We start from the raw sequence: 288,358 nt of genomic DNA on the forward strand, positions 1-288,358 counted from the left end.
TGTGCAACACTTCACATTTGTGAACATGCCCTTGTTAACCCCAACTATACCTAGCTCACTTCCTGAAACCTGCTGTTTTCTTAGACCAAAGTTCACATTGCTGGAAAGGGGGGAGGGGAGGGGGCGCAGGGAGGGAGGGATGGAGGGGGTGAAGTGGGATGAAGGGAAGGGGAAAGTGATTAAAAGTGGGAAGTGGGCAGGTGGGAGGAGAGCATCCGGAGAGAATTATGCCAGGTTGTGGTGTTAAAGAAGTGTTTGCTGTACTATAATACTCACGATCTCTTTGAAACATTACTATGGTGAGATGCCCATGACTACAGAATCACGGGTTCAAATATGTAGCAACAACCTCGAGGCGTGATGGTTAACAAAGAAAACTGCTACAAAGTCTGATATCTTTGGCTCTGGAAGCAATCTGAAAATTGTGTTTTTTTGGGTTGGGGGTTGGGGAGGGGGGGGTAGAATCAAACGTCCTCTGTCGTCTGAGGGTTTTGCACTATGTGATACAATCAGACTTGTTTTCCACATGGATTTTCTTTATATGCATGAAACCAAACGCAGGCCTACCTATGTTCTCGGGAGAGCACTCTCTTTACAGCGCTTTGATAAGGAATAACTGGGTGATTCAAGGCTATGTCATTGTGAAGCCAAATGTAGGTGTGCTCTTGCCGTGGCACCCAAACAGTAGCGTGCTCGACAAAGCACTAACACAGGTGGACTTGGGATCTGGTGAGGCTGTGGCAAAAATTAACCCCAACACTGCAGTACATAAAGGTGGAGAAGCCTCCATTTTGGCCCCTTTTCTTTAGAATTAAGTCTATTGCTTTTTCAGCGGCACAGTCGTCATAACATAGCATCGCTTTCCAATGGAGACCATGTAGCTCCACTTTTTGTAAGGCCCTGTTTACACGACAACGCTCGCGGGTGAAAACGACAAAATATTTCATCAGATGTGCCTTTCGTTTTGACGGCGACAGCGTTTTTTGGGGCTTAAAAACGCAAAGAAAGGGAAAGTGGAAATCTTAAAAACGCTCCACCGCGTTTTTACCCAAAAGCGCAAAAGTCTCAATTGTTGTGGTGGCTGGCGACCCACCCCATATTTTGTTACATAAATCAAAATATAGAGTGATTACTCACCCATGGCCACTCCGCCGTTGGGTATCCACAGCCTGCCTATACTTGGTACGGATGGCTTTCAGCTTTGATGATATCTGACTTTTACAGATCTTTTACGTCTTTCTTGTGTGGATATGACGTCCCTCCGGGTACAGCATACTGCTGAAGAAATTCGGTCCATATGGCTATATATTTTGACTGGCAGGACTCCCAGTCCACGCCCTGTTGTGGCTTTGTAATCTAAGGTTGTTGTCTGTCCAGACAAAATTGTCAGCTTTTGTTGTTCGCTTCGCCGTGTTTTGGTTTTGCGCTACTAGGTAGAGAAGTAGAAGGCTGTGTGGCAGTGCTTCACGTTACCACCTGGCCGCCTGGTGTGCATACTGCATCGAATTTCACACACTTTTGCGTAACCATATGCACGCAGATTTCCCTCCCAAAACGCTCGTCTAAACGTGGACTAAAAAGTCAAAACGCAACGCCGCTTTTGTGTTTTCTCTTCAGATCGTTTCTGTCTAAACATAGCGTTAGAATTTAATGTTCCATTATGGGGTTGAGAAACATTTACTATTTTGTAAGCTAAATAAACGGTTTAAAAAGCCATTGTCAAAACTGCATTGTCCCAAAGCTGACAACGGCTTTTTTGAAAAGGTAATGTTTTGGAAATGCGTGGTTTTCACTAGACAGCGTTGAGAGGTAACATACTACTATAACATGCTACTATTCAAACGGATATCAGCAAAGACACAAGCTCAAAAACACACCATCGGTTGTGTGATATATAACTTCTGCCACTTCTACTAAAGAAAAACTGGATTGCTATCAACATTAATAATTTATCGGCTCAGATGGCAGACTCTACAGCCTACTGTACCAATCCAATGGAGTTAGAATCCATGTATTGATCGATCAATCGCCCAGGTATCCCTCATCACGAAAGCACTGTAAAAGCCTTGATGCAATCTAAATACTATTCCCTGTCCTGTTACAGCACTAGTGTAATGAAATGGTGTTTTGTTATCTTATCGTTTTGTTTGTGTGAAAGTCATGATGTTTACTTTTTATATTACTTCACACCTTCGTATATGTATTCATTTTTGTTCCTCTTTCAGCTTTGTTATGAACTAGTAGTAGCAGCAGCATTAGGCTATTTCATGTAAAGTTGAAAATTTCGAAACGTCTCCAGAAATGTGGGAGTTTTGAGGACTTTTGTTGCTTTAGTTTTTCATTGTTTCTTATGTTATTTTTATTGTTTTTATTTTTTATTTTATTTTTAGGAAATCCACTTCCTGGGTTAAGTACAATGAATGTGGATTGACTCAAGCCCTGTTTTGTTTTTTTGATATTGTGCAACCAGAAGCTCATTTCATTTCCCAGTGTGCTTTACATGTAGTGCACTCAACGGTTTTATCATAACCAAGACAAATCTTTTGTTTGTTATGCTTTTCTGTTTTCTCAGTCTGATTTATTTAGAATTGCGATGAGCTTTACATGAGCTAAGAAAACTTCTTTTTTTTATCTATTGATAGCGTGTTTGTAACATTTTACAAGAAGTTTTACAGTAAAGAAACGTTGTTGATAATAGTTGAAATTAAAATAAAGTGAATTGAAAGCTCAAACAATGTGATAAACTCGATGATACAGGACCTCAGCCCGACCGGCTACAGAGAGGTTAAATTGTTTTAAAAGACCTCAAGATGCAAAAGAACTAAGAGGAACGGTTTAAGCTGCAATGGTAACACATTTGTCAAGTTTCTTACAGCCTCATTAACAAAAACACCAGGCCAGCTCAGGGTACGACAAAAAACAATGCAGGATTTTCATCCTGACAACTGAATCCTCGGCTTACATGGGAGGAATTAATTCAGATATCCTGGTGTTGGAGAATTAAAGGTGCACTATGAGTTCCTGCATGGTTTCAGCGCAATTTCATTTTTGTCTCAAATTGTAGGCATCTCTTGTAGGGGGTGGGGGTTAGTGCGCATGCACATAATGGGACACACACACACAACCCCCTCCCTCAACCATCTTGTCAGTGATTGGCTGGAATGTGGTTTGTTGTATTTTGGTGCACAGCCTGTGCCCCTAGCGTTTGTTTAACGTTTACAACCCCTGTCTTGTCTCCCGAGACCGGGCTTTTTCACGGTGCATTCAGGGGGCAGGCAGCTAGCGGATCAAGGAGAGATGGCTACGATTTGAGACCAAAATGAAATCGTGCTGAAACCATGCAGAAACTCATAGTCCACCTTTAACTTTCTCACTGGCAGCCATAGTTATTTTTTTTCCCCACAGAGATTTGGGAGACTGGGGGAAAAAAACTTAATTTAATGTTGTTTTTTTTAAATATCAGAGCATATTGATCCTGCAAAGTCAGCTGGCCTGGGTGTTTAATTAGTTATAGAATATGGAAAACTTAGAAAGGGAGCCTATAGTGTGAAAAGTGATGGATTTTTGTGACTCAGCTGAGTTTGATATTGTTATGTTAAAGAGATGAGACACTGTAGTGAGGTGGCATTAAAGACTTGGAGGCGACGCGGGTGGAGGGACACAGGAAGGCTGTATAGATTTACATGTGCGGTGGCTGTTATATGTTCCCGTGTGACGCATGGGTCTCAGCAATTCTTCATCCAGTGTAGAAAAGGTTTAAGGACCCCAGCAGTACATACCAGGAAAGTTGTAGGTATCTTTGAATCCGGGGTGCGATCACTGGGACCTTCCAGAGCATTGGGTATGAACCAGTACAAGGAGAGGTGAGGTGTAGGTGGACAGTCAGAGACAGTACGGTTTGGGATGGCCACCCAGGTGTTTAGGCTCACTGTATGCTTTTTTGGAAATATGTAAGTCATGAATGAATCGATTATGTCTGTAATACAGATGGCCAATCAAGCTGTTTCTCTGATCCAATCTTAGAAATAACACCACCCATGGGTGGGATACGGCATCGAGAACCAGTTCCAATTTGGAACCGTTTCAAAAATTACAATTCCAATGTAATCGTTTTTTTTATTATTGGAATCGTTTCGAATCCGATCATCGGTGCCAAATTTAAACGCGCAAGTTTTGAGTTTCTGTAGTGGCCACTGTACTTCCACATGCTTGTTGTGTTGCAGCCATGGAGCACAGTAAGCGGCACTTTAAAGTGTGGCTTTGTTTTACGCTGAAAAAGCCCGGTAAAACTGTAAATCACCATTGAATGAAAACGAAATGTTCCCCTTATCTGTGAAATAAGCATGTGGCCCGTTTCAACTCCACCCCTCAAAGAACCAGAATCGAAGATCAATACGAATTCGAAAGGAAGAATCGGAATTGGAATCAGAAGTGTTAAAAGCAAAACGATGCCCAACCCTACCCATGGTGGATTTATGAAATCTGCCATGTCTGTAGTTCAACTATATATCAACAATTATATCTCTATGGATTTAAACACAACATGAGGGATTGATTGTAAGAGACAGAATTTCTAGGTTGTAGTTCGGAAGTGACCCCAGTGTACCATCCATCCTGTCCCCACTAACCCCCCCCCCCCCCAATGTATCATTCTACCATGATTTAGGTGGTTGCCAATGTAAACATCTTAGTTGATACTCCATCCCTCAAATTTCTTGATGCAGGCATTAAGGCAAAAAAAAAAAAAAAAAAACATTTTCTTTCTTTTTTCTTTTCTTTAAAAACTGTTTTATCTTTTTATTTGTTTAAGTTATTTATACTTTGGTTTTATTTAGAGATCCAAAGAAGAACTCTGTGATATTTAGTGGCTTGTACACATTCGCTAAGCTTCTCCTTCCTGTGTGTGTGTGTGTGTGTGTGTGTGCCCGTGCGTGTGTGTGTGTGTATGTGTGTGTGCCCGTGCGTGTGTGTGTGTATGTGTGTGTGTGGTCCGTCTTTCCCTCTGTTTTAGGGTTGTGCTTGTCCTCCCGTAAAGGAATCTGAAATATGAGATATTCAATTTCAAATGTTGGATGTTTTTCATAATAAACATGTATGAATTCTTGCATTTGGTTCTATTCTTTGAGACGCTACACAGTCACTTTCCAATGTGTGCTGTTTCTCCTGTCACAGTTTTATAATTATTATTACTATGTGTGGAGTTTAGTGACGTCACGAGCTCTGCCTTTCTTCAATGCTGATCAGCCAGAATAAGTGCAAACACCTGTGTGCAGTGGTGGAAAGTAACTAAGTACCTTAACTCAAGTACTGTAGATAAGTACTTATAGGCTACTTTCCTTAAGTATTACTATTTTATGCTACTTCTTATACTTCTACTCCCTACATCTCAGAGGCATATATTGCACTTTTTACTGCACTGCATTAGTACACAGTAGTTACTTTGCTGATTTAGAAAATAACAGTACAAAATACAATCAATAAATAAATTATATACTATATATAATATTACTAGACTATATTAATAACACTGTATTGGTCCCCTGGGGGGATATTTACAAGCTACACAGCAGCATTTAAAATAATATATAAAATATATATATAAATAAATAAATAAAAATTAAAATGAGCTTCACCTTTACCCGCTGCACTAATGCATTAATTATTAAATTCCAATAGCCTGTGTATTATTCTGAAATGTGCCATTCTGCATAATACGTACTAGGGCCGGTTCTAGCCCTTTGGTTGCCCTAGGCGAGATTGAGTTTTGCCCCCCCAGTCTGGCATTGCCAGATGTCCACAGCGCTGAGAGTAGAGTAGCAATGTATGTTCATTTTAGTTTCTAGCTTCCATGTAAGTTAGATGGCACCAACATTTGGTCTAATTATAACTGGTCTGGCAACCCAAAGGCCAGTGTTTTGTTTCCAGATTTGTGTGCATGGTGACTTATGATTTGGGGTTCTGGGGGTCCACCCCCTGAAAATTATGAGCATTAAATACTTAATTTCCTGTATTCTGGTGAATATGTATGTACTAATTTTTCTTTACCTTTTTCTGAATCAATTTATGCTGGAAATATCTTTATCTAAAGGGAAACATAGATTATAATCCAAATATAAAAACATAATGGAATATATTGCAGTAATGCTCTCAGGCATTCTGTATTGCTTTCATCTATTTATTCTCCTTTGGATCAATGTTTCTAATTATATCTGTGCCAGCACACATGTAACCTAGGCAACATTTACTCTTCCCACTTTTGATTCTTTTGTTGAGGAAGTAACCTCCTTAAATGTGCATATGACAATTATTCACCTGAATGATTCATGAGTTAATAAACCCCTGGAGTGTAATCTTTTAGATGTGTTTGAGCAAGATTTCTGCTCATGTTCAAAACTTTGTGCACATTCAAAATATATCTCATCTGTGTTCTCTGAGGTTTGGAGGAGTCGTGATATTCTCTAGATCAGAGGTGGAAACACAATACTACGCAGAAATAGGGACACATTTGCCGCAATCGATGGCCCTGGCGTGTGGCCTTGACCAACTGCCACTTTGCTCGTTTGAAAGCCATGATGTCTCTCTCTCTCATGGGTGGGCCAAATTCTCTGGGTGGGCAAAGCAGAGAAAGGGGAGGTAACCTTGCTCCTTATGACCTCATAAGGAGAAGATTCCAGATTGGCCCATCGGAGCTTTCATTTTCTCAAAGGCAGAGCAGGATACCTAGGGCTCGGTTAGCCACTGGGGGACCATAGGCAGGATTGAGGAACTCATATTAATGTTAAAAAAACTCATAAAGTGAAGTAAAAATGTTCATGCCATGGGACCTTTAAGAAAAAGAAAATGATTGCAGGACTTTAACTTGTAACAGAGTATTTCTACACTGTGCTCTGTGGACTACTTTTACTGAAGCAAAAGATCTGAGTCCTTCCACCGCTGCCTGTGTGAGTATGCAGGCCTTTTTCACAGCTGACATTTTGACTTGTCACAGGAGGAAAAGCAAAGTTACTAATAACATTGGCTGCAAGTAAGTCATGATAATGAGCCAGTGAGCCAGCGTGCACAGCACCAGGATGCTGAATCTGAGACAGATAGATGGAATTTAGTCGCTAGCAATTGGATTACTTACACCTGTGCTTTTTGTACAAAATGTCTACCTTTTATGATAGGCCTGTATGGACTGAATCTGAATATATGCCTATTTTTCTGAGCCCGTACATTTACACATCTTATGAAACTTTCTGGAATAATTATAGGAACATATGCTATCTCATAAATGAGAGGTGGGAAAAGGAGAGCAAGAAAAGGTTAAGCATCAGAAAATGGCCCTTCTGAGTGAGAATGGGTAGGCTCTGAACAGGTGAGAAGAAAAGAATAAAGTTTGAGAAGGAGAGAGCTCACTTGTGGTCAAAAGTTGCTTAGCTTTATAGGGACAGTCTCCGAATTTGCAAATTCAGAAATACACAATTTAGAAAAAGCTGCTGCTGTAATTTTAATGTCCTAATCTCCTTTAATGTGACTGTGGTCTTACTGACAAACACAATTAATTTCACACAGAACACTAACATATATTTAGACCCTATTTGAAAACAACAACAACAACTAGCCATGACCTCAAATAAGCTATAGGCTATTTGTCAAAGTATCTTTATTATTTTTTTGTGATTTGATGTTGCTTTTTGTTGGTTTTCCCACCTAAACTTTATTCAAATTTGATATAGAAAACAGTGTATCAGAAAAGGATAACAATTGAAATATCTATTCGATATATATAGCCTAACCTAGCATATATATATACATAACAGAGGAGCACTGTAAATACAGAATAAAATTGAATAGAAATGATTTACAATAATAAAGTGAAAAGAGTTTTTTTTTATTCAAATATTCACAATTTCACAATCAAAAAGCCATATTCAAGAGAATACAATAAACAAACAGAGACAACTGAGCAAGTGATATCAATAACAAATAAAATAAATTATAAAACCAGAAATAAATTCTTTCTTATAAAGCATTATTTCTTCTAGAAATGCAGAAAATATAGGAATAGTTTTCAAGAAACGACATTTATTCATAAAATAGTTTGCCAAGATAATTAACTAATAAATAACTGTTGTTAGTGTAAAGATTTTTTTTTGTATCAAATCTGTTCGATGTCAGCTGACCAACACGTCATCACGTCAAACCGAACGTGCGTCGAACACAGGAAGTTGAATTCATCAGCTGATCCTGCTGGCTGTTGTTGATGCCCGAAGTTGCTGTTGTTTGGACACTGTGTTGCTCTTATCTGCTGCTGACATTGAAGACACATTAAACCCGACCGAGGGACACGGTGGGCATTTACCGACTGACGAGCTTATGAGTTACAAGACAAGCGTCTCACAGTGAGGAATTTGAATTTGCGCACTAGGCAGAAGAGCTAGCTCCAAAGCTCGAACCTTTGGTGAAAGAAAGACCGCAAAAAAAAAAAACTGCCGACGGCTTGGCGTGCTGCCTTTTGTTTATCTCGCGCTAGTCTGAACCGCGATATTAATTTTATTTGTCTTGAATTTAGTTTTTTTCTTTCTGCACATACGTTATTTATATTTGTACTTTATTACCAGTACGCGGAGGGTCAGCTAGCTCGTCAGCTAACGTTAGCCCATAGCGCAAAAAAAAACGGTCTTGTTGTCAAGCTTTGATGCTTTCGTAACCGCCCAGCAGTGTCAGATAACGATAGCTAACCGTGAGAATAGTCGTGCCTCTAGTTTTTAAGTGCTTGCCACTGGATCAGGTGCTTTGTTGGTGTGTTGGAGACACAGGACCGCACTGCAACCGAACAAGTCCATGTTAAATCGGAGCCTGCTGGAGATGTGTGTGTCTGTTAAACGCGTCTGACTTATCTGTTTGTTTATTCCTGACTTCTAGCCAAGTGAACTCAGTTTTCTTTTTTTCTTCTTCTTATCCGTATCGATTTGAAACCACACAAACAAGTAATAGGTTAACTGACAGCTGGCCTTGTACGTTTTAGGTTGCGTAATTTGTGTGCAAGCTGTCCATCTTTGCTGGGGAACTTGTTAAACTGTTATTTTAAACGTATGTATCTCTGTAAGCATTAGGTGTTAAGCCACAGGTGGCTCTGTGGATGTCATTTTGACTATTCACATATGACGTGAGAAAGCGGCGACCTTTTCCTGTAACCCATAGATTGAGTAGCTGTTTGATGCTCACACTCAGAAAAACAAACAGATAAGAGTTATGAATTAAAGTAGCCATCTGAAACTATTGTGAGACTGTGCTGTGATCAGGGAAAGACAGGCAAAGAGAAAGGGTCCCTCAGAGGGTCCCCCTTGTGTGTTGAGGTGAGGTGAGCTGACCCACCCCCCCACACACACTACTTGCCAATGCTGGATCTGGAGGTGGTGCCTGAGAGATCACTAGGAAATGAGCAATGGGAATTCGCCTTAGGTGAGTTTTATAACAACTTTTTCGAGTCATAAGAAGAACACAGACACAGACAGAAAATAAATAGACTAAAAGCTGTTCATAACTGTTTAAAGCCACATTGAAAATGATTTTTGCTTGCATGTTATTGTTAAATGTTGATGGCTAAGGCTCCATAAGAAATACTGCCGCTTCTCTTCATTTGTGTGTGTGTGTTTGCATATCTTTGTTAACAGGGATGCCATTGGCCCAGGCCATCTCTATTCTGCAGAAACACTGCCGCATTATTAAAAATGTCCAGGTGCTATACAGTGAACAGGTAAGATGGCCAAATGTCTGTCTTTATTATGTGGTCTCTTTCTTACACACGCAAACACACACGCATACACACACACACACACACACACACACACACACTTTTGTTTGTTTCTAGTCTTTTTACAACCCTACATATTTGGATTTTTTTGTCAAATTTCTGTATTTGGTCAAGTATCTGCCAAACATACAGTATGTTTGAGGTCATTCAGAAATAGTGTTGCCACTGCATATTATGTCCACCAGAGAACACTGAAAGGTTTATTTCCTAGCAGTGTCCTGCTATTATCTTGGTCACAATTCTTTAAAAACCTCAAAGGATCTAAAAAAAGAAAAATGTTTTGTTATGTGTCCATGTAAACAATTGACACAGGCCGATATACCTAAATTAGATTTTTTATTTTTAAACGTCAGCCTCAAAAATCCAAGATCAGGCCACATTTAAATATATGTCATTTCCCCAGGTTCAATAGCTATAACTAAAGTCAGTCAGAGAGGTTGTTTTTACAACACCATGAATCTTAGATTCATGATTTGTTCAAGAGCAACTGGAAGAAGTTCATGTTAACACGAATGACACCAAGAATAAAAACACACGTTCATCTACGTGGAACAGGCCATTTTGTGTCCCGTTTCACATCTTGTTGTGTGCCTTTGTTTCCCTTAAATTAAGTTGAACAACCGCTTCTTTTGATTGTTTGCCTATCTGCATATCTGTTCCTGGTGCACCCTTTTTTAATAAATGAGTTTGTTTATCTCCCGTCCAGACGCCACTCAGCCATGACCTCATACTGAACTTGACTCAGGATGGGATTAAACTGCTGTTTGATGCCACAAGTCAGAGACTCAAGGTGACAATGGTTGATTTAAGGAGACTTAAAGAGACTGCCTCTCAATAAGCTAGGGGGTCTAAATACGACATTTATTTATCAGTTAATATTAGACAGGAATTTTAACAATGATTGAATTGAACTTGGAGTTGCACTTCAGATATACAGGAGAGGGCTGTGAGTAATATTTCTCCAGTTGTTAGCAGCAGCAGCAACATTTCTAGATAGCTGGCAAATATAATAGACTCCAGACATGAATTTGTTATAGGACATTTAACTATTTGTTTTGTACCCATTGTCTCCTAACTTATTTCATCTTTCTGAGTGACAGGTGATTGAAGTGTATGACCTGAGCAAAGTCAAGTTGAAATACTGGTGAGTAGATGTACTGTAATATTGCCAAAATGAAGTCGTCTTAGAAACATGTTATTATTAACGTGTTAGTATTGATGCAGCAAGGATAAAACCATCTCAGACTAGGGCTGTACAATGAATTGAAATCTTAATCGCGATTACGATTTTGGCTCCTATTGATCACGATCATGATTTTGCATTTTTTTTTTGTTGCATTTTTGTTAAAGGTGCCCTGCCACACATATTTCATTACTTTGTGGTAATGTCTGAAGTTCTACCATGGACTCTGTAACATTGTTTTGTGGAAAAAATGCCTTGGTTACCTTGTTTCAAGCCATTCTAGAAAGCCTGCAGGAAGACTCACCTCGATTTGTGCCAGTTCTCATTAATATTCAACGAGCTAAGCTGCTTGACTCTGATTGGCTAACAGCTAGCCAATGAGAGCCTGGCTGTCAGCATCCTTTACCCAACGCAACTGGGCGAGCTCATGAATAGTAATGAGCTCAGGCAGTATGATGTCAGACTGACCAGCTTTTGTAATTGGCCTGATTTCTCTGCTTATTTCTTTTCAGTGGCTATAGAGCTGACAGAGGAGGTAGCAGTTCATAACACAAACACATATGGACCTAACATATTTCAAAAAATGCAAGTAAAAACGGTTTTGTGTGGCAGGGCACCTTTTAACTTTCTCACTGTTAAGTTTAATAATTGCAACATCTGTTCAAAAGTCAATGAGTAATCGTGTTAAATAATTGTGATTTCAATATTAACCAAAATAATCGTGATTATAATTTTTTTCCCATGATCGAGCAGCCCTGTCTCAGACTCTCAGCTGTTATTGTTATATGGCCATTATCTGCAGGCACAGATCTATATGGTGGTTATTGTATGTATACACTGTCCATTTCATATTGCCACAGAGACCGTTTTCAACTACAAGTCCTAGCTCCTCACAGTTATACTGCTACTTAGAGAAACAGTAATGGAGTCTGCCTGCGTTAATGTGTTTTTTAAACTCTTGTGTGTATGATTGTCCTCCAGTGGAGTCTATTTCGCTTCCCTGGCATTAGCTCCTCAGCTAATGCAGTACATCCTGTATGAATGTTAATAGCTGTACTAACACTGGCTGTTTGTGTGTGTAATGTGTTTCAGTGGAGTCCATTTCAACTCTCAGGCCATTGCCCCCACAATAGAGCAAATAGACCAGTCATTCGGAGCTACGCACCCTGGAGGTACTTTACAAAGCATAAACCCATTGAGTGCGTCGTCTCATTTATCTCTTTTGTGACACCTTTTCTTCCTCGTTCCTCTCCGTCCAGTTTACAATGCTGCCGAGCAGTTGTTCCATCTCAACTTTCGCGGCCTGTCCTTCTCCTTCCAACTGGACTCATGGAATGAAGCTCCAAAATACGAGGTGAGAATCAGTTTGCTTTCCCGCCAGTTAAACAAGGGGCTGTTTCCTTACATCCCGGGGGAATCGCGGCAGCAGCCACGTGATTGAAGTGATTAGCCTTCATATGGAAAAGTCTGACGTCACGTTGCCTTGAGCACATCCCTGAATCCCTGAGAGATGCATCTTTTGTGGCAGATTTTCTGAAACGTAGAAAGGAACTATGACAGATCACAAAACGCACCAAGGACGACTTCCAGTGTTATACTGTTGAGATGTCAAAGACTTATTGCAGTGTTATGTAAGCAGTCAAGTCCGGACTGCAGTAGGGAGTTTAGGGACTTGGGATGGCTCAGGCAACATGAGTTTATAATTTAATTCTCCAGAACAGACGCAGACACCCAGCAGCTTACAGATTTTCAAGACAATATGACATAGGGCTGCACAATTAACTACATTTTCAATCACGATTACGATTTTGGCTCCTAACGATCACAAAAACGGAGTAATCAAGAAGAATTATTATTTTGCACATTAAGTTTAGCAAGTAAACTCTTATTTAGTCTTATTTAGTTCTGAATGAGAGAATAACAAAGTTCAACGGTGAAAGTATTTAAGGCCCTGACGCACCAACCCGATTATCGGCCGTCGGTCAGTCTGGCGAAGTCGGTGACTCGAGTCTGTTCGGTGTGTTCCGTGCCGTCGGCGTCCATTTTGGCCGATTCGACTTGTTGAGTCTTCTGCCGGTGGGCAGTCGGACTCAATGACCAATCTGATTGGTGGAGTGCTAGCCCTTGACTAGCGAATCAGTGCACAAGAAAACCCGAGAGCTGACAACGCCAGTATGTTCTTATTACTAGCCATTGTATTTTTCTTCCGTTGAGCGAGTAATGACAACAACAATCCCTCTTGGCTGCTATCAACACTCTGTAAAAACATTGACTGACAACAGCGTGCTCTGTGTTTATTAGGTCTAGAGAGATGTTCCGTTATTTCCATAATAATTAACATAATATACAACATAATATTTTGGGCAACAATACAGATTAGCGCCACCTGCTGTTATGGAGACGTATTGTGTCTCGCATACGCGCAGAACGTACGCTCAAGTCGGAGTTGCTTCAGTGTGTTTCGAGGCACTTTTTTGAGAAACAGGAGCCGACTGATAGGGGGACGCGTTATTCAATAATTGCAACATCTTTACAAAAGTCAACGAGTGATCTTGTTAAATAATCGTGGTTTCAATATTGACCAAAGTAATTATGATTATGGTATTTTCCACAATCGAGCAGCCCTAATATGACATCTCAATCTGCAAACTGTACGTTTTTGTTTTTTTACGTACCGTACATAAAGTGTTAAAGGTCCCATGGCATGAAAATGTCACTTTATGAGGTTTTTTAACATTAATATGCGTTCCCCCAGCCTGCCTATGGTCCCCCAGTGGCTAGAAATGGCGATAGGTGTAAACCGAGCCCTGGGTATCCTGCTCTGCCTTTGAGAAAATGAAAGCTCAGATGGGCCGATCTGGAATCTGCTCCTTATGAGGTCATAAGGAAGAAGGTTACCTCACCTTTCTCTGCTTTACCCGCCTAGAAAATTTGGCCCACCCATGAGAGAGAGACATCATGGCTTTCAAACAAGCAAAGTGGCAGTTGGTCAAAGCCGCACCCCCATCCTCCACCTTGCTCCCCCCCTTCTCCTCTTCAATAGCTATAGACACAGAAATGACACATACTAAGGAAAGCTCCTTGTGGGACTGGCTCTAGTAGCTGTAATTCTGCACCAAGGCTGAATTTTGGGAAAGAGACTTCAGATACAGTATTAGGGGACCACTAAGGTCTATATAAAAGAGACTTCAGATACAGTATTAGAGGACCACTAAGGCCTATATAAAGAAAGAGACTTCAGATACAGTATTAGGGGACCACTAAGGTCTATATAAAAGAGACTTCAGATACAGTATTAGGGGACCACTAAGGCCTATATAAAGAAAGAGACTTCAGATACAGTATTAAGGGACCACTATGGTCTATATAAAAGCATCCAAAGAGCACCAGGTCATTGGACCTTTTAAGGTTTTTGCCTTTGTGGATTTGTTTTTGGATTGAGGTTTGTACAGTTAGTCAGATGTTGTACTGTCTGCACTGCACAGCTGTGGATGTCTTGAGAGATGCATGCCATGACCCAGCTGCTCCGCCGTCTGCTCCATGCTGCAGCTTGCCACTGTGAAAGCACACATCACATATTGATGTTTTTACTGCTTCCTCAGCTGACTTCATAATCCATTGACAAGGCTTTTTTATCACATCTTTTTTGGATGAGCCATTCTGCCGCTCCAACATATCTGTGATATCATAGTAACTGCATTGATTATTTCCTAAACCTTCCAATCCGCCCTGAGCTGCATGCTGAGATGGTTCAATGGTTGCGTTTGGTTTTATGAACAGCTTGCGCTTGCGTGTCATCTGTAGTTGTGTGCCGGTGCAAACGTGGTAGTTTCAGCTTCTAGTTTGAGTTATGAATATTTGCATTTCTTTGTCTAAAGCTCAACACTCAGCTGTAGTTTGTTTCCTGTTTTGTTATGAGCGTGTAAGAAGGTTTATATTGCATTAAAGTGCTCATGTTATGCTTTTCAGGTTCATAATTGAATTAAATTGTATTTAGAGGTTATATCAGAAAAGGTTTACATGGTTTAATTTTAATTCACCATATTTTTGTCATACTGCACATTGCTGCAGCTCCTCTTTTCACCCTGTGTGTTGAGCTCTCGTTTTTAGCTACAGAGTGAGGCATCACACTTCTATTCCATCTTTGTTGGAAGTCGGACATGCGCAGTACCTAGGTAAGGACTACTAGCCAGTCAGAAGCAGAGTATGAGGGCGTGGCACGCTAGCAGCTAGGCGAGCATTATAACGTGTGTTACAAAGTGAAGCACGTTTGTCTCTGAAGTAAAGGCTGGACTACAATAGAGCTGTTTGGAGCAGTTTGTAAACAGTGTTTTCTGGAGATGGTAAGTCTCTTTGGGGGGGACTTTGGGCTTTTTCACTTTGTAAACTTTTAACGTGCACAAAAAAAGATATATAACACAATAAAGGAAAGGGGAAAAGCCAAAAAGCATAATATGAGCACTTTGAGGTCTGAACATATTCCGACCCCTTCGTCTTTCCCACATTTGTTGTGATGTTTCTTTCCTATTAATCTGCACAATAACACATAATGATAAAGAGGAAATTCCCACGGACATCTGAACTTGTTCATTTAATTAGTTTAATCTTTTGAATGGGGGTTACTGTACCTGCAAGCGTTTAATTCAATATCATGTGTGACTCATCAGCAGCCATTTTGCATCTCTGGTGCTTGGTGGTGATGAATGCAAATTGGAAATGCACAAAGAATCAGCAGAGAAATGAAGTAACCTCTGCTGAGTCACCCTTCATTTTGATTGGATACTGGATAGGGGTGGGGGAAAAAGTCGATACAGCATAGTATCGCAGTATTTTCTGTGGCAATACAGTATTGATACACACAATGCCAAGTATTGATTAAAAATCAATCAGATTTTTGGGGCTTTTTTGGCCTTTATTCGATAGGACAGCTGATGACAGGAAAGGGGAGACAGAGACTTTTAGACTTTATTGTACCCCGGGGGAAATTCTTTGTCTCAACATTGTACGTTATGACAGCACGCTTAACAGAAAAACAGAAGTCCAAACGTCACAGAATGCACAGACAAATAGGCACTGATTTGTCTGTGTTATGATTTGTGGCGGGTCGGAATCGAATCCCGTGCCGCTGCGGTAAATTACTGAGCCTTAGTACATGGGGCGCACGCTCGACCAGGGCACCCCAAATTATCTATCTTGTCCATTAGATGGAGCAGTTGAGGTTTAATTTTTTCTTCTCTGTCAGTGTGCTCGACCCTTTCGGAGATATAATTTAAAGTTGGAAAAAAGCTAAAATTGCAATATATCGCAGAATATTGCAATATGTTTAAGATTGCAATAATAATGTCAAGTGGAATAAGAATTGTGATAATATTGTATTCTGAAATAAGAATTGTGATAACATCGTACATCGTGGGGCTCTTGGTGATTCCCGCCCCTAATATTGGACCGCTCTCAGATTAAAAGTTGTTACCTAACAGAGGTCCAAACTGGATTAGACTGTATCAGTGGAATCATTGTTTTTTTACCTCTGGAATGTGGGTATTAGGGTCAGTCAGTGTGTTATGAGGTGTTTAACTGCACAATGCTTCATCATACATGATCACATCTTTCTCTACTTGGTAACTTGTTGTTATTGTGCACACACAAACCCAGTATATAACAGTCCTGTACTACTCCCAGTTGTTTTGCCTTGGCAGCCTAACTTTGCCATGGGTTTGGCCTCCCTGCAGATTCCACACGGGGCCATGGTCAAGAGGATGCACATCTACACTGGCAACAACCTGCAAGAAACAAGGTAAACTACACACATGCAGATCAACAAACTAGACAGCATACAATGCTGCTCATGAATATAGGAACCTTCGCTAAAGTTGAATAAAAAGAGGATTAAAAAAAATCATCTTTTGGAAATTGATCTTAATTGAAAATAAATTGGAAAAATCCAACTTTGAGGGCACCAATTTTCTTTGTGAATGAATAATGTATCGTAAATAAATAAATGTTCTTCCTTAAAATACAGGGGGCATAAGTATAGACACCCCTATGTCAAATTCCCATAGAGGCAGGCAAATTTTTATTTTTAAAGGCCAGTTATTTCATGGATCCAGGATACTATGCATCCTGATAAAGTTCCCTTGGCCTTTGGAATTAAAATAGCCCCCCATCAAAACATGCCCTTCACCATACCTAGAGATTGGCATGGGGTACTTTCCATAAAATGATAATGGTAATTAGCTTCGCTCGATTTTCTACGCGCGAAAGTCGCCGGACAACACCGTTTTGTAAACACAGCCATACTGAGAAATACAGAGAGTTGTGCGGAGCTGATAGTCTTCATTAGCTTTCTAGCAACTCATTTGGCAATGGCTAGAATGTAACGGACGTTTATTAATATGAAAAAGTTACGCACTAAAGCTTTAACCTCCATCTCAATCTGCATCAAACCACTCGGAGTGAAAATACAGCAAAGGTTTCCAAACTAACCAAAAACAAACTGAAATCCGTTGACCAATCCGTTTTGTCAGCGTGGGAGCAAACTAGGCTCGCAAACAAATATTTTGTGGAAGAAGCAGATAGTCATTGATTAATGGCTGTTTGTGTGACAGACATCAAACAACAAAAACATACGAATACACAAACACACTGTTCTCTCTGTCCTCAGAGCTCCGGCGATGCCGTTGGCTTGTTTCCTTGGTAACATCTTTGCAGAGTGTGTGGATGTCCTGAGAGATCTGGCAGGGCCTCTGGGGCTCAAACTCCGCCTTCTCACTGCAGGTAACATATGTCTCTGTGTAAATGTCTCGAGGACTGCAGTTAAGATTTGTGATTTTATAATCATCGACGTGTGTCCAAAGTGTTTTTCCTCACAAATCCTCATATCTACATTTTGATTCACATGATGATTCCGTTTTCTTCCTCTGGCCTCCAGACTTCCCTTGACATTTCTACTGCAGTCTGTCACATTGCTGCAAAGTTGGAGCGAAACCGAAAATCAACTGTTTTTAAATTGGAAGCGAACACAATGTCGACATTTTTGTTAAAATGTCAGCCATAAAGACCGCACTAAATGTGTCCGTCTCCACTGCAGAATAATCCTCAACTATTTAACCATTTGGTGTAACCGTAACATAGACAAACACAGATTTTAGCTGCAGGTGCGTGGCTGAACCATGTACAGTATATCTGGCTGTATGGTAAACAATAATAATGCTTTTGTCCAACAGTCCACGCGCAGGGAGACAATCCTTGTCACTGATATGCTGTTTGACATTCATCTGGAGATTGAATTATTTCCTTTTTCTGTTCTGCTGTAATGTGTGAGTGCAGGCTGCGGTCCGGGGGGGATGGCTGACGGTAAAGTGAGGTCCCTAGAAAGGAGCATCTACTTTGGAGATTCTTGTCAGGATGTACTGGGTGCTCTGGGCTCGCCACATAAAGTCTTCTACAAGTCTGAGGACAAGGTAGGAAAACTCTGTTCCTTTCAGTGTTTAGGGAAAGTGGTAATCGGTTTGAGGGTGGTGACACTGTTTGAGTTGATACAGTCCATAACGGAGGAGGCATATGAATCACTGTCCGTGTGGGAGTCATGGGTGGCCTGAGTTGCGGACAGTCAGCGTTTCCAAAACGCTGCTGAAGTGCCGAGTCAGCTCCCTCTGGCCACACTTTGACTGTCCTTACTGTCAACCCCCCAAACTCTCCTTCCAGGCAGCAATGCGACCGTTGACTTCAAGGCACCTAACCCTAACCCCTTTTTGTAATGTCTCCAGAAGAGAGACCAGGGCAGGTGTGGAGGTGACCTGTTATTTAAATTAACTTTATTTAAAATAGTTATTTTAATCTCCCGCTGTCCGTCCTGTCCAGTGGTTCTCTTAACCTGCCTTTAATATCTGGCCTTCTTTTAAACAGCTTTTATATAACCGAACCCATTTTTTTAAGGAGGTTTTTAAGTGTTTAATTCACACCAGTGGTCCCCTTGTGCCCGTGCCCCTCGCTGCGCCCATCCTGGGCGTTGCGTTTTAACCCAAACCTAACCACAACCATTGCCTAATCGACTTCAAGGCAGCGCTGCACCCGTTGACTTCAAGGCACCTAACCCTAACCTTAACCATAATCATTGCCTAATCCTAGACGGTGGTGGCTTAAAACACCGATAAATGGGCTGTGGCAGTTGAGTTTAGGCCAGAAAAAGTCTGCGTCATTCGGCAACAACAGTTGAGGTTTGGCACCGAAACGACAAGTTAAGTTTAGTAAAAAAAGATCATGGTTTGGATTAAAACACTCCCGAGGAACAAACACGCATTTGCTGGGTGAAAGTATTTAGTTTTCGCACCTTGTCCAAGTGGTGTTGCCGTAGCTAGCGGTCAAAGACGGCGGCCATCCTGCACACACGCATCGTAGTGGACTCACATCGTTTAGTGGACTCACATCGTGTAGTGGACTCGCATCGTGTAGTGGACTCGCATCGTGTAGTGGACTCGCATCGTGTAGTGGACTCGCATCGTGTAGTGGACTCGCATCGTGTAGTGGACTCACATCGTGTAGTGGACTCACATCGAGTAGTGGACTCACATCAGGTAGTGGACTCGCATCGTGTAGTGGACTCGCATCGTGTAGTGGACTCGCATCGTTTAGTGGACTCGCATCGTTTAGTGGACTCGCATCGTGTAGTGGACTCGCATCGTGTAGTGGACTCGCATCGTGTAGTGGACTCGCATCGTGTAGTGGACTCGCATCGTGTAGTGGACTCGCATCGTGTAGTGGACTCGCATCAGGTAGTGGACTCACATCAGGTAGTGGACTCACATCAGGTAGTGGACTCACATCGTGTAGTGGACTCGCATCGTGGAGAGGACTCACATCGTGGAGAGGACTCGCGTCGTGTCTTGACAGGAGGGCCAACAGTTTCTAAGGGAGGGACTTACATGCACTACCATGTACACGCGCCCGGCCCGGCTACCAAAAAAAAAGAACCGAGAAGCTCAGATCACAACACACACAGAGAGGGTGTGACGTCATTCTCTCCTCTGGACGCCATTGCTGCACTTTATATCGTCACAGTTGCTATTAGGCATGTAACGATACACTCGACTCACAAACCGATACAGTTCATAATTTAAAGTCCACGACACGATTTATTTAACAGAATGAGCTGCAGACAAATGTGTGAAAAGTATTCCTTTATTGATATGAACTGTGCAAAACAACAAGATGTGTCCTCTGATCAAAAATGCAACTGAAATTGTATTTTATCTTAAATGACAAAAATTAAATAAAACACATTAGTGGTGTGGGATTTTTAAAACAAATCTCACACCAAAATAACTAATAGAACAAAAATATCCATCGCTGCTACATTAATGTTCTGAATGTTGTATAGGTAATGGTGAAGGTGTAATCTGAAAGTGGTCGACAAACCGAAAGACCATTATCACCCAACTCTGCACAAAAGTGTTTCAGTGTCTTTCAGCTCATTGTTCTGGTTTTATGATCACTAATGTACATTATGTTTCAGTTGCACCACTTTCCTCAGACACTTTTCCAGTTGCAACAGGCAGAAAATCTCTGATAAACCCACCGTACACTACCTGCACAGCACCAAACGGCAGCAGACAGACAAAGTTATTAACAGGCTGGTTGAGGAAGTTCAACATTTAACAGATAAAAAGCAGGATATTTGTTGTAATTATTCAGTTATTGCCAGAAAAACAGGACTTCAAATTAATGCAAATGTTCCTCTGTATGTGGCCAGGTGGGTCCAGTGGGTAGAGCAGGCACACATACACTGAAAGGTTTATGCCTCAACGCAGGGGTCCAGGGTTCGAATCCGACCTGTGACGATTTCCTGCATGTCTTCCCCCTCTCTCTCTCTCCCCTTTCTCACCTAGCTGTCCTGTCAAAAAGTAACGGTGGAAAAGCCCCAAAAAATAATCTTAAAAAAAAAAAAGTTCCTGTATCTCAACATGAAAATAATTCAATTGTAGCATTAATAGTGAAGATATACAGTACAGCATATGGACAGTTGTCCTCTGTATCATTATGTGTTGTTGTTTATTTCAGATGAAGATCCACTCTCCATCTCCTCACAAGCAGGTTCCCTCCAAATGTAACGACTACTACTTCAACTACTTCACCCTCGGAGTGGTATGTCGACTCAGCCCAGGCTTGTTTGTGTGCCCAAGTTGCTATACTTTAGTGTTTTTTTATGTATAGTTGTATTCATACAGTTATTTCTTTTTAGAGACTTAATTCACTTTAAAGTAAGAGTTAGTCATATTTTGTTTTGAAGCTACCGACCAACTTAGGAAGTGTGGGTTAGGGGAAGAAAAGGAGTCGGGTCTGATGTACTTTAGAATTACAGATGTTACACTTGTTCGTGTATATACTGATCTGGTGAGTTCTTGGAAGTGAAGTGTGTGGATGTAACGGCCAGTGGGGTAATGTACCTAAGTACATTTATTCAGGTACTGTACTTAAAGGAATACGCCACCGTTTGTTGAAATAGGGCTTATCACGGTCTACCCTGGCTGTAGATAGGTGGGCCAGTGCATTTTTTGTCTCAGTGCAAGTAATTAGGTAGTTTTTTTGTCTTTTGTTGGCTCACTTTTACTCACAACATGCTAACCGGCAACATAGGATTCCATTCACTACGCTAAGCTAACTAGCGGCGGCGCTGCCGGTGTTGCACCAGACTAAAACAATGCATGCACAAAAAATGCATTGGCCCACCAATCTACAGCTAGGGGAGACCATGATAAGCCCTATTTCAACAAACGGTGGCATATCCCTTTAAGGTACAGATGTGAGGTACCTTTACCTTACTTGAGTCTTTTTCTGCTACTTTCTGCTTCTTCTCCGCTACATTTCAGAGAGAAATATTGTACTTTCTACTTCACTACATTAATCTGACAGCTTTAGTTACTAGTTACTTTACAAATTAAGATTTTTTTTGCACACAAAACGCATGTAGTTAATAAAATACGATGTTTTATAATAAATGAAACTACCCAACAATATACAAGTCCAGCTGAAATGATTAGATGATAAAACACTTAGTTGATTGACAGAACTGGTTTGATCCTTTCCAGTTTTTCCAGGATTTTGCATTGAGTACTTTTTTTGCATTGAGTTCTAATGATACTTATACATACTTTTTCAAAATCAGGACTTTTACTTGTAACAGAGTATTTTTACAGTGTGGCATTAGTACTTTTACTTAAGTAAAGGATCTGAATAGTTCTTCCACCACTAGTAACAGCAGTACGTGTACTTCAGCCAAAGTAGGGTTCATGGAAGTATTTATTTATTTATTTAGTAAAACTTTACTTGAAGGTATCTACATAAGAGTGACATGACACTGTCATGAACACATGGCACTGTCATGACACATGAACCCTAATCATAACCATAACTTGTCATGACAAAAAACCGAATGACGCTTACTAAAAGAAGCATTATGTCATAAACTTTTATGACTTGTTTATATTGTTTATGACCCGTTCATGACAGTGTCATGTCACTCTTATGTAGATACCTTTAAGTAAAGTGTAACCATTTATTTTTCTGCTTAGTGTGAAGTCTGTTTTTTAGTCCTATTGCACTGAAATACCTTGCCTGATCCTCTGAACAACAAGCTTGAGCATCTGCTCAGTAGCCAGCTAGCACCACTGGCTGCTAATAATGAATGGGTGTGGGTGTGTACAGCAGTCATGCATCTGCTAGCATCGCTGTTTGCAGCAAACAGGACTGTATTGAGCTGGTCTTGCCAAATATATGGCACACAAGCAATCTTAAAGATTGTTTTTTTTTTTTTTTTTTTCTTTCAGGATATCCTGTTTGACTCTACAACTCACCTGGTTAAAAAGTTTGTCCTCCATACCAACTACCCCGGACATTACAACTTCAATATGTAAATATCTTGTTTTCTGTGTCTTTCTTTTTGAATCTGTCAGATTCCTTTACCCAGTTTTGCTCCACCTTTCGGTCCTTCTCCGTCATAATCCATGATATTTGACATAACTGCGTAGTGTTTCAAATTTCCGGGAATATCAAATGTGGAAACTTTCCATGGGAATAACGAGAATGAATGGGAAATAACGGGAATAAAATGGTGATATCAGAGTTATTTCCTCTTGTCTGCTGTATTTGCCATGTCATATGCAGATAGGAAAAAAAACCTTTTACCATATCACGAGCAGACATAATCCGTGCATTTGCCAAATGAATACATTCATTTGTCAAATACATAAAATGTTAATTTTTGGGAATTCGACCAGACAATAATGTGGGCTGTGCGCCGAGTTAAGGTTTAAAGTGAACAACTCATTTATAATAGAAATGTTTTACAAAGAATGAATTGGTATAGATTAATTAAAACTCCTCAATTAACATGCTCAATCAAGCTCCATCCCACATGGTAACAGCTAGCTAGCAAAAATCGGCTGGTTCACTTAAGTATAACAATATAAAATATATTTGCTCGAGTTACATAATCAAAACTCACGTGCTGTCCTGCTGTCCTTTTGGGCGCAGACCTGGCAGTAGTGTGGGCTGCATATGTGATGGGAGAATGAGCTGTGAATGCAGAGAATCGTAATTTGACTGAATTCCTATTTAATGGGATTCTGGCAAATAATCTGTACATGTGCTGAAAATAGTACTGACCATTTGCAGCCCAAATACTGCATCATCGATATGTAATTATCTACATCCAGCGGCAATATTGTGCTACTCAGTTAGCCCTTATTTCTCTATTGTTACCTCTTACACTGTAGCATTTCTGTCATTAGTTTAATTGCCTATGCTATTCGTTGTTTTCTCTCTCGTCACAGATATCATCGCTGTGACTTCAAGATTCCACTTGTCATTAAGAAAGGTGAGACGCTTCTCGGTCACAAATCTCTTCAAAGAATGAACCCTGCGTGTCTCAGCGTGAATGGTATGGTGTTGATTTGTGTTCCGCCACCTCATCTAATGCCTTTGTGTTCCTGCACTCTAGATGGAGCTGATTCTCAGACGGAGGACTGCATCTTAACCACCAACAGCAAGGTCGGTTATAGACGGAATCTATAGATCTGTTAACGTTTTGCCAGAGGTCGGTGCTGTTGTTGTAAACTCACAAGGTGGCGCTATGGTAAGGGCTGTAATGATCTGTCTTCACCAGTGAGTTCAGCTTTCTAATTTCGACTCTGTGCCATCTGTTGATTTCCTCTGGCATCACTACTTCTAAATCCTGCTCTCCGTATCACTAGTAAACCCTTTGTTTCATATCCAGTTTTCCGTATTTTCTGTTCAAATAATGAGGTAAACGTATTTCAGAGAAATCCCCGTGAGCTAAAACGTTCAGATTTCCAACTGTTCTGAACGCTCCGGTTTAAACAGTTTTTTCTACTCTCGGCTCGGCATCACGTAACACTTCGACGGCCTTGTATGGGACATGGGATTGGTCGTCTGCTCCAAGCAAAAACTACTGGAGTGTGTGTGTGTATATATATTTTTTTTTTCTTCATTTTTTAGGCACTGCGGTGTTAACATTGTTCCATGTAGCTATATGGCTAACGGCAGTAAAAGATGTCATCTTGGCTGCCAATGTTGTTAAATTCTCCCCAATTCCAAGTCCCATTACTCCTGAAACATTTCCAGTTATGTAGTATTTGGTTTAAAGCAACACAATGTAACTTTTAGCCCTACAGGTTGTCTCATTGGAACTACAACTTGCACTACCCGACGCAACTTGTAGTTCCAATGAGACAGACAACCTGTAGGGGGACCATCCCTACATTGGAACTACAGCTGCAGCTAAAAGTTACATACGTGTTGCTTTAAAAGCCTTTATCTGCTGCTATATTCTATTACACGTGAATTATACTAGACGTCCATCCAAGGTGGCGCACGCCACCGTGACGCCAAAATGACCTAATAGTCTGCCGGCAAAATGACGTAATAGTCTGCCTCCTTTTTTTTTTTTTTTTTTTTTTTTTTTTTTTTTTTTTTCAGCGCCATGCGACAAAGCGCCTGAACGAGTTTGCCGACAACCAGATGCCAGGACTCTCACAGTGACTGCAAGTCTCTCATGTAAACTTACTGGGTTAAGATGAGTTCTTTTATGGTGAATGAAAGGCTCGATCCAACGAAGTAGGTCATTGAATCACATCGAAGCATTGACGGCAATGCTCCTGCCAGTTCTGCCGTTGTTTACCTTTTTCTTCTTCTTCTAGTCCGTAGAAAGAGCAATGTCTGTAGCCTTGGCTCATTAGCGCCACCGCTGTTCAAGAGAAGACTGCAACTAGTGTCGCGACCACCAGCGCGGGTATAAATAGTCACGGCGATCCCATGACATCACATTTGCACACGTCAGCTGGGCTGCGTCCAGTGTAAAAGAGCCTTTAGTGTCCACTGCTAACTACAGTAACGTTAGCTGCGTGCTAACGCCAGATAGCTGCGTGCTAACGCCAGATAGCTGTAATCCTAGCGGCCAATGTTGGTCATTTCTCCCCAATTTTGGGTCACATTACTGCTGGAACAGTAAGCCTTTATTGGTGTTAATAAAGAAGCCTTTATTGGTATTTTTTTATGGTACAAAATCCTGCTATATACTGCAGGCAGTCTCAGACTCCAGAGTGAAACCACAAAGGAGATTCCAGCTGAATCTGATTGGCCATGCTCTGGCCAATCAGAGCAGTCGGGAGGGAGGGCTTAAAGAGACAGGCACTCCAACAGAGCGTCACATAAATACATACAGGTGTAGCAGCCATGGGCAGTATAAAAAAAAGAAGTGTTTTTTGAACATTAAAGCATGTAAAGATGTTCCAGTAGAATCACAAAATACGTATAAGTATGAAACTGAAAATGCTATATAATAGCTCACCTTTAAGGCCTAGTCCACACGTACATGGGTATTTATTTTAAACAAGCTTTTTCACTGCGTTTCATCCTTTTGTTCACTCACAAACTTAGGTCACTGTAAAGTGAGCTTTAGGAAAACTGCGGCCAGGGTGAAGACTGTTTGTGTGTTGTCGTGTAGATGGGGAAAACCGAGTTTCTGGCTTGTAATGTCAGAATGTGCGCCATTATCTCCTTCATGAGGCGTCATAAATGAGGTTGTCCATATCCACAACGTTCCACTTCCTCAGGTGCAGATTGCTCAGGTGCCACCGGCTCAGGTGCCGCCGGCAGCGCTGCCTGGAAGGCACTAGGATTAGGCAATGGTTATGGTTGTGGTTGAGGTTAAGTTTAGGGTCAGGTGCCTTAAAGTCAACGGTCGCAGCGCTGCCTGGAAGGCACTAGGATTAGGCAATGGTTATGGTTGTGGTTGAGGTTAAGTTTAGGGTCAGGTGCCTTGAAGTCAACGGTTGCAGCGCTGCCTGGAAGGAGACGTTGGGGGTTTAAAACAGCATCAAGAGTCAAATCTTTTCTCCACTAAAAACATCCCAGAATTTGCCTCTATTGAGCTTAAAGAAAATGGTCATGGAGATAAGGGTTTTAGTGAAAACGGGATACAGCATTTGATCTTCAACAATGACGTGATGATCTCCAGTCTGTTTCTCCTTTACCACACAGTGGTGTATCTGAATACATTCCGTTGCCATTGGAAACAGCAGGAAGCTAATACAACCACAGTCTTGTTGTTGTTCCCCTAATCGACCTCTTTGTACAGGTCTGGTAACTTTGTGATACAAGGCAGTGGATAAACAAGCCTGTTTATCTACTGCCACAGAAGTGGTCTCGTGAGTTGGTGTTAGGATAATTATTTATCAAAGAATGGACCAAATCACTGGAGTTCTTTTTAAAAGTGTGTTTACTTGCAGCAAGTAGAGTCAGTTTACAGCACTCCAGCGTAAGTATAGAAAATGACTGAAGGTTGTTCACAACAGTGTCTTTTTCAAGGAGTTGGGAGTCAAGTTAGTTATGCGGTTCATGCAATCAGTAGCTTTCTTCTTATCTCTGGTCAGGCCCAGCATCTCCTCCACATTATACGTTCTGCCCTCATACATCCTGTGCTCTTCGCGAGGTCACTCAGCTTTCATGATTAACACATGAAACGACAGAAATACTAAAACAGCAGTTTGGATGCAAATTGGTTTAAGAAAGAAACTGAAGCAAAACCGTTCTAAGCATAATTTTTCTAACAGTTGTCTGCTTACTTTATGTTCCTCTTGTCAGTGGGATCAGATTCAGGAAATGCTCGGTCACCCGATGGAAAAACCAGTCGTGCTCCACAGGTACGTACACGTGCTCGTGCATCCACACAGACAAAATGGATCCCATTTTTAAATGTGTCCCGCATACGTCTGCGATCATTTATTGGCACGTTTCAATATTGTTGTTGGTGTACGGATCTTGCTGCAGGATTTTTAGAGCAAACGTTTAGGGGCCATTATCCAAATGAACGTTCTCTCTGACATTATCAGATGTTTGTGTTTTGACAGGTCCTCGTCAGCCAATAACACCAACCCCTTCGGCTCTACCTTCTGCTTTGGACTGCAGAGGATGATCTTTGAGGTCAGAACACGTGTCTCCGTAGCTGTAGCTAGCATTCCAGTGTGTACAATATGTGTGAAACTACAGTTAGCACAGCTATGTGTAACCACTCTCCAAAGTTACAGTCATGGCAGTGTTTACTTTTATTTTTTCATTGGCAGCTTGTCAAAACTTGTACCAGTCAGTAAATGGAAATTCTCGCAGATGACATTGGCATTTTGAGCAGTGGTATTACAACAGGATATTACACAGGTACTGCAGGGTGCTAGCTAGCTAGCTAGCTAGCTATGGATAACCAGATAACCTCTCTATGGATAAACATAGAGAAAGAGAGCGGGGCTGAGCAAAGCAATGCGCTGCGTGCAGCTCTACAATTAACTATGATTTTACACATTTAAAATAGTTTAGAAAAAGTCCCGCACACTGACCTTTACGCAAGCAATAATTTATTTTGAAAAATACAACGTTAAGGTCTTAGACCTTCATCAGGTGAATTTAATTAAATTAAATTCTGATCTGCTACTTTTGATCATATCCTTCGCACCTGCCCAGCAAAAAAAAGCTTTCCTACGTTACACATTTAAAATAGTAAAACGAATAGAAAAATAAATATATGGCGTCAACACAGAATCCACAGTGTATTTTATATTTTATGTATGTAAAGCTACGCCTATATGATAACATTGAATCATACCCTTGAATCTACACTAGACTATCTAGACATTTGATTGGCTACGGATGAATGAAAATGCTTTTGTGAGTCGAGCCACGGTAGGAGTCTCAAAAATATAAGTTCACACGTGACGAGCAGTTTGTAAAACGCAGGTTCAGGAGTTTGGATATACTGTAGATGTAACAACATCCAAATATGTTTTTGATGAAAAATGCATATACCTTTTTTTGATACATATATTTGTGCATTTCTACTAAATAGATTTAAAACAAGAAACATTTGTGAGTGCATCAGAAGTACTGTACATTTGTGAACCTTTTGGATTTGTTTTTACATTTATATACAGCGATAACCATATTTGTTTACACTGAAAACTATTTATGTGGAGTCATTTATATGTAAATCATTCTGTGCATTCGTTAATATTTAGACCGATCTGACTCATAATTCTCTATCTTATAAGGGGACTTTGGCTGAAAAAAAGATGGATATAAAACGGAGAGTTTTGGCTGCTTGGTCTCAGTTTGCAAGAAACTGTATTTTTTTTTAAAACAAAGCCTCGAACACAGTATTTCAGAATATTGTAACTCCATATCTTTGTATATGTTCATTTGTTCCTCAGGTGATGCAGAATAACCACATAGCATCAGTGACCCTCTATGGTGCTCCACGGACCGCTAGCCAAGCCCGACCTGAATCCAGCAGTAGTTCCCACTGAACAAGTCACCAGAACCGCATCTCATTCTGGCCTGTCCTGAATCTAGCACCTCTGCTGACTGAACCTCTAACCCAGAGCCAGATTCGTGACCAAGCAGACCTACCAAGTCAACAACAAAGTCATTCATACCCAGCGCAGATGCTACTCCTCGAACCGAAACGCAACCAGAATAACCAAGTCCGACCTGGCATTAATCACCCTTTTTTTTCCTGGTGGGTGGTCCTAAGACTTTGCTCTTCTGATCGGACACACCCAGTCGGCACGGTCAACCCGACCCAGACTAGCTCAGGGTCGAGTGACGCGTTCGCAGTGCTGGACCACCGATGCTTTGAAACAAAACCAATCAAAACGACGTCTCGGTTGCGCGGGAATATCGCAGTGGTGCTGCGAACTGACGTGGTGAAGAAATCTGTGCTCAACTCGAGCTCTCCTGTTTCCATCCAACGACTGAATTTGCCCAGGACCACAGAAGAAGTTTGTCCAGACTGTATTTTGGATGCCATGGTTCCACCAGTGAGGTGTCATGGCAGCCTGTATATGACAATAACCTCCATTTACATTTTGTGGTGAAATGATTCAGCATTTAATTATCATTGTGCAAAAAAAAAAAAAATCTCTTACGGAAAACTGTGGTGGCCAAAAGTCTTGAAAACAAAACTCTTGCTCGAACCCACTGAATAAACATCAAGCATCAAGCATCGACCACACTGCCAGCCCAACCGGTACCGCCTGTCTTCCTGCCGCGACTTCAGAACCAGGCCCGACTGGCTCAATGGAAAGCCGGACGCATTAAAAACCGCAAGAACCAAACCCGCCCGTCCCAATCAAGAGCCAATCGGAGCCCAAAACTCATCGGAAGCTGCAGGAAAAAAACAAAAAAACGTGCAAATCCAGATTTTGTCGTACGAGTGAAGAACCAAACGCGCTCAGTTTGGAGAGACGTGGCCCAAAAACACACCCACGACGGGCCGGGTGAGCCCCGATGTGAAGCCTCTCAAAGCAAAACGACCCAAACGAGGTCAGCGTTGTTGTCTCCCTCGTCCAGCTTCCTACTCACGATTCCTCCCCACTTTTTTCATCGATGCCCACAAACAACACACGGACACACACACACACACACACACACACACACACACACACACACACACACACACACTCAAGCACACAGCAGCAAGCACCCCATTAACCCACAGCTGTTGTTATTCACAGCTCTGGGAGTTGGCGTGTCCCGTCTCCTCGCACACACACACACACACACACACACACACACACACACACACACACACACACACACACGCAAGCAAGCATTCAAACACACACCGCATTTCACTTCCTACTCAACTACTATTCTCACACGTATTTCTAATACATGTAAGCTGGTTTATATTTTTTAGCCTTTTTAAGCACAAAAAACAAACAAACATGGAGACATGCAGGCATGACACAAGGATTTGCATGAACTTGGCAGATGCTTTTTGAATGAGAGGAAACTTATTATAAGCACAAACCGGCAATCCGTCTTGTTTTATTTGACCCTGCATGTTGTGAGGGGCAGAGACGCGTTCTATTTCTCTCTGCCCTGATTCCCTCATTCACACCATGACCATTTTCATTGTGTTCTCTTGTTACATTTGCACTAATGCACACCTTTTTACTTGATTGGTTGATTGTGCCCTATCCTCAGTGATAGCATTGTGAAGACATTTGGAGGTGTGTGCGTGTGTGTGTGAAAGAGAGAGAGAGTGTGTCTGTGTGTGTGTGCGTGTGTGTGTGTGTGTGTGTGTGTGTGTGTGTGTGTGTGTGTGTGTGTGTGTGTGTGTACACTCTTCTCCCTCTTTCTTCATCTCTACACGTGTTCGATGCATTGCAGTTCATCCCTCAGCAGTGTCTGCATTTTATTTCTTTTGTTGAATTGCCAAATGCTCCAGCCAAAGACATTTCAGGATGATTTCATTTGATCTGCTCACACTATCACTGTAGTCTCCTGTCTGCACCTGTCCCAAAGGAGAGAGAGAGAGCTGCGTGTCGGCCGCCTCCCTTCTCTCTTGCGTGTGCCGCGGTAACGACTCTAAATTCAGCTCCTGGTTTCTGTAAACGCCGACAGTAATTGCACAAGACGTGAATAGCTGACTCACGTGTGTGCTTTTTGAAACCAATCGGCCTGTCTTTCATCTGGATTTGGTCACAGCCAGAGACTCATTAACAACAGCAACAACTAGCACCGTTGTTATTGTTGTCAGAGAGCTGTAATTTAAAGAATTACCGTTATTCCTCTGTGATTTCAGTACACCCATTTAGGAAATGGGGAAGAACATCAGTCATTCCTTCATCCTAACATTTGTTTCCCTTCCCAATGTCTGAATTTAAAATCTTTTTAATTCTAAGTATTTCAATAAACTGTGTATTCATGTTAATACACACATTCTCTTTTATTGTCCCTTGATACAAAAGCCATTTGTTTGTTTTTTTGTTTTTTTCCACTATTGCTGAGTTTATGATTGCTTATATCAACGTGTGTGGAAGCATCAGGGTTGAAGTCGGGGCCCGTATATTGTACATGACAGAAATGTTGAAAGTGCCGACTGGAGAATTAAAGTTACGAGCATACAATGCCAAGTTGTTGTAGGTGGTTTTGGAGAAATACAGTGTTTTTTCAGAGGGGGTCAGATATTTTTTTTTCTGCAGTTTGTCATGAGGTATATCAAGGAGCTTGAAGTGAGTTTTGGGGCCCTATTTTAACAATCTAAGCGCACAGCGTGAAGGTGCGTTTAGGGCGCGTCCAAATCCACCTTTGCTAGTTTGACGGCGGAAAAAATGGGTCCGTGTGCCGGGCGCGTGGTTCAAAAGGGTTGTACTTAGTGTCTTCATTAATTCATAGGTGTGTTTTGGGCGTAACATGCAATAAACCAATCCGAGATCATCTCCCATTCCCATTAAAAGCCAGGCGTGTTTGTACCTCGGCGCATTGCTATTATGATGGCGGATTGCCCGGTAATATTTTTATTTGTTTTGCATGTGTGTGTGCTGCTGTGCTTCCCTGTGTGTAACAAGCATAGTGTGTGCACGCTGTACATAAGCCTAGGCGCATTTGACTAATTTGCTGTTAAAATAACAATGAAATGCTGCGCTATTGACTTTAGACCAGGTTTTTGTTGGTCAATGGCGCGATCACTTCCCGCTGCCTCAACATAGCAATACGCCAAGAATGCACCTGAACACACCTCCCTGCTATACCAGCACGTCCATGGGCGCAAAGATGGGCGCAGGTTGTATTTGCTATTTGAACGACGCGGGCGCTGGACGGGAAATTGGCAACTGCGTCGGTCTTAAACTAGCAAAGACACTTGGTGCATGGTGCAAGATAGGGCCCTTGATGTTCAAACTGACTTCAACTGTGGTATTTTATTTTGTATTTATTAGAGGATCTTCAAAAAAAAATTTCCTTTGCTTTTAGAACCCAGGCTGACTTCATAAATTGGTTGATATATTTTATGAGAAGCTAAAGCTAAACTCATAATGCGAGTTTAGCTTGTGACCAGCAGCGTCTACAAAGAATAGCCAACCAACTGCATTTCTGATTCATTATAATAGGAACTAGTTATGTAAAACTCACCAATAGTAGCCTTTATTACAGTACCTTGGTTCTTGGCATTGCATGGCTCTGAACAGATTTCCTGTGGTTTCTTAGCGTACAAATGACCATCAGAAGACCATATTTAAAGAGCAGTTGAAGAAGTGAATGTCTGTCCTGTGTAAATCCAGTTAGTCAAGCTGTTCTGTAATTCTATGAATCGTTTTGAATTTTCTGTGTTCGGGCCCTGATGTTGGGAGTCGATGTAAAAATGCTGTAAATAGTCGTGTGCTCTTATTCTGGCGTATTTACATGATCTAAATGGCTTGGCAGAGACACAACTGACTCAGGCGCTGGCTGAGTCTCTTAATATTTCCTTCTTGATTCTGATTAGACTAAAAACTCAGGAGATGGCTGCTCACAACTGGCTCATAAACAAGCACTGGAAGTTTTTTTTTAGTTTTTTTTATTCCACACCACTCAGTATTGAAGCTTTTTCTTGTGCAATGTTCAGCAAACATTTAATCCACAAAACGGCATGAGAAGAAAAGAAAAGAAAAAGCTCTATTGACGCAGGCAGGGAAAACAATAATTCACATCTGGACTGGAAGAGCGCTTTGGTTGAGATGTTTTTGTAGAGTGGACACAATCTGATTCAGAGTCATTGGCTTGTTGCTTGATTTTACGTCTACTTGTTTACACGAAAGAGGGAAAAAAAAAGATGGCTTAGGCTGCAGCTTTCTCGTAGCCAGACTCCCTCCTAAATGAGGTGATGTGGTTTCTGAAAGCAGGAGAGACGGATGTTTCGCAGGCTGGTTTCTCAGAATGGGATCCCCAAAAGCTAGAGTAAGGTTTCAAGACGAATTCCGACAAATCCAACTCATTTTCTGGTTGAGCTCCCAGGTTTAAAGCCCCTGACACAGCCGACCACCGGCAGAAAAGGCAGCTGGACCGATCAGTCGGCTCCCCGAGGTCCAAAAAAAAAACGTGGGTCTGGCTTCTCCAGCCGACGGTAATGGCGGCTTGTTCGGAATACTATCTCGTATTTTACGAAAAAGGTTCGCTGAAACGTGTTTCTGAAAACAAAATAGGCCGTGCAGTTGCTGAATCTGTCTTCATTTCAGATCGACAAAGGTCACTTTAGAAGATTTTCGTCAAGATTTTGAGAGGCGTTCGTCACTCATCCCGCTTGTTATTTCCGGGTTAGCACTCCACCAATCAGATTGGTGAGTCAGGTCGGCCAAAATGAAGGCCGACAGCTCCGACGGACGGCGGCACGGAACGCACCGAACAGACTCGAGTCACTGATCTCGCCAGACTGTCCCGACGGACGATTATCGGCTTGGTGTGTCGGGGCCATAAGATGTTTCGGAGCACTAGCCAGTCATGTCTGATGAACCTGAAAACCCAAAGTTCCCTGCTCCTGTCTTGGTTCAATAATGATAATTATATAAATTGCCACGACAGCTATACTCCAACATTTTACATACAACGTGCTTGTGTGCAAGTACATACGAGAAAAATCAAGAAAACCCAAAACTGTCGAACATTGTGCCTCATCTCCCACCGAGCCTGTCTTTGACTTCTGTCTCTTATCTCCTCTGTACAAAGGACTCTCGTGGTACATATACAGTTTGAGAATCCATTTGAACTGCATCGTTGTACAGTACGTATGTGTGCGTGTCACTGAGCATTAGCAACAAGCTAACATGGTATTATGGCCGTCTGTCATTTTAGTAGGCAGGTTGGGTTGAGTTTCCCAAAACCAGGATGGGTTTTTCAGGTTTTTTTTTTTTTTTTTTTTTCACCTTTTTATATGTGGTGTGTGTTTATAACTACACCAAACGCCCTAAACAGTGCAAATGTTGACAACCCTTAAAAGCTCATGATAGTTACTGTGGAATACATGATTACAGTAATGCAGTACTGCCAAAAACAGAAGTGGATTTTTTTCGAGAAGACAACAAAAAATGACGGAAAACCATTCCTTGTCTTCCTTCGCACTTTAAATTGGTCAGTACCCAAAAGATATCGGAGCTAAGTTGAGCTTTGCTCCATTGGAAGCAGATGTGTCGGAGACGATATTTGTTTTTGTTGTTTGTTTTTTTTATTGGGGGGATTTTAGCTTTTTAATACATAGGACAGTTGTAGATAGGAAAGGGGGGAGAGAGAGAGGGGAAAGACATGCAGCAAAGGCAGCAGGTCAGAATGGAACCCTGGGCCGCGGCGGTAAAGACTTCACCTTGGTACATGAGGCGCATGCTCTACCTCTACCTCTCGGTGAGCTACCAGGGCGCCCCTGGCGCCGATATAAAATAAAAAATAAAAACTGAAACTGCAGAGGCAGCAGTGCATGAGTCTAGATTCTTCTGAGGGGAAAACGTACATACACATTTAAAGGAACATGCTGACTTATTGGGACTTGAGCGTATTCACTGTATCCCCCAGAGTTAGATAAGTCCATACATACCCTTCTCATCTCAGTGCGTGTCCTAACTCTGTCTGACGCACCCACCGCTAGCCTAGCTTAGCACAGATCCTGGAGGTAACTGGCTCCATCTAGCTTACTGCTCCCAATAAGTGACAAAATAACGCCAGCATTTTCCTACTGGGACATATATTATTACATTACATTAATATTACATACTGAGAACTATATTCTCAGAAGGCGAAGCACGCACGGAGATGAGAAGGGTATGTATGGACTTATCTAACTCTGGGGGATATGGTGAATAAGCTAAAGTCCCACTAAGTCGGTGTGTTCCTTTTATGCTTTTGGGGAAACTGTGCCAAGCACAATATACACTATACAAAGCATTAATACAAGAAAAGAAGATTCTATACTCATTAGGCCAGTTTTGGGAAGCCCAGCCCAGCACCATGGCCACTCAGTGCTGTGAGGTGCATTGTTACTGAGAGAGCGAGAGAGGAGCTATAGGGTGCTGGGTAGTTTAATCTCACCCAAACTCAGGTGGACATATCACATCCTGGTTTGTCTACATTTTTTTTAAGCTAGAATAAACAAGTGAAAACTTAAATCCGGAGGTCTGTGTGGCTTTTAAATTTGCCCTTTTTTTTTTTTTTTTTTTTTTTATTTCATTGAATGCAGGAAGGAATGATTGTCATAACCAGATTGTTGTCATTTATAATGCACAGCTTCGGTTCAGTGTAAAGATAATCTCATGTTAGCGCTGTGTATTGTCTGTTCTTGGTATCATATGTTATGTTGCCCATCCTGCTTATTCTCCTCACAATATGTTCTGTGGACTTTAAGTCCATTTCTGGAAGTGGGGGGGTGGGGCAGTTATACTTAATGAAAACTTGTGAAATTCATTGGAATGTGACGTTTTATATTTTGAATACTATAGCTTTGTGTATGAAGAAATAAGTAGATTTATTCGGCATGTCCACTGAAGAAAAGGCAATAACCATACCATGTAGTGCAAAGAGAAGAAGGGTTATGGTGGCTGAACACTTTTGAGTGCGTTTGATAACGGTTGTTGAGATGAGCTACTGCTGTGCAATCTAACAACTCCAATGTGACATTTTGGACTTTTATGAAATCAAATGCTCACCATTCATTGACATCAAAGTTCATTTTCTGTGTGTGCAACCAGGATATGAAAAAAATAAAAATGTGGATGTAAAACAGATTGGGACGTTTTTATTTTAGTTTACACAACATTAAAACTCAAATTTATATTGCATATTTTACTTTTGTCTTGAGCCATGAGCTAAACCTGAACATCTGTTTTGTATCATAGCCTGGCAGAATTATGTTATAATTATTAGTCACAAAAACCGAGATGGTTTTATACTGATAAGGTTGGGAATCTTCGTCTACATGTGTTCTCTCCTTTTGAGATCCTTAAAGGAGTTCTCTTGTGCTATATTTCAATGGTTTCTAGTTGCTTTTTAAAAGAAATTAACTTCTGCTGACCTTTGGGTCATTGTAGCATTTACCATTAAGGCAAAAAAACTGTAAAATACTGTACCTCCTTAAAAAATAGTCAAAGCACATCATTACAGGGCTAATTTGCCCATAACTGCACGTGTCAACACATATGTAAATCAGCAACGGGACATTATTATCACATAGTTATCGCATCAGTTTGATTTGATTTGATTTTATTGAGATCCTCATTAGCTGATGCAGAACATCAGCTACTCTTCCTGGGTCCGCATAAAACATAAAACATTACATTACAAGACGTTTTCAGACAAAAAAACAACCACATAATCCTGTATATCAGGAGAACTCCTATATATCAAAGGAAATAAAGTGAATGTTGACTAAACCAGAACTCTGTAAGAGGTTTTGGTCGGAATGAAAGAATGAATGAAGCAAGGGAACATTCAGTTCCATGTAACGCACTCAAGATCGACCAACATTTAATCAAAAAGCACATTCAGTACTGGTTGTGTGGTTCATGCAAAGTATCGATGGCGGTTTTTACTTTCACGTTAACATTTGAAATCAAATTTATCATAATTCAAATAGAGCGCAAAATCTCAATTTCATTAAATGAATCTAAATGTAATTAGTTTTTCTTAAGTTAAAGGTCCCATGACATGGTGCTCTTTGGATGCTTTTAGATAGGCCTTAGTGGTCCCCTAATACTGTATCTGAAGTCTCTTTTATATAGACCTTAGTGGTCCCCTAATACTGTATCTGAAGTCTCTTTTATATAACCTTAGTGGTCCCCTAATACTGTATCTGAAGTCTCTTTTATATAGACCTTAGTGGTCCCCTAATACTGTATCTGAAGTCTCTTTTATATAGGCCTTAGTGGTCCCCTTATACTGAATCTGAAGTCTCTTTCCCAAAATTCAGCCTTGGTGCAGAATTACAGCCACTAGAGCCAGTCCCACAATGAGCTTAGTATATGTATATATAATAGTATGTGCCATTGCATAGAGCCACGCAGCTAGCATGGCCAAAGAGGACACCAGCTGAAGTCCAAAGCACATGAGCTTGTTAAATAATTGCACTGTGATGTGTTTAGATGTCCGTAGGTCTGGGAACATGTTTGCTGTTGAACTTCAGTAACATTTAACATTACGAAAACAGATGAGGGTATACAATATTAAGAGTTTTAACCAAAAACACAGAATTATACATTACAATGATTGTAGTGTTCATATGGAAGTAGTAACACGTGCCTGACTCCTCAAGTATCAGGCTTTTCAACAAACATTTAGCAGAGAGCTGTGTGTGTGTGTGTGTGTGTGTGTGTGTGTGTGTGTGTGTTTTATGGTCCCAGCTGGTTCCCATTTAGGCTTCATTTGTTGTTCCTTCAGGGAACAGATAATGCGACTGTCCATTTGCGTCTCTATCCAGCATAAGGGAGTGAGGAAAGTCTCTGCTTGTGATTCACGGTGAGAACACACACACATTCTCTACTGTCTTTCCACTCGCACAGTACACACAGCCATCAACCAGTCCTGGCTGTGCACACAGTCCGATGTGAGTCAATAGGCCTATGTTAACAATGTCGATGTCTCACACACACACACACACACACACACACACACACACACACAGACGCTTTCACACTTGGAAGGGGTTAAACCAGCTAACCCAGTCCCGGTGCTGCACTGAGGCAAGGGGGGTGCTAGCCACGTCGCAAATCTGCATACAAACACCAGTTAAACCCGCTCAAGAATTAAAAAAAAATGTAACCCGTCTTCCTGTCGAGCATGCAACTTTTTGTTTTTCTGGGTCAACATTTTTAATTAAATTTTTTTTTCTTCTTTTGTCGCTATACCCAATGTTTTTGTCACTATTTTTTTCCATGTTTTTTGTCGATTTTTTTTTTTCTGCGCTTTTGAAAATGTTTTTTTCAGTGTTCTTTTATCCATTTTTTTTCTTCAACTGCTATAAAAATTGAATGAAACACCCAAAGTGAAGAGCGTTTTATAGTATGATATATTTTTTTTTTTGACAATTTGGTCGAATGAAACCCATATTTCGGATATAGAAACTCAAATTTGACCCGAGCACAACAGGAGGGTTAAATACAGAAATATTTAAGTTAATGAACCAGCCACATTGTTCCTAGTCTGGATCAACGGAAGTACATTTCCAGCATAAAGCCTGACATCTGGATGTCAGGTTTTGTCCCTCTCCTTGCCATTCTCAAAATTCCTTCGCTACGGGAAACAACAACAACCTTCCACACGCTATAAATGGCGAGTTTTGAAGAAAATTTGGATTGTGCAATAGGGCAGGCCTGCTTGGTTCTTTCGGGGAATGATTGTAAAGATTTACGCAGAATATGTTTACGACATTTCCTCTCTAACTGGGACGTTTGGGGACCGATTCGCAGGATTACTGTGGATGAAGTACACACAGCGATACACTGGTAAGAGCAAATGACGTTTAACCATGTATCCAGCTGATTTAAATAGCTCACGTTACTGTAATGTGTGAACGGTTAACTTCATTACATATTGTATGTGGCGTTTTCTTTTGCGGGGTGCAAATGTTCCACCATAACAAGTTCCTTGCCGAGAACATTTTGCATCGCTGCGACCGGAGCTTAGTACGGCCCAAGACGATTGTGACTGGTTTAAAGAAACGCAAACAACCTAGAGCGTTTTCTTTCTCCTATCTTACAATGTATCTGGGGCGTAGCCAGACCTTACTCCACAGCGCTGTGGAGATCCAGACCCAGACTCCGAGGGGGCCCAAGGAGAAGAGGGGGGATTAGAAAGATGAGTCGTAGAGAGAAACTTGTGAGCCACAACATGAAGGGAGCACCAGAGCAGTTTGTTGGTAATTTGTAAAATTTGTAATTGCACTTCTTTTTGTTATTAACTGTGGCTGCATGGGCGTCGTTGCCTTGTAGTCACTCGTATTAGTAGCTATTTTGCTGAATATTCTTTGGCCAAATTCAATTAAAAACTACATGTATATTGAATGTGCTGTGTGCCATATCTGCTTTTATAAGAAAATCTGCTTTTATATATAAAAAAAAACGAACTTCCTTATAAAGTAACTCTGAAGTAAACACATGTCGTTTGTCATGTTGTCTTTGTAGATCTTTCTGTTTCTTTGTGTAAACAATTAAAACACAATACATTCTGAAGATTACACATTCAAAGGTCTTCTTATAATCTTCTTTGGAAATCAAAGTCTTGCTGCATGGTTGTTCACAAACACTGTATGAACACACAGACAGGCTTGGATTGCTACACCCTAAATTCTCTCTGGGCTTCCTTACCGAAAAATCTGAAGCACATTAGGCCTTTGCCAATTCATTTCCGTCAGAGATGATCTGCCAGCTTCGGAAAAAAAAGTCTCATATGACTCGACTGTGCTTTTGAACACATCGCAAGCCCTTCAAGTTGGCCACAGATCCTGCTTAATAACCATTATGTTCTCCTCTCGCAGATCCCTACTGGGCCCTGTGGGGAGTCACTAATGCGTGACAAACACTTGCTTCTCACCATAATCCGTCTCTTCTCCCATCTTATCCTTCCACTTAAAGGGCCAGGATGTCGGGCTGGTCCGGTTGTGGCAGCTCAGTTTAGGGTCGTGCAGGAGGTTCCACATAAGCCAGATCTGAGCAACACTGAGCCTGTGAACAACCATGAGGTCCCTGTAAAAACAGGGGTCGAACGTCTGAAGGTGGGGGGCCGCCGACGGCCGGGGAATTCCGAAGGTCCGAAAGCCTTGGTGGCGTGATGGTTTGACGCCAATCAGCTGGAGGCACATTCCCAGGAAGACATCATCAATGGGGAACAACTCCACCTGGAAGTGACAACAAAACCATCTTAGATCAAAGAACTCTGAAAACGGACTGTGCTGAAATATTAAAACTGTCCAACGCCGAAGTACCTGTTGACAGGCAGAGCTAAGTCTGCGAGCCGTATGTCCCGACATGACAAACCCTCCTCCCCCAGCGTAATTCGGGTACAAACCCCCTCCGTAAACAAACTCTGGCACGTAGTATTTGGAACTGCGCCGGCGAATGGGTTTAGCATGGATAATAATATCACCGACAAACAGATCCGTGTCTGGCTGTTGGCCTTGTAGCATCTCTAGTATATTCTCCACGTTAACATACACGTCAGCGTCGCCCTTGAAGATGAATCTGTGTGTGAAGAGATAACAGGAGAAGCGTCAGATATGAGTCAAATAAGGTTAAGAATCGGATCAGGTTTAGGATTTAGGCTTATAAACACCGACTTGACGCGAGGACAGCTGCTGTTAACCCATTTCAGAAAGTGGGTTTCCTTCAGCGTCAGGTTGAAGAAGGTGTCTTCAAAGTCCCAGAGCAGGATATCCCTAAAGGTTTGACTCTCGTAGGTCAAGAGACGATCCCACAGAGGCAGAGCAGTCCGATTCCTGGGAACCCCCAGCAGGAAAACGGTACGGATGGACACACCGTTTTTAAAGAGTCCCTCTTTACCCCAGGTCCGACGTACCACCTGAAAATAATAAGTGCAGAGACATTTGGCGCTTTTCCATTACATGGTACCTAATCGCATCGCCTCGACTCTACTCGCCTTTTTTGGCTTTCCATTACGAAAAAGAGTACCTGGTACCTGCTAACAGGTACTTTTTTTAGTACCTGATCAGTCGAGGTTCCAAGCGAGCTGAGGCGAGCCGAGAAGGTGACGTAAAACCCTGCAGGCTGCTGATTGGTCGGAAAGAAGCGTCACTGATCACCTCATTGCTAGCGAGAGACGGCATTTTTAAATAGTTTAGCCAGCGGTGTTTTTTTGCTGCCGGAGGTTCCACGCAGAGCTTTCTCCGTAGCATACAAGTGGCCTCATGGTTATACTGGTGCGCTGGTGTGTGCATGTGTGATGTGTGTGTGTCGAGTCGCCGTATGTGTGTGTGTGGGGAGCTAGTGAGCGAGGGAGAAGTGAGAGAGTGACGGCGATTATCTCCGCAGCGAGTAGCGACTCTAGAGTCATATATATATATGTGAGAGAAACAAAGCGAGTAGCGACTCTAGAGTCATATATATGTGACCACGGTGGGAAATCTGGAGCAGTAAACGTTAACTATCTCTTTGATATCATGTTGTTTACGGAGACGGAGGACCAGGAAATGCGTCGGGGATATGTCAATGGGAAAAGCAAGCTACTAAGCCACGCCCACGGCAGTCGCTATGACGACCAGCCACGCTGAGGCGATACTAAAATCTGCAATGGAAAACGGACGCACAGCGAGTCGAGGCAAGTCGAGCAGGTACCATGTAATGGAAAAACGCCAATTGATTCTGTTTTGTTGACCAAGATATTGACCGAGTGAATATGTTAGGTCAAAGAGCCCATATTATACTCTTTTTTTCAGCATAATATTTGTACTCTTTGTTTCTCCTAGAATAGGTTTACAGCTTTGATGTTCAAAAATACATATGTTTCTCATACTGCCTATTGCTGCAGTGCCTCCACCTAAAAAACTCCGGCTTAGCGCTTGGCCCGCCTATCTGGCTCTTAAGCTGCTAAATGCTCCACTGTGTTCGCAAGCTAGTCGCTAACTTTGTTCGTCTGCTGTTCAGTGCTGGGCAGGTAGTGTACAGAGGGTTCATCAGAACTTTATCACCTAAAAACAGCTGTTGGTTGCTGCTAGGAAATACACTGAGGGCAGTGAGAGTATTCATTTTTTTTTTTTTTTTTTTTTTTTTAGCAAAGGCCTTCATACAACATATTTTACCTGACGTTTATCAAAATCTGCAGGGATAGATTTCACCGCAATCAGCATGTAAGGAGCAGTAGCAGACCCTTCATTTCCTCTTTCTTGTTCTTCCTCTGCTCCTCCGAGGTGACATTTCTCTGGCTGGTCTATGAGCAGCTTAAAGTTCCTGTTGTCCTTTTCTCTCAGATAGCCCTCAAAGTCAAAAGGTGGCATCGTGGGCAGGGGCTTGCCAGAGGTCTTAGTCGGCACGGCATTTTTCCGCCGCGTCTTGGATTTCCCCTTAGATTTGACCTGAGGTTTGGACTTGGGCTGAGGAGGGTTGGACTTGGATTGGGGCTTGCAGGGAAGCAGCTGTGACTCTGAAGGGCGGGATGGGATCTGCTAATTAGGAGAAATGATGCGAGACAGAAGACAGAGGACATTTATTATAGCAGGTAAATCTTAATGGACATACAATAAAGAAAGAAATATGAAAGCTACAATTAAATTTAAAAAATACCATCATAATTCCTGTTTATACTATTTCATGTTTATCACTTCCAAGTTCATTATAAAAAGCCTCTCCGGATCAGTACAGATGGACATTCACTCAAACATAAATACAAACATATTGTGTGTACATACATTGATGCACTCAACATAATAGTATGAATATTCACAGAGTATTGGCTATCCTGTACAGTCTGGTTGTGGATTTCAGCTCAGCAGTAGACACTATGTGAAAATGTCTCCACACACTCAATGCTGTCTTTCTGTGAACACAAAGAGCATCACGTCCTTATGTGGGATGTGACGTTCCCTAAATAAGGACCAGACTACTCGCTTACTTTGTCTACTGTATGGTGCTGGGCAGGTAGTGTACAGTGGGTTTATTAAAGCTTTTTCACTAAAAAACAGCTGCCTGTTGTGGGTGGAAACGACACTGATGAGAGCAGTGAGACTGAAAGTTGCAGACCGTAAAACCTAAACACTGAGCTGAAAGATGCTAAAACCACCGTAGAGCTAAAGGGAACGGCATAGTTGGTGATAATAATATGTGGGTTCGTCACTACAAGTGACACCTTTCACATTACACAAAGTCTTTTCCATTGCTAGTTTAAAATATGAATAGTGCAGCTTTAATTTTTAATCATTATAGCTATTGTACATTAAAGGGTAACTTTGGTGTTTTTCAATTTGGATGCTATTTTCCCATGTTTTTGTGTCTAAAGCGGCTCATGGGAACTACATTTGTTGAATCTAGTCCAGTATTGAGCACGATCACTGCACCCGGCAGCAGCGATACAGGCTGCAATGTAGGCCTAACCACTCGGATCATCTGTGCGCCATGAATTTCCGTCCACTAAAAGTGCTGTTTTTTTTTTGTCACTGACATACACAGATTGTTATTCTAAGTGCCTGACAACATTATGGAAAGGATTCCTACAGAGGTAGACCTTTTTCTTTTAAAGAGTAAGATCCTTTTTGCTTAACCAGAAACAGCTCAGAAATCGTCATCGCCAAACTCACCAGACTCAATTTAAAGGTCCAATGTGTAATATATTTACTGTAATAAATCCAAAAATGAGCCCAATGCGTCAGCAGATATTAAGGAAACATGCTAAGTTGAAATACTATCTTTTCTGACAACAATGCTAACGCCAGTATTTTTTCTTTTTGAAATTTCCGTTCCTTGACGGAATTTCTGTTTGTGTTTTGGCCTGTGTGTTGTTACCAACTGCCCAGTTTGACAGCCAGGCCGGGTTGCCAGATATAACTGTAAAAGCGTAAACCCACAGCTACAGCTGTAACGTTAGTACAGCCATGGAAGCAGCAAACAAACGAATGTGATCAAAAGAGATAAATTCCACCCAACATAAATCAAACCGGCATGTTTCTAACAGTTGTGTGACCAGAGACATAACAAACCTCAGGTAAATATTGGAGACGTATTTGAAAGATGGAGGCAGCTTAGAGCCCCAAAAGGACGCCAAGTTGGCTAATTTCCTCCTGAACAGATAGCTAAGCATTAGCTTCAGGTTAATTTATCACGGCTACAAGGGACGGGCATTTTATGTCAGTTCAACATTGTGTACTCACACTGAATTATATAGAGCAAAAACAATTGAGACAAAGCCAGTAAAGTGATCCCGACTGGTCCTGGCTAACACCGCCATGCTAACCCTGCTAACTGCTAAAGTTACCGGACGACCCATAGACAGTAAAAAAGAAAATGGACAAAGCGACACCGTAGATTTCCACTGAGACCAGTGAAGGATATTAGAAGCACTTTTCCGGTGAGCGCTGAGCATTACTGCCTCCAACTGAGCTTGAAGACGTAGATGTGACGTGAGCAACCTGTCTGAAAGTTGTCTTCTGTAAGTCTTCTGGTAGCTGTGCCAAGAGAAATCTCAATCATTCCCAATCTTACAGAGACAGAGAGTGTAGGTATATGTAAGGAGATACATATTAGATTAGATAGGCTAATTATTGCTAACTAAAATGCTAGTTAACATTAGTAATTAAACAGCTAATGTAAGTCGAAACTGCCAGCGAGCGTCTCCTGACTATACGGTAATTGTTCTACTATGCGACAGAAAGTCGCGTGGTTAAAACGCAAAAATGGCTGCTACGGGGGCCATAACATGAGATACAGGAAACTGTGCAAATTTCAAATTGAGAAAACATTGTTGAGGATGTTTTATCGTGCTTTTATTGAATCCGTACTCTCTTTTTCTCTGGTGTCTTGGTACGGGAACTTAACTTTAAAGAGCCGGAACTCCATTAACCAGATTGTGAAATGGTCCAGCAGGTTGATTGGGGAACCACTATTGAACCCAGCTTCGCTGTATACTAGGCAGGTACAGCGCATGGGTATTTCAATCCTGAGTGACCAGTTTCATCCGCTGTATTATGAGTTCCAGTATCTGCCGTCTAATCAACGGCTTAGAGTACTGCGGTGTACAACAAAACTATATAAAAATAGCTTTGTCCCAGTGGTGATTCATTTTATGAATAGCAATAAGATGGGGAAATTGTCTTAGTGTGATTTTAGTGTTTTTGTTCTGTGTGTATGGTGTTTGTTGTTTATATGTTTGAGAAATAGCCTGAACTTGTTCTCTGGAATTTAAAGGTATAGTGAAGGATTTTCTTTTTCCGGGTGGATCATCAAGACTATTGGTCCTCCTAGTTGTCAATCATTCTGGTGATATGTTTACGTAAGGCCGTCGTACGTGCACGTCCTTAGCTTTCAGGTGAATATGTGTGGTGAGTGGCAGTGTATTTAGCGATTGTTGCCGTAATTCTAAGCCAATAAAGTGTGTTCAGTTCAGTTCAGTTTTTTGGGGGGTTTTTTGGACCTTTTTCAGATGTTTTTGTTGGTTCTTTTAACGTTTGTCGCTATTTTCCGACATCTGGCAAGTTTTTAACATTTTCCGAAGTGTAGGCTATAACTGAGCAGCTCTGTATGAGATAATTTTAAATAACAGAAAACGTTCTGTATTTTAACTGTAGCTACTCACACAATTTCCATTTTTTAAGTCCGGGTAATGAACTTTTCTGTTATTTTACGGATTTCTTTTTTTAGAGTGTACTTTGATTGTGATACCTGCAGACAAACACACACATTCATAACTTGAAGGTCATATACCCCTGGAGACTCCTGGCCTACTTTGGTCCCGCTGGCGCCCAGCAAGGTCCTGCTGGAGCTGTTAGAGCCATGGATTTCCAGCTTCCAGACAGGCCTGTCCCACCCAGAGGAGAGCACCACCTGGAAACATGAGTGGGATTTGATTGGACATGGGAAGTGGACAGGTGACTTTCAAGACTGAAGTACTTTTTTCTGAGAAGGAGATTTTTTTGTACTGTCTAAGAATTTAGCAAAAAGTTTCGATCTACCCCTTCCTGTGCTGTGATTGGTTCCATCCTTACCTGGCGGGCGTAGAGCAGCAGACAGAATAGCACCAGGAGCAGCATGGTGCACATCACATCTCCCTTCACATGGAGGATCCTCCTCATTGTCACCATCTTCCTCAGCATCTTCTGAAGACTTCAGTTAAGTACTGAGCAGGAATGCAGTGGAGACCAGGTTTGGGTTGGCATGCTTGACGCAGGGTTTGATGAAGAGATGAGGTGATCTTTCTTCTTCCTCTCTGCGGCATTGCTAAATATCGCCTACAGTTTGTCTGTATAAACTCACACCACTGGGTGTACGTCCATTGCGTCCGTGTCCATCCTCCCCTTCTCCTCAGGCACCAATGGGTGGGGGGCATCCTGGACAATTTTTTATTATTATTATTATTGAAATATGCTTCCGTGGCAAAAAGAAAAGCAAATATGATGCACTATAAAGACCAATAGACACAGACAATCTTCTAATTTTTCTTCAAACAATATACTATACACACAGCATATCATAGCCTATATATACAATAATGAATTTAAAGTAATCCACGATGTTATTGCTTGATGATGAAATAGCAAAATCACTAATAGACTGAGAAAACTCCATCGATTCATACCTCCGTTCAGAAGTGGGAGTGTCAGCCTTATGTAAGTGAGCATGAGGGTACCAACTCTTTCAAAGAACACGGTGTCCCAACATGCATATCACCACTAAATAACGCTGTGATATAGGCTCCGTGCGACTGTCTCATCACAGCTATCTCTGTCAATGAGCACCAAACGCTGACAAGCATGACCGCCAACAGCGTCGCAAACTTCTCGCGCACTTTAGAAGCAGAAAGTAGCCTATCATTTCTTGCTAAATGGCCTATTCCGCAATGTTGTAAAGTAGCAACAAGTATGCCTGGTTTTAAGCACAATAAAATGTCCCCTGTTTAGTGCAAGTCATTCAAACTTACCAGACGAGACGGAGGAGGAGGTCAAACTGAAAACATCTGTGCTGATGTCTGAAAGTGCAAGACACACAGAGACTGGTTTCCAAAGTTTCAGGCAAGGGTCCAATGAGAGAAGAGGAGAGAGCAGATGCTGTGTGTGTGTGTGTGTGTGTGTGTGTGTGTGTGTGTGTGTGTGTGTGTGTGTGTGTGTGTGTGTGAGCCTGTTGCTGGCTGCGCTCCCGATTGCCTTCAAGTACTGTAGGATAATTCCGAATATGCACTATCAACGAAAAACCTGCAAGTGTAGAAAGTTATGAATTTATTTCTGATAGCAATAATCATGTCAAACAATCTCCATGTTGTCAGTTTTTAGGTTTAACTTAAAGGAGGTCATAAGTTACAAACAACCAACACTAATTATGACTAGTCTCTACAAGGGAGTAGTTATACCCATATAACCTGAATATAGCATAGAATCGCAGACATTTCATTATTCATAAAGACCATCATTTTGATATAAACTATAAAAAAAAATGGTGTGTAGTATTCAACAAGTACATAGTTTGCTAATAAATAGGGCTTTAACCATTGACTGTCAATATTAAAGGGATACGCCACCGTTTGTTGAAATAGGGCTTATCACGGTCTCCCCTAGCTGTAGGTAGGGTCCGGAGCAACACCGGCAGCGCCACCGCTAGTTAGCTTAGCGTAGTGAATGGAATCCTATGTTGCCGGTTAGCATGTTGTGAGTAAAAGTGAGCCAACAAAAGACAAAAAAACAACCTAATTACTTGCACTGAGACAAAAAATGCGTTGGCCCACCTATCTACAGCCAGGGTAGACCGTGATAAGCCCTATTTCAACAAACGGTGGCGTATTCCTTTAACAGTCTATGGATGTAACAATAAACTGAACTTACGATTTTAAGTTTAACATACATATTTTCTCACGGTTTATTTTCAACAGAATGAGCTGCACACAAATGACTGAAAAATATTCCTTTATTTTTATAAACTGTGCAAAACAACATATTCTCTTCTACATTGCAACTGATATTGTACTATATCTTAAATAAAAAAAAAAGAAATCACACATCAAAATAACTAAATAAATAGAAGAAAAAGCTCTTCAAATAAATAAACTAAGAAGACACAGTGACGTCTGAAGTCAAACAAGTGAAATCTAAAGTAGATTACGCCCTAGGCCATTTACAAATTGCATTGCAATTAATTTTCTTTATCTCAACGGGCTGTAATCTTTACACATTTCTATCGATTTTTAACGACTCATATGAGAAGCCGCCTAGGCCAGAATTAAATACTTCACTTGCACGAATACATATATACTGGTAATAACCACTTGCACATACATGCATACTTCAGTGGTGCATACATACATATACTTCATTTGTGCATTCATGCATAGCCTACTTTACTTGCGCATACGTATAGCCTTCACTTCCACACACATGCATAATATGTGTGAGTATGTATGTGTGTGTGTGTGTGGTTGAGTATGTACAGTATATATGTGCAAGGGGTTGGTGGTTGGGGTGGATGACAGCGCGCAGAGGGTGGGGTTCAGGTCCCATCCAAGACCATAGGCCAATTTGCTGCTATTTATTGATTACTTTACTTACTTAACTTTCGTAACAAATATACTTATTCCCAACTTTGTGACGTTAACTTGAAGTTTGTACAACAAGGTGCCAAAACATAAATTAAGAAGTTGAGACAGGTGGAGGCAAAATGCATTATGGCAGTCAATAATGCAGCTAGTAATAAGCTAATAATCACTAGGTCAACATATTTACCAGTGGTCTTGAACCCCGACCTCCTGAGGACAGTCCTGTGTTCAAGCACACCACCATCCTCCCCTACCACCAACCCCCATGCATATATACTTACCTAAGCACACATACATACATACATACATGTTATGCATGCATGTTCAAGTGAAGTACCCATGTATGCACAAGTGAAGTATATATGTATGAGCAACTGAAGTATGCATGTATGTGCAAGTGGTTAGTACCAGTAGCCTATATAGGTACAGTATATACAATTGAAGTATATATGTATGTGCAAGTGTTTCATACCAGTATATATGTATGGGCAAGTGTTTAGTACCAGTATATACAGTATGTATATGCAATTGAAGTATGTGCAGTATGTGCAAGTGTTTAATACCAGTACCAATATGTGCAAGTGAAGTAAATGTATGTGGAACTAAAGTATTCAATTTTGGCCTAGGCGGCTTCTCATAGACTCACGACGCATCGTTACATCCCTAAAATATCAGTCTGTCAGTCCATTCTACACTATACCTCGACTACTACTGTTATATTGCTGTAATATACTTTAGATTGTGTTATTCTAGAGCCTACTATCTAACTGCACCTTATCTCATTTCCCTCACTATTTCATAATGTACCATCTCATACTGTGTGTAATATGTTAAATTGACTCTTGCCCTGTATTCTATAGGCTATTAGTCTGCTGTAGACTGTTTATTAATGAACTGCTATTAATCACAACACTGTCACTTTTTCATGTAATTTGTCTCCAAATACTCTTGTATAGTTTCTATTTTATTCTTCTCAATTTCAGTTTATTTGAATGAATGTAACTTTCATTATTCATTTCTGTTACTGTTGTATACTTGTATTTGTTTCTGTTGTTTTCTCGTGTACTGCTGCAACAATGTCCCCGCTGGGGAATCAATTACGGTAGGCTACGTCTTACTATCTTATCTTGAGCCAGTAGCCAGACGAACGCGCCAACCAGGAGCACTTGAACGCAGCATTAGACTGACCACGTGACTCAAAACTAGAGCGGCGCCAGATGCCAACACAGCAACTGAGGATGGTAAAGGTTAGACCAGAGACGAGAGAGGGGGCAGACTGTGGCGTGAACGTTTTGGAAATGAGTCATATGTCTTTTTCTAGTGTTTCTACAAGGTAGTCCGAGAACGAGGCCAGCTACAGAATGCTAGCCTACATTTGGGAAGTCGATCGCTAACGTTACTTCGCTTCATTGTGCTGCAAGTTATATATATATGCTACTCTGAGGGTAATAAACTGAGCGTAATAAAAAAAATTCAATGTTCAACCTCAGTAATATGAGTTTCCATATTTGAATATGTCTTACTAACTTTTAAGTAGCACAGCCACGCAGGCGAGCACAAATATGCAGAGCAGCAGTAATAGTAATTTATGTCTATGGACTCACTGAACCATCTGTAGCGCCTATAGAATACGGCTTGTAAGTGAACATGTGTGCATCCAATCAGAAGTAGACAGGAAGTAAGGAAGTTAGGTTGGAAAAAAAGCATAAAGTAAGAAGTGAACGTTTCAGCCCTTACCACCTAAATAGTCAGTGATGGAAGTATTCAGATATTTTACTGAAGTAAAAGTAGTTATACCACAGTGGAGAAGTACTCTGTTAATTTGCTTAAAATAAAAGTGCTCATTAGAAAAATGATTGATGCATCAATGTGTTTATCTCTTTAATGTTGCAGCTGGTATAATGTATGTAAACTGCTGGGTACGTATCTAATAATAAATCATTATTTGTTGATTAGATTTTGTATTAATAACCTGAATGTGCAAAGTAACGTACCTCCAAATTGTACCTCAGTACAGTACTTAAGTAAATGTACTTAGTTACATTCCACCACTGGGAATAGTACAGATAAACTGACTAAATCAAACAAAAACCTGCAGAACTTTAAATTCTAGGAGACATCCAAAAGTTACCAAAAAATACCAAATAAGTACAAACTTCTTTTTTTTTTTTTTTTTTTTTTTAAACACAAGTTAATTTAATAATAGTTTCTGCCACAAGCGAAAAATGACATTTATAATCTCTGTGTACAATCTACAAAAGGTTAACAAGTTAAACGCACAGCAGTGCTCCTCTCCGTGACCACTCATTTAAAATTGTTTTCTTTGGCTACAAACGGCACACAAAACACACCACGACAGCTGGAAGCAGAGACGCGAGCCGTCACGCCAAACTATCGGGGTCACCAGTGATTCCTTGGTCTGTCTTGCTCCAGCTGTGCTCTCTCTAAACATCACTGTGTCCGGTGGATCAAACAGTCAGGGGGGCCCCATCCAGCAGATAGTCATTTTCTACAAACCCTCAAGTCTAGTGGGAACAGACAGTTTCTTTTCTGAAGTTTAAACATTTCTTAGACAGATGTGCACTGTCACCTGGAACAACTCTAGTACATTCTATGGACATAAGATTTAACTCTCTCTTTTAACTACTGATGCTTTTAGACAGTATATGTGAGCGTATAACTGAAGAAAAAAAAGACTCATTTTTCTTTTGCTTGAGTTTTAGACCGCAGCAATACATTAAACCAATCAGATTAATGGAAAAAAAAATGAATTTCTCTAAAGCATCACAGTACTTAAACTATCTTTGTTCCATTGCTTTTGAGAAACAGTTTTGGGGGAAGCATTCCACTCCCTCCTTTGGTCCAGCCGAACTCTCTAAAACGGTTGTGTCGTTCCTGCCTGCACTACACCAATTTTGACAAGTATCTAGCTACGCTTGCACTAAATCAAGCTCTTCCAACGGCCACAGAGATTAGACGGAGATGGATGACATTTTTACTAGTGCACTAAAAGCCTGTGGTCAGCATGTTATGTCTGTGAGCGAGCTGAATGTCAAGATTTCACATACAGTAAAAGTATTATGGAGCTGTTGCTAAATGTTGCTTCTTCCTAAATCGTGGAAAAAGATAGATTTAAGGCTGCAACAGCGGGTCCCTGGGTCGTGTAGTTCTCGTCCCATGGGGAAACATCCTTGCTGCTGCCATGCTCGACATAGATGAAGTTCCACATTATTACAGTACTGATCAGTTGTGCTTGTACTTTCAATCTATTTGTCCGTTCCTGCATCGTCATCTCCCCCCCACCCTCCTTCCAGCCTCAGGAGGACGCAGCACCAGCTCTCATGATCCGGAAGAGTGCGTTGACGTTATTGCTCTTGATGGCGTCTCGACAGGCAGATATAACTTGGCTTTTGGGCTTACCCACTGAAGAGGAGGAGGAACAGCGACAGACAGGTTAATATGATGAGACAAGACAGGTATGCAACACATAAAGGATGACACAAATGCTTTTTCGTGACAGATCTCTGCAGGGTAAATCCAGACAGCTAGCTAGACTATCTTTCCAATCTGAGTTTTCTGTTGCACGACTAAAACAACCTTTGAACGGGCACATTCCACCAAAATTAGTTCTTTCCCGAGGCTATTTTGCAGCAGCACCTGTGCTCTGTCCAGCGCTTAGCGCTGCCCAAGATGGTTGTGATTGGTAAAGAAATGGCAATTAAACCAGAGCACGTTTCTCTCCCATCCTGGGAATGCTGTGTGGACTAGCCAGACCCTCCTTCGCAGCACCGTAAAAGTGAAACCGTGTGCTGAGGGCCCTAGCAGGCTGAAGAAGGCTGTTTGTGCAGCTATGCGAGGATTGTTACTTTTAACATAAAATAGGCATCTAAATACCTTACTTCTTTTTTGATGTGGTCATGAGTGTTGTTCCCCTGCTAAGTCAAAACTCTGTTCATCCCTAATGCGCTACATGGTGTTTGCTTCCATAAGAAACAGAAAAACAGGCTTTCCAGTTGGTTAGCTAGAGTGAGCCATAGACAAGTACTCTGTAAAGCATTAGTAATCCCCCAACCACATCAGAGAAGCTTTGAATATTCACAATGTGTGCTAATAAGCTTTTGGAGGGGGTGAGATTTGTGATACCAGCAAATATTGCATTGTTGTCCAACGAATCTATTTATAATTGTATTGTGATAAAACTTGTGATTTACACCCCTAAAAGATACAGTAATGTACAATAACATTGATTGTCCCGGACATTCCCTGCCATGCACAGCCGCTCAGTCCAAAACAAAGGCTCGACTCCGCGCCTGTCAGCCCACATACAGTACTGTTGTTAAGGAATTGTGGTGAATTGTGTCACACTCACACACACTCACACACACACACTCTTACCTCGGAGTCTACCAGCCCGCTGTATGGCCTGGTTGACAGACTTGAGGCAGGCCAGCAGTGCATTGTGGTTGTTAGAGCGGATTTTATACTCGTTGACCAGATCCCTGTTTAGATCGTACAGCTCTCTGTAACGCTTCTTCATAGTTGTCCTAAAGAGGACAAGACAGAAACGGTTAGTTCGGTGAAATATATATACACTCATTTGCACTCATTTTAGAGAGGTGTTGATTCGGACGTGTGGACAGTTGGGAGGCTTGTGGTGAGGTTGAATTGTAAAAATTTATACCAAGAGGCATTTCTAATATTTTGTCCATTCCCGTTTATATCAGTGAGGGTACATTAAATATGAGAAACACTTTTCATCATAACACAGCACCACAAACTACAGCTTTGGATGTGGTTTTGACAAAAACTGAACTAATATAATAATTATAGCTTCATAAAGGCAGGGTTTTTCCTGGCACAGAATGGGCCTTTGGGGAGTGACTGGGCAGTAATGATCGGGCACAGTAAAGACAATGAGTTTTTGTTACCTTATTTGACAGAAATCTATGCATTTTGCTTTTATTTCTGACAATTTGATAAACAAAATGTATATTATGCTTGAGTAAATGAAACCCCAATCAACAAAACTAGTTAAAAAAAATTATATTAATATTTAAATAAATCACTCAGCCTGTACAGTTCCGGTACAGGCTGACTGTATGAAAAAACTGAGATTGGCTCTCATATTCAAGTTTATGTTCTGCTTGTGTTTGGTAAATTGCTCTTAAAACACATTTGGAGAGGATTTGAATTTTTTTTTTTTTTTCTCTCAATCCTTATCATTTTAGTGCTGGTTTCATTTTCCTAAACATTCCTCTATGCAGGAAAAACCTAGCCTGACAAGCCAGACCCACATCAAGATGTTGGGTCTGGGAACTCACCATTGGCAGGGCTCAATCTGAGGGGCGGGATAAACGGTTGTCTTTTAAATTCCCTCTGCACTCATAGCCAACCAGAGCAACGCTAGTTGGTAGATTAAACTTTTGCCGTATCCGGTTGGTAAAAACTCCGAACACATCTTCCTTTTTTAAGAATGACGTCAGTTAACTCCAAGTCTTCCAGAGTCTCGGCCAAAACAGATTCCAAAGACCGCTCGCTGTTCGCCAGCAGCAGCAGCCATCTTCTTTGTTTTCAAGTAGCAGGGAATTCACGCGGAACCGTCGCAACTCTGCCATCCTTATGTTAACCCCGCCCACCGACTCTATACACAACGTGATTGGCCTGACCAAAATTTGGTTTGTCCAGCTTGCAAGCCAACAGAGAGTTGCTAGACTGACCCTGGCTGCAAATTATATTTGCTGCCGCTAGGTTGCGTCTAGATTTCTAGGCTAGGAAAAACCCTAAAAGTTTGGATTTATTGCATTAGTTTCAGCTAAGGTTAGGTATAATTAATTGGCAACTTTTTATTTGTTCTTGGTGTTTTTGATACAATTGCTCTTTTGTTTCCAAAGTCACTAGTTAGAGTTATTGCAACGCAGCAGACATTTTGAATCGTCATAGTAACTTCAATGATGGCGTTTTCTTTTTGAGGCCTTTAAACAGATATGCACAATACCACGGCTCTGGAAGTGGCTGACCTTAATGACATGCGGTCATCAAAATTGTTATCAGTGTAAAGATGTCTGAAGAAAAGGTTCTACGACAGACAGATTAAATTATTGTCCGTGTGTTGCCTGTATATTTCACATATTGTAGTACTTCGCAAGGACTATAAATGTGACTGTATGCATAGTGTGGTTACTCACATCTCACCCATGAGGCGCGCATCCTCTGCTTGCACCAGCATGTTCCTGATGTAGTTGGAGTGGTCGGCCATGGCTGCAGTTAACTTCTGATGGACAGAGTGGAACTCATCCACCTAGCATACAGAAATGTAAGACTCAATATTAAACCACAGCAACAACAACTACATTCTCTCTCCTGACAAGGCAGAAGTCTTCTATTGGAGGTCTTCTAGCGGAGGTCTTTAAGTGGAAGCCTTTTAGCGGAGGTCTTCTAGCGGAAGCCTTTTAGCATAGGTCTTCTAGCAGAGGTCTTTTAGCTGAGTTCTTTTAGCAGAGGTCTTCTAGCAGAGGTCTTCTAGCGGAGGTCTTCTAGTGTAAAGCCGGTTACACACTGCCTGTGTGGCGTGAGCGTAGCGTTTCTGTTGCGTGTCAGCTGCGTGGATTTTTCTATGTCTTTACACACCAGAAATGTGTCTGACGCGGTGCTGCTGCTGCTAGCCTTGTCTGGACACATGTATGTTTCCCATTGATAAAATGAAATACCATGTTAAAACATAAATATATACTGATTTGATTACAGCAAAGACAACGTCGGCAGTATTGACGGCAAAATAGGCTACAGAATATTTCGTTCTGTATTGACAGGTGCAATATTAGAAAATCAATCGCATTTATATCAAAACCTAGAGACTTTCAAACATCAAAATGTAATTTATTAATATGTATTTGTGTCTAAACGAATATAAAACATCTAAACTATATAAACATCTTTTCCTATTCTATTTTGCCTGAAAACGCTTCCAACACACTTGCGTGTCGCGTGAAAAATAGGCATTGGTTCTATTTCTAGCAGGCACGCGTTTTCGGCGCGGCTCGAGCGCATCATGCAAGCAGTGTGTAAGCTCTAACCTGGTAACATGGGAGCCGAAATAAAAACTGACACGCCACGCAGCTGACACGCTCGCGCGACGCATCCAGTGTGTAACCGGCCTAAGTCTTCAAGCGGAAGTCTTATAGAGGAGGTCTTTTATCTGAGGTCTTTTATCAGAAGTCTTCTAGCGGAGGTCTTCTAGCGGAGGTCTTCTAGAGGAGGTCTTTCTAGCGGAGGTCTTCTAGAGGAGGTCTTCTAGCGGAGGTCTTCTAGAGGAGGTCTTTCTAGCGGAGGTCTTCTAGAGGAGGTCTTCTAGCGGAGGTCTTCTAGCTGAGCGGAGTTCTTTTTGATCGGAAGTCTTCTAGCGGAAGTCTTGAGTTACTGTGATCCTGCTCTCTGGAACAAGCTGCCTATTGACCTGAGCTCCATCACAATTGTGTCCACATTCAAAAGCAAACTCAAAACTTTACTATTCTCTCAGGCATTTAAATCATTACTGTGTGTTTGTGTGTGTGTGTTTTTGTTTAGTTTTTTGTAGATTGCCTTGTTGTGTTGATGATTATATGTGTTATGTATTCTTATTTTTGTTGTTTATACTTATATATTTTTTATTTTGTCTTTAACTATAAAGAACTTTAAATTTACATGGAATGAAAGGTGCTCATGTGTTCCCTGACTTCTCTCAGTCGGGACAAGCCTTTTACACAGGGTGCTGTTGAAGACATAATTGTAGTCATTATGTACATGTACAGGTCGATGTATATGTGACGATGGACAGAAGGTATTGTGTCTTGGAGTATTAATGGAATAAATGGAATTCAAATGTTTATGACCACAGAGGTTTCAATCTGATTAAAGCCAAACCTCAGTGAGTGTAGTGCGTAGCTCCTCAAAGTATCCGGGGAAGTCTGCTTCTGCTGACAAGTCCTCTATTGCCATGAAGGAGGCCAGTGATTGGACCAGATCTCCTGCCAGGTCGATGTCATCCGTTGTCAGAGTGATCTGATTGGGCAAATTAAAGATTAATTCACCATATGATTATAGCTGATTTAGGAGCTATTGTCTCTTGGTGCAAATTAACATCAATGTATTTGCTCACTCTTGGTAAGGTAAAGTACAGATTATTTACACAGTCACAGTTTCCCTTTATGAGCACAAAAGAAACACAGTATTCACAATCCTACTACTAGACAAGTTGATGCAAGACAAGTTTGGCGCTGCGTGTGGTATGATAAATGAAATTCATTACTCCTGACTCAGAGGTTTGTCTAAAAATGGGCCAAAATGGTAGAGTTAAACTGATGGTAATGATCGAATCAAAGATTGTTATTCAAAAAAAATCTTCAAAAAGATTGTTATTATTGCTAAATAAACAACAAGTCCCGTTGATTTCATTGGTATTCGCAAGTGCACAGTCACTTTGTGTTTAAGGGCCCTATCTTGCACCCAGGGCAGAGCAGCGTAAAGCCTGACGCAAGTGTCTTTGCTAGTTTAAGACCGACGCAGTTGTCAGTTCCCCATCCAGCACCCGCATCGTTTAAATAGCAAATGCACCTCCGCCCATCTGTGCGCCCATGGGCGTGCTGGTCTTACAGGGAGGTGTGTTCAGGTGCATTCTTGCTATCTTGAGGCAGCGGGAAGTGATCGTGCCATTGACCAACAAAAACCTGGTCTAAAGTCAATAGCGCAGCATTTCATTGTTATTTTAACAGCAAATTAGTCAAATGTGCCTAGGCTTATGCACAGAGCGCTCACACTATACTTGTTACACACAGGGAAGCGCGGCAGCACACAAACATGCAAAAGATAAAATAAAAATATTACAGTGCAAATCCGCCATCATAATAGCAAATCACCAAGGTACAAACGCGCCTGGCTTTTAAAGGGAATGGGAGATGACACTCTGAACACACCTATGAATTAATGAAGACACTAAGTACGATCCTTTTGAACCATGCGCACGGCGCACGGACCCTTTTTTCCGCCGTCAGCAAGCAAAAGTGGATTTGGACAGGCCCTAAACGCACCTGCGCCATGCGCTTCACGCCGTGCGCTTAGATCGTTAAAATAGGGCCCTCCATGTTTGTGTTGAGTTGTAAAGCTCCAGCACTTGGAGTTTGATGCTCTTGGTAATGTAAAGTTAAAGCTGGCAGAAGTGTAACATCAAAAAACCAACGATTCTGAGTTAAGCTTATAGCTAAACACATAATTGTTGTTGTGTGTGTTTGTACCTGTCCACTGCTGGCCATACTGATGGACAACAGTCCCCCTCCTCTTAGTGAATTCATAGTAATGTCAGGACTGTCTACTCCTTCTGGAAGCAGGAAGTTCTGATTCAGCCACATCGCCACCTACACACACACACGCATGTAAACAAGTCCAAACATTAAATATTAAATTCATATAGGTTTTAATTGGCAAATATATAGCCGCGTGAGCATGCTGTGGGACTGATCAGAATCATGCTGTCCCGGTTGTCCTCTGTCTTCCTGAGAGACACGCTGCCAGCCTACCCGCTGTGGTCGGTCATTGATGCTGAATGTGACCCTTCCAGTGGGTGGAGCAGCCGAGGAGTCCACCGTGATGTCATACATGGAGAAACGAGGCAGCTGACGAGTGATTTCAAACACGTGGAATTGGGTGCTGGAGCGGACAAAAAGAATTGAAGTGCAGAGAAAACAAAATAGAGGTGTTAATCACGTGGGAAGAAAACAAATACAAGTAGTACCAGACAGCACGCATCGCATCACTCGCTCACACATCCTACCTAGTTTTCCCTCCAACAAAGGCTTTGATGTGCAGATCTACTGGTATATCTTTTGGGGGGACAATGGGGACTCGGACACAGCCCGACAGGTTCTGGGCGCTGGGGTGGACAACGTGACTCTCCCCCTCAAAAATCCCCTCTGCGAAGATGAGCACCGCACGGATAATGGTTTCTGGAGGGGATAAAGGAGAGATTTAGGGACTTGGCTTAGTATTTACTCAGTCTGTGAAATGCTTGAAAAAAAAAAAGGGACAGTTCACCCCAAAACCAAAGACACATATTTCTCCTCATACCTGTAGTGCTGAACATCAGGGACAAAAACCACCTAAGCCATATTGTAAAGGTGGCTGGCCATATGACAGGTATCCCACTGTCCCCCTTGATGGGTATCTTTGACCAGCAAGTACTCTGCAAGCCCCTGGTCGATATTAGACTGCACAAACATCCGTTAATGTTTAAATGTCACGCTGTCCCGAGCACGAGCCTCTCGTCTATGAGTACGCTTCCCTCCGTGCAGTGATTACGGTTGGCGGGTGTAGTTCAGTAGAAAGAAAATAGTTCCTACAACCAGATCTGTGGATTATCTTTAGTACCTGGGTCATGATTTCTAGAAAGAGACATTGCTGTTGAGTTTAAAAAAAAAAGTTTTTTAAGCAAGCCGAGTGCCATCTAGTTCCATTATCAAACTATTTAACTCCTCCCTCTGAGTGTTAGACGCTTAGTGTCAAAACTGATCCCACAGCACATATCTCCACATCTCAATATTCTTGGACAATTATGTACAATAATTACTTGGTGCAATAATTTATCAGCTACATGTGCAAAATGTGTTATTTATTCACTGCTGCTAATTATTATTCACACTATACTTATTAATGTTTGTACTGTACTTTATGTTGACACTGCACTACAGATAGAATACAGATACAGATAGACTACAGATATTCTACAGATAGAATAGAATTTGTACAATCCATAAGAAACAATATTTTTAACCTAATCTTACTTGTAACCTAATCCCACTTTAATTCTACTTAACGTTTTTATTTATTTCTTACTGTAGCAATGTTACTCTAAACACTTACTGACTTTCTCTTTTCTTACTCTATCTTTTTGCCTAACTAAATCATTTCCCTGAGGGGATCAATAAAGTATTCGGATTCTGATATATTGGCAGACATCTTTACGGCCGATATCTCCAACACTGGGCAACAACAAATAAATCCAGATTGATATATAGCACTACAGGTAAGAGGAAAATATGTGTTTTTTTTATTTTGGGGTAAACTCCCTTTAAGTGCTAAAAACACTCTACCATTTGGTGTTGAAATGCTGAGCTCTACATGAGCCTTCTGAGCCTCCGTAGCAGGTCTCACTGACAGCGCCGTCTGGAGCTGAGTGTTTGCTGGTATGACACCCATCCCACTGTTTGTCTCTGACACACCCTGAAACAATAGCACAGTTTGTGTGGATGTTAGCATACAATAATATGCAGACCAGTGTCAATTAAGCATCCTGTGTTTGTCTATAGAGTCTGCTTTCTCTGAAACAAACAGGGATGCGGCCAAAATGTGACGAGGATAAAATGAAAAAGGGAGAGAAAAAAAAATTTAAAAGGGATTTTGCTCAGCAAACATGATTGCAATGCATTCTGTGTTATTTTCAGAAATCTCAAGTTCAAAATTGAGAATCTGAGCTGACGGTAGCACTCAAGAAAAGAGCCCAGAGGTCATCAAAGTCAGTAAGATGAACAATAATCTGAAAAAATGATCTGCTATAATTTTTTTAAATATCTTGTCAAGAACCAAAAGGTAAAAAGGAAAATCTACATATCTCCATATAACTTTTTTTGAATCAATTGATCTATCTTTGAATATATCATGGATGGATGATATTAAGAAATGACCAAATACTACATCACGTTTGTACTATCTGTACTTCAGTATATTGTTGATAAAAAAAAAAAAAATGATTGAATAAATATATATGTACTATACTAGGGGTATTGAAATGTAAAAATTGCATCGATGCATCGCGATGCGGACCTGGACAATTCTGCATCGATGCAGTGACAGACCATAATCGATTATTGCCTACTGATGTTACTTGTCGATTTTCCGGTGGATGATTTTTTTTTTGTTTTTGCCTTTTGTCTGTTATCTGCTGTGTTCAGACTCCGCTACATTCAGGAAATGTCCTTTTTCAAGAGAAGATACAATAAGAGGGGAGTTCATATATATCTGACTGCTTGAATTAGTTGATGAAAACAATTGTGTAGCAATATATATTAATATGGAGGATTTGATTTGAATCATTGACAGGATAATCGTAATCGAATCGAATTGTGAGACCAGTGAAGATTCACACCCTTAATACGTACCTTGGCATTCTCTTCATAGTTGCGTAGCTCCAGCAGCAGATTCTGTCTGCGCTGGCTGAGCTCTCTGATCAGGTCCTGTTCAGCACTGGAGTCCATCAGATTCCCTTTAAGGTCTTTACTGGCTGGCAGGTAACCTCGGACTACAAGATACACACATTTACAACACTGATGACATTCCTGAAACCAAGCTTACCTGGTCAGTTCTCACAAATAATGTTCAGCACGTTTACATGTCATGTCTGAATTAAGCTCAAGGTGCAGTACAGCTGAGGCGGACAGGAATAGGGCTGGGCATCGTTTTGATTTCTACAATTCTTTTTTTTTTTTTTTAGAGGGGGTTCCCTTTATTTGATAGTGAAAGTGGATAGACATGAAAGGGGAAGAGAGATGGGGGATGACACGCAGCAAAGGGCCGCAGGTCAGATTCAAACCCGGGCCACTGCAGGACTCAGCCAACATGGGGCGAACGCTCTTACTGGGTGAACTAGAGGCCGCCCCCAGATTTCTACAATTCTGATTCCAATTTTGATCCTTCCTTTCGAATCCGATTCTTATCTTTTCTCAATTCCGGTTCTTTGAGGGGTGGAGATGAAACTGGTCACATGCTTATTTCACAGATAAGGGGAACATCTTACTTTGATTCAATGGTGATTTTCCGGTTTACCGGGCTTTTTCAACGTAAAATAAAGCCACACTTTAGAGTGACGCTTACCGTGCCCCATGGCTGCAACACAACAAGCGCCTGGAAGTACAGTGGGCGCTATTGAAACCAAAACTCGTGTGTGTTAAATTTGGAACTGATAATCGGATTTGTTTTCCAAACAATTCCAATAAAAACGGTTCCAAGTTAGAATGGGTTCTCGATGCCCAATCCTAGGCAGGAATGTGGTCGTTATATTATTTGACGTAGCTTCACATGAACTGAAGTACTCAGGAAGTGGAAATGTTCAGAAAATCACAAATGCACCGCAAATAAAATTCAATAAATCTCCATTGTGACAGTCCTCTCAGCCTTAAAAAAAAAAAGTATGTGAACATGCACACACGTACACACACACACACACACACACACACACACACACACACACACACACACACACACACACACACACACACACACACACACACACACACACACACACACACACACACACACACAGTATTCAGATCCTTTACTTAAGTAAAAGTACTAATGCCACACTGTAAAAAAACTGTTCGCAAGTAAAAGTCCTGCATAAGTATGTATCATCAGGAAAATGTAGTTAAAGTACAAAAGTAAAAGTACTCAATGCAGAAAAATCCTCACATTTTAGAAACTGGAAACAATCAAACCAGTTCTGTCTATCAACTTAGTGTTTAATGGTGTAATCATATCAGATTTACTTGTAGGCCTATATGTTGTTGGGTAATTTAATTCATAATAAAATATTGTATTTTATAAACTGTGTGTTTTGTGTGCAAAGAAACATAATTTCTCATTATTTGTGAAATTAATTAGTTACTAAAGCTGCAACATTAATGCAGTGCACAAACAACATACCCTCTCCCTCTATGGAGGTGCAGATAAGTTGATTTTGTCCATCCAACCTGTAGTCTCCTTCCACCACTCCGGCCACAGACGAGGAGAAATTGTCTTTGAAAATGACCTCGCCTGTTCGGTCGCTACGAGCATCAATCTGAAATTAAAAAGGGGAATGTAAATCAAACACTGAGGGCCAGCTAGAGATACTGTAGAAATGAATGACTTGTGTTCAAAAAAATCTAATTCTAAATCACATTTCAGAGGTGTGAGTGCTTGTTTCTAAACGCCAGGCCTGCTAGGTTGTGTGCTGACCTTTCCATTGGACCAGCCAGTGATAAGCTCCACCACCCCATCAGCGTTCAGGTCAAAGGCATGGATGCTCATTGCATGATTCTTAGACTGATGTGGGAGAGAGACATTACAAATTTAAAGGTGTTTTAGTAAATGGCTCAAACAGGCTCAAATGGTTAAGGACATGGAGCAAGACATGGGACAGTTTGCATGATTATAGACCAAGAAGAGGGGTACAGACATGGTACAGAACTAAGGCTACATTTACATTGCTACGTTTTGATTTAAAAAAGAATATCTATTGCTACATTTACACCTCACATTCACACTGCTCTGGCGTTTCAGAGCCTCTAAAACGGAAAAATATGAAAACACTTCTGACACGTTTTGGTTTGGAATCAGCAGGGTTGTGTTGCAATCTCAACGGCCGCAATCGGAGACCTCCGACACTGACGCCAAAGTTTCGCCACCTGATTTTAAACCTCTAGTGTTATCATGGCAACTATCAGCAACCGGCGGAGTAAACATGCTGCCTCCTGTTCACCCCGGCACGCGCATGCCCAGTATACGAGAATGTTGATGAGATATGCAGTTTGGGCGTTAGTTTAAAACGGAGATTAGTTCTTCTACTAGAGCTAAAAACACTTGTGCGGCTCAAAATTCCACGTAAAAACCAAACCGCTCTTCACAGGTTAATTAAATGATCAGGCTACTAGTTTCATTGAATTTGGTTGATTTATAAAATTTTATAGCATTTGAAAAAAAATATTAAAGAACATTGAAAAAAGTGACAAAAATGTCAGAAAAAAAGCTTCAAAAACGTGGGAAAAAAACATTTTAAAAAGCAGAAAAATCAACAAAAATGTTGAAAAAGTGACAAAAAAAATTGGAAAAAAAGTGACAAAAACGTCTGCAAAAGTGACAAAAGTGTCGAAAAAGACGGAAAAAATGTTTTAATTTTAAATTTTGACCCAGAAAAAACAAAAAAGCTGCATGGTCCACGGGGACGACAACACAAGGGTTAATAAGTAAACAAAGGTATTGCGGACACCGTAAACACAGTGTAGCTGGCCCACCGACCTCCAAAAGGAGACAGCCCTGAAACAAAACCTTCCCTTATCATGCAGCTTCCTAGACACATTGGTTATTAGAGACTGGCCCGATAGCGCCAAAGTACAAACGCACCTGGCTTTTAAAGGGAATGGGAGATGACACTGATTGGTTTATTGCATGTTACGCCCAAAACACACCTATGAATTAATGAAGTAAGTACTAAGTACAACCCTTTTGAACCACGCGCCCAGCGAAAGGACAGTTTTTTCCACCGTCAAACTAGAGTGGATTTGGACATGGCCTAAACACACCTGCGCCATGCGCTTCAGCTTAGATCGTTAAAATAGGGCTGTTTCTGGAAATAACACCACAGTACCTTAATCCTCCAGTAGCGGGCAGTGCGGTCATAAACTCCCACGGTGCCATTGGCAAGGGCGTAGCCAAACCTGCTGTCGTGCATATGGCACAGTGATGTTACCGTCTGTATGGAGAGGGGGGCGGGGGGAACACTTGTCAAAAATATTACTTTGCTACAGCACAAAACAGATAAGAGAATAAACAAGATACAACCAGTAACAGTGCAATGATGGTATTATTGTGGGACTGTCCCCTGTGCAAAACATTGTCTAAGGCTTTTGAAAAACTATGTTTCTCTGAAATCAACAAGCTTTTATTTATTTATTTATTTATATATATATATATATATATATATATATATATATATATATATATATATATATATATATACACTTTACATCCATTTACCTCATTTTCAGTCATCTCAGACACAAGCTCATCCTCTTTGAATACCCTGATGTCAAAGTCCTCCGATCCTACCAGGAGCTGTAAACACAAAACACGATAGCTGATTAAACGGTTTTGAATCAACAAATTATCAAAAGGAATGGGGTGGGGGGAAATAATCGGAAACCGTATGTATTGTGATCATTATTATTATTTTTTTTTTAACCAATGATTCTCCTAAATATTTTCTGTTTACAGTACAGTTCCACTGAAGGCGACTACATCGTATCCTTTTTCCAGCAAAACAGACGGAAATCACTGACTGGCTGACATGATGTTCTTTCTTTTTAGAAAACAATTCGTTTTTAGAAATGTCTCATGATAAGTGTATTATTGAATTTTTTTTTTGTTAAAGAAGGAAAAGTAAATTACAATACTCAATACTATCGAATCGCAATACTTCTAAAATCTCAATGAATGAAAATCGCAATACAAATGGAATACATGTATCGTAAAAAGAATCGAATCAGGACAAAAGAATATTGTCCCAGCCCTACTATTAATATGAATTCAAACCTTTTTTTCGAAAGTAGAGAGAGCTATAGAAAACAGGCGAGAGATAGGAGGAAGACAGTCTGGACTTACCTCATTTTTCCCATCTCCGGTGAAGTCACAGAGCACCAGAGATCTGACATTATCACCAGTTACCTAACAACAAGACACTTCATGAACACATTAATCTAGTTGATTTAGCCAAGGAGTTATTAATCTTGACAGGGAGTGAAAATAATCGCATTGACAAAAATTGCATTCACTTGTCTACTTGTTTAAAATGAATAGGCCTTATCAAATAAATTGGGCAAATTGAGCTTGTCCAACAGGTGGCTGAAAAATGGTTGAATATTTAGAAATTTAACAAATGAAAATGTGCTGTTAAACGGGCGCTATGCAGTTTTGGCAATTTCTTCGCTGTTTTCACTTTAGCTTTTTGCTCGCAGGTTTCTCTATAGAGCTCCCCCTACAGCTTCGGAATAGATATTTGGCAACGCTGTCGTAAAAACTCGTTGGCGACTCTCCCTCCCTCCCATCTTCTCCCTCTGGTCATGTGCATTGGTTTTCAAAGAAGCCGGCGAACGCACAGAGCCATGTCCACTGACTAACATTATTCTTTTTTCCTACAATGGCCTTAGAACGTTGTCGGAGCACAAGCAACTTGCGTTTGCCAACATCAAGCTGACAAGAAACTCTGTGGCGGATAAAGTTTCTGATCAAAGATGCTTACAAGTGCAACAGCAAGAACGCCAGGTCAGCATAGGATTTGCAGGCTCCTGTTTGTCTCGGTTCTCGCCATTCTGAAAACGCATGTCCGATGTTTACTCGTGTCTGACTCCTCGCTCGGTCAGTCTGCCGATTCCTCTTTCTCTGTTCCTCCGACAATGCTTTCCTAGCTTTTCTTTTTTTTTTTTTTTTTTGCCGGCTCAGCCATGACAATATGTGTGAAAAACTCCATTGCTACCTTGTTCTTATAGCTAGCCGGTTCCTGTATGTATGCAGTGCCGTAAAGCAATTTGTTACATCGCGAGACCTGATATCACGGTGTCACGCGATACTTCTTGATGCTGGTTAGGGGGAAGTGAGACGGCCACCATTCAAACCCGAAAAAAGTCACATAACCATTCCAATGACTCCAAAGCTGTTCAGTTGAGCTAAATTAAGCTGAAAAAAATTGCATAGTTCCCCTTTAACAATGAAATGAGTTGTGCGCTATACTACTATTCAATGAAACCACTTTCTTGAATGTAAGGCGGTCATGTATTCTGTTACTAAAATGTTGCCTTGCTGTTCTTACTGTCCAGAAGTGGTCATTGCCCTCAAAGTCAAAGCCTTGTAAGGCGCAGTTCCCTCCAATGATGGCGAGAGGATTCGGGATGTCCCCGAGTTTTCCTAACACAATTGCATTGGCCCCATCCGTCACCTACACCCAAGACAAGAAAGGGAAAACAAAGTCCTTTAAGATGAAATACTGTAAAATATGTTTTCACTCCAGTCGAGATGTCTATTTGTCAGCAAAATCACTCAAAAAGTCACACATAGATACAGCTCTGTGTCAGCGCCGGAGTATAGTCTGGCTGCACCACCGATCTATTCTGGGATAAGGGGGGGAAAAAAAGCTCTCTGGCTATTTTTTATTTCTTTAAACCAATCACAACCGTCCTGGGTGGTGCTAAGCCCCGGATGCAGCAATGGTGGCTTTGCAAAAGAAGATGGCGGAGATAGTGAAAGGGAGGGACATGCGGCATATGAGAGACGCACCGGATGTCAGGCTTTATCGCAGCAATGTACATCCGTTGAGCCTGACTACATTGTAGATTAACCCCTAAATGCAAACATTCCTACTTACTCTGGTCTTTGGCGACGCAGATTAATACAATCATTAAAATCATGTCGCTTATATCGTACACTTTTGGGAACAAATTATTAACTAAAGCAAACACACACAAAATATTTTGCCATTTACGAAGATTTTACAATGATTTTTAGAGGTCATGGATGGACAGATGTGAGAGTTCCTCAGCCGAAGCTGCTCCATTTTCTACGACAAACCAATGAGTTTTAGTACATCTATCAGCTTTTGGAAATCGTGCCATCTATTTCCTTTTTTCACCAACAATGGCCACAACAGCTGAAGGCCTTGGTTTTCCAGGTAAGCGCAACACTTGGGAGATCTTCTGGCTTCCTGAGTTAGAAATTTACCCAGGAAAACAACTTGCGCATTTACTGTATAGCAGCAAGGTCGAGGCTAACTTCTCCTGGGACTGGTACTTGGACAGTATTTTGACTGTCCCATTCAAAGCTAATCTGAGCTAGCCTCCTCATTCTCATGGTCCAGATCTGCTTTTAAATGATTGGATTCATAAATGGCACAAAAACTAATTCCTCATCGTCAGTAGCTTCAGGTACATCTTCATTTCCAGAGCAGCGGTCATAAAAAACCTCCTATACCAAAGAAAATACTGCACTAAACCTGACACCCAGGTAGGGCTGGGTACCGAATTCAATACCTTTTAGGCACCTTTTTTTTGCCTCTGAAGTATCGAGTATCAAAAAATGCCCAATTCAAATACCTAAGGAGTGAATCTCATCAGCGTCAGTGAGCCAATAAGCATGCTTCTACCTAGATCTAATGATGCTTGTGATTGGCTGTAGAGACAAGCAGGAAAAACTCTACATTACACAGAGACAAGGCTCACGTAGTAGGAGCTGAAATATAAATAAGAAGATGTGTGCTGTAATGTCTTAATTTCCTTTGTTTTATAAAATTGGTATCGAAAAAAAGTATCGCTTAGGAACCGGTAAGGAAGTCATGGTATTGGTATCGTTACTGATATCAAAATGTTTTTAACAATACCCAGCCCTACACCCAGATGCTGCACCATCATGTTACTGTGACAGAAAGCTAATATAACAATAAAAAGCGTTACAATGGTTATTGACATTTTGACACCTGAACAGTGTAAAAAACAAATAGTATGAGGAATACTAAGGGAGTTAACTGCAACCCTCCACTCAGGGGCGTGGCCATAATTTCCGAAGGGAGGTGGACGTATTGTTCAAGAGGAGGATTTTTATTGAAAGATCCACTCCCATTTGTCTCTCCAAATCACAGATTCCAACTAGCCTCCATTTCATTTATGATTGATGGAAACATTTCCATTAACCGTTCCATTCTGTTTTACTGCTTTAGTGTAGGGGGGTATGTAGACATTTTTTACCGTAAAAGCCCAAAATTGGTGGCCTCTGGCACATTCTAATGACACTATTCCATCATATACACTGATCTTTATTATTGCATATTTAAATGAATGTTCCTCCTTATAATTTTTGTATATATTTTTAATATGGCCAATATCTATATGAGTCTATCAATCAACTGACGCAACCTGAGTAACGTACACACTCGCCTACTAATGGCGCGTTCAAATCAACTCAGACGTGTTATAAGTGTGGGGGACAGAGGGCACACACATGGAAAGTGCGGGGAACACGTCCCCTGCGTACCCCGTGCCCGCCACACCCCCTTGCCTCCACTCATTCTCCTCAGTCCCACTCACCTCTCTGTAGAATATATCAGCATTGTCATGGACATCATAGGCCAGCAGGTTGGTCTGGGATCCCACCAACAGCGTGTCCCCAGTGGTGTTTGGTCCCAGCGTTCCTGCCGTCAGACAAGTGACTGCCTGGTTGATGTTGAGGAGTGAGATGTCAGAGTCTTGTGTGCTCTGGCTCAGTCGGTGGGCCACAGGTTTCTGACCACGGGCATGAGGGTTATGGATAAAAACCTTATGAAGAGAAAAAGAGAATTCAGGGCATGAGGTGACAACATATAAAGTATTAAAAGTAAGAAAGGTATTCGATAATAATCAAGTGCTGTAATGAGTGCATGAGAAGTTGTGGGGAAGTACTGTAAAGTGAAGGAGTGCAGAAATTATGTGTAAATTAAAGTCCTGAATATGGTCACTCTCTTCCCACAATGTTTCAACAAGGCCACAAAAACAACATGGGATTTGTAGATAAATACCTGAGAAAATAAAGGAAGGATGAATGATCATGTACTCAGACAGCAACCATGCTATGCGGTCTACTTTTTGCACCTTAAGAATTCTCCAAAGTTATATTGGAACAATTTCCCTCACCTTTCCAGCCTGTGTGGCTGCAGTAAGGCATGGGTGGACTCCATCAAATTTCCCAACAGTCACCATGCGAGGGTTAATCTTGTGGTTCAGCTTCAGTGTGAATATAGGGACCAACATGGTGCCTACTGTATATCCCTAATCAGACAAGAGTAGAAAGAAGGAAGCACTTTATTATTTCAGTTCTTTACGGATAGTCATTTTGGGAAATTGAGCACATGAGCAAAATAGTTTTCCACGAAAAACGCATAGGAACAAGTGACAATGCGTGATTTTGTTACACTAATGTAATTACAGGCTTTACCTCAGACAGTCAGAAGATAGTGCTGTTGCCTAGCAACAACGACTGGCAAGCTAAAGCTTTTCATCTGGCTAATCTCCCCGTCGTCGTTTGCTGTAAAAAAAAAAAGAAAAAGAAAGCCAATAACACAGCAAAAATACACCACGCATGACTCTTTAACTAATTTTAACCCTGTTTCAAACGTTCAAGTACAATATGAATCCTTCAAAGGAAATACAATCGTCTATATTTGCCTTTATTGTCTTGCAAGCCTAATGTTACGGTAACTAACTTAACATAGCTATCGCTAGTTAGATAACGTTAACATCGCTGGCTTGAATGTTCCCAGAAACAACGACTGACAGTAAAACAAATGAGTTCACATTTTTGGGAAACCCGTACCAAGTTGTGCAAACAATCTTACCTGGCCCCCTCCTCAGCTGTAAATATTGGAATATGGTTAAATTGAGCTAACCAGCTAATGAGCTAGCTAGCTAGCTGGTTGGCACGACAGGATTCCCTGCCAACAACTACTTCCTGTCTGCTGTTTTCAGAATAAAATATTCTGGTTAAGTTTCTGCAGAGCATTGATGGCATGTAGCCTAATTTATGTGTTATTTAATTTAAGCGTAGGGTTATTAGTAGCATAGGTCTACATTTACTCTAGTGCTGTACTTAAGTGCAATATTTGAAGCACTTGTATATTACTTTCTTGTTGCTATATACTGTATGCTACCTCTATTCCATGTCATCTAAAAGAGTAAAATGCTGTAGCCTACTTTTTACCCAACTGCATGTATTTAACAACTACAACTAACAACTTTTCAGATCTAGATTTAACATGTCAATCCAATCATTTGTTTGTAAAATATGATGCGTTGTGATAGATTGGACTACCATCTAACAGCAAATTTTAACTACTTTATATAATGTTAGACTAACATTATATAAAGTAGTTCAAATTAGCTCCTTCTTGACAACATTAATGGCGTCCTCCACTGATCCCTTTCTAGTTGTGGCACTCAGACAGATTTGAGAAAGATCAAAATCGGATCCTACATTTCACATAATGCAACATTTTAACTGGCTTCAAAACCAACACCTCCCATCTGTCATAGGCCTACTGACTTTTCTCTCAAGCCCAAACCAAGATAACCTTGTTATGTGTGGGTTATTTTTATTTTATTTGTTTCAAACATTGGAAAGCTACCATCAGTGGCAGTGCCACAGAAGACATATGCCTATTTTTACAAGCTGAGTGGTAGGCCTACTTCTTGTGATGGGTAAAAGGAATTTCATGTTCAAAATCGGGGCAGTGCCACATACACATGTGCTGCTAGCATGTTGTTAAAGGTCCCATGGCATGAAAATTTCACTTTATGAGGTTTTTTAACATTAATATGAGTTCCCCCAGCCTGCCTATGGTCCCCCAGTGGTTTGAAATGGCGATAGGTGTAAACTGAGCCCTGGGTATCCTGCTCTGCCTTGACATGTGTCTGTAGCGATTGAGCCAGTCCCACAATGAGCTTTCCTAAGGAAAGCTCATCGTGGGACTGGCTCTAGTGGCTGTAATTCTGCACCAAGGCTGAATTTCAGGGGACCACTAAGGCCTATATAAAAGCATCCAAAGAGCACCATGTCATGGGACCTTTAATGCATCAATAATAACATAATGATTACTTTTACACTTCATTAATTTTTCTGCAAGTAGCCTACCTCTGTACTTTCACTGAATAATGGAGTATCGTTAGTGTGTAATCATTTCTACTTTTAGATGAAATAGCTATACTTCTCCCTCCACTGGAGGGAGCTATAGTAAAAGGAATCAGCCTAACCAGTCCAAAGTTCCTGAGGCAAAATCCCCTTAATTTTCATGTTGGCTGACAGCCAAAATTTGGAGCACCTCCAAGGCATTGATTAGCATGAAATGCCTAGTTTTTATTCTCTACAGCTCTGATTGAGTCTATGGCTTCTTCTTCATAGCTACGGATGAGGCTCATCATAGGTTGAGCCATCCACGAACAGGCGGAGAAAAAAAAATTGAAATCATTAAACGTGATTATATAAACCAATACTACTATCATAAAAATATCCAAGAGACACATGTTTTTTTCCTCAAACTTTATTAAAGTCTCAAGTTTATAAAATCAAAGGCCCAAATGAACTACAGATAGAGGAGTGGGATGTAGAAAGGGGTATAGGGTGTATAAAAACTGCAGTAGACCACAACACCATGAGTGAGTCAGGAGAAGGAAGGAAAAGAGGAGGAGGAGAGAGACAGTGAGGATAAATTCCATATGAATAAATCCCAGATGAGCTCTATATACAATATCTGTGGTCAAAGGTCACAAACAATGGACATACTGTGCATTATAGGCAGTTGCAGCGTGTGACAAGTAGTCTGCTGTCAGGAATCAATTGCAAAAGCTGGCATTTATGTGCAAACTATACAGTAGTCTAGACTTGCAGCAGAGGTTGATTTCAGATACCCAATGCAGCATCAAAGAAGAAGCACATCACTGCAAGAGAATGTTGTGAAGAGCTCAGATGACAAGTGCTGAATGGGATGTACGACGTGGTGCAGCAGAGGGACCTCTTTGGCCAGATAAGATATGAGTCTTCAAGCTGCCACATCACCAGTGAAGAATTTAACTGCAGGTCTGGAAAGAACAGGACAGGATATTTAAGACCTCTTGCGCCTCCTGTCCTGGGTTCAAATCCCACTGGGGTTCAAAGTTACAAGAGCCAGGTCATACACATACAACTTCTACAAGCCAAAACAGAGTGTGTTACTGTGAACTCACTGGCCTAATGTGGCAATCAAGTGTGTGGTTTCTGAAATGTTCACTTTAACTAGATCCCATCACAAGCCACAACGCCAAATCTGGCCAGGGACGTAAAGTGTGTGTGACCCATCTTTGAACTCGGCATTCATTTTGATCTCAACTACACAACTATAAAGTTTCAAACATATGAACACCTGGAAAAGTATCTCAAAACTGCTTCTGAGGTGGTTCTGGGCTTGTCTGTACTGAACCTCCCTGCATGAGATGTAATGCTTGTCTACAACAGACAAACGCAGATATTAACATTTTCACATACAATGACAATAAAGTATCTTGAATCTTGAAAAAGAAAACACACAACTTTAAAGCAGTGGTGTAAGGTATTTACAGTGCAAGCAGGGACTGCCAGATCTGCGATTTTCAAGCGGAATTGGGCTACTTTTGAAATGTTGCCATGGGTTAAATGTTTTTGTCCGCTAGTTGGGTAGACAAGACACACACACACACACACACACACACACACACACACACACACACACACACACACACACACACACACACACACACACACACACACACACACACACACACACACACACAAATGACGTGCCCCTACAGCCCAGCACTGGCGCCTGCCTCTCTAGCGAAGGCTGCTAACTAGTAAGGAGTTTACAACTAGCGGGCTAACAATGAAGGATAACAGAGTTAAAACAAAAGTAAAAAGTAGGCTACAAAACAACAGGTTAGTTCGTGCGTCAATAAATTGCTCTACATGTTCGGCAAAATTGCTTTACATGCTGAAACACTGAACATTTATGTTACTTAGATAGTAGATATTACAAAACATTTGGCAGTTATATGTAGAAGAGCTTGGAATGATGAAGAGCTTGGAAGGAATCATCTCTCACACGCTCTCTCAGTCTATACAGAATAAAATGGACCCATACCAGTTTGTGTACAAACAACAGCGCGGCACTAATACTGGCTGTTGCTACCATAGACATATATTACTGTATGTATCTGGTTGCTACCCTCATGCAAACATCTGGATGCATCAACAATAAAACCATGTGCCATAGTGCTTTCCATAGACTTCTCTTCTGCATTCTGCATCAACACGATACAGCCTGACATACTGCTCCCTAAAATGCATCAGATGGAGATAGACCCAAATCTCATCCATTGGTACTGCTCCTTTCTCATCAACAGGCAACAGCTGGTTTTGGGTCAACAACACCTACTTCCCCCTAGTTACTGGCAACAAGCTGCGGCGCTCCACGAGGCTGTGTCAGCTCACCACTGTTATTGACCCTTTACGCCGATGACTGTGTTAACAGTATGCCTAACCATTACATCATCAAATTCTCTAATGATACGGCACTGGTAGCGCTGATAAAGGAGGGGGAGGAGCCAGACCTTTACCTGGACAGTGTGAACAAAATGGTTCAGTGGTGTGACCATAATGCTCTCATAATCAATACTCTCAAAACAGAGGAGATCATCTTCGGAGCCACACAAGACACCTCCATTGTTCCAGTCACAGTTCACAACCAACCCATAAAGCAAACATCATCATTCAAATATCTGTGGGGGGGTGCACATAGACAGTGCATTGTCCTGGACCCACCATGGTGATTTCAACTGCAATAAGGTACAATGGAGGATTTACTTTTTAAGGAGACTCAGGTCATTTGGAGCCAGTAAGGAAATTCTACATCTATGCTTCTGCTCCACCATCCAAAGTGTCCTGCAGTATGGAGGCTCAGTCTGGTACATTGGCCTTTCAGTCCAGCTAAAAAAAAACATGATATCACGGCTTCTTGGCATCTGCTCCAAGGTGGTGGGTCATTCCTTCCTCAAGAGCTGCACTAAACGTACCCACAGACTGGTGGGGAAAATCACCATGGACCCTTCTCATGTTTTACATGACGAATACCAACTTCTGCCAAAAAAGGAGCGCAAGGGGGTTGACAAGACTAGACTAGAATTGACACGGGAAAACCTAAAAATAGAAACTTGTAGTGCTACCTAAAAGGGGATAAGGACAAGCTGATTAACATTTCAAACAAAGTGTGTGTGTGTGTGTGTGTGTGTGTGTGTGTGTGTGTGATGTAAAGGTGTGTTATTAAAATGTTATATTAAATGTTTTTTTATGTTTGGGTTTTTTATGTAACTACTGATTGTTGGAGCACACGACGCAAGAACATTTTCTGTGTGAACAGACAATATTATTCATATTATTTCTTATCTTATAGTAATGCTGTGGACTTTTAAAGCAGTGTTCAAATTCTGGTTTTGGGCTGGTTTTGATTGGCCATTGTGCTGGTTTTGTCATGCAGACCTGGCAACCCTGAGTGCAAGCTATTATGCCGGGCCCTAAAGCGCATTCTAGTTACTAGTTATGAAACACACACGCTGTCTCTCTTAAGACAGAAAGAAGTAACACACACACACACGCATATTATGTATTATATATAATAATAATTTTATTTGATATAGCACCTTTTACAGACAGAGTCACAAAGTGCTTCACACAAAAGACATTTGATTAAAATACAATAGGATCCAAAACAGAAAATAAACAAGCAAAAACAAATACTATTCCAATGAAGATTAAAAGACAAAAAAAAACAAATTACAAACATAACACAAAAGTATGTCTTCATCTGCTTTCTAAAAGCATCAACCGAGGCTGCAGAATGTAAGTTACTAGGAAGGGCGTTCCACAGAGTCGGAGCTACCACTTCAAAGGAACGGTCACCTTTAGTTTTCACGAGTGCGTGGGACCTCCAGTAATCCCTGGTTAGAGGACCTGAGTGACCTGTTAGCAATGTACGGCTGGAGCAGGTCACAGCTATAAACAGGCGCCTGACCATGCAATGCTTTAAATTTAAGAACAAGAACTTTAAATTGGATCCTGACATTTACTGGAAGCCAATGTAACATGGATAAGACAGGAGTGATGTGCGACATCCTGATGGACCTGGTCAACAGCCGAGCAGCAGAGTTCTGGACCTGTTGTAGACGGTCCTGGGACGATTTGCTGAGACAAGTGAAAACGGAGTTGCAGTAATCAAACTGGGATGATATAAAACCATGAATGATCTTCTCAAGTTCACATTGCAAAACCACGGCTCTAAGTTTAGCAATGTATCTCAGAATATTAGGTACATCCAGTGCTGTCTCACACACACACACAATGTTTAAGCAAAAAAGAGTGTGGGTGACACCCTACTGCAAAATGGGTAAGGTGAAGGTAAATATGAGAGTAAAGAGAAAAAGGAGTCTCATTATGAGTTCTGTGTCTATGAAGATAGTGTGTGACAGATTTGGAGAATGGACAGGTGCACATTTGAAATCCTGGGAGAAATGTGGATTTCCAATAATGGCAGTTTGAATCAGATGGAAGATTTGAGAAAGAAGTTAGAAAAGGTAAATGAAGTTAGAATAAACGTTATAATCACCCAGAGCTAGAGACCATCTCCCTGTGGTCCTCCAGAAGACCACACGCTGTCGGTGCTCAGGCCCTTATACTAATCACGAGCGATTTCAAAAGGACCTACAGTGCTCGGGCCTTGATTAATTACAAACCAATTATGGAGCTGACGATGGTTCACAAGAAAGTGTAAGTAAATGATTAAATGATTAAAAAGATGAACGTGCATGCATGTATTTATACATGCATGCACTAATGCATTTTACATGCACTAATAGGTATTGAGTGTGTTAATAGAAGTTTTATTAATACTGAAATTCATGATTAATTCAGGTAATTACTTGTTAGAAGTTAGGTATTTTGTGTGACCTCATCTTAAGTGAGAAACACTTACAGTTAACATTTATAACTGTGTTCATAATTACATTCTAATGTGTAAAAATTTAGGAACAATGCTTTATAAATGATGCATTAAGTATTTACTCATACTTAACTGATGCTTTATAGTGTGTAGTTATTATGAAGTGCTACCTATTATAAAGTGTTACAAAAAAGGCTTATACAACTTGTACTTTAAAAATAGCGTACAGTAAACTTTTATTGATGTAATGTGTAAGCAAAGACCAAGACGTGGTCAAACGAAATGAAACCTGAAACATGAGATGATAAATTCTCTTTCTATAAATCTGTCTCACCAAATTTGGCATGAATACCACATGGTATAGATTTAACTTTTGCTGTGTAATCAAAACCGAGTTTAATATAAAAGCTACTTGTGGACAGTGTGGCACTGTCTTGTGGCACTTGTGGAGTGTGGCACTAAAGATCTGGGAGTTCCTGCTTGTGGTAACACTTTTTTCTTAAGTTTAAGGCCATTTTATAAATATTATTTAAGAAAAAAGTTATGAAAATAGAAACATTTGTTGACTGAATCTTGTTTTTTACACATATTCTAACAACAAAAACAGTTTTGAACAGGATTGGTGAATACTGTTGACAGAGAGGAGATCAGGTAAGGAAACATTTAAATGTTGCATTTTTCTTTAAAAGCGTAATACATTGGGCGCCTGGGTTGCTCACCTGGAACAGCGCGCCCACATATAGAGGCTCAGTCCTGGACGCAGCGGCCGCGAGTTCGCTTCCGACCTGCAGCCCTTTGCTGCATATCATTGATCTTTCATGTCTTCAGCTGTCTTGTCAATAATAAAGGCCTAAAAATGGCAAAAAAATAATCTCAAAGTTTTTTTATAAAAAAGCGTAATACATGTGCAAACTATTTCTCATTCGTTGAATTTCTGCAGTTATTCATCCAAGCATTTTTACTAAACTTAACAATGTCAGCATTTATTCTCAGTAACAACTAAGTCTGAAAAGGATTGAATCACTTTGAAGTCAAAGCCCTCCTGTAACAATACCAGGACGTGGTTTCACTTCGGATATGTTCAGCATGTCTTTTTTTTTTGGACATTTTTAGGCTTTAATTCGACAAGACAGCTGAAGACATGAAAGGGGAAAGAGAGGTGGAATGACATGCAGCAAAGGGCCACAGGTCAGAGTCGAACCTGGGCCCGCTGCATCGAGTAGTAAACCTATACATATGGGCGCCTGCTCTACCAACTGAGCTATGCAAGCGCCCACAGAATTTTAAGTTTGACCACTGTTTAATTACATGGACTTAGTCTAAGATGACTGTTCCTTTGTAATTATCTAACAGACATCAGCCGCCACCATGAGTACGGACTCAGAGATGGCCATTTATGGCAAAGCTGCCATTTACCTTCGGAAGCCAGAAAAGGAGAGAATTGAGGCTCAAAGTGCACCATTTGATGCCAAGACTGCCTGCTACGTGGCCGATAAACAGGAACTGTACTTGAAGGCAAAAATCCTCAAGAAAGATGGTGACAAAGTCACCGTCGAAATCCTGACCACTAATGAGGTTGGTATCATGAAGTCAGACTCAACCGGCAATTCAATATGATCAGTTCTCATTGTGACAAATGTCCTGTTCCAGGAGAGGACAGTTAAAGAAGCTGATGTCTATCCAATGAACCCTCCCAAGTATGACAAGATTGAGGACATGGCCATGATGACCCATCTCAATGAAGCCTCTGTGCTGTATAACCTCAAAGAGCGTTATGCAGCATGGATGATCTACGTAAGAATCTGCCTAATGAGAAAAGAGAACTATTGTGAATTGCTATACTTGTAGGAAACATAGAGTTAACTGTTGAATCTCTATGATCACTTTCAGACCTACTCTGGGTTGTTCTGTGCTACTGTGAACCCCTACAAGTGGCTCCCAGTGTACGATGCTGAATGTGTATCTGCCTATAGAGGCAAGAAGCGTATGGAGGCTCCACCCCACATCTTCTCTGTCTCTGACAACGCTTTTCAGTTCATGCTTACTGGTAAGTCATTACCAAAACAATTTATCAATATATGAGGTTTGAGTAAAACACAGTAAATTATTTTGTTTTTTATTTAACAGATAGGGAGAACCAGTCTATCTTGATCACGTGAGTTTGTTACATTAACATTTGTAGACTTTGTTAAACATAGTTAAATATCTTGATCAACTTCTTACTATAAGTCTGTGTCTATACCTAGTGGAGAATCTGGTGCTGGAAAGACTGTGAACACCAAGCGTGTCATCCAGTACTTTGCAACGATCGCAGTTGGTGGACCGAAGAAGGATGCATCAAAGGTATGTTACTGTATGATGAGTACAATTCAGGGTTCTTATGTATGACATGTTTTTCCAGGGTAGAAGAATAGTTATTTTCTAATAGCAATTCTAAACCTGGATTATAGGGGTCATTGGAGGATCAAATTATTGCAGCCAATCCTCTGCTGGAGGCCTATGGTAACGCAAAAACTGTGAGGAATGACAACTCTTCTCGTTTTGTAAGTATGGAACGATTTCTACACATGAGAGAGGTCTTGTCACAGATTGCCAATGTGGAGGGAAATTAAAAATCCATTGTTCCAAACAGGGTAAATTCATCAGAATCCATTTCGGCGCAACTGGCAAACTGGCTAGTGCTGACATTGAGACATGTAAGTAATAATACTCATAGTACATACAAACGACTGGAAATGAGAATTGGTCGGACTGTAATTTATAAACAATATTTGTAGATCTGCTGGAGAAGTCAAGAGTGACATTCCAGCTTCCTGATGAAAGAGGCTACCACATCTTCTATCAGATGATGACTGCACACATACCTGAGCTGATTGGTAAGGAGAGTGAGAGCACATCGTGTTACCTGTTTTCATATGGAACAAATGTTGTGACGTTTTCACCCTTTTTTCATCTCCAGATATGGCACTCATCACCACCAACCCCTACGACTTCCCCATGTGTAGCATGGGTCAGATCACTGTGGCCAGCATTGATGACAAAGTTGAGCTGGAAGCCACTGATGTGAGTGATCTCCATTTCATAGTATTTCAAATATGTTTGCATTAAATGCAACGTAAAAATTCCCTTTGCACTTTTCTAAAATGATTATGTTTTGTGTGGACCTCTTTTGAACCCAGAACGCCATTGATATCCTGGGCTTCATTAATGAAGAGAAGGTGAGCATCTACAAGTTGACTGGTGCTGTGCTCCACCATGGTAACATGAAGTTCAAGCAGAAGCAGCGTGAGGAGCAGGCTGAGCCTGATGGCACAGAGGGTGAGTGTTTAATGTCAGCTCAGAGTGTATAGCTTGGGAACAACAGAAATAAATCCCACTGGTGTCTGTTTAAATCATGACGGTAAATCTCTGAACTGTTTGCAGAGGCTGACAAGGTTGCTTACTTGCTGGGTCTGAACTCCGCTGACATGCTCAAGGCTCTGTGCTTTCCCAGAGTGAAGGTCGGAAATGAGTATGTCACCAAGGGACAGACTGTACCTCAGGTAAACATGAATTATCAATATCCTACTATTTAAAATCAGATTAGTTATGCTAGTTCTACTAAAATAATTTAGCAAGTTTTTTTTAAAAATAAAATACTATGGTAGTTCAATATACCAAATTGATACTTTGGAAGACTTTTACACATTGAATACTAAATGCATAATGTAGAATAAGTCTAGGACAATCTTAGATGTAATTTTAAATTTTTTGATCTTTTGTATTATTTATATGACAATTGAGGTGGCCATTCAAACCATGTCTGTTTCAAACAGGCCGATTTCTTGGCCTGTGGTGTTGGTCTTTCTTGAGAACTGCACATACAATCAACGTAATGCTCACACTGTGCTTCCTTGGGTCCTGAGCAATACACCTGCCATGACATAGTGGCGTCACATACCCAAGCCACGACTACTCACGGTCATAAACACATTTGAAATACACTGGTTCAGGGGGGAAATCAGAGAAGAGAAAACTCATTAGGCAAGTTAGGCAACTGCCTGGGGGCCAAACGTAAAAGGGCCCCAGGCAGCTGTAGAGGTGTTTTGATTCATGATGTAAAACATAGAATGGTACAATTCTAACTCATTGTACTCAAAAATAACTTACAAAGCACTAAAAGAAATATGCAACATAACTGTATAGTACTGACTTAATTCCACTTCAGAGAAAACATTGTACTGCTACATGTACCTGCTGCCAGGAGGAAGAGAGGCTTTGCCCGGTCAGGCATCGCGATAACGTTATCTTCTGCCTTTTGCTTAGAAGTGGTGAATTTACCGCTCACAATAATTTAAATACGATACAGTGTCTGGTTTTGGTTTGATATCTATTGTCGGCAAGAAATGTTAGCATACATGTTAGCAACATGTATGCTATTTTTTGAGTTTCCTCTTAGCAAAGTTCTCACTATGGGAGTTAATCAAAGTGTGAGGGCCGTCTTGGTTCATCCTGGTTTTTGTTGAATTACCCTCGGCTACAGTAGTTGGCACGCATTAGCTCAGAGGGCTAACTTGGCTTCTTTACTTTATCAGATCTCTTCTTTCTATACATAGAAGAGTCTGTTTTTATCCGTACAAAAGCGTGCTGCGTGTTACGTATTTTGCGCATTTGGGTCACCACATTCAACGGACGGACTGATTGACTCAGAAATTCCTGCCTTTATTAGAGAGATTAGAAGAACTTCAAAATGCCAGTAATCCATGATTTTACAAAAAGGCTTGACTGACCTTAATCAAATCACATCCTTGTTTTTATTCAGGTGATGAACTCAGTGACTGCCCTGGCCAAGGCTATCTATGAGAGGATGTTCTTGTGGATGGTCGTTCGTATTAACCAGATGTTGGACACTAAACAAGCAAGACAGTTCTACATTGGTGTCCTGGATATTGCTGGTTTTGAAATCTTTGACGTAAGCTTCATTTCAAACAACTCAGAAGCTGATACTTTTCATGACAGAATCATTCTTATTGCCTTGCGAGAGATCATATTGATTATTTGTCCCGTCACAGTTCAACACCTTGGAACAGCTGTGCATCAACTTCACCAATGAGAAACTGCAACAGTTTTTCAACCACACCATGTTCGTCCTGGAGCAAGAGGAGTACAAGAAGGAGGGTATTGTCTGGGATTTCATTGACTTTGGCATGGACTTGGCTGCCTGCATTGAGCTCATTGAAAAGGTAATCAATTAATTTGGTGATTATATATAATTGTTTTTAATTTGACTTAATGTATCACTTAATGACACACTTCTTACCACTTTTTTAAGCCCATGGGAATCTTCTCCATCCTTGAAGAGGAGTGCATGTTCCCCAAGGCCTCAGACACATCCTTCAAGAACAAGCTGTATGACCAGCATCTTGGCAAATCTAAAGCATTTGAGAAGCCTAAGCCCGCCAAAGGCAAGGCTGAGGCCCACTTTTCCCTGGTGCACTATGCTGGTACTGTGGACTACAATGTTATTGGCTGGCTGGACAAGAACAAGGATCCACTGAATGACTCTGTCGTTCAGCTCTACACGAAATCCTCAGTGAAAGTGCTGGCTATCTGCTTCCCTCCTGTTGTTGAGGGTACGATAGTAACTACAGTAAAATGAAACATTTTTTAAGGTTATAATGGAAATGTATTTTAAGGTTATAATGTATATTTGTTCATGTAAATTGTATGTCTACTTTAAATGATCAACAGAAACTGGTGGCAAGAAGGGAGGCAAGAAGAAGGGTGGTTCTATGCAGACTGTGTCTTCACAGTTTAGGGTAAGGCAAACCTATTGTGTATATACACTACTGGTCAAAAGTTTTAGAACACCCCAATTGTTCCAGTTTTTTATTGAAATTTTAGCAGTTCAAGTCCAATGAATAGCTTGAAATGGTACAAAGGTAAGTGGTGAACTGAACAACGAAAAGCTGTTCTGCAGCAATGGAGGTTGATCAAGCTTTGAAAGTTGGTACTACCAATTCCCACAGGTGTTCCAACTTGTCTGGATTACTTACAACCCCCTCTGTCTGTATAAAAGTATGGTTGGAACACACTGTGGTACCATACCATTGTGAGCATTATTTGAACACTATTGTACTGCAGAAAGTAGTGTGTTGCTATAAAAATGGCGGGAAAAAGGCAATTAACAATGGAAGACAGACGGACCATCAAAACACTTAAAAATGTAGGTCTTTCCTACAGAGAAATTGCGAAGAAAGTCAAGGTGTCAGTGAGTACAGTATTCTTCACCATCAAAAGGCACTTAGAAACTCTGACAGGAAGAGGTCACAACAGAATCAGAAGACAAGTTTCTGACAGTCAACAGCTTGCGTGATAGGCAGCTCACAGGACAACAGCTTCAAGCACAGCTTAATAGTGGTCGTAATAAGCAAGTCTCAGTTTCAACTGTAAAGAGAAGACTCTGAGCTGCAGGTTTGATAGGTCGAGTTGCAGCAAGAAAGCCATTGCTGAGACGTCAGAATAAGAAAAAGAGACTTGCCTGGGCCAAGAAACACTGCCAATGGACTACTGAAGACTGGAAGAGGGTGTTATGGACTGATGAATCAAAATTTTAAATCTTCGGTTCATCACGCAGGATTTTTGTACGCCATCGAGTAGGTGAAAGGATGGTTCCTCAGTGTGTGACATCAACTGTCAAACATGGAGGAGGAAGCGTGATGGTCTGGAGCTGTTTTGCTTGATCCAGGGTCGGTGATTTGTACAGAGTGAAAGGCACCCTGAACCAAAACGGCTACCACAGCATTTTGCAGCGCCATGCAGTACCCTCTGGTATGTGCCTAGTTGGTCAGGGGTTCATCCTACAGCAAGATAATGACCCAAAACATAAGTCCAAGCTATGCCAGAACTACCATAGCAAAAAAGAACAAGATGGTAAGCTTAAAAACATGGAGTGGTCAGCATAGTCACCAGACTTAAACCCCATTGAGCTGGTTTGGGATGAACTGAACAGAAAAGTGAAAGCAAAGCAACCTACAAGTGCCACACATTTATGGGAAGTTCTGCAACAGAGTTGGGAAGAACTTTCTGAAGAATAGTTGATTTCCATTGTAGAAAGAATGCCACGAGTGTGTTCAGCTGTTATATCTGCCAAAGGGGGCTACTTTGATGAGTCAAACATTTAGAATACATTTTGGTTTATAAATTGATTCCATGATTTCTTTTTTAACTTAAATTGTTCATTTGTTCTATTCTTTAATTTCAGAGTACAATAAGGCATTGAACTGCATGAATTTCAAAAAAAAACTGGAAAAATTGACAAGTAGTGTATATATGTATATATTTAACATTATAATCTTATACTGTATATATATCAGTTTATGTTCAAACTCACAATTGTTACATGTCATGATATAACTCACCATTTTGGATCTACAGGAGAACTTGGGGAAGCTGATGACTAACTTGAGGAGCACCCATCCTCACTTTGTGCGCTGCCTGATTCCTAATGAGTCAAAGACTCCAGGTAGATAGAGAACATGATCTCAAGAGATTATTTGAGGAGAGGTTTTGTTTGTTGATATGGTTTACTTAATTTTTTGCTACCATTTCTTCAAAGAATTAATTAAGAAATGTATTTTTACAGGTCTGATGGAGAACTTCCTGGTCATCCACCAGCTCAGGTGTAACGGTGTGCTGGAGGGTATCAGAATCTGCAGAAAAGGTTTCCCCAGCAGAATCCTCTATGCTGACTTCAAGCAGAGGTATCACTGGATATTTAAGGAGAATTTTGATACAGATTATTTAAAAAAAAATGATCACACTGACTATTGACTATAAAACTCAAGGTACAAGGTGCTGAATGCCAGTGTCATCCCAGATGGCCAGTTCATTGACAACAAGAAGGCTTCAGAGAAGCTGCTTGGGTCAATTGATGTTAATCACGACGAGTACAAATTCGGCCACACCAAGGTAAACACCTGGCTTTCCTTATTTAACTGACGAATACTGACCAAGGAGATTTATTGTTAGTATAGAGGCAGAGAAGCCTGCAAGTGGCCATTTATAAAACATCTTTGACTTAAAACCCCTGAACCATGTGGGGAAGGTGAAAATCTTTTTAAGTTTTTGTTTTTCAGGGTATTATTTTTCACTATTCACCATCTGAGTTTATTCTAAATTCAGTTTTATTTTTTGTTTGATTAGGTGTTCTTCAAGGCCGGTCTGCTGGGTGTCCTTGAGGAGATGAGAGACGAAAAACTGGCAACTTTGGTCACCATGACTCAGGCTTTGTGCCGTGGTTACCTCATGAGAAGAGAGTTTGTGAAGATGATGGAGAGGAGGCATGTTGAAAACAGCTCATTCTGAATGATGGTACAAAAAATCAATAACAATATTGTCCCTAACAGCTACTTCTTGTCCGCAGGGAAGCCATATATTCCATTCAGTACAACATCCGCTCATTCATGAATGTCAAACACTGGCCATGGATGAAGGTGTACTACAAGATCAAGCCTCTGCTGAAGAGTGCTGAAACTGAGAAGGAGCTGGCAAATATGAAGGAGAACTATGATAAGATGAAAACTGACTTGGCTGCTGCCCTGGCCAAGAAGAAGGAACTGGAGGAGAAGATGGTGTCCCTTCTGCAGGAGAAGAATGATCTGCAGCTGCAAGTAGCATCTGTAAGTACACGTCGACAGAAAGTTGTGCTTTTCATGTTTTTCAAAGTTGATGTGCTAACTTCTATTTTCATAAAAATTAACTAGGAATCAGAGAATCTGAATGATGCTGAAGAGAGATGTGAGGGACTTATCAAGAGTAAGATTCAGCTGGAGGCCAAACTCAAAGAGATAACTGAGAGACTGGAGGATGAAGAGGAAATCAATGCTGAGCTCACTGCCAAGAAGAGAAAGCTGGAGGATGAATGCTCTGAGCTCAAGAAGGATATTGATGACCTGGAGCTTACCTTGGCCAAAGTGGAAAAAGAGAAACATGCCACAGAGAACAAGGTTAATAAATAATAATCTGTCCATCAGATCAAGTAAAATTATAATGATGACCGTTTAAAGACAAGATCTTTCTTGCACATTTAGGTTAAGAACCTGACTGAGGAGATGGCCTCTCAGGATGAGAGCATTGCTAAGCTGACCAAGGAAAAGAAAGCCCTTCAGGAGGCTCATCAGCAGACTCTTGATGACCTGCAGGCAGAGGAAGACAAAGTCAACACTCTGACCAAGGCCAAGACCAAGCTTGAGCAGCAAGTGGATGATGTAAGTTTACAAAGTCTCTTGGATTTGCAAAGCAGGATTCCTCTTGAATGTGATGATTAAAAACTCATCTTATTTCTTAGCTTGAGGGTTCTCTGGAGCAAGAGAAGAAGCTCCGTATGGACCTTGAGAGAGCCAAGAGAAAGCTTGAGGGTGATCTAAAACTGGCCCAGGAATCCATCATGGATTTTGAGAATGACAAGCAGCAGTCTGATGAGAAGATCAAAAAGTAACTCCGTTTTTCAATTTGTACAACAATTCTTTTAAAAGAAATGTGATCAACTGCATGAACTCTATGTATTTTATCTAAACTTCTCACAGGAAGGACTTTGAAATCAGTCAGCTCCTTAGCAAGATTGAAGATGAGCAGTCACTGGGTGCTCAGCTTCAGAAGAAGATCAAGGAGCTCCAGGTGACATATCACGTTACACAAAACATTTCTGCAAACGTTTCCAATTTTAGGTATTAAAAGTGAAAGTTAACTGAAAGACATCACATCTATATTCAACAGGCTCGTATTGAGGAACTGGAGGAGGAGATTGAGGCTGAGCGTGCTGCTCGTGCCAAGGTTGAGAAGCAGAGAGCTGACATCTCCAGGGAACTTGAGGAGATCAGTGAGAGGCTGGAGGAGGCCGGTGGTGCCACTGCTGCTCAGATTGAGATGAACAAGAAGCGTGAAGCCGAGTTCCAGAAGCTCCGTCGTGATCTTGAGGAGTCCACTCTGCAGCATGAAGCCACTGCTGCTGCTCTTCGCAAGAAGCAGGCTGACAGCGTTGCTGAGCTGGGAGAGCAGATCGACAACCTCCAGCGTGTAAAGCAGAAGCTTGAGAAGGAAAAGAGTGAATACAAGATGGAGATTGATGACCTCTCCAGCAACATGGAGAATGTTGCTAAATCAAAGGTACACAATGCATTACATGCTATTTTATTAACTAAATAAGTATAGTAAATAATATAATTAATATTATAAATAAAATCTGATCACTGATCTCATCTCTATTTACTCATTAGGGAAATCTTGAAAAGATGTGCCGTACTCTAGAGGACCAACTCAGCGAACTGAAGACCAAGAATGATGAAAATGTCCGCCAAATCAATGACACAAGTGCACAGAAAGCACGTCTCCTGACAGAAAATGGTATCTACAAGCTATCAGTTAATGATCTGTTGTGTATGTTATTGAGAAACGTGTCACAAACTAATGTATCGTGACATCTTTCACACAAGGTGAGTTCAGTCGTCAAGTTGAAGAGAAAGAAGCTCTTGTCTCCCAGCTGACCAGAGGCAAACAGGCATTCACACAGCAGATTGAGGAGCTGAAAAGACAGATTGAAGAGGAGGTTAAGGTAAGAAACTTTTAAGTAAGTGTGTATTGGTATTATTAGTTTGGGATTGTGGAATTTTGTAAATTCAATCATATGTCTTACACCAGGCCAAGAATGCTCTTGCCCATGGACTGCAATCAGCCCGCCATGACTGTGATCTGCTGAGGGAGCAGTTTGAGGAGGAGCAAGAGGCCAAGGCTGAGCTGCAGCGTGGAATGTCCAAGGCCAACAGTGAGGTGGCTCAGTGGAGATCGAAGTATGAAACTGATGCTATCCAGCGCACTGAGGAGCTTGAGGAAGCCAAGTGAGTAACATTCAAACAATGCAATGGCGGCATTTTAATTTGGAGAAAACATTTTACAACTCTGTTTTCATATGATCATTCATATCCATAAAAACATGCTATTACCATAATAGCCCAAATAATAGGCTAATTAGAAATTTACCCCATTTTCCAACACCTGTTATTTTGAAAAATACTCACTATGCTAAGAATATTATTGTTTTCAACAAACCACAAAGACACCAGTGTTATATCAGTAGGCTGAATTCAAAAAGAATACATGCTGTAGTAAAGACCCAAACGTCTAGTACTTAAATGTAATATGAGCTGCACCTTCCGAGATACAATTTCCAGAAAAGTTATGATCGGGCTTAGACAGTGTTTGTATGTCATATATGGATTTGCTAACTTTAATATAATGTGTTATATAATTCCTAATACTAAGGCTTCAGGTAGCATAACCGTTTTTAGTTGGAAACAAATCTTTTCCTTTTTTCAAACAGGAAAAAGCTGGCTCAGCGTCTTCAGGAGGCTGAGGAGCAGATTGAGGCGGTGAATTCCAAGTGCGCTTCTCTTGAGAAAACCAAACAGAGGCTCCAGGGTGAGGTGGAGGACCTCATGATTGATGTGGAGAGGGCCAATGGGCTGGCTGCCAACCTGGACAAGAAGCAGAGGAACTTTGACAAGGTAGCATTGTTAACTTTGTGTGGCCAAGCCATCCAAACAATAGTCACTCATTGCCTGACCTTCCTCCACAGTGCTGTGGAGGATGGTCTACTCTAGCTAGTCCACACAGCATTCCGGGATGGGAGAGAAACGTGCTCTGGTTTATTGGTATTTCTTTAAACCAATCACAATCGTCTTGGGCGGCGTTAAGTAACAAAATGACAGTTCCTCTGCAAAATAGCCTCGGGAAGGAAGTTGTTTTGGTGGAAAATGCGTACGTTCAAAAGTCGGTTTAGTTGTGCACCTCAGATTGGACAGATAGTCTAGCTAGCTGTCTGGATTTACCCTGCGGAGATATGAGGAGCAGTTAATCCACTGGAGTTTAAAATGCCAACACAAAGAAAGGGGAAAGTCTGGGACATCCGGCTTAAAATGAGGGACATCCGGCGGAATTTCCGGCAGCACCTGAACAATCCCGGAAGAGGAACGTCATCGATGCAGACTACACAAACAATGAAATATGTATGTATTGTATTTGTCTTCATGTTGTTAAATAACCAACTTAACTGTGTTCTTCAGGTGTTGGCAGAGTGGAAACAGAAGTACGAGGAGGGTCAGGCAGAGCTCGAGGCAGCCCAGAAGGAGACTCGTTCTCTCAGCACTGAGCTGTTCAAGATGAAGAACTCTTATGAGGAATCTCTGGATCAGCTGGAGACCATGAAGCGTGAAAACAAGAACCTGCAACGTGAGTTCTACATTATGTAGCAGTTACACTGTATTCAACACGTGTATTTCATAGACTGTATTCAACACGTGTTAGAATAAAGTGCTTATATTTTATGTTTTAAGGCTTAACAATATAAAACAAATGTATCTCTCTGCAGAGGAGATCTCAGATCTGACTGAACAGATTGGTGAGACTGGCAAGAGCATCCATGAGCTGGAGAAGTCCAAGAAGCAGGTGGAGACTGAGAAGGCTGAGATCCAGACAGCTCTTGAAGAGGCTGAGGTACATTTTCTTATGGGGACATCTTCTGAAAAAAAATCTAAATCATGGACAAATACACTTTAAAAAGGTTTGAAGCAGAAATGAATATTTTATTCTTTGATATCATCAGGGAACTCTGGAACACGAAGAGTCTAAGATCCTGCGTGTCCAGCTGGAGCTCAACCAGATTAAGGGTGAGGTGGACAGGAAGCTGGCAGAGAAAGATGAGGAGATGGAGCAGATCAAGAGGAACAGCCAGAGGGTGATTGACTCCATGCAGAGCACTCTGGATTCTGAGGTCAGGAGCAGAAACGATGCCCTGAGAATCAAGAAGAAGATGGAGGGAGACCTGAATGAGATGGAGATTCAGCTGAGCCACGCCAATCGCCAGGCTGCTGAGTCCCAGAAGCAGCTGAGGAATGTGCAGGCACAGCTGAAGGTATTGTTAGACACAGAGTTGTTTCACAGACTATGATCAGTGCAGGTAGATTTTGGCATTCATGTGAATACTTTCCTGATATTTTTTCACTAGGATGCACAAATGCACCTTGATGATGCTGTCAGAGCACAGGAGGAGTTCAAGGAACAAGCTGCTATGGTTGATCGCAGGAACGGTCTGATGGTAGCTGAAATCGAGGAGCTTAGGGTTGCTCTGGAACAGACGGAGAGAAGTCGCAAAATTGCTGAGCAGGAGCTGGTGGACGCCAGTGAGCGGGTTGGACTTCTGCACTCTCAGGTGAACGAGCCCAATTTTTTCTTCAATAATTCAAAAATCTAATGACATTTTAAAAGGGAACTATTATATATCATGTTTAGGTTCATATTTGTATTTTGTGTTCATACTAGGACATGTTTACATGCTTATATGTTCAAAAAACCCTTTCTCAAAAGGCTCTGACACACCAACCCAACAACCGACCGTCGGCAGAAAAGGCAGTCGGACTGATCAGTCTCCCCGAGTTGGTCAAAAAAGTGCCTCGGAACACAACGCAGCGATGCCGACTTGAGCGTACGTTCTGGGCGTGCGCGAGACATAATACGTCTCCGTAACAGCAGGTGTTGCTAATCTGTATTGTCGCCCAAAAAGTGAAAATTGTCCAAAATTGATTGGACGAACGTGTCACGTGGATTTCATAGCCAGACCATACTGGCGGCTCGTTCAGAATACGATCTCGTATTTTATGAAAATAGTTCACCAAAACGTGTTTCTGAAAACATTTTAAGCGAGAAATAGGCCATGCAGTTGCTGAATCTGTCTTCATTTCAGATCGACAAAGGTCAGTTTAAAAGATTTTCGTCAAATTTTGAGAGGCGTTCATCACACGCATCCTGCTCGTCATTTCCAGTAATTGGTCATTGAGTCCGACTGCCCACTGGATGATTCAACGAGTCAAATTGGCCCAAATGAACGCCGACGGCTCCTCCGACTGATGACGGCACGGAACACACCAAACAGACTCGGGTCACCGACCTCGCAAGACTGTCCGACGGCCAATAATCGGGTTGGTGTGTGAGCGCGTTTAGACAGAAAGGAGTATTATAGCTGGACTTTGTAGCCTACCATGAAAAATCTAAAATAAAGGCTTCTAAACCAAATACTACACAACTGCACATGTCCCAGCAGTAATGTGACCCGAAATTGGGGAGAAATGACCAACATTGGCCGCCAAGATTACAGCTATCTAGCGTTAGTATGCAGCTACTTAATAGTTAGCAGTATGCTAACGTTAGATTGTAATGGAACAAAGCAGCACTTTTTACTGTCAACAATCACAGATAAAGGCTTCTGAATCAAACACTACCCAACCAGACCATATGTGACCAGAAATTGTGGAGAATTTAACAACATGGGCAGCCAAGATGACATCTTTTACTGCTGTTAGCATGTAGCTACTATAGTTAGCTAGCAGTGGACACTAATAGAATATAGCAGCACTTTCTACAGTCAAAAATCCGGATAAAGGCCTTTAAACCAAATGCTAACCGGAAATGTTTCAGGAGTAATGTGACCTGAAATTGGGGAGAATTTAACAACATTGGCAGTCAAGATGACATCTTTTACTGCCGTTAGCATGTAGCTACACGCAACAATGTTAACACCGCAGTAGCTTAAAAAAAAAATCACTCACAGTAGTTCCTGCCTGGAGCAGACGGCCAATCCCATGTCCAGTAGAAGGCCAGCTAAAGTGTTTTGTGACACCAGAGAGTAGAAAAAACTGTTTAAATCGGAGCGTTCAGAACAATTGGAAAATTGAATGTTTTAGCTCACGGGGATTTCTCTGAAATACATTTACCTCATTATTTGAACGTTTAACATGAAATCCTACATTATAACATTGCAGATATGACAGAAAATACGGAAAAAAACATAATGTGTCCACTTTAAATAACACGGGATAATCAAGCATGTGATGACTAAAGTGCCAAAATCTTGTTTTGCCTTTTAGAACACAAGCCTTCTGAACTCAAAGAAGAAGCTTGAGTCTGACCTGGTCCAGGTCCAGAGTGAAGTGGATGACACTGTTCAGGAAGCAAGGAATGCAGAGGAGAAGGCCAAGAAGGCCATCACTGATGTGGGTTTGCGTTTTAATTGTTCTCACTTTTACTCCAAAGTGTTTTTTCATCTTTAAATAACTGCTTCAAAATCATCTTTATGCTACACTGATTTACAATGGGGAGAATGGGGCCACTAAATAACATGTTATGCTGCCTCCTCTAGGCTGCTATGATGGCTGAGGAGCTGAAGAAGGAGCAGGATACCAGCGCTCACCTGGAGAGGATGAAGAAGAACCTGGAGGTCACTGTTAAGGACCTGCAGCACCGCCTGGATGAGGCTGAGAACCTGGCCATGAAGGGTGGCAAGAAGCAGCTCCAGAAACTTGAGTCCAGGGTAAGAACAAAAGAAAGAATTTGCAGAGCTCAGCTTTAAAAAAAAAAAAAGAAAGATGTATACTTATTTCATTATTGTTCATTGAAGGTGCGTGAACTGGAGGCAGAGGTTGATGCTGAGCAGAGACGCGGAGGAGATGCCATTAAGGGTGTCCGCAAATATGAGAGGAGGGTGAAGGAGCTCACCTATCAGGTACAGTCACCTTGATAGTCAACATGCAAATCAACTTAACATATACAAAAAAATAATAATAAATAAACTTTAACAGACTGAGGAGGACAAGAAAAACGTTGCCAGGCTGCAGGATCTAGTTGACAAGTTGCAGCTCAAAGTCAAGGCCTACAAGAGGCAGGCTGAGGAGGCGGTAAGGACAATATATACATTTTCAACACTGAAAGCTTGATACTGTAGCAGATTGATTGCACTCAAAGTAGACCTTTGGTGTTTTAGGAGATTTATAAAAAATCTCAATCTCTATGTTTTTTTAGGAGGAGCAGGCCAACACTCATCTGTCCAAGTGCAGGAAGGTGCAGCATGAGCTGGAGGAGGCTGAGGAGCGCGCTGACATTGCAGAGTCCCAGGTCAACAAGTTGAGAGCGAAGAGCCGTGACTCTGGCAAGGTAAATATATACACATCAGCTTTATGAAAATGTAACCAAATTAAACTGTAATTTATGTCTAGGAATACTTTAGTCATGACTGAAGAAAATGACTATGATTCCCTTTAAGCCTCATGTAATGAACAATGGATAAAACTTCACAGAGTATGATGTACAAGAATTAACAAGTAATACTAGTAGTATTAATTGTTTTGTTTTTTTTTCCAGGGAAAAGACGCAGCTGAGTAAAGAACTTGAGCTGATGGGCTGTTTCTAATCATATAATATGATGTGAAATATACCACAATAAAAAAGATTTTGATTTTAAATTGCATTGTCTGTGATTTTTTATTTTTTTATTTTATTTTTTTTAAATCTGTGTCCTCTCAGAGAGAGCAAATGTGAGCTAAACTACATTTTACAATATTTATTGCAATGGCTGGCTATGTTATGGTTTTGGTGTTGTCTTAGTTTGGTAGTCTGTTTTCTGTGTTGTCTTTTGCTCAGTTTCCTGTTTTATTTGAAGTCTCTGGTTTTCTGTCTTGTCCACTTTACTTCCTGTCTTGTGTTTCCCTCCTTTTTGATTGCTTTGCCCAGCCTAATGTGTTTCACCTGTTTCCCAGCCTTGTGTCACCTGTCTTGTGTTATCTCATTACCCTCTGTATTTAGTCTTTGTTTTCCCCTTGTCCGGTGTCAGATCATTTTGTGTGTTTTGTGTTCCCCAGTGTCAGCGCTCCCGGTTATTCCTGTTTTTGGATTCCCTTGGTTTTTTGATACCTTTTATCTTTGTTTTTGGAATCGTTTTTGCCTGCTGCCGTTAACAGGACTCCCTTGGTTTGTTTGTGTTATATTAATAAATCCTCCTCTTCAAACGTTCTCCTGCCTGCCTGCCTGCTCTCTGCATTTTGGGTCCGCCATTCCCTACTCCTCCCTGCTACACCTAACATAATGATCTGACCACCATGGACCCAGCAGAGAGGCAACTTTTCAGGGAGAAGGTAGCAGAGTTTGAGCGCACCGTGGAGAGCCTTTTGGACTCAAGACCCGGTCGGTGTGCCCCAGTTCTGGAGAGGATCTCCAAGCAAGAACAGTGGTTTGAGGAGAGACCGTGGGTGAGCCATTTTGTTCCCCACCTAAAGATTGTGAAGAAGAAGTTGGATAGCTTCCTCCATGGCTCACCCACTTGCCTGCCTGTCTCTCAGCCAGCTAACACCTTGACCACAGATGCATTGTTCTTTACTCCGCCAGCTCCATTGCCTGTTATTCCTAGTGCTGTCGTTTCTCCACCTGGAGGAGAGCCAGAGACATTTTTGACTTTATTCCAGTATTTCGCTAAATGTGCAAAACGGACTGAGGACGCCAAAGCTGCCAGCTTTCATGCTGCTAATCAGAGGCCCAGTACTCCTGCTAACGCCTGCCCAGATGACCCCTTCTCTGCGGGCACCCTCAACCACCAGCAGTCCTATTAGGGTACCCGCCTGGCCATATTCCCTGGGACTCGCGGAGGCCGTAGACTGAGGAATGGTCGACATGGCTCCCAACTCCGTGCCCCTAATCAACCTCTTGTTGGGCCTGAGCTGCCCAGCGTTACCAGCGTGCCAGAGCTAACCTGTGTACCTGAGCTGAAGCTAACCGGTTTACTTGAGCCCGAGCTGACGCGCAACCCTTCTGTTCCTGAGCTGACGTGCAACCCTTCTGTTCCCGGGCTGATGTGCAGCTCTCCTGACCCTGGGTTGACGTGCAGCCGCCCAGAATCGCCGCTGACGTGCAGCTCTCCTGACCCTGGGCTGACGTGCAGTTCTCCTGACCCCGGGCTGGCGTGCAGTTCTCCTGACCCGGGGCTGGCGTGCAGTTCTCCTGACCCGGGGCTGGCGTGCAGTTCTCCTGACCCGGGGCTGGCGTGCAGTTCTCCTGTCCCCGAGCTGGCGTGCAGTTCTCCTGTCCCCGAGCTGGCGTGCAGTTCTCCTGACCCGGGGCTGGCGTGCAGTTCTCCTGTCCCCGGGCTGGCGTGCAGTTCTCCTGTCCCCGGGCTGGCGTGCAGTTCTCCTGTCCCCGGGCTGGCGTGCAGTTCTCCTGTCCCCGGCTGGCGTGCAGTTCTCCTGTCGCCGGGCTGGCGTGCAGTTCTCCTGTCCCGGGCTGGCGTGCAGTTCTCCTGTCCCCGGCTGGCGTGCAGTTCTCCTGTCCCCGGGCTGGCGTGCAGTTCTCCTGTCCCCGGGCTGGCGTGCAGTTCTCCTGTCCCCGGGCTGGCGTGCAGTTCTCCTGTCCCCGGGCTGGCGTGCAGTTCCTCTGTCCCTGGGCTGGCACGCAGTCCTCCTGCCTCTGGGCTGACGTACAGCTCTTTCCCAGACTCCCGGCCTGCTAGCGGCCTCTTTGACTCTCAGCTAGCTAGCCACCTTCCTGATTCCCCGCTAGCTAGCGATCTCTCTGAGCCCCCGCTAGCTAGCAACCCTCTTGACTCCAGGCTAGCTAGCAACCTCCTAGATCCCCGGCTGGCTAGCAGCTTCCCTAATTTCCCGCTAGCCAGCAGACCCCCTGACTCCAGGCTAACTAGCACCCTCTCTACGTCCCGGCCGTGTAGCGGCCCCCCAGAGTCCCGGCCGTGTAGCGGCCCCCCAGAGTCCCTTGACTCCCGGCCAGCTAGCGGCTCCCCCGACTCCCAGCCAGCTAGCGGCTCCCCCGACTCCCAGCTAGCTTGCAGTCCCCCTGAATCCAGGCTAGCTAGCGGCTCCCCCGAGTCCCAGCCGGCTAGCAGCCCCCCTGATTCCCAGCGGGCTGACGGCCTCTCTAGTGTCCCTGAGCTCACTAGCGCACGTAGTGTCCCCGAGCCGCCCAGTGTTCCAGCACTGTCCGGCAGCCCTCCAGTTCCCCGGCTGGCTAGCTGCCCGCCTGAACCGACTGTGGCCATTCCCCATGGGACTTTGCCGGTTCCCGGTGCCCCTGAGACCGCCCCTGAGACTTTGTCCTGTCCCCCAGAGACTTTGCCTTTGTCGGTCCGGCCGACTCCTGCCCCCCGGGTTCTGTCGGCGGTCCGGCCGACTCCTGCCCCCCGGGTTCTGTCGGCGGTCCGGCCGACTCCTGCCCCCCGGATTCTGTCGGCGGTCCTGCCGACTCCTGCCCCCCGGGTTCTGTCGGCGGATTGGCCGACTCCTGTTCCTGCTACCTTGTTGGCGAACTCTTTGCCTGGCTCCAGCCCCGCTGACCCGTCGCCTGGCTCCAGCTCAGCTGACCCGTTGCTTGCCCGGCCCTCGGAGGGTTTTAGCCTTCACCGGCCTGCCAAGTCTCCTGAGGGGTTCAGCCTGAGCCATCCTGTTCGGCCTCCTGAAGGGATCTGCCTTTGCAGACAGCCTCCAGTGGGGTATTGCCTTCGCCGCCGGCCTCCAGTGGGGTATCGCCTTCGCCGCCGGCCTCCAGAGGGGCCCCGCCCTCAACCTCCTGTTCGGCCACCAGAGGGGTTTCGCCTTCGACATCGGCCGCCGGAGGGATTTCACCTTCGCCATCTGCCGCCTGAAGGGTTCTGCCTTCGCCATCGGCCGCCTGAACGGTTCTGTCGCCGACGACAACCTCGGAGTCTTCACCGTCCTGCGTGGTCGCCTGAGGGGCTCTACCTTCGTCGCCGGCCGCCTGAAGGTTTCTGCCTTCTCTGTGGTCCCTTGTTGCAGAGGCCTCTCTGTCCCCTGCTGCCCCAGGCCTCTCTGTTCCCTATGGCCTCTCTCGGTTTCCCTTGCCCGGAGTGGCTCTAGTGCCTTCACTCGCCCCTCAAGGGTTGATTTTTCTTGACTGTTTGGGTCGTCCCTCCTCTGTTCCCCTCCGCCCCTCCCTGGTTTGTCTTTTGCTCCTTGGTTTGTTTTTTGGACATCTGGGATCTGTCCCTTGGGGGGTGGGGGGGTACTGTTATGGTTTTGGTGTTGTCTTAGTTTGGTAGTCTGTTTTCTGTGTTGTCTTTTGCTCAGTTTCCTGTTTTATTTTGAAGTCTCTGGTTTTCTGTCTTGTCCACTTTACTTCCTGTCTTGTGTTTCCCTCCTTTTTGATTGCTTTGCCCAGCCTAATGTGTTTCACCTGTTTCCCAGCCTTGTGTCACCTGTCTTGTGTTATCTCATTACCCTCTGTATTTAGTCTTTGTGTTCCCCTTGTCCGGTGTCAGATCATTTTGTGTGTTTTGTGTTCCCCAGTGTCAGCGCTCCCGGTTATTCCTGTTTTTGGATTCCCTTGGTTTTTTGATACCTTTTTATCTTTGTTTTTGGAATCGTTTTTGCCTGCTGCCGTTAACAGGACTCCCTTGGTTTGTTTGTGTTATATTAATAAATCCTCCTCTTCAAAGTTCTCCTGCCTGCTCTCTGCATTTTGGGTCCGCCATTCCCTACTCCTCCCTACTACACCTAACAGGCTACAACATGAAGTACACTGCATAGTTTTTTTTTTTTTATAGGGTGGGGGCTGTTTTAACGTCAACAAACAATTACTATACAGTATATACCTGAGGTAACCATCTGTAATATGTATTTGAGGTCTGTGGTATGGAAAACTAGTAGTGTACTGTGCCCCCAATCTGCATGTATCGGTATTCAAAATAAATTCTCACTTTGAAGCTTTCTTTGAAGGACAACAGTTTTGTATTTAAGAGCTCAATGAACCCTGGCATTCCAGTGAGTGCTCACTTCTGGACTTCATTAAAATGCATCCAGCTGCAGAATGTGACTATAGTGGAAACATAGGGAGGGGCTAGGGGGTGCTGTAGCTACCCCTAGGATTGCCATAGCACCCCCTTAGCACTCACAAATAAATTGCTGTGGTTGATTTATAAATAAAAAATCGTTAATGTGTAAATAGTATAATTTATATTTGAAAAATAAATAAATACGTTAATAAAACAAACCGATTATTTTTAGGCTAAACACATGTGATCGTAATCGGCCAAAGGGTGCAGTACCGTTTTCACAAAGAAGAAGAGCTCAATATTGGGAGCGGTCAGGATTAGAGAAGTGAGTCTAACGCTAGCAATGGATATTTTTTTACTCCCTAAACGTCAAGGTGTGGAGACTTTATCAAAATCTGTAAATGAGACTGGGAGATATGGTGAACCTGTCACCGAACGGGACGAAGAAAAAGCGGCCGGAGGAAGATGACCTGACCACGGCCGTGATTGCTGCGGAGGATGCCTAACGTCACCCTGCTGTGAATGACATTAGGCCACAGTGGGTGAGTCAGCTGTTATAGGGGGTCCATGCAAGAACTTTACTCTTATCTCTGTCTCGTAGAAGAACATTACAGTGAACATGGGTTTTACAGAAATGTGAATGAATGGAACCCCGAATCTAAAGTTCTACAGGACATTGGTTTATTTTTAGCCCCAGAAAAACATGTTCGCCCTCAGTGGCTTATATTTAGATATTAAGTCACTACAGATATGACTACATTATTTTGACCATACGTGCAAGTGTGAAAACTGTGTGAGGATACATGCGCGTGTGTTTTTTATGTGTGCGCTTGGCTATGGGTGATGTATTTGGACTGCTGCATTACTCTTTTGAGCCACTGTATGAGAGCTGCAGTAATGATTGTTTGAACCCGGCTTGTTGTATCGGCAACTTTAAATCAATCTCTCTCGTTCGCTCGCTTAGTAAACCGGTGGTTGGGTGTGTGTAATGTTAGGCTATTTGTGTCAAGGGAAACTCCAAATTTCAGAGCACCCTCACTGAAACGTCCAGCAACCCCAAAGCACCAGCAAAAGAACATCTCTGGCGCCGCCACACGGGCCAATTTTGCTGTCACCTGTGCGCAATTTCATAGTCGCAGCAGCAGCAGCAGCAGCAGCAGCACTGGCAGCACTTACAAATGATCCGTTTAGTGCCATGCAATGAAAAATAGCTTTTCACAAAGTTTTTCACAAGTTCAGTGATTGCATTTTCCAAAAGAATGGTTTAATTCTGAAACTAACTCAGTGTCTTTTAATATTATTTCTTGTAGGCTACATACCAAGAACATTCATGAACTTACTGAGATACCCCATTATGTGGTGAGTAGTAGCCTACGTGTGCTGTTGGCAAAATTGGGTCTAATCTGTCTGTGTCTATGTCTGACCTGGGCTGGCACATGTTCACGTTAAAAAGCGTGTCCCGTTTTAGTTCCGGGAAATCTGGTCACCCTAAGATTGGAGGCACACTTACTAGTTTTCCATACCACAGACCTCAAATATTACAGATGGTTACCTCAGGTATATACTGTATTTTTGTTTATTGTTGATGTTAAAACAGCCCCCACCCTATAAAAAAAAACTATGCAGCGTACTTCATTTTGTAGCCAGCCGTTGCAATAAAGATTGTACAATTTTGTTTAGCTTACATGCTCTCTTTGAGAGGACACAGATTTAAAATAAAAATAAAAAATCACAGACAATGCAATTTAAAATAAAAATCTTTTTTATTGTGGTATATTTCACATAATATTATATGATTACAAACAGCCCATCAGCTCAAGTTCTTTACTCAGCTGCGTCTTTTCCCTGGAAAAAAAATTAAACAATTAATACTACTAGTATTACTTGTTGTAGCTACACATCATACTCTGTGAAAGTTTTGTCCATTGTTAATTATATGAGGCTTAAAGGGAATCATAGTCATTTTTTTCAGTCATGACTAAAATATTGTGAGACATAAATTACAGTTGGAGGAAGGTTAGGTTAAGTTACTTTATTGGTACCCATAGGTAAACTAGTAAGAATTTCATTTGGTTACATTCTCATAAAGCTGATGTGTATATATTTACCTTGCCAGAGTCACGGCTCTTCGCTCTCAACTTGTTGACCTGGGACTCTGCGATGTCAGCGCGCTCCTCAGCCTCCTCCAGCTCATGCTGCACCTTCCTGCACTTGGACAGATGAGTGTTGGCCTGCTACTCCTAAAAAAAACATAGAGATTGACATTTTTAAATCTGACTAAAGGTCTACATTTTGTGCAATAAATCTGCCACAGTATCAAGCCTTCGGTGTTGAAAATATATATTTTGTCCTTATCGCCTCCTCAGCCTGCCTCTTGTAGGCCTTGACTTTGAGCTGCAACTTGTCAACTAGATCCTGCAGCCTGGCAACATTTTTCTTGTCCTCCTCAGTCTGTTGCATATTTCTTTTAGTGCTTTTTAAGTTATTTCTGGGTACAATGAGTTAGAATTGTAACATTCTATGTTTTACATCATGAATCAAAACACCTCTACAGCTGTCTGGGGCCCTTTTACGTTTGGCCCCCAGGCAGTTGCCTAACTTGCCTAATGAGTTTTCTCTTCTCTGATTTCCCCCCTGAACCAGTGTATTTCAAATGTGTTTATGACCGTGAGTAGTCGTGGCTTGGGTATGTGACGCCACTATGTCATGGCAGGTGTATTGCTCAGGACCCAAGGAAGCACAGTGTGAGCATTACGTTGATTGTATGTGCAGTTCTCAAGAAAGACCAACACCACAGGCCAAGAAATCGGCCTGTTTGAAACAGACATGGTTTGAACGGCCACCTCAATTGTCATATAAATAATACAAAAGATCAAAAAATTTAAAGTTACATCTATGATTGTCCTAGACTTATTCTACATTATGCATTTAGTATTCAATGTGTAAAAGTCTTCCAAAGTGTCAATTTGGTATATTGAACACTACCATTGTATTTTATTTTTTTTTTTAAACTTGCTAAATTATTTTAGTAGAACTAACATAACTAATCTGATTTCAAATAGTAGGATATTGATAATTCATGTTTACCTGAGGTACAGTCTGTCCCTTGGTGACATACTCATTTCCGACCTTCACTCTGGGAAAGCACATAGCCTTGAGCATGTCAGCGGAGTTCAGACCCAGCAAGTAAGCAACCTTGTCAGCCTCTGCAAACAGTTCAGAGATTTACCATCATGATTTATGCAAACATATTTTTAATACTATGGAAGTGGAGATCACTCACATCAGTGGCTTCCAGCTCAACTTTGTCATCAATGCTGGCCACAGTGATCTGACCCATGCTACACATGGGGTAGTCGTAGGGGTTGGTGGTGATGAGTGCCATATCTGGAGATGAAAAAAGGGTGAAAACGTCACAACATTTGTTCCATATGAAAACAGGTAACACGATGTGCTCTCACTCTCCTTACCAATCAGCTCAGGTATGTGTGCAGTCATCATCTGATAGAAGATGTGGTAGCCTCTTTCATCAGGAAGCTGGAATGTCACTCTTGACTTCTCCAGCAGATCTACAAATATTGTTCATAAATTACAGTCTGACCAATTCTCATTTCCAGTCGTTTGTATGTACTATGAGTATTATTACTTACATGTCTCAATATCAGCACTAGCCAGTTTGCCAGTTGCGCCAAAATGGATTCTGATGAATTTACCCTGTTTGGAACAATGGATTTTTAATTTCCCTCCACATTGGCAATCTGTGACAAGACCTCTCTCATGTGTAGAAATCGTTCCATACTTACAAAACGAGAAGAGTTGTCATTCCTCACAGTTTTGGCGTTACCATAGGCCTCCAGCAGAGGATTGGCTGCAATAATCTGATCCTCCAATGACCCCTATAATCCAGGTTTAGAATTGCTATTAGAAAATAACTATTCTCCTACCCTGGAAAAACATTTCATACATAAGAACCCTGAATTGTACTCATCATACAGTAACATACCTTTGATGCATCCCTCTTTACTCCACCAACTGCGATTGTTGCAAGGATGACACGCTTGGTGTTCAGTCTTTCCAGCACCAGATTCTCCACTAGGTATAGACACAGACTTATAGTAAGAAGTTGATCAAGATATTTAACTATGTTTAACAAAGTCTACAAATGTTAATGTAACAAACTCACGTGATCAAGATAGACTGGTTCTCCCTATCTGTTAAATAAAACACAAAATCATTTACTGTTTTACTGCAACAGAAACCTCATATACTGATAAATTGTTTTGGTAATGACTTACCAGTAAGCATGAACTGAAAAGCGTTGTCAGAGACAGAGAAGATGTGGGGTGGAGCCTCCATACGCTTCTTGCCTCTATAGGCAGATACACATTCAGCATCGTACACTGGGAGCCACTTGTAGGGGTTCACTGTAGCACAGAACAACCCAGAGTAGGTCTGAAAGTGATCATAGAGATTCAACAGTTAACTCTATGTTTCCTCCAAGTATAGCAATTCACAATAGTTCTCTTTTCTCATTAGGCAGATTGTCTTACGTAGATCATCCAGGCTGCATAACGCTCTTTGAGGTTATACAGCACAGAGGCTTCATTGAGATGGGTCATCATGGCCATGTCCTCAATCTTGTCATACTTGGGAGGGCAGTGTTTCCTTTAGGATTTTTTTTAGCAGTGGGGGCAGGTCCGAAATGTAACATTTACAGTTTTTCTCAGTCGCTTTGGTACGTTTCTCAGATCAGAATTGAAATTCTCAAAACTACCTGTTTAATCTTCACATTATTGTGTCACTTGTGCACATCAAAAAAACTGTTTCTCATTTCTTTGAACAAGTTGCAAATGCTTTGGTACATCCAAGCAAATGATAATGTACAATTCTCTGCTTTTCCCCTTACTACATTATCAATTGCTTATGTCATGTTGATAAAAATGTATTATAATGGGTCTCTGTTGAATAGTCTCACCCCCCACAACATTTAGGCATTAGTTCATAGCATAAGTCTTTACATGCAAAATGGTTGAACATGTTGTCGTAATATGTCAAGCATATTTCTATACGTTTCAATTAGACTTTTTTTCTAAATCTGTCCTGAATTGGTAAATTGCTCCCAGGTGAATCTTGACTTTCTCTAATGAAGGTGCATCTCATGAACCATCAACTGGCACGTATATATATATATATATATATATATATATATATATATATATATATATATATATATATATATATATATATATATATACGTGCCAAAAGTCTAATTGAAACGTATAGAAATATGCTTGACATATTACGACAACATGTTCAACCATTTTGCATGTATATATATATATATATATATATATATACACGTGCCAGTTGATGGTTCATAGCCGGAGCACAACACAATGTTACAATGTCTGACGATGGAAGGACAAGGAATTGGACGGGGTCAACAGCCAGAGAGAAGAAGGAAGCCTGCACTGTAATTCCTACAGCACTGCATGTACAGTTTTCCCTAAGGAGATGTCCTATGTTCACATTTCTTTTTTTCTTTTTTTTCTTTGTGCTATGCAGTGCTGTCTTTTCCTTTCTGTATCGCAATGGTCAACAAATTACAGTACAAACAGTAAAAAGCGTAAATGTGAATCGTGTCCAGCCTCTTGCAATCAAACTCCCACATACACTAAGGTGTAACCTACAATTTACAATAATTGTCATCAAAACGTAAAAAGCCATCATTTACATCAGAACATCCCTCCAGAGTACACTGTTATATTGACAACATGACTAAGCAATTTGACCGTACGGTAATCCATGGTGTTTTGCTTTTTGTACGAATTGTTTTGAGAAAACTGTTTTGCAAATGTCGAGGATGATTCGAGAAATGTACCAAAGCAACTGAGAAAAACTGTGAGTTTCCTTACCTGACCTCCTCTCTGTCAACAGTATTCACCAATTCTGTTAAAAAAAAATCTGATGTTAGAGTGTGTAAAAACAAGATTCAGTCAACAAATGTTTCTATTTACATAACTTATTTCTTAAATGATATTTATAAAATGGCCTTAAACTTAAACTCCCAGATCTTTACTACTACACTCTGTGTCCACAAGTAGCTTTTATATTAAACTCGGTTTTGATGACACAGCTAAAGTTAAATCGACATCATGTGGTGGTATTCATACCAAATTTGGTGAGACAGATTTATAGAAAGAGAATTTATCATCTCATGTTTCAGGTTTCATTTCTTTTGACCACGTCTTGGTCTTTGCTTACACATTACGGCTATTTTTAAAGTACAAGCTGTATAAGCCTTTTTGGTAACCTTTATAATAGGTAGCACTTCATAATAACTACACACTATAAAGCCTCAGTTAAGTATGAGTAAATACTTAATGCATCATTTATAAAGCATTGTTCCTACATTATTAAACATTAGTATGTAATTATGAGCACAGTTATATATGTTAACTGTAAGTGTTTCTCACTTAAGATGAGGTCACACAAAATACTTAACTTATAACAAGTAATTACCTGAATTAATCATGAATTTCAGTATTAATAAAACATCTATTAACACACTCAATACCCATTAGTGCATGTCAAAATCATATGTATAAATACATGCATGCACGTTCATCTTTTTAATCATTTAATCATTTACTTATACTTTTTGTGAACCATCGTCAGCTCCATAATTGGTTTGTAATTAATCAAGGCCCGAGCACTGTAGGTCCTTTTGAAATCGCTCGTGATTAGTATAAGGGCCTGAGCACCGACAGCGTGTGGTCTTCTGGAGGACCACAGGGAGATGGTCTCTAGCTCTGGGTGATTATAACGTTTATTCTAACTTCATTTACCTTTTCTAACTTCTTTCTCAAATCTTCCATCTGATTCAAACTGCCATTACTGGAAATCCACATTTCTCCCAGGATTTCAAATGTGCACCTGTCCATTCTCCGAATCTGTCACACACTATCTTCATAGACACAGAACTCATAATGAGACTCCTTTTTCTCTTTACTCTCATATTTACCTTCACCTTACCCATCTTGCAATAGGGTGTCACCCACACTCTTTTTTTTTGCTTAAACATTGTGTGTGTGTGTGTGTGTGTGTGTGTGTGTGTGTGTGTGTGTGTGTGTGTGTGTGTGTGTGTGAGAGACAGCACTGGATGTACCTAATATTCTGAGACACATTGCTAAACTTAGAGCCGTGGTTTTGCAATGTGAATTTGAGATGATCATTCGTGGTCTTATATCATCCCGGCTTGATTACTCCGTGAGTAGCAAGGCGGCCCAGGACCGTCTGCAACTGGTCCAGAACTCTGTTCCTAGGCTGTTGACCAGGTCCAGCAGGATGTCGCACATCACTCCTGTCTTATCCATGTTACATTGGCACACACACACACACACACACACACACACACACACACACACACACACACACACACACACACACACACACACACACACACACAATGTTTAAGCAAAAAAGAGTGTGGGTGACACCCTATTGCAAAATGGGTAAGATGAAGGTAAATATGAGAGTAATGTGTCTATGAAGATAGTGTGTGACAGATGGACAGAATGGACAATGGACAATGGAGAATGGACAGGTGCACATTTGAAATCCTGGGAGAAATGTGGATTTCCAGTAATGGCAGTTTGAATCAGATGGAAGATTTGAGAAAGAAGTTAGAAAAGGTAAATGAAGTTAGAATAAACGTTATAATCACCCAGAGCTAGAGACCATCTCCCTGTGGTCCTCCAGAAGACCACACGCTGTCGGTGCTCAGGCCCTTATACTAATCACGAGCGATTTCAAAAGGACCTACAGTGCTCGGGCCTTGATTAATTACAAACCAATTATGGAGCTGACGATGGTTCACAAAAAGTATAAGTAAATGATTAAATGATTAAAAAGATGAACGTGCATGCATGTATTTATACATATGATTTTGACATGCACTAATGGGTATTGAGTGTGTTAATAGATGTTTTATTAATACTGAAATTCATGATTAATTCAGGTAATTACTTGTTAGAAGTTAAGTATTTTGTGTGACCTCATCTTAAGTGAGAAACACTTACAGTTAACATATATAACTGTGCTCATAATTACATACTAATGTTTAATAATGTAGGAACAATGCTTTATAAATGATGCATTAAGTATTTACTCATACTTAACTGAGGCTTTATAGTGTGTAGTTATTATGAAGTGCTACCTATTAACAAGGTTACTAAAAAGGCTTATACAGCTTGTACTTTAAAAATAGCCGTAATATGTAAGCAAAGACCAAGACATGGTCAAAAGAAATGAAACCTGAAACATGAGATGATAAATTCTTTTTCTATAAAGCTGTCTCACCAAATTTGGTATGAATACCACCACATGATGTTGATTTAACTTTAGCTGTGTCATCAAAACCGAGTTTAATATAAAAGCTACTTGTGGACACAGAGTGTAGTAGTAAAGATCTGGGAGTTCCTGCTTGTGGTAACACTTTTCTCTTAAGCTTAATAACATTTCATAAATATTATTTAAGAAATAAGTTATGAAAATAGAAAAATTTGTTGACTGAATCGTGTTTTTACACATACTCTAACAACAGATTTTTTTTTAACAGAATTGGTGAATACTGTTGACAGAGAGGAGGTCAGGTAAGGAAACTCACAGTTTTTCTCAGTCGCTTTGGTACATTTCTTGAATCATCCTCGACATTTGCAAAACAGTTAGTGCATTTCTCAAAAGAATTCCTACAAATAGCAAAACACCATGGATTACCGTACGGTCAAATGCTTAGTCATGTTGTCAATATAACAGTGTACTCTGGAGGGATGTTCTGATGTAAACTATGGCTAACGTTTTGATGACAATTATTATAAATTGTAGGTTACACCTTAGTGTATGTGGGAGTTTGATTGCAAGAGGCTGGACACGATTCACATTTACGCTTTTTACTATTTGTACTGTAATTTGTTGACAGACCATGTCATTGCGATACAGAAAGGAAAAGACAGCACTGCATTGCACAAAGAAAAAAAAGAAAAAAACAAAAGTAGAAATGTGAACATAGGACATCTCCTTAGGGAAAACTGTACATGCAGTGCTGTAGGAATTACAGTGCAGTCTTCCTTCTTCTCTCTGGCTGTTGACCCCGTCCAATTCCTTGTCCTTCCATCGTCAGACATTGTAACATTGTGTTGTGTATATATATATATACATACATACACATACATACATATATATATATATATATATATATATATATATATATATATATACGTGCCAGTTGATGGTTCATGAGATGCACCTTCATTAGAGAAAGTCAAGATTCACCTGGGAGCAATTTACCAATTCAGGACAGATTTAGAAAAAAAGTCTAATTGAAACGTATAGAAATATGCTTGACATATTACGACAACATGTTCAACCATTTTGCATATAAAGACTTATGCTATGAACTAATGCCTAAATGTTGTGGAGGGTGAGACTATTCAACAGAGACCCATTATAATACATTTTGATCAACATGACATAAGCAGTTGATAATGTAGGAAAGAGCAGAGAATTGTACATCATCATTTGCTTGGATGTACCAAAGCATTTGCAACTTGTTTTTTGATGTGCACAAGTGACACAATGATGTGAAGATTAAACAGGTAGTTTTGAGAATTTCAATTCTGATCTGAGAAAAACTGTAAATGTTACATTTTTCTTTAAAAGCGTAATACATTGGGCGCCTGGGTTGCTCACCTGGAACAGCGCGCCCACATATAGATGCTCAGTCCTGGACGCAGCGGCCGCGGGTTCGCTTCCAACCTGCAGCCCTTTGCTGCATATCATTCCCCCTCCTCTCTCTCCGCCTTCAAGTCTAAGCTGTCCTGTCAATAATAAATGCCTAAAAATGCCAAAAAATAATCTTAAAAAAATAAATAAAAAAAGTATAATACATGTGCAAATTATTTCTCATTTGCTGAATTTCTGCAGTTTTTCATCCAAGCATTTGTACTAAACTTAACAACATGTCAGCATTTCTTCTCAGTAACAACTAAGTCTGAAAAGGATTGAATCACTTTGAAGTCAAAGCCCTCCTGTAACAATAAGAGGACGTGGTTTCACTTCGGATATGTTCAGCATATCTTTTTTTTAAGATAATTTTTTGGGGCATTTTTAGGCCTTTATTCGACAGGACAGTTGAAGACATGAAAGGGGAAAGAGAGGTGGAATGACATGCAGCAAAGGGCCACAGGTCAGAGTCGAACCTGGGCCCGCTGCATCGAGTAGTAAACCTATACATATGGGCGCCTGCTCTACCAACTGAGCTATGCAAGCGCCCACAGAATTTTAAGTTTGACCACTGTTTAATTACATGGACTAAGTCTAAGATGACTGTTCCTTTGTAATTATCTAACAGACATCAGCCGCCACCATGAGTACGGACTCAGAGATGGCCATTTATGGCAAAGCTGCCATTTACCTTCGGAAGCCAGAAAGGGAGAGAATTGAGGCTCAAAGTGCACCATTTGATGCCAAGACTGCCTGCTACGTGGCCGATAAACAGGAACTGTACTTGAAGGCAAAAATCCTCAAGAAAGATGGTGACAAAGTCACCGTCGAAATCCTGACCACTAATGAGGTTGGTATCATGAAGTCAGACTCAACCGGCAATTCAATATGATCAGTTCTCATTGTGACAAATGTCCTGTTCCAGGAGAGGACAGTTAAAGAAGCTGACGTCTATCCAATGAACCCTCCCAAGTATGACAAGATTGAGGACATGGCCATGATGACCCATCTCAATGAAGCCTCTGTGCTGTATAACCTCAAAGAGCGTTATGCAGCATGGATGATCTACGTAAGACAATCTGCCTAATGAGAAAAGAGAACTATTGTGAATTGCTATACTTGTAGGAAACATAGAGTTAACTGTTGAATCTCTATGATCACTTTCAGACCTACTCTGGGTTGTTCTGTGCTACTGTGAACCCCTACAAGTGGCTCCCAGTGTACGATGCTGAATGTGTAGCTGCCTATAGAGGCAAGAAGCGTATGGAGGCTCCACCCCACATCTTCTCTGTCTCTGACAACGCTTTTCAGTTCATGCTTACTGGTAAGTCATTACCAAAACAATGTAGAATGTATAAGTATCAAAGGGTTTCTGTTGCAGTAAATTATTTTGTGTTTTATTTAACAGATAGGGAGAACCAGTCTATCTTGATCACGTGAGTTTGTTACATTAACATTTGTAGACTTTGTTAAACATAGTTAAATATCTTGATCAACTTCTTACTATAAGTCTGTGTCTATACCTAGTGGAGAATCTGGTGCTGGAAAGACTGTGAACACCAAGCGTGTCATCCAGTACTTTGCAACAATCGCAGTTGGTGGAGTAAAGAGGGATGCATCAAAGGTATGTTACTGTATGATGAGTACAATTCAGGGTTCTTATGTATGACATGTTTTTCCAGGGTAGGAGAATAGTTATTTTCTAATAGCAATTCTAAACCTGGATTATAGGGGTCATTGGAGGATCAGATTATTGCAGCCAATCCTCTGCTGGAGGCCTATGGTAACGCCAAAACTGTGAGGAATGACAACTCTTCTCGTTTTGTAAGTATGGAACGATTTCTACACATGAGAGAGGTCTTGTCACAGATTGCCAATGTGGAGGGAAATTAAAAATCCATTGTTCCAAACAGGGTAAATTCATCAGAATCCATTTTGGCGCAACTGGCAAACTGGCTAGTGCTGACATTGAGACATGTAAGTAATAATACTCATAGTACATACAAACGACTGGAAATGAGAATTGGTCAGACTGTAATTTATGAACAATATTTGTAGATCTGCTGGAGAAGTCAAGAGTGACATTCCAGCTTCCTGATGAAAGAGGCTACCACATCTTCTATCAGATGATGACTGCACACATACCTGAGCTGATTGGTAAGGAGAGTGAGAGCACATCGTGTTACCTGTTTTCATATGGAACAAATGTTGTGACGTTTTCACCCTTTTTTCATCTCCAGATATGGCACTCATCACCACCAACCCCTACGACTACCCCATGTGTAGCATGGGTCAGATCACTGTGGCCAGCATTGATGACAAAGTTGAGCTGGAAGCCACTGATGTGAGTGATCTCCACTTCATAGTATTTTAAATATGTTTGCATTAAATGCAACGTAAAAATTCCCTTTGCACTTTTCTAAAATGATTATGTTTTGTGTGGACCACTTTTGAACCCAGAACGCCATTGATATCCTGGGCTTCATTAATGAAGAGAAGCTGAGCATCTACAAGTTGACTGGTGCTGTGCTCCACCATGGTAACATGAAGTTCAAGCAGAAGCAGCGTGAGGAGCAGGCTGAGCCTGATGGCACAGAGGGTGAGTGTTTAAAGTCAGCTCAGAGTGTATAGCTTGGGAACAACAGAAATAAATCCCACTGGTGTCTGTTTAAATCATGATGGTAAATCTCTGAACTGTTTGCAGAGGCTGACAAGGTTGCTTACTTGCTGGGTCTGAACTCCGCTGACATGCTCAAGGCTATGTGCTTTCCCAGAGTGAAGGTCGGAAATGAGTATGTCACCAAGGGACAGACTGTACCTCAGGTAAACATGAATTATCAATATCCTACTATTTAAAAACAGATTAGTTATGTTAGTTCTACTAAAATAATTCAGCAAGTTTTTTTTTTAAATAAAATACAATGGTAGTGTTCAATATACCAAATTGATACTTTGGAAGACTTTTACACATTGAATACTAAATGTATAATGTAGAATAAGTTTAGGACAATCTTAGATGTAATTTTAAATTTTTTGATCTTTTGTATTATTTATATGACAATTGAGGTGGCCGTTCAAACCATGTCTGTTTCAAACAGGCCGATTGCTTGGCCTGTGGTGTTGGTCTTTCTTGAGAACTGCACATACAATCAACGTAATGCTCACACTGTGCTTCCTTGGGTCCTGAGCAATACACCTGCCATGACATAGTGGCGTCACATACCCAAGCCACGACTACTCACGGTCATAAACACATTTGAAATACACTGGTTCAGGGGGGAAATCAGAGAAGAGAAAACTCATTAGGCAAGTTAGGCAACTGCCTGGGGGCCAAACGTAAAAGGGCCCCAGACAGCTGTAGAGGTGTTTTGATTCATGATGTAAAACATAGAATGTTACAATTCTAACTCATTGTACCCAGAAATAACTTACAAAGCACTAAAAGAAATATGCAACATAACTGTATAGTACTGACTTAATTCCACTTCAGAGAAAACATTGTACTGCTACATGTACCTGCTGCCAGGAGGAAGAGAGGCTTTGCCCGGTCAGGCATCGCGATAACGTTATCTTCTGCCTTTTGCTTAGAAGTGGTGAATTTACCGCTCACAATAATTTCAATAAGATACAGTGTCTGGTTTTGGTTTGATATCTATTGTCGGCAAGAAATGTTGTTCGCAACATGTATGCTATTTTTTGAGTTTTCTCTTAGCAAAGTTCTCACTATGGGAGTTAATCAAAGTGTGAGGGCCGTCTTGGTTCATCCTGGTTTTTGTTGAATTACCCTCGGCTACAGTAGTTTGCACGCATTAGCTCAGAGGGCTAACTTGGCTTCTTTACTTCAGATCTCTTCTTTCTATACATAGAAGAGTCTGTTTTTATCCGTACAAAAGCGTGCTGCGTGTTACGTATTTTGCGCATTTGGGTCACCACATTCAACGGACGGACTGATTGACTCAGAAATTCCTGCCTTTATTAGAGAGATTAGAAGAACTTCAAAATGCCAGTAATCCATGATTTTACAAAAAGGCTTGACTGACCTTAATCAAATCACATCCTTGTTTTTATTCAGGTGATGAACTCAGTGACTGCCCTGGCCAAGGCTATCTATGAGAGGATGTTCTTGTGGATGGTCGTTCGTATTAACCAGATGTTGGACACTAAACAAGCAAGACAGTTCTACATTGGTGTCCTGGATATCGCTGGTTTTGAAATCTTTGACGTAAGCTTCATTTCAAACAACTCAGAAGCTGATACTTTTCATGACAGAATCATTCTTATTGCCCTGCGAGAGATCATATTGATTATTTGTCCCGTCACAGTTCAACACCTTGGAACAGCTGTGCATCAACTTCACCAATGAGAAACTGCAACAGTTTTTCAACCACACCATGTTTGTCCTGGAGCAAGAGGAGTACAAGAAGGAGGGTATTGTCTGGGATTTCATTGACTTTGGCATGGACTTGGCTGCCTGCATTGAGCTCATTGAAAAGGTAATCAATTAATTTGGTGATTATATATAATTGTTTTTAATTTGACTTAATGGATCACTTAATGACACTTCTTACCACTTTTTTAAGCCCATGGGAATCTTCTCCATCCTTGAAGAGGAGTGCATGTTCCCCAAAGCCTCAGACACATCCTTCAAGAACAAGCTGTATGACCAGCATCTTGGCAAATCTAAAGCATTTGAGAAGCCTAAACCTGCCAAAGGCAAGGCTGAGGCCCACTTCTCCCTGGTGCACTATGCTGGTACTGTGGACTACAATGTTATTGGCTGGCTGGACAAGAACAAGGATCCATTGAATGACTCTGTCGTTCAACTCTACACGAAATCCTCAGTGAAAGTGCTGGCTATCTGCTTCCCTCCAGTTGTTGAGGGTACGATAGTAACTACAGTAAAATAAAAAAAAAAATTTAAGGTTATAATGGAAATGTATTTTAAGGTTATAATGTATATTTGTTCATGTAAATTGTATGTCTACTTTAAATTATCAACAGAAACTGGTGGCAAGAAGGGAGGCAAGAAGAAGGGCGGTTCTATGCAGACTGTGTCTTCACAGTTTAGGGTAAGGCAAACCTATTGTGTATATATACTACTGGTCAAAAGTTTTAGAACACCCCAATTGTTCCAGTTTTTTATTGAAATTTTAGCAGTTCAAGTCCAATGAATAGCTTGAAATGGTACAAAGGTAAGTGGTGAACTGAACAACGAAAAGCTGTTCTGCAGCAATGGAGGTTGATCAAGCTTTGAAAGTTGGTGCTACCAATTCCCACAGGTGTTCCAACTTGTCTGGATTACTTACAACCCCCTCTGTCTGTATAAAAGTATGGTTGGAACACACTGTGGTACCATACCCTCGTGAGCATTATTTGAACAGTATTGTTCTGCAGAAAGTAGTGTGTTGCTATAAAAAAGGCGGGAAAAAGGCAATTAACAATGGAAGAGAGACAGACCATCATAACACTTAAAAATGTAGGTCTTTCCTACAGAGAAATTGCGAAGAAAGTCAAGGTGTCAGTGAGTACAGTATTCTTCACCATCAAAAGGCACTTAGAAACTGGGGGAAACTCTGACAGGAAGAGGTCTGGCAGACCCAAAGTCACAACAGAATCAGAAGACAAGTTTCTGAGAGTCAACAGCTTGCGAGATAGGCGGCTCACAGGACAACAGCTTCAAGCACAGCTTAATAGTGGTCGTAATAAGCAAGTCTCAGTTTCAACTGTAAAGAGAAGACTCCGAGCTGCAGGTTTGATAGGTCGAGTTGCAGCAAGAAAGCCATTGCTGAGACGTCAGAATAAGAAAAAGAGACTTGCCTGGGCCAAGAAACATCGTCAATGGACTACTGAAGACTGGAAGAGGGTGTTATGGACTGATGAATCAAAATTTAAAATCTTCGGTTCATCACGCAGGATTTTTGTACGCCATCGAGTAGGTGAAAGGATGGTTCCTCAGTGTGTGACATCAACTGTCAAACATGGAGGAGGAAGCACGATGGTCTGAGGCTGTTTTGCTGGATCCAGGGTCGGTGATTTGTACCTGAAAGGCACCCTGAACCAAAACGGCTACCACAGCATTTTGCAGCGCCATGCAGTACCCTCTGGTATGTGCCTAGTTGGTCAGGGGTTCATCCTACAGCAAGATAATGACCCAAAACATAAGTCCAAGCTATGCCAGAACTACCATAGCAAAAAAGAACAATGTGGTAAGCTTAAAAACATGGAGTGGCCAGCATAGTCACCAGACTTAAACCCCATTGAGCTGGTTTGGGATGAACTGGACAGAAAAGTGAAAGCAAAGCAACCTACAAGTGCCACACATTTATGGGAAGTTCTGCAACAGAGTTGGGAAGAACTTTCTGAAGAATAGTTGATTTCCATTGTAGAAAGAATGCCACGAGTGTGTTCAGCTGTTATATCTGCCAAAGGGGGCTACTTTGATGAGTCAAACATTTAGAATACATTTTGGTTTATAAATTGATTCCATGATTTCTTTTTTAACTTAAATTGTTCATTTGTTCTATTCTTTAATTTCAGAGTACAATAAGACATTGCACTGCATGAATTTCAATAAAAACCTGGAAAAATTGACCAGTAGTGTATATATGTATATATTTAACATTATAATCTTATACTGTATATATATATATCAGTTTATGTTCAAACTCACAATTGTTACATGTCATGATATAACTCACCATTTTGGATCTACAGGAGAACTTGGGGAAGCTGATGACTAACTTGAGGAGCACCCATCCTCACTTTGTGCGCTGCCTGATTCCTAATGAGTCAAAGACTCCAGGTAGATAGAGAACATGATCTCAAGAGATTATTTGAGGAGAGATTTTGTTTGTTAATATGGTTTACTCAATTTTGTGCTACCATTTCTTCAAAGAATTAATTAAGAAATTTATTTTTACAGGTCTGATGGAGAACTTCCTGGTCATCCACCAGCTCAGGTGTAACGGTGTGCTGGAGGGTATCAGAATCTGCAGAAAAGGTTTCCCCAGCAGAATCCTCTATGCTGACTTCAAGCAGAGGTATCACTGGATATTTAAGGAGAATTTTGATACAGATTATTTAAAAAAAAAAAAGATCACACTGACTATTGACTATAAAACTCAAGGTACAAGGTGCTGAATGCCAGTGTCATCCCCGATGGCCAGTTCATTGACAACAAGAAGGCTTCAGAGAAGCTGCTTGGGTCAATTGATGTTAATCACGACGAGTACAAATTCGGCCACACCAAGGTAAACACCTGGCTTTCCTTATTTAACTGACGAATACTGACCAAGGAGATTTATTGTTAGTATAGAGGCAGAGAAGCCTGCAAGTGGCCATTTATAAAACACCTTTGACTTAAAACCCCTGAACCATGTGGGGAAGGTGAAAATCTTTTTAAGTTTTTGTTTTTCAGGGTGTGAAGTATTCACCATCTGAGTTTATTCTAAATTCAGTTTTATTTTTTGTTTGATTAGGTGTTCTTCAAGGCCGGTCTGCTGGGTGTCCTTGAGGAGATGAGAGACGAAAAACTGGCAACTTTGGTCACCATGACTCAGGCTTTGTGCCGTGGTTACCTCATGAGAAGAGAGTTTGTGAAGATGATGGAGAGGAGGCATGCTGAAAACAGCTCATTCTGAATGATGGTACAAAAAATCAATAACAATATTGTCCCTAACAGCTACTTCTTGTCCGCAGGGAAGCCATATATTCCATTCAGTACAACATCCGCTCATTCATGAATGTCAAACACTGGCCATGGATGAAGGTGTACTACAAGATCAAGCCTCTGCTGAAGAGTGCTGAAACTGAGAAGGAGCTGGCAAATATGAAGGAGAACTATGATAAGATGAAAACTGACTTGGCTGCTGCCCTGGCCAAGAAGAAGGAACTGGAGGAGAAGATGGTGTCCCTTCTGCAGGAGAAGAATGATCTGCAGCTGCAAGTAGCAGCTGTAAGTACACGTCGACAGAAAGTTGTGCTTTTCATGTTTTTCAAAGTTGATGTGCTAACTTCTATTTTCGTAAAAATTAACTAGGAATCAGAGAATCTGAATGATGCTGAAGAGAGATGTGAGGGACTTATCAAGAGTAAGATTCAGATGGAGGCCAAACTCAAAGAGATAAATGAGAGACTGGAGGATGAAGAGGAAATCAATGCTGAGCTCACTGCCAAGAAGAGAAAGCTGGAGGATGAATGCTCTGAGCTCAAGAAGGATATTGATGACCTGGAGCTTACCTTGGCCAAAGTGGAAAAAGAGAAACATGCCACAGAGAACAAGGTTCGTAAATAATAATCTTTCCATCAGATCAAGTAAAATTATAATGATGACCGTTTAAAGACAAGATCTTTCTTGCACATTTAGGTTAAGAACCTGACTGAGGAGATGGCCTCTCAGGATGAGAGCATTGCTAAGCTGACTAAGGAAAAGAAAGCCCTTCAGGAGGCTCATCAGCAGACTCTTGATGACCTGCAGGCAGAGGAAGACAAAGTCAACACGCTGACCAAGGCCAAGACCAAGCTTGAGCAGCAAGTGGATGATGTAAGTTTACAAAGTCTCTTGGATTGGCAAAGCAGGATTCCTCTTGAATGTGATGATTAAAAACTCATCTTATTTCTCAGCTTGAGGGTTCTCTGGAGCAAGAGAAGAAGCTCCGTATGGACCTTGAGAGAGCCAAGAGAAAGCTTGAGGGTGATCTAAAACTGGCCCAGGAATCCATCATGGATTTTGAGAATGACAAGCAGCAGTCTGATGAGAAGATCAAAAAGTAACTCAGTTTTTCAATTTGTACAACCATTCTTTTAAAAGAAATGTGATCAACTGCATGAACTCTATGTATTTTATCTAAACTTCTCACAGGAAGGACTTTGAAATCAGTCAGCTCCTTAGCAAGATTGAAGATGAGCAGTCACTGGGTGCTCAGCTTCAGAAGAAGATCAAGGAGCTCCAGGTGACATATCACGTTACACAAAACATTTCTGCAAACGTTTCCAATTTTAGGTATTAAAAGTGAAAGTTAACTGAAAGACATCACATCTATATTCAACAGGCTCGTATTGAGGAACTGGAGGAGGAGATTGAGGCTGAGCGTGCTGCTCGTGCTAAGGTTGAGAAGCAGAGAGCTGACCTCTCCAGGGAACTTGAGGAGATCAGTGAGAGGCTGGAGGAGGCCGGTGGTGCCACTGCTGCTCAGATTGAGATGAACAAGAAGCGTGAAGCCGAGTTCCAGAAGCTCCGTCGTGATCTTGAGGAGTCCACTCTGCAGCATGAAGCCACTGCTGCTGCTCTTCGCAAGAAGCAGGCCGACAGCGTTGCTGAGCTGGGAGAGCAGATCGACAACCTCCAGCGTGTAAAGCAGAAGCTTGAGAAGGAAAAGAGTGAATACAAGATGGAGATTGATGACCTCTCCAGCAACATGGAGAATGTTGCTAAATCAAAGGTACAAAATGCATTACATGCTATTGTATAACCCAAATTAGTACAGTTAAATAAAGTATGTTATAGATAAAATCTGATCACTGATCTCATCTCTATTTACTCATTAGGGAAATCTTGAAAAGATGTGCCGTACTCTAGAGGACCAACTCAGCGAACTGAAGACCAAGAATGATGAAAATGTCCGTCAAATCAATGACACAAGTGCACAGAAAGCACGTCTCCTGACAGAAAATGGTATCTACAAGCTATCAGTTAATGATCTGTTGTGTATGTTATTGAGAAACGTGTCACAAACTAATGTATCGTGACATCTTTCACACAAGGTGAGTTCAGTCGTCAAGTTGAAGAGAAAGAAGCTCTTGTCTCCCAGCTGACCAGAGGCAAACAGGCATTCACACAGCAGATTGAGGAGCTGAAAAGACATATTGAAGAGGAGGTTAAGGTAAGAAACTGTTAAGTAAGTGTGTATTGGTATTATTAGTTTGGGATTGTGGAATTTTGTAAATTCAATCATATGTCTCTTCACCAGGCCAAGAATGCTCTTGCCCATGGACTGCAATCAGCCCGCCATGACTGTGATCTGCTGAGGGAGCAGTTTGAGGAGGAGCAAGAGGCCAAGGCTGAGCTGCAGCGTGGAATGTCCAAGGCCAACAGTGAGGTGGCTCAGTGGAGATCTAAATATGAAACTGATGCTATCCAGCGCACTGAGGAGCTTGAGGAAGCCAAGTGAGTAACATTCAAACAATGCAATGGCGGCACTTTAATTTGGAGAAAACATTTTACAACTCTGTTTTCATATGATCATTCATATCCATAAAAACATGCTATTACCATAATAGCCCAAATAATAGGCTAATTAGAAATTTACCCCATTTTCCAACACCTGTTATTTTGAAAAATACTCACTATGCTACGAATATTATTGTTTTCAACAAACCACAAAGACACCAGTGTTATATCAGTAGGCTGAATTCAAAAAGAATACATGCTGTAGTAAAGACCCAAACGTCTAGTACTTAAATGTAATATGAGCTGCACCTTCCGAGATACAATTTCCAGAAAAGTTATGATCGGGCCGAGACAGTGTTTGTATGTCATATATGGATTTGCTAACTGTAATATAATGTGTTATATAATTCCTAATACTAAGGCTTCAGGTAGCATAACCGTTTTTAGTTGGAAACAAATCTTTTCCTTTTTTCAAACAGGAAAAAGCTGGCTCAGCGTCTTCAGGAGGCTGAGGAGCAGATTGAGGCGGTGAATTCCAAGTGCGCTTCTCTTGAGAAAACCAAACAGAGGCTCCAGAGTGAGGTGGAGGACCTCATGATTGATGTGGAGAGGGCCAATGGGTTGGCTGCCAACCTGGACAAGAAGCAGAGGAACTTTGACAAGGTAGCATTGTTAACTTTGTGTGGCCAAGCCATACAAACAATAGTCACTCATTGCCAGACCTTCCTCCACAGTGCTGTGGAGGGTGGTCTAGCTAGTCCACTCAGCATTCCGGGATGGGAGAGAAACGTGCTCTGGTTTATTGGTATTTCTTTAAACCAATCACAATCGTCTTGGGCAGCGCTAAGTAACACAATGACAGTTCCTCTGCAAAATAGCCTCAGGAAGGAAGTTGTTTTGGTGGAACATGCGTACGTTCAAAAGTCGTTTTAGTTGTGCACCTCAGATTGGACAGATAGTCTAGCTAGCTATCTGGATTTACCCTGCGGAGATATGAGGAGCAGTTAATCCACTGGAGTTTAAAATGCCAACACAAAGAAAGGGGAAAGTCTGGGACATTCGGCTTAAAATGAGGGACATCCGGCGGAATTTCCGGCAGCACCTGAACAATCCCGGAAGAGGAACGTCATCGATGCAGACTACACAAACAATGAAATATGTATGTATTGTATTTGTCTTCATGTTGTTAAATAACCAACTTAACTGTGTTCTTCAGGTGTTGGCAGAGTGGAAACAGAAGTACGAGGAGGGTCAGGCAGAGCTGGAGGGAGCCCAGAAGGAGACTCGTTCTCTCAGCACTGAGCTGTTCAAGATGAAGAACTCTTATGAGGAATCTCTGGATCAGCTGGAGACCATGAAGCGTGAAAACAAGAACCTGCAACGTGAGTTCTACATTATGTAGCAGTTACACTGTATTCAACACGTGTATTTCATAGACTGTATTCAACACGTGTTAGAATAAAGTGCTTATATTTTATGTTTTAAGGCTTAACAATATAAAACAAATGTATCTCTCTGCAGAGGAGATCTCAGATCTGACTGAACAGATTGGTGAGACTGGCAAGAGCATCCATGAGCTGGAGAAGTCCAAGAAGCAGGTGGAGACTGAGAAGGCTGAGATCCAGACAGCTCTTGAAGAGGCTGAGGTACATTTTCTTATGGAGACATCTTCTGAAAAAAAATCAAAATCATGGACAAATACACTTTAAAAAGGTTTGAAGCAGAAATGAATATTTTATTCTTTGATATCATCAGGGAACTCTGGAACACGAAGAGTCTAAGATCCTGCGTGTCCAGCTGGAGCTCAACCAGATTAAGGGTGAGGTGGACAGGAAGCTGGCAGAGAAAGATGAGGAGATGGAGCAGATCAAGAGGAACAGCCAGAGGGTGATTGACTCCATGCAGAGCACTCTGGATTCTGAGGTCAGGAGCAGAAACGATGCCCTGAGAATCAAGAAGAAGATGGAGGGAGACCTGAATGAGATGGAGATTCAGCTGAGCCACGCCAATCGCCAGGCTGCTGAGTCCCAGAAGCAGCTGAGGAATGTGCAGGCACAGCTGAAGGTATTGTTAGACACAGAGTTGTTTCACAGACTATGATCAGTGCAGGTAGATTTTGGCATTCATTTGAATACTTTCCTGATATTTTTTCACTAGGATGCACAAATGCACCTCGATGATGCTGTCAGAGCACAGGAGGAGTTCAAGGAACAAGCTGCTATGGTGGATCGCAGGAACGGTCTGATGGTAGCTGAAATCGAGGAGCTTAGAGTTGCTCTGGAACAGACGGAGAGAAGTCGCAAAATTGCTGAGCAGGAGCTGGTGGACGCCAGTGAGCGTGTTGGACTTCTGCACTCTCAGGTGAACGAGCCCAATTTTTTCTTCAATAATTCAAAAATCTAATGACATTTTAAAAGGGAACTATTATATATCATTTTCAAGTTCATATTTGTATTTTGTGTTCGTACTAGGACATGTTTATATGCTTTCATGTTAAAAAAAACCTTTCTCAAACTGCCCATTGCTGCTGCACCTGTATCCACCCTGTCTAAAGGCTCTGACACACCAACCCGACGACTGACCGTCGGCATAAAAAGCAGTCGGACTGATCAGTCTCCCCGAGCTGGTCAAAAAAGTGCCTCGGAACACACCAAAGCGACGCCGACTTGAGCGTACGTTCTGGGCGTGCGCAAGATGTAATACGTCTCCATAACAGCAGGCGGCGCTAATCTGTATTGTCGCCCCAAAAATGAAAACTGGCAGCTGATTGGACGAATGCGTTACGTGGGTCTGGCATTGACATATATACAATGGACCAATAGACCCCGTTGCTCTGGACGGAGACCAGTGAAGGCCATTAGAAGCACTTTTCCAGTGATCTCTTGCTTTACTGTGCAGCCTCTAACTGAGAGAGACAATGTAAATGTGACGTGAGCAACGTGTCTGAAAGTTGTAAGTCTTCTGGTAGCTGTGCCAAGAGAAATCTCAATCATTCCCAATCTTACAGAGACGGAGAGTGTAGGTATATGTAAGGAGATAACATAAGCACAGGCTAATTATTGCTAACTAACATGCTAGTTAACATTAGTAATTAAAACTAAAAAAGCTCTTGTAAGTCGAAACTGCCTGCAAGCTTCCCCTGTACTATACGGTAATTCCTCTACTGTGCGACAGTAAGTCACTTGGTTATGACACAATCGTTAGCTTATTTTTACAAAAACGTCTGCTACGGACAACGGACAAATAGAGTCTTTAAACTCTTCAGGTGTAAAGTTATTTGCAGTCAAGTGACGTAAAAAAAAATGGCGGTCAGTGGAATGCTAACAAGAGGTGATACCTTTGTAGCAACAAAATGGCGCCATCGGAGGTTCGAGTTCTGAAGCGAAGCTTACCCCCTTGGGGTCTGGCTGACAGGCTGGCAGAAATGACCAACATTGGCCGCCAAGATTACAGCTATCTAGCATTAGCATGCAGCTACTTAATAGTTAGCAGTATGCTAACGTTAGATTGTAATGGAACAAAGCAGCACTTTTTACTGTTAAAAATCGCAGATAAAGGCTTCTGAACCAAACACTACTCAACCAGACATGTTTCAGCAGTAATGTGACCAGAAATTGTGGAGAATTTAACAACATGGGCAGCCAAGATGACATCTTTTACTGCTGTTAGCATGTAGCTACTATAGTTAGCTAGCAGTGGACACTAATAGAATATAGCAGCACTTTCTACAGTCAAAAATCCAGATAAAGGCCTTTAAACCAAATGCTAACCGGAAATGTTTCAGGAGTAATGTGACCCGGAATTGGGGAGAATTTAACAACACTGGCAGCCAAGAGTACATCTTTTACTGCCGTTAGCATGTAGTTACTTGCAACAATGTTAACACCGCAGTAGCTTAAAAAAAAACTCACATTAGTTCCTGCCTGGAGCAGACGGCCAATCCCATGTCCAGTAGAAGGCCGGCTAAGTGTTTTGTGACACTTTGCCAGAGAGTAGAAAAAACTGTTTAACATGAAATCCAACATAACATTGCAGAAATGACAGAATATACGGAAAAGCATAATGTGTCCAATTTAAATAACACAGGAAAATCAAGCATGTGATGACTAAAGTCCCAAAATCTTGTTTTGCCTTTTAGAACACAAGCCTTCTGAACTCCAAGAAGAAGCTTGAGTCTGACCTGGTCCAGGTCCAGAGTGAAGTGGATGACACTGTTCAGGAAGCAAGGAATGCAGAGGAGAAGGCCAAGAAGGCCATCACTGATGTGGGTTTGCGTTTTAATTGTTCTCACTTTTAATCCAAATTGTTTTTTCATCTTTAAATAACTGCTTCAAAATCATCTTTATGCTACACTGATTTACAATGGGGAGAATGGGGCCACTAAATAACATGTTATGCTGCCTCCTCTAGGCTGCTATGATGGCTGAGGAGCTGAAGAAGGAGCAGGATACCAGCGCTCACCTGGAGAGGATGAAGAAGAACCTGGAGGTCACTGTTAAGGACCTGCAGCACCGCCTGGATGAGGCTGAGAACCTGGCCATGAAGGGTGGCAAGAAGCAGCTCCAGAAACTTGAGTCCAGGGTAAGAACAAAAGAAAGAATTTGCAGAGCTCAACTTATAAAAAAAAAAAAGATGTATACTTATTTCATTATTGTTCATTGAAGGTGCGTGAACTGGAGGCAGAGGTTGATGCTGAGCAGAAACGCGGAGCAGATGCCATTAAGGGTGTCCGCAAATATGAGAGGAGGGTGAAGGAGCTCACCTATCAGGTACAGTCACATTGATAGTCAACATGCAAATCAACTTAACATATACAAAAAAATAATAATAAATAAACTTTAACAGACTGAGGAGGACAAGAAAAACGTTGCCAGGCTGCAGGATCTAGTTGACAAGTTGCAGCTCAAAGTCAAGGCCTACAAGAGGCAGGCTGAGGAGGCGGTAAGGACAGAATATATATTTTCAACACTGAAAGTTTGATATTGTGGCAGATAGATTGCACAAAAAGTAGACCTTTAGTGAGATTTAAAAATGTCAATCTCTATGTTTTTTTTAGGAGGAGCAGGCCAACACTCATCTGTCCAAGTGCAGGAAGGTGCAGCATGAGCTGGAGGAGGCTGAGGAGCGCGCTGACATCGCAGAGTCCCAGGTCAACAAGTTGAGAGCGAAGAGCCGTGACTCTGGCAAGGTAAATATATACACATCAGCTTTATGAGAATGTAACCAAATGAAATTCCTCCAACTGTAATTTATGTCTCACAGTATTTTAGTCATGACTGAAAAAAATGACCATGATTCCCTTTAAGCCTCATATAATTAACAATGGACAAAACTTTATGATGTGTACAAAAAGTAATACTAGTAGTATTAATTGTTTTTTGTTATTAATTTTTTCCAGGGAAAAGACACAGCTGAGTAAAGAAAATGAGCTGATGGGCTGTTTCTAATCATATAATATGATGTGAAATATACCACAATAAAAAAGATTTTGATTTTAAATTGCATTGTCTTTTTTTTTTAATCTGTGTCTTCTCAGAGAGAGCAAATGTGAGCTAAACTACATTTTACAATCTTTACTGCAATGGCTGGCTACAACATGAAGTACTCTGCATAGTTTTTTTATAGGGTGGGGGCTGTTTTAACGTCAAAAAAAAATCTGGCCTTCAATCGGCATTCAAAATAAATTCTCACTTTGAAGCTTTCTTTGAAGGCCAACAGTTTTGTATTTAAGACTTCAATGAACCCTGGCATTCCAGTGAGTACTCACTTCTGGACCTAAAATTAAAATTAAAATGCATCCAGCTGCAGAATGTGACTATAGTGGAAACCATAGATATAGAACAATATATATAACATGACGTCATAACTTATGGTATAACTGTCCGCCATCTTACTAGGGTACTGTTTACAATTGTCACCTATGGCAGCCAGTATGGTTGTCAGCTGTGCAGCACCTAACTGCTTTACCAGAAGGACCAAAGAGACCCAGGAGGCTGCCATCACTTTCCACACGTCACTAGGAGTAGATAGAGTATTTTTCTCTTCTTTTTTTAACTATAAATACAGAAAAGTTGGTGAACTAGCTAGCTAGCTAGTTACGTTGCCTAGCAACTGTTAACAGACCGGCTGAGATGTCAGTTATTGGTGATTGCTAGCTAGCTCTTAACATCATTTATGAACAGCAAACATCGTTTTAGTTGATTGATTTTTTACCTCAAATAAGACATTTAGTAACGTTAACGTTATAACAGTTTTTTTAACACGTCGTTAATATTGACATACATACATTGACTGCTGCGGCTGATTTCACTCAATCTGTGTTAAGTTTACGTTAGTTTAAGTTAAAGTTCACGACAAGTAGCCTAATGTAACGTTACACATAGAGTAAAGTTACGTTTCACAAATCAACAGTAGCCACATCCAGCAACACGGAGCCTAACAGACCAGCCGCACTTAACGGTACATTTTCACCAGCTGACGTTAGTTCCCCAAACATTAGCCATGTTGAATCCTGCTGTCAGTCATCATATATTAACTATTATATTATATTAACTATCTATTGTTGTCAGCTTACCTCATGCCTTTACACGATTTTCCTTTCAGTAAAGCAAATTAAAACTTAATAATCCATGTCTTGATGAGGTAAAGTAACGTCCAGAAAGACTTGAGCAGAAAGTCTCCAAATGTAATTTCCATAACGTTAACGCAATGAAAATTGCGACAAGTCCATCAGCAGTTCTGGTGAAGTCATTATAGTCTTTATCAACAAAAACTCATTGAAGCTAGTGAAGCTCTTCAACTACTCCGCTCATCGTCAAAACAAACTCCACGCCGGCCAGCTGACAGTAAGAAAACAAACGCTAAACAGGAAGTAGCGGGGTTGATGGGAAATGTGGTCTTATAGTTGAGATTGACATTAAAAAATATTGTTTAATGTATATTAGCCATTCAGAATACCAAAGACAGTTTTTACATATTAAGTCCATGCAAAATTGAAAAAATAAAATTATCACCTGCAATATAAATGCAAAATTATGAGATTATCTTCATAATTGAACAAATTACTTGTTCTCTTGGAGCTATATCAATCAAAATTCCACCCAAATCTCTATTTTTTGTTTCTTTCTAGAAAGGCACAGTTGTCTTACAGTCATTACTTTGAATTGAAACCACTATTGATGTATTGGTAGAAAAATATAAGGATAATAAAGACAACATGAGCCTCTTTCCCCATTGATTCCATGGAAGCAATTCTAAAACTTAACCCTGGTAAGATGGCCGCCAAGTGCTTCCATCCTGGAATGGCAAGTCAGAATTACATGTCATATCTATTGTTCTATATCTAGGGTGGAAACAGTGTCAGATAAAAAATAAATAATAAAATAAAAAAAGAGGAGTAGCCTAGAATGAGGACTAACTGAAATGGTTTCCAGTAGTTTTGTTGTTTCTAATTGTTTCATCTTCATTCTTTCAATTAATTCTTTTTCACACCCCTGTTATCCTTCCTCATTTAACCATGCATGTTTTATAACCTCGTACCAGTTAACTCAGACAGGCTTTATTTGGTCTGAACGCGCCCTAAAATTGAGCTGCTTCGTAGGGCGGGTCTTGGCGTGGCCATAGTGGGATTCGTAATTTTGCGTGCCGCTCAAGAGACAACCAATCCTGTGCGAGCAGCAGCACAGTGAGATTTGCATGAGTGGATGTAAATTGACCGTTCTGCGGCTGGCCGAGAGAACAACATATCTTTTTTTTTTATTCTCATTTATTACTGTACCATAATGCTTAGTTTTAAAATGATTAGAAACATAAATTCGGTCAATTTTGAGTAATGAATGATGAATTCTTTTAAAAGCTTACCTTCCTTTAGTAGTTTAAAAACATTGGGACTAACTATATCATTTTTATCCGTGACTGTATTAAAATCACCACACACAAGTCTTTTAAATAATTGAATTTTTCTAACTCTATCAGGAGCAGTGTACACATTAATGACACGGTATTTTTCACCCCTATAATAACAGTCAATCATAAGAAGTCTACCTGGGATTAAATCTCTTCTTCGTATTACAACATCATTCATTTTAAAGAATATACCGACACCATCAGCTTTACTTTGCCCAATAGATTTTACACTCTGTCCTTTGTTCCACATATTACACACATCAGCTACATCTGGGTAGTTGTCTCTCGTTGATTTCTTTCAGGCTGCTGGGCCGCTGGTTGTTGTTTCGGTCCTCCAGGCTGCTGGGTAGCTGGGAGGAGGAGCAGCGGTGTCTTCCCGCTGAGCAAAGCCTTTAGTTTTGTTGGCGAAAGACCTCGGGCAGCTGAAGAAGGTGTGGCTTTTTTCGCCACACAGGGAGCATTCGCTCTCACTTTCACAGCTGTTGGCTTTGTGGCCTAAGTTACCACATCGCCAGCACTTCACCGTTGGACAGTCTTTCACCTGGTGGTCGGTAGCTTCGCAAATGAAGCATTTGGTTAACTGTCCAGTGTAAATAATGCGGCCGTTGTATGGACCCAGGGAGATGGAGTTGGGTAACTGGACTAAGTGACCGGAGGTATCAGTATGTATTCGGACTTTGTACTTTCGGACACCGTACCAGATGCCATACTTGTCTACTGGTCTATATACAGATTGTATGATGTCACAGTACCGTTTTAGGTAGATCATGGTCAGCCACTCTCCCTGTCCAGAATTTCACCACTATTGCTATGACGTCTATAGCCACAGACGACTCCACGCTCCACTCACTCCATTTTGGATCGTTAGACTTGGTGGAGACCACCTCCAAAAAGCGTCGGAGTTGGGCTTCCTGGTCAGTGGCGGATCTAGAAAATTTTACATGGGGGGGCAAAGGGGTAGCGAGAGATCTTGGTAGGGTGGCAGGGGAAGACGGTACATGGAAACCCCCATACGTAAACTGCTATGCCCTACTACGCCCCGCAACGCCCTGCTACGCCCTAAACTGCTACAACTATTATTTCTATTCATAGTTCCATTATCTTTTTTGTTACTATAATTACCATTATTATGAATCATAATTCTCTATATCTGTATATCTGTATCCATCTGTATCTAACCGGCAGTGGCCACCAAGACCCTGGATCTGTCTGATGTTTCTGCCCAAAAGGAAGTTTTTCCTCGCCACTGTTGCACCAAATGCTTGCTCTTAGGAGAATTGTTGGGTCTTTGTAACTTAAAGAGTGTGGTCTAGACCTACTCTATCTGTAAAGTGTCTTGAGAAGAGTGAACTGTTGTTGTATATGTAAATATTTACATATCTAACCCTATAACATATACAACAGAATGGAAATAGCCAAAAACAAAAAAAAGGTCATGTCACGACATGTTATGTTACTGTACTGCAATTTATTTGTAAGGAGAATATAAACCAACCATATGGTCCAGGGGTAACTGCAGCCTCCTCTTCCTCTCTGTCATCTTCATCTGCCTCCTCCTGATCACTCTCTGCCTCTGTCCCTCTCTCTGAACCTGCAGCCTCCTCTTCATCCCTCACTGTCAATTCTTCCTTTCCCTCTTCTCTTTCACTCATTTCTGCAACCCCTTCTGTGGTCTTCTCCTGCTCTGACCTGCCTGGTCTCTCCAGTTTACTGCCTTCTCCTTCTTCATTTCCCTCCTTCTCTTCCTCCTGTGCACATCTCAGGATTTTCTTGGCTGGCAATATCCCCACTTTTAGGCTTCAGCTAATATCTCCAGCTACTCTGGCCTGCAAAAGTCAAGATGTGAAAAGCTCTTGTTATTCTTCTATTACATTACACTGTATGGCCCTGTAGCTAATATAAGTAGCCTAAAAAACATAACATCAGACGAGATTTATTACATGCACACATCAGTTATGTTTAGACTAGCCTTCTTAACCCCGTTGTATTTGTTGTTTTCCCAGTTTGACAGTAAAGGATGTTGCCTGGTTTAATTTGTGCAGCCGTATTGCCGTGATATGTGAGAGGAAGTGGATTTTATAATACTCCTTAAATAATCATATACAAATGATCGGTCTCAGCAAGCACTGTGTAGTGTGTTGTAACGTAACGTCACCGAAACGGCGACCCTCTGTAAACGTTATGAATTCAAACATGCCAGTTTGTAATATTTTGTATTATGCTCTTCTTGTCTTTACTGAAATCAAACTAATCAAACAGCAGAATGCGCTTACAAACCAGGAGGGAGCGATTTGACTTTTGGCTAACGTAATGGACGCGCTGTTTTCGATGCTGACTCGCCTTTAGCAGACATTACATTTATTACAAATGTAACTTTAGATGAAACGTGTGTTTTAACTTCACCTGGGGAAACTGACTTCACTTTCCGAGGCTCGGCTCGGTCGCTCCAGTCTTTGCCGGGATGCAGGGCCACCACACCGCAGCAGACTCACTGTGTGTGCGAGCCAGAATGTGCGAACGCCGCTCTGCACGTTTGATGCAGGGACGTAGCTAAGTATTTGAGGGGCAGGGGGCTAAGATTACATCTACAATTATTATTTATTATGAATTAATATAAATTAATTGTTTGTTTCAATGTTTTAAGAAGCCTGTGCACATAGTGGCAGTTTGTTTTTACAAGCAAAGTTTTTTGAACACCAAAGTTAGGGGGGCAGCTGGGGGGGTAAGGCCCTACAGTGGGGGGTCAGCTGCCCCCCCTTGCCCCCCTGTAGATCCGCCCCTGTTCCTGGTAAAACACCAGTTCAAAATCTCTCCGATTAGGCAGGGCGATGAAGGAGTAAATGTCCGTAGGACTCACCCACGACGACTGGAACAATAATTGTTCAGCCACAAAATCTCTGCTGGGCGCAGGGCCATCTCCTCCAAACTTTAATCTTGCCCAGTGTGAGCCGAACTTTTCGGAGCATGATGCCATTTTCAGGTGCGCTCATACAAAGGTGGACAGAGGAAGGAGGCTTGGCCGAGTTTACCCTGATTACCCCCCTTGCCTCTTCCGCTCATTGTGAGATCAGTCGGTGTTGGATCGTCAGAAACGAACAGAACAACATATCCGAGTCAGGACAAACCATCTGGTGGTCATGCCGGAGCCCACCGTCAAAGCGCCCAAGAAGGGTTCAAAGAAAGCAGTGTCCAAGGACGTCAGCAAGACCGGCAAGAAGAAGAGAAAGACCAGGAAGGAGAGCTACGCCATATATGTGTAGACATACAAAGTGCTGTAGCAGGTCCATCCCGACACCGGCATTTCCTCCAAGGCTATGGGCATCATGAACTCCTTTGTGAGCGACATCTTTGAGCGCAACGCCGGTGAGGCATCCCGTCTGGCTCACTACAACAAGCGCTCCACAATCACTTCCAGGGAGAGCCAGACCGCCGTCCGCATGCTGCTGCCCGGGGAGCTGGCCAAGCACGCCGTGTCTGAGGGCACCAAGGCCGTGACCAAGTACACCAGCTCCAAGTAAACCTGTTTCCAGACCAACAAAACTAAGGCTCTTTTGACAGCCACCCACTTTATCTAAAGACCTGTTCCTGATGTCCTTGAGCTGTATTGTTATTGAAATCGTAGTAAAACTTTGATAAATGTGTAAATATATGGTAGTCATATAGAACAAACTGTAATCCTTGTCAAAGTCTGGAGTTTCAGGGTCCTCTTTCTTTCTTCCTTACTGTAGGCTATACATTACAATGTAGTCTATTCCTTTGCTCTGCACGTTAGATGCTAATTGCATTTCATTTTCTCAGTAGGCGACCTACTGTAGGCTACCTGTGTGCAATGGCAATACAGTTAAATCACATCATACAGTTAAACCTATTTACCCCCTTTATTGATGGAATAGAGCGGTTACAGCAGCAAAAAGACAGCAATAGTACAAATAGAGAAAGTAAAAAAATGTGATATGATGTAGGCTATATACAGTAGCCTACATGTATATCAAACGAAGATAGGTAAAATAAAAGTCATAAATAGAAACTATACAAAAGCATATGGAGAAAAATTTTTAAAGTTAAAGTGACAGTGGTGATTAAGCAAGTATATGTTAAGAGTAGGCTTCACCACACTGATTAAGTAATGGTAGGCTACTTATAGATACACTTTCCACTAGTCATATGATTTCTGCTTAGTTGGTTTCCACACAAAAATACGGTTTGGATGCAACAGCATTTCTGTAGGACTGGATTTTTGTAATGTATTACACAATTCATCCATATGGAAGCCATACATCCAGGACTGAAGGCTTTATTTGGGGACGTTGTGTGGTCTCATTCACTGACTCCAGAGTCAGACACAAAATTGATTTTAATTGTAATGTGGTGTGGCTGTTATGACATACTTTTATGTGAATATTTCAAAAAGCTCTGCTTAAGCAATTGGCAGCAATTTATTGAGTTGGGTGATGGGACAACCTCATTAATCAAGTGTGCTTTGAAAAACCTACCCACACTTATAGGCACTGTTAGTGACTTCCCATAGGGTTAAAACAATGTACTGGTTTGCCCCAACGAGCCCCTCTTAGGGGGCCACATCTTATCTCGTCCAACAGCACCCTCTGGTCGTCACAATTATGTTATCTTACCGTGCATGACAGGCACTAATTTGTTGGTTATCTTCCTTAACTCATACATAACTTCACATTTGTTAAAATGAAACAATGTAAAGTAAAAGCACACATGCATCTCAGTTTTAAAAAACAATGTTAAGTACACATGCAGCTCAGTTTTGAAATACCATCATATATATAGGCTAAGATGTCTTCAGAAACACTGGGATGGTAACATTGTGCTATCTATAAGTGAAACTGCTACTGCACCTTTTGAAGTGCGTTTTTTAGCACAATTAAGTCAAAACATCACATTTTGCTAACCTTGACTCTGCATGATTTTAAACAAGAAGCTATCAAACATGTAATAATAAAAAAATAGGCTGGCCTGAGTGTGAATATGGAATTGTGTTAAATTCACGTTATGTATTAAATTCACATAAATAATAACCAACTGTATGATACAGCAGTAGGCTAAATAAAGCCCATTTAGCTTAGGCTACGTCATACTTTTCCTACTTTATTTACCTCCTCTAAATTACCGTAGGTTTATATTTATAAATTAAACCTAATTCAACCAAAAATACTTAATTAGGATATTGAATATGTAAGAACTTGAAATGAATAAGCATTGAACTAGGAATTACTCTTCCTCCTCTTACATCCAAAAATGTCTGCTGTTAATGACAATAAGAAACGACAGGAAAACGCTCTTTAAAAATGATGTGGCTGGCTCTTAAAAGAGCTTTTGTTCATCAGACCCGATTACAGCTCACTTCTTCTTAGGTGCTGCTGTCTTCTTCACTTTGGGCTTGGCAGCCTTCTTTGCGGGGGCTTTCTTGGCTGCAGTGGACTTTTTGGCCACCTTCTTAGGACTCTTTGCCACTTTCTTAACCGCTGCGGGCTTCTTCGGGGATTTCTTTGCTGCCGCTGCTGCTGGCTTCTTGGCTGCCGCTGGCTTCTTGGCTGCCGCGGGCTTTTTGGCCGCTGTGAGTTTCTTGGCTGCGGGCTTGTTCTTGGCTTTAGGAGCGGCTTTCTTGGTTGGCTTCTTAGCCTTCGTCTCGACAGCCTTCTCGTTCATCTTGAAGGAGCCGGAGGCCCCGCCGGTCCCCTTTGTTTGGACCAGAGTCCACTTAGCCACCAGGCTCTTGATGGTGGTCTTGACGCTGGTACTGTTTTTATCCACATCGTAGCCTCCGGCAGCCAGAGCCTTCTTGAGGGCGGCCGCGGACATGCCGCTCCGCTCCGTGGACGCGGCCAGAGCTTTAACGATGAGCTCACCAAGGTCTGGGCCAACCTTCTTAGGATTGGGAACCTTCTTCTTAGCTGCTTTCGCCGGCGCGGCTGGAGCAGGAGCTGGAGCTGGAGCTGCCTCTTCTGCCATTTTCTTCTGAAGGTCTGTTTTCTTACTCCCGACAGCACGAGAGCCTGACTAGACTGTTCAAGAGCCCAGCCGAGAGCAGCGGGCTGCTCTTAAACACACCATGAGAACCGCGGAGACTCAACCCAGCTCGTGGCTCCTCTGTGCAGTCTGAAAGCCGCGGCACTTGTGTTTTCTCTTCACTGATAAAATACTATAAACTAAATATGGGAGAAGTGCTGAAGGCTAATAGTGATGGGAGCCGATAGCGGAATTGTTTATCTTCATATTGAAGTCATGTAGAGCTCTGACGCTCTCTGCATTTTGTTCGTGGAGCCTCCAAACCTCACCTATTCACCGCCGTGGCCAGCACTGCTCAGCAGCTTTTCCCACTCATTCCTCTCCTAAAATGATTTCAGATGCATCAGAGTTCCATCAAAAACAGTTTTCCAACTGGCCCACATGTTTGTTCAGGGACTCCGTGTAAAAACAACAATCTGCTGTTGATCAGTTTGTAATAAACTGAAGTTTGTCTAGTAGCAGCAAACACACTATGGCTGAGGCTTTGTGGTGCACTTTAGCCAGACTTTATTAGAGCTGCTCCCTCTGACTGTGAACATGTCTTCTAGGCTTACTTTTACAGTTTTTCTCAATTGCTTTGGCACAATTGTCGAATGACTACTAAACGCTGTCAAACTATATGACTATTTATATGAACATTATGTCAGTTGTCTGACTGTAGTCATTTAGAATTGCTTTGGCACAAGATGCACTGAGCAAGTCTTGCAGATCAAATTAGTTGGCATTAATTTGTTATTGAATCATACTTACTCTCAAATGCAACTACACACGTGTAAATCCCTTCATGGTAAATAGAGCAACCAGCAATCACAATAATCTGTCACACATAAACTATACAAAATATTCAGGTCTATGTGGTATTGTAGTTATGAGATGGATTAGGCTAGATGGGGAACAATTCATCTTCCTTACAATTTAGAGCAGCCAAACGTTGCCTGTCCACACAGGTTTTTTGATGGAGTTTATCCAACCATCCCATCGATTTAAAAAAAAAAAATGCATGAAGATGGACAGTATATAATCACTGTCCTCAATACCAGTTGTCCTTACTTGGTGCAATGGATGCTGATTGTGAGGATATCACAGCAGATTGTTGTACGGGAGGGGTGTGCTGCGTCATGACAAAAGGTTTTTCCCTTGTTGCATTGCAAGGGTGTGATGACGATGAAAGGTTGTGGCCTGAAAGAGAGGAGCGACTGGATGACACAAGGTTGATACATTTGCAGCAGGTTTTCTTTTTTCATGCACATATTTAACGTATCTATTGTAATTTTGCCGTTGTATATTTTTTTTTTTCTGTACAAGCTTTCTTTATGTATTTGCAAGTTGGCTGATGTGTACATTTGATGAGAAATAAATGTTTTGTTAAGAGTAGTGTGTGCCATGTTTTACCTCAATACTATTCAGTTGCATAACTATACAATGTTAGCCATTGGACAATATTACAGAGGGTAACTATCACACTTTCAGATACACTGTCATTCGGCATGATGTCTTTGCATTTTGACTGTCTTGGTCTAAGCAATGATAAAAGAACCTTTTTTTGTTTTGATGACAATGATTTACTCATTGATGGATTGAAACATGGGTTCATTATTTTGATTGAGTTATCACCTTAAGCAGGTCACAGTGGTGTGCTGAATGTACCACACTGTGTGGGGTTTGACAATTGTAAGTTTGTTTCAGTAAATGTACCAGATTGATTGAGTAACACTGTAATATAAATAGTTAATAGTTCTACTATTAATGATCAAACACACTGGCACATACCTGTCAACTGTTTGGGGAAGCACATATGGTTTTAAATGTTACAGTTACACTGCTTCATACCATGCCTGAGTATAAGAAAACTTTGTTAAGTGTCACACAGCAGTTATTCTGTGCTGCTCTGCTGAGTTTGAAAGCTTGGACTGACTGAAATTTGGATTTTCAATTGCGAAGTCTCAAGAGTGACCCAGCATTGACAGAGCTAAAATAAACTATAGTTGGCATCTTTCTAACAGCTTAATGAAACCAGTTTGATCCAAAATGACAAACACTACAATTACAATTCTTAATGTTATTCTTATTATGGGCTATTATACAACCACTCAAAATGATTCTGTTCCAAACATTGGATCATATGTATCAGTGTGCAAACTTGAATGCACACTTCGACCCTGCGTCATATAGGCTAGTGTTTTGTATCACTGGGGGTATAGTGCAAATACAGCCTATAATAAATTAAATGAAATCAAAGTGGATACAAAGATAAAATTCAACAGCTTCACTGTTATTGAGCCTAGCTCTTCCAAAATCACTCCACACATCTATGGCCTCCCTCTGAACATACTACACCGACTAATGTTTTACAATATGCCTCAGCCTATTTTTTATGAATTGTTATTGCCAAAAATTCAATACCGTCAATGTTATTGAGTCTAGCTCTTCCAAAATCACTCCACATATCTAGGGACTCCCTACCAACATACTACACCTTCTTACGTTGGGTAAGCAGGCTCAGTCTATTTTTAAATAATTTTTATTGGGGATAACATCCAATAGCTCCACTGTTATTGAGCCTAGTGCTTCCAAAATCACTCCACACATCTGGGGGCTCCTTACCAACATACTACACCTTCTTATGTTGGGAAAGCAGGCTCAGATTATTTTTAAATAATCTTTATTGGGGATAACATCCAATAGCTTCACTGTTACTGAGCCTAGTGCTTCCAAATTTACTCCACACATCTGGGGCCTCCCAAACAACATACTACACCTTCTTATGTTGGTATAGCAGGCTCTGCCTATTTGTAAAGAATTTTTATTGGTGATAACATCCAATAGCTTCACTGTTATTCAGCCCAGTGCTTCCAAATTTACTCCACACATCTGGGGCCTCCCAAACAACATACTACACCTTCTTATGTTGGGAAACCAGGCTCTGCCTAAATTCAATACCGTCAATGTTATTGAGCCTAGCTCTTCCAAAATCACTCCACACATCTATGACCTCCCTCTGAACTTACTACACCCGCTAAATTTTGAAAATCTGGTTCAGCCTATTTATAATATATTTTTATTGGGGAAAAATTCAATACCGTCAATGTTATTGAGTCTAGCTCTTCCAAAATCAATCCACCCATGTAGTGTCTCCCTCTGAACATACTACACCCGCCACTTTTTGAGAATCTGGCTCAGCCTATTTTTTATGAATTTCTATTGTGAAAAAATTCAATACCATCAATGTTATTGAGTCTAGCTCTTCCAAAATCGCTCCACACATCTAGGGCCTCCCTCTGAACATACTACATCTGCTAATTTTTGAAAATCTGGCTCAGCCTATGTTTTATGAATTTTTATTGTGAAAAATCTCAATCCCGTCAATGCTATTGAGTCTAGCTCTTCCAAAATCACTCCACACATCTATGGCTTCCCTCTGAACATACTACACCCGCTAAATTTTGAAAATCTGACTCAGCCTATTTATAATATATTTTTATTGGGGGAAAATTCAATACCGTCAATGTTATTGAGTCTAGCTCTTCCAAAATCACTCCACAAATCTATGGCCTCCCTCGGAAAATACTACACCCGCTAAATTTTGAAAATCTGACTCAACCTATTTATAATGTATTTTTATTTGGAGAAATTGCAATACCGTCAATGCTATTGAGTCTAGCTCTTCCAAAATCACTCCACACATCTATAGCCTCACTCTGAACATACTACACTGAGTAATATTTGAAAATATGGCTTAGCCTATTTTTAATGAATTTGTATTGGAAGAAATTCAATACCGTCAATGCTATTGAGTCTAACTCTTCCAGAATCACTCCACATACTTAGGGCCTCCCTACCAACATACTACACCTTCTTATGTTGGGAAAGCAGGCTCTGTCTATTTTTAAAGATTTGTTATTGTGGATAACATCCAATAGCTTCACAGTTTTTGAGCCTAGTGCTTCCAAATTTAGTCCACACATCTAGGGTCTCCCTATCAACATACTACACCTGCTAATTTTTGAATAGCTGGCCCAGGCTATTTTTTATGTATTTGTATTGTGAAAAAATTCAATACCATCAATGTTATTGAGTCTAGCTCTTCCAAAATCACTCCAACCATGTAGTGTCTCCCTCTGAACATACTACACCTGCCACTTTTTGAGAATCAGGCTCAGCCTATTTGTTATGAATTTCTATTGTCAAAGAAATCAATACCATCAATGTTATTGAGTCTAGTGCTTCCAGATCTACTCCACACATCTAGGGCCCCCCTCTGAACATACTACACCCGCCGCTTTTTGAGAAGCTGGCTCAGCCTATTTTTTATGTATTTTTATTGTGAAAAAAAATTCAATAGCTTCACTCTTTTTGATTCTAGTGCTTCCCAAATCACTCCACACATACAAAGCCCCCTGCTGGTTGTACTACAGCACTTACTTTTAAAAAATAGGCACAGAAGGTGTAGTATGTTGATAGGGAGACCCTAGATGTGTGGAGTAAATTTGGAAGCACTAGGATCAATAACAGTGAAGCCATTACATTTTTCCCCAATTAAACTATATTATAAATAGGCTGAGCCAGATTTTCCAAAAATAGCGGGTGTAGTATGTTCAGAGGGAGGCCCTAGATGTGTGGACTAAATTTGGAAGCACTAGCCTCAATAACAGTGAAGCTATTGCATTTTTCTCCACAAAAAGAAAAATAGAGTGAGCCAGCTTTCCCAACATAAGAAGGTGTAGTATGTTGGTAAGGAGCCCCCACATGTGTGGAGTAAATTTGGAAGCACTAGGCGCAATAACAGTGAAGCTATTGCATTTTTCTACAATAAAAATTATTTAAAAATAGACAGAGCCAGCTATACCAACATAAGAAGGTGTAGTATGTTGGTAGGGAGCCCCCAGATGTGTGGAGTAAATTTGGAAGCACTAGGCTCACTAACGGTGACGCTTTTGGATGTTATCCCATATAAATAATTCATAAAAAATAGGCTGAGCCTACTTTTCCAACATAAGGTGTAGTATGTTCAGAGAGAGGCCCCAGATGTGTGGAGTAAATTGGGAAGCTATAGGCTCACTAACCGTGAAGCTATTGGATGTTATCCACAATAAAAAATATATTATAAATAGGCTGAGTCAGATTTTCAAAACTTAGCGGGTGTAGTATGTTCAGAGGGAGGCTATAGATGTGTAGAGTGATTTTGGAAGAGCTAGACTCAATGGCATTGACGGTATTGACATTTTTCGAAATAAAAATACATTATAAATAGGCTGAGTCAGATTTTCAAAACTTAGCGGGTGTAGTATGTTCAGAGGGAGGCCATGGATGTGTGGAGTGATTTTGGAAGAGCTAGACTCAATGCCATTGACGGTATTGACATTTTTCACAATAAAAATTCATTATAAATAGGCTGAGTCAGATTTTCAAAACTTAGCGGGTGTAGTATGTTCAGAGGGAGGCCATAGATGTGTGGAGTGATTTTGGAAAAGCTACACTCAATAGCATTGACGGTATTGACATTTCTCCAAATAAAAATATATTAAAAATAGACTGAGTCATATTTTCAAAACTTAGAAGGTGTAGTATGTTCAGAGAGAGGCCATAGATGTGTGGAGTGATTTTGGAAGAGCTAGGCTCAATGACAGTGAAGCTGTTGAATTTTTCTCTTTGTATCCACTTTCGGTTTTGCACTTTGTAGACGGTCCCTAGACGCTCGGCTGAAAGCTGAACGCTCACAGGGATGCATTGGATTTATCCACATATGTAGACGGTACTTTCGGATAAAAACCGGGTTGTAGCTTGTTGTATACCTTCCTACGGTTAGATAGAGCTGCCTATTGTGTAAGTAACACGTTTCGCTTATGATTTATTGAACCGCGAACCCGCAAATCTTGCGAATCTGCCAATTTCTGTCTAACTTTACCGAAGTATAAAATAGCCCATAAATATATTAAATGTGTGGTAGCAGCCTACGTGTTCAACAAACTAAGGGACAGTTCACACCAAAATCAAAAATAGCCTTCCTCTTAGTGCTATTTATCAGCCTATTTTTGCTGTGAGTTCAGAGTTAGCATAGATATCGTTAATTAACAGGCACTGACACTCCCGTTTTGCATTTGCTGACACTTAGGTAAAGTTAGGAAATGTAAACTTCGATTTGCAGAAATAATTTTAAAACTAAACTAAGCTATAAAGCTTAAGGTTACATCGAATTATGTAATATAATGTTTTATATCCATGGTTTAATACGTTCTCAGCTACCTCCCTCGATCCTCGGCTCCTCCCCAGCTCAATAGTATGGCTCCACCTTGAGAGAACGGTAGCCTAAAGTCATTGGTTGCCTGCAAGTCCACTTTTGGGTCAAACTTAACCCACGTTTTCCCCACAGTCCGCATGCTCGAGTTAGCTTTGGGCTAACGTTACCAGTTGTTAACCAGCATCAGCGCCTGGTTAGGTCCTGGGTTTGGAACAACATTTTATAAAGATGGCAACCAAAGCGAAACGACTCAAGGTTACAATTTAATCAGTTTTCAACAAATAAACAAATATGATACAGCTGTTTGTACATGTGTGTTTGTGTAACGTCCAGTCACCGATGCATGCTGTGTTGGCTCACAACGTTAACGTTAAAGTATAACGTTTTGTGTGGTACAGTTAGGGACAATCTAATTAAGCTAACTAGGCAAAGTTATAAACGCAGTAGTAGTAGTCTGTTTTCCAGCTATTGGTGCTATTCGTTTTTCAAATAAGCTAACGTTACGTGCTCGGCAGCGATGACTGACTGTAACTTATTAGTTTCACAGTAAAAACCAAGTTTACCAAAAAGCACTAGGTCGCACATACTGTATCATATTTTGTTTAAGTTTGTATCCTTGTGCTGACAGGTAGATGATGGTCCAGAGGTGGATCCTCTGCAGAACTTTCTTCAGTGGTGCAACAGAGTGGGTTTGGACCTCAGCAATAAGGTATGTCATCACAGGTTGCACGCAGGCCCCTAAGACGGCTAGTATTTTATCACTGACTTTGTTTTGTCAGTTTTTTTTCCTGCCATTTCTCCTTGTTCACTATTTGACAGGAAGCTCGAGCTTGAGTAAGCTGAACTGATCCCAAATTGGTTTGCACACATTCATAAAAAACACAATATCGATTCAGTATCGTTATAGCAATATCACGTTGCACAATATTATATCGAAAGGGGTTTCAATATTTTGTTTATTTTGTGGAGCGCTGCGTCCGTCCGTTGGCTGCGTGGCTTAGTTGTGTTTGAGTTAGAGCCCGCTTGAAACGCTGCAATGATCATTTTCATTGACCAGTTACCGCGCCACTTGCACATGTTAGTGCACGTCAGCGCCCGGGTCCACTACGCGACAAACCTATGGAGCGTACCACGTCTGTGCATATTTCGATAGAGTGACAGTGTAGGTGAAGAAATTGGTAGAGACAATTAAACGGAATGAATCAAAGAAGCGAAAGAAAAGTTGTGTCCTGTTCTCTTTATTTATATATTTTATACTGTCCAACCAGTAAAACATGTCCTGTTCTCTTTATTTATATATTTTATACTGTCCAACCAATAAAACATGTCCTGTTCTCTTTATTTATATATGTTATACTGTCCAACCAATAAAACATGTCCTGTTCTCTTTATTTATATATTTTATACTGTCCAACCAATAAAACATGTCCTGTTCTCTTTATTTATATATTTTATACTGTCCAACCAGTAAAACATGTCCTGTTCTGTAGACATGGTCCTTATTTATTTATTCATGTTGGACCAGTCCAATATGACTGTCAGTTGAAATAAACCTTACTGTAAAAAAAACTTGTTTTATTTGTTATGAATCTATTTTGATGTGTTTTCCCATAACCTTTGTAACTTTACATATGTTTAAAAATATTGAAATTAATATCTATATATCGCAATATCACATTTTGTCAATAGCGTGCAAGCCTAAAATAAACTCACTATGTGTTTCTGACTGTGTAGGTGTGTGTGAGTAAAGAGGGAACGGTGGCGGAGTATGGGATGCTGGCTAAGGACAACATAGAGGAGGGCGAGGTTTTATTCACCATCCCCAGATCAGCTCTTCTCCATCAGGAAACAACCAAGGTCTCTGCCCTGCTGGACAAAGGTGACAGTTAATGATTACAAAGGAACTTTCCCAAGACGGAAGCTGCCTTATTCGCCTTCTCTGCTTGTAACCTCTCTGTTTTCTCCTCCTTTTTTTTTTTTTTTTTTTTTTTTTTTTTTACCTTTCGCAGAGAAGTCATGTCTGGAGAGTTCGTCTGGCTGGGTTCCTCTGCTACTGGCTCTGCTGTATGAATATACCTCTCCACAGTCCCACTGGAAACCCTACCTCTCTCTGTGGACCGACTTCAAGACACTGGACCACCCCATGTTCTGGTAAGAAATGGTTTTAAATCAGTGTCTAAAGTAGGGATGCACTGATTTTTGGGGTTCCTACTCCCATCCTCGTTCCGTTAACACAGTAAACACATTAATTAAGTAAACAACGTCCACAGCAGTGTATTTTTCATTTTATTTTAACTGTTAAAAAAAAAAGAATAGGCAACATTATGCCAGGAAGACTAGACTGGGAAAAACTATTTTGACTTGTTTTTTTCGGTGTAGGGCTAGCAACACTGGTAATGGTCGTCTGGTTAACACCAGTTTTTAGCTGTGACAGTCCTTCCTTTGCCATACCTGAAGTTGCTGCATTTTGGCTGCTGTCTGTAGATTCCTTCGTGCACAATAGAGGTGTTGAAATTAATCAAATAATCAATGCATCGAATCGTGGACATGGACGATGCTGCATCGATAATCGGCCGGCTCATAATCGATTATTTCTGTTTACAATTTAATGTAGGCCTAACAACCTTTCTGTTTACATATTCGGTTATGTTTTGCACATTCAGGAAGTGCCATGTGCTCAGTGCTGTAGTTTTATGTATCCAATTTATTTAGTATTAGAGCACTGCAGAATGTTTTGTTTTTGAAGCTTGAAAAGCTATGAATTAAATATCCTACACGGATTTAATAGTAAAAATGTATTTGATGCATCGAGATATCGAATTGAATCGCTGACATGATAATCGTAATCCAATCGGGAGATCAGTGAAGATTCACACCTCTAATGCACAACTCTAATGCACAACTTGCCACCACGAGACAAATCGGCATTGCAAATTGAACATGTAGCTCGACTTGAACGGCCTTCTTTTGCCTGAAAGTACTGCGTAACAACACATTTTCTGCCCACGAGTTCCATTTTCACTCTCTGCCAGCCTACTGCACTGAACGGTCCACCTACGTAAACACCTTCCCGTAATCAACGGCGGCGTCATTACGTCGCTCAGCGTAGCGCGCCTAGTGAAAGCGTAGGGTTCGGTTCCGTGGAAAAAATGTTGAGTGTGAAAAAAGCCCAATATTCGTCCGAATCCTGGATCCCTGGTCTAAAGCCCATTCTAGAGCTCAAGGAAAAAGCGATTACATTGCCAACCACAGTAACAGCCTTTCCCCTGAATGTTCTGTATGTTGTGAAGTGTGATTTTTTATTTTTTTTTTATTTTATTATTATTTATTTTTTTGTAGCTTTCTTTACAGTAATTTACGGTTGATCCGTGCAGGTCTAAAGAGGAGAGAGACAGACTGTTGAGCGGAACAGGTATTCCAGAGGCCGTGGACACAGATTTGGCCAACATCCAGAGGGAATACTCTGACGTGGTCCTTCCCTTCATCGCCAAGCATCGAGACGTGTGGAACCCCGACACACACACACTGGAGCTGTACACGCAGCTGGTGGCCTTCGTCATGGCCTACAGGTCAGTGAGCATGTCTAACTCCGTTCTCTTCGGGGGGAGGGGGGCAACAACAAATAGTAGTCTTAAATAGCTTTGTGGCAACTCATTTGGCAACGGTTTGAATGTAATGGACGTTCATTTTTATCAAAAAGTTACGCGCTAAAGCTTTAACGTAATCGTTCCATTATGGTTACGTTACATGTAGTTGCTAATAGTTGACACTCCCGTTTTGCATACGCTGACATAGGGCTGTGCAATTAATCTAAATTTAATCGGGATTATGATTTCAGCTGCCAACGATCACAAAAACAGAATAATCGAGAAAAACAATTATTTCGCTCATTGCGTTTTGCAAGTTAACTATTGTTTTCTCTTTTGTGTTCTGAATGAAAAAATAAAGTTTCAATAGGAAAAGTATTACGGCAAAGTTCACAGTTGTATATGTTTTTTTTTTTTTACTGTTGATTTATGTAACTTTTTTTTTAAGTTCAATAATTGCAACATCTTACCAGAAGTCAATGATTAATTGTGTTAAATTATCGTGATTTCAATATTGACCGAAATAATCGTGATTATATTTTTTCCCATAATCGAGCAGCCCTACGCTGACACAAAACGGACGTAAAAGCATATTAACCGTTCACTGCACGTGACCGCTAGTAAACATATTACATCTTTGATGTCATTATTCAGTTTTTCAAAAATCGGTTTAGGAATCGGAATCGTTTTAAAAGTACTGGTTCGGAATCGTAAAAATCCAAACGATACCCAACCCTACTGATGTATAACTTCGAGCTAGCAAGCTACGTGGTGAAAACGGCAAGATTTGACAAAGATTTGGATGGTGCAACAAGGCAGGCCTGCTTGGTTCTTTCGGGGAATGATTGTAACAACCCAGAGCCATTTTTTTCTCTCCTATCCTAGAATGTGTGTGTGGCGTTGCCAGACCATATTCCACAGCGCTGTGGAGATAGGTCTGTTAATGCGAGACTAGTGAGCACGAGACAAAAATACACTCGTGACGTACATCAAGTATCTGGATCTTTTCCTTCCTTGGTTGTCGCTCTAAATTCAGCCCCGATGTCGTCCCCTCCCTGTTCTTCCTCCTCTCCGTAGTTTCCAGGAGCCACAGGAAGAGGACGACGATGAAAACGATGATGATGATGAGGAGGAGGAGGAGGAGAAGGCCCCCAACCCACCGATGATGGTTCCCATGGCTGACATGCTTAACCACGTGTCCAAACACAATGCTAATCTGGAGTTTACACCGGTGAGGGTTAATTTTATTTATTTTTTTCCCCCTCTTACTTTTTATAATTGTTGTTTGGACTTATTTGTTTCTTGTTCTTATCTCCCTACACGCCATCTTTCTCAGGACAGTTTGAAGATGGTTTGCGTGCGCCCCATTTCTAAAGGAGAGGAGGTGTTTAACACCTACGGGCAGATGGCCAACTGGCAGCTGCTGCACATGTACGGCTTCACGGAGCCGTATCCCAGCAACAGCAACGACACCGCTGACATCCCCATCACCAACATCTACAAAGTGGCCGCACAAGGTGACAAGAAATGTCCGTTGCCAATGCTGTGACTTCGACATCGGTTCCTGAAGGATTCTTTTTTTTTTTTTTTCTTTCTTTCTTTTTGAAACCAATTTCACAAAATCTATTGTAACAAAAAGAAGTTACGACATCACGGCACAAATCCTTTATTTCTTTTCCAGCTCCTACTACACGAGCCCCGTGTCTGTCACGTAGAGTTTTCCCTGCGTGTCTCTACGACGTGTAGCGTTAGACAGCCAATCACAGACATTATTAGATCTTGGTAGAAGCATGCTGCGTGCTGATTGGCTCACTGACGCTGGTTAGAGGTATCTGAATTTGGTATTGAATGACGAGACATTTTTTCGAAACTCGGTACTAAGGAGGCAATTCGCTCCGTGCCTAAAAAGTATTGAATTCTGTGCCCAGCCCTAAGGGTGATTTGGTTGAAGTTTTGACAAACTACAGTAACACAAGACAGGAGTGTTTGACGTGGACCCAAATACAACCCCCGGTACTTTGTGCTTCCTCTTAACCCTTGTGTTGACTTCGGGTCACATTGACCCGTTGTACAATTTTTGTTTTATATCAGAAAACATGGGACGTTGAAATAAGCGCTGAAAATGTGTAGAAGAAAAATGTAACAATTTAAAACGTTGGAAAAAGCAAAAACAAACTGAAAAAAAGGCGTCGGGGAAAAAAAAGGTTGACGGGAAGACAACACAAGGGTTAAAGGGGAACTATGCAGGTTTTTTGTTTAGCTTAATTTACCTTAACTGAACAGCTTTGGAGTTGAGTTGATTTTGGGTTGAATGGTGGCCGTCTTGCCTGTGAGCGGAAAAACCACCTTTGCAACTTTGGGCCGCCGGCCTCAGCGTCAGGAAGTACGGCGTGATATCAGGTCTCGCCATGTTACGAATCGCTTCACGGCACTGCACACGTACAGGAACCGGCTAGCTACAAGAACAAGGTAGCGATGGAGTTTTACACACACATCGTCATGGCTGAGCCGGCAAAAAAAATAAAAAATAAAAATAAATAAATAGAAGCAGAAAGCTAGAAAAGAATTGTCGGAGGAACAGAGAAAGAGGAAACGGCAGACTGACCGAGCGAGGAGTCAGACACGAGCAAACATCGGAGCTGCCAAATATCTATTCTGAAGCTGTAGGTGGAGCGCTATAGAGAAACCTGCGAGCAAAAAGCGAAGAACTTGCCAAAACTGCATAGCGCCCCTTTGACCCTCCCTCCTCATCTCCCCGCCTCCCTCTTCTCTTGGCAGGTGCTGGGTGTGATGTGGGCCGCCGGCTGCTGGAGGAGCAGTGGGAGATGCTGGGCCAGATGATGCAGGAGAAAGGAGCCGTTGTCTTTGGCAAACAGGGCTGCCTAACAGACACGGAGCTACATACTGTGCTTAAGGTGAGGGGGGGGTCCATGCGACAGGGGTGTTTAAATGACATGTTTGCTTGCACAGGCTTTTTTTTTTTTTTTTTTTTTTTTTTTTTTTTTAACTCACACAAGCAAAAGAGCGCACATCACACCCGTTTTAGCATCAGTTCACTGGTCAACAGTTCATTTTAGAATTCATTTTAGAATTCTGGTCCTTGCTTATAGAGCCTTGCACTGACAAGCTCTTTTATTTATTTATTTATTTATTTATATATATATATATATATATATATATATATATTATGCTCCTTATGAGGAGCAAGGTTACCTCCCCTTTGCCTGCCCAGAGAATTTGGCCCACCCATGAGAGAGAGACATCATGGCTTTCAAACGAGCAAAGTGGCAGTTGGTCAAGGCCACACCCCCACTCTCCACCTTGCCCCCCCCCTCTCCTCCTCAATAGCTACAGACACAGAAATGACACATACTAAGGAAAGCTCATTGTGGGACTGGCTCTAGTGGCTGTAATTCTGCACCAAGGCTGAATTTCGGGAAAGAGACTTCAGATACAGTATTAGGGGACCACTAAGATCTATATAAAAGAGACTTCAGATACAGTATTAGGGGACCACTAAGGTCTATATAAAAGAGACTTCAGATACAGTATTAGGGGACCACTAAGGTCTATATAAAAGAGACTTCAGATACAGTATTAGGGGACCACTAAGGTCTATATAAAAGAGACTTCAGATACAGTATTAGGGGACCACTAAGGTCTATATAAAAGAGACTTCAGATACAGTATTAGGGGACCACTAAGGTCTATATAAAAGAGACTTCAGATACAGTATTAGGGGACCACTAAGGTCTATATAAAAGAGACTTCAGATACAGTATTAGGGGACCACTAAGGTCTATATAAAAGAGACTTCAGATACAGTATTAGGGGACCACTAAGGTCTATATAAAAGAGACTTCAGATACAGTATTAGGGAACCACTAAGGTCTATATAAAAGCATCCAAAGAGCACCGTGTCATGGGACCTTTAAAAAGCAGTTGAAGACTTTGCTATTCAAACAGGCTTTTAGTTAGACAAGGGCTATTATGGCTGGTCTGATTTTATGTGTTTAACACCTTCCTTTGTACCTTATTGTCACATACACATACATGTAGCGAAATTCATTCTCTGCATTGAACCCATCCCTCCAGGGAGCAGTGGGCGGCCATTTACAGCAACTCCAGATCTGAGCCGGTGCCTTGATCGAGGGCACTGACTTGAGAACCTAGTACAGGGTTTTTTGATGGTGGGGGAAACCGGAGCACACGGAGGAAACCCACGCAAACATTAGCCTCGTGAGACCGTCCCGATCTCGAGAACTCCAGTTTTCCACTCGCAGATCAGACAAATTTGGAGCCATTCGCCAAACGACCGACCAATCAGGTTTTGAGACGGGTTTGGGTGTGATGCAACGAGAAGCGACCGTTCAGTCTAAACAACGTGGCGGCTTCCACGGATGAGATGAGAGTAGCCATCGCGCAAGTTTGATCCGAATTAAAAAGTATTCCTTCATTGAAAGAAGAGCAAAAAACGGCACTGGAGGCTTTTCTCGGACCGGCAAGAGTTTGATCTGATTGGTTGATTTGGCCCGTCTATCACCAACATAGGTGATAGACAGATGGTTTATCCAATCAGCTAACCAGTATTTTCGCCCCTTCCCAAAAGTTCTCCAACGGAAAGTTCCCAGATGGATATGCCGAGCAAATGCGACTCTGGCGGAGTCAGGTTAACGCAAACATGGGGAGAACATACAACCTCCACGCAGAAAGGCCCGGAACCTTCTTGCTGAGGCCACAGCGCTAAGTTAACCATTGGGCCACCGTGACATATTCTTATGTCTTTTATTTATCCTATTTCCCTTTATTGACGCACTTTGTGATTTTTATCTGTGAAAAGAGCTGTATAAATAAACTTTACTTTCACCTGGAAAACACACACAAGACCACTTTGTCAGAGATGAACAGTGTTGTGACCAAGTCACCCAAGTAGGTCTCAAACAACAGAAACGTGACGTTAAATTCTACAATTTTATATTTAACAGCTAACATTCCGACTCATGAATACACGTAAGTCGTCCGAGTCATCATGCCTCTAGTCAAGTCTCGAGTCATTAAGTCCAAGTTGAGTCTCAAGCATAGACTGTATACAACTCAAGTCATTTATTTTTTTTGTCAAGACGCAAGTCATCTAAATGGTGACTCGGGTCTAAGTCCCCAAGTCTTAAGTGAAGGATGGCTGTTATTGTAAACACATCTCTTTGCTTTGTGCATCTTCAGGTGCTGTGCATGTCAGAGGAGGAGTTCTCCGAGTTCAAAGCTAATGAAGGATGGGAGGAAGATGAGGAAGACGAGATTTCCCTCGCTTTCTCCAACGAGGGTCTCCCCGGATTAAAGGCTTCGTGGAAATGGCTGCTTCACGAAGCGGCCCGTCTGACCCTGAGGTCCTACGGAGACTGGGCGGAGGGCGTGGACAGCCACCAGGCGCCGACGGAGGACAGAGTAGCTCTCGGAGGACTGAGCAGCAGGCAGCAGAAGGCCCTGCAGGTTCGCTGTGGACAGCAGAGCATCCTGCACAGACTGATGGAGCTCACCAAGTCGTGACTTCAGCACCGAGCTATGCAACTTTTTCTGCCGCTTTTTCCGACGTTTTTATCACCTTTTATTTTCCCTTTTCCATAATTTCACTTTTCTCCTGCGCTTTTTTTTTTTTTTTTACATGTTTTTTTGTAACTTTTTTCCAAGTTTTTGTGTACAATTTTTTTTCAAATGCTGTAAGATTAAACACCCAAATTCAAAGAAAGTAGTGAACTGATAATTTATTTTACTTCTGAAGAGCGTCGTATGGAACCCTCCGTTATTTTTTGGGACATTTTGGTTGACAGAAACCCAAATTTCTGATATAGAAACTTTTAGACAATGGGTCAAGGGGGGGACAAGACTGAAATGTCTCAAAATACACTGTCAAATGTGTTCCTGGAGGCAGGCAGTTCTCAACAGTCCTTTGTGTTGCACTCCTCTTAGCAATCAGTGTTGATTTGCAAGAGATTTTGCTATTATCTGTACATAAAACAGGGAACAATTATGACCGTCCATCCTTTTTGATTGTTGGCAGCCAAAACATTTTTTTTAAACTAAATTTTTATTTTAAATGTCTATTTAAACTTGCTAAACAATGAGGACAAATTCTAATTTTGCATATACAGTAGTAGTAGAAATTGAGTGAGATTAGCAAGTTAGGTTGTTACACCTTTAAAACTGTTGGTCTGTTATTTAGCCATTTATAGTTTAATACGCATATATTTTATTTATATCAATACATTTTCTAGTTCTCTAGTCCCGTGTCCCAGGTTTCAAAAGTAGGTATACATCATCTCCATGTAAAACCTTAGAACTTCAAAAGAACATGGAAACATGAATTAGTTCATAAGGAACCATGACTACGTTTACAAGCACATATTCTGGTTTTTGCCCTTATTCTGGAAAAAATATTCAGAAGAAGTTGTATACATGGCTGATAAAAATGAATATTCCTGTTTACATGCAGCCGGGTAAAATAGGATTATTTCGAAGTTCTCCACGAGTAGCGGACTTGTTTAACCGTGCGAACACAGTGTCCCTCTTTCATTCAACCAGCTTGTTGAAAAGGTCAGCGCTGTGATGTTTGTGCGTATTAAAAAATAAATTAAAATAAACTGTTTATGTCCAAATCTTTCATAATGTTTAAAAATAGCTGGGTTTCCTTCGGAACAGAAATGTGGTCTTGTATTTTGGGCATGCTTCTCTATCCCAGGTTCGCTAACAACAACCACAGCAGTGCACTGAGCGGACCGTCAACAAGTAAGCTGGCAAAATGTGGTAAAAACTCGCATATTCCAAATGCGCTGTATAAATGTCCAAAGAATGCTTCTAAAACCCACATAAAAACAGCATTAATTTGGAATTATTCCATATATTACACACATTTGGAATACTGTCCTCTTCAGAACAATATTGCTTTTTTTTTTTTTTTTTTAAATCACATCAACTGGCACAATAAACACACCCGAAAGGCTATCGCGATAGACCCAAAACAGATTTGTCTTTTGTTAGTTGAAAGAAAATATCCGTAGAAAACAGCACTTTAAAATTTAACGGTCAATTCTTATTTTAGTGGTGCCTTTTATATTCAGTGCTCAATTTGTCCATAAAAGAAAGTTGGAAAAGATTTCCTTTTGTTTCAAATTCAACAAGCAAATTGTTGTATTGTATTGTGGAAGAATACTGAAAGTAGCAGAACTGAGTACATTTTAATATCTATGTATCACATGTAATATCGTTTGAGATCTTAAACATAATCGCAGATCGCATATTGTTCTCATATGGTGCAGCCCTAATGTATAATGAATTATGTTTATAAAAATAGACACCTACTTTTGAAATACCAGGTATATTAGCACCATCAACTTACTCTTGTAGTCCTGAATGAACACAGATGCCTTGCAGTTTGAATGCTTTATTTCCTGTATGTATGCATACTGCAGTTAAGTAGCAAGAACTAAAGGCAAACTAGAAAGGACTACAAAATACAACACATGGACCAATACATTTACAAAACATTCAAAATGTTACAAAATGGGCTGTATTGGTCCTTCTATTGTTGTTCTTCAATTTGGATCTTTGTACAAATCGTCAAGATACGATGTCGCCATCACTTTGCACAATTTACAAGTGCCAGGGAGAGACTTCCAGAGCCAGTTTCAAATGGACAAACCATCAGCAAACTGTCTCCACCGACACACCAGGAGTAGACCCCCCCACACCCCACCTGGGAGACTAAACTTCACCTTCCTGTCCCACTCAGGGATAAAAAGGAATCAAATGAAAATAGCAGGCAGCTTTTTTTTTCTTCAATCATCTACCATTCAGCCTCTGAAAGCAAAAAAAAAAAAGTCAGAAAAAGGGATTTGTGTGGGAGGGAAGCAAACCAAGAACTTTGGTAGTGAGTGGAAATATGTTTGGATGTCTTTACATGTCAGGATACATTTTGACATGTGCATTGCTCTCCACACATCTACTCTCCCGTTCTCCCTTTTTTCCAATATTTACATCAAAGCATCAAAAAAAGTATATCAAACAACATGTCCCAATCCATTCTCTCCATCTCAATTCAGCCCCGAAGGGATAAACAAAAATTTTTTTTAACTCTTTAGATCCGTGAGCAGTAGTCATTCCATCCACATTTCAAATGACTGTGGTTGCCAGTTTATCCAGTGCCAACAGTAAAGAGAGGTGTTTGTGTATGGTGGGGGAGTGGGTCAAGGCTGCGGCATCTCTCCCGAGGGCTACGAGCTGGCTGGTACACAGGCTAGCTGGCACCAGTGCCCTCCATCACCTGCTGGGCCTGCTTCTGTCCCATGCAGCACTGGGCTACAGACTGGAACAGCCTGAAGAGAGGGAGATGACATTAATGTCTGTTAAACAGCAGCAGAGCTGGCCCAAGATAAGGCGGACATTACTTTATATATTTGTATCATCATCAAAATGCTCCCTAAAACAGCAACGATGCATTTGCTCTGCTATCAGGTATTGTCTGTGCACTGTCTCTCAGTTATTGTAAACAAATGGGACAACAATGGAGTCCAACAGGGAACCTACTTTTCAATCTCAGGGGCACAGTGCACAAAGTCGTGGCTCCAGAACTTGAAGGCAGGGTTCTTGATCAGCTCGATGAAGGTGATGAGGAGACCCCATGGGTGAGGCCTGTTCACTATCAGCCTCTCCAACAGAACCCTGGAAGAGAGGGAGAGAGCTTTAACTAGCGGCACTCTGTGACGGTTCGACGTATTCCTTCCGCTGAAGTTCAGACTCACCTGGTGATCTGCTCCTGGATGGCCTCGGTGTTGGCCTCAGCAAACAGATAGAGCATGGTGCAGCTGAAGTAGTGAGTGTGGCTGTTGGGGTAGCGCAGCTGATTGGCGATGGCGTTCAAGAACAGGTAACGACCTAAAAAAAAATTTAAAATAAATAAGACATGACGGCAGAAGCCTGATCAGAGTGCTCTGCTTTCGTTAAGCCCAGATGTTCATAGATGAACATCTAAATTCTGATCGCACCAATAACCTACAACTTAAAATTTCCCAAAAGATATTTGGCTTTTAACATGTACCTGCAACCTACAGAAGTTGGGGGAAACCCAAGTAATGTCAACCCCTTTTATAAGTGTTTTTGTACCGACGGACTAAGAATTAACCCACAGCAGAAAGCTTGGACTTGCCCAGCACTTATCTGCTATTTGACAGAAAACTGATGTGGTTTGGATGCTGCCCCCTTACCCTCAGTGTCCAGGTCCACGGCCAGGTTCTGGAAGATGTCCATGTGTGCAGAGTGGGTGATCGTGCTCATGGAGGGGGTGCTGCCTTTGTTGTGGATGTGAGCGATCGCCTGTGTGCCTACATACAACACCAGTGCATTGATCAGCTGGATGTTGTAGCGGTTTCCTGGCTCGTTGGACACCTGGGGAGGCAAAAAAATAGAGGACAAATTGTATTGTCATTTGTTGAAGTCTAATACTAGTAACAACTTAAAATTAGGTCCAACACTGCTCCTACCTGCAGGTTGCTGCGCAGCTCAGACAAGAAGGTGACTGGTGACCGAGTCTTCAGGTATGAGTCCAGGTCCTTCTTGAACTGGGAAGGCATAACACCTGTGAAGTTGGTGAGGATACGGGGCGCGATGTTGATCTCACTCAGCATGTCCACCTAGAGCAGGGGTGTTAATAAACCACACATTTATGAGATCATTTGTCAGTCCAAACAAGGCTGAAGTAGCCCTGCTTCTGTAGGCTTGTGTCAAGTCAAAATAAAAAAAGGTATCCATACCAAACCACACTTTCAAACACCTGTGAATGTATAATTAACAGCGGATCTTAAAGTGTGTGTCTCTTTACCTTGAGATTGGGTGTGAAAGGGTCAGGGAGCCTCATGTTGCGTGGAAAGGCACTGAGGATGAGGTTGCGAAGCTGGATGCAGTTGGGTGGGATAACATCACAGAAGCCGTAATGGTAGTCACACAGGAACTCTGGGAAGTCATGCAGCAGGACCAGGAGCACTCGCAGTGTGCCCTGAAAAAAACGGCAGGCGGAGCAAAGAGATTAGTTTTTGTTATCGTTTCGCTATTGTCAAACGTGGCTGATACACGCAGTTATTATTACACTGAGGAATAATGAGAGCGCACCTTGTAGAGGATTTGCATAGGTTTGTTGAGCTCTACATTCCTCAGGAATGGGGCCAGGTACTTGAAGAGATCAATCAGCAGCTGTGCATACATGGGCCAACCCTGGAAGAGAAGATCAGTCTATTAGATCAAAATTCAAGAAACCACAAATATGGGCAGCACCATTTATGTATTAACAAGAATAAATGTAATGTGCAAATTGAATAGTCTTGTCTTATTCTTGCACACCTTCTGCTGCGGTGTGTGCGCTAGCATCCTGGCGATGAAGATACGATGGGAGATCAGTTCCAGCCAGGCGTACACAAAGCCGGGTGCTTTGGTGGGTCTCAGGATGTGGAAGGTGTTGCTGCACAGGTAAAAAAGGAAACTGAGTCCAACCCGTAGTGTAGCAATCATATATAGACTATTAAAACATTGTCATTTTGAGCACAATATCAGCACTAGCTGAGCTGCCTCTATTCCACACACTGAGCAGCGGTTCCTGGCAGGACGTCGCCCTGCAGATATGATCGATCCATGTGGATGTCTTACCAGAAGGCGGTGAGTGTCTGGAAGTTGATGGTCTCCAAAACATGTTCAGGAGCGTTGAGCTCCAACAGCAACATGATGAAAATGCGGTGGTATGGCAGCTGTTGGAATTCTGTCTGACGGACATCATGGTCCTGAATCAGCACCCCAACTACGATACCCAGAACCTATAGGAACAATGCAGAGCACAAATCAGAAAAAGTAAAGCAGCCGGTCAAAGGCTGCCAGCAGTATCTACAGAGGAGACTAGCATTTATATTGTCTGTGGCTGTTGAGATTTTATAATCAAAAAAGGGAAATTACAATCCGGCATCAAGTGAGCAATGAAGGATTCTGAGATGCTCCGACAGGTATTTGAAGAAGGGCGATTCTTCAAACTAGGTTTTAAACAGGTAGTTGAATGAAGTTATTAGTAGGGGTGCACCGATCAGATATTTGGATCGGGTATCGGCCCCGATATTGACAAAAAAAAGCTTTTTTTCCACTCCATCGCAGCACCGCGGCCCCTGTTAACTGCGTAGCCTTTTAACTCATGGTAGTAACTTTATAACACAACTATTAATAACCCACAACTAACTATCTTTAAAAAGGATAAAACCCATAGCATATAACAATTTGAGACAAACCGTTTCTAACACTAATAATTTTACAAATGTAGCTACACCGCCGAATGGCATGCTGGGTAACATTACAGCTGCTAGCCTAGCTAGCCAGGTAGCATAACAGTCTGTTAAGCTGGGAGAGGCTCCAGTCGCTACTGCACATTCAAGAACCGAGAAGAAAGTTAGCTAGAGGATGAAGAAAGACACCAGAACAACGTGTGCTCAAGAGAGGAGCCGTCTGTTGTTCCCAAGTTTTTTGTTTCTAATAAATCGGACATAATTTAGCCACTGTTGTTGCCCGTCGCTCTAACGTTACTCAGCCGTGCTAACGTTACTGTGCTAACATTAGACCTGTCACTTAAAGCATGCAGCGGAGCAACGTTATGAACGCAATCCACCTTCGGTCCCACTACAGACCGTTGAGAAAGACGGGTTCAGAGCAATGATTAAAACACTGGATTTAAGATGTCTCGCCTCGCTGAAATATGTCCGCCAACCTGTTATCATTATTCAAAGCTACGTTCAGTCCCCCACTACAACAACACTACAACCTAACTTACCTGTGGCCAAGGTAGTGTTTATACAACTAGCTTACAACTATTTTGTTTTGAAAGGGAAACAATGTTAAAGTTGTTTGTATGTGTATTCATTCAATTTTAGTTTATTTTACTACTTTGCAGTTTGCACAATAAAAATAGTTTAGCTTCTGTAACTGTTTCATGGATTACCCTTCATATAAAGTTATTGTATAATGTCGTGGAGCCAAACCCTTTAGTAATAAAAGCTTTTAGTAAACATGATGACATTAACATGTTTGAGATATTCGATGTACTCCTGACAGTAGAATAAGCCATTATAAACCTATATAAAGGTGGCCCATTTTTATTTAAATTTATTTTAAGAAGTTTGATTACATTATTTTCGATTTGAATGCAGAGTTGTTTTTTAAATAAATAAAAATTCAATACATTACATCTATGTTATTATGTCTTAGTTAGGAAAGTAATGTTTAGTTAGGAAGGTCTGGTGCCTTCACTCTCTTCCATATGGTGGAAGGAAGGTATAAGGTGGAAGTTATACAGTTTATTATTAATTCAGCAACGGTATCGGATCGTATCGGGTATCGACAGATACACAAAGCCCTGGCATCGGTATCGGGACTGAAAAAGTCGGATCGGTGCATCCCTAGTTATTAGCCCTTTGAAAAGGTTTGAGAAGTCTTCAACATGCATTGCTGATTCATGTAGCAATCATAACCCTTCATTTTTAGCAGAATAAACCTAGTCACGCATCCGGCGGGCTCTTGAGATCATACTGTGTTTAATTACCACAACTGCAAACCAATTTTCTATAATGTGCTATAATAGTTTATATTTTGGACAGTTTGGTCACAGGTGCTAGATCAGGCATTTCCTTTGCTTGTGTACCTTGTTGAGGAGGTTGATTTTTGTCACTGTGTTGGTGGCCTCTCCAGAGTGTTTGACAAGCAGGGCTATGAGCCTAACAAAAGCATCCAGGTTGTGGTAACACTTGGCTCTGATGATGGCTGCACTGGCCGCTGGGTTGTGCTGCTGCTCAGCCTGTGCCCGATAACTTATCTCCACACACATTTCTGTGCACAGCCGGAAGAACCTGGTGATCAGGTCATCGGTCTTCAGGATGCCCTGCTGGTGCATCTGGAGGAAAAAGGAATTAGATGATTATTGAGGAACAAGGATCAGCGCAACTTTGGGTCATTTGGACATTACCTAACTGGTAAAAGAGTGTTTACCTGGCCAACGAAGGCAGAAAAAGCTTTGGTGCTATCCCTGCCAGCTGCAGCCGAGTGGTACAGGTTGACCCATTCCCTCAGGAGGTACTCTGCCTTCTCCCTCAGGCCTGGGGGATCATCGTATTCTGAAGCCTGTGAAATCCCAGAGTGCATCATGAAGTTGGGTCCTCCGTGGGCCCGGTCAATCATGGCCTCATAGTTGGAGCGAACAACATCCATCAGCTGGGGAAGGCTGGGGGAGGAGAACAACAAGATGACAGAGAGTCAGTTTTAACCCCTTTCACATTAGTCATTTGATTTTTCCCAAATTTGGTACAGATAAGACCGTGATTTCAAGGTAAAATAGCAAATTAATTAATCTGACAAGAAACTTGTAATCTATGGCATATCATTAGGTAAATTATGGCAACCAATTGTTTTAGTGTAAAGCACAGATACATTGAATAAGCACAAACATTGATAACCTGTGGGTTGTAAAAGCACCACAATCTGACCAAGTGGTATAGAATATATATATATATTTTTTTACCAAGTTGTTGTACACCCCACTGTCTCATTTGGTGTCTTTGTTAAGCTTTGCTGTTCTTGTTCTGCTGTATGTCTATTAGTGTGTAAGTTCATTGAGAGAAACAAAAAACAGAGTCAAATTCCTTGTATGTGTTCACATGCTTGGCCAATAAAGCCGATTCTGATAGAACACAAAGAACACAAAGCCATGTTATCATGACCAAATGCTTCAAATATGGATGCTGCTGCAAAGAAGCTACACATTCTGAAACGTGGATGCTTCACACAAATCTTTAACCCAGCAGCACAGAGGACCTATACAATCACCACAGTTTTAAGGTGGACGCCCAAGATCGTATAGATCCGTGTTCAAGACATAAGGGACAACCTGAAAACATAATGCCTCCAGTCGTGGCTATCACCGGCGCAGAGGCAGTTTTAACATTGTAGTTGTTTACCCCTCAGGTGCGTTGGCTCTGGAGTGTGCACAGGTCCTCATTAAAGTTTCAATTGTGTGGAAGAGGTCAGCCTCTGTGACATGGCTGACACTGCGTTCATCCACCAGAAGGAGCTTCACCAATTGCATGGCAAATGCAACAGCCATGTAGTGCAGTCCATTTTCCATTGACTAGAAGGAAGCAAAAATCAACATGAGCTTGTAATGGCAGTGGAAATGTTACTTGGCCAGACTATCTATTGATCATTTTATTTATTTTGTTAAAACACTGAACTATAGTGGATCTGATTAGGACATGTTAACACTTTCAACAGAAAGAAAACACTAGACTACACATCAAAGTGAAATCTAAATAGTAAATGACTCAATTCTTAAATGTGTACCTGTGCCAGGTGCAGGTCATACTGCTGCATATTCACGAGATGGTTCCTGATCAGAAGCTCCACTGCTTCTACGTTATATTTGTACTCATCACGGCATTCAATCAGACACCTGTAAACAAACCCAGGCAGAATATTACAAAATATCCTATACATGTAGCAACTTTATGTCATGCACCATAGGGGGGACATTTTAATTCTTTTCAACATTCCACAAATAATTGTTCAGATTTATAATAATATACCCCAAGGCCAAACAACGACTTCGTAGATTTCAAATTAGTGAGGGTAAAGGGAGCTTAACAAAAGAAACATGGGATAAATAATTGTGTGAAATACCTGGTGATCTGCTTATTGCACCACTGTGGCCCATAGGCCCGTCCATCCTGTAGGGCTTTCAGCACCAGCAGGTGGCACTCCCTGTAGCGGAGCAGCAGGTCTGCATCAGCACCACTAGTAGCATCCAGCAGACCTTCCACAGCCTGGGAAATACAGGAAAAAACTTATTAAAAAACAAAGCATGAATTAATCCTCCACCTTTGCCTCCCTTACACCATTTCTAAAGACTGCAATTGTAAAAGTAAGTACCCTACCTTCTGCAGAAGGCCAAGTGCGGCGATGCCGTCCCTGGAGTTCCTAGCCAAGGCCACAGCTTCCAGCAGGCTGCGCAGAGCCTGGGTCAGCGGGTTCATGGCGAGGGCTGGAGGGATGGCATGAAGATGTTGCTCCAAGTCTGCCATGCACTTATCGTAGATCTGAGCCACATCATCTGTGGCCCATGCCTGTTGCTGTTAACAGAGATACAGAGAGATGGAATTTAGTTATGTGGGTTTGAAACTGCAACACAACTTTTTTTATTTATTGTTATTAACACAAGAGGCACTTAGTTAAGCGCTGGCTGTTCTAGTTTCTTATACAACATAATAAGGCTTACGAAAATGATATAGGGTAATCTTTAATAAATAAAATTGTCCTTTTTAATAGGCACTGTAGTCCCTTTCAAACTTACCTTTTCAGCTCTTAAGTTTGTTTTGGGAAAAAAAAGAAAAAAAAGAAACCTACCTTCATGGGCTGAGCCAAAAAGCCAGTGGGTTGAGAGAGATCATTGCTGGGTAAGAAACCTGGAACATTCCTGGCAAACTCCTCATATACAGCCAGTTGCTTCGGGTCCACTCCTCCCACCTACAACACAAAAATGCATTTTGTTATGCCGCTTTTTTGTGTGACTGTGTGTACCGACTGTGAATACACTAAATCATGATCCTGTCGGACACGTTTGACAGATCCAGTAACTGAGGTAACAGTAAATTATGTTTGGATATACTGTATATTGCACAACTGCATGTTACCGTGATCTTACCTTGAGTCTGATCTGCTCAGGCATACGCTCAGCCTGGTACGTCAGAACAACAGGATCACAATAACGACGTCCCTCTTGCCGTGCATGCTTCCTCAGTTCAAACTCCTAAAAGTCAAGTTAAAAGAACCAACTCAGAAATTAGACACTAATCCATTTTTACACGTCATGCTGAGGTGACACTAGCAACAGTACACGTATCTGAAAAACCTTTATATTAACGTCTGTTGATCTAGTCTTCCTCAAGTCTCACCGTGGCTAGTCTCTTGTCCATTTCAGGGCCAGCCTTCTCCACGGCTGTTTTCTGAATGAAGCAGCAAGCCAATTCACAGTTGTCTTGAGCAATCCTGGCTGCAGCCTCTTCCATCATTTCCCTCTGTTGAGGGGTTGGGGCCTGAGGGAATAAACGCATTCAGTTAAACAAGCAGGAATGGTACATGGGAAAGAAAGCTCTGTCTACACTTTGTCTTTTTATAGATTATAAAACACTTACAATTAAGCACATAAACCCTCATGTAGTCAGTCATTCAGCTTACCCTTAGTGCAGCAGCAAAGCTGTTCTTAAGGTTGGTGGCGATGCTCATGAGCAGGGGCTCCCGGCAGGTGATCATGGCCATGCCAGCAGTCAGGTTTCTCATCATGTGGTGGGCAGCCACACGCATGCGGGACTCCTCTGAATCCAGGGCAAAGTCCTTCCTGATGATCTGCTCACAGGTTGTCATAGCTATTTTGATAGAGCGGTCAACCACAGGGTGCACCAGCTCCTGCACAGCTCGCTCAACTGACTGCCGTACACACTGCTTCAACTGGGGATGGGCCTGTAGCAGAGGGATCTAAAGAGAAAAGACAGGGGAGGCAGGACAGAAAAGTCAAGAGGAGAAAAACAATCGAAAGCAACAGGAGAAAGCAAAAAAGAAGGCATTCGTATTTTTGTTTTGTTTATGTGGACTTCTGCGTCAGTGGTTTGCAGGTACCCGACACTTACGTTGACAGTTATATTGATGTGTGGAGCCAGACCTGCCAGAGCATACACATTGATGTCGTGGTAACTGAACTGTGGGGTGGGGGGCCCTGTGGTTGTGCAAGTTGTGGTGGTGGTAGCTGGGGTTGAGGGAGGGGCTGCGAATGGAACAAAGTCTCCTGTTGGTCACAAAACAGTAATTTGATTAAAATCACACGAAAACATTTGATTATCCAGACATAAAAAGTAAGCAAGCACATGGGCAACAAAAACAAGTAACAGTAAGCTTTGAGTGAAACATATTTTAACAGAATTCTTAAAGATTATATGACAAAACTAGACAAGGGGAAATGGTTAAAATTATTATTGTAATAATCATCACAGCATTCGTTTTGATATTTATATGTTAACATTATTTACTTAAAAAGGTGCTCTAAGCGATGTCAAGCGTTTTAAGGCAACAACATTTTTTGTCACATACAGTAAACATCTCTTCACTATCCGCTAGCTGCCTGTCCCATGAACACACTGTAAAAAAAACACGGTCTCTGTAGACAGCCCAGGCTCCACAAACGGCAACAAAAACAAACCGTGCCAACCTGCACCATGAAACAAACTGTGTTCCAGCCAATAGCCGACAACAAGGATTTGGGGGTGGGGGTCGGGGGGTTAGTGCACGGAAGGGTGGGAGAGGGGACGGGATGAGGAGGAGGGAGGGAGGGGCGAACTAGCCTCCGTTTTGTTTGACAATACTTCGAACGTCAACAAGAAGTGACGTCACCCAACATCGCTTAGAGCACCTTTAATATTCAAAATAAAAAAACGATTAACTCAAGTTCATCCTATTGACATCAATTGTTTTAAATAGGCATTTCAGACTTGGCCACTGTGGGCCACAATGCGTTTCTTTAAACATTTGGGAGGGATAGTCACAGAGATGAGAGTAAGTTACACATGGGCAAGTCGCAAGCAAGTCTCAAGTCTTAACCTTCAAGTCTCAAGCAAGTCCAAGTCATTTTTTGTGACAATCAAGCAAGTCAAGTCATAGCTTTGGTCAAACAAGTCAAGTCATAAAAAAGTTTTGATTTTTAAACAAGCTAAAGACAGTGATTATGAACTGCTGGAGTTTTATTTGCATTTTTTGCAACTGATATTAGGCCAACAATAAATCAACATTGTTCAATATGCCTCAAACATGACATTAAATCATAAGTCCAATAATATTCTTCAAAAATGGCTCACTTTCATGAGACTGAAACACATCCTTTAACCTTTCCTTCTCTTAAAGAAGGAAACATTCTTTACGAGTAGCTGAATCCCACCACCTTTGCTTATCACATGGAATGGAAAGTATATATTGATATTTGTCAGTGTATTTGTGAGTGAATGTGTGCGTGTTTGAGAAAGAGAGCGTGAAAAGTTATTAATATTGGTGAGTGTATGTGAGAGTGCGTTGTATGTGTGCCTAGCTTTATTCACATACTTACGTCTGCATGTGTTTGAGTGAGAGAGTGAGAGAGAGAGTGAGTGAGTGAGTGAGTGAGTGAGTGAGTGAGTGAGTGAGTGAGAGAGAGTGAGAGAGAGAGTGAGTGAGTGAGAGAGTGAGTGAGAGAGAGAGTGAGTGAGTGAGTGAGTGAGTGAGAGAGAGAGAGGTTTGTGTTGTGTGTGCCTAGTTTTATTCGCTCAACAAAGAGAGGAGGGTGTGATTATTCATGGCCCAAAACTGAAGGGACTTCTGTCCATCACAAATGTCCAAATAGTGGTTCAGCTGAATATGGGGACTGGAACCCGAATCTCTCCCGATTTGAAGTGTCGGATGAAATTCAACGTCGGAAATAAGTACTGCAGACCTTGCAAACTGCCATACGTTTTCTCTTTGCCTGGTCAGATGTGTAATCCTAATAGCCAAACTTTATTATTTTCTGTGCAGAGGGATAGGCGCCGATTTATGTTTTCCCCCGTGGGTGCTCACATGCGCACACCTTTAAAAAAAAAAGTGTTTGCATTTCAGAACCTTAGGAAACGGACAGCGGCCAACACGAACACACACGCCATAATAAAGCCAGGACAGCGCCACTTCTCACAAATACAGATAGGATTGGAGATGAGAATTTTAACTGGCACGTAACCGCGATCAGCTTCGTGGGAAATTAAGAATCAATGCCACCGACATAACCAATCACACTATGATAGACGCTCCACAACTGCAGTGTTTAATTTTAGATTCACGTAAAAATGAACTGGCAGTCTGGCACTCGTGGGCGGTCAGTATTTTCCGTGGGTGCTCCGGAGCTCGAGCACCCACACGGTACCGGCGCCCATGAGAGGGATCCATGACGTTAAGTTAGCCTACTAGCCATAGCCAGTGTTGTTTACTGACGGTCTGCCGATATCAAGTCAAAGTCAAGTCGAGTCTTTTATGAATGTTAATCAAGCAAGTCTCAAGTCATAGAATTTGCGACTCGAGTCTAACTCGAGTCAAGTCATGTAACTCGAGTCCCCCATGTATGGATATTCATTACTGGGGTGTATGAGAAAACATCCACCCTCTGGATTGATACATATGATATGCTAAAAGCTAAACGGACAAACAAATCCAACTTAAATTAAAGTTGTAGCTTAAATCATTCAAAATTTAGACACAGTATGTAGAAAGGAGTGCAAAGTTAAAAGCAAATGTGGAGCGCCCACCTGTGGTAGACACTGGCAGCATCTCCTCTGGAGGCTTTGCCTCTTTCTTTGGCGCAGACAGCTGCTCCTCCAGGCTCTTCAGCTTATCTTTGTCCTTCAGCAAGTTTCCTGGCTTGAGATCATTGATGTCCAAAGACAAGTTCTTACACAGAACTTCAATCTCAAACTTTAAGTTCAGCTGCAGTAAACAAGAGAACAATGTAAGAAATAATTTAATTATTGATAAATACTGTTTCTGTATTATAGCTGGAACTGGCAACAAACAAGTTATGGACAATTATGCAATAGGCCATGTAATATAGAATGTATTGGCTGACAATGTTGAATAGAGTTGGGTTACGGTTAACAAGTTTAGTTAAATACTGTTTTGTAGCATGACCACTTCAGATCTGCTACTAAACCAATTTTTTTTAATCTATTATTTTGAGAGATTGCATTTCCAAGAGCTGCCTGCAGTTAAGTGTGGCTATATAGATATTACCTTGAGGTCATGTTCTTGATGCAGCTCAGCAAGAACATTCATGATGGCCATGGTCCAGGGGTTCTGGGGCCTGAAGACCTAAAACATCAGAGACACACACGCAAAGTTAAAATCACTATAAATAATCCACAGAATCTCTAACAGTGGAATCAGGTAAGCACAAGCCAATTTTATTAACCGATTAACTGTGTAAAAATATGACAGCATGACATACTGGAAGTGGTATGAGGAATGTCAATGGCAGGGAGACACCTATCAGTCTAAACCAGTGTTTCTCAACGGGGGCGTTGTTTGAAAGCTAGTTTAAACCAAAGATTCACAATAATACATGTTTAAACTTAAACATAAACAAAAAAAATAAGTGGTCTGCAACATTAAAACCTGCCAGTTTACAGCACTGCGACTGGACGAGACGGGTATCCTAACTTTTCTGTGCTTCTGTCAGCTTTGTTTGGCGCAGCTCCGTGCTGCCTTCATGGAAACGGGACGTAAAAGCATCATCTTAAAAGGAGCTCTGTAGCTACTAGTGAAGCTGCGTTCAGATAAGAAAAGAAAAAAAGCAATCGCCGCTACGTCCTGTTGTATTCTTTAACCCCTCCCAATGTAGCACAAGTAGACTATATTTCACAGTAACAGTTTTTCATCAGATGGTTTATAGAACACAATGTTTCCTACTGTACCTGAATGCAGCTTCATTTCACGGAGAAAGAAAAAAGACGTGCGAGAGAGATTGACTGTGCTTTGTTGTTTGGCAAACTTTTAGCTGTTCCATACACTCTTCAAGTCGTTTGTCATCACCCAAATACTTTTGTGTGCGTGCATAGTCTTCTGCTTTTACCCTTTGATAAGTGCCAGCTTGTTTTCCGTTGGAACAATTCGATTTTAGATTTGAATGAAAAATAGATTTGAATGTCAAATTGCTAGCTCTTTCTGATTGGCTACTGTTAGTGTTTGTAATAATAATAATACATTTTATTTAAATCACATTTCATGACAACCAAGGTCACTTCACAAAACAAAAAAGGACATTCAAAAAGGACATTCAAATTATAGTCCTCTTAGGTGCTGAGGTTCACACCATGCAGCAGGCCTTTTGATAATACCTAATTATAGTTTGAATGTTACATATCTAGTCTTGGCTAGATTGGCTGCTGTTATTTAATTTGAATGTCAAATGGTTGCATTTTTTTTTTTTAAAACCTGTAAATAAATAATTTCTATGCACATGGCTTTTTTGATACTTGGGAAACTAATACATGTGTTGTTTTGTCATTCAATTTGATTTTTTGATTATTTTTGATAACAATAGTAACAATAATAGGCCCATATTAGGGCGTAATCATTAATATTTGGGGCAATTAGCATACATAATATTTGATGGGGGGGCGTTCGGGACCTGGATAATGGATAGGGGGGTGCTGGCATAAAAAAGGTTGAGAATCACTGGTCTAAACCTATTTTACTAACCATGCTTCGTAGACTGGACTCCAAAACTTTGGCCACAAAGGGAACCACGTACAGTAGCTCCTGCTGGCCTTTCACATAGGCTTCCAGTAGCAGAGACTTGACTTCGAGATCCTGGAAAAAAGGAGAAAGATACATCAGCCAACTCGAAAGCCAACAGGAGACCCACCACGTAACGAAACAACCAAATTATTATCTTTTTAACAAATTCTTACGGTGTAAAGAATAGGCTTGTTTTTGGCCAGTGTAATCATTCCCAACCAGTGGCCCAGGTTCTTCAGCAGGGAGCGATCAGAGAAATTGGCAGCTGCCTTGTCAGATGTCAACAGAACCTGAAAGAAATGGAGAGGAGTATCAGTATTTTGCTAATTATAAGTTCTTTAGCAGTGCTGCAACTGATCAATAGGAACAACAGAGATATTTTACACTAAGCAATTAGGGGCAGGCAAAACACTAGAATACACAAAAGAAAATGATATTTATAGTAGACCGCAAATAAGAAAAATGAAACCTTTGAAGATTTTAAAGCACTCAAGTTACCATTTTATCCCCCACCGTTTTACCTTTATATTCCTGTACGTCTCATTGAGGACCATCTTCACAAACTCAGGGTTCTTGAGAGTGTCCAGAAAGTTGGAGTAGAGACCGTGGAAGTTGGGCTCAATGCTGACACGCTTCATCACCAGGTACTGAGACACCCACGGCATAAACTCTTCCTTCACCGTTTCTTTCAACTCCTCAACCTGAAAAAAATAAATAAAAAATAAATATGGTTTAACAACCTTATTTGGCCATTACGGTTCTTGAGATACAGTTATGTTTTGTCGGTTTCCACTTTACCTTCTGTGTCATGTTGGACTGAGAAAGGTTGTTGAAGATAAACGCAATTTTCTCCTGGACATTCTCTGGAGGCTCTACAATCCTTTCTGTTTGGTCAGTGGCCACCAGCAGGGTGTCAATGTTGGTTGTGTTTATGGAGGGCTGCAGGTGGGAACAAGAACATTTACCTTAGAAACAGGTGCAAGTCTATACTGGATCTAGTTTTTGCATGCAGAAAAACAAACCAATTGAAAGCATTGACAAGTCACATATTAGGGTGTGTAGACATTAACATTAAAGCCAAACTCACGGGCACATCCTTCTTAAAGGTGCTGGGTGTTGGTCTGGTGATGGTAGGGGTCTTGGCTACCGTGGTTGTAGTCGTGGCGGTGGTGACTAGAGTGCTGGGCTGACCTGGCTGTGGGGCTTTGGGGACACCAGGTTGCTGCGACTGTGCCTGTGCTTGGACTTGTGCCAGTGCCAGACTGCCGGGGGTGGTGATGGAGCCTTGCATCTTCACCGGAGGGTCCCGTGACTGTTGGCCATACTCGATATACTGCACACACAGGATATTGAAAGGAGCAGAGCGAGAGATTTAATTTATCTGTATTTGTGAATCATTTTCTGTAGTCACAGTTGGGATAAAATAAGACATGAAATGGTGGGCAAAGATAAATTAAGGAAACCTGGTTACCTCTTGTAAATGGTGGGGGAATTGCAAGAAGTGGGCAATTGAAGCCAGGTGTTGACAATATTGAGGATAGTCCTTTAGTCTACAAATATGAAATATATGTTAGTCTGAGACAAGATGACGGTTACTTTCATACTCATTTTACAAAAAAGAAAAGAAAAAAACACATGTCAATACCTGTTTTTAAATCTATCTAGGGCAGCAATTCCAAAGTAATACATTTTGGATCCATAGGGTTTTCTTAAGGCTTCAAGAACATATCGGAGGGCCAAGCCCAGGGCCATGTAGGTGACAAGACCCTTCTCAATAATGCCACCAAAAAGGCAGGCAGTGATGTGCAGCTCCTTGTCTGGGTATTGGGGGAAGAATCTGTATTCCTCAAACAAGTTGCGAAGCATGCAATTGAACACCTCTCGCTCCCGCTTGATGGTTGAATCCTTGAATCTCTGCAGCATTTCCAGTACCTAGGACAGGGACAATGATGTAGTGGGAGATGAGTTACTTTGAAGAGCAACATTACTGAGAATATGATAGAATTAATCAACAGCAGCCAGTAATTGCCTAAAAGCATGTGTGAGTGTGATTTAGGTTAGTGATTTTGGCAGAGACAAATGAATAATAGCACTACGTACCTCATCCACAGACATAGTTGGATGAGGTGGATGGTTGTAGATGCGCTGAAAATAACTGTTTGCTTCGTCGTCTATCTCCTTACTAAAGTGCTGGTTTGCCTCGGGCCAGACCTGAGAAAGGTCAGCTGGAAAAAATAAAGAGTAGAAAGACATTTTTAACCAAGACTCATTTACTTGAATGTTGTAATCAAACAGTGATGAAGCAAGAGCCAAGTTATTAGCTCATTAGTGAACATCATAGTGCAACCAAGTGACCCATCATGAATCCAAGAGTATTTTAACTGATCAAGTCAGGTTAGACCGCTTTGACTAAAAAGTAGACAAATTACATTCAAGTGTAATTTGTCTAAGCAGAATGAATGACTGATCTGTATTTCCTCTAGAATAGACAAATTGTATATGCAAGTTGTACAACATGACATGAAAAAGAAAGTTAAGTCATACCTTTAAATGTTTACAAGAGGTTAAACTTGCTTTAAAAAATATGTTAAAAGGACTTGGTAAATTTCTTACAAAACTTGTCTTGACTGTATTTGGGAGGCACACTAAAATGCATTTTTTTTATTAACACAATAAGCTTCATCACTGCAGAAGAAATACATGGCTGAGCAGCTTAGAGTGGGCTCTCAGTCACACTTCTACATAGGGCTTCATCTTACTCTGCTGAAAGGTAGGTGGGTTCAGGCCTGGTGTGCTCATCTTCCTGGTGCCAAAAGGGTCGGTGTTTACCGTTGGCATCCCCAGACTAGAACCAATACCAGAGCCGATGCCTGTGCCCAAAGGACCTGAAAGAAACACTAATCATTTAAATCCATACCTACATCACCTTCTAAACTACAATAATTTGTTCCGTTTTATAGGGATAATGATTGAGTGACCAAACAGGGTGTTCTGCCAAATTTGTTAACCCTTACAAAATGTTTTCCCAGTTACTTTTTCTGAACTTCCCAACTTGATACAAACTAAGTTCTAAAGTAAGCTTTACCAAAGTTTGCTTGGGCATACTGTATGCACATTATTTACACAAGCATTTAGCAACAGTGGAACAAAAACATTTGTTCAAATATGAACCAAATGGCTATGATAGTGAAGCTTGACTTGCTGATTTAGTATGACAATGTGTCTTGGTTGTTTGTCATGAAATGAAATAATTAAATAGCATAGTACCAGAGTCCATACCAGGGAGCTGCGAGGACAGGCTGCCAATGCCCCCAAATGGTGTGCTGGGGTTGGGGTTGGAGAGTGGTGGGAAGGCCTTTGCTGGGGACTGGGGATTACTGAAAGCCGAACTCAGCGAGGTTGGGAAACCTTGCATGCTTTGAGTGTGGGAAGTGGCTGTGCCCCCCAGGTTCAAGGAACCCATGCCAGACAGAGAGTCCATCTGAAAGAAACCAAGGAAGAAAATAATAAAGACAAGTTTTTAGAAAGTTAAGAAAACAGATCTGTTTTGTTGACACCTATTTCCAACACGAGAAGGCATTACAAAGTTTGTCTGCAGACGCATGATGTGGCTTCCATATGAAGATACCTGTACAGGAGAGATGGCATCCAGGCTGCTGGTGCTGGGAGCACGTCCCTTTGGCATCACCCCTGGTGGTGGTTGTCGGGCTTTATTCATTACATTGCTGCAGTTAGCAACCATGGTAAGGATCGTCTCTGACAGCTCCTGGGACACGCTCCTGAGCAAAAAAAAGGGAACAAATCTTAAAGTTAAAAAAAGAAAGAAAAAAGGTAACTATACTGTGATAAACTTCACATTCTTTAGAAGTCAGCCTTAATGTGGTCAAAACACCATCAAATGGCAACTAATAGTTAGGGTTGGGTACAGCTTGGGTTTTTTCCAATACCGGTGCTAAAGCAATCATTTTAAAAACGCTGCTGGTGCCTAAACTGATATTTAAAAAATAAATAAAAAAAAGTTTAAAAACAAAAAGCAAAATTGCTAAGGCCATATGGTCAAAGTTAAGTTAATGATTTATTAATAATGTAACTTATTTCACTAGTAAATTCCTGTTTAACGATCAAAACAACCACCAGACAGGAAAAGGGGATTTTACAATAACTTTGAACGCACCACAAGGCTACGAATTTCAGTGAACACTGTCTGTTTGTCCAACAACGGCGGCTGCAGACCGTTGTGTTGGAATCCTCTACAGTAAAATACAGTCACACTTTACACCATTTAACGTTAGCGGTCAGCATTTTAACCATGTTTAAAGGTGCTCTAAGTGATGTGATGTTTTTTAGGCTACAACATTTTTTGTCACATACAGCAAACATCTCCTCACTATCCGCGAGCTGACTGTGACAAAAAATGTTGTAGCCTAAAAAACGCGTCACATCACTTAGAGCACCTTTAATCCAGCTACTAGCTAACGGTAGGCTAACATTACCTGTTGTCAAGGGTACGGTTAACTAGCGTCCCGTGCAGCGATTCTTCGGTTGCCTGTAACATTCCTTTCGGAGCATCAGTGAGCAGCGCAGGCATTAGAGTGGCACAAAAAGGAGACCTCGAAATCCGCGTTGCTATTTTGTCAACTAGATACCGGTCGTTTAGGCACCAGTGCCATATTAGCACCAGGACTCGGTACCCAACCCTACTAATAATACAGTGATGGGACTAAGCAAACTAGGTTCTCACCCAGCACAGGACTGCAGGCAGGCCAGCATGGTGGCTAAGGTCTCCGGGGGCAGCTGGGCACTTTTGGGCTGGTCCTTGTCTGGGGCCAGACCGCCCATAATGGATGGACAGCGCCTCTTCAGGAATGTCACACACGCCTGGATAAAAGGTTCCTGACAAAACACAAAATGATTGTAAAATACAAATGTTCTTAGGCAGGTATTCTCAAATACAACATAAACAACACCACCAACAATCTATTGAAATTTTTTTTTATTATTTTTTTTATTTTTTAAACGGTACGTAAATCAATATGAAGACATACCCCATGCTCTCTGATTTTGTCAGTCAGCCATTTATCAAGTTTGAGGTATTCACGGCGAGAGGCAAGTGCAGCAAGGTCAATTACAAAGGCAAATGGAGTACCATTCAGCAACATCGATAGAGACTGAGAAAAAAAAAAAAAAAAAAAAAAAAAACACACACTGGCTTACTGACCATGAAAATGATACCTACATTTACGATAAAGTGGGGACCACCACAGGATATATGGCCCTATGCCCTCTACTTTGTCTTATTTTAATATAATGTTGACTAAAACTAGTAAATCATAAAGAAACAGGGAGGAAAAGTATTCATTGTACCAGTTTAGTGTGCTACGACACAAGTGCCTAATTATTCTGCTTTAGCTTGAAGGTTTTAAGTTCAGAGAAGTCACCATATAAGTGATTATTTAGTTTATTCGGACAAACCTTCAAGTCCTGGGCCACGTCCAGGATGCGAGACAGCTTGGCCTGGTCATACTGCTCCCCTCTCATGTACCACTCAGCCATTGAATGCATAATTAGCTGACGGATGGAGGGAGACTGTCCCTGGAAAAATAACAACCAGGTATTATAAGTACACACGTTTTAATAAGAATATAACCAAGACAACAAAAAACTTGAAAGTACCAAAGGTCACACAGGACAAAATAATGACCTCTTGACTTGAAACCAACAATCAACACCAACCTGTCCATGCCAGGCGTAGTGCAGGATAATGGCAGAGTTAGGGTGGTTGCCGAGGAAGATAGGCATCAGGGTAGAGATGAGCTCATGGCGCAGTGTGTGCCAGGAGGTGGAGATCTGCAGCAGTGCCAGCACCAACATGTCAGGGCAGTGCTTGATAGGAAAGCTGAACAGCTGCTTCACCTGCTCATACTGGCCCACCTCAGACAGCCTAAGCAGGCTCTCCACCAGGTCCAGACTTTTCCTGTGAAGAGTTTAGGGCAGTCAAACACACTGTAGCATCACTACAGCATTGACATTGTAACTTCCTGAGTAAATCAACACTGAACCGCATTCAGTAGGTCAAACTACATTTCTGAACATAAAGCAGGGTTTCCCAAAGCATACTATAGCAATCAGCTATAGATAATGTATGTTTGACAATGGTGATTTTTATTATCACGATATTAGATATGTTATTATATTGGATGTGCCTTGGGGGAAGCATTGCTTAAAATGTAGAGTTGAGTCACAAGCAGCAAATACATTTTAAGCGTTTTAAAGACTAAATACTTCAGAACTAAACACAGTAAGGAGGAATACGCAACTGAAACACCCTTCTATGTAGCAAAAAGCTCCATACCAGGTGGCAATCTCCCTGTTGTCATCCTCTGGTGGGGCCTTAAGGATGTCTATGGCCACAGTGTGGCAAGGGTAGTCAGCAAAGGAAAACACTTCTGGGCTCATGAGGGAGTGCTGAATGAATGACAGCTGCAAACAGAAACCAAGCAATTAGACATTTAAAGAGGGAATACAAGGCTCAACCTTAAAATCACTCAAACCCCACTGTCTGGACAGAGAAATCAATTCCTACTTTGCATTAAGACTCTTCTTTATTAATCCTACTCTCTTAGACAGCAATACATTCCATTCAATCAAGGTTGGAACTAGAATTAAACACATGAAATTACATCATCCAGATGGAGCAGATATTGGTCAGTTACCTGTCCCTCGGCGTGTTTCCATGGCCTATAGATGAGATCGACAGGAAAGACCTCCATGCCCAACCCCCTCTGAATGCCATACACCACTATATGCAGGCCTTTACTGTCCCGGACTAGAAAGCCTGGGTGGTCCAATTCGTATGTCACCTCTTTGAAGTTCAAGTTGGGATTCTAGGGAACAGATAAAAATTGTGAAACCTCAGCAGGTTTGTTTTTTAAAAGTAAACTGGTACCAACTTCAAATTTCTGCAACCTTCAGTGTTAGGTTTATGACAGGATAGTGCATGTATTACCTTGTGTACTGATGACAAAATGTAAAACCAGGGTGACACTAAAATGCTGGACACAAAAGCCTACAGTACTCTTTGTTAAAGAATCAACAGTGAGAAGAGGATCCGACTCATGGCCCTTTAAAATGCAAAACGTTGGTGCAGATGAAATGCCATGTAATGGATGGAAATGCTGAAGTGGAGTTGACATGCAAATTTAGTTTTAACTGCAAATTGTATTCTAATGCATTCATCCTTGCCATTTAAAACTATATTTGGGGAAAGTATGTCAATGACAGTGCGTGGAAAGTAAACAATGTTTAGGAAAAGTTACTGCCAACTATAAGCCTGTTCAGACCTGGCCTTAACATGCGTCTCAGGTGATCCGATCACAAGTGGATGGCTTTAAGTATGTCAGTTCATACATTGCATTAAAATGCATCTTAACATGAGTCTCAACATGCGTCTCGAGTAGTCACTCAAGACGCACATTGAGATGTTGTGATCTCATTCCCTGCTCTATATGTAAATAAAGTTTGCATATACAAAAATAATTTGTTGTTGTAATAATATATGATTTATGTGAGTAACAACTGAAATTTTTGTGGTTTTTAAGTTTAGTTTCTTTCCTGCGTCACCGTTTGTACTTTCAGTTATCTGCTTCATTTTACCGTTTCACGTTCGCTTTTAGCTGTATAGGAGCCATGTTAAGTTACTACTGATTAAGACCCAACAGTTTCAGATTTTGCTGCTTTATAATAAATAAAATGGGACTTATTTTGAAGAATTCACAGGTAATGAAATGTGTTTATCAACCGTTTTACAGCTGCTTCCCTTTGACCACTCACTCAGGCTCACCGGCTTCTAAATAGCAACAGCAGATGGTGCGACCTAAGAACAGGAATTTCTGTCCATTTTCATGAATTCAGGTACATTTTATGAAGCTAAAAACAAGGTCATGGTCTACCGATTTCCGACCTCCATGCCACCAACACTGCAGCCTTGTCCAGGCAAGGGCAGGGCACAAAACTCCAGAGGGCCAGGGAGTGATCAGATCACTCAGGACAGATGTTAACGCCAGGTGTAAATGGGGCCTATTTAAGATAAACTGATGGTTCACTTACCACTTCTTTCACGACATCGATGAGAACCTCAACATTCCACGTGTGTGCTTGGGAGCCATCGTTCTTATCCTTACTATCGCTCCAGATACCACTTCCTGGAGCAGAGATGGACTGTGAGAGAAAACACAAAAGAATAGAAAATATAAGCTCTGGTGTGTTGAAATGTTAAGAATCCAGAAGCCAGAACACTCAACCAGAAATTAACCAAAATTTGAAATATTAAAAGTTACTGAATCAAGTGACTCCTTTCAAAAAAGGGCATTAAATAAAGAACTATAGTTGCTATCAATATCACTTTAAAAAGGGTACTGTCATTTTTGAAACCCTATATATTACACAGTCATTAATTAAGCAACTCTCCAGCTCTATAGAGTTTTCTAATGGAGGTACATTTTATTTTATGATACAGTACGTCTGGGCTGGTTTCATAAATTTTCATTAGAAGTGTTATAAGATCTCGCGAGACTAAAATGTGTCTCGCAATTCTCTCTCTCCCTCTGAAAACGCTTGGTTACGTTGTAACCTTGGTTCTCTGAATAAGAGACTCCCCACCGTACATATGGAATAAGAAACTAAGTTATACAGGAGATAACTAAGTAATTTGAGTTTGTGGCAAAACCTTATCCTCTGGTACGTATTACGTAAACCAGAAACAAACCGCACAAGGAAGCGTCGCGAATAGCCGCAAAACGCCGGGAAGTGGAGCAATTTCCATTTTGGCGCCCATGTTATCCAATTTGTCCAGCTACACCGGCTGTGATCAGGTGTGGAGAAGCCACAGTGCAGCCGGATACTTTACAAAATAAAACAACTTTCAAAATAAAACACAGGTATTTTGTGCCTTTGGCTGTCTTGACTGTGTCTAGCGAGACACGCAATCAGGTAAACACACACACAGACAGAGAGAGAGATGCGCACACACAGTTTGGAGTAGCCCCACTTTAGGTTGTTGGATAACTACCGAAAACACACAAGGAGCAAGAAAGAAAGAGCGAGAGAGAGAGAGAGAGCCGTGCTGTAGAGTGGAGAGAAACAAGTTTAGATAGAGGATCGCTTTGTGAACGGCTCAGAGAAACGCCAGGAACCAGGCGCTGGCAATCAGGCACAAATCTATGCTTTGCCGGTGGTGGGTTTCCGCCGTTACACAAATAAAGCAACTCACCTGTAGTGGGATGCCATCAGTTAAGCCAGAGTGGGTGCGAGCCATCATGCCCAGGACCCTGGCTACCTGGCTGGCAGTGACCTCCCTCACCCCATACTGAAGGATTATGTTTCTGCATTCATCAAGACTGGAAAGAGATAGGGACCATTATTTTGAACATTCACATATCAATTTAAACGCCACTGAAATTGTATAAGGTATAGGACAGTCAAAAAATTGGGCATATACATAGTTTTTAGCTCTAAGATTGGCAATTTTTAACACTTCTAATGTTGCAAAACATGTTGATAAAAATGTGTTGTGATACATGTCCAGATGTGTCAACTGCATAATGGTGTAGTGTGAACTGTGAGTCTGTGTATGGGAGTCTGTATTAGGAGTCTCAACCATTTAACATGCAGGCAGTAGCACATTGGTATAAAATTTTGCCTAGTCTGAATGCCCCTTAAATGGTCTTTCACATAATTACACTGCATTCACTGGAGGATTTGAATACACGATTATTTTAAAATTATAACTTGTGTTAACTGTAAAATGTAGCTTAGAAGAATGTAAACATGAATTCACCTAGCACAGAAGCCATAGCCAACTTCTTGCATGAATTCTGCAAGAGAACTCTCCATCATGGTCTTAGCTAACTCCCCCGAGTCTGGCAGGATCCTGTCCATGAGAATGTCCCGTTTTTCAGGGTACAGCAGTGGTGCAAGCACCACAGGGCAGCGCTCCTGGGGGAAATCTGAAATACAACACACAATCAAACAAATGTGGCACAGTAACACTGAAAAACAATTTGTGGACAGATTTGTACCATTTTTATTCAGGCTGACAAATGCATCTTTAACTTTAGGTATCTTAAAAGTTTTCAGGATCTGAAGGTGTTGACCACCACCGCACGCCCCCCATACCTCGGCAAAGTGTCTTGAGGAAGGCGTCAATCTGCTCTTGGCCTACCCCACTGGCTCCCTTCTGGCCAAACAGTAGATGGGAGAGCAGTAACTGCAAGACCTCTATGGCAATATCTTGGAAGCCACCTTCCTGATTTCCTCCGAGATCTGCGTCAACGTATGACCGCAGGAGGTCCGGAAGTTTCTGCTTGATGAACTGCGCAGCTGAGAAACATTAAACACAATTGTTTATTTAAAGTGATGTGGGCATCCATAAACATGATTCTGATTATTTAGACACCTCATTCCTGTATGCCCATGTGTTACCAATCTTTATCACAACTTGATGAAAAGCAGCATTCACTTATAAAGAAAGTTCATTAAATTGCTGGGTAGACAAAAAAGAATGCCAACTTGCCCATATTGCATGGAAAGTGTAAAAAACTCAACTCAAAAAAATAACAAAGGATGTTTATATGCTTTGCACATTTCAACCAAGGTTTAATGCAAGACCACACCACTACAAAGGGCCTTGGCAATTTGTACCAACCTACTGTTTTAACTTTTTGAAAAAAGTCAGACTTATCTGCAGTATGTCAAATATTTTGAAGTATTTTAATAACTTTTAATGCTTTTCACAGTAACGTGTATGCCCATTTAAAAACAGACCATCTTTGCTACAGTTTTAAATATGTCAGGCTCTACTAGAATTACTTACCAAAACCACGAAGGTCTGCGTTACTGGAGTTGAGCAAAGCAAGTCCAAATATCACCTGGGAAATAAATGACAAATGATTTCTAATATGTTTTCCTACTTCAGATAGACTTCTTTAGGTCACACGTGTTCACAGTCAATACTTCCTAACTGCCAAATGTAAACCATTTACTGTAGGAACACTGTCCCAGATAAACACGTCAAGACTGGTAAATAACGAAGCCCATTGTAGAGCTGGCTTACCTCTTGGACCTTGCTGAGCTTAAGAACTTTACTCAGTTGAGTGAATAAGTGGGCCGATGGCTTCAAACTCTGAAAGACAGTTTAAGTCACACCTTAATTTTCAGCAGATTGTAACCTGTGACTATTTTCTTGCTTGCTTGCTTGCTTGCTTTTAGTAGTATGTCTTTACTCAACTCAGAATGCATCCATCAATCAGGGCTGTCAAACTTTCAGGCTACCACAGTAAAAATACAGAAATTCTGCCATCTGCTCCTTACCTTCTGGTAGTGCAGGGGATTGTCAACGGCGTAACACAGAGTAGCGATAAAGTTTGGCTTTGATATCAGCGACACACACTCCTGAATCAGAAACTGTGTCTTGGGCAAGTTGAAAACCAAAACGTACCGAGAAAAAGAGAGTAAAGAAAACAGAGGCAGGTGAAGAATAAGATAAGACAGTAAGTCTGTCACAAGAATCAATATGAAACCATAAGCGATAAACACTCAATTGTGACAATTCTACCACAATCACAATGTGGGAAAAATATATACTACTACTATAATACTATTAAGATGGTAAATTGGAAATCATTTATGAAATACAGGTTTCCCAGTGATTCCATTTTGAGATATATGCACCAACAGGGGCAGACATTTTTTATTTCACAGTGCCTCAGCTAAATGAACTAAAAACAACAACACGGCTATGTTTTAGTGTCATTTATGGGCACACTATTTGTCCTCTGTGTTTCACTAAGGCGCACACACACACAAAAGTTTGTTTTATAACTGTATTAAAGTACTTTCTTAGATAAAAACAGTGCAATGTTGTGTTACATCAAATTAATTAATATCCATACAATTTTGGCAATCACTTCCATTTTCAAATGTCGAATCATGGTTACTCAAGATCGCCAGTCTGACAGGAAGGCTAAATTGAACAAGCAATTAGACCTAACTTATGCAAACGTTTGTGGAGCGGTTGCAGAAACACTATGCTCCCACTATAATCAAAACTGGCGAAACCGGCTTGGCTGACCCGTTTGGTAAGAATGACCCGCCCTACTGTACTTCTAGCTTAGTATTCTTACCCTAACCATTCTTAGTGGTTTACACGCTTTTTGTGTTTATGACTAGGGGTGTGCCAAAAAAACAAATCGATTCACAGAAGAATCTAGATTCTCATTTGCAACGATTCAGAATCGATCTGAAATGTCCATGAATCGATTAAATAAAGAAATAAAATCAGCTTGCTGTTCGCCTCCATTTTTGTAACTAGCCTATACGGGAAGTCTGGACGTCACCACGCAGCAGTTGTTTGAACGTGAGCAGCAAATCACTAAAACAAAGAGGAAGCAAATATGGATGAGAGAGAGATCCAACCAGCCCCATCTTCACTTAAAGCTTAAGTTTGGCGTCATTTCGGTTTTTACCGAATGCCTGGAAGCACTGCGCTGGACATGACACACACAGTGTGCAAGCTTTGCAAAACAAAGACCAAGTACTTCGGCAGTACAACAAATGCGCGGGCTCATATTACTAGGCATCACCCGGAGCTCAGCAACACGGAGCAGAGTCAGCCGCCAGCTGCAGACCAACGCACACTGCAGTGTTTCACGAAACTTCCTGCCAACTCCGAGAGGGTAAAAAAAAATAACTGTCCATCGCCTGCTTCATTGCCAAAGACCTAAGGCCTTACAGTGTTGTGGAGAACGAGGGGTTCGTCTGCATGTTACAGACAGCGGAACCGAGGTACACCATACCGTCCCGCAAGTTTTTCACTAAGACAGCTGTGCCACAGCTTTACAATGAGACTAAAAGAAAGGTCGCCAGTGCCCTAACTGAAACTACCAGAGTGGCACTAACATGTGATGCATGGACATCAAGAGCAACCAAGTCTTTTGTGACATTCACCGCTCACTACATAACTGATATGTGGGTGCTTGAATCCCGTGTTTTGCAAACTCGTGTGATGCACGAGAGCCATAACTTGTTATTCTTTAAGTTACTGAGTCTGACTGAGAAATATAGATTTTTTTTGTCTTCACCAGTTGTGTTCTACATGATATTTGTGGTAAACTGCAACTTTCCTGGGAAATGCATCCATTTTCAACCATTTTGTATTATGAAGAAGCACTTTATTTTTGTTCCAACTTATTTTATAGCTAGCTACTAATGAGTAGCAATTGAGAACCAGACAATGTTTTTGATAAAAGGCACTTCCCTGAGAATTGAACTTAAAATGTGAAAAAGACACTTTAATGTCTCCGTTTGTCATTCTGTATAGCAAAGCAGATGAGTAGATCATGATCAGAAACCTGATTAGAAATCAATATGGATAAAATCGAATCTTTTTGAATCGAAAATCGATTTTTAATCGAATCGTGGCCTCAAGAATCGGAATTCAATCGTGAGATGGTAAAAGATTCCCACCCCTATTTAAGACGCAACAAGGGAACTCGATATTTAACGTTAGCTGCTGTAACTTAGCCCCCAGTATTGAGTGCGGGCAGACCCAATGTAGCTCCTGTTAGCAGTCCCCTGGCAGCAAATGCACATTGAGAAATGTAAAGAAAAGTATTATTGTCAATGTACTGTATTATTGCCGCTGCCTCATACAGGCTCTCCCTACCTCCCTCCTGTCTTATTTTTTATTATTAACACTGAAATAGCAATCGTATCTTAATAAATCTTCCATGGAATGCGGAGTAACGTAACTGTATTGCCGTTCCAGAACACACTTGAATGCAGCTTTATTTCATGGAGAATGAAAAGCTTGTTTGTCTGGCAAACATTTAGCTGGACACAAACTCCTGGGCAGTTCATTGCTTGCGTTTTATTTACATTTTGCCCTCAATGTGTTAAAACATTCTTGTGGTACCGATGGAGGCAGTGATGTTTTCAGTTTACTGTACGGGACTCGCTCATCGCTTCAAAACCAGCACGACACCTGTCACATAGGCCTACTTGGCGCTGCGTTTTTTCCAGCTCCCTGCCGCAGCATCCCCCGCCACCGTACTACCCCCATTAAAAATGAATAGAAAGACTTGCGTTTTCCACGGACCGTCTGACAGCCGACAAGAAAGTCAGCTAAACGAACTCTGGTAGACTCGCACTCTCCTTGTTTTTCAACATGAAAATCAACAATTTTTTAAAGTAGTCAAATTTGCAGTACTCGCACTGTCTCAAAAAATGGTTGGTAAATGCCACCACTGGAGCCCTGGAAGACCAGACCTACTCATTATACACACACGTCTTGAGTGAATCAGTCACAGATGCTAAACTGTTCTTATTGCACAAGAGATTGTAAATGTTGGAGACAAACGTTTGTTTGATAAATATTTTCGTCCAGGTCTGCAATTACGTCGATATGAAACCATTTTTCCATGAAACTTCAATATTACAGGGTACCACCTAGGATAAAACAATGCCAACTTCACAGCCATATAATGGAGATTGAGTATTGCTTTTAAGTTGAGAAAAGAATTATTTACCAAGTAAGGTTATCAGAATTTAATAACCATTTTATTATAATAATCATATTTAATACACAACAGCTTTGTGATGTGTTTGTACTCATAAAATTTATATTTGTCGCATTAAGGGCTCTTATGCTATGAAACTGAAAAAACTAAAATAGACTTTTGCTATAAAACTGAAAATACAATTTGAGTGGCGTGACAAGTAGTTCCACCTTGGCTAGATAATACGTCATGTAATATAAGATGCCATAGTAAAAGCCAATTGCTTCAGTGATTGTTTCATCCCCTTCCTAATGGTCCTGTCTGGGTTAGTTCGCTTACAGCTACAAGCTGGTATTTATCACTGGAGTTCCATGATGGCTAGATCTCTGTCTATAGACATGGGGAATGTGGTAAAAAAAGTTATTTTATTTGCTCACAGCAAAGTCCTGCATGCCATGGACATGAAAATAGCAACAATGTATGCTAATGATGGCCACAAGCTTTGATAGACTCACATTTGCCAAGGAGTCATAACTCACTTTCTTAGCACTACTGCCCCTCATTTGTTTTTTGAAAAACTCTTGAGATTTAAACCACACACGTGAATGACCTAGTTGACCCCAAAAACAGCTATTGTTGCCAAAAGGCGAAGAGCGCAAGCCAACATAACAGAGCACGACAGGTGAGATAGAAATATACATTAACAAACATTAAATATACATTCCTACAGCAACTTCTGAGTCCACACAGTGTGACATGACTCACACTAAAAGCTATTATATGAGGTAAACCGTCATTGGTCATTTTTTTGTATTGGTGGAGAGCTTATTGGTAGGAGAAAAACAATCACAGCTTAATTTCTCCATTGGCTCGACAATATTTCTATTCATTACTTAGGTGTAAAAAAATAATAAATAAATAAATAAATAAATAAAAAGACAACTGGCCTCTCTTTGCGTACCTTAAAGTAACAACTTGTGCCAGTGTAATTTGATGTCGAAATGCGTGAAGGTTGGCAGGTCTGCTAATTTAGGGGGCTACCTCGTTTGGTCAGGACTTTTGACTTTTTAGTTTGATCAGAACCAAAATTACAGGTGCGAAACCTCCCTCGGACCATGGTCGAGACAAAACAGTGTGAAAGCATTTTTTGGATGGTTCAGACTTATTACAGGAAGTTCTGGCAGGCTAAAATTGTGTTATAAGAGAAGTGTAGCTCCTTTAAGGAATAGCTCCGTGCTTAGGGTGTACATGAAAGAGCAATTGTGAATGCACTCAGTGCAGACAGCAGTTGGCAATCAGAGCAGAGAAAATATATTGTAGTTTACTTGTTAAGTGGAAGTAAATGTACAGTGTAGGTAGGGCGTGGTAGCGAACGTCGATACCTTTATGGTATCGAAAAAAAACTGTGGATACTCCAATCCTATGAGTATCGAAAAAGTTCTTTCGGTGCCAAATTTCGGTTCCAAAAGCGTCTGAGCGCAAGCTTATCTATCCTCTCTGCATATTGACACAGAGCGGAGCACGCCCACACACACACACACACACAGTAAACGGTCTGCAGTTTTGTTGAAGTCACAGAGAGTCACGGTTGGTTTCAAGTGTGGTTACAGTTTTTTAAAACTTCACGCAGACAGCGTTTGCTGCGATATGATATTAATGACGAGCCGAAAGCGGTCGCGGTGCTGTTGACGTTACACTACCTCTTACAAGCAGCCACAACGGTGGTTTCTCTGCCCTGATGACTGACTGACAGGCTGAGCTTGCAAGGCACTTTTATTAATGTTACTGTGAGTGAGCAGTTTTACCAGAATTTTTTAATTTTGATAACCGTTTTGATTCACAATTAAGGTGGAAAATAAAAACTTTGTGTTTAATGTATTTTTGTTGATGTTGAAATGGATTTTAAAAACCGAGTGTCTATTTGCACCCCCGGTACGAATAGCCTTGGCCACAGAGCTGAGCTATTTACACCCTGTGACTTAACAACAAAGAAACGTTGCTCGCGTGCACCGAAATCATGGCGGATGTTCATCATCCATGACCGCAGAAACTGGCATAGGGAAGTTTTGTCTCTAAAGTTTATAACAATTGAATTTCTAGCGGAAAATGGATACTACAGTTGCGCTGTCTTCAGTGAAAGCATACAACCGTTGGTTTGTTAGTACCTATTTTTTTATATACAGTATGGTTACCTTGCAACCGAGGCTTGAAGAAACCAAGTGGTAAACAGTTGTTCAGCTTCCTCAAAGAAATGCTAGCTACGTGGTTAGTACGCTTACCTTTGGTATGGGAGTTTGGAGTTCGATTCCCCTGTGTGGTGATCTTATTTTTTTAAATTTGGATTGGATAATTTGTATTTTTTTTTTTTTTTTCCCAGGGTGGTAGGGGAAGACTCATGAATATGCCTGCTCTGGTTGGTTTGGTTAGGTTTAGGCAAGAGGAGTGGGATTGGTTATGGTAAGAATGTCAGGGCGATAATATTCCAAAAAGGTGTAATACATGAGTAGTATGGATAACTGTGTGTAAATATATGCCAAGGTACTGTAAATGCACAGGGGTGCAAATAGCATACATTGATATTTGTACCAGACGGGGTATTAATAGAACACATTGCTGTGTGCACCGGCGGGGTACTAATAGCATTCATTTCTAATTGCACCAGGGTATGAATAGCATACACTGCTAATTGTGCCAGGGGTGCAAATAGCATACACTGCTAATTGTACCCGGGGTGCAAATAGCCTCACCCTTTTAAAAAAATATGGTATCGAAAGAAGTATCGTTAGGAATCGGTATCGAAACTGAGGTATTGAAATTGGCACCGGATCGAAAGATTCTGAACGATACCCAGCCCTAAGTGTAGGTTCCAGTTTGTCTCTGAATAAATGGTGTAGTTTGTCAAAACCCAACTAAAGTTCCTGTGTCTTACTTTTCAACAATGCAACAAAACGCGCCGCAGTGGCACAGGCAGAGCAGCAGTCAGTTGAAAAAACTCCCGACCAGAGAGAGGCTACAAGAGGACGGGGAAAACAGTCTACAAACCAATCAATTACAAGTATTGGGAGACGCGGTTCACGTATGCAATGGCGACGGGACCTAGCTTGTCAAGTATAATTCTTTAGTGCATCTGCCTAACTGCAATGTGAAACCAAAACTAACCAGATCAAAAGGCATACAATGCAACGAAAACATGAACCTTGATCCAGACTCAGGTGTGAAAAGGCCTTTCATTCTAAAAGAGGTAACACTAAATGCTTGACCATTGTATTAAATGGGTAACTACTGTTTTTTCAACCCTATTTTCCTATGTTTTTGTGTGTAAGTGACAATAATCTTTGAAATTGGTCCAGTACTAAGCGTGAACACTGTAACCGGCAGCCTCAGACCGGGCTGCAATGTAACCCTATGGGGCAAATGTGCATTATCAATTTGGTTCACTAAAAGTGCTTTTTTGCCACTGAAAGGCTTAAATTATTATTCTAAGTGTGTGACAACATTATGGAAAGGATCCATACAGAGATGGACCTTTTTAAAACCTATTTAAGACCTGTTTAACCAGAAACAGCTCTGAGGTCTCTAGCGTTAAACCCACCAGACTCCATTTTAAAAAACAATATGGTAAACTATGAGTTTCTTTCAACCAAAGGCAGAGTTGTGATGGTTGGAAAAGTGGAAAAAACAACCCTAAACAACTTTTCAGGTTTTTTTTTTTGTTTCTGTCCTCTTTGAACAAAGTGCATTTTACAATACTAAAATTACGTTTTATTTACATGGAGCCTGGAGCAAACACAATTTTTACGTTTAAAAAAAATTATCTTACTCTTTAACAATGTTGTCAGACACTTACAAAAATAATCTGAGCCTGTCAATGGTAAAACAAGCACTTTTGTGAATAGAAGCTGCACAATTGCCCCCATTAACTTACATTGTAGCTTGTTTCACCGCTGCCGACTGCAGCGATCTCGTTTAATACTGGACAAAGATTGTCGTTCCTATCAGTCAATTAGACACAAAAACATAGGAAAATAAGGTTGGGGAAAAAAAAAAACCTTTAATGTGTTTTCTGCTGCGTGGCTACATGCATATCCTGAGAAATGGGAAACCTGTAAAATGCTCAATGAATTTAACTCCTAAGAAGAGAAGGCCAAATGAAGTACAACTGTTCAGAATTTGAGAGTCAATTTAAGGAAAACCAACAAATGCAGTGTCTGAAATGCCATTTGACTTGTTGTGTAAACAAAAAGTATGCAGCAACAGTACTAAAAAAAAAAAAAAAAAAAAACAGTATAAATTAAACCAAAAATGAACATGTCTCTAATCAGAAATTACCTGGTGAAAGTCCTTGCCACTGCTTTTACCATCGCCACTGAAATCCACATGAGAGAAGAGACAGCGTAGTAGATGCCTGTCTGCCTCAGGACCGTGACGATTTACAATCTGGGAGAGCACAGGCAAAACATCCAGAACATGTGGACACATGGAGATGTTCAGATAGATACACTTAAGAGTATAACATCATAAGATCTCTGTTGACAGATGTACTAAAATGTACTTGATGTGTGTGGTACCACTTACATGCTGTATTTCTTGCTGGCTGGCTCGGTAGTTTTTCTTTGTTAAATTGTCCACCAGATAGCTGATTTGAGACAAAGCCAGCGAGAGCGAATCAAGATTCATTGCTGGTTGGGGCGGAAGCAGGCGGCCGAGCACGGCGCAAAATCACCATTATTCCCCTTTAGTCACTTCAGTGATAGGTTACTTCTGCCCCCCCAAAAAAGATGTGAAAAATATTTGCTTCCAAAGTCAGTAGCTCCCGGTGTTAGGTAGAGTCCTTCAGTTTAAAATAGAGTTCAGCATCTGTAATGAAAGGACAAAACAAATTAAATGTGTTTTTTACCCAAACACACGTAAAACGTTTTGCAATATTATAGAAATAAAACAAAAAGAGGAATTCATTTTATGAACAGCATTAAACTTAAGAGTTCTGTAGGCTTATTTTCATGCAGTGCCATTTTTACAATCAATTGTCAACACAAAATATTGTGACAGGCTTTGAGGCCTACGTGAATAACAGACACATAGCTAGGTGTAGTGAAATATATTTTTAGCTTCTGCTGTCTGGGCATTTATCTGCCAATAGATTCCCAAACTACAATCAAAATGAGTTGACTTACCACTACGTGGATTAGTACGCTACCTCCACAGATATATTGTAGTTATTTAAACTTGCCGTGCCAATAGCTTGCACTAGGCCTCGACTGAACCCTAATATCTGGCTTACAGAGTCAAAGCTAACGTTAAGTTGCTCACCAAACTGACCAACCTTTCAGTTTACAGTAACGTGACTGCCGCAGCTTTAACAACTAATTCAGTGGTACGTAGCATTAAAATCAGCTAACGAGGAATTTGTAATGACTAATTGACAGAGAGTTAAAAATCAACCTATTGAAACAAAGAGAAAGCTAACGTAGGTTAGCAAAATGACTAGCAAGGAATCTAGATGCTATGGTTACTTAGGGTTTAGCAGTCATACCTTTATCATATATCCTAAATGAAATCAGGCTAAGTTACTAAATTGATTTAAAACAAACGTCACCTTTCGGTGACAATACTGCTGTGGCAAATGGGAAAACCTAGCTACTCAAGCTAACATTACCATGACGCTGATAAACACTTGCTAAGGGAGTTTTAACGTTGGCCAACATTCATCGGATAATTATGATACCGTTAACACTAACCGTTACCATACTATATATTTTTATCTCTACTAATCAGAATAACGTACCAGTGGTCAATAACTAACATTAACCTCTGTGAAATGTTACCAACTCCCTGTAGGCTACGAGCTAATGCTATCATATTAGCATTTACGTAAAGCTAACATTAGCAACATGGGGCCCGCAACAAGCTGGTGTGTATAATTAGGCAAAACTAATTAACACTGCGTTTTTACTGTTTTTAACAGCCATTTTGACTAGCTAACCGATCACTAAGTTTTCGAGACAATTACCGTTAGCTACACATGCCTTGGCTGTGAGCGTGAAGGCCGCAGGTACTGCGGATGGGGTTTACGCGATCGTGCCAGCTACCGTTAGCATTAACCTTGTTAACGTTAGCTTATTTCTGAGGGGGTCTGGCTAATCTATGGAATTGCTGACATTACATGCTAGTTTCACATGCTAAATATCTTGTAAACGTTAGCCCAAGCCAACGCCAATATCGTTGGAAGCAACAATGTGACTAATATAGTTATAGAGAACTAGATACGTTATCTACACTCAACAAACGTTCTAAATTAAGGAATTGTTACTTTTTTTTGATGTGACCAATATGACAGCTGCTTTTCAGCAAATAGCCCTCCCCGCACTGGTGGCTAGCGGCCATCCTCCTTATCAACATCGTTGCTTATGTGTTGTATGTAGCTCTGTCGACGGCTGTCCACCAAATATATTAAAAATCTTACCGTGCTCCCAAGAAAGTAATTCAGATGTTCATCCCTTCTTGTTTCGCACACAACAACTTGACGAGATGGAAGAGTCGCTGTGTGCTCCAGTTCAGTTTGATTTTCAAAATAAAATGGCGACTGTCACCACGGCGGCTGCGCGCTCACGTTTGGAGACTAGTGCGTGCTCGCCCAGTATTCACATTTCATCCATGGTAGACACCTCTGGTCCGTGTTGGCTGCCGTCTAATTATGGCCTAACGTTAGTTCAATCTAGATGATGAAAATGAAGCACAGTTTTGATTTTTTTTGTTATTAATGCAAAATGAACGGGCCTGTTTTGTTTCATATTGAGGGAAACCGGATCCACAAAAAAAATCGAAACCACAAGACATAGGCCATACTAAACTGTCAAATCAGGCAATGTCCAACATGGTAGCCGATCACCGTATATGGTCGTGTCTTAGAATGGAGCTTTTCTAAAGAATGAGAAAGCATTTAACAGGCAGGAGGGTCTAATGGCAGACGCTATTGAGTTGCAGCATAACTTTGTGCGTCCAGCGTTTTTGGAGATTGAACCCCATGATGTGCAATATTAACTTATTCTGAACCCTTAATTGTTGAACAATCACAATGATTTTATTTATAAAGGATGCTCATGCATTTACATTAACCAGTCCTGATTTTTAAATGAAGTATAAATATAGTTATTGCATACCAACACAGTTTTGAAAAAAAAAATGTAGCCTACATGTTGGCCGCATACATTTAATTGCACAATACGTCGACAAAACAGAGACCCTGGTGTTTGGTTTACTCTAAACAAAGCATAAAAGACAAGTATGTATACATAATAAGAACACCCTGGTGTTTGCTTTTTCCATAGTTGCTCTAAGATTCACCCATAGCAATAGTGGGAGCGGGGCTACTGTCTACAATGCCCAGTTGGCCCAAATTGCTGTAGCTGACAGAAATGATCTGTTCCCTTTTTTTTACACAATGTTGCACACTCCCATTACGCCCAGGCAAACCTCCCCTTTACATCTTCCCTCATTAATTATGGGGGCTTTAGTACTTTCATTGTTCCATGGCCCCAGTTTTCACTTTGGACATGGGACTGTGTTCTGTACTGCCCTTTTGGCACATGCCGGGCACTGTCCTCTGGAGCAAAGGCATCCACTGCTGTTTTGACAACATCCCAAAGGACAACCTGGTTGCTGTTCGTATAACCTCATAGGTGGCTCTTGGACACTAGATGATGAAATAGCAGTTAAGGTTGTTGATGGGGCCATTGTTGTAGCTGAAGTATTTTTTGAACATTGAGTGTAAAGATCCAGCAAACCTGCCCTGCTTGCCTCACACAGGAATTTGCATGTACTGTGCTAAACTTGTGTTGGTTTTTTTCCTAGTACAGTACATCCACAAGAGGATGGTTCCATACCACAGGTATTGCGGGGGGGAAAAAGTCCCCAGTTGGAATCGAACCAGGAATGTTGCAGTTACTGTATATGGTATGTGCCCTAATAGGCTTCCAGGTGCCCAAGTAGCCTATGTCTAATCATTCTCATATCATAAACCATGACCAACACATACCCAAACTAAATAGGGGACAGGAGCTCAGCTACAACCACATATTGACAGCAGAGTTTAAAAAAAAAGTCATGTCTGATGTAAATTTGCAATGACCTATCAACAGATACAGGATAGATAATGTCAGCACTCCATCACTGGTCCAATCATCAACATAGTGGTGCTGAAGAGCTCCTTGTTATACCACAAACAATATTTTGTTTCCCTCCAACTGCTTTTGGGTGGCAATAGAAATCTCATGGGCACGTAGGCCTATCTCAAAACCTCAGCTGATAGGCTATAGCCTAGCCTAGGTACTCTGAGAGAGATATATATATATATATATATATATATATATATATATATATATATATATATATATATATATATATATATATAAAAGGGTTCAAAGGTATCATCAGTTTTACAGTCTATGGTTGTATTCCCGTTTTATTTTACAGCCAGTAGGTGGCGTGAAGGTAATACAACTGCTGTAAACTGGCTAGTCAACTGCCTGAAGAAGAGCTGCTCCTCCTCCTCGTCCTCCCCCAACCCTCCTACCCATTACAGGGAGGGATGTAGCGCGGATCACAGTGGTGGAGTAAACCTCGGGAAACATTTTCTCCTATCCCTGAGATTAAAAGCTTAGGTTTATTTGGTTGAAGTTGCAGTGCAGATAGAATGTCGTCTTGGGCGAAATCGTCTGCATCAGCCCGGCGGCTACCAGCTAACCCAAACGGAAGGTAAGCGGAATTGTTCACTGTAGCAAGTTTAGCATTAGCAGCTGACATGCTAGGTAACGTTAGCAGTGCTAACGTTATTAGAAAGAAACGGCGTGGGTTCTACAAACTGACACCTACCCCTCTTCCACCAGTTATCGTGAGTTGTATTTGGTAGTGAGGCACTCATACAATCCCTTCTTGTGTTGTGCAGTGCTCAACAACTGCGTCTGTTTCGGAGAGCAGCGCCTTACCCCAACAGAGAGGACAGGACCGAAGAGCTCAAGGATGCCCTGGAAAGGTACCAGCCTTAAAATTCAAAGCCTCTGTCTCTTAACATCAAACCGCAGTGTTTGTTTGGTAATTGATGGATTTTACGTGGATCATAATCCGGGCCTTTTTTTCCCCATCAATATCTATGTTTTCAACAATGGAAAAATGGATAAGAAAGTGGCTTATTTAGATAAGGCTGTCAGGACAAACCGTTGACAGCACAACAACAATGCAACACAGCTGGAGTGGAAAGAGGAATACAAACATACCAGTGCAGTCACATAGCCTTGTTTTTGGTTGTGTTTTGGACCAAATAACCAACCAGACTGCAACATCGAAACCTGCAATTTAGAGGGTTGGAAAGAAACTGCCACTTCTTTGGATCTGACGTCATGATTTCAGTCTCTTTTTCCAGTCTTCATAACCTTTTTTTAATTATATCAAGTCATCACATATAATGGCCTATTGAACAGTAGGCATAGAAATTCCTCCCTCATTAAAATGTAACGTTGTATGATGCTCCTGTTTCATTGCCTTTTCCAGTTATGAAGACCTAGACCAAATTCAAAACTACAGTGGAAGTGTGAAGTACGAGGGGTACAAGCATCAGCCAAATGGTGAGACTTTTTCTTCATATTAATCACTAAAAGCGCAGTAACAAATTTGCACCGGTCACATTTTTTTTTTGTATGATCTTTTTAAGGAGGCCATCAGGAACCATGAACACAAAGGCACCATTTATTTTCTTTTTAATTCCTTGCTACTTAAGTTGTCTGGACACATGTATGTTTCCCATTGATAAAATGAAATGCCATGTTAAACATAAATATATACTGATTTGATTACAGCAAAGACAACGTCAGCAGTATTGACGACAAAATAGGCTACAGAATATTTTGTTCTGTATTGACCGGTGCAATATTAGAAGAACTTTTTTATTTTTACATTTATATCTGCATTTATATCAAAACCTAGAGCCTTTCAAACATCAACATGTCATTTATTAATATGTATTCGTGTCAAAATGACATATAAACATCTTTTCTTATTATATTTTGCAAACGCTTCCAACACGCTTGCGTGTCGCGTGAAAAATAGGCATCGGTTCTATTTCTAGCATTCACGCGTTTCCGGCGCGGCTCGAGCCTGCGTGCGTGTCACGCAGTCAGTGTGTAAGCTCTAACCTGTTAACACGGGTATGGCGAGTGGATAGTGCCACGGATAACTTACCGAAGGAGACTGTCGTGTGACTCTAACGTGTGGATTGACTACACCGTCTCCAGTGTACATCGTCGTTGATCTACTACTCATCGTCGCCATCTACTGGATCATTGGCACTAATTGCCTTACTGTTTATAAGCTTTATAGATCTATTTACATGTAACTTTATGTACGTATGTGGATATGTATGCATGTATACTCTTTATTATTTACAACTTATATATGTAGCCTACATAGTAGTGAAACGTTCATGTTTAACGTTACCTTGTTTATCTTTGTTTTTAGCCATAACGTTATGTCTGTTTCTGTGTTGAAAGCTACACCTAGCCAGACTCAAATTCCCTTGTGTTTACTTGGCCAATTAAGCAGTTTCTGATAAAAATCCGAAATATACTGTAGTTCTTTATTTAGTATCTTTGCAGAGACTCCCAATTAAAAAAAGGCACCACGGTCTCGCTGTGTGGGCTGGCTCTCTGTTCTTTATCTAGCTAGTTGCCCTAGCTAAGACCAGCCAAATCACTGACTTATTTATTATGTAATGGGTAAATGTCAATCAAGCACCTTCATATTTGTTTTAATGTTGAATACCCTTAATGGTTAATTTGTTTGTATTTTTTGAGTGAATTGACGTTCATTTTGGGTAACAAGTGGACGCAACTATCACTAAGGCTGCAAGCTCCCCAGCTATATCGGCTGTTATTTTTATGATTTTTATCATATTTCTTGTGACTATACCTTCGTCACGGTCCTAAGGCGTAAGACAGTTGATGCTTGTTGTTGATTTTGGTTAAATATGCCAAATTGCTATTTTATTTATGATTGTTGTTCAAACGGTATCTGTCTCTTGTTGCCATGGAGACATTTCGAGTGTTCATTCAGCAGTTTAATAATTTTTTATAAGCATGATGATATTATTAGCCACACATTATGAGTAACACATAAGAACCAGAAAGTAAGCAAAAGAACACTAACAAAATGTGAATCTAAACAATGATAATATACTTTACTCTAGTTCAATATTAGGGGAAAAGTCACCCTGACGACGTACATAGTTCAGACGTCTTTAGATAGTGAAGGCGTGTGTTTCACACGTTTGTAAGGCGGCGTACTTAGTTTAGACGTCTTTAGTAGGTGTAAATTTGATGGGAATTCTAAACCTACGCCGTCGCCGCCGGAAAACGTTTCTAACATGCACTCGCCGCCTAGTCACCGCTGGTCTCTCGTCTGCAATCCCTATTAAATCAGTTCAAAATTCCACACGGTTTGGCGACGACGGGGAGGGTAACCTGCTCCTTATCCTTCTCCTGGTTATCATTTGAATGACACAATCCACTCGCCATAACACGGGAGCCGAAATATAAACGGACACGCCACGCAACTGACACGCTCACGCCACACAGCCAGCGTGTAACCGGCCTAGGCGTCACATGAATTTGTCAGCTGTGTGGGCGGAGTTAGCAACTCCTTCAGCTGCACGGCTTCCGGGAAGGCTGCTCTCGTGTATCCTCGCCTATAGCTCCTCGGTGATCGCTCCTCAATGCTCGCTCCTCGGGGCAGAAATAAGGGCTTTGAGACGGCCTTCACTGAGAAGGGACAGAACAACTTCCGGTTCAACCGAGGAGTCGAGGAGCTATCAAATAAGGGTTATGAGATGCAGCCCAAGTCAATGGAGAGCGGAGAGTTGTTTTCCCCTCCGGTGGGCGTGGCTTTTCCAGTATGTCACGATGTGCTCCTACTCTATCGTGCCACTGCGTAGCGTAACTGAAATAAAACATGCATTTATTCAATAACTGGTACCCCATTAGTTTACACTTTTAATTAACACGTCTTGTCTTATGGTGCGCCCCAATATGCAGTTTACAGGAAATACATGAAGTTAAATGCCATTTTATTGGCCTTGCTTACTGTTATCAAATTAACCAAACATTTGCTCTCATTTCTCTACCTGCAAATTCTCTTCTCCCTTTACTCTCTCCACTCTGTCTCCCCTTACCTCCCCTTCACTGTCCCCCAACTACCTCACCATGTCTCCCCCACCCCCACCTCCCAAACACGCACACACACAGCCAAGCCAGACGGCTGCACCCCAGCAGACCGACGTAAAGCCCTGTATCAGAAGTTCTACCGACAGGTGCAGGACGAGAAGAAGCCGGCCGACTGTGTGGTCCTCTCCGTCACCAACCGGTGCCTGTGAGTACTTGTAACAAAAATAACAAGTGGACATTTGCTTTTACATTAAAAAAAATTTTTTGGGGGGGGGGCAGCCAAGAACATTCGGCTCCTGTATTTATGCTCACCTGCCAGTGACAGACGCCAGACGGGTTTCTATGCCTCAATCAGCAAATAACAGGGATTGTATTGTTTCACTAGTCATGTTTCACTTAACAATAATGCTTAACAACGTCTTGGTTTACTCTGCTGTCACCTTCCCTACTTTCTACCCCCCTTACTTCCGGCATCCTTGCTCGGACTACACTTCGAACGCTTCGATCTCTACTACACACTTGTAAAGTTTTGTGTTCTTTTCACGCTTGTGACGCTATCGTGGTGAGAAAATATTTCCACAGACAGATGGAAAAATGAACACCTGGCAAAGTACTTAAATCCTCTTCTGTGGTAGTTACCGCTATGACACACACACACACACACACACACACACACAGGTTCACAGGGTGAAAACAATACTGCTGTCGTGGCTGGTAGTGAACAGTAACTGGGTCGCTAGATATGCATACAGTATATAAAGGAACGTTTTCAGCCAGTGTAGCTGTTGTACAGTTGTGAGAGAGAGTAGTACACTTACTATAAGCAACTGCTGGGTCAGATTTGGATTTGTTAGCTTCAACTGTTGAAGATAACCAGTTAACCCCTGTGTATTTGACAACCGCACTCCCAGTGGCTCTGAAGACTGAAGAGAGCGATCTGGTGATTAGCCGCAGGGCTGCGTGGCGTTGGCAGTGTCATTAAAATGACCCATTTGTGTGACGTCCTTGTGTGTTATTTAACCCTCCCCAATGTAGACTTTATTATATTTCACAATAATTGTTTTTCGTCAGATAATTTATAGATCTTGACATTTCCGACCGCGCTTGTAGGCAGCTTCATTTCACGGAGAAAAAAGAAAAGAGAGACGGGGGGGCTGTGCCTTGTGCTGGAGCTTGTTGCAGAAAACCGTCAGCAACCGTCAACTCTCCTTTTTTTTTTTTTTTTTTTTTTTTTTACGCTCCATAGTGTTTTAAAACGTTCTTGTGGTAGCGATAGAGACGGTAATATCTGCTGTTTACTCTATCCATTCTATTGAATCTCTCAACGTTTTACCGCAGACCGCTGTGGTTTTTATTTCTGTGTCCCCCCTGCGGCTCCTTAACAACTTTTTTATAGTTGTGCGTCGAATCGACGGCGCAGGACGCCGGACCCTACGCCGTAGCCTGACGTGCACCTCTCGAAAAATGTAACTACACGTCGCAGCGACGCACGTCGTTCGTCTGTGGCTTAGTAGCGTTGCATTTCCCCCTAGTCATTTTCTGGTTCTCCTTCTCCATAAACATGAAATCAAGGAGAGGGCCAACTTTTCCTGCTACAGATTCCCCACCGTGGTCAGAAAACACAGGAGAGACACTTTGTTTCTGACACTATCGGCGCTTTTCCATTACATGGTACCTACTCGCCTCGCCTCTACTCGCCTTTTTTGGTTTTCCATTACGAAAAAAAGTACCTGGTACCTGCTAACAGGTACTTTTTTTAGTACCTGCTCAGTTGAGGTTCCAAGCGAGCTGAGGCGAGCCGAGAAGGTGACGTGAAACCCTGCAGGCTGCTGATTGGTCGGAAAGAATCGTCACTGATTGCTGCATTGCTAGCGACAGACGGCTTTTTTAAATAGTTTAGCCAGCGGTGTTTTTTTTGCTGCCGGAGGCTCCACGCAGAGCTTTCTCCGTAGCATACAAGTGGCCTGATGTTTATACTTGTGCGCTGGTGTGTGTGTGTGTGGGGGGAGCTGGTGAGCGAACCTAAGTGAAGTGTCTCCCCTGTTCTTTCTGACCACGGTGGGAAATCTGGAGCAAGAAAAGTTAACTATCTTGTTGATTTCATGTTTACGGAGAAGGAGAACCAGGAAATGAGTCGGGGGGAAATGCAATGCTACCAAGCCACGCCCACGGCAGTCGCTATGACGACCAGCCACACTGAGGCGATACTAAAATCTGCAATGGAAAAGGGACGCACAGTGCGTCGAGGCGAGTAGGTACCATGTAATGGAAAAACGCCATATGACTCTAGAGTCGCTACTCGCTCCGATCGCCGGCACTCTCTCACTTCTCCCTCTACCACACACTCCCCACACACACATGCGGCTCGACGCACACACCAGCGCGCAAGTATAAACATCGGGACACATCAAGCCGATTATCGGCCGTGGGACAGTCTGGCGAGGTCAGTGACTCAAATCTGTTTGGTGTGTCCCGTGCCGTCGTCAGTCTGGGGTAGAGATGTTCCGATACCGATACCAGCGTTTTAGGCAGTATCAGTATACTGCCTAAAACGCTGGTATCGGTATCGGGAAGTACTGGAGTTTATGCACCGATCCGATACCACATAATAAAGCCTTAAAGAAAATCTACGTTAAAGTTTATTTTAGTTTTAGTTTATTTATGTTCTTTTTCCGTTATAACTGACTGTCAAACTGGAGAATAAAAGAAAGTTCTGGGGCATTCATTGTTTGTGTTTGTTCATGTTTCACAAAGAGTTTACCTGAGCCAGACAGACCACAAAGATAGAAATAATATCACATCCATACAGGGATAGTAGTATACAGCTGTTAAAACATATGACACTCTGGTATCGGATCGGTACTCTGTATCGGCCGTTACGCAAGTTCAGGTATCGGAATCGGTATCGGGAAGCAAAAAAGTGGTATCGGTCCATCATTAGTCTGGGGGGCTGTCGGCGTTCATTTTGGCCGACCTGACATGTTCGGTCGGCGGCAGGGCCGTCGGGACTCACCCGGAAATGGCGAGCGGAATGAGGTGACTACAGTCTCTCAAAATCTGACGAAAATCTTTTAAACTGACCTTTGTTGAGCTGAAATGAAGACCGATTCAGCAACTGCATCACGGCCTATTTCTTAAATGTTTTCAGAAACACGTAACTATTTTAGTACAATATGAGATTGTATTCTGAACGGCCGCCATGACAGTCTGGCTTTGGATTTCCGGAGAAAACATTCCCATGTGTTGCGTTCTTCTAATCAGCTGCCGGTTTTCATTTCTTGGGCAACGATACAGATTAGCGCCGCCTGCTGTTATAGAGATGTATTATGTCTCGTCTCCTCTTGTCTCTTTGGTCTGTTCTGTGGCAGTTTTTTGGACCTCGGGGACGCGACTGATCATATCGACGGGGTAAAACGGCCTTTAGCCTGGACGGCTGTGGCTCAGTGGTAGAGCGGTTGCCTCCCAATTGGAAGGTTGGTGGTTCGATCCTTGGATCCTGCAGTCCCATGTCGAAGTGTCCTTGGGCAAGACACTGAACCCCGAGTTGCCCCCGATGCTGCGCATCGGAGTGTGAATGAGTATCTGATGAGCAGCAGGTGGCACCTTGTACGGCAGCCTCGGCCACAGTGTATGAATGTGTGTGAATGGTGAATGGTTCCTGTACAATGTTAAAGCGCTCTGAGTAGTCGTTGAGACTAGAAAAGCGCTATATAAGAACAGTCCATTTACAAGCCAGACCCACATCAAGATTTTGGGTCTGGGAACTCACCATTGACGGAGCTCGATCCGAGGGGCGGGAGAAACTGTTGTCTTTCAAATTCCCTCTGCATGCAATAGTATAGCGCTACAACCAGGCAGAGCAACGAAGAAGGTAGCGAAGCTAGTTGATAGATTAAACTTTTGCCGTATCTGGTCGGCAGAACTCCAAACACATCTTCCTTTTTTTAAGAATTTCAGTGCCGTTCTTTGTTCTTTTCTCAAAGAAAAGCTGAACTCTAAGTCTTCCAGAAGACCGCTGTTCCCAGCAGCAGCAGCCATAATCCCGCCCACCGACTCTATACACGATGTGATTGGCCTGACCAGAGTTTGGTTTTTCCAGCTCGCAAGCCAACGTGTGAGTGCCTAGCCGCAAATAAAATTTGCTGCCGCTGGGGTGCGTCTAGATTTCTAGCTAGCGGCCCCCACCACCGCAGCCTAAACGCACTATCCCCATTTTGTGTGTGTGTGTGTGCGTCCCTCTATTAATTACACCAGTACGAATAACGGCTTTTCGTAATGGTTGACAAAGCTCAGTATTTGTTGTGCTGGATGATTGCCTGTCCAATTAAGTTTGGTTTATGATCACTGACAGACAAGTCCCCCTTTCTCTCCTTCTGACAGCAATATATCTGACTCATGCCATTGTCCTTAAATGTCTTAAAACCAGTTTGAGACTACTACATGAGTTTTTTATTGTTTTTTTATTGTTTTTTACAGTCTTTTATACTCCTGGTCTCTTCAAAAGCCTATTTTGCAGTAGAAGAACTGTGACTTCTGCAAACACCTGATCCAAATTTCACCCACTTCATTTAACAATCAATTGTATTACTTCACCAGATTTGTCAAAATCAAGACAAATTTCTATGTGCCATTCATGCTCACCCAACGAAAGTAGGAACATCAAGAGCTATGTTTTAGTGTTCACCACAGTAATTTTACAGTCTCATACATAGAAATGTACAGTATCACGCAGGTCAAACATTAATCACAATCTTTCGCCAAATCCACACCCATTACTAAATATAGACATATAATAAAACAAAACATTCAGCATTGTCTTTTAAGCTCATAAATGAACACCATTAAATTGATCTGCCTTTACCCCATTTGGTGACAAAAAATTATTAAACACACGCTAATTTGTAATGTTACTGTTGCATCCTATTTACAAAGCAATAGTAGAAGCACATAAAAGATGTACACTCACTACACAATGCAAAAATGAATTCATGCACAAGATACTCATACACAAATGGCGACTATGAAGCTTCACCAAATATGGCATCCGTGTCATAGCACTAACACTGCTGTGATACTAATTTATGATCCCTAGTGTGCCAATTAAAGTGAATTATTAATATTAATTAAATTAAACGGGACATTGCTGGTTATCAGCAGGCTACCTATTACCTAAACAACAAAATGGACTGGATTCATCAGTGCCATAAGATGCTTAACAACTGTTCATTATACTTTTTAAGTTAAAAAGAAATACATGGTATGTCAATGAGCTGTATTTAAGTATGCGTAAATGTTACATTTCTTGTTCTTTTTAAAAAAATGCATAGAGCTTTGTCACAAGCTTTTGGTTTTGATTTAAAATACAAATGTAAAAGAAGTACAGACGTTGGTATTTTAGTTCAATTGTTCAACTTGTATTCTGGTAATGGCACTAATGTTGCATAGTGCACTCATTCAAAAGGCTGTTTGCCGCTCTGGGACCAATTAGCTAATGACTAATAGCCAGTGTTATATGCCATAAGAACGTGGTATCTGCAATATAAAAGGTGTATTGCAGGTGTTAGAGGAATACTCCTTTTTAAAAACCTTGTTTTGAACAGTAAACACTGACCAACTGTAGGTTTACCCGCAATTTCCACCAACTGCGGAACGGCTGCGTGTCGGCTCTGTGCTCCGCCATCCGTCAACCCACCAGGTCCGGATTTGTTGTGGAACGGCTGCGGCCATGACTGACAGCTGAAGTCACGAGGACCCACGAGATCTCGCAAATTCACGTATGATTGCACGATATAACGGGATGTAGTTTCTATAAACCACAAAACCAAGTAGAGGGGAGACAACTCTGTGCTGACCTGCAAATTAACCAGATGTTTTATTTTGTTTCTGTGCTGGACTTCCTGTCCCGCACTATCTGCCCTGTGCTGAATTGCTGCGGAGTTCTCCGGCATCCGGCAAAAATAGAAGATCTGCGTATCTGCTCCGGAGGGCAACGGATCACCGGAGCTGTGCTGGAGTCGGAACGCAGCCGGTCCGCAGTCAGTGGAAATACACACGCTGACTTTAATGGAAACCTATTGACTCCGGCGCCGTTCCGCAGACGTTCCGCAACCGGTGGAAATTCCGCGTTAAACGGTGGCTCTCGCGGCTATAGTTGGCTTGGATGCTTTGCATTAACAATGCATTCCAACGGCCAGTTAAGATGTTCATGCAAACAATAATTTCTTTTTTGTTAACCCAATTTTTCTCTGCTTTGCCTACTTCTATGTCTGTCGATGCCTTGCTAAATTTACCAGAGTTGGTATCTCTGCCTCTTCTAACAGATCTTCCCCTTGTATGGTTGTTGAATGTTAATCTACAACAGTAAGAAGCCCGTGCTCCATGAGTTGTGGCGACCAATATGAAAACATTCCCATTGATGCTTTAGAAAGATGTAATAGTAAAATGCCACCAAACCCAGCCACATCCAGACATGTATCCACAAATATATCAAACAGCACCATTCAATAGTGGTCACTTTTTCTTGCAAATTCCAAACACATTCACGCAAATCGTCCATATGAATACCATCTGTTTGACCTGATGTATTACCTAAACATACTACTACAACACTAAATACATCTGAAAGAGCCCAAAACCGTGTGCTAGTGCCACACAAAGCTCTAGACAATGCTACGCAAAGTCCTGTCTAATCCAAGATCCTCACAAATCGATTTCACCACACAAAAGGAATGATGAGCTCCGATTACATTTTTTGTTGTTGAAGCACACTATAAATCAAGAAATAACCCTCTGTTCCTCTCAGAGATATAACTTAGGTTTCTCTATATGCCATCTGAGTCACTTAATATAAAAATGTCAAGTTAACAAAGTGTTTCTCTTCCTCTCAAAGGGATTACCCCAAATCGCTAAGCCAGTGCTTGCAGGAGCGTGGCCTGTCAGTGGAAATGCTCTACCTTCAGGCGGAATCGGGCCTGACCCGGGCTCTGCAGGATGTCCGAGCAGAAGGCTCCCCGTTATGTATTCTGGTGGAGCAGACAAACGTAGCTCTGTCCTCCTGCACTGTTATCATATTCTCAGAATCCCTCAAAAGTAAGTCCCTGCCCCCATTCCTTCAAGCTTAGCCAAACCACCTGAGTTACACCCCTCCATCCCTTTTCAGCTAATGGTCTATTGCAGTTTACGTGTTGTGTAGATTCTACCAACATCTTTGAAAAAACAAAATCTGAAATAGATTTAGCACAAAAACCCAATAAAAACAATGACTATTCCCATTTAAAACATCAACATTTACAGGTCTGCACTACACGATACAATTCTGCACTCCACTGAAAAAAAATCTTCTCAAAATCCATCAAATCTACACAATATTCACTGTGTTGGCACATCATCCACTGGCTGCCACTAGTATATACTTTGACATCCCATAACCGTACATACTTAAACTAAATGAAGCCCAGAAGTAGCAGAGTAGGTGTGTAAAAGATAGTTGGTTTGGCTTTCTTGCCAAGAGTTAGAAATTCCACTAATTAACATGTTTATATTGTGTTTGTTTAATCTGTACAAAAACCTCATAACGGCCAGAACAAAGTGTAAAAACCCAACATTGGGTGGTACAAGGGGCTATTTTTTTTTTTTTTTTTTATCTTGTCCTCACTGCTGGGCAACCAGTAGAGACTTTAGGAAGTTATTGTGCAAATTATTGTATCTTTGGACAAATCCAGGCTAGCTGTTTCCAGTCTTTATGCTAAGTTAAGCTAAGCGGCTGCTTACTGTAGCTTCGTACTGACTGTACAGACATGAGAGCAGTATCGAAAGGGAACAGGCAAACTTCCCAACGTGTCAAAATATTCCTTTTTTAAAGGAAAACAATGTTTTTTACCACAACTTGGGTTTTATTTTCGTAGCTCGGGCAATCAGCTGTATTGGTTATGATAACATTGTACTCGAACAAGTAACTGCTGAGGTCTGTGAACGCAGCTGCATCGCTAAAAATCTGAAACCGAAATGGTCAGACAATGTGATACAAAGCTCCCAGGTTAGTTCCAGAGTCAACTTATTTGGAAAGGAAAATGAAGGCGAACTAAAGAAATTGTGACCAGCAACTATTACGGTCACAAGGACCGTGGAACCAATGTAACCGATGGCCAGAGCTATGAAAATAAAACCTAAGGTATTGGAATTATTTAACTACAGTTATTTCATGTGGAAAATAAACGTCACTGAGCGTGCGTAAAGTTAAGCAACCTGTGTGATTCACATGTCCCCTCAAAAACTGATATTTCTGAAATCTGCTTAATACAAGTTGCAAATATGCATTATACAAAACAAGAACATCAAAACTGCAACGAGAGTTAATTGTTCCACGATGATGCTACTGTGTAGCTTACGAAAAAAGAGAAACCAAAATACATTTTTGTCCACACAACCAAAACAAAATCAATGAAATAAAATGAATTTAATGCATGTCCTTTTTTAAAGCAAATAGAATAAAGGAATCATTTCAATTCATCCAAATAAAAAATGTGTCCGGGAACATAATGCAGCAAATGATAAAGTTACTGAGAAATGCACATCCATAAATTGCATGCTCTTCATTGCCCCTCCTCTTACAAGAAAGTAAAACTTGCGTTCAAAAGTACTCCCTAAATGTTATCAGTTGAATTCGCTGACCCTAACGTCACATTAAAACCAGCTAGATTTGAGTATGGTCCGAGTGTCCTGTAAGAACCCCATTGATTTTTACTGTCTTTTTCTACGGTGTTTGGCTTGTCTTATTTCACCTCTTTCTTCCCCTTCAGTCCCCTGACACCTCACCATTAACATTCCAATTCCTCCCTGCCCCCCCCAGTCCATCGCAACATGCCGAAAGACCAGGCCATGGATTTTGTTGCAGCCGAGTACAGTCACAGGCGCGTCAAAGAGCGCCCGCCGAAGGACCCGGCAGACAGCGCAGCCCAGGCGTCGCAGCTGCTGGATGACTATCTGGACCGAGAGAAGATTGACCGCCACACTGTTCCCTCCGAAACCCGTCAGCTCCTCTTGCTGTTTGCTGAAGGGGTGCATCTCTACCCCGAGGAGATGGAAACCATCTCCGAGTATGTCCGTTCCCGGCAGGAGCACCTACAAGGTGGGATGCTAATTTAAGCTGCAGTAAATCTGTTCTTTCCTTCCTTTTTGGGTCATGCTTTTCCAGTCTTTTTGTCGTTCTTGAATTTTTATTTCTGTCTGCAGCCTCCCACACGGAGGGGAAGAGGGGTTACATGTTACCTCCCGGACTGGGCAAGCCGCCTCCTCTGCTCCCCACTCCACCCGGACCCCCTCAGTCTGCCGGAGCAGGGGGGCCCATGATGAGCCACCCCTCACCACCTGCTCCTCTCCTGCCTTCACCAGGTTAAGACTACAGAGTTGACAACTTGTTTGATTATTTGAAAGGGTCTTTTTAATTTCTATAAAAGTTCAAGGGTGGAACTATAAACGAGACATTCATATTTTTTAGAAATATAAACTTTTTTTTCTTTCCTGTGTTTGCATACAGTATGTTGTATTTTCATGCACCTGTGTCAGAGGCCTCTAAATGAATTGCACTTGTATTGTCTACAAGATGTCCTTCTCATGTTAGACTACCGATCGTTCTGTCACTCACAGAGTAAGGCTGCACGATATGAGGAACATGTGCTATATGTGATAACGTCAAATATCACAATAGCGATATTTCTTGCGATTAATAAACAGTCATTAAAGGGTACTCAGTTCTGCTCCTTTCAGCATTCTGCTAAAACGAATTGCTTGTTGAATTAAAAAAAAGGAAAGAAAATCAAATCCAACATACTTTTATTAAACAAATTGAACATTGAGTTGAACATAAAAGGCACCACTAAAAAAAGAATGACTATTATATTTTAGAGTGCAGTTTTCTGCTGATATTTTCTTTTAACTAACCCAAAAAAAAAGAAAAGTCTTTTTTTTTTTCGCAATGTGTTTATTGCGCCAGTGGATATTGCGATGACGATAAAAAACCTAATATTGTGCAGCCCTCATACATACACATAATTTCTCATACTTTTGTCCGTGATAGCTACAACACAGATGTGGTACATCATGTCCTGTAAAGACATTTTTTTTTTTTTTTTTTTTCTTTCTAGGCTCTCATCCCAAAACCAAACCTCCTCCGCTGCTGTCCCTGCATCAACCTCCTGGTCCTTCATTAGGGGCCTCAGCTTCCCGAGGCCCCCTGTCCTCACACAGCTCCTACTGTGGCCCCCCTATGCCTCGTGGGCCCCTACAGCACCACCCTCCTCCATACCACCAGGGCCCCAGGGGCCCTCACACAGGCAGAGGAGCCCCACCTTCTCTAAAGAGTTGCCGCCCTCCACTTCTTGCTTCTCCAGGTGGGTAGCTTCTACTTTTTCTTAGATTTTTTTTGTTTGTTTTTTAGACATTTATTGAGATGTACCCTATATATACTTAAAATTATAAACGTAACACTTGTTTTTGCCCCCATTTTTCATGAGCTGAACTCAAAGATCTAAGACTTTTTCGATGTACACTAAAGGCCTATTTCTCTCAAATATTGTTCACAAATCTGTCTAAATCTGTTAGTGAGCACTTCTCCTTTGCCGAGATAATCCATCCACCTCACAGGTGTGGCATATCAAGATGCTGATTAGACAACATGATTATTGCACAGGTGGGCCTTAGGCTGGCCACAATAAAAGGCCACTCTAAAATGTGCAGTTTTACTGTATTGGGAAAACCAGTCAGTATCTGGTGTGACCACCATTTGCCTCACGCAGTGCGACACATCTCCTTCGCATAGAGTTGATCAGGTTGTTGATTGTGGCCTGTGGAATGTTGGTCCACTCCTCTTCAATGGCTGCGCGAAGTTGCTAGATATTGGCAGGACCTGGAACACGCTGTCGTATACGCCGATCCAGAGCATCCCAAACACGCTCAGTGGGTGACCTGTCTGGTGAGTATGCTGGCCATGCAAGAACTGGGATGTTTTGGGGGATCTGGGATCGAATGTGAGCATTTGCCCACTCAAGTCGGTTACGACGACGAACTGCAGTCAGGTCGAGACGCTGATGAGGACAACGAGCATGCAGATGAGCTTCCCTGAGACGGTTTCTTACAGTTTGTGCAGAAATTCTTTGGTTATGCAAAACGATTGTTGAAGCAGCTGTCCGGGTGGCCGGTCTCAGACGATCTTGGAGGTGAAGATGCTAGGTGTGGAGGTCCTGGGCTGGTGTGGTTACACATGGTCTGCTGTTGTGAGGCCGGTTGGATGTACTGCCAAATTCTCTGAAACGCCTTTTGGAGATGGCTTACGCTAGAGAAATGAACATTCAATTCACGGGCAGCAGCTCTGGTGGACATCCCTGCAGTCAGCATAGCAATTGCACGCTCCCTCAAAACTTGCGACACGTGTGGCATTGTGCTGTGTGATAAAACTGCACATTTTTAGAGTGGCCTTTTATTGTATCCAGCCTAAGGCACACCTGTGCAATAATCATGCTGTCTAATCCGCATCTTGATATGCCACACCTGTGAGGTGGATGGATTATCTCTGCAAAGGAGAAGTGCTATTTAGACAGATTTGTGAACAATATTTGCGAGAAATAGGCCTTTTGTGTACATAGAAAAAGTCTTAGATCTTTGAGTTCAGCTCATGAAAAATGGGGGCAAAAACAAAAGTGTTGCATTTTTATAATTTTGTTCAGTGTGATTTATCATTATGTCTTCTCACAGACTTTTTTTTTTTGAACACTTGTAAATTGATGTGACCGCGTACAGTTGTCAAAATTATATACTGATAATCCAATAAAAACTAAAATAAAAAAAGAAGAGAAATAATAGCAAGGTCCTACCACACTCTGGTCCATTTCATTTGTACAGAGAGTCTGGCCTCTCTCCATTGACAAGTGTTAACTTCCTTGAAGGCGGGTACTCTGTTGAAGTGTAAAACTATTGGATCTGCCCAGAGCCACTCTGGATCTGCCATAACCAATCGGTAACGTTTGGTCGTCGGCTTAGCATCGCTAGCATGCTAGCGTTCGCCTTAGCCAACTCCTTCACCGCTAACAGAGCGAGCTGGAAAATCTAACTGTTCCCAAACCCCGTGGGGAGGAGGGCCACAACATCATGGCCACCAACACAACTCAGCAAAGACTGTTCTTGCTCGGGCTTTAACTTCTGGATATTCGGCAGCGTTGCCACAACGGGCCGAATGTCTTCGCTCGCATCTTTCTCTGCCGCCATTAGTACAGAACTCACCGTAGGTTACCGAACATCAACGTCTTCATTCTAAGCCTCTCGCTCTGTTCGCTGATTGGACCGCCAAATATTTGGCCGGAGAAAACCCACCAATATACCGCAAAGCCAGACGTAGTACTGCAGGAAAAAGAAAATTGAGCGGAAGTACGTAGGAGGGTGGAGCCAGGCTAGTGAAATAAAGCAAACAAAGACAATAAACATCAATTTAACCTTGTTGTGGTAACATAGCTTTTTTTTTTTTTTTTTTTTTTTTTTTTTTTTTTTTTTTCTCCTCTCGCCCTCTGATTAGGTGCCCCTCTTCCACGACCAGGAGGCCCGCGACACTAAGAAATGACACACACACACACACACACACACACACACACACACACACACACACTGTAACACATGCAGGCTCCGTGGGCCAGCAGTGTTTCGAACATTTCACCTAACTGGAAAACAGAAGACTCGTGGCACCTGCGTAGGATACCTGTTCTGACCTTTTTTTATTTATTTTTTTAATGAAATAGTAAACCACACTCAGTTAGAGGAAAAAGATTGTAGTTAATGTTAGATATTATCTTATTGTGGATGGATTGATGAAAGATGGCATGGGGTATTCTAAAAATAATTCTAATTCTAATCATTTTAAGTATTTTTCCCCAACATCCCTCTGTCATTGTTCATTTCTTTTCTTTAGTATGTACTGTGCTTCTCATTCGAAGAGAAAAGAGAAAAAAAGCTAATAACAACGTATGTATGTATTTTGAGTTTGCTTTTTTTGTGGTGGAGGCTATAGTGACCAGTTGCACAGGATATACCGTGAACATCTGACTTGCTGAATGCACTAAAGATCCTGGTCACCAATGGGCAGCTGGGTATTGGTGGTCTCACATGGCTATAGGACTTTTAATGTTTCTGTATATAATGAATATAGCAAGTAGCCTACCTGCTGTATATTGTGTTTCAAGATGGTGCTTAAGATTTCACATGGATTTCTTTAAAGAATTTCAATATAAAAAAAATATTAAAAGTTTGTTTTCTTACATGCTGTATTCTTGGCTCCAATTTTATTCCGTTCATATCAAATTTTATTTTTGACGTACAACTTTTGGCAGCAAATTCATCTTCTAAAATGTATTATTTCACTCAGTTTCACTGTTCCACATTTATCTTGTGTGTATGTCCTCATAAATACACTCGTGATGCATTCCCTTAGAATGCCTTTCATGCTTTGTTCAAATGAGAGTAGTGACACTTGGACCTAAAGAACAACTACAATATATTTATGATGTACATTGGAAGTAAAAGCCCAACAAATTTTGCACACTTTGTTTTGTCATCCAGAATAAAAATTGTGGAATTGTGTTCCATTAAAAACACAAGCGGCAGCTTGTAATAACCTAAAGGAATATGTTACATTTAGCTGGACCTATTTACATTTGCCATATACTGTATGTCCGAGGTCACACGCCTCTGGAGCTACTATGGGTTGAGTGTAAAGTTAAGTGTAGGGACACATTGGTTGATGTATGGCAGTAGGAATTGACTCCAGATCTCCCACACCAAAGGCATGTGTCACATCCACTGTGCCATCACCACCCATGGAGCTTACTATATTAGTAGTTGTCACTAATTTTTGCAAATTCCAAGTGAACAAATACCAGATTTTCTTCTCAGAAGTGTGTCTAATCATGTTAATACTGATTAGGAAAGCTCCACTACAACATGTCGGGCTAAGCATGTGTGTTGTTATTAAACCCACTGTCTTTCAGTGAAATTTCTCTGACGTAGTTTAGAAAAGTTGATTGGTTTGATGTAATGAGATGACATTCACGCTCTCTTATTATAATTCAGGGAAAAACCCAAATAATATTGTACTGTAATTTTGCTGTTGATTGTTTTAATAACTTTTGACCCATGGCCCGAGCCTTTAGAATATTTTGATTTGCTATACTCTATGTGTGTCAATAATTAGTTCTAGTTCAGATAAAGCAGCAATCCAGTTCTGAAGCTCCCTCTGTCACTCTAAATCATTTCACAGCCTGTACTCAGTGTACTTATGTTTGTTAATTTGGCTGTGAGAAATCCTCTTAATATTTTTGAATGTGTTAAAAAGTGATTTCAAGATGTTTTATTTAGTTAGAACCATTGAAGCGTAACAGGTCACAGATTAGACGCAAAAGAACACACAAAGAAGTCATTTGTGAGAACAAACGTTCTTTTAAACTGCTTAACATTTTCTTCTGTGTTGTACATACTGTTTAAACCTTTTTTTATATATACTATATATACTGTATACATATAAATTGTAAATGTTCAACAACTTTGCGCTGTGGATTAGTTTTCTTTGATGTGCTGCTGTGTTAGTATTCAACAGGTATGGAGGGAGAATCTTGAATGTATTTTCAAAGAAAACGTCTACAAATGTCTGAATATTTTGTTATGATTGGTTTTTCCTTTGTTCTAGACACAAGTAACCAAAAGAAATAAAAATGACATTTATTAAGTAAACACTCCCCTTGTCAATACAGACTGAAGTACCGTTTTCTACACTGAATCACACTAAATGTTATTAGGGTTTTTAGCACTAAGCAACGCATAGACTTTCATCTCAAAGGAAGGAGCCTTAACAAATTGGTCTAAATTAGGTAGAAATAAACTGCATATTCCGCCTCCACGTCAATATTTAGTAGACAGGGTTTCTGGAAGTTTTTACCAAATCAAATGTAATACTTTTTAAGACCTTTATGAATGAAATTTAAGACCTATATCACGACATAAAAGTACAATAAAATGCAGAGTGCTTGCATAGTGTGAAGAAATAATTAAAAGTTAACATGCTAAAGTGCCTAAATTCAACAAAATAAGGATACACCAAGGCCCTGATTCAAATCAATCAATTATAATGACTTTCTGTAGTATATATATATATATATATATATATATATATATATATATATATATATATTTATAATCAATCAGTTATGATGACCTTCTTTATTATAATTAAAGGGAATGTATTGGTTTTGACTAGAGTTTAGACTTGCAGAATGAAGACATTCCATACATTGGGTAAACACTACAGGGAAGCTACATGTTTATAGGTACGCTCCTCCCTCAGAGGGCGACTGAAGAAGCCACTGGACCAGGATTGCGCAAGTCTCTCTCCAGTATTTTGAATTTGTACTGCAGTAACTATTTTAAACACTACCTGTCAGTATTACATTTAGCACCTTTAACTGGGACGTTTTGGGACCTATTGGCGTCGATTTAGACAAAACATACACAGCGATACACTGGTAAGAGCAAAGGCCGTTTAACCATGTATCCAGCTGATTTAAATAGCTAACGTTACTGTAACGTGTGAACAGTTAACTTCATTAATTATTTTATATGGCGTTTTCTTTTGCGGGGTGCAAATGTTCCACCAGAACAAGTTCCTTCCCAAGACTATTTTGCAGAGCCACCGTCGCTGCATCCGCAGCTTAGTACCGCCAAAGACGATTGTGATTGGTTTGAAAGAAATGCAAACAACCCGGAGGTTTTTTTTCTCAGAATGTATCTGTGGTGTAGCCAGACCTTACTCCACAAGTATTACAAGTTGTACAACTGTATGTTTAAATATGCAAATGAGGCATTATCTAATATTATGTTTTGGTGAATTTAGGAGAAATCTACATTCACAAATAGACAAAGTGAAGAAGAATAAACTCCTTAATGTGTCTTTTGGATGTATTCTTTCCACTAGTCTGAAAGAAGACATGTTGTGGAAGCAAAATAGTCTTACATGGTCTTTTCTATCATCTGTGCTACAGCGTCATTAAACAAGAAAAGATGAAAAGGTCTAGGTTGGATATTTTTATTGACTGTAGGCCTACTTTTGTAGTGTTTCATAGGTGTTGCTGCTGTGTTTTGTGATGTATGTACAGACCAGCTGGGTTTTTGTGTTGAGGAGGCAACTTGGTTTCATTTGGGCATTTGACCCTTTTATGAATATTTCATTTAAAGGGCCCTATACACCTGCACAGGTGTTAGCTATTATGGCTAATTAGGCCTCTGAAACCTGTCTGAAACAGCTGAAGTTGTCCTGCCCTTAACAGGTTCAACTGGAGGACAAAATAAGATTACATTACATTTCATTTAGCTGACGCTTTTGTCCAAAGTGACTTCCTATAAGTGCATTCAACCACGAAGGTACAAACTCAGAACAGCAAGAATCACATAAGTACATCAGCTTCAATTAACCCAATACAAAGTGCAACATGTATGTTTTTGTATAACCATCATCTTCTTAGTCAAGAGGCAGCAAATAGATATGTTTTTAGCCTCCGGCGGAGGATGTGAAGACTTTCAGCCAGACCTTTCTCCACGGCGCTGCAAAGGAGGGTCTGGCTAGTCCACACAACATTCCGGGATGGGAGAAAAATGTGCTCTGGTTTATTGGCATTTCTTTAAACCTATCACAATCGTCTTTGACGGTGCTAGGCTGCGGGAAAAGCCGCATTGAGTCAATTCTGAACCAGTCAGCTGTTAGATCAGCTGAGAGCCAAGCGTTTCCCATCATGCCCTGGGTCCACCCGTCCATGATCTTGTGAGGGTATCATTGCCTACATGTGCATGACGTCAGAGAAAGTCGGGATCTAGTGGCCTGCCTCATTTTGCCTTATAATGCATCTGATTGGCTTACCCTGTTATTCTTACCCTAACCAATCCCCACTCCTCTTGCCTAAACTTAACTACGTCGACACGTCTAGCAGATCTGATCTAGCATTTACCGATTAAGTCGGACAGTTCTGCGCAGGCCTGGCTCATCTCGAATGAGCCTAGTGTCTTGAAGGGGATACGGTACCTGTTAGTCTAATAGTCTGTACACTCCTATCAAGCAAAATCAGTTAAATAAAACCTGTATGCCTGTAACATGGGCACTTCTGAGTATTCAGAAAACTAAACTTACTTTATTATTTGTAACTTATAGTTTTGAGATATATTTATGAAAGGCTCTTTTGTAACACTGTGAGCAGGTGTGATGGAAAGATATAATGTGCAGTGACAATTAGCCAAAGCCTAGAGTGAATTCTACAACTCAGTGCTGATGGGGGAAAAGTGAACAAATAAGCTTCTATGGTGAAGTTATGGATTTTAAACTCTAGATGGCGACGTACACCTGCTTTTTTACTTCATACACCAACATGTAGAAACATAAAAGTTTGTACTTCTAAGTACTCAGCCTCTCTTGTTTGTTTTTAGTCTCACTGTACTTCTTGCTGCTGATTTTTTACAAAGACTGACTTCCCGACACCTGGCTGGAATGAACAGGATCACCCATTATTATACATACAAATCATAAAAAATGTCCAAATGTACAAAAATATTTTTTTTTTAAAACCTGCTTAACACTACACAGGGAGGGTATACTTTAGGCTCACATGTACCTTTAGTAGCCTAATAATTTATTTTAGATTTTAGATTTAGATCTAGGCCTATATAATCTAATAATTTAGATACGTTCTTTTTGAAAATCTCGTCACGTTTTAAATATATCAGAAATCAGTAATTAATGCCCATCATCTGGCTTATTCATTAACACTCCAAACGGCTCATACTGCGTTGTGTATGGAGGACCTCATGGGACATGGAAATTAAAATAGAGCATTTCTTTATTAAACATCTAATTGTACATTAAAGACAGGAATTAATACATTGGTTTTCAAATATGAATGAATCCATTATTAATTATAATAATTAATTCATTAGCAATGTATTTTTAAATTATGTATTTATTGACTGTTTCAAAGTTGAATTTGGAAAATCTTTTCATAGTGCCTCTATTACTAATAAAGGATTAATTAATGGATTTTAGAACCAATTTCTTAATTCCTGTATTTAGATATTAAATAATCATTTACATCCATCCCTTGGTGTCCTCCATAGTTGTGTATGTTACGTTTGGTACACCTGCGTCGTCTGATTTGTGGTGTAAGCAAACTACACACTAACGCGGTGGGGAGGACTGTGAAGGGCCATGCGCAAGCAAGATATGCTGTGTGGTAGTGTAGATTGTGTAGTGTAGTTTGTAGTGTGGGTAAGCCACGGCTCCAAATCCCAGTCAGACAACAAGTAACCAGGCATCCATGCATGTCCTGTTAGTTTTTTTGTGTGTGTGTGTGTGTGTGTGTGTGTGTGTGTGTGTGTAACACAACACAGCAGATGGGATTACGCTGAAATAAATTGAAAGCCCTCTGCGTCTGCATGAGTTGCTAAAGGAGACCTTTTGCGTCATAACTAACGCCAAAGGCCCCTGACCAAGCGTTGGTTTTTGACGTGCTGGGAGTGAGACTGTCTCTGTGTGTGTGTGTGAGTGAGCGTGTGCGTGTGTGTGTGTGTGTGTGTGTGTGTGTGTGTGTGTGTGTGTGTGTGTGTGTGTGTGTGTGTGTGTGAGAGAGAGAGAGAGGTAAGGAAGAATAAAATTGAATGAGTCTACTCAATGAGATCAATATTTGGTTCACTAGTTCTTAATTCCGTATTTCCAGGTATTTGCTGAACATCTTTACGGGACAGCAATCTGAGTTACAACCTGTTTAGTCAAATAAATTAAAAAAATTAAGTATTTTTTTAACCTGCAGAGGTAGAACAAGCTAAATCCATGAATCAATACATTATACTGTATTTTGTCTATAGTTGGCCAAACCTTTGCATAGTTGCAATAGTTTAGACTTTCTTGTAAATATGTTTTAAATTATTGATAAAGAAAAAACAGAACTGAGCTTTTAACATCCTATAAGTGTAGTGTTGCTTGAATTCAGTTGTACAACCGTCTTGTCTTGCTTTTCGTATTGTACTAGTGGGATCAGGCTGTTTGCATTTTAAATTGTAATGAGCTTCCCGAAGAACTCAAGTTAGCAATAACTGTATAAAACTATGGAACTCTGTATTGTGGTGAAGTATTTCTCTACTATTTTCATGTGTTTTTCTATATAAAAATCCCTAGCATCTTTGAAAACTGCTTTCTAAACAAAGTTTAGTATCATTATTGCTATTATTAAGTAAGAGTGGGAGTCAAAGACACAAACACACACAGGGTGAATATATGAATGTGTCTTATATTCTCTCCTGGTTGGTACTTCTACCTCCTCCTCCCCTCTTCCAGCTGTGGGGCACACTGCTGCGAGGAGCCCATCAACTCAGGATGTAATGGACAACTGTCTCCACCTCATTACACACACACACACACACACACACACACACACACACACACAGAATTGTTTGTGGGTAGAACAACAACAGCATACTGTAACTTGGTGTTCAAGTATTAGAAGTATTTGTCTTACTTTCACGAGTCTTTAAATGGATTTAATTCACCAAGCAGTAGAGAGAGAGAGAGAGAGAGAGAGAGAGAGAGAGAGAGAGAGAGAGAGAGAGAGAGAGAGAGAGAGAGAGAGAGAGAGAGAGAGAGAGAGTGTGTTTTAATAATAAATAAATATCCAAATGTTTTACTTGTTTTATTAGTCACAATGAATTAAGTAAAAGAGCATTTCAAAAAAGTGTGTTTTTAAAAGAGTATTAAAAGAGGACAAAGATGTGGCTTGCCTGATCTCTTCTGGAAAATCATTCCAGAGTGACGGGGCTCTGATAGCAAAGGTCCGGCCGCCCGTGGTTTACAGTCTAGATCAGAGATATTCAACAGGGGGTCCGGGACATAGACAGTATATAAGAATGGACAAACAGATCCCGTTGCTGTAGACGGAGACCTAGAGCACCTAGAGTGAAGGATATTAGAAACACTTTTCCAGTGAGCGCTAGCGTTACTGCGCGGCCTCCAACTGAGAGAGACAACGTAAATGTGACGTGAGCAACGTGTCTGAAAGTTCTAAGTCTTCTGGTAGCTGTGCCAAGAGAAATCTCAATCATTTCCCAATCTTGCAGAGACGGAGAGCGTAGGTATATGTAAGGAGATAACATGGGCACATGCTAATTATTGCTAACTAAAATGCTAGTTAACATTAGTAATTAAACCTAAACAGCTCATGTAAGTCGAAACTGCCTGCAAGCTTCTCCTGTACTATACGGTAATTCCTCTACTATGTGACACAATCGTGTCGAAGCCTTTTATACATGTTGTGTTTCTTTAGAAATAAACAATGGACAAATAGAGTCTTTAAACGCTTCAGATGTAAAGTTATTCGCTATCAAAGTGACATCAAAATGAATGGGAGTCAATGGGATGCTAACGGGAGGTGATCGCTTTGTAGCATCAAAATGGCGCCATAGGAGGTTTGAGTTCTGGTCCGGGACCCCGAGGGGGTCCTCAGAGTCATTGCAGGGTGGCCTCCAAATTATTCATTTTTGAAAGTTTTTTTCAAAAACTAAAATGTCTAAACATAAATAGAACATATTATTAGCAAATATAAATCCCCACTGGTGATAGGCTTACTGCCCTATAGGTAAGGTAGTCACCCAAGGTAGCCACCCACAGATACTGAAAGAGCCTTTTTCATCTATTTAGTGTATAGAACACAACTTGTCCACTAGGTGTCACTATTGTGCTTTTGTGTCCCGTCTATTTAGGTAGGAACCTTTCAACAGCTAACAGGGGGTGCTGTAGTCGGATTAGCACAAATAGTTTTTGACCGCATCGCAACATAACACTCATGCAAGGGGGTAAGCAAGCATCCGGAAAGCATACCTCCTATGGGGCGATTCTGAGGGTAACAAGCCATCACCTTCCGCTAGCATTCCATTGACTCCCATTCATTTTGCCGTCACTTTGACAGCGAATAACTTTACATCTGAAGCGTTTAAAGACTCTATTTGTCCATTGTTTTTTTCTCAAGAAACACAACAATGTATAAAAGGCTCCATTACCTTGTATCTCAAGTTATGGCCCCGTAGCAGCCGTTTTTGTAAAAATAGGCTAACGATTGTGTCATAACCACGCAAATTTCTGTCGTACAGTAGAGAAATTACCGTACAGTCAGGAGAAGCTCGCAGGCAATCGGGGGGGACGTGGAGGCATACAGTCAAGGGAGAAGCCCATAGAGAGTCTATGAAAAGCATCGGAACAAAATATTTCAGCAACGTTTTGATAGATTGGAAATACTTTGGTATGTGGCAAGTGAATTCATATGAAGTAACATTTCTCCACAAACAAACAGATTTCTCTTGGCACAGCTACCAGAAAACGTACAACTTTCAGACAGGTTGCTCACGTCACATTTACTTCGTCAAGCTCAGTTTGAGGCTGACGCAGCAGCTGCGCAGTACGCTCTCCGGAAAAGTGCTTCTAATTGACTTCACTGGTCTCCGTCGAAGTCTATTGCGTCACTTTGTCCATTTCTTTCTGTCTATGCGCTCATGTATGAAATGTTTGTTAAAGCTATAGTGTGTAGTTTCTGTTTCCCCATGAGGAATTCTAAGTAATGACAACAACACTGTCGGTACGTCCACATGATACAAGCCTTACGTGATCGCTCACACGCCCCCCTCCTCAACGCAGTTGCTAGTAGCCACAGAGGACACGGAGGATTAAAACATGGACTCTTCAGTAGAGGTAATCATCTTAACTCAAGTTTCTGCACAGGAAAGTCGCCGGACGACACTATCTTCTGAACATAGTCATACTGAGAAATGATGCTCATGGTAAATTCTTTCAGGAAGACTTAAGAAGAGATAAACTTTATCCACCTCTCTCTCTTCCTAAAACTGATCAGCTGTTTCGAAGCATTCACTTTTCAGTTAAACCAATCAGAATTGGCCATGAATTTCACGAGCCAATCACAACATGACATCCCTGCTTTATCCCTGGCCATATTATGCTCATTTTCAGGTTCATAATAGTAATTTGAGATTGTATCAGAATAGGTTTACATGGTTTAATTTTCAAAAAACACCATATTTTTGATGTAGTGCACATTGCTGCAGCTCCTCTTTTCACCCTGTGTCAGGTCTCTGTTTTAGCTACAGAGTGAGACCTTGCAACTTCTGTAACATCTTTGTTGTCAGTCGCGCAGTAGCTAGGTAAGGATTACATGAGCTAGCTAGCTGTTTCTGCAACTTTGGCCTGTACAAGGCAGGATTAGCCGGGAGACTTCTTCTAAATGAGGGCGCACTTCCAACTTTGTGTGGAATACCTGCAGAACAGGGACGGATGTAAGTAGTTCTATACAATTTATTTTGTAGATTAGGGTGAATTTGTGTGTGTTGTAGCAGCGTTTTGTCATTGAGAACGAGCTAGCATGCTAGCGCTAGCATGCTGACGGTTAGGCCCCTCGTCTCGGCTAGTTACGTAGAAAGCTGTGAAGATTTTGAACAGGTCACCCGGAGACTGAAGGCAGGACGCATTCAGAAACCGTATCTCACTCAAAACAGCATGGATGTGTTTTTTCTTCAAGTTGTTAAATTTTACTAATTGAAAGGCCGATCGGTGTAATGTTGACATAGGTCAACCGGAAGAAAAAGCCAGTTGTGCGTTGGCAGAGCGCCACCTACTGTACCGGAGGTAGAGTTACTCCTGTCATTCTCCCCATTCTTCCCCGCTCATGTATACCCGGTTATTCACTAATACCCCGGTAACTGCTGTGCATGTGAAAGCACTGAGTGTAATGAAGCTTTTTTTTTTTTAAGAACTATAGTCAGAGATAGCTATATTGAATTATTGTTGTGCTTTATGTTAATGAATCTGCAAGATATCTATAATAAAAACTTTGTAGTACTTAAAAGCAGAATAATGTGTCCTTCTGTCACTCAGTACAAATTATGTGACAGCACCAGTACAAATGACTTGGCTATCTTTTCTCATCAGCTAACATGTAGGTTTACTAATTAGTTAATCTCCAATTCTTTATTTTTTATTTCCCATTCCTTTGAACTTAATTTAGTGCAGTTTCTTACAAAAATAAAATAAAAAAGCTACATCACCCTGCTAATGTCCACTTATAAACATTCTGGTCATTCATATCTACGTTTGTATTTACACATTCAGGAGCATGAAAAAGCTGAAAAGAGACAATGAAAAAAGTTGGATTCATTATTTTTGGGTTGTGCTCAAACACACACATACACACAGACACATGGTTCTCTCCCCCCATCCTCTCCTCTACCTCCCCCTCCTTTTAACACTGTTCCTCCTGTTTTCCCACCTTTGTCAGCACACTCATCCTTCTGTCATTCCTCCTCCACCTCCTTGCTTCTCTCCAGTCAAGTCATTTATTTGTCATTTAGAGTCATTTACAGTGTTTTCCAACTGCTTACACACATTTTCAAAACTATGTCTCCTTTTTTTCAAAACTCTACACACAATTCCCAAAACTGCACACGCAAAATGAAAAATGCCTCACATCTCCTTCAAAAGGAAACACTGCATTCAAAATACCATAAACACATCTCAAAATGAAGCATTTGCATCAAATGGCAAACACTTTTTTCATAATAGAACATTTTTGGATATACCATGTACACACTGTTCTATCGAAAGCTCTTTGGTCTTTCATAGGCTTATATCTACATTTACAATGTTATAGAGTGAAAGTAATCTGCTGAGAGTGGTTGAAAAGTGCACCTGTAAAAAACAATGTAATGTTACAGTAAAACAGAAAATATTTATTGGGCAAAACATTACGTTTGTAAGAGTAGCACCGTGTTGTATACAGTAGCATGAAACAAGAAAACAATAGTACAAACATATGTAAACCAAAGGTATCATTTTTAGAATAAAGAATATGTGTGTGTTGTGTGTATTTGTGCGTGCTTGTGTGTTGGGCGGGGGGATTGTAAAAAAACTGGTAAGCAGAAACTGCAGAAACAGAATGCAAACACATGATTGAAAACGTGCAATCAAACAAATTCTCTTTACTTCTCCATCATTTTCTGCACAGTCTGGCTCCTAGACTCCTGACTTCCTCATCTCCCCTCATTCGTCGTTCTATGTCCTTTTTTACCTTTTAGCCCCCCCACCTCCTTCCCTCCCGTTTCACTGCTCCCCACTGGATATCAATCAGAATCTATCACTCCGACTATTCCTGCTGCCGTTGTGTCAGAATTCACAGGAACTTCATCAAACTGGGAAACTGTTTCATTGTTACATCGAACCCTCGCTGCATGTGTGAGTGTCGGGCCTGCGTGGTAGGATTGATGGAATGCACACAAACGTATTCACCATCCAGCATCACGTGAGCGCTTGCACACACACACACACACACACACACACACACACACACACACACACACATACACACACAAAAATTAGGGTGTTAATTGTTGTGATAACACCTTCCAATAACAAGGCTCTAATTATCAACATGTTTGGCTGTCGGAGTGTGTATCTGGCACTTGTGTCTGGATCATGGGGTGAGTGTGTTTGTGTGTGTGCCAGTGTGGGGTGTGGCACCAGGGGAAGAAGGTTTGATGATTTTGAAATATGCTGCTGTGTGTGTGTGTGTGTGTGTGTGTGTGTGTGTGTGTGTGTGTGTGTGTTGTGTGTGTGTGTGTGTGTGTGTGTGCGTGCGTGTGTGTGTGTGTGTGCAGTGTACGCTCTCATGTAGGGGGTGATGATGTCTCAGTCTCGAACCACATTTGCATATTACACGGGGTCTTTTGTCCTTTGGTTAATTGAAAATCGTCTATTTGAGAAATTAGACCATTGCTATGCAAAATGCATTACAGATAGACAGAGAAATTACTATAGAATTCTCATGTGTTTAACAAATAGCACACAAAATTCACTTTAGCCTTTTCTGCCCTGGACTGTTGGTTTTACATATAATTGGTTTTACTTAATATTCAATACATTGTCAGTTAAAGGATACTTTCAGATTTCCATCTTAATGCAATATGTCCATATTACATAGGAGGAGTTATTGACTGAGAGTGGACACCTTTGCAGAGTGACTTGTAAGAGGTTTGTTCAGAAGCCGCTTGTGCTAAGAAACGGTAGAATGTCCGCTGAAAAGAAGTTCAAAGCCAGGTTCAACTTACCAGACGACCCTGCGCTTGTTATCTGGCAGGGCACTGCAGTGACCGGTCAAATACGGGCCAGCGTACATTACTGGTAGATTACTTAATGCTGTATTTCTGCAATTAACCTCCCGTCTGTTAGACTGGGTAAACCCAGCCTGATCTGCCGGTGATTTGATTTCGCCCTGCAGCTCAGGCTGGAAACCTGTACATTTTTTTATCCTGCTTCCGTTACAAATCTGCAGGGTCCACTCACAAGCTGGCTTATCCACCTGCCGCACTATTGGCAGGTTTAACACGATGACGATAGAGAAGCGACGGCAAGCAGCTTTTTGTTTACATTCAACAAGGCGGCCACCGAAGCGCAGCAACCTGTTGATGCCGCTGTCGCTGCTGTTTTAAAGGAACACGCCGACTTATTGGGAATTTACCTTATTCACCGTAACCGCCAGAGTTAGACAAGTCCATACATACCCTTCTCATCTCCGTGCGTGCTGTAACGCTGTCTGACGGCTCCAGCGGCATCAGGCCAGCACAGAACATGCAGGTGAATGGTTCCAGTAATCCTACTGCTCTGAATAAGTGACAAAATAATGCCAACATGTTCCTATTTACATGTTGTGATTTGTAGAGTCACAGCGTGTACAAAAACGCTGTGACTCTACAAATCACAACATGTAAATAGGAACATGTAGGCGTTATTTTGTCACTTTTGTCACAATTTGGAGCAGTAGGCTAGTTGGAACCAGTTACCTGCAGGATCTGTGCTAGGCTAAGCTAATGCTGGAACCGTCAGACAGCGTTACAGCACGCACGGAGTTGAGAAGGGTATGTATGGACTTGTCTTACTCTGGGGGTTACGGTGAATAAGCTAAATTCCCAATAAGTCGGCGTGTTCCTTTAAAAGAAAAACAGAAACTTGCCCTGGAACAATTCCTACAAAAGAAGGATGTGTTTCTCTTACTACCAACCGGCTTTGGTAAATGCCTAATTTACGTCACCCGGATGGTTGGTCTGATTGGTTGAAGGACTATCCATTTGCGTACAGAGTCATTTGAACTATACTATGTCTGGTGATAGTCAGACTACCTGTCTGTTGCGACAATAGATCAAATAATTGCCGGCGTAATAACTTTCCAGAGTTTTAGTCTTCTTGTGATATTATGAACCACTGTGCAGTGTTGTGGTGCCTGATGAGCCTTTAAATTCATGGCTCTGTGACTCAAACTGGACTTTCTGGATTGTGTTCCATGTCTCGGTACATGAAGCAACACACCACCACCAACACAGCCCCTTGCTTTGTTTTAACGCAGGGCTGTTTTTTGCAGTCGTAATGCCAATCAAATATACACGCAAGATCACATTCGTGATAGATTACTTTTTAACGCGAACAGCTTATTTCTACGGTTTACGTTGCAGTCTGATCCCCTGGTAAGAAATTGGGTGCAAAATCCACAGTCCTCGTTCTATGCAAAGTTCATAATACGAGGATTTAGCAATCTGAATTCGACAGGTAATATTGGAATTTTCCAAAGTTACAGCAATAGGAATTACACGATAGTAGTCACAGGTTGGTTTGCTGTTGGTACACCCGAGTAAGCACACGTCTTGGCGGTGTAATCGAAATTCGAAACTCAGACTGCTGGAGCCTCACATTAGCTTTGAATGATTCCTTCATAAAGCAATTGCCGTAGTGCGACTGCAGTGTCGATGTTAGTCTCGCATTGCCAGACCTTCCTACACAGCGCTGCGGAGGAGGGTCTGGCTAGTCCACACAGCATTCCGGGATGGGAGAAAAACGTGCTCTGGTTTATTGGCATTTCTTTAAACTAAACACAATCGTCGTAGGCGGTGCTAAGCACCATACAAAGCCCCGGTTCCTCTGCAAAAAAGCCTCGGGAAGGAACTTGTTTTGGTGGAACATGTGTACGTTCAAAGGTTGTTTTAGTTGTGCAACAGAAAACTCAGATTGGACAGATAGTCTAGCTAGCTGTCTGGATTTCTGTCTGTCTGTCCATAGTCCTCATAATTGGACCGGAGTTTAGAACGCCAACACAAAGAAAGCGGAAGGTAACGGACATCTGGCCTAAATGAGGGACATCAGGCGGAATTTCCGGCGGCACCGGAAAAATCCCGGAAGTGGAACGTTGTGTATATAGACTAAATGTATGTTAACATCCGAACATCTGAACTTATCATTTAAGAATCTATTTTTTTGTTGATGATTCAAGTGGACTCCATATGGGCCCTGGTGATTCATGTTTTATTAATTTTACTTTTTATAAGTGACCACAAACCTAGAGATAAAGAGCAAAATAAGTACACTGGCAAAAGGATAAAAAATATACTTAAAATTAGCCCATGCAATAATACCATATGACAATGTTATCTCAGAAACAGTAATATAATTCATAAATATTAGTACATTGCATCATACTTCCTTATTAACCTTCCCCTGTTCCTACACTTTTAGGGGGGGTTCAACCCCTACATTTCATCTCTGTCTAGTCTGTCAGAGGGAGACCAGAGAGCGGTTGTGAAGTTTAACATTGGTAGTCCCCAGAGAAGAAGTTGGTAATTTCATGATGCAGATTAGAACCCAAATTGAAACATAAGCAACAAAAATTGCTGAATGTTAGAACATTGTGTCAAATTGGTCGTTATTACTGTGTCTTGTGAAGTGTCAGGTTTAGTTCCATCGTAGTGTTAATAGTGTCAAAAAACAGCTAATGAAATTACTGATTTAGCAGACGTGGGGGGGGTGTTAACACTTTTGCAAGGCACTGTATCCGTTTCTCATTAGGGGCTGAGCCCCCCTAAAGGTCTGATCCTAAAATCGCCCCTGAAACATAGTATATATGGAGCTGGGTTATATAGTTGAGATGAGCTTCACAATGCCAACAAAAACACTAGAAGATCAGTTCATAAACAGAGGTCAAAATCCCTTCCTAGTATAAAGAGGCTGGCCGTCTGACAGAACGCCTGGCTAACTGTTTAGCAGCCTGGTTTGCTGGCTGGTTAACTGTCTGACTGCCAGGCTGGTGGGTGTACATAGTAGGCAGCTGGTTGCTTTTCTTGACTGTTTGACCGGCTGCTGGCTGACTGAGTGGGCGGCTGGCTACTTGCCTACTTGCCTGCCTGCTTGCCTGGCTGACTGGCTGGCTGTGTGCCTGCTTGGCAAGCTGGCAGCCCCAGCTGTGTCCCGAGCCAAGCCCCTACGCCCCACCAGATCTTAATTGGGTTAAGTTTGTCCGCCACAGATAACACTTCCTCTTTCTTTCCCAATGTAAGAAAAAGAAGAAAAAAAATGGCCTGGCACTAATGACGCTCTTTAGCGGGGCTCTTTTCTGTTTAGGTGGAGGGAAATTAGAAAGAACGGGGTGGGTTCCCCGCAGAGAGAGATCGGCGAGGGAAATGTGCCATTGTTTGGAGCCGAGCATTCAATGAGAACGGAGAATATGAAGAAAGAAAGAGAAATGAAATAAAGTAGATTTGGTTTGTGCTGTAGTGCTGTCACATTGCCACTGTTTCTTTTTAACAGCCCCTTGTGATTGAGGCAGGCAGGACCCGGAGCGATGGAGACACGCACACAGGAATACAAACGTGTCATTGTATGCGTGCATACCAGTTGTACACACAATTTCTCATTTTTTTGTTAGAGCACACACAAAGAAAGCATTCTGTAATTACTTCGGCTGCACCAAGAAATTGAACGGACTTGCTTGATGAACAATAATAACGGTTTTCGCAGTCACAGGTGTCTTAAAGGGAAGAGAGGTGTGTGAGGTGATGGCCACTGGTGAAGGTTTGGTTTCAGGAGTGGGGACGGGGGGGCCCAATTAAGTCCTTTGTTCTTCAAGTATGCAAATAAAACTTCCCATTTTGAAGTCTAAACAAGAATATCCTGGCTCTTTCCCAAAAGTAACAAAATCTGCCTACCAGCCCATCTAAAGCTCACTAAATAACACATTAGGTGTGTTTGAAACCGTTTCTTATCACGGGAATAGTGCACTAAACAGTGTATTCACCATTTTGTAGTGGTGTTTTAATTCTCAGCGGTTCATTTCATTCACTATATAGTCCACTATAAAAATACCCACAATACATAGCTAATTTGAGCAAACATACGATGTACCCTACATTTTACTCCTCTATACCACAATGCAACGCAGTCGTGTTTTCCCGGAGGAGAAGAAGAAGCAGAGTTAACGTCTTCTTAGATTGTAAGTCAAGCAGCCAATCAAAGCTGGCTGTATGTATTTGACACAGATATCCACCAATCAAAAGTAGCGAGCTGGCGGTCTGCGTTACCTCTCTCCAGTAAATAATGTACAATGTACCTGCGCACACACCTCACTGCAAACATGTTTCTTATGAAATACACTTTTTGTTATGGTTGCGATTTTCCCCGTAACCCATGTTTTCACAACCTTCTACCGGTGAAAGTGCCCTGGAACGGCAGTCAAACCCCTAACTTACCAGTCCCTCCAGAAAAACGTGATTATGCGATCGCATAATTCAATGAATAATCAGCCAAAGTCCGCATATTCATGCGGGGGCCGCATCTTTTCAAATATGCCGCACTTTCGCCGCATAAATTGCCGATTTCCGCACAAAATATGCAGGGCTTGCATGATTTCATAATCCCAGCATTTCCGTTGCAAAAAAGTCACATATATCTTAACAGAAAGTAAAAAAAAATGTTGTGTTCACTTCACACAAGAACAGCCATTTTCTCCTGTTGCCATGGGAACGTTATGAAGTGACGTAATTACGCGACGTGAACATCATCGAAAAGCAGGTGTTGGAGGTTGAATTTGACATGTACTTTGAGTCTCTTAAGTTGGCATCCAATAAGAAAGCTATCTTAATATCTGATGTATACTCAAATTTCTTTGTTTAAGTGCTCCTGCTGTCTATATTATTAACGATTTTTGAAAGTCTGTATCTTTTATTTCCCTCTGTTTAGACTATTACTTGTATTTTTACATTAATATTATACTATTTGTATATATTTTTGTATCTTATTTGTTTACTTATCACAATGACTGAATATGGAAATTAAGTTTAAAAAAAGCAGGGTGTTGGGGGAATCACTTTTTCTTCTCTTTTTCATCAAACCGCAATTTTCGCAAGTTCCCGCATTTTTTGCAAGTTCCCGCAATTTCATCGCATAAAATTGCATAAATATCCTTCATTTTTTAAGAATTTTGCCGCATAATCAAGGATTTTTGCCTGCAACAATCACAAAAAAACTCTGCGTTTTTCTGGAAGGACTGACTTACTCCCCGTGAGCTCGTACCAGATCGTTGTACTCCCAGTTACAGTTTTTGACTGTAACTGTAACTGCAGTTCTCACACACACATAAACAACAATGGCTGTATATGATGCTGTACAGACGCCGGTGATTAACGGTGAGAAAAAGAAATAAATAGACATAAATAGGCAACGTAATCAAAACAATACACATACGATTGTGTACTACTACAGGTTATGTTTATTAAATGAAGCCCAAAATATGTCGCCGACTAGAAATCGCTAGTATCAGCTAGTGTTAGCTAGCGTTAGCTAACGTCAATGTTAGGTAGCCGCTAGCTAACGCTAGCTAGAAGGGTTTGTCGTGACTTTGCCTGGAACGCTACCAAGTCGTGACTTGTGACTTGAAGTCATAACTTACGGGTTAAAAATTGTGTCTGGAACGCAGCATTACTTCCTGCCTTGTGTTTTCCCGCCTTTGTGATTGTCTGCCCCGCCCTGATGTGTTCCACCTGAGTCCTGTCACCTGTCCCTTGTTTCACCCTCGTTACCTTGTGTATTTAGTCTGTGTTGTCTTTGTCTGTTGTCAGATCATTGTGTGTATTTCTACCCTGTTTGTCTCGGTGTTCCAGTTTATTTTGATGCCTGGTCTTTTGTTTCCTCAACATTTTTTGGAACTATTTTTGTCTGCTTACTTCAGGACTCCTTTTGTTGTATCCCTTTTTTATTTATTAAAAGCCCTGAACAGCCACACAGGTGTTTATAGTTAATGTGGCTGATTGGACCTTTTCCAGGACCGTGTGGGTGTGGTTAGACTGAGTGATTGACATCTTCCTGAGTCCACTGTTAGTGTTGTTGCACCTGTTAGGGCGGGACAAAGGGTACCTTTGTCATCCTTATTGGTAGAATGAATTTGTGACCTAATAAGTTCCTCTCAAAGCTCCGGCCCACCTTCAACCTGAAAAGAGTCTAATCAGCCAGAATAACTGAAAACGCCTGTGGGCATTCAGAGGCTTTAAATCCTCTAACTCAGCGCTGCCCAGTCCTCTGCATTTTTGGGTCCGCCATTTCTTCTTTATCCTGACAGTATTACAGTGAGAATCAGTCATACACCTGCACTCAGCACTCATGCACTCAGTATGTGTTCTTTTTCATTTAGATAGTCAATATTATAATTAAATCAGCTAGATAATTGTATTATAATGATTTTTATGTAATCCACCTTAAATAAGTTTCAGTAAAACCAACAAAATAAATATTTATTTTTATAATCCTTTTTTTATGCTTAGCAGATACTGTCTCTTGATATTGTACCCTAACCTTTACAAAAAGGGCTACGTACATGCACCTTTTAATGATGGGATCATATATGTACCATTTTGAGCCACTAAAGGTACATAAACTTACCTTGAGGTCCAATAATTAGCCCTAGGGTGTACATACTGTACAGTGTAGATTGTTGGCTACCTTGGGGGACAGAAATGGACTCCTGCTGTACCCTTATTTCTGAGAGTGTATAGGGAACAGTGAGTGAGTGAATGAGGGAACGGTTTGGAACACAGATATTATATCATATTTTTTGATTTTCTGCAAAAAACAAAGCGTAAAAATCACACATTGTGGTTCAAGATGTTGGACTATGCCTTGTCTGGAGCAGTCTCTTCCTTAAATTCCCTGCTGGTTTCGTAGCAACCTCACAGTAACATATATCTTAGTGAGCTTTAGAGGTGTTGGTAGGCAGATTTTATTACCTTTGGACAGAGCCAGGCTAGCTGTTTCCCCCTGCTTCCAGTCTTTATGCTAAGCTAAGCTGACCAGCAGCTGTCTGTAGCTGGAGAGCAACTGCACAGACGTTAAGAGTGGTCCCAATTTCTCAGTGCATTTCCCAAAATGTCGATCTATTGCTTTAAAGGACTGGCTTCCACTTTCTGAGTGCCTCAAACACAATGACAAATATTGGATTTATTTCCTGTAAAAGATCACTATCAAAACTGTAACTGCAACTCGGGCATGACAGCTCTCTTGTAATCTACTAATCATAAATATGAATAGGAAAACAATCACAGTGAGCCACTAAATGTGCTGTGTACAGCCACATGCACTCATTGGATATGTGAAGACAAGTGAAGGAAAGTTACATTTGTGAACACAATTTAAATGAAGCGCACCTAACATTCATACTTGAAACCCTGAGCCTTAATATGTCAAACAGTGCCATCATCATAATGATACCAACAATAACCACAAAGTGGTTAAAATAGTGATCATCCTCGAATCAGCAATATCATAATCACCGTTAGTATCATCATCATTATCATTACTACCATGTTTTGTTTTCTATAGAGGATTCAGACAGCTGGCATCCTGTGGCAGTCAGCCTCCACTCTATTTGTCTCACACACGTACAGTGTGTATGCACTGTGCATACACACTCATACCTCAGCAAAGACCTTGCGGTTGGCAAGTGAGACTGTGTAAAGAATAATAGGCTTAACTAATGCTCAAAACAAATTTTAAAAATAACATTGATCTTTTTCCTGTGTCTCCATACCGAATATTTATTCATAAGTATCCGCAGGCTAAATGTTCTCCCTTGTTCTCACCTCCAGATCAGTTAATGAATGCAGCCCACACACACACACACACACACACACACACACACACACATACACATACACACACACACACACACACACACACACACACACACACACGTTTAGAATAATGTAGAAGATCAACATACCTTTTACCCATACCACTGCTGAACTGCAACAAATAGCAATTACTTTAGAACACACACACACACACACACACACACACACACACACACACACACACACACACACACACACACACACACACACACACACACACACACACACACACACACACACACATGCACTTTACACCTTTGGAATTGTGCACCCAGGCCACATTAAGTGGAGACAAAAAAAATCTGGCTTTGCAGTATTTAAATCAGTTATGTGTCTAATTATTCCATGTAAAAATAGCTGATATCTAGGGCAAAAGCAACGAGATGGAACATTGTTGTCTGCAGAGGGGAGACCTAGTGGAGCTGGCGAGAGTTCAGCACAGCAGAAGACAGGGAGACAGAGAGAGAGATAGGGAGGCAGAGTGCAATAAAGTAAGAAAGGGAGATAGTGTGCTTTAGGCTACATAAATATAACATGAACTCTATCCACTAGTGGCAGGCAAGCAAGCAGCACAATGGGCCAATGTTTAGAAGTGCTTTGGGATGGTGTGGAGAATACATCGTGCTACCTCCTCACCTCAGAATGATCAGGCTTTGATACCTGAGAGACGGATAGAGTGGTACGAGGGAGAATATGTGTGTATGGACGAAAGACAAAAGGAGAGAATTTGCTAGACAAATGCAGTTTTTTCTGCAGGTTACACTGATATATATTGGGAGACCCTGCAGTCAACCCTCAGCAGTGTGTGACCCTGACTCTGCACTCAGCAGACTTTGCTTGTAATGGGTCGTCTAAGGATGCTCATTGATTGTCATTGATCATTTCTCACTGTCCCGGCAACACAGTTGGTTTAATGAATGTATTTCAAAACCTTGATGCCTGATGTCTCAATTGTTTTTGTGTACATTTCCCCTCTGTATGTCCATGCAAAATTTTATACTTTTTCTCAGTGGCAACAGTCTGTATTTTTTTTTTTACATAGTAACTGTATGTTGGGAAGTAATTCTTCAGAAAGCCAGCAATGTCATTGATGGTAGATGCAGTCATACATTCACGTCTCGCGTTTCATTGTTCTACGAGCACAGAACAATATTCACACTAATGATATCAAGTGCCATAAAAGAGGAAATGGAGGACATCAAAAAAATCCCTGAGCTTTATGGAGATAAGCAAACTCGCCAAACAAACAAAACTTGTTGAACTAATGGCCGAGGTTAAACAACTTAAAACGCCTATCAAGGAAAAGGACAAGAAAATTGAGGACTTGGAAGAAAAAGGATAGACGACTTGGAACAATACCCGCGGATGGAAGAGGTGATTTATAACCGGACTGGAGACCAAACACCAAACTTACGCAAGTGCGACAATCGACACAAACAAAGGTGAGGATGCACCAGTGCAAGAGTTACAGTCTTTGGAACTACTAAGTAATTTAGCTTTTTGAAAAACAAAGCATGTCACTTGACAGCAAAAACATCTCGGCCTAGCACACTCTTCAAAGGAAGGACTGTAGGCCTAAAGCTAAGGCCATAATAGTTTGCTTTGTGAATCGTAAAAGTAAGATTGAGTTATTAAGACAGGCGAAAAAACTGTCTGGAACTGGTGTGTACCTAAATGAACACCTGACCAAAAAGAACGCAGACATCGCCTGGCAGGCACGCATTCTATGGAAGCAAAACAAAATACAAGCCATCTGGATGAGAAATTGTAGAGTGATGATTCGGCTGAATAGACCTCTGGAAATCGCCATCGTATAGCAACTTCTTTAAAATGAAAGACTATTTGAAAAAATCCTCAATGTTTAGTGTAATTGCAATATCAGAGACTTGGCTTACAACTGAGAAAGAAGCAGATGTAGAACTGCAGGGTTATGAGCTATTTTCAACTAACAGAGAAAACAAAAAAAGGAGGTGGCAGTAGCCCTAATTCTGTTAGCCGCTCGCTAATGCTTTTTTTCTCTTGGATCCTTCTTTTGGAATATGGTCCGTGAACCTGAAATGGGGCCTTTTATTCCTAAATTCTCGTTACACAAACGGCAAATATCCTTTACCGACATGTTGCTTGCTTGCTGAGCTAACGAGCTATGCTTTGCCTGCAGCAGCAGGGGCAGGCTTGTGGTTGTATTTTCATACGCTTTGTGGATCTGATGGTTGATTTGGCCCGTCTATCACCAACATAGGTGATAGACAGATGGTTCATCCAATCAGCTAACCAGTATTTTCTCCCCTTCCCAAAAGTTCTCCAATGGAAAGTTCCCAGATGGATATGCCGAGCAAGTGCGAAGCAATCCATCTGGCGGAGTCAGGTTAGATGGGAATAACACTCTTTGAAATTGGTCCAGTACAAGTGTGAACGCTGTAACCGGCAGCCACAGACCGGGCTGCAATGTAACCCTATGGGGCAAATGTTGTCACTTAGAATAATAATCTGAGCCTGTCAATGTCAAAACAAGCACTTTTGTGAACGTTAATACAAGCTGCACAATTGCCCCTATTATTGTACATTGTAGCTAAATTCAAAATAAAAGTTTAATTTGAAGCAACATTTGAAGCTGTGGTAGAGAGGAGGGCACTGAACAAACTGTTATCTATCGTGGATAATCCTTACCACCCTGCACGTGGTTCAACAGCGGAGCACCTTTTTTAAGAGGCTCCGACAGACAAAAGAGATATTCTCACACTTAGATCTATCACTTTCGATCTGACAGACCTTTATCAGAGCATACATCTCAACATTGGCTAGGCAGGCAGAAATAACCAATCAATCACGTTCCAATTACTGGCAGTAATAACACACACAACACATCCACTTCCTGGGAATTGTGGTTTTTAAGTACTGAATGTACTGTGAGGAATTCCAAAAGAAGCTACTTGCCCCTTATATGATTGCCAGTCACTCGGAAAATGCAAAATATATTATATGTAAGCCGTTTTGAGGAATTAAAGAAGGAACGTGTTTCTATTAGTGTTAAAAATATAACTGTAAAAACAAAAAGATATAAATTTGTATATTCTGGCTAAAAAAAGAACAACCCATCGATGTTTCTTTACATTGTAGGAAGAAATCTCCAATGAAGAAGTAGTTCAGTTTAAATACCAATGCAGCAAAACTAAATGTACTGGGTAGGAGGGCTTCCTTAGTGCGGCCTTTTAGATAATTCTCCAGAGCCTCAAGATACCTACATTATACTTCATCACATTAAGTCACACACAATAAAAAAAAAACCCGGCTTGACTGAAGTGCAACAGGTGCAAGAATGTTGTAACTAAACCCCTAAAATAAAGCAGCTTACTCTAGGCTAATTGAGTTGTGAATGCCAAATCTATTTAGGATGAAGAAACAACCTGTCATTAATCGCAAAGTGTGTGAATATCAGATTTTTTCCTCTTCACAGTGCAATAAGACTACATTTATTCAGTGAAGACACCAGTTGTTTTTATACAAGCTCTGTCATTTCTTTACTAAAGGGGAGATTTATTATAAATATTTTAAGGGGTGATAGAATGGTTATATAGGGTATTTCACACTGTTCTTTAAGGTCTCCTAATAGGGTATGTAACATTCGTTGGGTGGAAAATGTCCCGGTTGATATTTTATGAGTCCTTATGCATCCCTGTGTTTTGGCCCTATTTGGAACGACAGCTTTTCTTCCAAATATGGTATGCTCATGAATATTTAGATGAGCTGCGTGCTGATTGGTTGAGCAAACCACACACACACACAGAGACACACACAGACACACAGAGCTACACATACACACACACACAGAGCTACACAAACACACAGCTACACACACACACACACACACACAGACACACACACACACACACACAGAGCTAAACAGAGACACAGAGGTACACACACACACACACACACACACACACACACACACACACACACAGCAGCTGCAGCGCCTAAAACAGCGGAGACAAAATGCAAAGTTTCAACACTTTCATTACAACTAGTGTTGTTGTAACGTTACCCTTGGAACCAAAGAATTACAAGTCACCCTGTAGCTAGTCAACATGGGGAAATTTAGCAGAGAGTAAATCCTGGGCACGTCGTCTGCGCCGCTGCATCAGATCAAAATTCCTGCTCTATTATCCGATATTCTCTGGGCCAGTATTCCGTTGTACAGCCTGGAACACTGCATTTACGACGTGGTTCATTTCCAATATCCTTGACAAACTTCAAAACTGTCTTTCTTCTTTCTAAAGTACACTGTGCAGCTTGTGTGGGAGATCCTGACAGAGCTCCAGCTCAGCGGGTCTGTGAAGGGAGAGAGGCCGACCAGGATGGCATCAAACCCGGCCAGCAGCCGCCTGCTGTCACGGCAGATTGTGGAGCTCTTGAAGTCCGACACTGTCTTACCAAATTTGCAATTAGCCATACATTTTCGTAAAACATATTAAACGTACCATATTTGAGCTCTATGTAGTTGATTTCTCACATAGAAAAGTCTCAGAAGTGAATTTAGTGATGTATCTGAGATCTGCGTGACCTAGATTCAGAAGACTAAGCTGACCTCAGGTCAGTGGTGTAGCCTATGCAAATGTTGGGGTGTGACAAAAACTAGAGACTAGAGCCAGATGAGGAGGAGTTGAGGAGTTGACGTCAACTTTTAGCTTTGTTGAGATTCGCCCGTTTTCAGCAGCAGTTTCAAATTGTGAGATTTGCAGAGGAAAGAGGTGTCAATGGGATTTTGAGGTTCTATGTACTGTATGTCCTATTTACAACTATGAGAAGGTAAAATCGGTTTTGCATTCTATCACCCCTTTAAGGTGCTGCATATGTGGTTAACCCTTATGTTGTCCTCGAGTCCAATTTGACCCGTTTTCAAGACAATTCTTAAGAAAATAGTTTTGCTCTTTTTGTTTGCTCTGTTGTTTGTAAAAAAAAGCATCAGTTGGTTTTGACCTGGGGATATCCAGGCTAATATTTGACATATATAATATATATATAATCCAAAACAACTAATACTTTCTCCTCCTTTTACATTACATATAGTTTTCACGTTTTATTGACCATGAATGCAAAAAGTAGAGTTTGAAAAATACCTTGGTATAATTTTTTTTTTTATCAAGGTCTCTTTTATTTTCAAATATAACAAAAAAAAGATATACAATTCACACATGAAATAGTCAAGCCTAGTTCCTGTCCATACAAACAACCCAAACAACTCCCCAGTGCCCCCCACCCACAGGTACTGGACCCCAGCAAATTTCCATGCATCCCGACATACTCAAATATGAGTCTGCATGTCTGCCAAATGATATAGAATTTTCTAGTGGACCCTCTTACAGTGTATCAAATTTTTTCTAAGTGAACATAACTCATGACCTCCCTAATCCCTTGGCCATATGTTGGGGGTAGAGCATCTTTCCATTTAAACAGGATAAGCCTTCTAGCCAACAAAGAGCAGAAGGCCATCATGCTTAGGTGGCGCCCAGAAAAGGTGGCATCCACCGGAGCCACACCGAACAGTGAAATCAGAGGAGATGGGTGTATTGATCTTCCACATATTCCAGAGAATGCCTCAAAGATGGACTGCCAAAAATTGTGTAGCTTAGGGCACAACCAAAACATGTGCAGTAGCGTGGCAGGAGCCTGCCTGCACCGATCACACGTAGGGTCAATACCCGTCTTAATCTTAGACAATCTATCCTTGGACCAATGAAGACCTTGGTATAATTTTAAGTAAAGGTTGGCAATGTAGAATTCTGGATGCACACTGGGGTTTTTCGTGATGGTGAACAGACTGGTGTCATCAGATTTTGAAAATCTAATCGTTAAATAGGTGAAAATAGCTTATGAGGTACTGTCACATGTGTGCAATATATAGTGAATATTCATTTTCAACCATTAAACAATTAGATATTTATTTATTTATATTTAGTACAAATTCAAAATACTGGGTTGTATTCTCCCCAGAATACCCAGACTGGAAGTTCCCTGATGTTGCCAGACTGAGACCGCAGCATCCTTAGTCTCGCTTTGCCAGACCCTCCTCCAAAGCGCACTGAAGGAGCAACCACAATAATTTTTTGTTGCTTACTAATGGTACAAAGTAAAAACACATTTGTCATAATGGTATATCTCTGTGGGTGTTTTGATGTCAACATGAAAGTGTGATAGTCCTTTCTCTGACTTTTGACTTCCTGTGTTCTCTGTTCTCTGCTGAACCATGGATATCTTCAAACTATTTTCTCTACACTTCTCTCGTCTTTCTCAATACCTTGCGTTACTCCATGTACAATTAAACAATATGACCTGGCTCGTTTACCCTGCAGCAAAATAGACCATTCACATGATGGAGACTCTGCCTCTTTAATGATATTAAGGACTTATTAATTAATACTTAATTACTTAATTAGATTACTGCTTATGATTTCTGGTAATGTTCACGTCCATCCTGGCCCCTCTTCTGGTGTTGCTTTCCCTGCGGATCGTGTGGCCTCAAATAACATATGTTTTGTTGATTTTTCTAACCGCAAAAACCTTGTTTTTTTGCATGTAAACGCAAGAAGCATATTACCTAAACTGGACCAGCGTAAAGTATGGGTTGAGAGTTCTAACGCTGAAGTTTTAGTGATCACTGAGATATGGCTGCATAACTCTATTCCCTACCCTGAGCTGAATTTATCTGGTTACAACCTGTTTGGGCAGGATAGGTCATCTAAGGTTGTGGTGGTGGTGAGGGGGGGGGGCTTCAGTGTAGTATAGCCCTGGCGAAGTCTATACCCAAACTGTATGATCTTCTTGTTCTTAACATCAAACTATCAGCTTTTCTTTATCGGTGGCTGGCTGCTATCGCCTTCCATCTGCACCAGCGTGTACCCTAGAGGCCTTAAAGTGTAACTCTCGCCAAAATGCAACCTACGGTCTTTTTGTGAATGTACCCGAGTCAAACTGTCATTTAAAAGCATATTTAGGACAGAATCGCCACTTTTAAGATTTACCGTATTTTCGTTTTTCGGTCAAATGGCCTTTTGAATGGGAGCGATAGGGGCACTTTAATGCTAGCCTCAAAATAGCTATTTTTAAAACACTAAGAAGGCTCGACACAACATTAAACTTTGCTCGAAGTATCGTGAGGGGCTCTACACCTTAACGAAAGCATTGACAACATTGTTTGTGTACCCAGAGTTTACTAAAAAAGGTTTTGAACAACTCACCGTAGCTCTTGTTGTTTCCAGCCGCAGCCATTTTATCAGTCAAAAACAATCGATTGCCGAATGCACCGTAACAGGGAGGAGAGTAAAGATGGAAAGCTCCTAAAGCTTAGTTCCATATAAATGCACGGCTTATTTTGTCGTTATTGAAAAACAATACTGACCTTGTAGTTGAAAAAGGAGCCTCATATGGAGTCCGTTCATTCGCATTCGGATATCGACTCATTTTGACTGCTGAGGTTTTAGCGGCCGGAAATTTATAGAATTTAAATTAATAACATAATTATTTTATAAGCTACACAAAAAAGAAGGAATGACAAAGAAAAGAAAATGGAAGAAATGACAGGAGCCTTTGCATGTTAAATAGTGGTAGGTGACACCCCAGGCTTACAGAAAAGGTTTAACCCTACTGCTCAGCAGCCAATGGGAACTTAGGATACTCACCCATTCAAACTGGAGAAGTAGCCAAATGGCTCAAAATCACGTGAAATTAACACGTAAACAACATTTAGACAATGCGTTGTTTATGTGTTGTCTACGTGTTGTCTAACTGTTGTCTACGTGTTGTTAACGTACTGTTTACGTGTTGTCTACGTGTGAAAAATCAACGCGGTTTATGTGTTGTTTAGGGGTTGTTAACGTGCTTTTTACGTGTTGTTTACATGTGAGAAATCACGTGTATTTGGCAGAGATGGGAAGTAATGGAGTACAAATACTTCGTTACTGTACTCAAGTAGATTTTTCAGATATTTTTACTTTACTATTGATATTTGTGCCATTTTTAACACGAATATCGGTACTTTCTACTCCTTACATTTTGCAAAATTGGCTCATTATTTTAGTTTCAAATAATTTCAGTGGAGTTACTGTTATTATTTTTTGTGTCATCAATACCAAATTCAATCTAATTGGATGGGAATATACATTGTATAATGTGCTGCAAATTGGGCCAACCAAAACACCACAAACTGCTGGCTTTCAAGAATTTACCATCGAATTTAAAAAAACACAGAGGTAAATGCATCTTTTTGTTGTTATCAGAGCTAGTTGTTTGTTTCAGTATTAAGTTCAGTTACATTTGTTCTCCTGCTAGCAATGACGATGCCTTGGTTCGCAAGCATTTAGTTAAGTAACCCAAGTAACGTTAAGGTTAGCGAGCGTTCAGTTCATTTGAAAATAATCTAGTACCAGCGGACTATATACACATGTTCTGGTCCTGCCCCAAATTTAGCACGTTCTGGGCCAACATTTTTGGTGCCTACACTAAAATGCTTCAAAGAAACATCACCCCCAACCCTGTAAGTGCCCTATTTGGATTTACCCTTGAAAATCGCCCCCTTATAGCATTCACTTCCCTGATTGCCAGGTGTCTCATCCAGCTCTCCTGGAAGGAACAAGCATCCCCCAGCTTCACAAGGTGGATTAGAGATGTTATGCACTTCCTAAAGCTTGAGAAGTTCAGATACACCCTTAAAGTACTATGAGAGCTTGCAAACACCATTAAATATAGATGACTATGGTGTTATTATCAGAGTGAAGCGGCAGCCGCAGCACACCTCAAATCGACTTTATTTTGGGCTAATGTTACTGTTAATGTCTCAAACCTCTCTCACAGAATCACAATTGCATTAGGCATTTGACCTCGAGTGGTTAAGGTTAGGATAGCCGATTGGTCGGGGGATACGACCTGTACAAATGGGGTTACGTTACCTTGCGTAAACATGGATGCCTGGCCAATAAATGCTATTAAAGGGTGGGTCTTGGGGTGGCCATAGCGGGATTCGTAATATCGCAGCCGGGAGGCAAAGAACGAGTAAGGTCCGCTGCTCGTCACATGCCTTTGTGTGTATGAAACACACATAGGCAACGTAGCTTCAGCGAGACCTCACTTATGCGACTTTGGGGTGAGTAGTCTTCCTAATTACGTATTTTCACAGTCTTATTCTTCAACAGTCTTATGACAAACTGTGACTTTCTTGACTTGAAACATTATCTTTTAATTGACGAACATCACGTGTAATTCATGGCTCAATTCAAAAAATCTTGCCCCATTCACTACTGTAGGCTACATATTTCTTCCCAAAATAAGGTCCCATGGTGGTTCACCGGAAGGGGAGGGACTTCTCTATTGATGAAAATACACAAAGTTTTGTCCCCTTATTTTCTGTGTCATAATCTCGGTGTTCTCACAATACACATCGCTGTATAAACCAGACTGCTGTAAGGTGTTAAGGTATGAAATCTTTAAGCCAAATCCCCATTTTTGGAGCTGTAATTTTACATCTGCCCCAGGTTTCGTCTATTGATATCCTGTCTTGTATTCCCACTGCATGCCAGTTGGCCAACTTATTCAGTAGCTGTTACTTGATGTTCTCTTGTTGTGTGTATGAAAAAGCCAAATCTGCGCGGAGATGACAGAGGGTGTAATCGCTAGCTATGTGATTCAACAATACGACTCTTAGAAGCTATTCAGACTGGGGCCTGTCCTTGACCCGTAAGGAGCTTGTAATGTGGGCTTTTCCCCCTCACTCTTTGTATTTAACGGCAGAAATGAGGAGGGGGGGACCAACCACTGAGTGAAGGCTTTTGCCCCTCCATGCCAGCGGCAGTCACACTGGGGAAGCTATGCGCGCACACACACACACACACACACACACACACACACACACACACACACACACACACACACACGGGTCTCCTGGCGTGCACTCATTTCATAGGAAGGGAGAGGTGAAGGTTGGAGGGTGAGGCAAAGGGAGACAGAAGGGGAGGGGGGACAAGGGGCGAGAACAGAGACAAGAGCCCCCCCCACCTTCCTTAACCTGGCAGGGGGTCAATCTTAAAGGCTGCTCTGTCTCTCCATGGGAAGACGGGGGGGGGGGGTGGGGTGGGGGGCAGCGAGGCTCAATCTGCGGAGGGCAGTGGTCCTGCTGGTCAGCACAGGGAGCTCCACGTTACCCAGTTATCCATGACAACCAGAGAGAGAGAGAGAGAGAGAGAGAGAGAGAGAGAGAGAGAGAGAGACAACATGGAAAAGCTCAGCTGCGGTCAGAGAGCGCTCAGTTGGAGCAGAGAGTGAAGAACAAAGCACCCAGTGATTTTCATTTTTCCCCTCTTTGTCTGCTTTATATTGTCCACAGACGTGTCCCTCTTTTCTTTACTGGAAATAAAGGAGCTTTGAAGAAGACACACAAACACACACACACACACACACACACACACACACACACACACACACACACACAGGCGTGGCTAATTGAATTATGTATATACAGTAAGTCAAACGGTTTATTTTCCCTGTGACAGAGAGTTTCCTCTGATGTGAACACAGAAAAAAAAGGTTTCTTCTTGGAGGGGCATATCCAAAGCACAATAGCAAAGGGCAATGGAGGACACAGAGGTATTTTTTTTCCCCCTTTTTTCTTTTAAGGAAATAGCTCAGGAGATTTTAAACATTTGAGGGTACATCACTGCACCACAAAGGTCTATGTTCTCGTATGCCTATGACTGGATAGAAGCAAGACATTTAATGTGGTCTCGATCTAACGTGCGGAAAATGTTCATTTCGCACGGATACGTTCTGCTCAGCCTAAATGAATAGGCTTAAACTAATCCTGTCAGAAACTGTCCCAAAGAAAGTAATCCAGCAGAAATGAATGAAATGATAAACACTCCAGAAACTGGAAAAATGTCTGAAATTCCAAGACTGTGTGACAATTTTATGGAAGAAACGGACCATTACAGAGTGAATCAATGCCTTTATTCCCCTGCAAGCTTACTAATGCTATTCCTGCCTCAAATCTTTTTCTGCATTCCCGAGCTAAAATTCTCTATATAAAAATATGTTACCAACTTTAATAAAAGGGGAAGGATGTGCACATCCTCAATTCTTTTTCAATGCTGTACAGAGGATAGATACCAACAACAAAAAGTAAAGAATGTCTGTAACATTGAGGCTTTGCATATTAAATTAGACACAAACTTTTTTTGACCAAAACATTCAAATGCACTTTTTGTCGACAAGAGGAATGATGGGTACTTACAGATAAAACATTATTTTTTTTGAATGGTAGTTTACAAAGTCTGCAGGTCAAATGTGGACTGTGAAAAATATTGAGAAGTGCGAGTTTGAATCAAAGTGGTACACTGTGGCAATTCCTTACTGCTTACCAACAAACATGGCATCACATTCATGAATACAGTTATTTCCTCCGTCCACTCATGTAGTATTTTCATCCACTGCCATTTTTATTCTTTTGGGAATTCTGGTTTGTAGTGAATGAGTAGGCTTTAAGAAGACATAGGCTACTTTCTGTCTCAGCTTGCAGTGGCCTGTAATTGGCCTAACTAGTAAAGCCACACAGAGGGGCATGCTATCAAATGCAGAGGCCCAACAGAAATGTCTAACATACAGATACAAAACAATGTCCTTGCTATTGGGGCTTGAGATTTGTGTGTTGTGACTATTATATAGGCCTACCATAAAAAAATGTAATTTCCTCTTGGGGGATTAATAAAGTAGCCTATATCTTCTTCTTCTATTGCTGGCTGACAGCATAGCTCATCCTCCATAGCTGAGCAGTGATTTGTGATTCGATTACTTGTGCTGTTCAACCACCCTCATTTGTTTGTCAAACTTAGCCTACTTTGCACGTTTTAACTTTAGGGTTTCTTCCACATCCCACTTTAATCCAAGTCCATATTTTCCCTCTGTCTCCTCCCACTGTTTTCTCGGAGTCCCTGTTGTAGTTGTACCGGTCGGCCACAGCTTGGCGCTGTTGCCTAACTCTCCCCCTGCTTCCCCTCTCTCTCCCCGCCAGCCCAGCCTGCCTCTCTCCTGCCTCTCTGCCTCAGCCAACCCGGGCTGTGCCGAGCTGCTCCCTGCGGGATCAGAGCGCTCCCCCGCCGGGACCCTTCTCTCACATCCCCCTGCTGGGACGCGGCTACATTTCCAGCCAAGCACTGCCTGCCTTGGCTTTATTATGTGTGTCTGCGCCGCAGCCCCGCCAGCAGAGGCAGGCAGAGGAGGAGGGAGACTGGTAGCCAGAGTCAGGACAAAGAAAAAGCAGGGAGACAGAGGCTAGCGAAGGGTTAGATTGGTAGAAATATTAGGCTGCTATTAATACCGCCGGTAGGGCATTGAGAAATATTAACAAAAAGAAAGCTTGGGTTAAAAGCAGTAGGCTATTCTCGGGGTGGAGATGCTGGGGAAGAGCGCAATGTCCATGCCACCAGACCACCACCACTGTCTAGTGTAGAATAGCGGGACGGAACACAGGAGGCTGGTCGGTTCGGTGCAGCTTTCCCGAAGGAAAAACCAAACCACAACAGACTGAAATAGTTTCGATAAACTAAAAAGAAAATAAAAGCCGCGAGGAGCGCGTGGGAAGAAGCCACGTTTCATTTTGAAAGCTATTTCACAGTATCCGTCGCCTCTCTTCACCTGGACCGTCACGAACCGCTGTTGCACCGCCACCTCGCACTCGGACGGCGCCGCTGTCACTTTTCTTCAATTACCGCGCGGGACTCAAGGTGTTTGCCGCGCGCGTGGCTGGCAGCTCGCGCCCCGGTCTATAGTGCTGAAAAAAACCGGAGCGGCACGAGCGCCCGGGCTGCACAGGAGAAAGCAAAACGTGTGCGGGGGTAAAAGAGAAGAAACACAAAAAAGCGAGTCTGTGTCTGCGCCGAGGCACGTTGTAACGAAGAAGGGAATATCAACGGGAAGTTGTTCCCGTTTACGCTACAGGTTGCGCGAGCCTCCAAGCCGCTTCCACTCCCGGTGTGGGTGGTTTGTTGTCATTTTGGACTAACGGCCGTTTCCCAACCAGAGACAGAAGCTGTCGCATTGCAACAGGCGAAGAAGCAGCAGCAGCGAATTTGTGGAGGAGGAACCGACTTTGTCCGCCTGCATGGTTAGCTGAAAACACGGAACGGAACAAAAACAATTAGAGAATAAAACAACTAAAGCTGTTCGAGACCAGAGATGTCGAGACGGAAACAAGCCAAACCGCGCTCTGTTAAAGGTAAGAAACAGTTTTATTGTGTAGCCTATATCTCACGTGAACGGACACTAGCCTACTAGGATACTCTCCGGAGCAGGAAAGGAAGCCAACGCGACCAAAACCACGACCAAGATTTCACGTCCAACTCTGATGCTTGTTAGCTAATTCAATTTAATTTCTCCCCCCTCCCACCCAAGGGTTCCAAGCAAGGGTTCTGTTGTAGTTTTACAACAGAGTTAAATCAGTGTCTCTCACAATTTAGGCTACCTTTGCAAAAATAGTGCTCACTTTTACGGTTGGTTCACTAGGCCTAATTGTTTTGGTCAGGATATTGTTATAAAAGTGATGACTTTGTAAGGGTATAGTTCAATGTTAGCCTACTGTCTACATGTCGTTTGAAATGGTCAAATCTTTGTCAGAAATGGGCTTTCAGTTCATCTCTGTCCGCTGCTCCACTGGGCTAATTGTTTTCAATTAGCTGCCACACTGTCAGAACTTGAAAGACGAGCCTACACTGATGGTGTATCTTTTCTGACAGCGTGGGTTGTCTTTTTTTGGATCAATTTGTCGTAATTCACTTAGTGGGCCCACGTAATCTGGATTATTCCCATGTTGAGGTGTATTGAACTTGTTTTAAACAGACCGTTTCTGCTTTGTTGTAGTAAATTTGGCTGGTTGACCCCCAAACCAAGTCACGTAGCCCCCATGTCTTTATAGTTTCCCTTTAAACCCAAATAATGTTAAAAATTGGTTATAGATTCTAGTTTTAGCCTAATTTACCCCCCCACACACACACACACCTTAAGGGAGATGCAGTGTATTGCTGGACATGAATGTGTTTAGTCTTGGATTTTAAAATATTGCTGTAAATATTTCTCAGGTTTTCAGGCCTCCCTTCCTAATTTAAAAATAAGTCCTGCGAGGTTGGGCACATATGAAGACTAACTGCAATTCACAGATTTATTTTATCTAAAGTTATTAAAAGTCTAATCTTAACTTAAAAAAAGCATTATTATTATTTTTTACTAAAGGAAGCCTCAGTTTCTCCCAATACCATAAAATAGTAATCATTGCAGTGCATGGGTGAGTGGGCATCTTGCATGAGGGCATGTGGTGGCCTTGGCCTCCATGTTTCCTTTATGGGACCCAGATGGGCAACGGGACGGTCTGACCATGTGGTTTGCGCCCCCATGTTTCCTCCACCATATAGGTTTTCCATTTCTTTGACTATCTGGGTAGCAAGCAGATTTCGGACAGGGGTTTAAACTGGGTTTTTAGTTTGATTAGCAGCATGATTTCTACTGGAGGATTGCAGTCTCTCCTACAGGTTGTGAAGCCAAGCCCGTTCTATCTGAGTCCAGGCAGGTTTCATTTTGTCAATAGTAGGAGAGGCATGCCACACATAAAGTACTGGAAGCCTGTGTTATTGTGGTCGCTTTGGGATACGTTTGTGGTTGTAATATCTTTCACTGTGGGCTATGTGTGCCGGAAAACTAAGAAACAAGTTGTTTTTTTGTTCAGTCCACAGAACAGGCCAACAGGGCTGTGATTGAGAGTGATGCGGTAGCTTGCAGATTCTACAGCCTCCTCAGGAATCTACTGTAAAAGCTGGTTTCAGTTTTCAGTTGATACATGCTTCCCATATTTATATTTAGCCACTAGCCTATACTAAAATTTGACTAAGCATGAAAATAATGAATGCCGTTTGTAGTTAATTACAACACTTAATGGTTTAAATGGATATTTTATTGTATGAAGTGTAAATTTGAGGGGCACTAAAAGAGAATATCCAAAATTATAACTTTGACAAGCATGATCTTACTTATTTTGTAATTTGTGAAGTATTTTGGAGAATCTTCTATCTGTTTTTCCTCTTTGTGTCTGTGTGCAGAAAAAAGAAATGCATTGTTGCAGTGATTGGAGGCCATGGCTTTTACACTAAATAAGGGCATGCAATTGATTAATCCTTTACCCTTATGAATGTCAAATGATAAAATGGTTATACGAGCCTAAACTGATGTCCTAAAATTGAACAATCAAAAACAAAACAAAAACAATGGATTCATAATTGTACGAAATGGAGAAAAACAAGCAAATCTTCACATTTATTAAAGCTGTAACAACCAGTGAGTGTTGAAGAGCTAAAACAGTCACGATCAATCAATTATCAATCAAGTTATCGTTTCAGCATTTGTTTACAGCAGTTTGTATGAATGTACATTTGATTTCCACTTGATTTAGCATGTGTAAGATGTGGTTGTTATTGCCCCCCCCTGCTGTAGCGTTGGTGATGCTCGGTGCAGTTTGTCAGAGAACAGATCAGCTGCCGTGGACCGGTAAATCTGTGTGTGTGTGTGTGTGTGTGTGTGTGTGTGTGTGTGTGTGTGTGTGTGTGTGTGTGTGTGTGTGTGTGTGTGTGTGTGTGTGTGTGTGTGTGTGTGTGTGTGTGTGTGTGTGTGTGTGTGTGTGTGTGTGTGTGTGTGTGTGTGTGTGTGTGTGTGTGTGTGCGCGCAACATCTACATTCTTGTATTTGCATGCATCACGGTCATGCACGCCTTGTGTGTCTCAGTGTGTGTATGAGTGTGTGTGTCATTAAGGCAGCCTGGTCTCAGCAGCCTGGATAACGAGAGCTTAGCTTTAGTCAGGCAGCCAAGCGAAGCAGAGCGAAGCAAAGCTGAGGCGGACGACCACCACTCGGTGTGTGTGTGTGTATGCGCGCGTGTGCGCACTAAAGGTAGCACAGTCCTTGTAGTCTAGCTTGCATAAGCACCATGTGTTTTGTGTCTGTTTACTCATGCATCTGTGTGTGTACATGCGTGTTGCTATCTCCCCTCCACACCTTGCCCCACTGACAGCTTGGCAAGACCTGGCATTGGGGGAGAGAGAGAGAGAGAGAGAGAGAGAGAGAGAGAGAGAGAGAGAGAGAGAGAGAGAGAGAGAGAGAGAGAGAGAGAGAGAGAGAGAGAGAGAGAGAAGGGGTTGAAGGGTAAAGGGGAGAGAGAGGAGAGGTATTTGGGGGCAGCACAGTGGCACACAGCAGGTGAGTGGGCAGGAAGGAGGGAGTGATGGGAATCCAGAGCGAGGTGAGCATCGCCGGGGGATTATCTGTGTTTTCATGTTCTTCTGTCTTTCACCTGCTCACCCAACTCTGACTGGCTGGCTGCCTGGCTGGCTTACGGACTTACCGGCCAGCCAGGCATGCCAAAATAATAACAAAGAAGCAGAAAGTCCCACCATATCCTGCTTTAGATTTGCACTGACTCTAAGTGGCCCTGGTCTGGAAAGGATTGTTTTATTTTCTTAGAAATGAAATTCATAGCTTATGGGTGAGGTGGTGATAGCCTATAAGACTGGGTGAAAGGGCTGAAATGTTCTATTGTGATGTAGGTCATATCATATCTTTTGGGGTAATTCAATAAATAGTCAATATGAAATAACCACACTGTAAAGTCTATTTTTCAATACTCCTATGTCTCATTTTATTAAGACCTTTTTAGTGCAAAATGAACAACATGCAAGAATCAGAATTTAAAGCGTCGTCGAAATGACGTAAATATTGCCGCAAAGCAGTTCGGCCGCTGGTTTTTGAACATCGGGATAGGAAGATATCTACGATAGACATTTTTATACCGTTTTGACAGTATATAGCGTCATAACGCTCAACCCTATGGTGATCTTTTATTGTCGCTTTAATTAGTCACAGTTTTCCTGAATAGGGAGATCATGGAAAGGGGATGATACCAAGGGTGTAACATTGGGTTGAGAAGTGCGGGACACACACACAAAACAGGGGGTCTGGGGGGGGTCCTCTGCCAGAAAAATGTTTTTGATTTGAATCCCGTTTCCTGCATTTCTACATACATTTATAGGGAAATAATTAAGTTGACCATAATGACATTATGCCAGAAAGAATAGTACTAAACTAACTGTATAAGAAAAAGCTGTCTTACTTTCTTTATTGCTTAAAATAGTGGCCAATCACAGAGACTTATAAATAAAGTAATATCCAACTAATTTGAAAGTGGGGGGGACACAAACAGGATTTTCAAAAGTGTGTGTATGTGTGTGTGGGGGGGGGGATGTTCCCCCTGTTCCAAGTGGAAATTACACCCTAGGGTGATACACTTGCCTGTGACCCACATATTCATCATTTCGGTTGTTTCAAATGGCATTTTCTGCTTTAACCTGACTTTAAACCCAAATCACTTCAAATGTATTGCTATCAATAACAAACAAGTGTTATATATATATATATATATCCCTGGGAGAGTGATGTTTGTTTTTTAAAAGTAGTTTGAGTTGTTAGAGTGTGAGATTTAGGGCATGGACAGTAATGGGAAACACGGATGAACATTATGCATTTGGTTTGGTCATTTTTTTTTTTTTTTCAAGGTCTGTTTATTGTTTTAAATGTATTCAAATTTTTGTTTCCTCTTTGTGTACACTCCAGTCTGTAAAGGCTGCATATGCAATAATCTAGAGCTGTCATTTGGATTGTAGTTTTTATTAACATTTTTAGCAACCTTTTTAGAAAATTAAAATAAATATTTTAGTGCATTGCTTTGCAAAATTTACATTATTATTATTATTATTATTATTATTATTAGATTGTGTTTTTTGATGTACCAATCTCTAGCCGCAGTATTAGTTTTCATATTACTGCTCCTCCATGTTTCACCACTGCAACTTAGTTCCTCTGATGGATTTACTTGACCAGTCTAGCCTTTACAGTGATTAGGCCTTGTTAACAGTGGGGGGACTTGACTAATTGCAGTCTGTTAATTGAACATGGACTAATGGCGTGATGATGGGCCATGAAACTAGCTGATGGGTTAGGAGAAAGGAGGGGTGCGCCCGGAGGAAGACATGAGAGAGCACAGCTTCTCTCTTATCAAAATATTATTTCAATGGATTAATCCTTTTTTCAATGTGTGTCTTTAGCGAGGCGAGGCAGCAAAAATCTCCCTCTGTCTGCTCAGGCAGCCTCGCTATCCTATCTCTCCCTCTCTCCCTCGCAGCTCTAAGCCCCTTGAGTCTCTCATGCATTATGTAGCGATGATTATTACTTAATTACACATTAATAAATCCGCTTCATTTGCAGGACATTAAACGGGAGTTGAGCGCATATGACAGGGAGATGGAGGAGAGCTGGGGAGATTGGAGAGGGGGGAAAGGAGGGAGCACTTACTTTCTAACATTTATTTGGTTTGTTTAGAGTGTTGTTTAGAGTCAGTGGAGCCAAATGAGCCCTTTGACCAAGAGGGAGAGAGAGAGAGGGAGGTTTGGTTTGCTTTCGGTGTATGTTGAGCCGAGCTCTTCTGGGCTAATGGCATCATTTCCGCTCAATCTCCTCCTTTCTCCATCTCTCTCTCTCTCTCTCTCTCTCTCTCTCTCTCTCTCTCTCTCTCCCCCATCCTTTCCTAATTTCTTTGGTTCCACCAGTTTGTGTACGTTTTTGCCTACGTAAACAGATTTTCAGTTGAATTACCAAGAACGTTTTATTCAGCTGACTGACGTACTGTGGCTGCTGTTTGCACTGGTCCTGTCACCTCTGACCAACCGGTCACTGGTACAGTGACATGCTCGTGTGTCTATTCACCCTTGATACTACTTCACCTCCGACCAAAATTATGCCCATGGTTTGTCAAGTAATACATTTAATCCATTATAATTGTACAACATGTTGTGCACTCTGCTGGATGTGGTAAGTTTTTTTCTTTTCTTTTTTTTCTTCTTCTTCTATGAACAACGTTGTGAACGACACAAAGAGTTTGAAGAATTTTAAATGATACCCCGTCCCACTTGTTTGTTGTTTTGGCCAAACTGTTGGCACTGTTGCTAGGGAATTACGTGTCTGTACACTAGGACTGCGACTAAAGATTATTGTCGTTACTGGCTTTCTCACCCAAACAACTTCACACTCAACACTGCGATTCCATGGGTCCTCTGAGTAATACAACTGCCATAGTTGCGTCCCATAGCAATGCTTTAGTATACATGCCATTTGCTAACTGCTAGCTATTCGGGACCAGGCATGCCGCCCTGCAGTGTAACGGTTAATAAGGTTCCCCTATCAATACACTACACAGTGTGTAGTTAACACACCACTTACAAATATATCCAGCAAAGCTCAAGAGCTAGCCTTTGACAACGCACTTCCTTAGGTCCTCAGTAATACACCCGCCAAGGGTGAAGTCGATCAGATGAACGTTAGTCAAGAAAATCAGAGGACAGACCTACATACAGACAGACAGATTTCTTCCAGTTAGATCAATCTGCTAATTATTTCCTCTTATAATCGATTCATTGTCTAGTCTATAAAACTGAAATGAAATTCAAATTACCATCACAGTTTTCCAGAGCCCAAAATAACATGACTTGTGTCATAAAAATGACAAATTATTGATTATTAAAATAGCTGCAGATTCTGTTGCTCGACTCATCAAATATTGGACTAATGGTTTCAGCTGTAGCCTACACCATCTTACTGTTTAAACACTGGTTACGGCTGCATGATAATTCATGTACTGTAAGTATGTGATTTTAAATGTAATAAGAGACTCTGGGATAGTAATTATTCATTGCCTGGAGTTAAAGTTATTGTCAATTAACTGCTCAAGACTTTGAAATTAACAACTGCCAACCCACCAAATGTGGGTAAAAATTAATTGTGGTGGGAAATGTCATCAAGTTACAAGCCATTTGGTGGTTGCTGAACCTAATTATGATACTCATACAAAGGCAAAACAGAACTGACCTGTGCAAAGAGAAAGTCATGTGTACATGTATGGACAATGTCCATTTGTGTTCATATAAGCGCTGTGGAACCTACTTTCATCCCAATAAGTGACAGCAGCATCAGTTTGGTGTGTTTAGTCCAGTGCAGTTAATCTCTAATTTCTCTTCCTTTTTCTCCCTCTCCTGTCTATTTCTCTCTCTCTCTGCCTTTCTCTCTCCATCTGGCTTTACCATTAGAGTAATTTAATGTCACCCTTTGGCAGAGCACAGAGACATTCATAGGGCGACTGGCTCATATAAAACTCAGAGACCCTACACATGTGGCTTGGATTACTTGAAGACAACAATATGTAATTTTGCAGGTACATCGTATATGTGTTGCGAGGGAAGGCGCCGTAAATGCCTTTTTGCTCTTATTAACACCCAAAATTTGACAACTTATCTTGTTTTTGTTTGTGCAGCTACAAATAATGTTAGCAATAGTGCAATCAGTTTGTGTATAAAAGCTTGTATTGGCTTTGCATTAAAGCCTGCTGAACCATTAAATGGCTGTCTGAGAGCTTTGTTAGAAATTCCATTGACTTCTCAGCAGGGGCAGTTTTGAGTTTTTGGTAATTGTTTTTTTAAATGGGACAAAAACAAGCTAATGCAATTGGTGATCGGTGGAGCCCAGCAGTACCATGCATTGAATGTAATTGGACTCATGTTGATCTGCACTCAATTAGAACCAAATTAGTACACAATTGAACGCACAGAGTAGAACAGAACTAAGTAGAGTAGGTCATTTTTTATGGAAGACATTTTGACATGTCACAGTAAGACAAGCACAGGTCTAAATAATAACCTTAATGATTTCTGAATTACATTTAACTGCTTCGGTTTCAGGGTCCATGGAATTGTGCACGTTTGCTCACTGTCACACTGTCATGGGACACAGAGCAAAATTGAGCCATCATTAAAGTTAATAGTTCGCCTGTCCTTTTCCCACTGTGACAAGTCAAAACGAGTAAAACGTACAGTCAAATTTATACTGTTCCTTGTCTTTGCCGCAAAGTATCAGACAAGAACCTCAGGTATATTGAAAGAAGAACACCTGTGTAATTGGGGATGCCTGCTGTAATGGTTAATGGTCTTGGTAAGTACCATTCCTCCATCAGTGTTGACCAACAAAAATGAGGTTTTGTCTGAAATAATGGATGGGAGAAGGTCATATCGTGTGTGTGTGTGTGTGTGTGTGTGTGTGTGTGTGTGTGTGTGTGTGTGTGTGTGTGTGTGTGTGTGTGTGTGTGTGTGTGTGTGTGTGTGTGTGTGTGTGTGTGTGTGTGTGTGTGTGTGTGTGTGTGTGTGTGTGTGTGTGTGTGTGTGTGTGTGTGTGTGTGTGTGTGTGTGTGTGTGTGTGTGTGTGTGTGTGTGTGTGTGCTCATCTGTGTGTCCAGAAAGGGTGAAGTCCCTCAGTGAGGTGTGTGTATGCCAGCGACAACTCCTTATCAGCGGCCTGCCTGGTGTAGTTGTGCATGTACGTGTGTGTGTGAGAGAGTGTGTAAGAACAGGGCGTCATGGGCCAGGACTGCGCCATTGTAGCAGCTTAGCTAGCCTCGTTTATCAGCTGCAAACTCACTGGACCTTAACACACACCCACCCCTCTGGAGACACACAAACACGCACAGTGTAGCTGAGCTCTGTGCAGGCCCATGCCCTCAGCTTTTAGGAAGAGAAAGATGATGCTGGTGTGACTACACACACACACACACACACACACACACACACACTTACTAGGCAATCCAGACCTAGCTTGCCAAGTCCGTATCCCCCCTCCACTAGATAGTGTCAGAGGATGTGGGCCCTTCTAAGTTTCCTACAAGGCTGAGTGTGTAAGCATCTCTTACAGCCTTTTACTAAGATATAATGCTTGTGTCTTTGTTCCACACTGACTGTTTGCCTGCAGTGTATTTGTCTCTATAGTTTGGGGTGTTTGGTTAGGTCGTATGTCCTGTGTTGTCTCAGTTAACCTAACTGGTGTAGCAACTAAAGAGGAATTTAGTTATCAGTCAATTTGATCATTTGTTTAGTCTTTCATGTAAAATATAATAATGCTAGTCATCACAAGTAACTATAGCACAGAGTAATGTCGTAACGTTGCTGATTTGGGATGAGCAGCAGTCCAAAACCACTAAAGGATTTGATCTACAGTGATATGCAACAATGGAAATCAAATCTTCTTTTCTTTTGTTAAGTCTTTGGAAAGACAAGGATTCCACTGACAAGATTATGATCTGGATATGGCCAGTAGGCATTCATGTATATGATAAATGATGTGGAACTGGTATGGGAGCAGGAATAATAGCTTATTATTTTGGACATAATTACAGTCATTCCTTTCCTCATCCAGCCCCTTGTCCCCCTCTTCCTTCCTTCCCTCTCCTGCAGCCTCTTGCATTTCACCTCTCCACTCCTTCCTCCCTTCTACTTTGCCTTCTGCCTCCCTACCTCCCTCTAATAATCCCTCCCCCCTTCCTTTTCCTTCTTATTCTGTACATTAAACATTAGTGGTGGGGGCAATTAGCATTGCCCCTCTGCACACCTGGCTGTTGCATAATATATTTATTGGGCTACCCTCCCTCCCTCTTTCTGACACACGTACGCGCACATACTGCTGTTGATGAAAGGCTGACTTTTGGGAAATGGGAAGTGTGTGTGTGTGTGTGTGTGTGTGTGTGTGTGTGTGTGCGCGGCCTATGAGGACTTATAGAGCTTTATGCCCCCTGGTCTGACCCTGCATAACCTTAGTTTGAGCTTCAAGCCAGGGCAAAAGTCACTGGTCTAGTCAGGTTTTTAGACAAAATACTTGTTCTTTATGAATTTTGTTTTTGAGTCGGGTATTAGGGCTGTACTATATGGGGAAAATATGCGATATGCGATAAGGTTGTTAAATATTGCGATGACGATATAATTTGCGATAAACAAACAGTTATCGAAGTGTACTCAGTTCTGCATTTCTGCCGCTTCAATTATTCAACACTTTCAACAAATTGAACATTGAGTTGAACATAAAAATCACCATTAAAAAAGAATAAATTAAAGTGTAGGCTAGTTTTCTACCGATACTCCCTTTCATCTAACTTAAAAAATCTCTTAAGTGTCGTTTCGCGATATGTTGCAGCCTTTCGCAATGTTTTTTGTTGTGCAAGTTGATATCGCGATAACAATACAAAATTCTATTTTGTGCAGCCCTATCGGGTATCCAATTCCGTTTTTTTTTTCCCTAAACAACTTTTTTTTTGGCAAAGTAAGCCTCATGCATGGTCTGTGCCAATATAGCATTGGGGTTGCATGTCTACCAATTTCAATATGTACAGCTGCTTCGTCTGAATAAACAGCCATGGTCTCTGTTTTTTTCTCCAGATTCATCCACTCAATTATTTTGTCTGCTTGCCTTTCCTACACACACACACACACACACACACACACACACACACACACACACACACACACACACACACACACACACCCACACACCCACCATGGACCCAGACTAATGTGCATTGTCCTCAGAGTGTGAAGTCTTCAACAGAACAAGCTGCTTGTGTTGTGTTCCTTTTTTATAGGACACTCTGCCGGGTCTTTGTAGTGTGCCCCATTATAGACCTACCAATGCTTCTTTTTAGTGCTTGAGTCTTTAGTTGGTTTTTCGCACTCTTTTCCATTCACCTCCCAGTCAAAAGGCAAGGGCGCCCTGCTGTGAGACATACAATGGAGCAAGAGCGAGCCGGAGAAAGTGAGAGAGCAAGAGAGCGACAGCGAGAGAGACTCCATGCTGAATAAGAAAGAATAGAAAGGGTGTGTAATGAAAATAGGAAATTGTATCATTCCTCCATACAATCTTCATCTTCAGTAACGTTCATTGCAATTTAATTATCCCCCGTTTTTGTAACTTAAAATTATATTCTCTTTTTAAAGTGGCAGTGTTCAGCAGATTAGCAGATCAGTATTTTTTTTTTTTTCTTTTTCAGTCTACTGTGTGATTGTCTTTATTCACAACGTTCCACTTCCGAGATTGCTCCGTTGGCGACGGAAATTCCGGCAGATTTCACTCATTTAGGCCGGATATCGGTTACCTTGGGCTTTCTTTGTGTTGACATTTTAAACTCCGGTCGATTTATGAGGACTATGGTTAACCTTTTCTCAGATCTCTTGGGATAAATCCAGACAGCTAGCTAGACTATCTGTCCAATCTGAGTTTTCTGTTGCACGACTAAAACAACCTTTAAACGTGCACGCGTTCTACCAAAACAAGTTCCTTCCCAAGGCTTTTTTGCAGAGGCGCCATTGCTCCGTACTACACTTACCGCTGCCCAAGACTATTGTGATTGGTTTAAAGAAATGCCAATAAACCAGAGCACGTTTTCCTCCCATCCCGGAATGCTGTGTGGACTTAGCCGGACCTTCCTCTGCAGCACTGTGTTTTTGCCGGGAAACTCTGCTCCCCGGCTTCAAAGTCAAAGACCTCATCACTACGTGGCCCTCAGCGTTCTTATACAGCAGCAGTCACTGTGGTGCATATAGCAAAAAAATTCGTGCTTACGAATTACAGTACCTAACCTTTCGTAGCTACAGTACAGGCCAAAAGTTTGGACACACCTTCTCATTCAATGCGTTTTTTTATTTATTTTCATGACTATTCACATTGTAGATTCTCACTGAAGGCATCAAAACTATGAATGAACACATATGGAATTATGTACTTAACAAAAAAGTGTGAAATAACTGAAAACATGTCTTATATTTTAGATTCCTCAAAGTAGCCACCCTTTGCTTTTTTTATTAATAAGGGAAAAAATTCCACTAATTATCCCTGACAAAGCACACCTGTGAAGGTAAAACCATTTCAGGTGACTACATCATGAAGCTCATTGAGAGAACACCAAGGGTTTGCAGAGTTATCAAAAAAAGCAAAGGGTGACTATTTTGAATAATCTAAAATATAAGACATGTTTTCAGTTATTTCACACTTTTTTGTTAAGTACATTATTCCATATGTGTTCATTCATAGTTTTGATGCCTTCAGTGAGAATCTACAATGTAAATAGTCATGAAAATAAAGAAACACATTGAATGAGAAGGTGTGTCCAAACTTTTGGCCTGTACTGTACATGTACGAATGGTTCATGAGAACAGCCTCTTCAATGACAAGCAGGTTCAGAAAAGCCAGAGTGACTTTACTTGTACTATGCGGAAACAACCACAGAGCAGGATGAGGCGGTGTATTCTCTTGTACGTCTCTAATAAAAGCTTCATGCCTGTATCAAGTAGAGATGTTCCAATACCGATACCAGTATCGGTATTGGCTCCGATACTGCCTGAAACGCTGGTATCGGGAAGTACTGGAGTTTATGCACCGATCCGATACCACGTAATAAAGCCCTAAAGAAAATCTACTTTAAAGTAGTTTGTTTATGTTCTTTTTCCGTTATAACTGACTGTCAAACTGGACAATAAAAGAAAGTTCTGTGGCGTTCATTTTTGTGTTTGTTCATGTTTCACAAAGATAGAAATAATATCACATCCATACAGGGATAATAGTATATAGTTGTTTAAACGTAATAAATATATGACACACTGGTATCGGATCGGTACTCTGTATCGGGCGATACACAAGTTCAGGTATCGGAATCGGTATCGGGAAGCAAAAAATGGTATCGGGCCATCTCTAGTATCAAGACAGAATGAAATAGAGAGACGTTGTTGGAGAGAAAGTGGTAGAGCAGACGGAGCATAAGAGATTGCATAGTGTGATGGTGTGTGTGTGTGTGTCTCTTGGTCAGCGCTGCACAGTTTTAAAAATGCAGTACTGTCTGCCTTAGAATCATAGTTGATAAGCAGTCTAGAGTCTAGCACACCCAGCCTCCTCTCCTCTCCTCTCCTCTCCTCTCTGTTAGTAATAGAACTTTTCTAAAAAAGCTAATTACTACATTGGTAAAAGTAGTTTCATTCATTTCTTATTCATTGCATACTGAACCAAAGGGTTTTCTCTACCAAAGCACATTAGTGGCATTTCTTTTTTTTTCGTGGTACGTGTAGGTGGCACTGCAGCTTAAATGCATGTCGCCTAAAGCTGTATCTTATAATGAACTTTGGCACTTGGGATAAGAATCTCTATGAGCAAACATGAAGATTATTGTAGACTGGCCTGTTCTCAGTAGAGTTTGTAGATATTGATCATTTTGCACGTGGCTACCACCTTGTCTGTGACTGAAGCACTCCTATGTTTCAATCCTTAGTTGATTGATTGTTTCTCTCATCCTTGGGACTGAAATCAGTTCCAATCAATGCTATCTAAGCACATATTAGCAAAAAACGTTGAATGTTGAAAAAGGAAAACCACATTTTGTGTTTAGGATAAGATGCTTGATTATACATCCGCTCAAACAAACAAACAACCAGCCACGCTTCAAGCGCACACGCGCTGTGTATATTTTTCTTGTTACTCCCAGAAGGAGCGTGACGAGCAAGTTAATCTATCCGCCAGCGATGCGGCATGACACAAAGCTGTTTATTTCCCTTTTCCTCTCTGTGTCACTGTCTCTCTCTTTCTCTCTCCTCCTGTAAAGCCTAATCAAGTTTGTATCAAGCTAAATAATGCCTTAGCGTGAAATTGGTGTCTTCAGTCAAAAAGCACTCCCCAGCCTGTACTACAAGAGAAGGCAATTATGTACCCCTCCCTACCCCTCCACCCTCCAGCCCTCACTGCTCTTGTTGTTCATGTAGTGTGTGTGTGTGTGTGTGTGTGTGTGTGTGTGTGTGTGTGTGTGTGTTGGGGTGGGGGGGGGTTAAGCAGTTATAGTGCATGCATATTTGCAGAATTTGTCTGGGTTTTTCTTGACAACATTTGAGTCTGTGCTCAGTTTGGAGTTCAGTCTTCCAATGGTGAACTTGGTGCCTTTTTTATTGGACTTGTGTGTGAGTCCCAGTATGTAATGGTGAGTGGAGGCTGCTGGGGGAACTTCTAGTTCAGTTATTTCTGGAGCCTTCCCCAGAGTCGAGGTACTCCAGAGGAATGCTTTCCCTCTCCTCCTCCTGCCCTCTCTTCCTCTCTCTGTCCTACTCCTTATCTCTCTCCTCGCTGGCCTCCTTCACCTCTCTACTTTCACCTCACTGGTGCTGTCATCCTCACCTCTCTCTCACCTTTCCTCTCCACCTCTGACTTCCCTTTGCTTCTTTCTTCTTACTCTACTCTCTTTATATTTTTTTCATTTGTTCCCCCTTTACTTCTCACTATCCTTCCTTTCCTCTCCACGTCTCTTCTGCTATCGATTCCTCTTCCCACCACACTCTCTGACAGACAGAAAAACAAATGTCAGATCAGAGAGGCTCTTTAATCTCAAGCTGTGTTGTTTGGCCCTGAACATTGTGTGTGTGTGTGTGTGTGTGTGTGTGTGTGTGTGTGTGTGTGTGTGTGTGTGTGTGTGTGTGTGTGTGTGTGTGTGTGTGTGTGTGTGTGTGTGTGTGTGTGTGTGTGTGTGTGTGTAAAAATGAGTTATTTCAAATGTTGAGAGGTGAATGTGTTGTGTGTTAATAAGCAGCTCTTAGTTGTAAATGCTTGTGTATGTTTTTTGCATACGGATTATTTCATGCACATACACATGTTTTTGTGTACTGTATGTGCATGGAAGACCCACTATACAAGTAGGAATATTTCACTGAAATTTACAAAAGATAAAACAGGAAAGCTGATGATGTTTATACCCATTTTCAGTGATTTCATTCACTTTGTTTTAGGCCTTTTTTTTATTTAAGATACTTTTTTTGGTATTTTAGGCTTTCTATTTGATAAGACAGCTTAGACATGAAAGAGGGGGGAGAGAGAGAGAATGACATGTAGCAAAGGGCTGCAGGTTGGAACCGAACCCGGTGAGGACTGAGCCTCTGTTTATGGGCGCACGCTCTACCAGTGAGCTACAAAGGCGCCCTTCAATATAGATTTAGATATATGTGTAACAGAAAGCAAGAGAGCATGTGTGTTTATGTTGTCATATGTTGTTGGGGGTAAGTTTTTGGAATGTTGGGGAGGTTGCATTGGACAGCACACAGCATGGTTTAAAACAACAATGACCTCATATGCAGCAAGAGACAAAAGATAAGGTGTGAGGAGCAAGATGGGTGAAGAGATGAGGGGAGATGGGATGAAAGTCGTGAATGGCTGAAAGTTAAATAATAGCGAAAACTATAAGGACACAATCAGATAGTAGAAACATTTTGGGTCAAATAAGAGAGGGAGAGACAGAGGAAAAAGGATGAGTGAGGAAGAGTAGAAAAGAGGCAGCAGAAAGAAAAAGATAGAGAGGGCGATGAAGCCTGTCCGCCAGGCTTTGTGGGGTTGTTGTTCTTTCTCTCTGCCATCCATCTAAGCCCTCTGCTACCTCTGTCCCTTTACACACACTCTCACATACAAAAGCATGCACACACATACACTGACACTGTCCCAAACCCCAGACTAGCCTGGTGTTTCTGGCCAGTGGCTCAGTGCTTGGGATGTGTGTCTGCATGTGTGTGTGTTTATGTATTTTAAGGCTGTTTTGTTCAGAATGCAGGCAGGCAGAGAGAGCGGTTTTACTGCTGATAAAAGTATTTGGTTAATCAGCTTCTGTCCCCGTCCCCTGGCTAGAAGTGTGTGTGTGTGTGTGTGTGTGTGTGTGTGTGTGTGTCTGTGTGTGTGTCTGTGTGTGTGTCTGTGTGTGTGTCTGTGTAGCTGTGTGTGTGCATGCTTGACACAGGCCGTTGAAGTTAGGGGGGCTCCCGGGGGGCGGGCTGGGGATGGAGATTGGCATCAGCCCTCGGCCAGTAGCGTCACAAAGTCGTTCCTGAGGGACAGGAAGGGCGGCCAATGAGAGAGTCCCTCCGCAGCTATAAGGCGAAAGGGGGGAGGTGGGGGATAGGAAGTGGGTTGGAGAGGGGGAAGTAAGAGGGGGAGAGGGAGAGAGACAAAAAGGGAAGAGTGAGGAAGAAAAAGAGGGTGTCTAGGATGAGAGAGAGAGAGAGAGAGAGAGAGAGAGACAGACCAAGAGAGAGAGAGAGAGTGAGTGAGTGAGTTGGATGACAATTACCCTCTTGACTTCTGTCCAGCACTGGTTGTCAATCAGCTTGCCCCTCTGGGAAAAGAACCAGCGTATCATTGGCTACAGTGACCCACATCCCGCCTCTCTGGGCCGCTTGGCCAATTCATGATTGGCCACAGTGACCCGTTCGTCAAAGAGATCTGGGAACATCAGAGCCTGGGCTGCCTTGGGAATAAATGGCCCTGATAGAGAGCGTACATGCCTGTGTTGTTTAGGAGGGGGAAAAGACAAAGGCTTTTCTTATTGAGGCTATAAGTGCTTTCATGGGACAGAAGATGAGGAGAGACAAAGATAGAAGGGGTGCAAGTGGGAATCTGATAGAGGGGAAATGAAGAGGGAGGTGTGGAGGAGAGATAGAGAAAAGGAGAGACAGAGGGACAAAAGGGTGATGAAAAAGGATGGATGTTAGAACAAAGTATGGAGGCTGAGCAGCGGTCAGGGGAGACAAACTTAGGAGATGGAGGCAGAGCGACAATAGTGAAGAAGGATGTGGGTAATGAACAACAAAAGACAGAAAAGACAAGTGAGGGAGGGATGGAGGTAAAATAGATGAGGTTGTAAATACAGGAGGAAAAGATGGAGGAAGAGAAAGAAGACCGTGGAGAGATATGTGCTGTTACACTGCTTTGTAGTAGTGTGTCTGTTAGTATAATTAAAGGACAATTCCAGCGCAAAATGAACCTAGGGGTTAATAACATATTAGCTTCTAACGCTAGCCTTCAGGGCAGAGGGTAAATTGCTATTTCTACACCACTAACAAGGCTCAAAATAGCACCACACTTCAATGGTAGCATAATGAGGGTCCCTACATGTAAACCGAAGCATTGAGAACTTTGTAAGTGTACAGACAGTTTATTAAAAAGATAGATTATAAAGACCGTAGCGTTCATGTATACATGCAGGCGCCATTTTGGAAAACAGTCATGTCCAGTCAAACCCTCTGCCCCGAAGGCTAGCGTTAGAAGCTAATCACCGGTTTGCGCTAGCTTGTTTCAAGCTAGAGACACATTTGATTACCATGAAAACATATCGGGTATCAACTATATTGGGTGTGACTGTGGATAGATCAAAATGTGTAGATAATATCACCCATTAAGTACTCTTCACATTACTGCAATGTTTCAAGACACTCAGGCAGTCAAATTTCAATCAGATTTTTGTAAACTTCTTTTCCTGAGGATGCCTGCCACTTACACTTAAAGTGAGTAAATTGTATGAACTTTGAATAGCTTACCAGTTACTTAACAGTGGGTCTGTTCTTCTAGATTCAGATGCTGTGTCAGAAAATGTAATTAATTACCCTCAGTCTTAAACCCATGTGTAAATATTTTCAGTGCATTGCTAAAATTAGAGACTACAGATGGAACTTGCATATTATTCCTGGGCTGTATGAAGGATACAGGTGTTCAATTACCTGAAAGAGAAGGACCTCATACATTCTACACACAGTTGTGGATGACTCAGCCACGAATCTAAGCCAGTACAGACTCTTCCTTAATCACATTATGAAGTTATATTGTAATGGGTTTGCCTGTCTGCTTGCAAGAGGTGGTCTGAGCAGTGCAGTTTAATGAAAGCACCAATATTGCACTATGCCACCATTGTCCAATATTATGATTAAAACGTCCCCAGGAGATACAGTTTTGTATGAAATATACTGATATCTGCACGGTCCTATCATCTGCTGGTGTTCACCCAGCGACCGGTCTCCACTGCTCAATCTACTTTAGATTAGAAAAATATTCAAAAATATATATGTATAATTTTACACATTTTTCTGCTTTTAGGTCCGAGATCTAATTTCCAATTCCTGTATATTTTTTAGCAGGAGCCTTGCGACTCTGATATTAGGAAATTCTGCATTGCAGATTCTCATATTGGGACCTATTTTGGTTATGCATGTAAATGTGAGTGTTTTTGTGGTTTGCTGCTGCGGACACCCTGGTATAATTATGCCTGTCTACTGATCACAATGCAGACATGTTTTGTTCTTTTGTGTTGCAGTTTGAAGTGTGCTTGTATATGTGTTATTATGTGTGTGTTTGCATCTGACTGTTTATTGGGAGTGTGTGTGTGTGTGTGTGTGTGTGTGTGTGTGTGTGTGTGTGTGTGTGTGTGTGTGTGTGTGTGTGTGTGTTTGTGTTTCCACGGAATGGATAATGTGGTGCTCTTGTATGCTGCTGTTTTCATGCTCCCAGCTTCAGTCGCTCTCCCGGATTTCTTAAAACGCACACCTAAATAAAATATCTTAAACCAAGACCCATTAAAACGCTATCATGTCTATATCTATAGCATGGTTCCACCTAAAAATAATGTGAAAAGCAAAACCGCACGTTGGCTTTTGGTTTTGACATCCCTACCATCTGCAGACCTCGGCCGTCTGTGTGAAAATTACCCATTCTGCCAAATAATTACGAATCGGCCGATGTTTATATTCATGCTGTGAGACCGCATTTGTGAGAGATACTTCAAAATCTTATAGAGTAACACAGACTCAAAGTACCCCCCCTTCAAAGTCCAGGGAAATCACTTCTTTACTGTTCTCATTAAACTACATATGGTGAAACACACATCTGAAACACACATTTGATAGAGGTGTCTCAGGGGTCAACAAAAGCCACAGCTCAAGCAAGTTTTAAGTGTGTGTGTGTGTGTGTGTGTGTGTGTGTGTGTGTGTGTGTGTGTGTGTGTGTGTGTGTGTGTGTGTGTGTGTGTGTGTGTGTGTGTGTGTGTGTGTGTGTGTGTGTGTGTGTGTGTGTGTGTGTGTGTGTGTGTGTGTGCACATGTGTAAAGATGCTTCAAAGATTCCCAGTAGCATCTTGTTTGCTTTGTATCACACACACACTCACACATATAGGCTATGGGGTTTGGGTTTGTGCTGAATTTGTGCAGTGATGTTTTTGAGGCAGATTGTTTGATCTCCAGGCCTTTGCTCTCTCAGTAATTATTGGCTTGCCAACAGGTACGCTACTTCTGCGTGTTTGTGTGTATGTGACCATGGCATGTTACATAGGCCTGGGTGATATCACCCAAAACTAGGCTCACTCTTATAGGGCTGGGTACCGAATTTGATGTTTTTAATGCTCTGAACGAATTGTCTCCTTAGTATCGAGCAACACAGCCTTGAATGCTGTATTCTTCCTTACATACACACATACTTCAGGTCTCTCCCAGTGTATATTTTTCCTAACGGTGTACACTACCTACAGATATACACACACACATACACTGGGGCTGTACCGAATAGTTCAAAGCTTTGAAGATTTATTTATAACGTTGACATTCAAAAATTAAATCAACATTCGAATGCTGCGCAGGTTTTTTATATTTTTTTTGCGTGTCTATTCATTCTGTTCAAACCCGGCATTTCTGCACAGTTGCAGAGAAAGATTAGGCCGCACTAATATTATTAGTGTCATAATATTTGTAGAGTCAAATTTCAATGGTGTCTGCGTAGGATTGTTTCTGACAATCCTTTTTATTTAAACTTCAGATCGTTGTAAAGTCCAAATCTATTGAGAAGATACTGTAGATGTAATCATTTCTGTTCCTGTTTTTATCTAACGAAATATTCTGCTATCCCGCTTGCCGCACACAAAAGGAGGCACACACTCGTATTAAAGAGGCAGTCTAGCAGTATTTTAACAGCACCATAAATTATTAGCTGTCCAATTAATTGTCTCAGAAATTATTGCGATTAGCAATATAATTTTCTCTTTCAGTCAAATTTAAAAATATGTATTTATTGATTAGTTTTCGAAACAATTTAAAGATTAGAATGAATTCCAGGATACATCTTTATATCACTGTTATGTGATGCAGATGTAATAACAGAGGTACACAGCTATGAAGTAAGTTATAAATAGAATAAAAATTCTAATTGTATCCCCCCCTTGTCATTTTTGTTACTATGAACGTGTATAGGTTCAAGTGCCAACAACTAACAATTGAAATAATAATAAAATATACTGTATAATGTCCCACCAATAATCACATATATAATTACAATTTGGCATATCTAAACAAAATCAACAATTATCAGTCATACGCTTTAAGAAATTAGCTAATGTTAGCAATTACGTAATTGCGGTTAAACAAAGACACCGCGATTATGTAAAAAAAAATGGACAATTAGAGAATTATGTAATAATTGTTACAGGCCTTCCATAAATTGCATTTATATAACCACAATAACAAAAAATCTATTTCAGCTCTAACGCACTTATAGTACTTCTTCAGTCATTACAAAAAAGATCGTATTGATTTTATAAAAAAAAGGGTGATGATGACGTCATAAAATATGACGCCTTACATTTTCGAAACTTCATTCTAAAAACCTCAATAGAAGTAGCCTGGTGGACACCAGACCCTTCTCTGTTGTAACTGAGAGTGGGTCTGGGGAACGTTCATTCACAGCTCATTTCCAAAGGGGCGTCACCAACAGACGCCGCTCAAATGCCTCTGGGCGCAATTGGATAGTCCTTCAACCAATCAGACCAACGATCTGGGGGACGTAGCAGCGACAGCGGCATCAACGGGTTGCTGTGCTTCGGTGGCCGTCATGAATGTAAACAAAAAGCTGCTCGCCGTCGCTGCGCTATAGACATCACGTAAAGCCCGCCTCAATGGTTGTGATTGGTGCATTGATTTGGAAAAAATTTGAAATGGGCTTGAAAGGGCTCTTGGCCAGACTGACTAGCAGAGCTAATCTCAAATTTGCCGGAAGTTCGTCAGGGTTTTTCCCAGGCTACAATAGAAGCTTTGAATATAGAAAAATGACATTCGGTACAGCCCGTATGTAAGCACACACACTTTGTATTGCACACACTTACACTTTTGACTGAACTCTCCCTCCTTTTACTCGTACACTTTGTGCAAGAATGCTCAACCCTTTCCACACAACCACATACACCACCGACCCCCTGGTGTGTGCAGGGTTCACAGTAACGGTGTGTGTGTGTCTCAGAGGGAGGATAGGGGAATCTAAATAAAGCTGTGTGTGCTTGGCTAATGAAACACACTGTATTCCCTACAGTCTCATCAGAAGAAATGGGATTTTATCAGAGGCAGAGTCACCAGTACCTCTAGGTCCTTCTATAACATCCCCAAAAAAAACGTAACTACCAAAAGAATATGTTTTTTATCAGGATGCACCGAATCCAGGCCGAATATTGGACTTTTTGATGGGGTTCGGTTTCTGCCGAACCTTAGAATTTTTTTCCACCAAACCGAACCCTACGCTTGCACTAGGCGCGCTACGCTGATTGACATAATGACGCCGCCATAGATTACGGGAAGGTGTTTACGTAGGTGGACCGTTCAATGCAGTAGGCTGTGAGAAAGTGAAAATGTGTTGTTTGGCAGTACTTTCAGTCAAAAGAAGGCCATTCAAGTCGAGCTACATTTTTAATTTGCAATGCCGATTTGTCTTGTGGTCGCACGGACCCTGAAACAATACACAACATCGCCGCTGTTAAAACATTTGCGTATGAAACCTCGGAAAGAATACGAGTTGTGCATGAAGGAATCTACAGACAGCAGTGAAAATGCAACAATTTCAGGTACGGCAAAGGAAGGACAGTCACAGCTAAAAACTTGTGTTAACCAGTTTTTATCATGATTGTCAGGGAAAGCATACCGAGAAGCCCTGTCACAACCACACCAGGGACGCATGACTCAGCAGGGAACACTGCTTGTCAGAAAGTGAAACCTTTTGATTCAGATCTCTGTCCATAAGTGATACAGGTCCCTCTTTTCATGTGGGTTCCAGAATATTTTTCCTCCTTACTTCAAGTCAGTGAAGCAGCGTAATATTGTCAGGGTGGCGAGATGTGTGTTGTGCTCTGAAATGGGTGCTGTGGCCAAAAAGATGGCTTGGAATTAGGATTTTAGGTTTAGTTTGCATACACTAGAGAATGTGTTTCTATCATCTCATCTGACTGCATTTATCTACTTCACATTGCTGGTAAACAAATGCATCAGTAACACGACGCATACACCTTTGCATTGCATGTTGCTTAAGAGACTGAAGGTGTAGTATTGTATTAATCATGCAACCCAATTTATGGCTTGATTGTAGGGTAGTGTGTTTTGGAGGAAAGCCCCTTTTTATTAGCTCAGAGGAAATACTTTGTTTTTCTTTTGGTTTCCTCTTCCCGTACCTTCTCTCATCTGTTTCTGTCTGCTGTGTTTGGCAGGCGTGTTCCGTCATAGTGGGAGGTCTCTGTTCAGACAGACGCACAGCCTTCAAGTTAAAATCCTGTGTGGGTCTGTCTCGAGTGCCTAGGTGTGTGCTGTGCTGTGTGTTTGTTCAGGGATCCATTAGTACGTTATTAGAACACTGTGGTCTACATCTGGCCCTCAGGAGCCCCAGACTCTGGAAGGGCAGTCATAGGCAGTGTCGTCATTTAGTTGGGGTTTAGTGAGGGTTTAGTGAGGGTAGAAGCTCCTCCCGATCCTCTCATTGCTGGCCTGGTGTATCTGGTACCTTCTTCCACTCCAGACGCACTAGACGGTGGTGTTCCCCGTCAGGACGCTTTCAAACAAGGATGCACGAGTAGAAATTGCTCAGTATTGAAGGCGATACCCGGAATTTCCTCAGGCGTCTGAGGGTGAAACGGTCTTTGCCCTGCCTTTCTCACCACTGAGTCAGTATGCAGCGCCTAGGTCAGACCCTCGATGATGTGTACACCAAGGGACTTCTCCACCCTCTCTACCGCTTTTATGGTGTAGAACAAACCAAGCAGTTGACTTTGCAGTAAATTCATACGCCCCAATATTTTTGTAGAAGAAATGCTCAGAAATGATTGTGGTTTTCATATCCTTCCCAGCTCTGGGCCCAGTTTTGGTTCTACTTTAGGTCCATCAATATAGGAATTCTTGTAATTTCATAATCATGGCAATATGCGTAAAGATAACCCCCTCAGTAGCAGGTAGACATTTTAACACCATTTACACCTGGCATTGATATGCGTTTTGGTTGATGGGAGTGCAAACGGAAAGTGCTTGACCACATGTTACATACCACACCAAATACAGGTGTAAATGCACCCAAAACGCATTGAGGACGGATTGTGGATCCGATCAGTCAAACTGCCTCCGGAGGTGGTCACGGACCACATACAACTACCAGCACCGGCCTCCAGCAGCAGCAGCCAGACGGCCGCCTCGCCTCTAAAACCACCGACAGCTGCAGCAGGAGGAGGAGGCGGTAATGAAGAAAAAGGGACCTTCTGTTGTTTGAGCTGGACCGAGGATCTCAATGTGGACACTGGAGACACATATTAGTACCAGGTGTAAATGCAATCCGGTTGAATCATAATGAATTATTCATATTAGAGTCATTTTGAATGGATGTGAAGAAATGACTCGCAGCCCAGGCTCTGTTTTCATTGGATGTGATGTGATCATGGTGATTCCACCGCTCTATATTGGAACTTGTTCCAAAATGAAATGCTTCATTTGACTTTCACAAAGAAGTATTATGTGTTATACATATTTCTTTAGCACGTGGGGCTAATTTATATTTAGGGAATACAATGAAAATGTATGAAGCAGTTGGCAGGGCACAGGGTACATGTATCTGTGTGTTTCAAACTTTGCCTTTAGTCTTGTGTGTGTGTGTGTGTGTGTGTGTGTGTGTGTGTGTGTGTGTGTGTGTGTGTGTGTGTGTGTGTGTGTGTGTGTGTGTGTGCTTGTGTGCTTGTGTGCTTCCTAAATCTCTATGTATCTTTCTTTCTCATTGTCTGTTTCTCTCTCCGTCTCTTGATCCGTGCATGCGTGTCTCTTAGCCTGGTGTTGACTTTGGCCAGTAAAAAAATGAAGTCACTGCACTACGTTGCGAGTTGCTATTGAACGGACATACATGTAAGGCTGGGTAGCTTACTTTCACAATATAGCCTGCTGTGTGGATCACTTAAATGGAAGGATTCAACTGCAGTTGTTTTTAGTGCAGTTCAACCATTATGCAGGGATTTAGCCTATTATGTCAAGAGACCTGAACATTGATGATTAGATTGGCAGGAAGTTTCAATGTAATTTAATTAACTGTCCTCAAACTGAGCCGGTCTTGTGGGTTCGCTATGTAGAACTTTACACCCCAGCACCAATTTCTAATTGTTGTAGTGTTAATGGTCCACATTACTACTACCTGGGGAAACTGAAAACCCATATATTTAGCAACCAAATATTTAGCCTGCACATACAGTATGTTTGACTGTTTGTACAAGTTAACATCATTGGGGTTTAACTAAAACAAGGACCATCTCAACAGTTTGTTTTTCTTGTAAAAGGGACACGTCACTGATTTTAAAACTTCTTGTTTTCATTTGGGCTTTTGGCTGAGCGCAGCTGTGAGGATGGGATGGGTCAAGTGGGAGCTGATGAGGATATATGGAGTGAGGAAGATGAGGAGCCGGAGGGGTGGGGGTCATCCGAGAGAGCAGGATGAGAACTAGGATTTTGAGGGATCTGAGAGGTGAGTAAGTGAGGAATCATGTGTGTGTGGGGGGGGGGTGTACAGGAAAATCCCATTGTGTGGTGGCTCCAGCCATTTCCTGTTTGTGTGCCAGCTGTACTTCCCTCCTTCCTGTTGTACCCAGGAAGTCAGTGTCACATTCCAGCTCTGATCAGCTCTGTGTTCGTGTGTCCGAGAGATCTCAGGACATTGCCTATACCTGCATTTTTGTTGTTGCTTCCCTGCTCTGTTTTTAGAGGTGGTTAATACCATACATTTCCGAGGTTAAACATGTGCAGAGGTAGATACATGCAGACTCCATAACCCTCCAATGAAACGTCTGTGTAATGTAGTGCCTGTGGTTTGTAATTCAAAGTGGTGGAGACCAAGAGAGACACAAAAATGATTTCAGAGAACCATCCAAGAGAAACTATACGATTGATGATAAACAGACCTCTAGTCCAGATTCAACACTTCAGGCTCCTCTAGTCTGTTAGTGTTGTCATTTCTATATAGAATTCTGTATGTTGGATCACATCATCAAGCAGCTTGTTTTTGTCGGTTCGTTTACATTAAACAAAGAAGAGCAGAAAATACTTTTTAGAAGCCAAAACCAATCATGTCTGGCATTTTTACCAAGGAAATGGCTGAAATGATGAATAGATTTTGAAAATAGTTGTTGATTCATTTGAATCTATTAACTTTTGGAGATTGAGTACATTTTTGCTCGTGATCTTGGGCTTTTGGTCACGGTCATGTTTTTTTGCTTGCTGATAATAAATACTTAAAGCTACATTGTGGAAGAATTTCTCCCATCTAGTGGTGAATAGCCCCTCCCTTTCCGAGCGCGTTGTAACTCCTACGGTGGCCGTATTATTCCAACAAGTAAGACTTTGCCTGTGAGTGTTCCTTCCAGTGTAATAATAGTTTTACGTTATTTTGGTACCATTTCATTGCTAACATCAGCTATCAGGTTCCCAAACATATGCAAGCTAATGTTAGTAAAGTATCAGTGCTATCGTTATTCTGTATATTGTACGAGATTAATAGTGTAAGGCAGTGTTTACAGCGTAGGAGACGAGCAACGGAGGTTTGTGTTTTTAATATATTTCTCTGAGCAGTATGAACAATGTCAATGAAACTGAAATTAGCTCTTAGTATCTCCATTGTTTACACGCAGCTGTTAGCTGTAGCTAGTCTGTGTTACAACTCCACATGACGTGAGTTGTCTGCCAGGGAAATCACGACACACACACACATATGATTACGTTTATGTTACAAGGTAGACAATCCTTTTTCATCATTGATGCGAGGAAAAGTATCCAAGATGTTGTTCTAGCGTTATATTCATGCTTTATTTAGCCAAGCAACTAAATTATAAAACTTTGAATTTACACAAATAGGCTAAATTACCTGTCGAAAAGAAAGCAGGCAACTTCGGCGTCCCTTTTTAAAATCCTTGCTCCTTATGAGCTCTTTCCATCTTGGAAAAGCCACTCCAATATTAACTTTGGTCTCGTTGCTTTGTTGTTTTAATTCTCTTTTTAACTTCCTTGGCGACTCCGTTACATGTCCTCGAGAACAGGCTTTCAAATCTGCCGGCAGTTGCAAGTAATCTTCTCCCGCTCCCTGGCATTCGTGACAGTGCCACTGAGTGTAAAAGCGCAAAAGGCTAATGTATTTTAAAGATGGAGGCGCAACATGGCGGCCGTCATTCGGGTGACTCGCTCGTATGTATTCTGAATGATTCTGAATGGCAGATTCTACGCTTACGAAAATACGTTGATCAGTTGGTGGAAGTAATTACACATGAATGAGCACATATTTGTGAAAGAACAAAGGCTTTTTTTTGCTAAGAATCAACTCAAAAAATTACACAATGGAGCTTTAACATACATTTTAATGTATCTTCCTTTCTCCTCAGCGGTAGAAGAAGGGGAGTCTTCAGAGTGTGGAGGGACCTGGGATGAATCAACTGTCCAGACAGGTTTGTGCGCACACACACACACACACACACACACACACACACACACACACACACACACACACACTGATAATGTAATTGAGATCCAGCAAGCTGTCAGATCCACACGAGAGGCTTAAGTCTATATTTCTCACACACAAACACACAGACACACACCATTTGTAATATCAATTCCACATGGTTTATAATGGCCTGCTCAGAGGGCTATCAACTAAGAAAAGATGGAGAGAGGAAGTGAACAAAGAGGAGTTTGGATGGAGGGGATGGTGAAAGTATTAGGAGAAAGAAAAACTATATAAGCAAGGAAAGAGGATATTTGAAAAGTAAAAGAAGGAATGAGAGGGAGATGTGAAAAGATACAGAGCACTCTTGGTCTCGGGAGTCTGACTGAATGGAAAGAGAGATGACAAAGGGGATATGGAGAGAGAAAGATTGGTTATGGGGGGACAAGAGAGAGATTTGTGTGCTTTTTCACTACTCTCTATGGTCTATGGATATCCTGGGAGGAAGTCCGAGAGATGGTAGGGCTTTTCTTTTTGTTCTTTTCTTGGATTTTGTTTTTCCTTGTGGTTTCTCCAAACCAACTGCTGTATTGCTCCCTCTCTGTCTCTCCCTCCCATCTTCTATCCTCCCTTCTCGCTTGTTTCCACCCTCAGATGGAAATTAGAAATATTATCACTCGCCCTTTCGTCTTTAAGTCAAAAGGAACAGCTGAACCAGGTGTGCTCTGAAGTTCATGTATGTGACTACATAAAATGGATGGCAATTCTATGGATTCACAAAAACATGTACTGTACAAATGACGTGTTTCAGACGCTGCGATTGCCGCTTTGTGCATATGCAGCAAGGGGGAAAAAAAAAAGGCACCGGCTGTGGGGAACCGACCCATGGCTCTGCTTCAACTGCGCGAGAGCCTGACGTCGGCCGACCAAAATATCGGACATTAGAAAATTAGATATTCGTCTGGACATCAGACGCCCCATCGGGTGCAGTTGAGTGATCCTCGCTCCCCCCTGTACGCTGCACGGCAAATAACGCCTGCCAATGCTATGAGCAATGAGTTGTGCGGCTCAAATATCGGGTTAGAAACAGGCTCACGTTGTACAGTGTATGCCCAGCTTAAACCTGGCACTACTAGGCTATTGACATTTGTACTCACTGTTGTCGTTAACACGTAGTTAATATTAAATTACACGTTTTCCAAACCATGGCAAAACAGTTTGACTACTGTAGTTGTTTGTCAGCTGTAGCTAGTTTTTCTGCTCTGGTTTGCAGCCTATCAGAGAACAGTTAAACACTTCCTCTGACTAGATCCCAACAGGGAAATAAGATACTGCTGAAAGTGGTAAATATGCAGTTATCTCTCTCTCTACCTCTCCTGCCCTGTCTCTCGATCAGCTCTACAGGGATAGGATAGGAAAGTATGACCCTTGGGGTGTCTATGACGTACTGAACCCTCCCATTCTTACACCCCCCCAGACCTGTGCTAACTCTCCTCCAGGGGCTCTGTGTGTGTCTGAGTGTGTGTCTGAGTGTGCGTGTTAAGGGGGGTGCTGACTGAGGTCCTGGGTGGCTCACTAGAACTGCTGTGTGTGTCAGTTCCTGCAGGAAGCTAGAGTCCCATGACAGACACACACACACACACACACACACACACACACACACACACACACACACCTCTATCTCGCACTCTTCCTCCCATAAAAACATACTGTCCCATATTGGCTTACTCAGCCACTCTTTCAATTTGGATTTTAACATCAATTCCCTGTCCTAGCATCCTCTGCATCACTTTTTCTTTCTCTCTCTGCATGCTTCCTAAATCTCTATATGTACTGTATCTTTCTTTCTCATTGTCTGTTTCTCTCTCCATCTCTTGATCCGTCTCTTAACTTTTCACATTTTACCTATGCTCATATTAGTGCGTGTGTGTGGATTGCAGTCTATCCCTTATTCAAGCAGATAAAAAATAAAAAAGACCTTGCTTCCTTTACTCCCTGGGAGATGGTGTCGACAAGGACGGGGTGAGAAAGGGGGAGAGAGAGAAAGAATGAGAGAAGAATGGAGAAATAACTTCCAACCCCCCCCCTCTCTCTGTGTCTCTCTTTCGCTTTCTCTGGAAAATGTGTGTTGAGTTTGGAAAGACCCACGGGAGGGAAGGCGGGGGGAGGTGGGAGGCTGACTCAAAGGGAATAGCATCCAGCCAACCTATCTCCCCCCCCCCCCTGCCCCCCAACCTCCCTTTCTACATCTCGTCTTTTTCTTCCCTCTCCCTGGCCTGTCTTCCCCAGAGAGGACCCCTCGGAGGCTGAAGGTGCCCCAACACCCTCCATCTCTCTCATTCCCTCTGGCCAAACCACCCCTTAGTGGGACAGAAGAACAACTTGTCCCCTTCTTCCCTTGTTTCCTCTCTTGTTCCCTCGCTCCCCCAGCGTACTGGGAGAAGAAAAAGAGGGAAGTTGCCAAGGACAGAGAAAGGAAATGAGAGAGAATGATTTGGAAAGGGAAGGTATAGCAGCAGAGTTGCCCTGTTCATAAGAGTCATCTGTTCAGGCGTCACCGTACGTCCAGCCTCATGCAGGGGAACTTCAGAGGCATGAGTGTTTGTGAGTGTCTGTGTTTGTGTTTAAATCCTCCTCTCTTTCTCTAGAGACTTGTTTTTCTCAACTCTTTTCTGACAGTCTATAGCCTACACACACACCTGCACACATACACACACTGTTTCTCTTGGACAACACACACACACACACATACACACACACAAACACACAGTCACATACAGAAGGAGCCAGTGAGTCATCATGGAAAAGGTTTGTCAGGTCCCCAAGCTGAAACTGAGAAACCGAGACCTTACTGCATTATTGTTATTCACTGTGTGATTGTGAGTGTGTGCGCATATGTGTGTGTGTGTGTGTGTGTGTGTGTGTGTGTTTATGGGTGTGTGGGGACACAGACATGACTGGCCAGCAAGAAAGTTAGTCTCACTATCAGAAAGTATTGGGAAGTACTGTGTGTTTATTGTGTGTTAGAACATAGGTGGATCAATTAAGTTGCTTTGTCACTTCTCATCTGTCCGTACTACAAAACATATGTGAATTGTCTTTTCACATTTCCCATATTTTGTGTTTTTTCCAACAATCCAGTCAGTGTGTGTCCGTGTGCACTTGTTCTCCAGTATGCTGTGGGAATATTTACCTTTTTTTTTTTTTTTTTTTTTATGTAAGCAAAGACATTTTTCCTGTAGTCTCACAACCCAGATTCTTTGTTCCAATATGCGCGCTATGGTTGTAGTTCAGTGGGAAAGATGCACCACAGTGACATTATGAGCATCTCGCTACTTTATTGCATGTCATTGCAGGGATCAGGGGTTCATGGATGTTTGCCCAGCAGCTTCTCCAGAGCCTTCAGTGTTTGATTTATTTATTTAAAATATCCTTCTTTAGACATTGAAAGAAAAATGTAAAACAACATAATGCAGTAAACACAAATGTTAGTCACACATCTAGACGCATCTGAAATAGAAGACAAATTAAGGCAGCAGAACACAACACGATGGAGAACGGCAAGACGACATGTACCAAATGAAGAGAGAAATAAAAAATAAAAAACGCACAGCCCTGATGCATTACGTTTATGATAAGTAAGACGGATTTTTGTGTGTTGTGCAAAATGACAATAGGGTTGCAATGGTATGAGACGGTATGACAAAATTAGACATTATTATTATTATTAGAGGATTGATACTTGAACCAAGCCAGTCGGGACCCGACGGGCCGCGCTGGGTTCGGACAGATATTCAGAAATGATGTTCGGGTTCGGGTCGGGCTCGGTCACATCAGCGCGATAAGGCATTGGACATTTGAACTGTATTATGTATGTGCGTGCCTGTGTTAACGTGCGCTTGTTGCCCCGTGTGCGCTGATGCGCTCATCTGTTGACATTTGCGAATGCCTTCCTACAGTTGCTTAATAAAAGCGGGCTTTCCACACAAACAAACAAACGTACAAGTGTCATTAGTATGAGAAAAAATTAGATTTTAAGTGTGTCGGGCTCGGGTTGAGCTCGGACATAAATTTCTTAATGCCCGTTGGGCTCGGGCCAGGTTCGGAACATGCTCTGTCGGACGCACGCCGGGCTCGGACAGAAAAATGTGGTCCAATCCGCACTCTTATTATTATTATTATTATTATTATTATTATTATTATTATTATTATTATTATTATTATTAATTATAATAACCCGTAAATGAATGGAAACAGAAGGGTTCTTTTGGTTTTAACAAACGCTTTATTATAATTGAAACTTAAAACCATTTTTTTTATGTGTAAAAAAACGTTTTGAAAATTAAAAAAATGTATATGGTATAATAACCGTCAATTTTCATACCACGATACTGTACAAAGTCAAACCGCTATGCCGCTGCAACCCTAAATGACAAGCACAAATAATGAATCAAATCTTCAGAACGAGATGATTAGATTGGAGGATACATTTACATAATATCCGCTATCCCTCCATCCATAGGGACAGACGGAGAGGGTGAGGAATGTTAGAACTTGAGATAAGTGTTTAAGAGGAAAAGTAAAAAGAATGTGTTACAAATGAGGAGTTGAGAGAATGAAAAGAGATTACAGGCGGTAGTACTGTTCTCCTGGTTCACTGTAATGACTAGATGATGGCCAGAGCTGCGAAAAACAGGACACTGGCCCTTCTCCCTCCTCTCTCTCTCTCGCTCTCCCTCCCTCCTTCTCTCGCTTCCTCTCTCTCTTTTCCTCTTCCTCTATCCCTCTCTCACCGCTACCCTCTGGAGGTCCATAATGTAGTTTTAATTTCCCCAAGGCTACCACAGCAAAACAGTTTCTGTGTGTGTGGACTATTATTGCCTTCTTGTGACAGCTCACAGTGCATCTGTGTTTTTTGTCTGTATTGCAGCATGTAAGACCTTTGTCTGTGTGTCTGTGTAATTTTTTTGTGTGTGTGTGTGTGTGTGTGTGTGTGTGTGTGTGCACCAACATTTTTAATAAGTGAGCAGCTGTTAACTTGTTTTTGAGTAAGCTTTTCTGCCGATCTGTGTAAGTCTGGGCATTGCATGTCTGGCTGATTTTATGTGAGTTTGTGTATATGCAGTATGTGTGTGTGCGTGTTTTCTGTTACCTTCCATGACGTGAGTGTCTCTTTCATCATCCTGCTTCCAGACATTGGTTTTGGGTGCTGCTCTCCCTTGCCGCAGTACGTCCCAGGGGTCTTGTGTGTGTGTAGGTGTGTGCACATGTGTGTGTGTGTGTGTGTGTGTGTGTGTGTGTGTGTGTGTGTATCCGTGTGAGTGTTTGCGTGTGACTGGTACTCTGTGGCTCAGCAGATCTACTCCCTAACATACACCCACACATACACACTGAAACAGAGGGTGAGAGAGGGGGGAGTCGTTCTCTTGAGAGACGGAGAGCTGGCCTGTGTTGTTGTGTCCAGCTGCACCTGTTCTGTGTGTGTGTGTGTGTGTGTGTGTGTGTGTGACAGTGTGCATTTGAGTGTGCACTCTGTGTCAAATGTGTCCACCATTCTTTGAATCAGCCCACTTCTCAACCTTTTGAGCTCAAATAGGTAGGTCATTGTGCTTACTGTCTGTCCAGCTGTATTGTCTCACTGTAGTATTGTGTGTACATTTTGGGAGGGGGGGGGGGGTTCAGTCACATTTGATAGAGACAGATTGAATGAAGCACACATTTTTTAAGATGTAGACATTTTACACATAGCTCTAATGTCGTTTTTGGCGGCCTGTTTTAATTTTAGTTTAGTCTTTGTGTCAAGTCATTTTAGTTTTTATTAGTTTTAGTCAAGTTTTTAGTCTAGTCAAGTTTCAATCAACTCAAAGTCTGAGCATTTTAATCTTATTTTAGTCAGAATTATCCATGACTATTTTCGTCTAGTTTTAGTCGATGAAAATAGTATTTTAGTGTCTTTTTAGTAATGCAATTCTATTTAATCCAGTCAATATAGTATAAGTACCTAGTAGTATAGACAAAACCAAAATGTTGGGCAACAAGGGATGCTTAGTACACATGGAGTCAGTCAGGTAGGAACTAAGAACCCCCACACACACACACACACACACACGTTTGTCTCCGTCGTTTTCAGCTCCAGTGGCTAACGTCTAAAGCTAATGTTAAAATGAGACACATTAACCACCGCCTCATGAGTTGGCATTAGCTTTCTAAAATCGAAAGTAACGTTAGGTTAATGTCTCGACTTAGCTCAATTTCATTATGGAATGGCTTGAGATGAGGTTCGTGGTGTTTTTTTTTCCTGTGATTTTGTGGCTGCATTTCTCCCCATCTTTTTCCACAACACATTCAGTTTTCTTTTCCACTTCTACGTAATGAAAGTTTTTCCAAATGCCGTTTATTCGTTTTCTCCCAAAGACGAACTCCAACTGGCCGGCCCCAGTCCCAGCTTTCTTTGTGTCAGACTTAATTTAGTTTGTTCGTCATTTACGCTCGTCTCACTCTCTAACTCACCGCTGCATCTTCTAAATTGAATAATGCCGCGACAGGGCTTGAGGAAGTAACGTTGCCTGCGTCTGCGCAGTGCGACCCGAATAAAAGTAATGCGACTAAACGAGACAAAATAACGTTATAACATTTTGTCTCGTCATGTTTTGGTCAACGAAAATGAAAAAACATTTTTGTTTTTATTTTGTAAACCACATTTAGTCTCGTTTTTATTCGTCAAGAATATTGCATTATACATTTAATTATAGTCATCGTCGCATGACCAGCATTTACGTTGCGTCTCGTCTCGTTTTCACCTGATAAAGGTTCGTTGACGACGATTTAGTCATAATTTCCGTTGATGAAAACAACACTACATATAGCACCCAAAAAAATTATGACTTCAATACTGTACATCAACCAGTTTGTTTTATTAAAATAAAGTAAAGTAGAATATTGCCTGGATATCACTTCACAAGGCGATTTTGACAATCGCAAGGAAGGATTGTAAGATAGTGTAATGTAGCGTTCTTGAATGGTATTATAGCTGATACTTGTCTTAAAGTGTCCTGACTAAAAGGTCTAGTAAACGCCGTCCACTGGGCACTCCAAACAAGCCATGTGATGCAGGTCTGATTTTAACCTCATGGCTGGTTCAAAGCTGGTGGTGCACAGCCAGGTGCCTGTGAATCCTGGTTCAGTGTAGAGTGCGATGTGGAGCAGAATGAAAGCCTTGTGCCTGGACTGTTTGGTTTCTAAACATTCTGCTGGAAGTTGCACACACACTTTTACCCGCCTTTTTGATGCCTGCTTTTAGCTAGACACAGACATAGTGTGTGTGTGTGTCTTTTTATGCATGCTTGGCTGACAGATACACATCTCCTTACCTTTGCAGTATTACAGTATGTTTTATTCCCCTTTAAATCACCCTCTAGCACCCTCTTTTAGTGCACTTCTATCACCCAGGGGCGGTTCAGGAACATTTCCCAGTGTTCATTAATTCCCTAGTTTTCTTCACACAGGTTATATAGAGATGTACGGTGGTCATGCTGACTGTGTGTGTTTGATTTTTAGTGTTCCAGTTTGTGTCTCCACTAGCTTGTCTTGGCAACTGCTCACAGCAATGCTATGTAACTAAAGTCAGACTGTGGGATGGAGTGTGTCCATATTGACTGTACTTGGATCCAACGTTGGAGGTTCTCTTTTCAGTTTATATCCTACTTTTGTGATGGGGAGAGGGGGGACAAAAACCTCTCTCCCATCCAGTACGTTTAGGGCTTATCATTTAGCTCCCTAATTACCTCAATGAACTCATTTTAACATGGGTAATGAGAAAAGACACTCAACTAACAAACACGTCCACGCTATGAACACACACAAACATCCACACAAAGTCTTCTGTGAGCCTAACGAGTGGTGATTAGTGGGTCTCAGCTAGGCGTGGTTAGGCTGTGTAACATCATTCTGCACTGTGGACTCGGCTAATTCACTTCTCTTTATCTAATTACCCAGGGTGCGCACAAAATTGTACACACACACACACACACACACACACACACGTACCAATACGCTGCACACACACTACCTGCATATATCTTGGAGATATGCAAAGTGACCTCATTATTCCCGAGCTATCCATTTATATATTTATATTTCTATCTGTTAATAAACAGCCCATTGTCCTCAGGTTACTGAGGCTGGTGGGTACAGCCAAGATTATGGCTTATTACTGTTCCTCTAGAGACACACAGTGTAAAAGCATCTTTTCTCCACATCCGTGCTTGTTGTTGCTTGCTGTCCTACCCTGATGCCTGCATATAGAAATTGTCTTAAAAATAGCTTGTTTTATATTATATATATATATATATATATATATATATATATATATATATATATATATATATATATATATATATATATATACACACACGTGACAGCCCCAGACCTTTATAGATCAATATAGTACTGTTGTTGTGATATATATTTTAATCCATGGATTAGAATATTCAAGTGATGCTACCATTGATTTGAATATTTAGGCTGTGATAATACCTATAGATGCAGGACGGTGAATGGTCCTGTCTGCTACATTGCCCTGTTATGTAGACCAATTGATCAACATTGTTCACCTTTTCTAACTAATCCAGTAATTGAGAAAATAATTGACAGATTAATCAACAATTAAAATAATTTTTTTTTTTTAGGTGCATATATACACACCCTTTTTTCTTACAGACCCAAACAATGGTTTTCCATTCTGGTCTTTAGGACCCAAAATACTGCTGGTTTTCTATTCTACCAGCTAGTTAATTTCCTTTAATTGCATTCACTGTGCATCCCAGGTGTGATTCAGTCCCTCATTACATGGCTAGAATAAAAATCAGCAGGGCTCTGTGACTCAAGGACCAGTAGAAAACCCATTTTCTATAACACGTGCTTTCAGATGAAAATGATTAGGCTAATCTTGTTGTTCATGTTGCCGTGGCTTTCATAAGTAGTGAAATTTGTATTTTTCCCATTTTCTTTAGTTTAACTGCCAGATGTGATTTTGACTTATTGTGTGTTTCTGGATGATGTAAGAATATAACCGGCTGTCTGGGTTTGGGATTGGAGGGTTTGTGTTTGTGCGTGTGTGTGAGAGAAAGAGAGAATGTGCAGTTATTCCTGGCATAGGGACAGTCTGTGACTCAGAGATAATGGTTCTCTGTAGAGCGCGTGTGTGCATGTGTGTTAGTATATGTCTATCAGTGACTACAGCTATATGGTGTGCGTGCGTGCGTGCGTGCGTGCGTGTGTGTTTGTGTGTCTGTGCGTGTGGGAGAAAGAAAGAGAGACTGCGAGTGGTGCACACATGCTATTTGCTAGGGACCACTGTCGTACTATTCAATCAATAACCCGACACACACACACACACACAACCCTCTCGCACCCTAAGCACCCATGGGAGCTGCCTGCTTTCATTAAGTAGGCCTGCTGCTTCTTTCTGGTGGCTGGGGTGGGGGAAGGGTGTTGTATAAATTGAGAAATGAGATTTGTGGAAGTTTTGTGAACAATATGAGAAAGATGAGCAAGAAAATTTATGAAGCTATGTCCAGTTAATTTAATGCAGATAGACCTGAAAACTGTTTACATGTGAAAATGTGCATCCCCCATTAGCAATTTCAGGTAGTTTTTACAATCTTTTCTGTAGACACGTTCTTATCTAAATGAGTACAACATTGATTTGATTGTGGATCGTAAATGCTACCTATAAACTAAGAATTCCTGTGCTGCTGGCACTGAAATCACTATGCTATGCTTGCAAAAATCTCTGACAACAAACATAAATACAGGTTAATGACAACGGCTGCATTGTGCTTTGTTTTGACATAAAATGAGTGATCACAGACTGAGGCAACAGCAGCGGGACTGTTGCAGCGGGGCAGGAATGCCACAAAGTGCTCTACCATGTCGGAGCGTCATCATTTTGGCAAAGCTTCCTTTGCCCTTAACACAACATGAGACGGGCGTTTTCACTCCGAAGATTGTTTTCAGAAAGCTCAGTTTTGGGTGTGACAAATGCTGGCTTAGTCTGCATGGAAGGCCAAATGGTGAGGGACAGATTTGTTGTCAAATTAAGCCAACTCTGGGAAACTTTTGGTAGAAACTCCGGAGACTGTCCTATTTTACGCCTGCGTTTGTACTGAAAAACTTAGCGTTGTGGCTTCATGACATGATGCTAGGAACACAATGCAAGCACACACAAATTGAAAAGACACACACATACACACTGTGGCCTAGCCAGGAGGTCTTTTGCCACAGTTTTTAGAGTGGTAATGATCAAAACAGCTACAGTTTTTTTTTTTTTTTTTTTTTTTTTAGGCCCCCCATCTATTTTTCTCTGAGATCCATAAGAGGACACATAATTACCCTGTCCATGTGCAAATAGAAACACCACCAACTGTGTTAACCTCTCTCATCCCCTTTTATCTTCCTCTGTTTTGACACTCATCCCTCTCTCTTTATCCCACTGCACAAATAGAGAAAAAAAAAATACACTCTGGGAGAAATGGAGGAAGAGATGAGGATGGAGGGGTGCAAGATGGAGAGGTTTCATCTGGCTCCTCCCTCTGTTGCTATGACAGCAGGTTGTGTTGGCATGCACTGGAGTTGGCACTGCCCTCACCTCTGGCATCAGGGCACCCTGGTGTGTGTGTGTGTGTGTGTGTGTGTGTGTGTGTGTGTGTGTGTGTGTGTGTGTGTGTGTGTGTGTGTGTGTGTGTGTGTGTGTGTGTGTGTGTGTGTGTGTGTGTGTGATAATTAATGGATCAAACTGTACTCATTGTTAATGTGCAGCATACTGCATTATGAACAAAACGCATGAAAGAAGTGCTATTTAGTCCTGACCATTGTCTGTTTATTCTAGGGAATCAACTGTCTGAACTGAATCATAATCTTATCCTGTGCTTAGAATTTACTCATCTAATCAGAGAAACATTCTGATCACACCTATGTGATATAAGGCTGAGCAATTTTATCGATTCTGCGATATAAATCAATATTTTTTCCCCCAAGAAAGTAGCGATTTTTATGCCGCGAGTATCGATACATAAATCCCATTCAAATCCCCCGTGTTTACCATAGACAGTATATAATGGACCAATAGACCCCGTTGCTCTGGACGGAGACCAGTGAAGGCTATTAGAAGCACTTTTCCGGTGATGGCCAGCTTTACTGCGCAGCCTCCAACTGAGAGAATGTGACGTGAGCAACGTGTCTGAAAGTTGTAAGTCTTCTGGTAGCTGTGCCAAGAGAAATCTCAATCATTCCCAATCTTACAGATATGGAGACTGTAGGTGTATGTAAGGAGATAACATGGGCACAGGCTAATTATTGATCACTAACATGCTAGTTAACATTAGTAATTAAACCTAAACATCTCATGTAAGTCGAAACTGCCTGCGAGCTTCTCCTGTACTATACGGTAATTCCTCTACTATGCGACAGTAAGTCACTTGGTTATGACACAATCGTTAGCCTATTTTTACAAGAACGTCTGCTACGGAGCCATAACGTGAGGTACAAGGTAATGGAGCCTTTTATACATTGTTGTGTTTCTTTGGAACTAAACAACGGACAAATAGAGTCTTTAAACGCTTCAGATGTAAAGTTATTCGCAGTCAAGTGACGTAAAAAAAAAATGGCGGTCAGCGGAATGCTAACAGGAGGTGATGGCCAGTTAGCAACAAAATGGCGCCATGATGGCTCGAGTTCTGAAGCGAAGCTTACCCCCTTGGTGTTTACCCCCGTTCACGTTGCAGGAAGAGCGATTTGGTCAGCCAGCCGCTAGTGTCGCTGTAGAGCAGCCAACGTCAACAGGCGGCCCGCCGCCAAAGCTTTTAGTCTGGCCCCCAGAATAATCATGAATTCACAAAATGTAAAGAGGAAAAAATGCGTTCTGTTATTTATCATTTCAAGCATTAAGCGCAAAAACCCAGCCCCCTGTATTTACATCTCTATTCACATGCCGGGATTCTGTAGCCTACCGCGATGCCCGGCATAAACATGTAGAAAGCGATATTTCAATCTGCTCAGTCCACCGCGCTGTTTTACGCAAACACAGCTCTACCCTGCAAATAGCGAATTTTAATAAACAAGCTAAAACAAAAGCTGTCGGTTTGTAGTCTAACTGTTTATCTTAGGTTGCCGGGAATCTGGAAATTTTGACAAATTCTTGTAAACCTCACTGCTGGCTGAACAAACCAAACTCTCCGCTAGAGCGGACAATCTGGAGCTACTTAACATGCACGTGAATGACGCGATCGTTATGTTCAGTGATGATGATGATGATGGTTGTATTATTTTGCAACAACATCGTTTCATTGCAAATGAAGCATACATGACGAGTGCATAGCCTGCTTATCAGTCCATTCATCATTAAAGCTGGGCTTTTGGCTTTTCCACTTCAACTTTTCGCTTCAGCCTCTTTGACAGTGACATGTTTACCTGACAACAGCCTTTCTTTCTGCAAGCATTTTCCACCAATCAGGATGCTGCATACTACAATAATGTTTCCATAATCACAGACTTTAACCATCACTCCTCAGTGAACTGCCTCCTACTCTGAGATCTTTTTCTAGTTAAAGAGCCAGTTATCATTATGGAGTTTCCATGTTTTTTAGGAGTTTGCTCACACTAATACATGTTAAAAAATAGTAGCATTAATTCAGTAAGAAAGTGAAAATTTCGAACAAGAATAGGCGTATTAGGTATAAATTCATTTTATTTTCTTTATTTGAAAGTCCGGCCGCCAGAGTGCTTAGAAAAATTCTGAAAAAAATGTAGTTGATGATCCCTGCTGTAGACTCTCTGTCCAGTCAGAGACATATATTGTGTAATTGATGTTTTCAGTTCAATTAATTAAATCCAAGTAAATGGAACACTCACAAGATGTCACCAAAATCACTCGGTCCCCTTTAAATCTTTCAGAAAATGATGTAAGTGTATCGAATTATATCGAATCGAATCGTATCGTTGGCTGAATATCGTGATATATATCGTATCGTGAGCTGAATATCGTGTATCGTATCGTGAGATTAGTGTATCGATACAGCCCTAATGTGATATCTGGTAAATAGGTTGTCAGTCCTAGAACACAACTGCACATATTTACATTCCAGCATGTACACACACATGTGTTTGTACGTGTGTGCACTTTGTGTGCCTCCGGTGTGCACATCTGTGTGTGTTTGCATATGTGTGCTACCTGTGTACGTTTGTGTGAGTGTGCACAATGACCTGTGTGTGTGTGTGTGTGTGTGTGTGTGTGTGTGTGTGTGTGTGTGTGTGTGTGTGTGTGTGTGTGTGTGTGTGTGTGTGTGTGTGTGTGTGTGTGTGTGTGTGTGTGTGTGTGTTTTGTCAGCCAAGGGGCCACTTTCTCTGCCTGGCCAGACGGTGCTCTCACCACTGGACAGATGGCCAACACCCTCCCTCCCTCTCTTCTTCACCATCCCATCATCTATCCCTCCTTCTATCCCTCCATCAATGTCTTTCTCTCCTGCAGCCCCCCAAGACCTCATCACCTCAATCCCTCGTTCCCCACCTCCAAGCATCCCTCCATCCCTCTCTCCCATCTCACCTCTCCCATAATAAATCAGAGTGGGATGGAGCCTGTGCACCTGACTCTAATCTTTCTTACTTTTGACTTTTGTTTTATTGTACCTGAAATGGTCACATGGAAAACCAGTGAAATGGTTTGGGATTGTACCTGCTCATAGTTGCTGATGCTGAGCTGACAACCAGGTTTTGGTGTCACACTTCTTCTAATACAAATCTAACAAAAATCATATAGATGAAGTGCCAAGAATGGCACATCATAAGAGAGAAATAAATGTTCTGCCGCTTGCACACCTAAAATGATGTTGGAAGCTCCGACAAAACTGAATTAGATCTTAATCCTTTTTGACCCATAGCTGCGCTAAATGAAGTCCATATTTCATTCAAAGTAATGGAGGTTATGGATTCTCTGTAATGGCTAGTGCTTCAACTTTAGTCATGGAGATTTAACTTTACTGAGTTGTCTGTTTATTAGGTGCACATACTGCATGCTGTACAATCAATCCAGTGCAATAGCCCTGCAATGAATCCTTTTGCTTTTTCACTTTTTGTTGACAGTCATCCTCTATTCAATCAACACAGTGGTTGATTCATCTCGATGGTCGTTCTGGGGGCTGTGATTAATGGTTTTCATCATTTTATATATATATAAAATATTTGTTATATTTGTTTTACCCTTTGTCCTTTTTTTTTTTACTAGCATAGATGTTCTCAATGCTCGTCATTATTCAAGATACAAGTTACAATGTTGGACTGGTTGGGTTTTATTCTAGTAATTGGTCTAGTACATTGGGCATTATGCGCTATATTGGGTTATTCTCTGAGTGTTGCTTTAAGGTTAAATAATTAAAAACAGAAGCCAGTGAAGCTTGTAAAAAAAAAAAAAAAAAAAAAAGCAGAGGACGCAGAACAAAAAGTATATTTCCATCACTGCATCTATAGCCAGATAAGTTAAACTCATTTATTTCCTCCATAGCTTTTTCGAAATTTCCTCTCCTCTCCTCTCCTCTCCTCTCCTCTCCTCTCCAGCCAGTGTCTTCAGTGTCAGTCCTCTTGGATCCTTGGCGTTTATAATGTGATAATAAGGTGTGAAAATGGAGACACAATGGAGCAGTGAGGATTGGGCCGACACAGCGTTCCACTGGTCCCCTCTCACACTCTGTCTGTCTGCTACCAGGACACACACGTTCACACACACGTTCACACACACGTTCACACACACGTTCACACACACACACACACACACACACACACACACACACACACACACACACACACACACACACACACACACTCCATCACATACTGGAGCAATGTTCCACACACTCAACATAATTAAGTCAAGTTGCACATATCATTGGTAAAAATGTAGCAGGTAGAGAGGCCAAGAAAATATCTTTCTGTGTAAGTCAAAATAAGCCAAACCCAAAATTGCAGCGCAAAAATGAATTATGAAAGAAACTAAATCATAATGGGTAGTAGGGCTGGGAAGATAGGCTTTTGATTTGTATTGCGATTTTCAATTATTGCGATTCTACAAGCATTGCGATTCGATAGTATTGAGTATTTACTTTTAAATAATACACTTCTAGAGACAATATGTCATGAGACATTTCTAAAATCAAATTGTTTTCTAAAGATCACGTCAGTCAGTCTGACATTCCTTTCATTTGTAAAGAAGTACATACATTTTTTTTTGTCTTTTTGCATTTTCGGCTTTCCGTCCGTTTAGCTGGGAACAGATAGGATGTAGTCGCGGTCGGCAGTATAAACAGAAAATATTTAGGTGAAATTATTGGTAAAAAAATAACAAAAAAATATCGATTCTGAGGAAAATAATACATTTTAGAAATTGGCACACAAAAAAAATCACGATACAACGATTTTCGATTATTTCCCCCACCCCTAATCGATAGAGGGAGGACAATGGATACGGCAATGAGATCTTTGAAACTTGCAGCTGGAAGCTTTTGAGCTCATAGTCATTGTGTGTGTGTGTGTGTGTGTGTGTGTGTGTGTGTGTGTGTGTGTGTGTCTGTGTCTGATGTCCCGGCGGCTGACAGAGAAGCAGAGCCCAAAGACGGTCATGGGGTGGGCGCTGAGGACGGAGAACAAGAGGAGCACGACGACCGAGACCATGATGATGACCTAGATGACGAGTCCATCTTCACCTGTGACAACTGTCAACATGACTTTGACTGTCTGGCTGAGCTCACGGAACACAGAACCCACCACTGCCCAGCAGGTACGATTGTTCACGTGGATATTGCGATACTGTATATGTGTTTGTTGTAACTGACCAGCCTCACGTCACTGTGTCACAAAACCATATTGTCCAACATTGTCATACGTCATAGTGATAGACTGATTTTATCGGCCGGCCAATATATCGGGCCGATATTTGCGTTTTTACACTTATCGTCATCGGCCGATACGCACCTGCCGCGTTCGCCGATAGTTTTTACCCGGCATTATTTACAAACAGGCGTCCACAGGCAGCTCTGTGTTGCTGGAGACGCTGCAGTTCACGTGCAGAACATGCGCTGCCTCTCCACCACTAGCACCATGGCAGTCTTAAATTACAAATCAAGCACTTTATTTCAATGGCTACTTTTCAGGTTTATTGTTTTCTTAAATTATTTAAATGTGTTGACAAAGGACATTTTGTGATGACCTGATTATATCTGTCTTATAATATGTCAGCAAGCAATGCATCGTCAAGGCAGTGTTGTAGATGTTGATGAAAGCCTTTTACCCTTGCACAGTTAACTGTATGCAGTGCACCCGTCCATATGATGCACATTGCACACATAATTTGGGTGTTATGAATGTAAGATTATTGCAGAAGTGACACTGATCTGTGTTTTTGATTATTATTTTTAAAGAAATGGCAGAGCAGATTCCGAAAACAAATCCAGTGTGGCAGGGTTTACATTTTTAGGATGTAAATTGAGGGAGCAAAAACAGTATCTGCTCCAAATATCGGCTCAAGAAAATCGGTAGCCCGTGTCGTCATCGGCTAAGGCTGATGAAAAAATCGGCATCGGCACTAAAAAATCGGCCGATCCCTAATAGGTCATAGATATATGGCGCTACCACGTGTCAGGGGTTAGTGATATTAAACCTTAATACTTTGATATAGATAGATAGATGGATAGATGGATAGATGGATAACAGCAAGGGGAAGAGGAAAAGCACAGAAAACCTAAAGAAGGAAAGCAGCGACCTGTAGTAGTTAGCATTTCACAAACAATAAAACTGCTATTTTGTATTTTCTTAACGGTTAAATATGTTTTTCAGTTACCTTAGGACATGTCCAGAATTTAAGTAAAACTGAACCTGAGCACTTAAAAAAAAAAGCAATAGTGAATACTTGAAGGAATAAGGGAATGAGGTAGAATTGAGTCAATACCGTTGTAACATGCTCTGTACTACCACTTAAATGTGTTACTAAAGGGATTTGATATTTGGTGTATAATTGCGCTGCATGTGTTTCAGTGACTAGGTGCTATGGTTTTTAGACCAAAGTGGCACAGATGAAACCGTTTAAAGTTGCACGGTTGTGATAGGCCACCGAACATTACAAATCTTTTGGGTTTGTGGGTGGCTCAGGCTCTCCCCTGTTTGTCAATACCTATCGCTATTGGATTCAGTTATACCCATGTTTCCCACAGCGTACAGACTTGTGTTGCCACACACACACACACACACACACACACACACACACAAGCCGTTATTAGTACTGGTGTAATTAATAGAGGGGCTGAAAGGAACACGACGGGGGCATCTGGTTCCTACAGATTAATCCAAACGCTCGCCTCACACACACACACACACACACACACACACACACACACACACACACACACACACACACACACACACACACACACTTACTTGCTCCTGCAAGGCAGTCTGTCTCTTAGCATGTGAGAGAGTATGTGTTTACTTTTGATAGGGGGATGAAGAAATAGGGAGAGGGGGGATGGAGGGCTTTGTTTAAACTGGTAGAGATAGAGTTTCCAGAGACTGTGTAATGCAGATGCTAAGACCCGTGCCCCAGCAACCTCTTATTCACCCGCTGGCTTGACACCCAATCCCACCAGAGTCATTGGTCTTAGGTCTCACATACAGTCTTACAGGGATGCTTGGGCACGCAGAATACATCTTGTACATTGGAGGATCCTAGTGGTGGAGTTGTTGGGAACACGTGTCAATAATGTTAACACAACAGAACGCTCAGGTTTTACTATTTTATCAGATATTAAGCTTTAGGCCCCGTCTACACGTATACAGATATTTTTGAAAACCGATATTAAGTCAGGATTTACACAAATCTAACCGGCATGCATTGGGCAGCAATTGCGGGGCAGCAACGTGAAGTTACATACCGGGGAGGTGCACTTCAGTGTGTGTGTGTGTGTGTGTGTGTGTGTGTGTGTGTGTGTGTGTGTGTGTGTGTGTGTGTGTGTGTGTGTGTGTGTGTGTGTGTGTGTGTGTGTGTGTGTGTGTGTGTGTGTGTGTGTGTGTGTGTGTGTGTGTGTGTGTGTGTGTGTGTGTAACTTCAACGCAGAACCATTAATCAGGCTTAAGATGACAAACTGTCAACTGAAACAGGGGAAACAGACTAAAATACAGGAAAGAAAATAATTGACTAATGGAACACAGGTGTAACAAATCACAGCAAGGTAGACTATAGCTGCGTTCGCAAGTGTTCTCTCATTCACTCTCTCACTATTCCCTGTATAGTGTTTTATTAAATAGTGAACTATATAGGGAACCACCAAACAAGATTTCGTACACTCACTGAAAACCCATCGTAGTGTGACTTACGTCAGGAGATGCGCACGTTGTTTGTGTGACGGAAGCGGGCGCACCATCATGTTAACAAACCCAAACAAAAATACTACTAATACGTCCCTGAAACAAACCGAGCACCCAGGAGAAAAGTAAAAAGTTGTATAGATGTTACATGTTACATTTCCACTGTTTAGAAACCAAAGTCCGCTCCATTTTTACCTTTTCAGTTTTCTGCTTCTTCTTCCCCCGGAAAACACGTCCGCGTTGCATTGTGGTATGCGGGAGTAAAATGTAGGGTACATCGTATGTACACTCAAATTAGCAGTGCACTGTGGGTATTTTATTTTGGACTATATAGTGAATTAAATTTACCGCAGAGAATTCGAACACCACTACAAAATGGCAAACACACTTTATAGTGCACTATTTCCGTGATAGGGAACGGTTTGGAACAGCTAATCACAAAGGTGGGAAAACACTCAAAGGCAGGAAGTAAAACAAGACGAGACACATGAGGAGAGGGACTTTCAAAATAAAAACCGGAAACAAACTACAAACGGAAACCCTAGGACCATGACATATTTTCCTCTAGGTTTCGGCCTCTCATCCACAGGCTAACAGGGTTTTAGGTCACTAAAAAGATAAGATAAGGGTAAGATTTTTGAACACGCCACAGATTTTTCAGAACGAAACCATCATCTCCTAATCCTACTCTTCTTCAAACTCCTAAACATTCCCGTTGTTGCTTTGTGTAATGAACATGCACCAGAAACAACAACAACAATGGCTTGCAAACTGACGCTAAGCAGCAACTGCACCTCTTCGTCTGTCCACATATGTGTCACATTTCGTTTTTGCCATAGCACCTTGGGCTGTGTACCAATAAGATGTTGAATAAATAGGTATCAAATATGTAGAGATAAAGAAATAAATACCGCCCAAGGAATATAAGCTCACTAAGTATGCTCAGATTCTTCTTCTCTGTTATTTGACTTATCATTTACAAAGCCTTGTTAGCCTAGGCTAACTGGGCTAACTAAGTCAAAGTAAGCCATAATGTAACCTACCATGCTGCTTTCTCTTTTTTTTAATCCTGTTTATGCTTTTAAACATTTGTCATGCCTTTTTCGTTCCCTCTCTCCCTGAGACACACACACACACACACACACACACACACACACACACACACACACACACACACACACACACACACACACACACAGACACAGACACAGACAGAGTCATTTACTTCTGCACACACACTCAGAGAGAATCACACTGCCAAAAGCGCAGGGCTGCTGTCAGAGCGCGGGATGTGGCCTGTGATTTTAGCACAGGAGTCTGGGGAGGGCTACATGTTGCTGAGCGAGAAAGCAGAGGGAGGGAGGGAGGGAGGAAGGGTGAGAGGGAGCGCAGAAGAAAGAAAGAAATGAAATGAAATGATAAAACATGTTTTCCCTGGAGAATGGGTGGTTGAGATTGCAGAGTAATCCCCCTGCTCGGCAGGATGTGTGTGCACTTGCATGCAGGGGTTTGTGTATGTTCATTTACAGTATGTGTTGGTGCGTGTTACTGTGTGTGGTTGTACATGTCTGAGTGTATGTGTGTATGAAGTTAGTGGTGGGACCACGGCTTTCTGGTTATTATTGAGGAGAAGGCTAAATTAAAACACATGGACTAAAGAATCCTTTTAAGTTTGCTGGTAGAGACCCCTGGGAGCCAGTTTAGTAGGAGGCCATGGGACACACACACACACACACACACACACACACACACACACACACACACACACACACACACACACACACACACACACACACACAGAAAAAGAACAGCCTACTGGGGAAAAACACACGCCACGCTGGATCTGCACGAGAGAGTTAATGTGTTCATGCATTTTGTAGTTTGATGGTGTATGTGTTTGTCCCTGAGCAGAAACAAACAACTCAGACATCAGCTATCTTGGTTGGGGGTGACAGACGGGTGCCATCTTGCCACATGTAGCTAGCTGTGATGCATGATGTATTCTGATAAAAATACATATAGTAGTCAAACTAAAACCACAGTTATTCCTAGTCTGTCCTCAACCCAAAACATTGTTGAATGGGCCAAAACTAATTTGAACATTTTTTCCGTATTATGTAGCGTTTTGTGGACTTTGCATTGTGTTCAAGCGCAACTTTACCATGAGGAAGACAAAAGAGGACGTAAGGCAAATTAAGGCAACATAAGGTGAATACTGTCAATACTATCAGTTGGCTATAGTTCTTTGAAATCCACATGATTTGTTAGAGAATTACCTATAGGCGTATTAGATGAAGAAGCAAGCATTTTGTAAATATCCACTGTGGAAAAATAAAAATAGCTCTTTGAGGAATTTATTTACTTTGATACACATATTTTAATCATAAGTCCAAACAGACAAAACAAGGTATTTATTTGTTGCAGGGAATTGAATGAAATTGAAGTTGCATGGGAACAAAGTAAGTGTTCATGCTGTGATTACACTGAATCGCTGCAACATGAAAGGTGAACCATCATCGTCTTTAGAGCCAGTCTCTTAAAGTTTCCTGCAGTAGTAGTCCACTGTCAGCGATATCTGATGTACATACATCTGTGGGTCCCAGGTGCTGGCTTGAGGAACCATGTTAGTTAGCGCCGAATTCTCAGCAGGAAAAGCACTGGTATCTGTAATGCTAACTATACTGTTGTAGCAAATGGGCCACGAGTTAGCAGCTAGCTGCGGCTATAACGTTGAATTGGTCCCAGGTGCAAGAGTGAAGCACCAAGTAATTCAGTGCCACTCTAGCAGAAGGCCTATAAAGAGGCACCATTAATTTGAGTGGAAATTGGACAAACACACACACACACACACACACACACACACACACACACACACACACACACACACACACTGGCACAGATCAATGACACATAAATGTGTGTACACCCACTCAAACACGCACATACCCACAGACCCCACACATCTGGTTAATGTAATGCCATATTAATGTGCGTGGGCCTGACTGCTCAGCTGGTTGTGTGTGTGTGTGATAGAGATTGTGTGCTTCTACAGTACCATTGTTATTACCTTCCAATGCAGCTTTAAGCCAGTGTGACAGCTTTTAAATTGTGGATAAGATACTGTGTGTGTGTGTGTGTGTGTGTGTGTGTGTGTGTGTGATTTAAACTGCAGAGCCTTATCATTTTTGTTGTATTCCACATGGTTTAAAGGCTCTGAGCAAACTTACTTTCTTGTGTGTGTATATAGTGTATAATATCTAAAATGTGTGATGTGTGTCTACTACATTTAGTACATGTGGGTTTGGATCCTGTGTGTGTGTGTGTGTGTGTGTGTGTGTGCAGTATGAGCGAGAGACAGAGAGAGAGTGTGAGTCGGGGGAGTGTCGACGGGTCTCAGTAGGAGTCAGAATGTGGAGCATAGGCTCCCTGAGGAGAGGAGGAGCGGAAAAAAAACTCCTACAGATCAAATGGAGAACATTCTCTGGCCGTGCTCTGCCACATGAACACCCAACACACAATCATACACAGACATACACATCCCATGAGGGAAGCTATCTTACCGACCACAGCATCCCAAGGTTGGGTCAATGTGATGTGTATAGAGCTTTAAACACACTCACAAGGTGTTTTAAAACCGCTATGGAGGCCCTGTGCTTGTGTAACCACTGTCCATTTATTTTTGAAATGTATAAAAGCTGCCTGGACACACACACACACACACACACACACACACACACACACACACACACACACACACCCACACCCACAGACGCACGCACATGTCAACAGTGTCCACACACTCGTGCTAGGTGTGAGTGAGAAGGAGACAAGAGGGCGAGAGATTGTTAAAGATGAAAACCCACTTGAGGTGGAAGAGGAAGTGATGAGAAGGTAGGCTGCAGGTAAACGAGGGAGCTGTCAGTCAAGGCAGGGGACGGAAACTGCCGCTGTCAGTGACAAATAGCAAGTCATTAACCCAGCTAGTCGCTTCTTAGATGTGTGGGTGGAAAATTGTGTGTGTGCAGAGAGAGAGAGAGAGAGAGAGAGAGAGAGAGAGAGAGAGAGAGGGAGAGGGAGAGAGAGGGAGAGAGAGGGAGAGAATCCTTTCCGAAGGTATTTGTGAGGTCTCTGTTAATCGAGCTGCACTCTTGTCTATTCTCTTTCCTCTCTCAGTGGGGGAGAGGAGAGATTACCAGGGCGCCTGTCTAGCTGGGAGGGAGGGGGAGATGTAGAAGGAAATGAGGGAGGAAAAAAAGAAGAGCAGGAAAGTACCTGGGGACATGACAAAGACAGGTGAGGAGAAGGAGGAGGGCTGGAAAGTGGAGGTAAAACTTAAAATGTGCAGAGAGGAAGTGGAAGATGGTAAAGGGAGGAAGAGGAGGAGGAGGAGGAGGAGGAGAAAAACATGGAGCAGGGAGGAGAGCGCGTCTGTTAGTGCACAGGGCCCTTGGGTGACTGGTTTGCCTCCCGCGGGACATATCCCCACTGCCAAGCTCTTACCGTCTGTCGCAACCCGTTGACACACACACACACACACACACACACACACACACTTTGCTGCGTCTGTCGTCAGGATAGCAGCTGAGTCCTGTGAGGCCAAGGCTCTTATTAAAACCACAGATCACTTCCTACAAGAGAGGGAGAGAAGGAGAAGTAGGAGGAGTGTAATCTGAAACAAAATTACAGACAGCCTCCTGCACTCTGGCCTGCCACTGACTGTGTGTGTGTGTGTGTGTGTGTGTGTGTGTGTGTGTGTGTGTGTGTGTGTGTGTGTGTGTGTGTGTGTGTGTGTGTGTGTGTGTGTGTGTGTGTGTGTGTGTGTGTGTGTGTGTGTGTGTGTGTGTGTGTGTGTGTTTCTATTTCGATAGCTGTTATTGACAAAATAAATATGCTCTTAATAGCTTTTCATTATTGGTCCTCTTTTTTTTTTTTTTTTTTTTTTTTCACCCCATTGGCTTTCATCCTCTTAGCTCCTCTCTTTTTTCCCCCTCTCCCTCCTTCCCTCCCTTGCTCCCCTTCTCTCGCACTCTTCATCACCATGTGCCCCTCTTCCCTCCTTCTGCCTTCCTTCCCCGCTGCCACCCCCCCCCCCCTTCACTCTGTGTCTCTGTACCCGGGGGTGGCCCGAAGATTCCTGTGCTAAGCCCTTGGCATACATACAAGTGCACAGCGCACACACAGACACAGCTGGCTGGCGCTCAGGTTTTCCAGGGAGAGAGCAGGAGCCCGGCACCAGAGGAGAGGGGGTTGGAGAGAGGAGAGGAGAGCAGCAGCAGTAGAAGAAGAAGAAGAGGTGGGGGGTTGTACAACATGCAGAGAGGGAGGGAGGGATGGCAGGGAGGGGGTGAGACGGAGAAGGGTTGTTGTGAAGTCATTTTTCATCACAGGGTTCATTTTTCACCGCAGAGTTCTTCCACTCTCTACATTGCTCTATTTCTCTTTATCTGTCCTCTACTCCTCCCGTTCCCCTCCCTTGATCCCGCTTTGTCTCTCTTTATCTTCCCTTTTTCCTCTTTTTTTTTTTTTTTTTTCCTGTCGTCCTTTCTCTCTCCCACTTCTTCCCCCCACCTCTCTCTCTCTTTCTCTCTCCCTATTGCCTAAACTTTTCCCATCCTCTCTCTGTCTCTCTCTCTTTCAGCCTAGTTTCTCCTTTATGAAATATGGATGGGAGCAGTTTTGGGCGCGCTGAGAGGTTTGCAGTTGGAGGGAGGGAGGGAGGGATGGAACTTAGGAACTGGCTAGGGAAGGAGGGAGGGGAGAGGCAGAGACAGAGAGGGGAGAAGAGGGAGGGAGCTCGTGTCTCCGCAGACGTGCCTTGTGCATGCACCTAAACACCTCACTGAGCAATCTGTCAACATGTCAGCAACACATGTTTGGTAAAAAAGAGAGGGAGAGAGAGCGGTTGGAAGGAGAGAGAAGAGGGTGAAAAAAAATCTTTCTTCTTCCAGTGGGAGTAATGGCTCCCACCAGGGCTCTGGAAATGCTTTGAATTCAGCAGATTTCTATTGCGGGGTCCTCCCCCGGGGGTGTCTTTTTACAATGCCTGCATCTCAGAAATTTGAGCCCGAGGACCCCTGGGGGCATCCTTTCATAATGCCTGAAAATGTAGGGTTATATTGTGTGCTCTTCCCCATGGGGCTTTTATTAATACCTGTATTCACTGCCACTGGAAATTACACAGGCGGCGCTGCAGGGGCCCGCACTCGCTCCAGGAAGGGAGAAAGACTCTGCAGGGACGTTTTCTCTCTTCTCCTCTCTTTTCCCTTCTTTTTTCCCCCTCCCCCCCTCCTTCCTCCTCCCTCTCCTCCTACTTTGACTCTCTTCCCTTTTTTCTTACTAAATGCAAGAGCGAAAAAGAAGAATTTGCCAAAGGACACAAGAAGTGTGTGTGTGTGTGTGTGTGTGTGTGTGTGTGTGTGTGTGTGTGTGTGTGTGTGTGTGTGTGTGTGTGTGTGTGTGTGTGTGTGTGTGTGTGTGTGTGTGTGTGTGTGTGTGTGTGTGTGTGCACCAGCTAACCCCCTTGTATTCAGCCCTACTTTGCTCAGAGGAAAAGACACACTCGATTAAAAATGTAACTTCCCTCTTCTTTCTCTCTCATCTCTTCCTCTCTCTGTCCTTGTGTGCCTGTGTGTAGATCTCAGAGAGTAAATATTTGTGTGCGTGTCTGAGAGTGTGTTTGTGTGTGTGAACACGCATGCATGTGGACAGAAAAAAGCCTAAATCTATAGTCCAGTACAGATTTTGCTAGTTGTGAGATGACTGCTTCTGTCTCCAAACATTCATTAGAATTCTTCAGCCAAAGGGTTTGCAGCTTTTTTCTGCATGTCAGTGTGTGTGTGTGTGTGTGTGTGTGTGTGTGTGTGTGTGTGTGTGTGTGTGTGTGTGTGTGTGTGTGTGTGTGTGTGTGTGTGTGTGTGTGTGTGTGTGTGTGTGTGTGTGTGTGTGTGTGTTTATTGATCAAATATTTACACAGTCAGATTATAGAAATATACATTTACATATCTTTGAATAAATAAATAAAATGTTTGATCTCCCCAGTCAGACTGTTTAGATTTCAGATTTAGAAGATGCACTCTGACTGTTTCAGTCATGACTGGACTGTACTGATTAAACTTTAGATGCACCTATGTTACGAAACAAGTAGTCTCGCATTGCCAAACCTATCTCCACAGCACTGTGGAGTAAGGTCTGGCTACACCACACATACATTCTGGGATAGGAGGAAAAAAAAAAAAAAAAACGGTTGCAGGGACGGTGGCTCTGCAAAACTTGTTTTGGTGAAACACTTGCACCCCGCAAAAGAAAACGCCACATACAATATTTAATGAAGTTAACTGTTCACGCAATACAGTAATGTGAGCTGTTTAAATCAGCTGGATACATGGTTAAATGTAATTTGCTCTTACCCGTGTATCGCCGTGTGTACTTCGTCCACAGCAACCCCTGCCCATCTGTCCCAAAATGTCCCAGTTAGAGAGGAAATGCTGTAAACATATTATTTGTTAATCTTTACAATCATTCACTGAAAGAACCAATTTTCAGCCATTTTCAGCATGTCGATTGCTAGCTCAAAGTTTGGTGCCGGTAGCCAACGGTACCTATTTTTTGGTATTTTACTCGCTGTTTAATAACAAAAACATTTATTTCAGTGAAAAAAGTCCAAACCTCTAAAATTCAAAATTTTGTTATTTACAGTATTTAGAAATTTTACACGCTAATAAATCTCCTCCCTACCTCCCTCTCCCCTCCCAAACCTGTCCCTACAACAAATAATTATTAATTTCTTACACTGGAACTTTTATTCTTGTATTCTATTTGTATCTTACTCTATTTCTTATATATATATATATATATATATATATATATATATATATACTTACTTTATATTGCAGCGAATGCCATCTGCGTGGAGTTTTGAAAAGTGCAGCCGCACTTGTGACTGCTTTATCGGCACTGCCGTGACTCACTGTTACTTGAACAAGCTGCAGAGGCGACGAGCAATTAAAAACAATATATATATAAAAATATAAGTACAGCTAAAATAGAATAAGATGTAAAAAATGAACAATTACTTATTGCAGCATAATAAAAGAAAAGTCTTCAGCCTTGATTTAATTCAGCCTTGACTGAGATTTGCAGTGGACCTATAGTGTGGAAATCCCTTCAAGGTGTACGTTATATAATGCAGTTGAAGACACAACTCCGCTACACTTGTTGGACTCCCATTTCCAGTATGGAATTTGAGTATGGGTACGTTGCACTGGCTAATTGCATTATCACAAGCAGAAATACCCTGTGGTACCCTCCTTTTGAAATCTGACAGGATCTCATGGTTTTTTTCCTTCCAGACCCAGCACTGTTCCGAGCCACTTTTTAAATGCCAGGCATTTCTCACCAACAGTGTCAGAGGCTACCTACTGGCTATCTGTTGGATAAACAAACACACAAGTTGAGGGACTGTGATTAATGACGTCCCCACAGCATAGTTTTTAAGCGTCAAGCTGCTTGATATGTTGATACAAGATACTGAAAACCATGGACTTTGGGAAGTGTCATTTTACTAACTTCACTTAATTCAAGTAGCTAGTGTGCTCTAAAATCCAAATACTGTACTTAGGCTGCCAAAAGACACCCACTACATTATAGAGCTGGTTGTCCTCAGTGTGGGCATTGCAGCAATTTCCATTAAAGCATTGTTCATAATTTTACTATTTCCACTACATCTGTCGATGTGTGAAGGGTTTTTGTAAACCCAGTAAACAAAAGCAAATATGTTTAGAGGCACAATGTGCAGGAGTTTCCATTCATCACTAATGACCCACTAGAAGTGTGGCGTTGTCCGTAGAGAACCTGCCCTCTGCCTGGATTTTCTTATTTTGCCGTTTTGGGCCGTTTTGGGCCGTTTCTGGCCGTCCGCCTCTACAGAA

General features: G+C 41.5%; 10 protein-coding genes, 1 long non-coding RNA gene and 1 pseudogene across 21 annotated transcripts in view; 7 read left to right on the forward strand and 5 right to left on the reverse strand.

The window, feature by feature from the left end:
* Window positions 1-8,187: 8,187 nt before the first annotated feature.
* On the forward strand, window positions 8,188-31,267 carry phaf1 (phagosome assembly factor 1). 2 transcript variants are annotated; one of them, XM_028586119.1, is made up of 17 exons: window positions 8,188-8,332; window positions 9,288-9,447; window positions 9,660-9,742; window positions 10,506-10,589; window positions 10,900-10,943; window positions 12,075-12,154; window positions 12,242-12,336; window positions 16,679-16,776; window positions 17,644-17,756; window positions 18,309-18,442; window positions 21,039-21,122; window positions 22,805-22,887; window positions 23,810-23,853; window positions 23,977-24,026; window positions 27,141-27,199; window positions 27,407-27,479; window positions 28,754-31,267. In XM_028586119.1, exons 2-17 carry the CDS (start codon window positions 9,384-9,386, stop codon window positions 28,847-28,849), a joined length of 1,284 nt encoding a protein of 427 aa, XP_028441920.1. In that variant the 5' UTR covers window positions 8,188-8,332; window positions 9,288-9,383; the 3' UTR covers window positions 28,850-31,267. The 2 variants fall into 2 exon arrangements, with proteins under 2 accessions (XP_028441920.1, XP_028441921.1); XM_028586120.1 differs by having other exon boundaries at window positions 8,188-9,447; window positions 16,712-16,776.
* A 6,961-nt stretch (window positions 31,268-38,228) lies between these two features.
* On the reverse strand, window positions 38,229-47,044 carry b3gnt9 (UDP-GlcNAc:betaGal beta-1,3-N-acetylglucosaminyltransferase 9). 2 transcript variants are annotated; one of them, XM_028586528.1, is made up of 7 exons: window positions 46,917-47,044; window positions 45,985-46,326; window positions 45,704-45,823; window positions 42,094-42,453; window positions 40,615-40,856; window positions 40,264-40,519; window positions 38,229-40,176 (listed from the first exon to the last, which is right to left on the reverse strand). In XM_028586528.1, exons 2-7 carry the CDS (start codon window positions 46,090-46,092, stop codon window positions 39,844-39,846), a joined length of 1,419 nt encoding a protein of 472 aa, XP_028442329.1. In that variant the 5' UTR covers window positions 46,093-46,326; window positions 46,917-47,044; the 3' UTR covers window positions 38,229-39,843. The 2 variants fall into 2 exon arrangements, with proteins under 2 accessions (XP_028442329.1, XP_028442328.1); XM_028586527.1 differs by having other exon boundaries at window positions 42,094-42,456.
* Window positions 47,045-51,818: 4,774 nt separating this feature from the next.
* Window positions 51,819-69,836, reverse strand: bbs2 (Bardet-Biedl syndrome 2). The gene is made up of 19 exons (XM_028586262.1): window positions 69,706-69,836; window positions 69,306-69,395; window positions 69,005-69,139; window positions 68,423-68,650; window positions 66,160-66,285; window positions 64,956-65,018; window positions 64,332-64,409; window positions 63,943-64,047; window positions 62,535-62,621; window positions 62,241-62,376; window positions 60,701-60,840; window positions 59,636-59,765; window positions 58,321-58,492; window positions 58,067-58,196; window positions 57,785-57,904; window positions 56,418-56,555; window positions 54,704-54,816; window positions 52,914-53,062; window positions 51,819-51,941 (listed from the first exon to the last, which is right to left on the reverse strand). The coding sequence occupies exons 3-19, from the start codon at window positions 69,119-69,121 to the stop codon at window positions 51,835-51,837; spliced, it is 2,139 nt and encodes a 712-aa protein (XP_028442063.1). The 5' UTR covers window positions 69,122-69,139; window positions 69,306-69,395; window positions 69,706-69,836; the 3' UTR covers window positions 51,819-51,834.
* Window positions 69,837-77,217: 7,381 nt separating this feature from the next.
* LOC114559511 (myosin heavy chain, fast skeletal muscle) lies at window positions 77,218-92,189 on the forward strand. The gene is made up of 39 exons (XM_028584162.1): window positions 77,218-77,439; window positions 77,515-77,658; window positions 77,755-77,911; window positions 77,992-78,019; window positions 78,111-78,207; window positions 78,315-78,407; window positions 78,497-78,560; window positions 78,642-78,740; window positions 78,824-78,927; window positions 79,044-79,182; window positions 79,288-79,406; window positions 80,666-80,815; window positions 80,916-81,086; window positions 81,176-81,476; window positions 81,595-81,662; window positions 83,281-83,368; window positions 83,489-83,606; window positions 83,691-83,814; window positions 84,049-84,185; window positions 84,269-84,524; window positions 84,609-84,851; window positions 84,936-85,112; window positions 85,193-85,338; window positions 85,431-85,521; window positions 85,621-86,010; window positions 86,121-86,247; window positions 86,337-86,455; window positions 86,542-86,738; window positions 87,221-87,404; window positions 87,963-88,128; window positions 88,268-88,392; window positions 88,502-88,810; window positions 88,904-89,107; window positions 90,819-90,944; window positions 91,091-91,261; window positions 91,349-91,453; window positions 91,530-91,625; window positions 91,750-91,881; window positions 92,089-92,189. The coding sequence occupies exons 1-39, from the start codon at window positions 77,233-77,235 to the stop codon at window positions 92,107-92,109; spliced, it is 5,793 nt and encodes a 1,930-aa protein (XP_028439963.1). The 5' UTR covers window positions 77,218-77,232; the 3' UTR covers window positions 92,110-92,189.
* A 6,069-nt stretch (window positions 92,190-98,258) lies between these two features.
* On the reverse strand, window positions 98,259-98,863 carry LOC114560741 (uncharacterized). The gene is made up of 2 exons (XR_003693227.1): window positions 98,623-98,863; window positions 98,259-98,359 (listed from the first exon to the last, which is right to left on the reverse strand). It is a non-coding gene; the product is annotated as an uncharacterized LOC114560741 (long non-coding RNA).
* Window positions 98,864-104,931: 6,068 nt separating this feature from the next.
* Window positions 104,932-121,964, forward strand: LOC114560740 (myosin heavy chain, fast skeletal muscle). The gene is made up of 41 exons (XM_028586342.1): window positions 104,932-105,004; window positions 105,135-105,168; window positions 106,926-107,147; window positions 107,223-107,366; window positions 107,465-107,621; window positions 107,706-107,733; window positions 107,825-107,921; window positions 108,029-108,121; window positions 108,211-108,274; window positions 108,356-108,454; window positions 108,538-108,641; window positions 108,758-108,896; window positions 109,002-109,120; window positions 110,370-110,519; window positions 110,620-110,790; window positions 110,878-111,178; window positions 111,299-111,366; window positions 113,012-113,099; window positions 113,220-113,337; window positions 113,424-113,547; window positions 113,776-113,912; window positions 113,996-114,251; window positions 114,336-114,578; window positions 114,663-114,839; window positions 114,920-115,065; window positions 115,158-115,248; window positions 115,348-115,737; window positions 115,844-115,970; window positions 116,060-116,178; window positions 116,266-116,462; window positions 116,945-117,128; window positions 117,682-117,847; window positions 117,987-118,111; window positions 118,221-118,529; window positions 118,623-118,826; window positions 120,604-120,729; window positions 120,876-121,046; window positions 121,130-121,234; window positions 121,311-121,406; window positions 121,522-121,653; window positions 121,864-121,964. The coding sequence occupies exons 3-41, from the start codon at window positions 106,941-106,943 to the stop codon at window positions 121,882-121,884; spliced, it is 5,793 nt and encodes a 1,930-aa protein (XP_028442143.1). The 5' UTR covers window positions 104,932-105,004; window positions 105,135-105,168; window positions 106,926-106,940; the 3' UTR covers window positions 121,885-121,964.
* Window positions 121,965-122,394: 430 nt separating this feature from the next.
* On the forward strand, window positions 122,395-145,838 carry setd6 (SET domain containing 6, protein lysine methyltransferase). 2 transcript variants are annotated; one of them, XM_028584312.1, is made up of 9 exons: window positions 122,395-122,496; window positions 137,273-137,353; window positions 138,379-138,523; window positions 138,654-138,795; window positions 140,019-140,213; window positions 141,309-141,462; window positions 141,568-141,748; window positions 143,010-143,146; window positions 145,452-145,838. In XM_028584312.1, the coding sequence occupies exons 1-9, from the start codon at window positions 122,398-122,400 to the stop codon at window positions 145,773-145,775; spliced, it is 1,458 nt and encodes a 485-aa protein (XP_028440113.1). In that variant the 5' UTR covers window positions 122,395-122,397; the 3' UTR covers window positions 145,776-145,838. The 2 variants fall into 2 exon arrangements, with proteins under 2 accessions (XP_028440113.1, XP_028440114.1); XM_028584313.1 differs by lacking the exon at window positions 122,395-122,496 and adding an exon at window positions 136,689-136,899.
* Window positions 127,092-128,039, forward strand: LOC114559581 (histone H2B 1/2-like; annotated as a pseudogene).
* LOC114559579 (histone H1-like) lies at window positions 128,234-130,657 on the reverse strand. The gene has a single exon (XM_028584314.1). It carries the CDS (start codon window positions 130,347-130,349, stop codon window positions 129,738-129,740), a length of 612 nt encoding a protein of 203 aa, XP_028440115.1. The 5' UTR covers window positions 130,350-130,657; the 3' UTR covers window positions 128,234-129,737.
* A 1,812-nt stretch (window positions 145,839-147,650) lies between the features above and the next one.
* cnot1 (CCR4-NOT transcription complex, subunit 1) lies at window positions 147,651-180,952 on the reverse strand. 8 transcript variants are annotated; one of them, XM_028586174.1, is made up of 49 exons: window positions 180,755-180,952; window positions 180,509-180,616; window positions 172,995-173,087; window positions 172,738-172,806; window positions 172,498-172,552; window positions 171,801-172,004; window positions 171,463-171,631; window positions 170,896-171,022; window positions 169,734-169,844; window positions 168,341-168,511; window positions 167,980-168,107; window positions 167,361-167,601; window positions 167,100-167,219; window positions 166,673-166,795; window positions 166,369-166,520; window positions 165,256-165,406; window positions 164,895-165,108; window positions 164,387-164,512; window positions 163,728-163,852; window positions 163,273-163,559; window positions 163,099-163,177; window positions 162,715-162,969; window positions 162,426-162,566; window positions 162,149-162,328; window positions 161,801-161,917; window positions 161,589-161,699; window positions 160,122-160,199; window positions 159,641-159,818; window positions 156,974-157,128; window positions 156,525-156,821; window positions 156,242-156,382; window positions 155,992-156,096; window positions 155,694-155,813; window positions 155,225-155,419; window positions 154,971-155,113; window positions 154,635-154,743; window positions 154,253-154,422; window positions 153,817-153,888; window positions 153,288-153,519; window positions 152,944-153,192; window positions 150,918-151,081; window positions 150,615-150,732; window positions 150,387-150,488; window positions 150,100-150,273; window positions 149,762-149,911; window positions 149,486-149,666; window positions 149,024-149,156; window positions 148,809-148,943; window positions 147,651-148,597 (listed from the first exon to the last, which is right to left on the reverse strand). In XM_028586174.1, the coding sequence occupies exons 1-49, from the start codon at window positions 180,854-180,856 to the stop codon at window positions 148,519-148,521; spliced, it is 7,239 nt and encodes a 2,412-aa protein (XP_028441975.1). In that variant the 5' UTR covers window positions 180,857-180,952; the 3' UTR covers window positions 147,651-148,518. The 8 variants fall into 8 exon arrangements, with proteins under 8 accessions (XP_028441975.1, XP_028441978.1, XP_028441977.1 ...); XM_028586177.1 differs by having other exon boundaries at window positions 162,715-162,960; window positions 164,907-165,108; window positions 172,995-173,093; XM_028586176.1 differs by having other exon boundaries at window positions 164,907-165,108; window positions 172,995-173,093.
* A 3,793-nt stretch (window positions 180,953-184,745) lies between these two features.
* On the forward strand, window positions 184,746-201,695 carry si:ch211-216l23.2 (nuclear receptor coactivator 5). The gene is made up of 9 exons (XM_028586182.1): window positions 184,746-184,933; window positions 185,124-185,210; window positions 185,726-185,799; window positions 188,470-188,593; window positions 195,278-195,477; window positions 197,237-197,515; window positions 197,620-197,778; window positions 198,531-198,776; window positions 200,951-201,695. The coding sequence occupies exons 1-9, from the start codon at window positions 184,872-184,874 to the stop codon at window positions 200,986-200,988; spliced, it is 1,269 nt and encodes a 422-aa protein (XP_028441983.1). The 5' UTR covers window positions 184,746-184,871; the 3' UTR covers window positions 200,989-201,695.
* A 31,809-nt stretch (window positions 201,696-233,504) lies between these two features.
* Window positions 233,505-288,358, forward strand: part of znf423 (zinc finger protein 423) — a 167,392-nt gene continuing 112,538 nt past the window's right edge. The window contains exons 1-3 of the mRNA XM_028585597.1: window positions 233,505-234,757; window positions 260,968-261,030; window positions 276,652-276,852. Of these exons, the coding sequence (XP_028441398.1) occupies window positions 234,718-234,757; window positions 260,968-261,030; window positions 276,652-276,852 (304 nt within the window). The 5' untranslated portion in view covers window positions 233,505-234,717. The remainder of the gene's footprint in view (window positions 234,758-260,967; window positions 261,031-276,651; window positions 276,853-288,358) is intronic.

The sequence above is a fragment of the Perca flavescens genome, chromosome 8, assembly GCF_004354835.1.
Source record: "Perca flavescens isolate YP-PL-M2 chromosome 8, PFLA_1.0, whole genome shotgun sequence".
NCBI classification, from domain to species: domain Eukaryota; kingdom Metazoa; phylum Chordata; class Actinopteri; order Perciformes; family Percidae; genus Perca; species Perca flavescens.

Coding starts and splice junctions, on each gene's coding strand:
- LOC114559511 (XM_028584162.1), top strand. CDS start 77,233: ATGAGTACGGACTCAGAGATGGCCATTTATGGCAAAGCTGCCATTTAC. Junction 91,454..91,529: donor TGAAGGAGCTCACCTATCAG/GTACAGTCACCT, acceptor AAACTTTAACAG/ACTGAGGAGGACAAGAAAAA. Junction 91,626..91,749: donor AGAGGCAGGCTGAGGAGGCG/GTAAGGACAATA, acceptor ATGTTTTTTTAG/GAGGAGCAGGCCAACACTCA.
- si:ch211-216l23.2 (XM_028586182.1), top strand. CDS start 184,872: ATGTCGTCTTGGGCGAAATCGTCTGCATCAGCCCGGCGGCTACCAGCT. Junction 185,800..188,469: donor GTACAAGCATCAGCCAAATG/GTGAGACTTTTT, acceptor GCACACACACAG/CCAAGCCAGACGGCTGCACC. Junction 197,779..198,530: donor TCCTCTCCTGCCTTCACCAG/GTTAAGACTACA, acceptor TTTTCTTTCTAG/GCTCTCATCCCAAAACCAAA.
- bbs2 (XM_028586262.1), bottom strand. CDS start 69,121: ATGTTGGTCCCTATATTCACACTGAAGCTGAACCACAAGATTAACCCT. Junction 64,410..64,955: donor CCGGAGATGGGAAAAATGAG/GTAAGTCCAGAC, acceptor TTGTGTTTACAG/CTCCTGGTAGGATCGGAGGA. Junction 56,556..57,784: donor GTATGGCCAGCAGTGGACAG/GTACAAACACAC, acceptor TTGCCCAATCAG/ATCACTCTGACAACGGATGA.
- LOC114560740 (XM_028586342.1), top strand. CDS start 106,941: ATGAGTACGGACTCAGAGATGGCCATTTATGGCAAAGCTGCCATTTAC. Junction 121,047..121,129: donor TCCAGAAACTTGAGTCCAGG/GTAAGAACAAAA, acceptor TGTTCATTGAAG/GTGCGTGAACTGGAGGCAGA. Junction 121,235..121,310: donor TGAAGGAGCTCACCTATCAG/GTACAGTCACAT, acceptor AAACTTTAACAG/ACTGAGGAGGACAAGAAAAA.
- cnot1 (XM_028586173.1), bottom strand. CDS start 180,856: ATGAATCTTGATTCGCTCTCGCTGGCTTTGTCTCAAATCAGCTATCTG. Junction 154,744..154,970: donor TGCAATAAGCAGATCACCAG/GTATTTCACACA, acceptor GTTTGTTTACAG/GTGTCTGATTGAATGCCGTG. Junction 153,889..154,252: donor AGAGCCAACGCACCTGAGGG/GTAAACAACTAC, acceptor ACACACTAATAG/ACATACAGCAGAACAAGAAC.
- LOC114559579 (XM_028584314.1), bottom strand. CDS start 130,349: ATGGCAGAAGAGGCAGCTCCAGCTCCAGCTCCTGCTCCAGCCGCGCCG.
- b3gnt9 (XM_028586527.1), bottom strand. CDS start 46,092: ATGCTGAGGAAGATGGTGACAATGAGGAGGATCCTCCATGTGAAGGGA. Junction 42,457..45,703: donor TAGGCCAGGAGTCTCCAGGG/GTATATGACCTT, acceptor TCTCCTAATTAG/CAGATCCCATCCCGCCCTTC. Junction 40,857..42,093: donor CAGATTTTGATAAACGTCAG/GTAAAATATGTT, acceptor TATTATTTTCAG/GTGGTACGTCGGACCTGGGG.
- phaf1 (XM_028586119.1), top strand. CDS start 9,384: ATGCTGGATCTGGAGGTGGTGCCTGAGAGATCACTAGGAAATGAGCAA. Junction 18,443..21,038: donor TCTACAAGTCTGAGGACAAG/GTAGGAAAACTC, acceptor TGTTTATTTCAG/ATGAAGATCCACTCTCCATC. Junction 21,123..22,804: donor ACTACTTCACCCTCGGAGTG/GTATGTCGACTC, acceptor TTTTTCTTTCAG/GATATCCTGTTTGACTCTAC.
- setd6 (XM_028584312.1), top strand. CDS start 122,398: ATGGTTGTCAGCTGTGCAGCACCTAACTGCTTTACCAGAAGGACCAAA. Junction 122,497..137,272: donor CGTCACTAGGAGTAGATAGA/GTATTTTTCTCT, acceptor TTGTGCTGACAG/GTAGATGATGGTCCAGAGGT. Junction 143,147..145,451: donor AGCTACATACTGTGCTTAAG/GTGAGGGGGGGG, acceptor GTGCATCTTCAG/GTGCTGTGCATGTCAGAGGA.